The sequence below is a fragment of the Plectropomus leopardus genome, chromosome 21, assembly GCF_008729295.1.
Source record: "Plectropomus leopardus isolate mb chromosome 21, YSFRI_Pleo_2.0, whole genome shotgun sequence".
In the NCBI taxonomy this organism is placed as follows: Eukaryota; Metazoa; Chordata; class Actinopteri; order Perciformes; family Serranidae; genus Plectropomus; species Plectropomus leopardus.
Genome location: NC_056483.1, coordinates 4,574,812 through 4,863,169, shown reverse-complemented (window position 1 = coordinate 4,863,169; position 288,358 = coordinate 4,574,812). Strand labels below are relative to the sequence as shown.

General features: G+C 38.7%; 14 protein-coding genes and 1 long non-coding RNA gene across 25 annotated transcripts; 9 read left to right on the top strand and 6 right to left on the bottom strand.

The window, feature by feature from the left end:
• Positions 1 to 1,534: 1,534 nt before the first annotated feature.
• LOC121960715 (RNA-binding Raly-like protein) lies at positions 1,535 to 40,463 on the top strand. Of its 2 annotated transcripts, none has more exons than XM_042510550.1 (8): positions 1,535 to 1,711; positions 22,456 to 22,531; positions 23,627 to 23,674; positions 25,034 to 25,206; positions 32,301 to 32,414; positions 34,617 to 34,786; positions 36,655 to 36,693; positions 38,933 to 40,463. In XM_042510550.1, the coding sequence occupies exons 1-7, from the start codon at positions 1,675 to 1,677 to the stop codon at positions 36,685 to 36,687; spliced, it is 651 nt and encodes a 216-aa protein (XP_042366484.1). In that variant the 5' UTR covers positions 1,535 to 1,674; the 3' UTR covers positions 36,688 to 36,693; positions 38,933 to 40,463. The 2 variants fall into 2 exon arrangements, with proteins under 2 accessions (XP_042366484.1, XP_042366483.1); XM_042510549.1 differs by having other exon boundaries at positions 32,298 to 32,414.
• Positions 40,464 to 71,743: 31,280 nt separating this feature from the next.
• rbis (ribosomal biogenesis factor) lies at positions 71,744 to 74,269 on the bottom strand. Its single transcript, XM_042510749.1, has 4 exons — positions 74,185 to 74,269; positions 72,555 to 72,670; positions 72,331 to 72,447; positions 71,744 to 72,231 (listed from the first exon to the last, which is right to left on the bottom strand). Exons 2-4 carry the CDS (start codon positions 72,663 to 72,665, stop codon positions 72,163 to 72,165), a joined length of 297 nt encoding a protein of 98 aa, XP_042366683.1. The 5' UTR covers positions 72,666 to 72,670; positions 74,185 to 74,269; the 3' UTR covers positions 71,744 to 72,162.
• A 143-nt stretch (positions 74,270 to 74,412) lies between these two features.
• LOC121960831 (DNA repair protein RAD51 homolog 2-like) lies at positions 74,413 to 75,682 on the top strand. The gene has a single exon (XM_042510703.1). It carries the CDS (start codon positions 74,461 to 74,463, stop codon positions 75,523 to 75,525), a length of 1,065 nt encoding a protein of 354 aa, XP_042366637.1. The 5' UTR covers positions 74,413 to 74,460; the 3' UTR covers positions 75,526 to 75,682.
• A 2,902-nt stretch (positions 75,683 to 78,584) lies between these two features.
• On the top strand, positions 78,585 to 86,610 carry LOC121960751 (carbonic anhydrase 1). The gene is made up of 7 exons (XM_042510602.1): positions 78,585 to 78,824; positions 79,084 to 79,281; positions 81,032 to 81,150; positions 82,200 to 82,292; positions 82,441 to 82,503; positions 82,591 to 82,746; positions 85,059 to 86,610. The coding sequence occupies exons 1-7, from the start codon at positions 78,791 to 78,793 to the stop codon at positions 85,176 to 85,178; spliced, it is 783 nt and encodes a 260-aa protein (XP_042366536.1). The 5' UTR covers positions 78,585 to 78,790; the 3' UTR covers positions 85,179 to 86,610.
• Positions 86,611 to 123,339: 36,729 nt separating this feature from the next.
• Positions 123,340 to 129,329, top strand: rdh12l (retinol dehydrogenase 12, like). The gene is made up of 7 exons (XM_042510301.1): positions 123,340 to 123,515; positions 123,803 to 123,918; positions 125,218 to 125,373; positions 125,462 to 125,566; positions 127,211 to 127,420; positions 127,520 to 127,712; positions 128,793 to 129,329. The coding sequence occupies exons 1-7, from the start codon at positions 123,502 to 123,504 to the stop codon at positions 128,893 to 128,895; spliced, it is 897 nt and encodes a 298-aa protein (XP_042366235.1). The 5' UTR covers positions 123,340 to 123,501; the 3' UTR covers positions 128,896 to 129,329.
• A 1,931-nt stretch (positions 129,330 to 131,260) lies between these two features.
• Positions 131,261 to 139,422, top strand: LOC121960888 (highly reducing polyketide synthase pks5-like). The gene is made up of 6 exons (XM_042510776.1): positions 131,261 to 131,393; positions 131,825 to 131,978; positions 132,605 to 132,765; positions 132,919 to 133,125; positions 133,273 to 133,454; positions 133,747 to 139,422. The coding sequence occupies exons 1-6, from the start codon at positions 131,336 to 131,338 to the stop codon at positions 139,297 to 139,299; spliced, it is 6,315 nt and encodes a 2,104-aa protein (XP_042366710.1). The 5' UTR covers positions 131,261 to 131,335; the 3' UTR covers positions 139,300 to 139,422.
• A 1,489-nt stretch (positions 139,423 to 140,911) lies between these two features.
• Positions 140,912 to 148,447, bottom strand: pks1 (polyketide synthase 1). The gene is made up of 6 exons (XM_042510777.1): positions 148,390 to 148,447; positions 148,135 to 148,288; positions 147,067 to 147,227; positions 146,781 to 146,984; positions 146,503 to 146,684; positions 140,912 to 146,401 (listed from the first exon to the last, which is right to left on the bottom strand). Exons 1-6 carry the CDS (start codon positions 148,445 to 148,447, stop codon positions 140,912 to 140,914), a joined length of 6,249 nt encoding a protein of 2,082 aa, XP_042366711.1.
• A 1,320-nt stretch (positions 148,448 to 149,767) lies between these two features.
• Positions 149,768 to 157,613, bottom strand: LOC121960609 (ATP-dependent zinc metalloprotease YME1L1-like). Of its 2 annotated transcripts, none has more exons than XM_042510394.1 (18): positions 157,407 to 157,613; positions 156,674 to 156,793; positions 155,709 to 155,877; positions 155,436 to 155,537; positions 155,225 to 155,334; positions 154,957 to 155,107; positions 154,761 to 154,868; positions 153,989 to 154,162; positions 153,719 to 153,871; positions 153,507 to 153,639; positions 153,350 to 153,412; positions 152,324 to 152,436; positions 152,014 to 152,169; positions 151,736 to 151,887; positions 151,519 to 151,645; positions 151,107 to 151,180; positions 150,750 to 150,836; positions 149,768 to 150,665 (listed from the first exon to the last, which is right to left on the bottom strand). In XM_042510394.1, exons 1-18 carry the CDS (start codon positions 157,440 to 157,442, stop codon positions 150,537 to 150,539), a joined length of 2,157 nt encoding a protein of 718 aa, XP_042366328.1. In that variant the 5' UTR covers positions 157,443 to 157,613; the 3' UTR covers positions 149,768 to 150,536. The 2 variants fall into 2 exon arrangements, with proteins under 2 accessions (XP_042366328.1, XP_042366329.1); XM_042510395.1 differs by having other exon boundaries at positions 154,785 to 154,868.
• A 572-nt stretch (positions 157,614 to 158,185) lies between these two features.
• On the top strand, positions 158,186 to 164,372 carry mastl (microtubule associated serine/threonine kinase-like). Its single transcript, XM_042510392.1, has 12 exons — positions 158,186 to 158,433; positions 158,516 to 158,653; positions 158,750 to 158,889; positions 159,269 to 159,357; positions 159,451 to 159,557; positions 159,651 to 159,810; positions 159,933 to 160,081; positions 160,262 to 161,305; positions 161,904 to 162,045; positions 163,564 to 163,677; positions 163,794 to 163,895; positions 164,215 to 164,372. The coding sequence occupies exons 1-12, from the start codon at positions 158,266 to 158,268 to the stop codon at positions 164,370 to 164,372; spliced, it is 2,511 nt and encodes an 836-aa protein (XP_042366326.1). The 5' UTR covers positions 158,186 to 158,265.
• A 1,605-nt stretch (positions 164,373 to 165,977) lies between these two features.
• acbd5a (acyl-CoA binding domain containing 5a) lies at positions 165,978 to 177,108 on the bottom strand. The gene is made up of 13 exons (XM_042510483.1): positions 176,957 to 177,108; positions 176,521 to 176,647; positions 174,617 to 174,737; positions 173,507 to 173,579; positions 173,302 to 173,419; positions 171,783 to 171,989; positions 171,504 to 171,695; positions 170,205 to 170,299; positions 169,890 to 170,115; positions 169,599 to 169,801; positions 168,688 to 168,747; positions 168,444 to 168,553; positions 165,978 to 167,991 (listed from the first exon to the last, which is right to left on the bottom strand). Exons 2-13 carry the CDS (start codon positions 176,615 to 176,617, stop codon positions 167,979 to 167,981), a joined length of 1,515 nt encoding a protein of 504 aa, XP_042366417.1. The 5' UTR covers positions 176,618 to 176,647; positions 176,957 to 177,108; the 3' UTR covers positions 165,978 to 167,978.
• LOC121960677 lies at positions 170,306 to 175,090 on the top strand. Of its 2 annotated transcripts, none has more exons than XR_006106999.1 (3): positions 170,306 to 171,226; positions 173,351 to 173,442; positions 174,951 to 175,090. It is a non-coding gene; the product is annotated as an uncharacterized LOC121960677 (long non-coding RNA). The 2 variants fall into 2 exon arrangements; XR_006107000.1 differs by lacking the exon at positions 174,951 to 175,090 and adding an exon at positions 173,812 to 173,837.
• Positions 177,109 to 179,712: 2,604 nt separating the features above from the next.
• On the top strand, positions 179,713 to 234,519 carry abi1a (abl-interactor 1a). Of its 8 annotated transcripts, XM_042510297.1 has the most exons (12): positions 179,713 to 179,914; positions 195,788 to 195,955; positions 212,765 to 212,941; positions 218,693 to 218,707; positions 220,002 to 220,105; positions 220,717 to 220,869; positions 224,798 to 224,898; positions 226,384 to 226,503; positions 229,781 to 230,044; positions 232,284 to 232,370; positions 233,492 to 233,677; positions 234,166 to 234,519. In XM_042510297.1, exons 1-12 carry the CDS (start codon positions 179,798 to 179,800, stop codon positions 234,339 to 234,341), a joined length of 1,668 nt encoding a protein of 555 aa, XP_042366231.1. In that variant the 5' UTR covers positions 179,713 to 179,797; the 3' UTR covers positions 234,342 to 234,519. The 8 variants fall into 8 exon arrangements, with proteins under 8 accessions (XP_042366231.1, XP_042366232.1, XP_042366226.1 ...); XM_042510298.1 differs by lacking the exon at positions 226,384 to 226,503; XM_042510292.1 differs by lacking the exon at positions 232,284 to 232,370 and having other exon boundaries at positions 179,720 to 179,914.
• A 2,715-nt stretch (positions 234,520 to 237,234) lies between these two features.
• pdss1 (prenyl (decaprenyl) diphosphate synthase, subunit 1) lies at positions 237,235 to 243,815 on the bottom strand. Its single transcript, XM_042510402.1, has 11 exons — positions 243,646 to 243,815; positions 242,118 to 242,185; positions 241,613 to 241,748; positions 241,244 to 241,374; positions 240,894 to 241,035; positions 240,659 to 240,770; positions 239,232 to 239,341; positions 239,049 to 239,129; positions 238,816 to 238,929; positions 238,621 to 238,701; positions 237,235 to 237,846 (listed from the first exon to the last, which is right to left on the bottom strand). The coding sequence occupies exons 1-11, from the start codon at positions 243,799 to 243,801 to the stop codon at positions 237,706 to 237,708; spliced, it is 1,272 nt and encodes a 423-aa protein (XP_042366336.1). The 5' UTR covers positions 243,802 to 243,815; the 3' UTR covers positions 237,235 to 237,705.
• A 2,139-nt stretch (positions 243,816 to 245,954) lies between these two features.
• LOC121960683 (protein adenylyltransferase SelO-like) lies at positions 245,955 to 254,640 on the top strand. Its single transcript, XM_042510491.1, has 19 exons — positions 245,955 to 246,686; positions 246,775 to 246,893; positions 246,980 to 247,108; positions 247,993 to 248,057; positions 248,163 to 248,219; positions 248,326 to 248,424; positions 248,812 to 248,879; positions 249,301 to 249,388; positions 249,487 to 249,556; positions 249,790 to 249,862; positions 250,344 to 250,427; positions 250,516 to 250,645; positions 250,926 to 250,970; positions 251,069 to 251,150; positions 251,517 to 251,609; positions 251,945 to 252,021; positions 252,171 to 252,214; positions 252,383 to 252,462; positions 254,288 to 254,640. The coding sequence occupies exons 1-19, from the start codon at positions 246,455 to 246,457 to the stop codon at positions 254,408 to 254,410; spliced, it is 1,758 nt and encodes a 585-aa protein (XP_042366425.1). The 5' UTR covers positions 245,955 to 246,454; the 3' UTR covers positions 254,411 to 254,640.
• A 259-nt stretch (positions 254,641 to 254,899) lies between these two features.
• Positions 254,900 to 287,405, bottom strand: LOC121960925 (amyloid beta (A4) precursor protein-binding, family B, member 1 interacting protein). The gene is made up of 14 exons (XM_042510824.1): positions 287,212 to 287,405; positions 278,038 to 278,097; positions 276,993 to 277,080; positions 275,265 to 275,557; positions 272,843 to 272,920; positions 269,878 to 270,037; positions 263,666 to 263,787; positions 261,464 to 261,538; positions 261,204 to 261,347; positions 260,707 to 260,817; positions 257,309 to 257,407; positions 257,095 to 257,218; positions 256,904 to 256,965; positions 254,900 to 255,782 (listed from the first exon to the last, which is right to left on the bottom strand). Exons 2-14 carry the CDS (start codon positions 278,095 to 278,097, stop codon positions 255,111 to 255,113), a joined length of 2,088 nt encoding a protein of 695 aa, XP_042366758.1. The 5' UTR covers positions 287,212 to 287,405; the 3' UTR covers positions 254,900 to 255,110.
• Positions 287,406 to 288,358: the final 953 nt, after the last annotated feature.

Here is a 288,358-nt window from a genome sequence, read left to right as displayed (position 1 = left end):
GTTTTACATACAGTAGCTGGCGGTCCACGCGCTTACACATTGGGTGCACACCCCACAGGCGTTGATATCAAAATGTATTTCAGCAAAGGCCTACCTAAATAAAACAATCAATATCAGCCTAAGTGGACACTATATTTAAAATATTTTCACAGCTTTACCTCTCCATCATTACATTTAGCGCTACATTTCTCATCCACTGCCGGTCAGAAAGTGCTGTTCATGGCTGTTATGCGATATGACTGAAAACAAACTTCTCGTTGAAAACACTCTCAATACAGCGTCCACTTAGACTGATATTGTGTTTTTAAGGTAAGCCTTTTTTTAAAAATAGCTAAAACACATTTAGATATCAACCCCTATATATAGCAGGGTGGTGCTGAGCTGTGGGGTTGCTTGTTTCTGCAAATCAGGGCGCTGACGACTGCCAGCTATTGTATGAAAGACACTGACTATACATAAGTATCTCATACAGCCCCACTTCAGAAATCCCAAACTATCACTTTAAGTAAAGTAAGCATTTACCTCAAAGCTAATTGTACTTAATACAGCCTAACAGAACCACTAGCATGACTGTTAACTTCTTATCCACCGTCAAGACTGCAGGTATCTTTCAATATTAGGGGGCGGTACACATGTGCAACAGAGGGTTTCGTGATCCAGCTTTTGTGCATGAATTTGTGCCTTTTTCTGCATCAATGTGCTCCTTAATTCTGTCAAAGAAAAAGTCCTCTGCTCTTGTCATGTTTTTATTGGAGGGGACAAATGCACGTTCCAAATATCCTCTCCCCTGGTGGACATTTCTGCAGACAGCATGCTAATGATATGCTCCCTCAGAATTGGCGACATTTTTGGCATTATGTTGCGTGATAAACCAGCACATTTTAGAGTGGCCTTTAATCGCGACCATTCCAAGGCACACCAGTGTAGTTATGATGCTGTTTATTCAGCATTTTGATATTTCACACTTTTTTTTTTTTTGCTGTATGTAGATGAAATAGGTTTGTTTGATGCATCTAATAGGCTCAGAAAACTTTGGCTTAACAATGACGATAAATTCTCAATTTCACCTTCACAATTTAAGATTACAGTTTGAGCATTTTGATTGAAGTTTTTGCATTTTAAATCTCGCTGTTTCACACTTTTCAAATTAACATTTCACATTTTAAATGAACCTTTTTCTTCTTTTTAAGTTTAATTACGGCTTGATTATTCATTGTAGTGTGATAAATTAAAAATCTTTTTAATTATCTATCTTTTAATTTGAATTATGGCCAAAAATACCTTCCATACTTTTGACATAATTGGCGAGTCCAAACAGATTCATCTAAAGTGATTTATATCCAGGTTAGATGTGTCTTTAAAATCAAATGCAAAGGGGTATTCTACAGCTATTTCCACTAATTTTCTCATATCTGCTTCATATTTTTGTTGATATGTGGCTGGCACTCAGCTGCTGTGAGTGTGGATGAGCTGCACTGTAGTCCCCCCTCCTCCCCCGTCTCTCAGCAATGGTATGATCCTCGCTCAAGCAGCGCCTCCAATCCTCCGTCTGAAGGGCCAATTAATTTATTTCTGGTCAGAAAGTATCGCAGCTCGCCGAAAAGTCCCGCCGCTCTGTGTGTCTGTAGCACCTGAAAGAGGATCTGAACGAGTGCAAAGCTGGACCGGTACATAATGACCATGTACAAGAGGAAGCGTCGCAACCGCCGATGTAAGTTTACACGGCGTCATTAGGGGGGCTACGTGATGCGCGCGAGGACATTTTCTTTGTGCGGATGTCGCTCCATACAAGTTGCAAATATTGAGCTGTGATTCATGTTAAAAGATGCACCCAGCTTCTTTTTGACTGTGCATTGCCAATTTAAGTTTATAATTTAAACGCAGACAGTTTCAGTGAAAGTTAAAGGTAAAACCACAGCTGCTGCATCCTCTGTAATACTGTGTGTGTGTATATATATATATATATATATATATAGATATATACACATATATATATATATATCTTTCAACTTACCTAAGAGGAAGCCAAGTGACCTGCTGCATGCTGGCTGATTAGTGCTCACATTAGTTTGGAGAGCCATCCTTGCACCTGCTCTTGTGTCAGCTGTAATATATTCATTCAGCTCAAGTTAGCATACATTATCATGAGATGTGTCCACTCATCAAGGTTATGAGGTTGCTATTAATAACGAAAACAGTCATTTTAGGTGCAGCTCAGTTATGATCCATCACCTTATAGTGCCCTAAGAGATGTAAATTCTAATAGGCAGGTGCAGTTTCATGTGAAATGTGTCCTTGTTGGTGCTTCTGTATTGAACACACAGTTTGGTCTTTATTAATTACTTTACTCATATGGTGAGAAGGTGAAATGCTTGTCCTGATGTAACTTAGTCCATGGAATGAAGATGGTCCTAAATGCATGACTAATTGTAATAGTTGACAAAAGATCCATTAGTTAGCCTTTAGCCTATGCAAAAAAAGTCAATTATTACATAGCTGAAGCTTCCTAATGGTGCATATTTGCTGCTTTTGTTTGTCCTCTGTGGTCATAAACTGGCTGTCTTCAGGTTGTAGATTGTCAGTCAGACAAAACAAGCAATTTAGAGATGTCCCTTGATCTCAAAGCAGTAGTGACTGTGAAAAATTTTGGCTTCTCACTATTTGCTAACATTTTATGGACTGAATAAGAATTTCACTTAATCAGTGAACTGACTGTATAATCGGGATGACATCATGCATGCCTGGAGAACTAATTGTGCATGCTCTGATATTGAAAGCATATGGATGTTGTGCTTCACTAATTACTAGTCAGTTAAAGTGATGTTGGCAAAATATGCCACAAGTGCACACTCTCTACAATAAGGCTGCCATATTAACAAAAAAACAATCTTATTGCAATTATTTTGATAGATATATGGATAGATATTGTTATTGTGAAAGGAGTTGCTATTTTAGGGGACATTGTATTTTTTGCATATAATTTTCATGTAAAAAAAAAAGAAGATGATTCTATGCTTTTTGCTGGGGTTTGTACCAAACAAGCATGTTCCCAAATGTCCGCACTATGATTTGTAGGCTGTGACATCGCCATTGCACCACAATGCTTCATATTTAATGTTATGTTGTGTCACATTTTACAAATATTTAAAAAAGGTGCGGCTCCTGGGATTTTGATATTGCACTTGGCCATGTTGCAGTTTTTAGAATATTTTGATTTATTGTGCAGCCCCCTACAATCAGGCATACCTGACTGTAGAGTGTGAAACAGGAGAGCTGGCTTAATTTTCCTCTCTGCATCAGAGAAATTGCAAAACTACATTGTGCACCGCATGGGCTACAAATAGGCTGCAGTGTATGACTCTCTGGATGCACAGCTTGTTATATGGACAAGGTGGGAGGAAACCCAAATTTGGATGCCAAGCACAGAAAAGTCGGTGTTGAGAGACAGTGTGGGGCAAAAAATCCAGGTGCTCCTAAGCCGAAAAGCAGGGAGACACTAAAAACAAAAAAATGTTGGTATGGGCTCAAAATGGTGAAGATATGTTGGACTTTTGTCCATCAGCTGTCAGAGCACAGACTGCCAGTGGCTATAGACTGCAGGTCCAAGCTCATACTGTATGTTTTAAAAAATGGATAAAGTTGAAAAGTGCTTGGAAAATGTACACAGGATGCAATGTGCTGGCGTTGTATAGATGCACTTTAAACCGACAGGGCACAGGTGAAACCCTTAATTCAACAGTTAGCTTACTTTAAGCACCTTGGTTTCACTCCTACAGCTTGTTCTTCTTGCCATCAGTTAGTGTGGGATTTCAGCAGCATTTAATGCAGCTTCACCAGATCGATGGATGTGTGTGTGACATGTAACTCTGAAGAGGTTTCTGTAGGTGTAACTTTTGGGATGATCCATCTATAACGATTTATTATTTCTTTCTTAGCACCGGCAGCTCTTATTTTAAAATGTTCTCTGCAGCAGTGCTGCATGGATACAAAGAAAAAGCAACACAAGAAAAGCTTTTTACAATCAGTGATTGTTGCTTAATTAGAAAGTAATAGTGTAATAAAGATGTCTGTTCTGTTGTTCTGAATGCGCTGTGTAAAACACGTCCCTGATTGCCCATCTGGAATTCATCTTTTGTGCTTTGTTCTTTATCAAAAGGTGAACTCTGAGCCCGTGAGCGTGTTTACGCTGTTGCCTATTGTGATTAATTTAATTAGGAGACCTCTCTGGTTCTTTTTCTTGTGAGCACGCACTTGAGTATTTGAGTTGGAGTCCATAAATATTTAAGATTTTGCAGCTCAGGAATCTTCAGAGATCAAATGGGGTTCCAGCCCTCTGCACCAGCGGGATTTGCTCTCTCTGCATGTGTGTGTGTTATACACTTGTGCAGTATGTGTTTGTGCGATTTCATCTTCAAGCAGACTTTGAAAGGAAGTTTTTTTTTTTTGTATGATCATTTGCATGTTGCTTCATGTAGCTTAGACTTTTCTTTGCAGCTTTTTTTAGACATGTCGGCCTTCTTGTTTCACTTGCAGTTTTTGTCGTGATGGAGGGCTGCAGCGCATGACAAATGAATGTGTCTTTCTGTGCTGCAGATGTTCGTTTGTGGCTGTGTTTCTGTGCCGCTGATGGTGGAAGGCGAGGGGGGTTGTAAGGGGGTGCACAAGAGGCAGGCTGTTACATCTTCTGTCAGATGTCCTCCATGTATCTCAAGCCATGTGTCAAGGGCAGTCGTGTGAGTGTTTTTCTGCCTCCCAGACTCCACTTCTTTTCAGCTTAGCTCCATTTCGCCCAAATTTTCAGTTTGTATGTCCATGGGAGGGAATACAAATCACGCACAACACAATCCTTGGTGGAGCTGTTGGAGTCGGCTGCTCTGCTACTCTTGAATAAATCACAAGCAATTACAGAATATAATCCGTTCCAGATGCTTTAGTTGCCACCAAAGATGCAGTTGCTACAGTTTCAGTTGTGCCTCCACACTTTTCTTTTGACCTGGACAAGCAGCCGCATCACAATCCACTCTGTCCTGGAAATGTGATTGCATCTGTCAGAAAAGGACCCTAATGAGACTCCTCGATCGATGGTCGATGATGAAATAATGTGACACAGTTGTCACAAGATGTCGCTCCCCCCAGAGTTGCCGTCTCTTTCCCACCGGCAGCTTCACTTGCGTTTAGTGGAGCAAAGGCTTCTTGGACTGTTGCCAGGAGAAGCGCCAATCAGTGCGAAATAAAGACGAGCATTCAGTGACACACAAACGCTGACATCTGCACGCGTACGAGCGCGGATGCACGGAGAAAACACCAACAATGACACCTTATTATCCATATTCCTGTGTGCAATAAGCTTTTGGAGGGGAAAACTGTTGCAAAATGGCTGATTTGCGTGTGTGTGTGTGTGTGTGTGTGTGTGTGTGTTATTGTGAAGAAGCAGAATATTTAGAGCAACAGGCTTTGGTGAATGGCGTGTATTAATATTGGATATAATGTGCACAGTCGACGGATGGGTCTGCAGCAGTGAGGATGGTGAAATTAAGGTCTGCCAGGTGTCACGGTGAGCACACTAAAATAATTAGAGAACTTGTAACATCTCACTCTGTCTCTCCTCCCATCACGGCGCCCGTCTCTCACATGCACACCTATGCAGTGATGTGTAACATCTGCAAGGCCGGTTGCATCACATTATCATGCATGTAGGCCACGAATATGCCTGTCAAATTTCCCTCAATCAGTAATTCTCTTTATTTCCTGGTTTAAATGAAATATAAATGTCTTAAGCAGCATGATGTCAGAACAAGTCAAAAATTTCTGTTGTAGGTTCAACACTAACAAGGCCTATTTTTAGCAGTGAGGAAAGTCGAGGGCGATAACCTGATTATCGGCGTGATTGTTTCTCAGTGGAAACACTTGTTCTAAATGCTCATGTGGCTCCGACTGACTGCTAGGTGTTTGTTTTCATGCCTCGCTCCCCACCGCTAAGCCTCCCCGCCGTGCCATGTTCACCCGCCCCAGACGCCCGCGTTCTGAAGTGCATCATTGTTGACTGGCGCGAGACAGCTCGCTGGGTTTTACAGGTCACACAGAGGGATGTGATCTCAAACCGATGCCATGCCTTTATCTGTTGTGCCGGTGCCTGAAGGGGCCGGGGATTATGAGCTGATCCCCTCAGACTTTGGTCTATGCAGCCTCAGAGAGGCAGCGAGGCAGGGCGGCAGACTGAAAGTCACACTCGAGTGTTTACAGAGGAAGAGATGCTCCAGTTTTGTAATGGGATGTTCACAGAGATGTTGTAGTCACATGTAATGAAATGGCCGTTTAGTGAACTCTGGTCTGTATTATAGAGCAGAGGGATGAAGTGCGGATGTGAATCTTTTTTTTTTTTAGAGCCACTGGTTAATCTTTTTTTTTTTTGAGCCACTGGTTATTATTGTTAAGCTAGGGAAAGTGTGGAAAATTCTTACAACATAGAAGCAGAGATCGAGCAGGCAATTGGTAAATATTTTGATGAATTATCATTTATCCTTTTTTTTTTTTTTTAACAAAGTGCCAAAAATATGTTCTGGTCCCGATCTAAAAATGGAAACGAAATATATAGTATATATATATATATATATATAGTAACATTTGGTTTTCCTAGTTTTTTGTCATATAAAACTATTTTTTTTTTGTTTTTTTTATTGGTAGGATAAAGCAAACAATTTGAATATTTTAACTGAAGTGTTAGGAAATTGTACAATTCGATTTTATTTGACATTTCAGGGACCTAAAATGACCTTGTTAATACACGGGCAATGATATTAAAAACAATTCAACCCTATTTCCCCATGTTTTTGTGCCTTAAGTGACCAACAACTTTTGAAATTGATCCAGTGAGCGGATGTTCTGCAGTTGACAGTGGCGAAACGGGCTGCAATACAGCCAATCTGGGCATTGGTGCACCATCACTGTATGTCCATTAAAACAGTTTGTTTTTACTGCTGACAGGCTCAGATTGATGTTATAAGTGTCTGATAACATTATGGCAAGAATCCCTAAAGATACAGACCATTTACTTTTCAACCAGAAATTGCCCTGGTATAGCTATCCCACCAGACTCCATTTGAATAAGCAGTAAAGTTAGTCTGTATGGAGGCAGCATATTTTCACTTCTAACTGGGTGAATTAAGGGTTTATTTCAGCTAACCACAGTTGGTGATTGTTGGAACAATAGAAAAGCGAACCACGACGTTTTTTGTAAGTTTGATTTTCTTTTTGTTGACTTAAAATGAATTCTGTTTTACTTTGATAAAATTACTGCTAATATAAATGTAGTCTTGTTGTGGAATAGCAATTTTGGGGCTGTTTCTGGGTTAAACAAAAAATCTCTCTCTCTTTATAGAAAGTATCCCTACAGAGATTGATACTAAGATAAAAACGCAAGTCTGTCAGTAGCAATAACCAACACTTTTCGTGGATGTAAACTGATGTTGCACAAAAGCTTCAGGCAGTTGTTATTCCTAGTAGTAAGTTAGACACAAAAAAATAGGGTCCAGATTTAAGAATACAGGAGAGACCTTTTAAATTTGCAAAGGAAAAAAAATCAAAGGTCTCTTACTTTTTAGGGCAGAAATGAGGCTCATTTCTGTTTGCTGTTATTGTAAATCGAACCTCATCTGTGGGTTTTGGACTAATGGTCGAACAAAACAAGCTATTCTGAAGACTTCCTGTGGAACTTGTGACACTTTCTTTCTCTTTCTTGCAGTCTTTTATTAAAAATGTTGTGAATGAAGTGTAAGGCCTGACTCAGCATTGAGCAGGAAGGCTTTTAGAAGTCTTTAAGAATTCACTGTGAATGGCAGATTTTTGTAATTCTCTCTGAGATTTTGAGGAAATCTGTCAATTAAGTCACCGTATTGCAGGAATGAATTTCCAGAGAAGAAAGGATGAAAGGCATATCTGGCGTTTTATGATGTAGCACACCAGTGAGGGGCCTTGCCTACAGGTCATGATGCAAAGTGTTGGGTAAGATGCAGCAATTCCTTCATCTCAGACCTCCTGCCTCCCATACACACCAGTCCAGCTTTTCAATTCAAACCAGGCGTTCTTGCATAAGACCCCCAAACTGAAGCTGATGAAATTTCCACATGCCTACCTGTCCCTCCTGCACGTCCATCACCTGCTTGATTCACCTCCTTTACTCCCTTTATGTCTCTATGTCTATGTCTGTCCTGCTGAGGAGCAATTTGCATGATTAGTGACTTTCTTCCATTAATTAAGACATTGGGGAGAGTTTCTTGTTCCATATGGAGATGATCGGCAGCTCCTTCTGTGTCTCGCGCTCTGGCTGCTTTTCTTTCTCTGTCTATGCTTTTTATACTTTATCTCATCAAATAGACAGTTTGCGTTTGCGAGGACACAGGAATGAAATGAAAGAAAACAAAATACTAAAACATTTGTTGGGTCTGAGTTCTCAAATAGAAGGATTTTGTGTTTTATAATGTTGTGAATTGAATCTCAACAAAACGTTTTTTGTTTTTTTTTTTGAAGATTCCTTTTTGGGAACTTATGATTAGCATTTGTCACACTTATCTTTTAGTGTCTTTAAAAGATTAAACAATTAAATGAATGAATAAAGGATACTGAGACTGCTGGGCCAATATCTAAGCAAGCAACACATTGTGGAATATGTGTACATTATCTGTTGCAAATTTCAGATGTTGCAAATAATATCTTAGGAAAAGGATAAAGGACATTTGGAGCTCAAACAAGTATAACATGTTTATTATCACATGTGACAAAGAAGAGGCTAAAATCTTCTCAAAATTTTTGAGAAGCTGCAACCTGCATGAGTTTAGTATTCTTGTGTGGAAAAATTACTGATGCAGTTTACTGATTATTATAATATTTGCATATTAATTTATTTTGGTGTTGATGAATTAATAAAACAACTTATCGTTTCAGCTCTAATGTAGTCTTTTCATCGCAAAATTATATTGTCATGATTCAGTTGTCCTCAGACAAGTCCTCCATCGGCGTCTCCAGTCATTTTGACCCTCTGTGCGTCTGGCTAGCTCGCCACTTTCTGCTCCTGCGTCTTTCTTAAGGACATTCTTGTATGTTGATGTGGGACATCCTTGGGAACAATGTCTGTGCACCCAGTTTGAAAGAGTCTGAATAAGTAACAGATAGAAAAAAGAAATAACCAACAGAACACTTTCGCTGACCTCCATGCTGCTTTCTACTGTCAACAAACACTGTTGTACAGTGTATTTGCGCTGTTGAACATGACACACCAGAAAACAAACAGAAAGGCATAGCCATCTGCTGGCAAGTGAAAAGGAGTCTGTTGCTTGTTTTTGCGGGGTTTTCAAAAAAAAAGCATATCAATCAAATCTTCAGTCCAGTTTTATTTATGTAGCACCTCTCAAATAAATCAAATGCAGCTCAAAGTGCTTCACAGTTTAATTGAAGAAACAAAAACAAGAACAAAATAGGAAATAAGCAAAAATGGATCTTAATAAATAGAATAAGTATAAATCATAAAGTTGTGATAGTAAGACTCAACATAAAGGCCAGACTTTTTATTAAGGTTTTTTAAGGTTTTTTGTTTCTAACTATCAGTATTTCCAGCTCCTCTCAGGTCCTCCGGCAGGCTGCTCCAGTGTTTTGGAGCTTAATGGCTAAAAGCAGAATCACCATATGTGCGCTGATTGAGGGTTATTGGTGGTTGTTTACACTTTTTAACAGCGTCTCAGTGATCCAATTGCCTAAGAACCAAGTATAAATACAGAAGGGTCTTAGAGTAAATTAAAGGAGATGACCTTCGTATTTTGAAACTGTCCCAACTTAATGTGAAAGAATACAATATGTAAACTCTAATTTTGAATTCGAACATAAAAATGAATAAAGCCACCTCACTTCACCTTGAACTTTGTTCCTTGACTCTCCTGAGTAGCCCTGTTTGATGTTTGATCTTCAGAGGTTCAAGAAGAGCACCTTTGATATGCAGATAGCCCCTCTGTCTCCTCGCCACTCTTTGCCATATAATTAGACAAAGGGCGTCCACACAGCGTTGTCCTGCTGTGACTCATATGTTGTCGAGAGGCGTCGGTAAACAAGCTGATTTCTCTCATTGTTAAGAGGAAACGGACATTTTAGTTTGAAAGGGTAGCAGCGTCTTGTGACCTTGGTTTTTAGGAACGGGAAAAAAGAGGCTGAAGTTTGAGAGTGAAGTGAATGAAATGTGAGGTCTGATTCAGCGTGGATCAGTTTGATTGGCTGTGAATGGCAGATTTGATTGTAATTCAGTCTGAGATTTGGGGGAAATCTGTCCATTAAGTTGTCAGTTTATACCTGCAATATGGCTTTTATCTGAGATAAATCAGAGAGGAAAGGAGTTTCATGGTGCCCAAACCAGCCAGGGCCTCGCCTACAGGTCATGATGCACAGCGTTGGGTAAGGTGCCGCAATTCCTTCATCTTCCTCACGAACCCGTCCAGACCAAAAAGCCGAAGCTGATGAAATTTCCCACATCCCAACAGTACTGTGACTGTACCTGTCCCCCCTGTCGTCCATCACCTGCTTGACTCAGCTCCTTCATCCCTTCATGTCTCTTTTCTTATGTCTCTCCCGCTGAGGAGCAATTTGCATGATTAGATACTTTGTTCCATTAATTAAGACATTAGGGAGATTGTCGCCAGAGTTTCTCGTTCCATGAGGGGATGATCGGCAGCTCCCTCTGTGTCCCGCGCTCTCATTCTTCCTCTTTCTCCGACTCTGCCTTTTAATGTTTATCTCATCAAATAGACAGTTGGCGTTTCCGTGTTCTTTTCATTTCATTCTCCTCTCTGCGCAAAAAAGAAGAAAAGTGACAGTGGTAGAGCCATCAGCTGTGGTCTGTGGGGAATTTTCAGAAAAGAAAAGAACGCATTTCTCATTCCTTGAAGGTCCTCGCTGATGCGTCTGAAAGGGAGTTTATTGCAGTCAATCACCAGGTCGCTGTGCTGCACGCCTGCGATATGACTCAAAGGGCGACACGGAGGCTTTTTAGGTAATCAGAAGGGGGAAAAAAAATTGTTAACTTGATGGTGACAGGGTGTTTTAGGTTTGCAAGATTGCCCTGTAAATTAAATATCACAGGTCTCATCCCTTTGACATGTCCTTCAAGTGACGTCTTTTCTGATTTTTTCTTTTAATTAATTTATCAATGGCTCCGTGCATTGAAACATGTGGGGCTTACAGGTAATAGAATAATACTGAAGGTTTATGCCATGGCCAGCAGTTTTATATATTGTAATTATCTGAACTGATGGTGTGTTTTTATCATCATCAGTTTGTCTCTCATACCACACTGAAAACCTATGAGCCTTAGCCTTGCTGCCTTGGATGCTGCTATTGTAAAAAAGCTATTTAGTGGTGTGTATGAATTCCGAACACTTTGTACCACAAGCTTTAAAAACCTGCATGTTGGCTTTTAACGATGTAGTCACTATAATAAGGGCTTTTCAATGCAATTCTTCCTTGCTTTTCATGTTTATGGCATTTTTGGAATGCCTAGATTTCCAACACAAGTTTTTGACCTGCGTTTGATCAAGCAACCAGTCATCTCTCTCTTTTATAACTTTGCAGCACCAGGACCAGAGTATGGTGCCATTGTTGTCAAATTCATTGAAAATTACCCATAATACAAATTCATTTAAGCTAAAAGTTATATAGGAATTTATATTCACTTAAGCCACCAAACTTGGACATCTCAACAACTTTTGGATGGATTGCTTTAAAATTTTGTACAAACATTTATGATCTACAGAGGATAAATCCTACTGAAATTGGTGATCTCCTTCTTTTCCTTCAGCACCACCAAAATATCATAGTTTCTACTTATTCTGCAAAATATATCAGCAACCACTGAATAGATTGGCACAAAATGTACTGGGGACAATTTAGGGCTGCCCCCTGAAAGTTGGAGACTCGAATCATCAGTAGGAGACCCCTCAGTTAGCTGAGATTGCCATTGCCGTTTTGGTCCCCAGATTTAACTGTGGAGTGGGAGCTCTTGACTTTGTGCTTTCCTTGGGAGTTGCGAACATACAGGCAGCAGCACAGAGGAGACAGAGACATCATCATAAGGTTAAAAAGAAGTGAATTTACAACTCACATTCTCTGGCATGTGCGTCACAACACCGCTAGACGTTGGTTACTGTATTACGTGAATGGCGCTGTCACACTAGATTTCCTGGAAGCCCATTCAAACTTTAAAACTTTGTATTGTGGAAGATTTTTATTGAACAGCCGAATCTAATTCGACGAACAGCCCTAGGACATTGATGAATCCCAAATATGTACATTGCAGTTCCAAAGTTTGGAATCACCTTTCATATTGATGTTTTTATTCTTTCCTTTAATAATGGCAATTTTAACTTTTGTTTTTTGTTAACTTTTGTTTGTATTGTTCTTCATGTTCTAGTGTTGTCACAATACTGAAATTTCTAAAAAAAAAAAAAAAAAGAAAAAGCTGGTATTTGTGTATTGATACTGCAGAAAATAAGTATTGGAAATGTTATAAATAATCAGAAGAATCTATGTTTTAATAAATGTATATTTTTTGACAATACTACCATTGGACAAATCAGAACTTATTCTGCAAATCCTTTACACAAAATAAAATCTATTTGTAATGATGGCTTTGTACAACATACAAACATGAAGACTATTAAAAAATGTACAGTTGTTCTCTCAGCGATCTTGCCGTGACCAAACAGACTTTTGTGGCAGGCAATTCCAAACATTTAAACTTTGATAATCTCCTGACATTTCATCTAGCGTCACCAGCACGTCGAAATTTTAATTAGTTCCATACTTCGGTTTCTGAGTAAAATACTTACAAATCAGAAAATGAACAGAACTTCTGGAATCGTGGATGCCTAAAATATCTTCCAACTCACCATGTTACTCTTTTTCATTTTGACACAGTAGTTTCTCAGAATGCTCTTTTGGGTAAAAAGCATTCCTAAAATACTGACTCATTATCAAAGACTTTTCTCAAGCACATCATATCATGTCAAAAAATCAGCCAGCTCTACTACAGCAGTGAGTTTATTGTTTGTCTTTAAGGAAAGCCTGCTTATTTTTCTCTGTATGAGGGCCCAGACATATTTAAGGTGATAATTGACTCACATCAAATGTTGTTATAGTGTCTGTGCTGCAACACAGCAGGTGTCCAAACACGTAATTTGCAGCAGCAGAAACCAACAAGATTCAGCTGGGTTTTGGTTGCTGGGTTTTCTGTAACTGCTGAGAAAAAAGTGACGTAAAAGCAAGGGAGTCTGGCATGCAGATTATTGCTTTTTGTGTGCTTTCACTTACACTGTTAGGGTTATTTGGTGTAGTTTTGGTCTAACTCAAATTTCTTCTCTCGATGTAATGCAGTTTAAATGTTGTTTTAGCTTCATTATGGCTGACTGCATCGATACACAGTCTGCCATTTGTTTGGATAATGTTCCCTGCATTATATGTGAGCCATTGTTTGCATGATTCTTTTAAATGAATCTAAAATAAGAACCATAAATTGCATTCATTCTTTTTGCAGCAGAATGCTAAGACGTCTGTCTTTTCTGTCATCACATCGTGACATTATGTAACCATACCTTAGGTGCCGTGCAATCTTAGTATTTTACCATGATTGCGCTGTAATTTCCCCGGGAATGATAATAATAATGGCCACGGGAGATCGTTGTTTGCATAACTTTGTATATATCAATCTAAAATCAAAACCATAATAGCTAGAATATTCACTGTATTTACTGCAGAAAGCTAAGGCTTCTGTCTTCTGTTTCATTATGATTTATGCTTGTAATGACGTCACTGGCCTACGTTACCTTCGGTGAAAAATGTGCAGTGGCGCCAGAGGAATGAATGATGAAACCTTTACTACCTCTTCGTACTCTGCTCATAGAAATCAGTATATCTCAAAAAATAACTTAAATAACTTAGGGAGTGTTTAGAAATGCTTTATATTTCTGCATTTAAACATCCTTTGGATCAGTAGTTTTTGTATTTTTTTTTTTTAAATCTGATCTGATTTTTGTATTATTTTTATTGGCACAGTTTCAGTGGTTTATTAACTTTATAGCTTAGCCTGTACAGATTTTAGGCAAGGCAAGGCAAGGCAAGTTTATTTGTATAGCACATTTCAGCAACAAGGCAATTCGAGGTGCTTCACACAGAACATTGAAATACAACAACAGGGGGGAAAAGAAACACATTTAAAACATTATAAAAGAAGCATGTAAAAGGTGATTAAAGACAGCAAGTAGGAAAACAACAGATAAAACCCAAAAATGTAAAAACACATATATTAAAATAAGAGTTGCAGTGCAGAGTTTCGAAGGAAAATATAAAATTTAAAAAGTAAAAAGCCTTTTAGTCAAAGGCAGCAGTGAACAGGTGAGTCTTTAACCTTGACTTAAAAGAACTCAGACTCTCAGCAGACCTGATATTTTCTGGTAGTTTGTTCCAGATATACGGAGCATAGAAACTGAATGCTGATTCTCCATGTTTAGTTCTGACTTTTGGAACACAGAGCAGAAATGCTTTAGTGATTTGAAGCATTTGAAAATACTCCAATAAATGACATCACAATAAGCAAAAGTACCAATGCAGGCACTGGTGGGCCATTTCTATCGCAGAGTTCAAAGGGTTCTGCAAAATGAGCTTTTGAAAGCTGAGTGATTGGAGTGTCAAAATTAATATAGCATAGAGTTATAGCTGATGAGAGCAGCGTCTTGCAGGAGACTTACATTTTTTGGGAATCTGCCCTTCTGCCCGTCTTCCAACACTCTGCCAACACTAATACAAAGAGGTTCTTTGGCTGACGTGACACAATCTATCCGTCTCTCCTTCTCTCTGACCTTGCGGTGACCCCTGCCATCCGTGCTTGTTAGCCTACCTCTGAAGCCTCAGGGCTATTAGCTGGTCTTCCCTCCTCTGTTTGTGAGAGGAGAAAAGGTAGACCGTAAAATCTGAGAGCCAGCGAGATGAGAAAATTACAGTCTGATTTGTTGTGGCTTCAGCAGGAGCAGCAGTTTTTTTTGGCTGCTCCAGCAGTTCATTCATATTCCTTCCAGGATTAAAAGGTGTCTTCCTGTTCCCTGCATCCTCACAAGACTCACCTCTCCTTATGTTTTCGGGCCCTGTTGATTTTCACAGGAGTACTTTCTCATCCCAGCGATTCCCCCCTGCAATGTGTTGGCATATGGCTGAGTTTATAGCCTTGATTTATTCAAAGCCTCGTCTTCTATTGCTCGGCTGCTATTCATCCCTTGCTAATGAAAGGAGGGGAGAAATGAGACTTGCAAAGCTTTGGTTGTCGGCACAGGTGTCGGATAGAGAAGGGCCCACAGGTGATGCTCGGCGCTGAAATGTCTCATAATGAGCTTCCTCAGTGAGCACTGAGACAGAGGGAGAAAATATGGGGATGTGAGAGAAAGTGACGGATGGCAAGGTGGAGTTAGATACGGTCTTGTGCGAGTGAAAAGAAGGTGTGGAAAGAGAGGGGAAAGAAGAGAGAGAAAGAGATGTTGAGGGATGGGTTGAGGCTGAGGGCAGAACAGGAAGCATGAGCAAGAGTAGTCTGAGGGAGACAGAGATGTAAGGCAACAAATGAGACCAATAAAGCACATAGGCAGGCTGCTTCGGGGAGTCACGGATCCTTGTTTTCTTGACAGAGGAACACAGGTCTGTCCTCAGTGATTACTTACGCTCTGTGGCTCTGTCTTTCCACTGCAATTTACCTCCAGAACCTTTTCCCCTCCCTAATTCCTCAACCAATAACAGTGCTACCTTTAAATATTTACACTGGGTTGTGTTTGTTTCAGTATCTATGGACAGACGGACACCCTCCTGCTCCGAGAGATAGAAAAGTCAAGCTAGGAGTCGAACTCAAGCATATCTATAAATAATTTCACGGCTGCAAAATTCAAATTGCATCATGTGTATGTTTGCAGCTGCAAGGTCGAGGCCTTTTGTTTTAGCTGCTGCCCATATAAAGCAGTGCAACAGACCTGAAAACCCCCTCGTTCAGCACCACGGACAGCTCCGCGCCTGTCCCTGCAGATCGAGCACACAAACCGGTGCTGCCACAGGGTTCCCGCTGATCCTTAAAAGGTGTTAAAAGGCATTCATTAATCCCAAAAAAAAGTCCATACTTGGTATCAAAATGACTTAAATTAATCCTTCAAAAGTCTGAAATGCTCAGTCTGTTCATAAACCAAATACATACGTTTATGATAATTGCATATATACATTGTCTTCCATGTGTTTCACTCAAAAAAGGGTTTTATTTCAACATTTGATGTAGATGTTCTAACTTTTTCACTGGACAAAAGAAATTTTATGCCGATTTATTTTTAAGTTTTATGTTTCAGCTTTGGTTATTAGAAAAAAAAGTCTTTAACTTCACTCTGAGTGGCATTAAAAAAACTGTCTTAAACTGTCTTAAATCTAACTTACCTCAAGCTCCAGGAACCCTGTACAAACCAGGGATGTCCCCATCATCTTTACCCGGTCATTTGATATTGATTATCTGCCAATAACTAGTCCCAACCTGATACTTGTATTTACTTGATAATACAGCTGCACAGTGCATACTACATAAGTATGTTAAAGTTATTGAAATTATTCTAGTATATATATTACAATTCCAATAAGTGCAGCATTTCTTTTTTTATTAAATAACAGTAAGTAAACAAAAACATAATGTCTTTAGAAATAGCTCTCAACTCCACTTAGTGTAGCATTGTAATTACATTACAGAACACGAAAAATGAGTAAAATAATCACAATTCCACTCCAAAGTCATGTTATAGCTTAACTTAAACATTCCCAGTCACAACAAATAAAAATCAATCACAAATCTGCTTATTACAGTATTATAGTAAAACACCAAAATTGGTGTAGCAGCTTTAGTTTACATGAAAAAGAAAATCAGTTTCTACTTATTGGAGTAGCAGCATTACAGTAAAACTGGAAACTCTGCTGCAAACAGTGCTCTCCGTCAGATCAATTAAACAAGACATTGATTGGGGACATCCCTACTACAAACTAATGGGAAAGAGGAGAATAACTGAATAAAGAACACAGATTTGGTCCCTGACACAGCGTACTTCTCATTCATACCAAACTCAGTCCTCAGTGCTGCAGAGGTACAAAACGTTCAGCTAAAAGCTGCATCAGAGATAATCCTCAACAGCACGTCTTGCAATTAGTTCCTCTTAGGCCCTCTTCACACAAACTGAAGTGAGGACAGTTTGAAAACAAGTCAGTGAGCTACACACTCCATCTCCGCTCATAGAATCCCATCTGAAGTAGTGTTCAACAGCTCTTTGAAGGAGGATGAGAAAAAGTGTTTTCGTATAAAGCTGATACTATTATGACTATTATGTGCCGCTACTCCGTGCCAGTGACACTGAGTTGTTGCAAACAGTAACACAATTAAAAGTTCTCATTATTTATGTTGACTTTTGTTTGAGAAGAACATGTTTGATCATCAAATATTTCCTTGTGGTGCTAAAATAATTATTGCCAACAGATCGGATATAAATCATGTTGACATATCTTTTACTTTTTACAAAACAAAAAAATCACCATACATTGTCCTGACTTTGTTTATTTAATTTAAACTTTAAACATGCGGATGAAAATGTACTTAATGGAAAATAGTTTGATTATTTAGTTATTTATTTTTTTAAGTGAGTAATTGCGCTTGCACCCCTTTTGGCCCTAATTTTATTTTGTGTTCAGTGTTAGGTCCTTTGCTGGATTAGTTTAGAATTCACAAGTACCCTTTTGAAAGTACAGAGAGTTAATTAAGAGCTTTTATTTTATAAATTGTCATGTGGGACATGACTCATTTTCACCCAAAATGTCAATTACAACCCTCTGGTTCTCATCCCTTGACGTCTCTTGTGTTTAGCAAAAAATGCCAAACATAAGCTTTTAGCTTCTATCAAATATTGACTGTTTTTTGCTCTTTCACGTCACTGAAAATTGAATATCTTTGGATTTTGGACTGTTGTATGGAGAAAAAAAACAAGCAATTTCAAGATGTCACATTGTTATCCGTAGAATTTTGTTGGGTATTTTTCTGATTTCTATATTTTTTTGTTGCTGAAATGTTTGACAATCATAAAACATTTCCCCAAATCCCAAAGTGACATATTCAGATCCCTCGCTTTGTCCCACCACCAACATTCATGTAAAATTGTAGACAAGCTAACAGTGGATCGCAAATGTACAACAACATTTTTGTTGCCAACATTAGATCTCAAACAAAAGCCAGAGACTATATTGTATTAAGTTGCTTTGAGCGGTAAATTCACCACTTCTAAGCAGCAGAAAAAAGATAATTTTGTTTCAGGGCCTCACAGTGCCGTCAGTCCTCCTGCATGTCGGCAGCTTCTTCTACCAAAGAGTTGCGTGAAAGTCAAGAGCACTCACTCCACAGCAATTCTAAAAAAACCAAGACATAGCCTGAAGTACACTGCACTGCACTGATGATTTGAATCTTAAACTTTCAAGGGGCAGCACCACTAAATCCCCTTTTTGATCGAAGAGTTTATGAATCACCAATTCATTTTATCTCTTAACTGAACTTTTACAGTGCTGGTATTGATTGCTCCAGTGGACTCAACTCTTGAACCAGACTTATCCTGACAGTCTCAATCAAAGAGTGCCGAGTCTCTCCTCTGGCAGATGCGGTGCTTGCCTGGTTTAGGACAGAATAGCAAGGATTTGGCTCACCAGAGAACCATATAATAACCCTGTCTGCGGTTCAAAAAGAATATCTGGGTTCAGGGTTTTTAAATTGCTCAAGGATTTAGATGCCAATTATATTTAGCTGGATTGATGAAGGCTAATTAACGGGTTGGTCTTTCTCTCAAAGTACACCTTCGGGTTAATGAGCAAAATCATAATTATCTCCAAAATCAGCATCACGCTCAAGCCCAGCATGCACACTCATGCCCAGACACACGGTTATATCAGCATCATGGTCAAACCCATCATGCACACTCATGCCCATACACACAGTTGTACACTCATTTAGTCATGCAGCTCTTCGTAAAAAGTCTGTGTTTCAGCATGTCTAAGTAGGCAGTGTACAAACAGAGCAGGGTTTAATCCTATTTCTCGTGAGAGCAGCCACTGGGAGAAGGAGGCAAGAGTTTGCCTGAAGCTTATTTTCACCCCAGTGCAGTTCCACTCCCAGGGATTGGGGCGCTTTCACTTGTTTGGTATTTGGAGGGGTTGGGGGAGCAGGGCGGATGCATATATTATTTAAGCAAACGTGTAGTGCTGGAAGGACAAAATTATAGCAAGAAATTGCTACATGCATAAACACAATTTGTCAGAAGGTGGCTTTAAAGTGATCAGTTCACCTATGAGGTGTATAGCCAAGGCTAGGTTTTGGTTTTGTCTCCCGAGGGCACCTTGCTGGCTGGTAGATTGTCCTCAGTCTATGAAATGGCCCTTTTGAGTACCTTGCTGCATGTGGAAAAACGTGTGTATCAAGGACAATATAAGAAAAGCAGATGATAGGAGTATTTTCTGCCTTTGGTCAGAAAATTATTTTTGAAGCTAGTTTCCTGTGTTGTTTATTCATTTTTTTGTGAGAATAATGTTTGTATGGCTCTTACCTGACTTCAGAGAAGGAGGTGAATGCTACAAATGCTCGGTTAAGTGACATTCTCCTGCATTATTCTCTGCTTAAAGAGATACTTTGGTGATTTTCAACCAGCTTTGGACAGATACATAGATAGATAGATAGATAGATACATACATACATACATACACTGATACACTGATACACTGATACATAGATAGACTTCGTCGTCCACCCTGTCTTTGGCTTCGCTGAAACACAGCAGGGATATATAAAATTGTAGTTTTCCCTAATATAGTTATTCTTTGTTCATTGCCTAAATGCCATAGGGAATAAACGACTTCATATAAATGTTACGACTGGTTTTTGGGACCCTAAATTGTCCAGCGATTTCCTCAAATTTTGCTGAACTTACTGGTGGCTTATCTTGAGTGAGAAAAATAATGAATTTAATAGTGCTTGGAGAGATTTGTTTGCTTTCACCACCAATGCTGCCATACAAGCTCATTTATGCCTATTAGTAATTTTAACTAATTGGCCAATTTTGACTTAATAATCCATACTTTCTTTATTATAAGGCTAATTATAAGGCTATTATAAGTTTTTTGGCCAAAAATTCTCTTGATAGAACAGGTTGCCGCCCCCTGGTATGTACGTTGGTGGAAAAAAACAGGCCCATTTCTCGCCTTTAATGTCTTCAGAAACATATTTTAGTGCCCTGTTTGGCTGTAATAAGAAAGATTTTTGAAAGAAAGTAGGCTGAAAAAAATTCAGATCAACAGTAAAACCAAACAGTGCTGATTAAATATGAAACAAGATTCTGTTACTAAGTTGCTTGTTTCTCGCCTCAATGTTTTCAGAAACATATTTTAGTGCACTGTTTAGCTGAGCTTGTGTGTTACCAGCTGGCTGCCGTATTATTTCATGACTCAAAGTGGAAAAGCTTGCATTATGTTGGTCACCAGTGGGAGCATTTATTAGTCAGAGCAGTGCAGTCTGGTAGCAAACGCGTCCCTCTTTTCTCTCTGGTCATAAAGCATTAAATTAAAAAATATTCCCATCTTTCTACTGCATAGATATCCTAGTTTAATTTTAAGAAAAGGCATTTTTTCCAGAAGAGAAATATTTTAACTTTTTGGATATAGCCCCATGTCTGCATCCATAAAGTTCTGGACTGTTTTTTACACCTTTTGAGTGTTTTTACTTTGGACAGGGTGCTTGTTTTGACCCACTGGCTTCTCTCCCGGAAGCCACTCAGACTGTTCACAAAAACACAAGGACCTTGCAACACCCTTGGCAATGCACAGATAGCGATTTGAAAAAAAATCTGCGTCACCGACTGGCTAGGTTACAAAACTGCACACCTGATGGTTACAGTTTTTTTCACACAAAGAATGAGGAGCCGGCTATAAATCAATGTTTCCTGAAATCCAGCTATAGTTACAGTTTTTCTTTGTTTGCTTATTCTTTTCCATTGTTTTTATGTGTTCAAGGATTCTCTCCTGCCTCTCAACAAGAATTTCATTTTGTAATCTTTCAAGTGCGCGGCAGCAAGGTCTCCGGTCTTGCCTCAGAAAATTGGCTGTGGCAGTGCACCTTAACATTAGCGAATGTGTCCCACAGTACTGCAGCTGTGTCTGCGGCTTATTTAAATGTTTCATGAAAAGTTCAGTTTTACAATGGAAATGGCACACAGCTTCCACAGAGCTTGAGTTGATATTTTACTCTCTTTCATTATGAAGCAGCACTTTTACAGTATGCTCCCCTGTGCTCTGGCGCTGCTTTGAGCTATAATGCAGTACCATCACCACCATCAGGAGCCGTCACTCTGTTTGAAGAAAGGAAGTTGTTTCACTTTCACTGACACAGTTCTCATCTTTAAATTAGGTTGCACTGCAGCGAAGGAAAAGCTGGAGTTGATATGGATTGAACTGAATCCTACAGTAGCCTCCCCCTCATACTACAGGGCAGAGGTTCTCAAACTTAATAAGCCAAGGTCCAAATCTGATTTCGAGTCAAGGCCAAAGGTCCGTAATAATCGGCTATAAGCAAATTACTTTTATTAAACTTGCTTATAACTGTCAAGCAACGTGCATGCAAGTTTAAGGCAGTCTGAGAAAAAATACGTTCGTACATTTAAATAGTGACATCATCACCATATTGGTGACAAAATGTTCGCTGATAGAAGATGCACAAATCTCGCTTTTTCGTGCCCACAGGACAGAATGTAAACGCCTGTTAGCCATTAATTAACTTGCTCACTTTGCTTCCTTAAATGTTTTCAAAACTCTTAAACTTGAATATTCATTCTTGACTCTTGTTGTACAATTCTTCACCCAGTGTCCACGAATTATATCGTGGTGGCTTTCAGCTGCATGTTGTGGCCATCATCAGTAAATGGAGCTTGCCCGGTTTGAGTATTTTGAATATTTATACATAAATAAATGATAACAACAATAAATACACAATTTAAACAATCGTACAATCGATCTATTTTAGCAATTTAAAGCTAAAGTAGGGAACCTTTTTTTTCTGTATTTTTACTCTGTATTTTTTTACTCTATTGTCTGTGTTGTTTTAATAGGGGTTTTTTTTGCTATTTTTGGATTGTACAGCACTTTGGTTTACCTTTTTTTGTTTTTGAACGTGCTTTATAAATTAATTTGGATTGAACAGTATAAAATGTCCATTTATTTATCAAATCATTAAAAGTCTATTTGCTGCTTGTAAATGCGAAATGAAGTGTTACCAGTTAATGTTTATTAATGTAAAGTGAATGACTGACAAGTGATTTGTCTCTGCGTTTGTGTTTTTTGCAGACATAAACATGGCGGGTGAGCCCAAGCCGTACAGGATTAAAGTGGGCTCCAAACGGCCGCTCTCAGCTGTGTATAGGTAAGATTTGCTCCCACTACAACTTACTCCTTCAAATCCAAAAGTGCAGCCACACGTTAATTATCTTCCACATGATCCTGCTGATGTAAATGTGGAGTAATTTTTTTGAATACGATGATTCCTATCATGCTCGTTTTTCCTTTTCTTTTGAACCCAGAATTTATAATTGACTTTTTAATGCTCTCCACATTTCTCAGCCCTGACTGGAGTTTGTTCTGCACGGTCCCGTAAAGCTCAAAGGAGAAGCTGTTGTATAAGCTTCATTAAGCATGACCCTGATTTTCAGGCCCATACACATCTCTTGGTCACAAACAGATCAAAGCAGCGCTTGTTTACTGCAGTCTAATATGACAGACGGGCAGACATGTTTTTTTATTTATTGGGACAGTTTTCTGTGTGCACTGATACTTTGTCCATTGGCAGAGTTTATATTCCCACCAATTTAGCCCTTTTTGTTTTGTTGGTTTGTTGCATTGCACGTTATTTTACTAATTTATTAGTTTGTGCATTGTGTTATTATAAACCCTCATTTGCATTTTATAGCTGCAGCTGAAAACAGCCGGGATGTAATATGGTAATTATGGAACAGGAACAGGAGAGGCTAAAACCAACAATACACCACTATAAATTGAAATAGTAATACATTAATCCTAATTAAAATTCCTGTGAGAATAGCAACATTTCAAAACAGCTCCTTCTTCACTCCTCTTCTCTTTATTTTATTTCTCTCCCTGAATTATAAATTAGTTGCCTTCCTGAGCGTGAACCTAACATTGATTTTCCTCTCCAGGGTCTAAGGAAAAGATTTTTCTTTCACTCTCACAGTATTTCCCCCTCTGAAACTTTTCTTTTTCTTTGTTGATCTGTGGTCTTTGCATGCCAGCGTGGCTTAGGCTTGCTGCTTAACCTGCGGTGAGCTTCAGGCTTTAACTAGAGCGTGTCCGCTCGAGTCAAAACAGCTTGAGTTTGATCTGCTTACTTTTGACAGATCCAAAATGGCTGGTCTTAATACGACCCATCTCTTTCTTTATCTGTTTCTCCCTGTTTGTCTGCGCCCTCCTCTCCCCTCTGTCTCTCTGTTTGTTTCTCTTGTAGTGGTTTTGAATTTGAGTACGAGTACTACAGGGATGACTTCTACAGCAGGTATGTGTCATTCACATAATGTCAAATAATTTGGGATTTTACAAGTAAACAGTTGACCATTAGGTTAATCATGAAGCCCTTAGTTACTGTTGCTATGCCTCAAGTTTTCAGTTCTCACACTGTGCAGATTAACTACTCGACTCGACTTTTCTTTGTCTCTGAGAAATAAATTGGCTTCTTATTTTGAGATTACTGAATTCTTATCTTTTTTTTCCTAACCACCCCTTAGGATAAATAAGACGCAAAAGAATGAATCAGCCAGAGTTCTCTTACTGTACTCATAGGCTTCTCAGAGGTTTTTAGGATTTTAGAATGTTTCCAGGATTTTAGGAACTTTCTTGGGTTTTAGGACATTTCTAGATTTTTTGGACATTAGGGGCTTAGCTAGAACGTCTGCTGTGGGATGCAGGGTATCCTCCACTCACACTTTTTTTTTTTTTAAATAAACAAGCTCTGTTTTAATGCTGTTCTGTGCACTTTGGCACCTTATGTATACTAAAAGTACAAAACAATTCCTATTGACAGGGGTCAAATTTGGCTTGTGGGCCACAAGTTGAGTATCAGTGCTCTAAGCTTTTTTAAAATTGCATCACTCTTACTTCAAAATGAGGAGAAATCCAAAGCTTGACAGAGCAACGCTATGATTGGACAATCACTGTTCAGGGGAGTGGTTTAGTTAACGATCAATAGGTCTTCCCTCTGGATTTGTCACAGTCCCTCATTAAAAGTCGTACCTTGTCAGATATAATTCAGTAACCTTCCCGCAGAGGCACCTTTAGATAGTCAACTTGTCAAAACGGCTGAACAGATCAAGCGTGCATCTCGAAACATGATGAAGGAACACTCGTTTCCTCTCTCATTTATCCGCCAGTGATCTGACTGCTTATCTGCCGAGACATTTTCTAAATGTCAAACTTGTTGAGAGCCGTGACAGACGTCTACTGTCACCGACAACAGTCAAAGCTGACACCGTCGTTTGACATTTAGCACCCTCTTCTTTTCATCTTCTTCTCTTTCAGAAGATATGTGAGAGGATTATTTGCATGCGTGCGATGGCCTGGATAGTCGTATAGAGAGAGGGACAGTGCTAGATTTCATGTCGCCTTTTTGTTTTATGTGTGTCGTTTGAGAGAGAGAACCCAAGAGAAATCCATAGAAAATCTATCTTGAAATACAATACTGGGAACAGATACAGTAATAGGCTTTGGGAAGAGGTGATGGCGAAATAGACAGAAAAACCTTTTAGCTCCAGTAGATGGACACTCTCTGAATGCTTTAGGGCCTCTTATAAAAGACAGTGACTTATAGAAAAAGGGTAAGAAGTGAAGTGTAATATTATAGCTTTTCTCTTTTCTCAAGGCTTTTTGACTACCATGGCAGAGTGGCCCCCCCACCGAGAGCCGTGATCCCCCTCAAACGCTCCAGGGTGATCACTCCCTCCTCCCGCCGCGGGAAGACCTTCCCCATGAAAACATCCTCCTCTTCCTCCTCTTCATCCTCCAGACCTCCCACGTCCTCCTCCGGGCTCAAACGTACGTACAATAAGGTGCTTTTTACTTATCTTGTGTTTACACTCGGCCACTCAGATTTTGCTTTATTTAATTTTTTATTTTACAAAAGAACACTGCCTAATTACGCTAATAGCATTCTGTCTTTTTTTTTTTTTTGAAAAGTGCTTAATGCAAATCTGAAAACCACGACTCTGACAGGAAGAGCGGTGGCATGATTCAGCTGTGCTACTTACACCACGCCACTATAAAAAGCTATTTAATTCACTCCAGCAGCTCAGAACAAGCCACACTGCAATGTAGAGCAAAACACTAAATCGCAAACACAAATATAATCCGAGCTTTGCGAGCGGCACCCATTCAGCAAACAGTGTTATTCCTGTCACCCAGGATCCATCTGGATCTCATCCGCTCCCTCTGATTAACTGGTGATGCTTTATAACGTCCTAAATGTAATTAATGTGAGATTGGGGCCATCTCTGTGGAGCTGTGGTCAGCTGTGTTTTCCTAAACGTTCGTCTCTATCCGTAGCCTGTGTAATTGGCTACAGTGTTTATTCCATTGTTGCCTGTCTAGGCCGGTGTTATCAGCGCAAGCAGCTTGGTGAGGTCTGTGAGGAGGACCCAGATGCAGATGGTTAAAAAAAAAAGAAACCCATCTCCCATCCTCTTTTTGGACAGAGTCAATGAATTCTCTCCTCTGTCTATGCAGTGCCGCTGTATGTTTGGGAGAGGAATTCGCCCCTGCCAGTACTGTGAAAAATCACCGTTTGTATTGACTTTGGCCTAGATAGATTGGACAGCGAAATAAGGTTGTCCCGACTGCAGGGCGGGTTTGTGCGGGCAGTTTTAAAACCACTCAGGCTGTACGAGTAATAATTCACTGGAGGGAGAAAAAGAGAAACAGCCGTCAGATGCAAGGATCATAAGGATGGATAGATTCATGTTTTATACATTATACCGTCAACAGTTACTATGTTTACATGTGCACTAAAACCCTAATATGAAATGAAGAAAATTGTCTGTCTGCATCCAATTTTCTCCTCGATGGGTTGCACAATCAATCCCAAAATTCACATGGGCATGGAGAATTGCCATAGGTAGAAATTGACAAAGCTTTTTCTGTCATCCACCCACTGTCTGTGCCTGTTTTGTATAAAAATGTTTCATAAATAACGTTGACTTGCTCCGTCTTTTGCCCATAAAGTCAATGAGTGAAAACACGCACGGTGCTACTCTGCCTGTGCATCCCACATTGTGACCGAATGTGAAATTGCAGCTTGAATGACAGAAATAAAGCGCTTAAAACCTAAACTGACAAGATCTGGTGTCAGAGCAAAAAACAAAAGCTCCTAATGGGCAATATTTGGGATTTACACCCAGTGCTAATTGGGAATGGCAACTCACTGTGGCTGCAATATTTTAAACTTATCTGCTGTCAAAAATGTCAAAAATGACCATTGACTTGTTTTGTAGACATGTTTTTTTTTCATAAGCAATGAATGTGTGGGATGTAATTAGTAACAATTGTGACATCACAAGTTTATCACTGGTTGGAAAATTTTCTTATTGGCCCTTATTCTAAACAAACCTAATTTTAAACATTGCGAAAGACTGAGATATCAACAGGTTTCTGGATGAGTGCAAATATTGCAAAATAGTTAAAGGAATGAAAGAGGGAGGCTGTGTTTGCATGGTCAAAAAAGTTCACCATTGATTAAAAAAAAACGTTGAAAAAAGTTTATTTTTATGCAAAGAAGCAAAATGGCTCCAGCTGTTCCACTTTTCCATATTTTGGTTTTCTCAATGACAGCTGCATGTAAACAGGACTATTCGTGAAATATTGATTTTCATTAGCCAATTTAATACTGCCTTTTTTGGAAAGAGCAAAAACTAGAATGTTTTGTGCATGTAAATGTAGTGAGTTTTGATTGTCAGTTGACTTTTGGCTTTTGACTCATTTTGTCTGCTAAGGAAACACTGATTGATGGCTCAGTCTTTAATCTGTGCTCTGTTCTGTTAAGTCTGATTTGTCACAGGCTGGATTGAAAATGGGACATATTGATGTTAAATGTTGTATTTCTTACAACAGTCATGTTGAATATACTGAGTATAGATTTAAATGTGTATAATCTTATATTTCCTTCCATTGTGTCTTTAAAATCTGGCTCACAGAATCCTCTTAAAGGGAAACTTTGGTATTTTTCAACCCAGACCCTATTTTTTGTGTCGAAGTGACTAATGGGAACAACACTTTCTGAAAGTGTTCCAGTATTAAGGGCTATAGTCTCAGCACCTACAAAATGGACTGCAATGTAATCACTCGGGGCATGTGCACACCTTCAATTTACGTTCACTAAAAGTGCTTGTTTTCACCACTGACAGGTTCAGATTGTTATTTTAAGTGCACAAAATCCTAATCCCCCCCTCATTTACATTTCAGCCTGTTTTGTTTCACTAAATACAGGGTCAGTTTAAAAAATATGGTTCCCTAATGTCACATGGACACAAAACCATGAGAAAATAGAGTCCAGGTTGAAAAATACCAAAGGTACTGTTTAAAGTTCATCTGTCCAAGCCGGTAACTTTTCAACAAGTCTTCAGAGTCTGAATTACATCAGCATCAGCAGCCCCAAAACTCTTTGTCCGCTTTAATCTTCACAGACCAGTGATTCAAGAGATCCTCACTATCCCCAGGATAAAAAAAAAAAAAAAGTGGTTCATCACAACGTCCTAAAATTAGATCCATTACTCATTCCCTGAATCTTATCTTATAATGCTTATTAAATAACAATGGCATTTTCTCCCTCCTTTTTCCTTTTACTTGAGCTATTTAAAGATGCTGTGTTGATGTTGGATTAGGATGTGTACATTGTGTATCTGCAGCTTATGTGACTGATAGCACAAAAGGAAAAAGACCTGGAGGCGCCGATAAATTAAAAACTGTTCCACACTTTCTTATCATCAGTAAGCTGCCCACAGCGAGCTCAGATAATGTGGGAATAAGGGAAGTGAGTGTATATGTGTGTGTGCAGTCGTGGATGTTGGTTTTTGGAAGCAGGTGATACTGAGAGGGAGATAGAGACACTTCAGTGTGTTGCTCCATCGTGATATCATTGTATATCCACTGTTTTCGCCTTTATGCCCGTCCAGAAAGGTCGATTTTCTGCTTCAGGGTAGCTTTAGGGTTGAAGGCTGCTTTACAAAACAACATGAGAATCAATCTTGTGATTTCCACACACATAATACCTTTGCATAACCTTCAGTATGGCATTATATACCACTTTTTTTTCTTCCATATTTATCATCCTGCTTTAAAGTTAGTAATACCATGCAGCAGTGATACTCAGCCTGTGGAAATAATCTGACCCCCAACCATTTTCTAATTGACAATAAAAATAAAGTGATTAACATTGGAAATTTTAATTGTATGTTTAGCACACATGAGGTGTCAGAGTGCATAAAACAGCATCAAAATAAAAATTGTTTATCAAAAGAAGTGCCAAAGGAGGATCCTAGATGAGCCCCTAATGCCCTAAAATCCTAAAATGTCCAAAAATCCTAAAATATCCTTACATACTAGAAACATCCTAAGATCCTAGAAATGTCCTATAATCCTAAAACATCCTAGAACCCTACATATGTCCTAAAATCCAAGAAATTTTCCAAAATCCTAGAAATGTCCTAAAATCCTAAAACATCCTACAATCCTGAAACATTCTAAAATCCTACAAATGTTTAAAATCTGCAGAACGTCCTTAATTCCTGGAAACGTCCTTGAATACTAGAAATGTGTTAAAATCCCACAAGTGTCCTAAAATCCTTGGAAAAAGTATGAGGCTGTTGTGACTGGCCCCTGGCCTTCTGTCATTTTTGCAAAAGTGGCCCCCAAGCAAAACAAGCTGAGTGTCCCTGCAGCACAATATGCATCGGATCTTACCTTTGCACTGTTGGTTTTCAGCACAAATTCTTGTGAGGGATGAAAATGTCATTTTTGGTTTACCGCAAGCTAATATGTCAGATATTTTTATCACGCACTGACATCTTCTCTATCCGCACATGTTAATGTTTTATGCATCGGTTTAGCTCATACATTTATAATAGTGCACAGACATAAGAGATGATCTGCATTGTGATGTGGTGTGGGTGTAAATATACATGAAAGAAGCTAACTTAAAGAGCCTCACGCAGACATGATACCAGCGCCGTAATGTTGTGATTCCGTGCGAGTATCCTGCCTCTGATTTTCCGGCTGCGGCTTTACAGGAACTCGTGGGTTTGTTTACCGAGCGCTCATCCGTCGTCTCTCCAGCCCTGACAGAATCTGATAGGTGTCAAAGAGAATTTTATGTTTTCTCCTCAACTTCTGGTGTCTGTTTTTCCTCCCTTCCTCTCAAAAGATGACACATTTCAGCTGCCGAGGGTTAAGGAATAAGATTATCTTATTACTTTTATGGTCTAAATTCTTTAATCTGCTCAGTTCAAGCTGCTAAAGAGTACACCCTCGTTTCAGCAAACCGTGAAACAGGCCAGATTGAATTAATGACGACGTCCTTCAGACGCATTTATTTTTTATTTTCAGCAGATGTTATTTGCATATGACACATGAAGGTTAGGACTCAAACTTTGCCATGATATGGTCACGCTTCATTTACCCGAAGCTCAGATATGTATTGTAGAGTGAACACTGAGAGTAAGACCCAAAGCGAAGGAGGAAGGGGAAAGCAATTATTCATGAGACAGTAAACAGAAGCTGTGGGAGGGCAAACTGTGCCCCCTGTTTCTCATACGGTAACATTAGTGAGGCAGTAATCAGGCAGAGTTGCAGAGAGTTTATGAAATTGAAAAAAAATGCAATCAAAACACATTAAAATAAATTAGTAATTTAGTTTAGTGTCCTCAACACAAGTGCAAGCATCAGAATTAGATTTTAGTCTTTCTTTAATTACCCTGGAATAAAAGACAAAAGGTCTGGTGTGCATCATAATACAATATATGCTGGTTATTCAAAAACTGCAAAATAACCTTTGTATGTACGTGAATATTTCAAAAAGTGAATGAGCTGCTTTTCCTCTGCAGTTTAATTATTTGAATATTTCGGGCAGGAATCGTGATGTTTTACGTTTAAATCTGCGGTTTGGATTTCAGTCTTGTTGAGTCTATCAGTAATGGTTTGTGTTATGGATCCCACAATATATTTCAATAATTTGTTGAAAAGAATTATGTAATTCAGTACTACCGAACCATGTCCTTGGGCACTTGTTTCGAGTTAGTTGCACTGAGTTGTGTCTATTTTAAAACTCCTTGAAAATACAGCTGTAATCTCTCAGGCTGGAAAAAAAGACAAATATTTTAAAACTTAAGTCAATATTCCTGTGTATTTGTAAAGCATATTGTCCATGTTTGATTGTGTTTGTCAGTAGAATAATTCCACTTCTTTGTATGTAAAGTTTATCTGCTGTGAAGTTAATAAAATACTCTAGATTAGATTATGCTACCAATGAATTAGATTAACGTTTGAGCACTGGCTCCATTACCCTGTAATTACTTACAAATGACATAGAGATACTTCTAAGAATTAATTGTTATATAGCAGTAACTTTCTACTGGGACGAGTATAATAAACTCAAACATATTTTCCTATTGTGCCTAAACAAATACTATCTGATTAAAGTAAGGAAAATGTCTTTTATATTTTTTTCATTTTCTGTTTTTGTTGATATAGCAACACTTAGGGGCGATTGTTCTGTCCATGAGAATATACAGATACAGATATATATTTTTGAAAGTTGATTATTTCCCCAGTCTGTTTTTTAAAAAATCCTGTCCACATGACCTTCGTTTCATATCTCCGTCCACACGAGAACACAGAAATGACTTCTAAATGTTTGGTGTTAGCTTTCTTCAGCAGTCTGTCCTCATCACAATGAAAGCAAGTGTACAGGCTAACACCTGCCGGAGATCTCATCACCATTTACCCCCTTTGCTATAATTACGAAGTGGCTCACTTCTCATCGCCAACAATCCCACTCTCGACAATGTCCCACCACATGCTGTCCCATCCCACCATTGTTTCTGGTGGTCTTTAAACGGTGGACTCTGAGGTGACTGGACGCAGAAGACGGTGTCGTTTGGCCATGAAGGGGCGGAGCAATACGAAATTTAAGTATGAAGTAGTCAAGATACCAAGCACTGCTCGCAAAATGTAAACAAACAGGCAAACAAACAGGTAGTCCGCCTCTGCCGTTGTTTCTAGCAAATCCTTGATACGCAAAGCAACAATAGGCGTGCACAAATTTACGAGATGTTTTCCAAACGCTCCGTTTTACATGTCCACACAGATCCAAAGTATCCAGATTTTTAAAAATCTGCACTTTTGAAGGTGTTTTCAGAAATATACATTTTGGTGACATAAAATGAGAGGCCGTAACGTAGGGGAAATATCTGTATAGCCGGGGCAGTAAAGTAACTGGTGAATGCTTTTATCGGGAATAGTAGGAAATGATCGTTTTGCATTAACAGTAACTCGGTAACTAATACAGCTCCTGTCTGACTGTAGTATCATGAATGGTGAACAGTTAGGTTGATATCAGCTTGATGAAAAAGAGAAGCTCAGAAGCACAATCAAATAAATAAGGGAAAATCCTCATGGATTATAACTTTAGGATACTTTTTAAAGACTTTTATCTAACCCAACAGTAACAATATGCACTCAGCCAAGCAGATACTATATTTAAGTATAAACAAACTCCACACTTTATATAAGCACCTCATGCCAACTGAAAGATAACAGTTAGTTGAGATATTGGCATTATTGAGCAAAACTCAAGCAGCACTGCACAGCATGGTGGGCGTAAACTGTGCAATAATCTTCAAATTGAAAGCAGCAGGTCCACATTTTCAGCAGAGTAACTTTGCAGTTGGCCAGATTGAGATGTTCTCCGCAGGGAATGTGTGACTCAGAGTGATGACATGATATCCAAAAACTAAGAGCATTAAGAGTTGACAGCATGCGGTCTGTGATAAAACTGTATGAAGCAGCATCGTTAAAATGAGCGCATGGATGAAACTGGGACAAACTTGAAGTTGCTAAAATTCTGCGTCCCTGTCTCTCAGCAGTGAAGACGGACCAGCTTCAGACTATAAAACGGGAGCTCACTCAGATCAAGATGAAGATCGACTCTTTGCTGGGACGCCTGGAGAAGATCGAGAAGCAGCAGAGAGCCGAGTCCGGTGAGTAACTGACAGACGCATTAGGGCTAGCTGCGAGAGAAAGGGAAAAGGACGTCCACCACCGAGGGAGGGAAATTAAGAGCGAACGCTGGCCATAAGTCTTCATGACACTGTGGGAGATAAGAGCAGGAGAGCTTTCTGTCATAACAGCGGACAGGTGTCAACGCCACGCTGACTCAGTTTATATGAGACGTCTTTATAGATGCTCAGGACAATCTCAGAGTGCAGCTCACCGTAAAGGTCATTTAGACTTCATACTGTGTTGTGCGTGTTACAGTAATTCTCCTGACGTGTTTGCACTGGTTTAGTCAAACTCTGGACTTTTTTCTTTTTTTTAATCCACGACAGATGAACACAGAAAAAATCACACCAAGCCTTGGTCGTCCTCCAGGCAGCTCCAAGTGAGAATAAAAACTTAATAACTAGATAAAAAACAATGACAAATCCAAGGTTTAAACCAGGCATGCAGAAATATTTAAACTGTAAAGGCCAAAATTTGCTAAAGGGGCCAGTTGAGAATGCCGTTAAACGTGATTACATCTAATTATGCAACCACATTTGGTTTTTATATTGCCCTAAAATCTTTATCACTGGATATGTTTTGTCTCTCTCGTCTGTATGTGAATATAACTCGGGGCTGCGTCCCTCAGCAGGATTTTGTGATCAATTAGAAAAACAACAGGTAGCCACTGCAGAGATGCCAGGAGTGGTTAAGGCGGCTGATTTTTAAATTAAACGGGATAGAAAACAGCTTTGTATCATAGATGCGATGTGTTTATCTGAACTTAAAAAGCAAAAATACCAGTATTGATGATTTCAGTGCACTATGCATTGCTCAACAGTATGTGCTATCTAAAAATTAAAGAGCATGAAGTAATATAACAAGTTTTTTGTACCAAAGTGTTAGAAAATTAGCGTGACACCCAGATTTGCCTATTTGAGTTCAGAATGAGTTTACTATAGCTTAGAGCCATACATTTCAGCTTTTTACATGCGTTTCAACAGATTTACCCTGTTTTTTCAAAATTACAAAACACAAATAATGTGATTAATCTTTCATGGCTAAAATCTATTGACTCGGCAACTGTTCAGCAAATTTTTAAGGGTGGCGTGGTTGTATACAAAGTCAGTGAAAAGATGAGAATTTGCCCGTGGCCGTGCAGATTGGCACAAATTCACACAAGACGCACTCGTGCAAAATGTTCCAAATATATATCACAAGTATCCCAGAGCTTTATAAATCTGCATTATAAGTTTGAGTTTCGATAAAAAGTAAATGCAACATGTGCAATGGAAACAGGTTCAGCAAATAATTGATGATGTACAGTCACTGCATAAGCCGCTGCGAGCTCTCTTCATCGTCTCTGCCAGGCTTTTACCAGCTTATGCACAAAGTGCTGTTAGCACAACTCCTCCAAGTTTCTATTTTCATTTCCAGTGTGCTCTCTGTGAATATAAATTCATATTTCTCCTTTGTTTGAGGTTTGACTGGCACTCTTTTAATCATCTCGTGCAGATTCTTATGCAGCGGCACCTGACTGTAAAATTAGCACCTTGTACTGCTTTTCTCTATTAACCAACACCCGATATTTGCATGACAGCATTTGATGGAAATGCAGAAAAATGAGCATTTCCTTTTGCAGATTTTTTGAAAATTTGGTTAAAATTTGCCCTACATTTGGATGGAAACCCAACCACTGGCACGACTGGTGTTTCAGTTTCTGGCTGGTGCATTAGCTGTTTGGGGCAAATAAATACAAATTCATCTGAATGACACAAGATAACAAATTTACACAGCGAAAGCTGCACATGAAACTTCATTCAGCTATGAATTTACTTATGCAAAGTTGAAAGCTAAAAAAGATTTTCTATAGCTTGTGCAAAATATAAGAATTTGGCAGCTGGTGGAGACAGCTGTACCACTTAAAATGAGTGTGTGTCTGCTCTGTGAGATGATAAATTAGAATGCATGTGGTGTTGACAGGGTGTGTGTGTCACTTGGTCGTGTGTTAAGGTCAAACCACTTCTGTCCAGCTGAGCGCGCGGAGCAGCGCAGCCTCTAGGGATTGCTAGTGGGGGCTACACTTGCACAGATTTTGAAAACAGAAAAAAGCAGCCAAGTTAACTTTTCTACAGCTGTGTGAACCAAAGAAAGCTGTGACTGTGATCACACGATTCTCTGTGGCCTTCTCTCTCACTCAGAGGCTCAGAGAAAGTATGAGGACAACTGCGACTCCGTGCACGAGGGGTCCGTGTCAGAGACGGCGGAAAACTCCGGGGAGGAGGCCGGCGAAGTGGCGCTGGAAGTGGAGGCGGGAGAGATGACCGATGGAGGCGAGGACGCCTATGACGAAGAGGGCAGCCACGATCTGGTAAGAGAAACGGCTGACAGGCCTGACAGGGAGGGAAGAGAGCAAGGCACTTTGGGAGATCTCAAGTGGGCAGACAGTCTTCGCCTTCTGAAAGTTAATTTTCCAGAATTATTCATGGCCACAGATCTGAGAGAGCAGGGCTTCACATGAGTGAATGGTGAGAGCGCCTGGACTGACAGTTTCTCCCTGTCGACCCCGGCTCCAACAGTGGAAGCGAGGCTCTTCACAGGCCCACACACATACACACACTTACAGGCTGTAATTAAAGCACAGGGCTCGAGACACAAAGAGGAGCGTTTAAGACCAGACCTGCTGTGGGTCTGACTGTGAAGTGGTCGATGTAGAACAGTGTGAATATGTTTCCTTTTGCAAGGTCACTGATGAAGATGTAGAGATAGTTATCGAAAGGCCAAATGGAGATAATCTGTCGAGAAAATCCAACCATTATATATTATAAATAATTAATTATCTGATCCTTAAAATGCTGGAAATCAAAAAGTCCCCAAGGTGATGTCTACAGCTGCCTAAAACTCAAAAATATTCCACTTAAAATTATTCTAAAAGGAATATTTTGCAAAAACAAACTGTACCAGCAAATTTTTGGGATTTCTGCTTGCATTATAACATTTTCTGACAGTTAACAATTAATCGATTAGTAATCAACTCTTAGATTAATTGTCAGTTAATTTGATAACCGATTAAGATTTTTGAAGAAAAATAAAGTCAAATTCTCTTCATAAATGTGTATATTTTATGGTTTCTTTACTTCTCTGTGACTGAATATTTTTTGGGTTGCAGATGAAACAAAACATTTGAGGAGATCATATCGGATTTTGGGAAACCCTGATCCACATTTTTTTTTAACCATTTTCAGACATTTTATTGCAGCAAATTGTATCTGGTAGACTAGAAAGCAAATATATATATATTGATTTTATCCCCCTCACTCTGATATTCACAAGTTTTCATTCACCCAAGTTATGTCTTTTTTGAAACTGCAAAGAGAAGGACACACTCATATATTACACAGGATTTATCAGTATTTCATCCAAGACTGCAATCAATTGATACACTTTTACAGTTTTTTATTTTCAATGGCAAAATGTGCTGATAGATGTTGAATTAAACTGGTACAGACAGGTGTTTGATGAAGGCTTCTGGTCTGAAATAGCACAATGCTTTTCCTTGGGAAAAAAAAATGTTTTTCTTCTATTTTGTGCTTTGAATATCAAAAACCGGTTGCCATCGCAGCATTCGGAATAAAACATATTATTAATGTCTTCTTTACAGTGTTTTGTTCAAACGTTTGGCCTTTGAACTCTATGAAATAGCAGTTATCTGCATGCTGGGGCTTTAAAACACCCAGAGTGCTCCTTGTTATACCGCATTTAAAATATTAATTCACATATTTTTTTAGACGTGAACCTAACAGCGATTCTGCTTTATTTCACACCACACAGTTCTTCGGGTTCAAGCATCGAGATCAAAGTAATTATCCTGGCTTTTCATCCAGGTTCGCCTGTGCAGTGTGGCCATGCTTTTGACCATGCTTTCTCTATTATGCAGTATTTATTAGCCATTAACCAGGTGAGCATGGGCATGCTATCCTTGATGAAAGCCCGGTGCCCCCCGCTAATGGAAGACATTATTTTTCACAGACATGGTGGAGGAGATATATTTGTCTCCTGAAGGTCACATTGATCACAGATTGCGATAATGTACCGCAAAGACTGTTCTCGTAGGTTGGCATGGCTGCTCTTGTTGAGCATATATCAGCAATGACCTTTAGAAAAGATTAAATACAACCTGTGTGCTCAGTTTAAACACTACGTCACATCCATTATGTCCCTTCTTTTCTTTTTTTTCAGGTAGAGAACCATGTATCGGATATTGACAACTGAGATCAGGTAAGATTTTAAACCATTTCAGTAGCTGTGAGTTTGTTCTAAAGGTCCTGGAGGCTCTTGCAGCAAGTCTTCATTAAAGGCCTTATAACCAGTCCTCATTAAAAGCCATAACCACTGAACTGTGTCTCCGGCATCTCTAAACATTCGTTAATCATCTCCTAAGTCATAAGCTCCATGACATTTAGAAGACCAGCTCCACTGAAGGGCAGCTAATGCCGAATTCAACAGAGGGAGCAATAATGGCATTCCAATGGGCCAGAACTGCCCATAAACAACATTCATCTAATTGAATTGTGTGGTAGGGGGCATGAATGGCGAGGCCTAAGGTAAAGAGTTTTCTGCCTCTCGCCTCTCAGGGTGTGGGTAATGATGCAGCCACATCATCAGTCCGCTCGGCGCTGGCTGGCTCCTCGTAGTGGGGGTGCTTAGCTTTGTTTACGAGTCGCACACTGTCGATGTAACGCTGAGTTAAGCTGTCTTGTTTTGCTTCTGGGTGAGCAGAGGACATCCAAACACTGGTGATTCTTAGTTTTAATCTGCCTTTAGTCAGTGCAACGACATTTTAGTCCAGTTTTTGTTGTCTTATTCATGCATTTTTAATGTTTCGGGTTTTTAAGCTGTTGCCGTCTCTAAAGGGTCAGCGGGTAACTTTTAAAAGAATAACTTTTTGTCATATTTGCTTAAACTTTCTCTCCATCCTGACATTGGTGCATGGGACAGATAATCTCTGTTCCTCTGCCTCCTTCTAGTGCTCCTTATTGCTCCTGAACGAAAGCAACCAATCACACAGCTGTTAAGTGCTGCTCATAAAGATCGCTCCGCTTACTTTAACTGGGATAAAAACTATTGGATTGTGTGGATCTTCAGGCTGTGACACACCATTGCCGCGCTGGACTGATGGCTCTCGTTGCCGCGTTGTGTCTTTCACAGTTTGCCCTTGTCGACTCTCTTCGACTGTTTTTTCCACCGATTCAGCAAGTTGAATCAGTGGTGGCGTGGCCGTGGAGCCCATCGGTGAATGAAATCACTCCAATTGGCTGTTCAGCTTAGTGCACAAAAGGAGAAACAGAAGTGAAAAATGTAAACAAAGTGTGAAAGTTAAGGATGGAGTTCAAACAAACTCTCTATATGAGTTTCTTTTCTTCTGCCACTGAGCTCTTAAGCAGAAACGTCTTCTTATGGTTTGTGTTGTTGTTCACTGCTGCACAGTAAATATGATTTGTTATCGCAACATTAGATTGTGTTGCTAATCTGCTGGCTGGCTAACTAGTGTCGTGGCGGTCTTCTGGTTTCCTGTTTTGAATGATGAATACAGACAACGGCCTTCTGCTTCTATGAGGGAACTAAAAGCTGGGATTTTATTGGGAACTACAACCTAAAAATATCTCTTCTCATTGAATCTCAGACAGAAAGCTAATATGTGAATTTCCCAAAATGTCAAACTACTCTAATTCTGAAATCATGTACCCAACTAGAAGATTTAGATGGCTGACAGCACAAATCTATAACCTGTAAAAATATTACATTCCATATCCCTTCATAATCTTATATTAGCATTTGTTTATCTATTTCCTAAGGTTGCATGCTGGCTTTTATGTTTTTGAGCTGTTTAGTTCCCATTTTTGTTTACTTTCTAGTGGGATTGTAGATGCATTTTTTACATAAATACATTCCTTTTCACCCTCAGAGAACTGTAAGCTGTGCAGAAACTTTCATGTGCGTTATAGTGAAAATGTTCCCAACTAACGCTGCACTTTTTTTCCCTCCATCATCCTGCAAAGGCGTCTAGTCTCAGAGTTTTCTCCACCGCTTAAGAAACCACATGTTACACTTCAGTTTTCCATTTCCTTTCCACATGCCTGCCTTTTTGAAGAAAATCTATCAGTAGCCAATTCACAACACCTCCTCACAGCACATACATTTAAAAACCTGAAAATCTCACTCGAGGTCGTGGAGAATATATGAATGTTTTGCTCGCGGGCCTACCAAGGATAGAAATTCACAGTGAGAAGAACCTCAATAAGTCATGTCCAGAAGGATTAGGCAGGCAGCTCCGGCTACCAGCAATATATTTCTGCACTTCCCAAAGATATTTCTGAGGCCATTCAAAACGGACAAGCTTTTAAAACTCAGTCTAATCCTCATCAGATTTACTGCATTATAAATAGCCACCATGTTGGAGGAGACACAGTCCCTATAATGTGTTTTCATCAGTTCTCCTGCTCCTTTATCACTGTAGGATGAGGCAGCAGACACCCCCCGGTCGGTGGTATTAGAATTCATCATCACCTTCAAGAGATGGAAAAGGATCTCTGAGGGATCAAGAATCTCATTCTGGACTGTAAGTTGTGTTCAAGAGATGCTGAATCACATTTAGATGCCCAACTGTGCAGCACAAACCGAATGTGGTGTGCTCTCTAAAGAAAATGTATCCAAGACCCATTTTAATACATTGGCCTCAGTTCACCTCATGGATATTCTGTGCAACATATATTTCATTGCAAGAGGCTGACAGCATCACGCGCTTATTCTGTTCCTAAAAATAAAACAAAGAGGGAATGAAATAAAAGTCTTCATTCAGATTTATATATTGAATTGTGTTGAAAGAAAGGAACATGACACTGTTGATCAACCGTTGCTGCTTTTCTGAAATGTGTTTGCGATGTAATTTCACCAACTGTTTTCCAATGAATTTCTGTTGTTGCTAAAAAATGAATAAAGTTACAGTCGGAACAATGTGCGACCGCATTATGATATTCACAAAATGAATGAAACATCGGTGCCGTCTGGTTCGGATTTGACTCATGCATAAGCCAATAGCTGCGAGCATAACTTTATCCAGCTTTATCCATTTATCACACAAATGCCCTGTGGGGCTGTTCCATCGTATTCCAACTCCTGCCAACTTTCAGAGGCAGAAAGGGCTTCCTGTGGTAGAGAGCCAACACTGGCACCGGCCTCCTGCCAGGGAGCAGTGCCCCAATGTCTCAATGCACTCCTCCCTGTTCAGCCTGTGCATCCCAACATGGACTGCTGCTGTTCAGGAGCCAACGCCCTTTCTCCTCCTCCTCGACTATCTCCCCCTCTGCATCCTGCATTGATTCTCTCTTATGTAGTCAAAACAGCAAAGCAAAGTTTTTTAAATTATATACTAAGATGCCTCAATGTTATCCAAATCAGTGATCTTTGATTCAGATTGCAATGGCAACAACAACCTTCAGAAGCCAAAAGTAGCAGGGCACTTGGAGAACGCAGAGCACCCCAAAGGCAAAAAGCCCTTTCTTGCAATGTTTACAAATGTCAAAAAAGTGATTCGATCTGCTCCAAATTTTGACAGGCTCTTACTTGGCCCATGTGTCATCGTTTTACTAAATTTTATGAAAATTGTGCCAGTGGTTTTTCTGTAATCCTGCTGACAAAAAAAGACTAACCAAATCAAAACCATAACCTCTTTGGCATAATTAGTTTGAGAGTTAATACAAAATTATATCCTGATTATTCTTTTAATTAAACACCCATGAAGGTCAGTAATGAAGAAGAAGCTGAAGTGGCCGAAGTTCGATGATTTGTCCACTTATTTGGTAGAGTTTACTGACACAATGCGCATGATTTCTACCATTTGAGATTTGTGACACTGAATGCGTTTACATGGGCATAAATAACCTGTTTATGAAGCGTATCCTGATTATGATCATTTTGGGATATGGTGTTTACACGAGCACAGAGAAATCCAGCTCTGCATATTCCTGGTATACATGAAAAATTAACATATCCTCATGCATAAAAATGACATTACATACTAGATGTAAAGTTACGTACTTACCAAAAAGCTACTGTGGTTATGTTTGGGAAAAGAAAGATGAAGACTATGTACTTTGAAATTACTCAAAAGTTACTTCTGGTAGCATATTTGGGTCTCACAAAAAAAGATATGGTGTTTACATGCTCAAACACATGTATGGGATACTCCAAAAAGCTGATCGTAACAGTTATTTATGTCCATGTAAACACAGTCATTGCTGCCATGTGGAGCTGCTAAAATGCAAAAAAAATCAAATGCAGTTGCAGCTGAGTGATTTTAATTAACCTGATTATAAACAAACTGCAGCAAAGTGAATTTTGACACCAGTGACTGGCTGTCAGCATGTTCTACTGTTAATTAGTCACATCATGTTTGCCCCCCCTTTCCCACTCAAAATGAGTTAATTTACTTCAAACCATGACACAGGCATGTTTGTTTTCTCAAGCTTTTCATTGTCAGAAAGTGGTGCTGGGAACTACAGCTAATGAGCACCAGGTGTGCTAGCTGATTGGTCAGCAGCAACAATTAGGCTGCTGATGAGCGTCAGCTGGAGCAGCTGGTGTATATTAGCTGCAGACAGGAGTGTGAGCATGAAGTGCAGGAGGCAGTAAGGCTGGTGATCCAACTGCATTCATCAAAGCTATAAATGATGCAGCTTCTCTTCAAGCTCTTTGCTGTCATTAAGCTCTATCATTGTCCTCACTGCAGCCAAGTAACACCTCTCCTCTCTGCTGCTTGTGTACCTTCACTGTGCTGTTGTCATCCTCTTTTGCTTTAATTTGTGCTCACAAGCATGAACGCCTGGTGTGGCCACACCCTCACTCCACTTGAGGGTCTATTTAATGTTTGAAAGCAGACAGGCCTCTTGTTTTGAAATCACTGAATATCAAAGTCCTAAATTTATGTAACAGTTGAATCATGTGATTCGGTGCTGTTATTAGTTTAATGAGTTGTTTCCCCCAAATTATTAAGGCTATTGGTGTCTAGTGGAGCAGAAAGTTGTGGTTTTATTTGCACAAGTTTATGTGCCCTTGAGACTTGTAGCCACCCCAGTGCAATCAAGGTAAAATAAAATCCATTTGTAGTGCTTGAAGCATTAAAAATGCATTTGAAAAATTCAACAGCAATGCTTCTTTTCAGACAGTGTCGTTATTACTCCAAGAAATCCACACATGCCTCAGTAGACATTTTGTTTTACCTTGTGAAGCAGCCCAGTCATTGGAAAAAAATGTTGGCATTGTACATTTCTGCAAACCAAGGAAACATTATCAGCAGGAGGGGGTGATGGAGGGTATGAAACCAACACAAGACAGCTGCAGAGAGCAGCCGACCACACAGGTATTAGTTAACAAGAAATCAGGATGTTTCTAACCAGGATGTTTGTGGCAGCTGCTCATGAAGCCAAAAACAACTTCTCAGGTGCAAAGTACCAGATCGTCTGCATCACTGGGCCCACAGAGTGAGCGCACTAAAGACTTTTGCAAGTCAGGCAGCTAATCTCTGGCATAGCACTCTGCTAACTTTAATTGGGAAAATATGATTTAGTCATGCAGCTCTTCTAGACCTGTGAAATGTTATTGGACGTAAATCCTATCAGTGAAATGAGTTCTGTTGCGGGGATCGTGACGCATAACAAATGTATCCACTGATTTATCGATGTGTCTCTCCCATTGTAAGTCTATAGGATAAAGTTTTTTGGGTCAGATGGTAACAGGTGATGGACTTGGAAGCTGTAATTCATCTGTTTGGCCACTATGAAGGTACGCTTCAAAGCCTGGTGCACTTTCTGGTGGTTTGTAATCAAGTGGTTTTGGGCCTAAACATAACCACAGCATCGTCACAAAATGAAATTGAAAATTAAGACGCAAAGGAATGGAAAGTTTTGACATATTCACAACACATAAAACATTCAAAATGTAAAATATCCTTGGTTTGCAGTGATGTATACAATGCCAGCATTCTCTCTGGCGACTGGGTTGTGAGTGAAAAAAATAATCTCATTAAAACTGTGGATTAATGACCTGAAAAATGGTGTTTTGTACACAGGTGTCGATTTTTGTTGTGGAAGTAGGGACACATTCCCCTCAATATTCAGGAAATTTGCATTTGTCTCTCCCAATAAATACAGTACATCAATGTAGCAGAGGACGTTTATCTTGAAGATTTTTACACTATAAATTGATGCAGAAAGGCACAAAATGTTGCATAAAAATCACCAAAATGCAGGAGATTAAGTATTCAAAAATTTCTGGCAGAGGTCCCCCAAACTCTCTGTTTTACATGTGTCCCCCCCAACGTTTGAATGAAAAGCCCACGGCCTTGTTTTTTTATGTAATTATTGAAACTTTATTCATCCCCATTGTGTCTTCCGAGCACATAAACCTTGGCAAATAAAACCAAGATTAGGAAAGAAAATATTATTTTGTGAATTGGTTGAAGTGACCCTTTGAACAGAGAATTAATTCAGTGTGAAGGAAAGGTCGCCGTGCACAGTTTCATGAACACAACAGTCGAACCTGGCAGTGCTGCCTGAAAAAATACATAAAATAAAATGTCTGTCCTGCAGCTCATTCAAAATAAGTGTCTGGTGAATGATGATAATGTGTAATATTTAGCACTATTTTTGTATCCAAAAACATGTCTAAGGGAAATGGCTCTGCTACATGTTTATCTTTTTCGCTGGTAGCCTGTTATTTAATGAGCAGTATGGTGATGTGTTCAAAATACTTTGCAAAATTACAAAAAAAAATCATTGCTTTTAACTGTTGTAATTTCTCTGGGTCACTTTGAAACATTTCTGGCTCAACGCTCACTTTTAGTTTACCCTGTAAATAGTCCTTTTCATGTTAATTTCAAATACCAATAGACTGAAATAAGTTTAACATGGTGCCGAAATAATGTACGGACAGTTTGTTGGAGTCGTTGCAGGTTTTAACCAGAATCGTGGGGCTTGTAGAGATAACTGACAACTGTTGTATAGAAATGTACATTTTTTTGTAAAGATATTTTTATCAAAAGGCATGTTTACTGTAACTTTGTATTTTCAGTTCATGTTTTAAAACAGTATATTCCAACTGTTGTGAGGCTATAAAACTCATTGTCATTGTAGATAACTACTTGTGTTCTTACCAGTCAATAAAAATGTTTGTGTCATATTTAACTAGTCAAATGTTTCAATGATCAACACTTTATTTTACAAATAAATATGTACTGAAGGACAAAGAAACCTTTTGGCTTTATTGTAAATTGTGTGCATGAATGCAGACGTGATAATTACTCGCAGACGTATGTAAATATTTGGTGCATCGTTAAGGCGCGCCACTTAAAACTCCATTCACTCAATTCATTACAATGCATCTTCTTTCTCCGCAGACTGCTCATTTAATCATGATTTATGCGGTTGATTATGCAGCGCATGTGCCACAGTCGCCGTCAGAGTGACACTATAACAAGTTACACGTCGCAGTGTTTGAATACATGTCAAATTAACGTCATTCAGCAGAAAAGTGGACACCATAACGGCAGCTTGTCATCTTCTGTTTCACTAATAGCAGCCGTCTCGCTGGCTGCCGGCTGATATTAATGTGTGCCTTCAATCTGAGTCTTTTCTTAATACGACCTGACCGGAGCAGCATTTCCACCTGTGGCAGGTATTTCTACACCTGACTAATAACAGCAAATAATTATAAGAATGCATCAGTCAAATCAATCAGCGTCACAAATAGTCATTTATGGTAAACATCAACCTGCCCAGGGACTGCAGATGAAAATTAGCCTCTGACAAACGTTCATTATATTAATGCCAATTGATGTGTCGTCCCTGACATTTAAATAAAAGAGAATTTTGATCCAGTTAATCAGAACAATATTTTGCACTCTTAATAAAAGAGCCTGTAAGTAAAATTTGTCCACATAGCTTTGTGTGTATGCAATTAACTTAAGTGTAAAAAACCTGAACAAATTGGCTTGACTTCTTTCAAAGACATGAGACGAAGGCAATGAGCGACAAAGTAAGAAATGTCCCTTAAATTAGTAAGAAATTATTATAAAGTACAAGAAAATTTACTGAAAGTTTAAAACCACCTGCCATACTGTTTCCTGTATAGTGAAAATGGAGGCTGAAAAAAAACATAGATCAAACAGTAAATCTAAGCAGCACAGATCAAAAATAAACCAAGATTTTGTCACCATGTTGCCTATTTCTCACCTTAAATGTTTCATAAACATGTTTTAGCTACTGTCTAAATGTAGTTTGCATTACGTCACACACCAGCCGGAGCGGTTATTGATCCATTGCAGCACAGCACATTTATTTAGTTATAGGTTTATTTACTTCTTGAGAAGAAGCATCCTTTTTCACTGGTCATGTAGCAACAATTTCAGAAGTATTTGCGTCTGCATGAACATCCTTGTGTTCTTAAAAGGCCATTTTTAAAGCAGTGGAATATTTCTTTAAGGAAACTCAATCAGGAGGAGATGCAGGACTTGTACTTGTGTCCTCTGGCCGAGCAGCCGTCTCCAAACTCATTACACTCGCCCTCAGTCGGATTAACAAGCAGTCCAGTTCTCGTGCTTCACTTGGGAGCGAACAACGTGATTTAAAGGCTGATTATGACCCTGGTTCGGCCTTGCCTTTAAAGACTTTGGAGAGCGTGGACTCAAGCAGCAGAGCAGCATGGACAATCAGCCAGCGTGTCCTCAGCGCTGGGACAAACATTTTTCTGTAGTTTGAGCTGGTAAATAGCAATCGAATCTCTGTTGTGCAAGTCAGTTCAATATGTGACACAGAGTCAGATAGGCTTTTTTTTGTAGTATCCACATGGACTATTCTTCACCACTCTTTGAGCTGCCGCTCGTCTCACTTCAAGGGCATCGGCGCAAAGCGAACACATGCGGTTAATAAAAAAACGCTTGATTTAAGCTGAATTTTTCAAAACATAAGGTGCTCTGCAGAGGATCTAAAAACATAAAATCATAAAATCAACAGCTGCTGCAATAAAGGCAAAGAGCTATTCAAAGGCAGGAAGCCAAAAGCAACAAAAAAAAGCTCCTGATTAAAGCAAATCCTTTCCATAAATGAACGTTTGTAGTGACTTTAAAGATTCAACCAATTGGAGCTCTGCAGGGGTTTTGTGCGTGTGTGTGTGTGTGTGTGTGTGTGTGTGTGTGTTATTAGAGACTACAACATTAAAGTCCTTGAAAGGTTTCAGGATGTCACTTTCACTAAGTTAGAGACTCTGTAAAGGTAGCTGCTCGGCAACAGATGGCCGATGGAGCGCCCCCACCATTTATCCGCAGTAAAAGGTAATGCAGTCAGGTTAATGAGGGCCAACTACAATGCCACACACAATTAGCCCGCCGTATCAAATCCGCAGCACCAGTGGCTGGCATGATTTCACACAGCTGTTCCCGTTTAACCTATATATGAGGAAATGTTTCACCCCTGCTTAATGCAGCAGAGTTTATTCATATATACAGAAATGACTGAAGCTTCTCAAGTGAAGATATTCAGCCGTGATAGCGAGCCTTAGGATGAAACTGCCAACACGATTTTAATTCCGCCGGTGCCGTTAAGCTTCTGCAATATTACTTTCACAGCTGTGGAAATAAAAAATAGATTCAAATTATGGCTTCTGCTCCTGCTGCTGGCCAGTTGGTCATCTCTGAAAATGTGTGTTTAAATTATTTTTAATTCAAATAAATGCATTACTCAGTCTGGCCCACAAACATCAAGTGGCATGTGTTTATATCAGCTGACAGTTTGGATTTGCTTATCTTTGCTTGTCTCTTTCAATTCGGCTGACAAATCATATCATCAGTTAGCTTTTACATATAGATTTGAATTATCTCAACTCTGGCAACCACATGGATTACTGAGATGGAAAATAAACATCATATAGGCGCAAATTTGTAGCTTATTTTGAAGTAGGTAGTAACTCCATCCAGCCCAATCACTAAAAGAAGATTTTGGATTGCACGTTTCTGCAAACAGGTTACATTTGCATGTTTCATACGTATCATATTAATGTTTCTAAAGTAACGCAGTATGGGAGGTGGAGGAGACGTGTTTTTCACGTTTTTTAGTGGTCGCATTTCCATTGGTGTTTGAGTCACTGAACATGGATGGTTTTTAGAAACTGATGTTTGTATTTCTAACAGCCTTTCTGCCACAGACAGGAGTGGTTTTTAGTGACCGGTGGCAGAGCTTTCAGCTGTGCTTTTTTTTAGCCACCAGTGGCAGCATTTCTGGTGGGATTTATGCCATTTAACATGAGTCTTTTTAGCAACTGATGTATTTGCAGCAGCTTTTGTACCACCAAACTTGGATGTTCTTTAGCGACCAGTGGCTGCATTTCCAGTGGCTTTTGTGGGTATAAATATGGGTATTTAAGCCAAAGCATTATATTTTCCTAAATACAACCTGTTGTTTTAACATCCACAACCAAATACTGTATTGTCAGAAATGTAAAGTTTTATCAATTAAACAATAACATACATATATAACCATATATATATATAAATGGTTTGCTGCAAAATACAAAGCCAACATTTTTTTCTGGCTGTTTTGTGGTTCAGTTTAAACCATGGATTTTAATTTGTATCTGTCTCTCTATGTGTATGCATCTTTAGTTAAACTGATGAAATATTTTTACAGTATAAAACCCCCTTTTATTGTATTCCATTTCAAAAGTTGGAGAGCATTTGCTTTACTGAAAATATTCATTTCCCCGGCTCGCCGCACAAATCTTAATTAACATTTATATTATATTAGCTCAGGGGTGCATGATGAACATGTTTTTTTTTCCCACATCTGATTTGAAAAATATTTAAATGAACCTACATGTGTCGGCAATATTGTGAGTGTCAAGTTGCAAAATTAGAAAGAGGAGTCTCGATATTCATCTCTGCGGAGGCTTTGATGAAATAAGTGGAGTTTATGACTGCAGTGAGGGATGAGGTGTTGTAAAGTCATTAAGTTGGGTTAGAGGCCGTAAGACTAATGTTAGCCTTTAGCTCTTTATGGTGGATAACATCAGCCTTTTTGATACAGTCTGAAGTTGATTTATCAGTAACATTAAAATTTTTTGGGTGATTAAAAAGTCGAATAGTCTTAACAATTCTGCTAACATTAACAGACATTAACATGCAGTATGTCCATTCAGCGTCCTGGTGAGGAATTAGAGCATTTGAATACTACAGTACATCTTCTCAAATTGTTATATTGCCGGTGCAATTTTATGCCTATTGGATGATATTACATTGATTCAGGAGCGGGGAAGAACAATCACTCCTTCCGTCCCCGAGCTGCGAAAGTCATCAGGTTTTTTAGATGACATCCATCATGGGGTAATTTAAGATTGAAAACACGTCACGGTGATGTATAGGATGTGTGGAAGGTGGAGCGGGGAGCTGGATGATCGTAAAGGTTAATCCTGTTATACCGAAGTCAGAAATAGACAGTCAGACTGTATGTGTAGTGCGGATTTGCAGTTTCAGCAGAAAGGAAATGTCAGAAAACTGAAAATCAAGAAGAGAAGACAAAAAGCTGAAAGTTTATTGATTCCTATGCAGAAGTGGAAAGAGTGAATATAGTAGGACTCTAAAACTAGGACTGGAAACTTTAAGAGAGTAAAATATAATTATAGCTATAGAGCTCAAACTTTCTATTTTTCTGTTTTATATATATATGGCCTCTAAAACCAGTTCTGTCCGGCCCCATTCTAAGCCATCCAGGGGTGTATCATGTGGACACGAAAGGTGACTTTTGGTGTCGGGATCATATGCCAAAAGCACCGTCAAAGTGTCAGTATTTGATGACTTTGGAATGAGAACAGGCTGGTGGTGCACAGGCAAGTATGTGAACAAGTACGTTCATGACGCAGCCGGTCGTCTGCGTGAACACGTGGTCAAAATACAAGTATTTCTCGGGCCTAATGCTGCATTAGAGTCAGTGTCACGTAAAAAAGAAACAGTCGGGTACCCTTAAGTTTGCAAAAGCAGTTTTCCAATGTTACACGTATCTGTCTGTGACTGCTGCTCCAGTGATTGCAGCAAAGTTTATCTGGTCTCTGTTTTTGTATCTGTTGCCTTGAAAACTTTCTCAGAAAAAGGTGATTGTCTGTATCAAAGCTGACACAAACTAATAATTGGTATTCAACCTAATATGACACGCTTTTATCTTTGTAGCCTTTTTCCTGTCTATCACAATGTTGTGTGGCATTGAGATATCCTTAAAAGCATTATGAGCACTGCCAAAAAGAGCACACCAAAATGTGAAAGACACTTCAGGGACATTTGTCTGAAAAATGAACATCGCATTGAATCAATATCTTAGAGTCGATGAAAAGAACATTCAGCAAATTGGTGTTTACTGCAGGGTTCCCTTTTTTTTGATACCTCTATTGCTTTGCAATCTATTGTATGTATTTTTTTATATCTTTCTGTAGAGCAGCAAATATTAAGCTGAAAACAAGATTGATGAGAGCAGTAGAAGTAAACTTAAATGGTAAAGTTGTACAACCCAATCACCAGAAAAGATGTTGGCATTTTGTGTTTCTGCACACCATGAATATGTTACATTAGTGGATTGTTGTGTAGTGGATACATTGAAACTATATTCACCAGCAACAGCAAAACAGCAACAGTGGCTCACAAACAACCATGTTTGCTGCCGATAAAGCTGCTAGAAAAGTTTTAGTGCCTAAAAAGGACTTGTAAAACTGTGACAGGTCAAAACAGCCACATTTGGTGCCAAAAAAGCCCAAGGAAAAGCATTTGGTGCAAGCAACTGAAAAAAAGCAATAAGTCACTTTAAACACCAGTTTGGTGCCTTAAAATCTGCTGGAAAAACAGCAACAGGGCTAACAAATATCCACATTTGGTACCTAAAAACAGCAAAGCGGATTAAAATACAGAATAAGTTATGGTACCCATATTAAGTCTATGTGGACCTCTTACAAAAAATACATGCATGTTAAATCAAAGATGTACAAAATAAAACTGAAAAAGCAGAAACCCAAATAAAATGGCAAACAGCCAGAACAAAGAGTGAAAAGAGGATGAAACACATCTCCCCATGCAGCGAAGATCTGACTGCTGGAAACAAGAAGGGAGTAATCCTCATTACCTATGCCGCTGTGTGGGCTGAGTTATCCCTTCAGTTCTGCACTAATTGCCTTAAATCAATAAAACTGTTTAAGCCAAAGGAAAAGTTCTCAGTCACATTCGGGGCATCATGACCTTGGGAGCTCTTTACGAATGTACGGGAGAAAAGACACGTTTATCTGTTTTGTGCTTTCCGGAGCAACACATTAGGACTCACTGACTTGACAGAGAAAGAGGGTGAGACAGGCAGGCAGACAGCTGGAGATAAAGGGAGAGGATACGTTTTGAGTGATCTCTTTTGAAGCAGTGTGATTTTTGCTACATGCCTCAAGGTGTCACTTCATAATTGAATCTGTTCCTTTGTGCCGCTGTGAGGCCGAAGTGGCTCGAGGACAGCCCGAGGACGGCGACGTGAGCACCTCCTGGGCCCGCAGGCCACGGTTTCCCCCGCTGATAACACTGTACATGAGCAGTATCACCACCTGATAACTCTCCACGGAGACAGACTGCTAATGGAAAAAAAAAAAAAAAGTTATTATGCATCTCAATGGAGAAATGATAACATAGAACAGAGAATTGTCACATTATAATTATGAGCAGAGAATGAGTAGAAAAGGAACCCTTCAGGTTTCGTGACTGAATCCGCTCCTGCTCCAATTACGTTCTCGAGAGGCTGCCGTCCATTCATGCACAGCCACAAATTATTGTCACTTTTAGTCCCAACCATCATAATTATCATTCACTTTGTGACAAAACTTTAAAATGGGGTTACAAAGGTAATATGGTGTTTGAAAAAGGAGGAACGACGCTGATTCAGCACTTAATTGTATGGGTTTATAGAAGAACTGAGATTTTTCTATTTAAGTTAAAGACCCAATAGCACAATGTTTAAACAAGTTAAGGTACTTAGTTTAGTTTAGTTTCGTTTAGTTTATTTGTTTCACATAATACAAAGTACCATTCGGATAAATCATATAAAGATTACATGTGAGGGTGTGGTAGAAACCTGTAATGGCTTAAATACGAAAACCAACCCAGAAAACATATGGATAGTTAAATACAAGCAATCAAAACATCAATACATTTAACATGAAGTATTATCAGCAAAATGTACTCAAGGACCTTTCATTTTGTGTTGAATTTGGCAGCATCTGTGCAAAAAAAGTGGTTGTGTTTCCATGAGTTGGCTAGCGCATGAATTGGTTTTGGAAAAAAGTGACAGAAAGATGCAACTTATCTTCAATACTATTTTTCTTGTTCAAACACAGCTTTTTGCACAATGCAGAGCAAATCAAGTCATGTATTTGTTTGTAGCTTTGTAAGGTTAATAACTATATTATGCAATTGTTAAACAGAGTGAGCTTTGTTTAAGCCACCAGCATAAATTAATTTGTTGATGTAAAACCATGTCTCCCAGTGTTTTTCATTAATAAAACAGACTGAAGAGGGAACATTTTGGATGGGTTATGAATCTTTTCAGATCTCACAGTTCTCTCGATCTGTGGACTTATGTTTTTGCTGCTGTAGATCCTTCCCCACACAACCACAATACATAAAATCAAAAATAAAATTCTCTTAAGAATTTTTTTTTGCGTTGTATCTTGATGCAGGGGGTCAGTGGTTTGGTTTTAGGCAACAAAACTTCTTGGTTAGGAAAAGATTGCAATTGACTTTATCCCTGTGACTTATTACTAATTTGAACTGACATGGCAAAATAACTCAACACTGACTTAGTTTCATGTGGGACACAAACACCCATCTTGGGTCTAAGTCCTGTGTTATTTGGACCCATCCACCTCCCACCTGGCCACTTCTCACTCTTTACACCACGACCATTGCTCTGACTGTTTATTAATGATACAGATAGGTTTACATTGAAGTTGGTTGGTCCAGTGCATCTCATATAAATGCTAAAGGGTGCAATGTGCATCTGTATTTGTATCTGTATAGCTGTCATGCCATTTAGTGGGGTAAAAACTACAATATCTTCCACTAAAATATAATGGGGTACAAGTATAAAGAATCAAATTAAAATACTCAAGGAAAGTACAAGAAACTGAGCTTTCCACCAGTTTTTTTGACCCTCTGTGAAGGAAAAATGGGCAAATGTGGAATTTATGACAAGGTCTAAAGAAATGCAGGAATACATTATGTGTTACGACTTGTATGGCTTTTTTGCACACGAAAAACTGAATCACAAAAAAAGAAATCTTGCCTTATCTTCATTCGCCAAGGTTATACAGCGGATGAATGATTTACTTCTTTACTGTATTAGTCGTGAGAGTTCATCATACTTTTCCTGACTTCTCCAGGCCAAGATGAGGAGAATAAAATGAATTTTCCTTGATCCATTCCAGTCTCATTCCAAGGCCAAATTGGCTATTGATCTCCGTCTCTTTGTCTATTAAGGGAGAGTCTTGCATGCCAAAATCGGTCACTGCCGTGACGGCTGCCCATATCTCAATGCTGATTGATTCTGTGCAAGCTGTGGTCGTCCGGGCCAAACCAAGGTTGATGGGAGAGGGGATGAGGATGATTGTCTGAGGTTGCTGTCAGCCCGGCAGTCGATGCACTTGATCAGTAGAGCAGGAATACACACAGGCCAATCCTTTTGCCTCGTTTCTTTGGCTTGACGTTACCCACACACTCTCTGTGTTTCTGCCATCGCTTGAAAAGGAAATGGATACAGAGGAAGGTTATTCCATTCATCCGTTTTGGAGGGACTTGATGCAATCAATACCAGCAGAGTGGAATGATGGAGCGCCGGTAAAAGGCAGTGCAAAGACTTAGACTGTGGTATTGTATAAGGAAGCAAAAGAAAGCAAAATCCCCCCACTGTGACCCAGTGCGAGAACAACAGTCGCTTTGATTTCTCTTTTCTCTGAAAGAGTTTTCAACTGTGCCTTGTGGCTTTCACTGTTTGAATGAGAGTTGATTGATTTTCAAAAATCCCTCTGAACTTAGGGCTGTTTTTTTTCCCCCTGCTCAAATCCAACTATCGGACAAGTTTAGACACGTGATTGCGAGAACAGAGATTTTCCAAAATAGTTTCTTTTTTTTTACACAGCATATGGATTTTTGAAAGTATAGCCTGGCTCCTGGTCATTTGAGGTGAAACTGCAGGCTTAGCTGCTCTCCTCCAGCATTCACACGAAGGTTGCAACAACAAAACCCTGATTAATGGTAATGAGAAGAAATCTAATCTCATCTAGATGTGAGGTTTATTAATTTCCCAGATACAGAACCATGAAATGGAATTAGGTTGTGTGTTTATTTGATACACCAAGTGATATTGGATAATAACGTCAAACTTCGATTTCATATCACCATTAAAATGCAATGTGTTTTTATCTGGCTGGTTAATACAACATTACTTAATTAAAAAGTCCTCTGAGGAAAGTGCATGGTGAAATGATCTGTACCTTACTTTTTAAAGCAACTTTATAGTTGTACTCCACTGCATCTCATAGGGAGATATTATACTTTCTACTCCACTACAACAGCAAAATCCTGACACATGAATTCTTAAAAAATAATACAAAAACAGACATTTTTCTGCATAACTTACTTACTTTAAGTTGGTTTGTGATCCCAAGCGGCAACCTCCAGGGCTTAATGATTAAACCAACGCAGAAGTGCCAAAAACTGCAGTTCATTGCATGGGTACTTGAGGCTGGCTCATTATCATGATGTCAACAAATGCATGTGGTGGGATTACGCTGATGTGGATATGTTTGGACAACAAAGGCACATGACAACAAAACCGCACGCTGGCACAGATAATTAGGTTTTTCACAACAAAGTCATGGATGGATAGCTTTAGGCAAAAGAGGCAAATAGTCAGGTGTAGAAAAAAAAAATCACATTCAAATGAGAAGTGAACACCAGACTCCTTCATGAAAGCCCAGGGTTATTTGGATCTATCCACTGACCTTTTCGTCCCCCAAAAAAGATCTTCATGCGCCTTATATTATGTCATCACGGCTGCATTCTCAACTGACGCCGCCCGTCATGTCAGCATATCATGCTGCCTTGACAAGTTTCATCTGACTGTATAATAACACTATGAACAGTTCTGTCCAGCCGCGTTCTCAGCTGACAATGTCTTGCGGTGTATCAAGTGGACACGAAAAGTGGCTTTTGGCACTGGGATCTTAAGCCAAAAGCACTGCAGAAACGGTGGTATTTGATTTCTTTAGAAAGAGAACGAGCTTGCTGTACAAAAATATAATTTAGTGCAGCTTTAAATTGGAGCTATTGCATGATCTTTTTCTTAAGTAGTAAAACATGGGTTCAGATTTTGTCCATGTTTCGTAAAACATGTTCTTTCTTTAATTAAAAGATGATATTTTTTTTCCACAATACATAAGCTTCTCCAAAAACATTAGTTAAAATTAGTGCAATTAGAGTGTCTTTTGAAAGCTGTCACCGCCATGCAGTCTTACTCACAAAGCACTTAGCAGACAAGATGGAAAGAAGGTGCAAATAGAGTTTTTATAAAAAAAACATTTTTTGCCACTTTGATTAATCTTCAATTACCAACAGCATCTCGTAAATTCCTAAATCTTTAAAGGATTTGAATAACAGGAAATACTTTAAAAGGAGGTACCACCGCCAACTCACCAAATGTTTCTGTTATTCAAGGTTCTGCAGCACGTCGAAGAAAAGGGTTCTGCCATTCAGTGATGGCACGCCTGTCAAAGCAAATGGACTGTTTCTGAAATGTCAAATGAAACTCTGCAACCTTTGGAAAGGTTAGGCATAACAAGGGAAGCCCTACTGTACAAACCCACCACCTGACAATCAGTGTGGCCCAACACAAGATTAACCTCCGTGCAGACTGATGGAAAGATAATAAAGACATCAGAATGGGACGCTGATCATAAATTGAGTCAGATGAGTCTTAATCGTAAGGACAATATTAATGTCTGCTCCAAAGTATCAATAAATCATGAGTTACACTGAGGGTGGCTGCTGAATTTAAATTTTATCTCCATGCATAATTTGATTTTCCCAAACAGCTGCTCGGGGTAATGTGGAGGACTTTATGGGAAGGTGATGGAGTGAGCTACGCAGAATCCAACGAGGGAGGAGGGATTCGAGAGACGGCCTACAGCTCCATGTCTGGACTACTGGTCTGATTTAATGACTTTTTAAATTAAAGGATGTGGCGTGATCGATTCAAGGCCATCTTTGTGGGAAGTGGCCGCTGCTTTAAATTAGGTGGGATTAAACCGTTGTAGTTGGAATTACTGAACACTGCAGGTCAAATACTCACATTACCCTGTCCAATTTTAAAACAAACACAGCTACAATTGCTTTGCAGAGTCACTGGGGGATAATGAGGTTTGTTTTCAGCCGCCAACACTACGGTGCCATGTTTGCAAAACACCTTGTGAAAGAATAAATTGACAAAATTGGGCTTTAATATGAGATATTCACTAATTGTGATTATGTGGTCTTACAAAGTGAGAGGAGACAAAAACTTTTTCTTTTTTTGTCTCTTAGAGGAAACGTTTGTAATTTTCTGGACCCTATCTTCACATGTATTTAATTTACTAATATTTTAGTTTTGCAGCTGCCGGCAGCAATCTTACTTTATACTGGGCAAATTTCAAAGACTGTTAAAAAAAACATGGGAAAATAGGGTTTCAGGTTAAAAAATTCCTCTAAGTTACACTTTAACAACACACCATAACATTGCATTAATCAATATTTTCATATTTACAGTGTGTCAAATGACCATGTGTCAGGTATCACTTGAGGTAATGAATCATTTTTTACCATCTTTGAGCTTATTGTTTTAGTTGTATAGTCCACACTGCAAGCTTTGATTCACTCTAACCTTGAGTGTAGAGCAAAAACACACACACACAAAAAAAGATAAGCCGACTGTCTACTACCTGCATCAAACAGTAAAGAAAGTTATCGATGAGCTTACTAGAGATCAAAATAGAGCTAAAAGATGAACATTAACATGACCAGAAACATGACTCCAAATGAAGGCTAGTGTTCCTGTGTTTCTGCTGGATGTGTAATTAGGCAATTATTTGCTAGCATGTTCACCACATCATCTTTAAAAGGTCTTTAAAAGGTGTACATTGTAGTGTTTGCAGTTTGTTTTGCCCCAAAATGCCCAAAACTTGAATGTTTACATGACAACTTTCAAGTAGCGTAGAGGCTCCATCATGTTGCATTTTGGATAAATGTTCATTAATCATTAATTGTTGTTTTTTTCTGTAAAGTAAATATAAACACAGCTCGGTTGCTCTGTGTGGGATAAACACAATCTTGATTATGTTGTGATTTTTTTTTTTGCAATGATGCATGAAGAATTGATTTTCTGTCATCATTAAAGATAAAGTATTGCCTCACTTTATCCATGTGGACATAAACAAATCAATGTCAGACAGTTGACTTTGGGTCATCACTTTCAAACAGACCCACAGCCATGCTTTTGATTTTGTGTTTTTTTTGAGATTTTTACATGAAGTCCTTTTCTTTGCATTTACCATTTAGAATTAAGTCTTTGCAGGTGTCGCTGTTTCCTTTGACATAAGCAACAATTACTGCAATAGTGAAATGAACAAACAGGTGGCTGAAAAATGAAGCCGATGTGGAAGTGAAAAAAGCTGCAGTTCCTTGAATGGCCACTTGAGGCTGGCTCCTCCATAGCTCCAACTTCTCGTTCAAATATGGGCAGTTCTGGCTCTAGATACCAAGATAGCAACGACGGCCAAATGCCAAAATCAAGGCTTCAAAGCGACAGTTTACAAACCAGTGGGTGACATCATGGGAGCTACATTAGGCTACATTCTTTCTTTTTTATGTAGTCTATCAAGAGAGAAAAAGAAAGAAGAAAAAGAGACGAAAGATTGAACCGGGATGATATTTTCTGTAAGCTGACACACTGTGGTTCCCCTGACAAAAAGTAAATGGTATTTTTCCATTGGATTTTAGATTAGACAATAATCTCTGTGGCAAACAAACGATTGTAATACATATATATTTTGTTCAGAAGTTATCTTAACAAATAAACAACACTTTTAGGATTTTTGAAACCAAAATGCCATTGCCAAGTATAAAGCAAATGTTACACTGTAAAGGAACGACACTACAATCGCATGATTTGATGTCACCCCCTCAACAAGGCTGTAAAGCTGTGTTCAGCATTGCGTAGCATGATGATGATCTGCAGTCTGATGTAGCCACTTGTTGGCAAGCGCCCTTTAAAGTTCTTGAGTGGGATACTTAATGACATGTTTTATGTTGTTTATGTTGAATAAAAACGTGAATGTCTCTTAAGTTCATTATTTATTATTAACCACAGACCTTATTTAAGGCATCTACACAACAACCCATTTTTAAAAATCTCCATTGACTTTGAGACAAGGGAACCAGGGTGCTGAAATGCAAACTAATTTCCAGGTTTCAGGACTCATTTCTGGGGCACTTTTTATCTAAAATAAACCACTGCTTCTAAAGACACAAAATGTGTTATTGTTGCAGAGGAATTTTTCTCACCATACACCTGGTTCTCTTAGAAAGTGATTAGATTAATCCAAATGTCAAGGTAATTGGTATATTAATCAAATTTGAACAGTAAAACAGTTGTTTGTGTGAGAAAATGTACAATTATCTAATACTCTTGTTTTTTAAAACTTTTTTTTTCAGTCAATGAATGTTGCTCTGTAGATTTTTTTTTATGTCAGAACTATTTCATTATTTTTCAAATAATTCATTGTGTTGGAAAATGGCTTCTAAATGTCCTGTTTATGAAGACATCACACCACAGTCAACTTTTTTCCAAATCCAATCTCGAGCTTCCACACATCAATATGTTGTGTGTGAAAAGATGCTACATTGCAAATCACATTGAATACAAATGTGTCTGCAAGATCATTAATAGCATTGCAAAGATGTGCCAAATTGAAAATGGAACACAGATGGGTTTTCGCACAGTTCATTACTTAGATTGCCTTCTGAGAACACAATGGTTGAAATACAGTGTGTGTGCTCTGATGAGTCACGCGCTGTATAGGGAAAAACAACTGTCTGAGGCTCTGAAGACCATAGATGGACCGCTGTGAAGCACAGAGACAGCGCTGCTGCCTGCAGAGTGGCATCAGCGAGAGCTGCTTCTCTTATTGTTGCATGTTCACGCAAGAATAATGAATCATCTGTGCTGTGGAGTCTGTAGATTCAGTAGACCTCCTGTGATACTTATATTTTAATTGGAGCGTTGATTGATGTGTACAGGCTGCTGAAGAACATCGCGGAGCAAGTAAACCAAATATGCATTATTAATTTAATATCAGTATTTCTGTTACAATACTGTGAAAAATGCAGTTCATTGTACATGCATTTTATTCCATAAGCAAACATTTTTGGTTGTATAATTTAATAGTATTGTCCATTAAGTTCTACATTATTGCAAGAAATCATTTCAATTGGACAGTTTACACCTTAATATGAGTTTCAGGGATCCAAAGACGTGGACAGCAGAGACACATTAGCCTACTGTTCACATCTGTTTAAATGCTAATTCAACTGACCATTGCGTACATACATACATACTGCCTACATTTGTTCTCCTAGAAGAAGGTCAGAGGGACTTGCGCAGTTATTACATCCACATTTTGACTGTCATGCTCACTACAAATGCGATGTAGTCGCATAACATCATCATGGAAAAGCAGTCATCTCACAATTGTGTTTTATGGCCATTTTGAACATATGGCTTAGGTTTTGTGCATATCTGCAATGGAAACCTGCCTACTGGCTGTAGCAATGACCCTCAGACAGGAACACAATTTGAAGAAGAGATGTATAGTGCATTCAGAAAGTATTCAGATCCCTCTGTACTTTTTTCACATTTTATTATGTTGCAGCATTAAATAATTTAAATTCATTTATACCCTTATCAGTTCTCACTCAATTCCCCAAAATGACAAAATATGAAAATGTATTAAAGAGGGAAAAAAATACTGAAATATCACACTGACACCAGTATTGAGTCCCTTTGTTATGTCTCTTAAAAGTAGGCTCAGGTGCCTCCCTTTTCTCCTGATCACCTGTGAGATGTTTCTACAGTTTTTCAAGTCATTGTTTTGATTTTATAGTGGAATAAAGATATTAAATCAATTACTTTATTAGTGTTCCTTTCACTTTAAGGGTATTGTGGCTGGCATCATATTTTTTAAGCAATACCAAACCCTACCTACATTACAAGTTTGCTTTGAAAAGACACAGTGCGTGTAACGAGCTGAAACTGACACACTCTTCCCATCTTCCACCCATTCTTATCTGCTCCATTTTGTCTTTGACGTCAACCTCTGTGCACCTGCACTTTCCCTCCATTTTAGTCGTCTCAGCGCACAGCCGCACTGCTGAAATCCATTTCTTCACATCACCTCTGGGCTCCTCACTTCCCCGGGGTAAGGTGAGCTGCTGTCATCATCTTCACTCTGCTTGTCTGCAGGTTGAACATTTCCCTCTCTTATCTGCTCACAGAGGCCTAAACACCAGACAGACAGACAGGATTTCAAATCTCGTTCATCGAGGCAAATATCATCCAACAGAGTCTTTCCACTCGAGTGTCTGACTTCATCTGGCACTTAAAATAGTTGAGGCAACACACATGCTAAACAGCATTTCAAATATTAGCCCCTTTAAACAGAGGAAACTGCTATTTTTAACATTTATTCTGGCGATATTCTGGCTGCACAGCATCCAAACAATCACTCCTCAAGTATCGCCTGTCAGTCAAATGCTGCGTGCAGTATTGTATCTGTAGATGGTTAACTGCTCGTGCTCCTCTTATATTTGTTCCACACAAACAATTCTGCTGTTTCTGGTATCATAAAAAGAAACATTTTCTGTGTGCCAGAAGGTTTTTCTCCTGTAAAACCCCACACAATAAAAGCTTCCATGGTTTGATAAGCACAGCAGACAGATACTAGCCTGACATTTATTAAAATGTATTTCTGTATTCATTTTATTGCATTTTTATTTCAGTTAATTATTTTTGTTTCAATTCCTAATGTTTTGATAGTGATAATGGTAAAAGTTTATTGTGTATGTGGATTTTTGTTTTATTTAAGAAAAGTCATGCAATTCCAACAACTCACAACTCAAACTGTCTGTTGGGTTATAATTTTATTGTTTGCCTTACTTTTCTAAGTTTGACCAAGCTGATTTTGCCCTGTTGAGCCCATTTTTAGCATTGTTGCTCCATTAAAAGGCCCCAGCAATCACTTTAGTGAATACAATGTTAATTGTAATAATCAAACCAGCAGCAGGAGTTAAAAAAATAAAACCCCAGTTGTATTCTTCTATAAGTAGCATGAAAGCCATGCAGACAGCATCCATATATCACCCATAGTTTGCACTGTAAAAAGAACAACATTAGATTGCTGTGTTGAATGTTTGATTTAATACTGTCTTAGGATACTAGAACATAACCAAAAATGAAATCCTAACCACAAAATGTAGCCTGGTGCTGGTACCCCCCGGCTGCTGAGGGAGCTGTACCACCTTCCCCTCAGGCTAACAGTCCAGTCTCAGTGCTGTCTTCCTGTCTGACTCCTCATTCTCCCTGCAGCAGCCTCCCCACTGCACCTGAAAGGGCCTCAGCTCCTCCACATCCTGGATCCCTGATGGTCCGCTGACCTGCTCACCACAGTCAGGACAGCAAAGTCTCCCTCTCTTCCACTGAGACGTCCTCTCATTAACAAGCACTGTGCGTGCATCCCTTTCTCTCCTGAATCACACACCTTGCTCCCTCATTGCTCTCCTCTGCCAACACTGGAAATGTTCATGTCTTGTTAAATGTATGATTGACATTTTCCTTTGTCCTTGGTACAACTTCTCTATCATCTCTAAAGTACTGCTTGCTTGTAATTTTTGTATTGATTATTACTAAAAATGCAAATATAAAGAGGTAAGCTTTCAAATTCTCAAAGCACTACAGGCTACTTAATATGCTTGAAATGCCCTGCAAAATAAGAGACTGTGCAGAACAATACAAACAAGTCTTTATGACTAAATATCAATGCAAGCTGCAGACCTGGAACAGAGTCATGTATTGTTAGAGCAAATTGGTGGTGAGAGATAAGGAGCGTAATTTATTTTTCTTTTTATACATTCAGGGCTGTTTTGCTGAGCATGCACACTCTTATTCAGCACCTTGGCATTCACACACTTATTTACATTTGTAAACCCCCTATGGCGCTATAGTTATCCAGCGCCTGCCACTGAAAAGATCCAACAACTGGGACTCGCTGTGCTCAAGGGAACTTCCACAGCAGCTGTTTGGAGGAAAAGGAACATCACAACAAAAGTTTGTTGGCTATAGGTTAGTCGAGGGAATCTTCAACACAGCGACAAAAGCCGATCATTGTTCAGTGGTATAGCAGCAGCAGAAACTCAAACATGGACCAAACAGTAAGCAGCAGTTATGGAAGGTGACTGGCAGAGATGATGGAAATTTGAATTTAAAAATTTCTGTTTGAATTTGCAGCATCAGTGCGCTACAACACACCGCAACAAACTTTGAAATTCAAATGATGAATCAACTTTCCTCCACTCATCATGACAGCTGCGTGAGAAACATTTCACCATATCTTATCAAGCCAGTCACACCATGCATTTAGTCTTATGATCTTGTTTTTCCACATGCAAAAACAATCTGCCAGCAAGAGGAAATACTTCCATGGTTATACTTTCAAGTGTCATAATCTTGAAAATCAAAAACTTGCTTTAAAGCCCCCCTTTTTTTAATTCTTTCTCTATAATATTAAACATTCATGAATAAATAGCAACAATTAAAGTTTAAGTTTGAGAGAAAAAAACTGCCTTGGTTATTTATTTAGTGTTAAACTGTCACAACAGCGTCCTCAGTTGTGTTTGTATTTTCTCATTTTGCCTCATTTCCACTTTTCCAAGCCGCTACATTGTTGTTTTACTTTGTCGCCACCAGATGCCCACTGATTTACCTCATCCTGCTCAGCTGTGTCCTGCACACTCACCTGCTCACCTGCATCTCATTTCACAATCATCCTGCCAGTACATAAACCAGCCCTGTTTCACCAGTCAGTTGCCAGATTGTCAGTGTTCCTTTGTCCCTTTGCTTTTCAACCACATACACCAACCTGCCTGCAAGCTTTCACATCTTTACTTCTGTCTAATCTGATTCAACATAAAACTGCTGTCATGTTTGCAGATACACTCTTAATTGCTGTAGCAACGTATCAAACTTTTCCAAGTGAGCAACAAACTTTTCTCAAGAGAGAAAAGCACCTAGAGGGAAATTTTGCTTTCACAATCTTTGTCTCTGAGAAATATATCAGCTTCTTTGTGGAGATTTTCTGATGTGTGTCTCCTGACCTCCCCTTAGGAGAAATAAGGAGCAAAATAATAAATCAGTTGTTTTGCTGTGCTCATAAGCTTCTTAGAAGTAAGACAAGTCTGAGAACAGAGTTGAGATGTAAATTTGATCACTGAGACAAATGTCTTACATTGTGCAGGCTCATAAAAGCCAATCATGTTTTCATGTGGACCTCAGTGATATCTCAAGAGCTGATTACTTCAGAAAAATAAAGATCAGTGCAGTGAGAGGGAAAAAGAGCATTTTAAGACCTTAAATTAGGATTGAGCTCAGACAAAAGGAAGACCCAGGAGTTGATTTTAAGAAATGTTGATGAAAATCTTATATAGATGTTATATTGAGCTCAGTTGTGTCTAGGAGAAAAAAGATAGACAAAGAGGAGATCTTATTTTGAAGTTTTACTTTCCTTTGGGTAAGGACAAAAACAGAACTCTCTTATTTCAAATAAAGCTAATAAAACTTGTCTTACCCTTGCAGAAAATTGTGTGTTCATGCACATCCGTCTCACATAATTTAGAAAAAAGAGTTTCGAGGTCTCTTAAATATTAGATCACCAAATACAAGGTCTGTCCCAAACACTGTTTAAAAAAGCCCTGGTCATTCCCACTGCAATAAAAAAAAAAACACAGGTGAATCAGACTATATGAGAGTATTTTTGTGGCAAAGTAAATAGTACAGTGGGATTCTATGTAACTGCAGCGAAACATCATACAGGCATTTACACAAAAGACATTTGCATTTATCGAAAATGTTCTCACACATCATTACATTTGAGGACACAAGGGGAAAATGCTAAAGTAAAGCTGAAAAAGTGTGTTTCTCTTTTATGCAGCTCAATCATTACACCCTTTCTGTTCTCTGTGTACATCACACATTGTGAAATTCACACGGACTATGTTTAAGCCCAGACATAAGGCAGTGATAAAAAATGAATAACATCTTCTTCCAGCTTTGCATATAACACATTTTGCATGCTTTCACTTTTGCTATGGACATGCATTTTGCAGACCAGTCAACAGAAGAAAATGTTGGCATTGTGCATTTCTACAAACCACACACATTTGTATGTTTGATACAGAAATCAGAGTTTCTAAAGTGACGAGTTAATGAGCTGATTTTAAAAGTTAAAGGAGATGGTAGATGGGGTGATGCCTGTAAGACGCCTGCCAAGTTGGAGACCACTGTTCAAGACCACTAAAAAAGCTGCTTTTAAGCCAGAAGTTGCTGTTTCTCCAGCAGCTTTTTGGCACCAAACTGTTTTTTTAGCCACCCATAGCTATTTTTCCAGGGGCTCTTAGGCACCAAATGTTGGTGTTTTTTAGTCACCCATTGCTGTTTTCCAGTGGCTTTTTGGTATCAAACATGAACGTTTTTAGCATTCAGTTTCTGTTTTTCTGGTGGAGATTTTTACCAAGACATCGCTGTGTTTTCAGCCATGGCTGTGTTTAATGACACCAAAATCAGGTATTTTAACTCAAAACACGATGTTTCCATCACTATAGCCAAGTGGTTTTTGTACCTAAACCTAACCACATGTTAACCACAGCGTTGTTCAAATATATAGTTTCAATGTATCCACTACATAATAACGTGCAACATATCCATGGTTTGCAGAAATGTACAATGCCCACATTTTTTCTGGCAATTTGGTCTTAGCTTTTTGTGTGTGTGTGTATATATATGTACATGTATATAGAACCACGACCACCTGGAGGGAAGTAAGCACTTGAGAATGAGCGCCTTGTAACAGATGGATGGATTATATATAACGCAGTATATTTGCATTGCAGTATCTTTTGCATCATTTTCCTTTTGTCTGCGTGTGTATCAGAGAAAGCGTTTGGGTGTTTGTGCTCATATATGTGTGAAAAACAAAGAGACAGTGACACAGAGGCAGGCAGAAATAAGTGTGCTGTGTTTTTAGACGGTGACATCTGACGAAGGAGGAGGGGATGAACAGATGTACTTTGTTCATGCGTCTGACGGGTGTACCAGAGAGCTCTCTCCCCTCTCCACTTCACTGACAAGCAAGCACGCGCTCCCCTCAAGATCTCCTCTGAGCTGTACACCTCTCTCCTCCCTCTCCTGTCCCTCAAGCCACAAACCGGCCCACAGCAGCCGCAGGTGGGACCTCACTGGTGACTCCAGCGACGTGCTCAGGATCCCATTAAAAAAGCAACTCTGTGTGCTGTGTTCTCTCAAGTGTAAAGCCTATTTCATTCCCTACGAGCCAAACAGCTTGCAGTAGCTTGACGCTCGGTTGGTTTGTTGCAGATGGAAAATGGGCTGCAGAGGCTTGGGTTTGTTTGTTTTGGCATTTGGTTTTGATCCAGATACAGTTTGTGGCGTTGAAGGCAAAGGGGTTCTTGACTCGGCGGCGAATTGAAAGCTCTTAGTGGTCAGTGCCAGGCTTTGCCCTGTTCTAATTCCAAGTTTGAAATGTTTGAATGGTAACAACAAACTGTGGACAAGACCTCAAAGTGCTATTTGAAAAAGAAAAAAACATTTGATAAATCATGATCATTTGGGAAAAGTTTTCTGTAAAGGCCCTAGCACACAAGGGGCTTTTTGTGCGATTAATCACACATCAATATATTTTTTGGAACTGTTTTTGTCATGAGTACTTTTACGGCGAATGCAAATATTTTGTGTTGAAAAAGTGATGTAATTTTTTCCCCCCCTTTTTTAGAGTGAGGTCGACTGTTTTTCTGAGCTTTCGTACCATCAGTAAAGGCATTAAGCAATCACACTTTATGGATCTCCCGTCATGTAACAACCTAAAAAGTAAAGGCAGACTTGTTGCAATCATTAATGTATAAAGAAGACAGGATACACCACTGGAGTATCGTTCATTCCCATGAAAGCTGCTCAGTGACAAATTAAGCCAAACAAGCTCATTTTCTGCTGTAAAAAAAAATTAACCAGATCTTCTGCATCATTGGACCCATACAGCAAGCGCACTAGAGACTTACAGCTGCCAACTTCCCGTATAGCACTCTGCTAACTTGAATGAGTATCAAAAATAATTGTATCATGCTGCTCTTCTAGACTTTTGTCATGCAGATTATGACTATAATTTCTTAAAAGAAGGTGATGGATAGGTGTAGATTTTGGGGAGATTGCAAGTGACACATCCTCTTAATTATTTAGAACATGTGCATTCCTCCCCCTGGTAACAAAATTAAAGACATTTATGCTTTAAACTGATCAGGAAAAGGTGCATGTTGCTGTATAAAAATCAACAGAATAACGGAAATTAGTGTTTGAGACTAAAATTTTCTAGCAGAGAAGACATTTCCAAAATCTGCTGTTTCACATGTGTCCATTCCAATGTTGAAACAAATCTAACGCCCTTGATGACATGAAAGCAAAGACCATGCATCACGACATCTAAACCGTTACCTTAACCGTAACCAATAAGTCTGAGTTGCCAAAATGTAACCAAATCCTAACCACAAAGGTGGCAGACCAGGAAATGTTCACATGAATTGCAATGACAAATTACAAATGAATCTTGTGATGTACGAGAACTGAAGATGAAGTAAGATGTTGGCAGATCACCAAGAACACACTTACTGATTAATTTGTCTTCAAATGGCTTTTGTTAAACTTAAAAGTCAATATATGGTCCAGATGATTTGTAGGTGAGAAGACATGTAGGTTGATATTGATTCCGTTTGATAAAAAGGGTAATGTTTCAGTAACATAACATAACAAACAAAATGTTTCTTCAACACTTTGCAGATAAATGTTGAAAAAGTCAAAACGATGCAACCTAGACATTTGAAAAATTCTGCCAATTATGCTGAAACGGGACAGCTTAAAGTCTCCTCACTTGCAAACCAAAGTCCAATTTAGTATCACCACATTTAAAGCAGCAAATCTCTGACTCTAATGTTAAGCTTGAGTTTTTTCCCCAGGCAGAGATGTAGCAGACACAAGGGTTGGCTCTATATAGTCTTTAAAATTCTGTTTCTTCCCCGACCTTGATGCAAAGACGATATATTTCTGAAGCAAGCGATGGCAGAGTGCCAGACTTCCCGTGTTTCTAAGGATAAAGGAGACATGCAGACATGAAGAGAATTCAAACTAATTTGTTGTTGGCTTGTGCTCAAAGGTCCAGAGTGTAGGATTTACGGAGGATGTGTTGGCAGAAATGAAATGTAATATAATAAGTTTGTGTTCTTTAGTGTATAATTGCCTGAAAATATGAATCTTGGTGTTTTCATTATGTTAAAATAAGCTGTTAATGTCTACAAAGGAAGCAGGTCCTCGTCAGTGTAGGACACCATTTTGCCTCCCATGTAGCCCAGAATGGACACAAACCAAACACTGGCTCTAGATAGGGTCACTTGTGTTTTCTCTTTGGCCATCATAGTTAGCAGCACCTCTGCAAAGAGATCATTTGAAAACCACAGGTTTTTAATTGAAACCGCTTAATTCAATATGTTTACCACTTTAAAGCACTTTAAAGTGGAATAGGAGGAGACCTCTGCAGATAATTCTGCTCACGGTGAAAAAAAATCCTGAATGTTCGGATCTTAAGTTATCAGAGCAAAAAGTGTTATCAGAGCAAAAAGAACAGGCTAATGGCTTGTTCTTGAAGTACCAAACAGCATTGGAAAAACACCAATTTTAATAACAAACCCCTTCATTCTGTTTTTTTTTTTTTTTTAAATCAGCGTTTTGATTTGGAGAGGAGGAGACCTCTGAGGATAATTCAGCTTCATCTGGATCTCTGATTAAGAAATAAGTGGAGCACATCTAAGCAGGTGCAGGGCTAGCAGCCCATCTCTGACGTGCCAAACAACATTGGAGAAACCCATATTTTTAATGCAAATCTGCATTTTTCAGTGTTTTTACAAGTTTTAATCACCTGGTCTGTTTATTTTGGAGAGCAAGAGACTTCTGCAGATAATTCAGCCCCTGAACAATGAACACTGAAGGAAATTTTAACCGGGAGCAGTATCAGCTGGTTGCAATCTTTAATCCTCACCACTAGATGCCACTAAATCCCCCTAAATCTTACACACTGTTCCTTAAAATAAAAATCAATGAGTAGTCCTCTTAACCAAGACTTTTCACTTTTAACCTAGATGTTAAAAAACAACACATATAAAAGGTTAAATGAAATCATAACAGATTTAATCACAACCATTAAAAAACAAACTTTGTAATACAATAATAAATAAAAGCTAAATTTATAAAATCAGTCATCTTTTACACAAATTCCAAGATGACAGAAAAATTGGAAACAAGCATAAGGTCTCAAATAACTCACATCCACACCTGTATCACACCACCTCAGTAATTCAGCAAATAACAAGTGAACATCTGTCCTGCCCTTCTCCCTGGCTCAAAGTTTTCAGATTGAATGTCAATAAAATTCAAATGTACGCTCGAAGCTAGCCTCGCCCGTCAATCAGTGATGTTATTGGCGTTTCTGCAGGCATATGTTTGATCTGACCTTCGGAGGGACAGACTCTCGATCAAAACAGCAAATCACACTGGAGGCACAGCGGCAGCCAAAAATCCCTGACTTCAACACTGAAGACTGAGGCAAAATATAGGCTACAGATTCACATGAGATAAGTCTGCAGGCATAAATACGTGAGGAGAATATTTAGGCAGTCCTCGACTGGACTGTGGTCTGAAGAGCAAACTTTAATCATAATTTGAATCTTGGCTGTGTCACTTGTTGGCAAAATGCCTCTAAAGACATTAAGGGGAGATTCAAACGGCTGCTGGAGGAAGAGAGCTCCATTTTTGAAAAGGAACAGTTTTTTTTTCAATGTCAAAATGTGTTTCAGTAAGGAGGATTTTATGAGTTATATGTACCCTTTCCAAGTGGATTTATCAGATTTCTACACTATGCTGCAGAGTCAGACAGTGGAGTTGTTTAAATTGATAGTTTTCTTTTTGTTTGTTTGTTTTTTAAGTGGGGTTTTATAGGGTACTTATCCATGGACAGTATATTGCAGATGGTAGATGTCAATTGGTGCATTCTCAGTTTGGGGAAGCAGGCTGGCAGCAAAGCAATCTACTGCTTTGAAGGGTTTCAGCAACAAAATATATTTTAGCTACCTAAAAAAAATCAATATCAGGTTATGCTATATGAGTGTTTTTTTACTTTGTAACACAAGGACACAAGTTACATTTATTAAATTAACTGTCTTTTACACAAATTCCAAGATGGCAGAGGAATGGGAACATTTTTTTTCTTGTCAAGGCTTCTGCTGCCTCCATCAATAAGTTTGTCCGCCCATTGTCATTTCAAAATTGTCATATCCACAGATTTCAGTGTAAGACACCGACTGCAAACCGACCTGGCATGGCCATTTGATACACGGATCGGCAGCATCACTTGCAGCGAGACCAAAGCTGCAGCTAGACCAAAGGTGGTGGATTGGTCCAACATACCCTGGACTTTAACCCGAGAGGTCAGTGTTCACTTCCTGTCTGAATGTAAAGACAAATCAGGATGTTTTTTCCTAAACCTAACCATCCATGCTTTTGTTGCCCAATCATAACCATGTGTTTTTGTTGACATCCGGACGTTGGTTGGCATCCCACAATGTCAACAGCAGACACAAAAGGATATCCAGAGCGTAATATGTTGACGCCGAAGTCCTCTGATAAAGCAGCAATATATGACGACTTAGAATGAAAACATGTTGAGTTTGTTTGTATTATTGTTGTAACTCTGGCATTTAAAAGAAATAGACATTTTGGATTCACCAAAGTCATGCAATAACCCAAACTAACTATCTGATCGTAGCAGTGGTAGATCAGCAGCTCCTGTGTTCAGCGAGCTATAATTACTGTTTTTCTCAGTCAAGTCTGGTGGCTTTGATGAGTGCATAAATGGGGAACTGAAGGCATGAACGGCTCACCTGTCCAAACGGGCTGTCTGACAGACGAAGGTAGAGTTGTGAAAATACTCCCAATATAGCGTACAATTAGAGTGATATGATTTTTTTTAGCTGGCTAAAATAAGTTTGATCACCCATAGCATTACATTGCTTAGCTTCTGTGCTAGACTCCTGCCTGCTTCTCCAAACTGAGAGCATAAAATCCAAACTATCCCTTGAATAGCCATGTCAAGATAAAGTTTAACATTTCATCATGACTAGTAATTTAATTGGAATGACTTTTCAACCTTTAAAACACCATAATCGCACATTTTTTTTAAGTCAAGGTTGCATTCCTTTGAAAAAGTTCATCATGGTTTCCTTTAACAAGCCTTCAGAAAGGCATTAATCATTTCAAAGCATATTTCATTAGGACGTTGAAGCTGATAATGCATGTCCTTGCCAACTAATTGATGTTTATTCAAAAAAAGTCGAATAGGAAGAAGTTCAGAGCGGAGTCTATCACCACCAAGGCTTTAGAAAACACCGATGTCTGGGTTGTGACAACTGCTGTGATCTGAAATGGCTGTGAAAAGCAAATCTGCATAGGCAAACACAGGCACACACACACACACACACACACTGTGTCTGTCTCTCCTGCGCAGACAAATACGGTGATTCTTATTTCTGTCACAGGGAGGAGTGCAGGTGCTGTAACCTTTCGCTGCTACTCCTGTCAGAGTGAAAAACCCAGCTGTGCGGTGGGAATGACATACTGCAAATAGGCCTTCAGCTTCTTATTGGCATTCAGTGAGCCTTCACTTACACACAAACTCTCTCTCTCTCTCACACACACACACACACACAGAGATATCCACTTCCTCACTTGTCACCATGCATATTGATAAGCCCATACAGAGCACCATCTTGTGGACATTTCCTGCTCCGGTCGTTGTCTAAAATGTCACTTTTGATTACATCCAATTAAGCAACTGGCTAATAAAGTTCAATCAAAAGTGCCTGGGTGCTTTTTTCCTCTCTCTATCTCTCTGTAGACACAATTTTAGCTATAAATCTAATTTATGGAAATCAATTCTCTGTTCTAAAATATGGCATCATTAGCATTGTTTGTCTCTGTCTCTCACACGCTGAGCCAAGTTCTTGTATAATTGATGGGTCTAAAGTTTGAAGTTTGATCAAAGGAATAACTTTTAAACCAAAACGCAGAACTCACTAGTATTTGCATGACTAAGAGCGACAAAAATGACTAACACTTTCTGGCTGACAAACACACCCTCACCTCCTGCCACAGATACCCCCCACCAGCTCATGTAGATTACATTCAAAATTCAGTGTGTGCGTGTGCTGGCATGATATCTGTCTCCCCAGGGTGTGTAGTGGTGCAACCCCACTGCCTGTGCTGTGGTGCAGCCATCTGGATCGCAGCAGGGAGCACCTGACACCTTAACACTGCATCTGCTACACTCCCCTCGCCAATCGTTTCCAACTGAAAACCTTTTCCTCTCTATTAGAAATAAATGTTTCTACCCCGAAGGCGCTGAACTAATGCATTGCAGACCAAATCTTTTTCGTGTTTGTTGAGATTTCCTGTGATTCTGCGGTCGTTTTTTGGGAGGTTTATTGATGCTAAAAGGGATTTGCTGCACTTTTTCAGCAGCATCCTGCTTCATAAAGTTTATATCTTTAAAACTGCTCTAATTCATCTTTTTATATTAACAATATATTTGTAAAGAGGATTTTACTCTTCATCAAAGAGGTCTATCTCTATAGGGATGCTTTGACACCTAAAATAATAATCTGATTATGCCAGTGGCTAAAAAAGCACTTTTTGTGGCTGAAAATTGCCTTAATGGCAATGTGACCCATTTAATCTCACTCAGTACTGGACCACTTTCAAAAATTGATGTTCCCATTTGTCACTGCACACACAAAAAAAATCTAAAACGATAAAAAGAGAAAACAGGGTCCCAATTGAAAACATCAAACTTACCCTTTAAAAAGGTGATATCAATGGTGTGTACTGTATATAGCTTGTTTCTGCTGCCTCCCATTGGCCAAAACAATTAGTTGTTACGGGTTCAAGCTTTTCAGTACAAGTGCATTCACTGGAGAATAAAATAAATATCCATTCAAGTCATTTTCACCTTGAAAATCCCTTTGTTTGCTTATTTATGTCAACATACATTGGTTTGTCTACCAGCCTCGCTCCAGCTTTCACCGTGCTCCAAATGTATTGACCAACTAACTCGGTCAGAGGTCGCCGTGAAGACAAGCAATCAGCCGGGCACTGGCACACCCGTGACCTCTAATGTCAAGTTGCTACAACAGGATGCAGCAGCAGCATACTGATAACGGCCCACAGCTCGCAGGTGGAGCCAAAAAATCTATACTTCATCTTCAGGTGCAGTCCTAATAGAAATGACAGTGTGAAGCCCTGAAATAGCTTGTACATAACAGGGGTGGACGGAATATCAGACACGCCTGACAATATGATTCAGTCCAGTATGGCAAGACGACGGCCTCAAAATGAGCTCAATCAACACCCCTCTGAAACAAACACATGCTATTCAATGATGCATATGTGAATTTCTCATTTAGATTCTTGTCTTGTGAACATGTACATGAAGTGCTGATGATTTCCATAAAGACAAAACTCTTTGAAGCAAACACTTTCATCATTACAAGCGGCACAATGATCTCCTCAGTGACTTCATCTACAGTAAATCCAAGTTATGAAACGCATGAAAATAAAAACCTAACTGCCTTGCAAAACAAAACTCAGAAGGCACAATATAGTGCACATGGCTAGATAATTCTTTTGTTTAAAACAAAATAAGTTGACTTTAATTGCATGCAGATTCAAGACGATGAGGAACAAAACACTGGTATCAACACTTTTTAATAACAAAGTTACAAGAAGTCAATTTCCAACTGTCAATCCACAGAACATTCATTAGCAATTGTTTTGTTAATCCATTAGTAGAAGTAGAAGTTTTGCTGATGTTTTTTGTTTAAGAAATATTTCATTAAGCAAAATAATCACTAATTGTGGCAAAGATAAGAATATTCATCAATAGAATAAAAAATATATTCTTGATCTCGGAAAAAAGATCACAATTGACAGAGCACAAGTCTGTCAGTTACATTTATTTGCATTGAAAATACAGAATGCTTAAATTACACACGCTCAACTATCATGCAATAAACCCTTTTCATTTCCAATGTAGTTGTTGCACAACAGTACAACAGTCGGTCACTACATCTGCATTTAAACTTTGTGACATTCCCACTTTCATGGTTTATTATAGCTGAGAGAAGAGTTGAGCAGCGCTGTCGACGTTTACAGATTCCTTTGGCGGCTCTCTGACAACCTAAAAATCCAAAAAATATTTAGCGTTAACTATATCAAGAGGATTCAAATGCTGGATGATAAATAGCAAGTGTAAAATGCCAACAACATGCACCACTACCTGTGTTTGTTTCTTTGGTTCTGGAGCAACAGACTTGGAAATGCTCTTAACATCCCTCTGGACTTCTGTGAAGATTTGATTGAGGTTCTCCACCTTCTCATTTTTCACTGCATTGATCTGTGAAGCCACAAATTACCTTATGCCAGAGCTGCAGCAACAAAATCAACGAACAAAAGAGAATACAAAATATATGCAACAAAAGAGAGGAAAAAAGGAGATCTTACGTGTTTGAGCGTCGTCGTGACGGGTTTCGCTTTGTTCTTGTGCTTCAAGTGCTTGTTTGCCACTTGAAAGACGTTTTTCTGTTTTTTCCCCTTTTGTTTATTCTTTCCCATGATACCTGAGGAGAGAACGCCCGTCAGCGTGATCTGCTTATGGGAAAGATTTCTTTTCTATAACATAGCCTCTGTTCTATCCTTTGTTATTTTCCCTGACTGGTTCGCCGGCTCTAAAGTGATAGTTTTCACATTGATCGCACAGGCTCACTGCTGCTTTAAAAAAAGAGATGTTGAGATTGTTCCAGCTTCTCCGCTTGCCTCCTACACTCAGCAGCCACCTGATTAGCAACACCTCTATTGACGCCTGAAGCTCACTCCTTGAGACAGTGAATCATAGAACTTGAACAAGGTCAAGAGGTTCAGCTGGTGTGTGAATAAGTCTAATTAAGTGACTCTGAAAGTGGCATAAATTGATGTCAAACACTCATATTTGAGCTTTTTCCAATTTTACAGCTGACCTCCTTGCAATTTCATGCACAACAGTGTCTAGACTTTTACCAAGAGTTGCACCATAAACAAAACAAACCTTCACCCTAGCTGTCTGACTGACAGTTATTTGGAGGGTTAGTGAAGAAAAAAATAAAGAAATACAACTTGCTTTAGTAAAAGTTTGAAGTACTTCTACTTAACTTCAATATTTCTATTTAATGCTAATTTATACTTCCAATCCAATACATTTTGGAGAACAATACTGTACTTGGAACACTACATTTGACATTAGTTAGTTACTTTGAAAATTCAGATTATCAATACAAAATCCTAATCAACTAAGTACTACTACTACTACTCATAATAGCAATAGTAGTAGTAATAATAATAATAATCATAATAATAATAATAATAATAGTAATAATTTATATATATAATTTTCTTTTGCTTATTTATAGATAATTCAAATTATACAAAATAATACATCTTCAAACCCATCCTTGGTCCAAAAAGATAAATATATATATCAAACAAAGTTTTAGGATAACGTGAAGAAATTAGGCACTTTAATGGACCAAGACACCCTTAAGTCAACAATATCATCTAAATTTGCTGCATCTTTACTAGCTTTACTACTTGTAACATAGTATTTTTACATTTTGCCGTAAGTATAACCTCTACCAACACTGTCAAGTGTGAAGGCAACTAGACAGCCTGGCAGTCATTTGACAGATATAATCATGCACTGTACATGCTGCATATTGTTTATTTTAATACTGAGTTGAATTATTGAAATGTTTAATCTTTTGAAGGTAAAATATAAGTCCTACTTCAATGCGAATGTAAACACACATCAAGCACGCAGCCTGCCTGTTGGATACAAATTCAAAAACTCTTAAACTTGATCCACATCCCTCTGGATAAACATAAAGTCAAATAAAATCACTCACAAACATCCAGATGTTGTTGCCAGCTAACGTTAGCAGCTTGTTTATGTAAGTTACATGAGGCTATGCACGTGTTATGTCATTACTTTATTATGACGATATTTAATTTTGTTAAATTACATAATATTTGCCAAAAAGAATCGTAAACGGTGCATACTAAGTTAAAACTTAAAAAATGTGTGAAATACTTTAAAACAGACCTTATTTCGGAAGCTGTTGGTTGATGTTTATATCCTCATATGCTAGGTAGTAGCAAACGTACTTCCTCTGCTACGTCGACGCGTTGACGTAACGAGTAGTAGCCAATCGCAGCACAGCAGTAGTAGCCAATCACAGCATAGGAAGGCGGGTCAATTTGATGTTGTAGAAGAAGAAGAAGACAGGCGAAGTAGAGCCATTTTTCTCTGTTTTGCCGTGTTTAAAACCAACATTTACGCTTGAAACAGTTAAAAAGAAAGATATGAAAAGAAGACAGCATGGCGACTAGACTGCTAAAGCGAGCTGGCGTTTCAAACGAAACGTGTGAACAACTTAAACGACACCACATAGAGAGTTGTAAGGACCTGTTGTCTCTGACTCCCATTGAAGTGATGCACGCCGCCGGGATGAGCTACCAGAAAGCCTCTGAGCTGCTGCAGACTGTGAGTAAAGCCATTGCACCGCCTGTCTCCACGGCTCTCGAGCTATGGACGCAACATTTGTGTTTCTCCACATCTTTGCCAGCTTTGGATAAAGTTTTGAGAGGAGGTTTACCTTATGGGACCATCACAGAGGTGACAGGGCCCTCTGGCTGTGGGAAGACTCAACTGTGCATGATGCTCAGTCTTTTTGCTACTTTGCCAAAAAGTGAGGGTGGCATGGACAGCGATGTGATCTACATCGACACAGAGTGTGCTTTTTCTGCTGAGAGGCTGGTGGAGATTGCACAGAGCCGGTTTCCAGACTACTTCAGCTGCAGGGAGAAGGTCCTGCAGATGGCCGGGCGGGTGCACCTCTTCAGAGAGCTCACCTGTCAAGATGTCCTCAACAGGCTGGAGAGACTAGAAGAGGACATTATCTCAAACAGAGCTGGTCTCATCATCCTGGACTCAGTGGCCTCGGTGGTGCGCAAAGAGTTTGACACAACATTACCAGGCAACTTGATGCACCGCAGCAACCTGTTGAGCCACGAGGCCTCCACCCTCAAATACTTAGCTCACCAGTTTAACATACCTGTGGTGCTCACCAACCAGATCACAACTCATGTGCGGAGTCAAGGGTCTGAAGGGGAATCTGGGTTTGTGACAGCGGCTCTGGGGAACACGTGGAGTCACAGTGTAAACACACGTCTCATAGTGCAGTATGTGGACTCACACAAGAGACAGATACTGATAGCCAAGTCTCCTGTTGCCCCGTTTGCTGTGCTGAACTACACTATTGAGAAGCAGGGGATCTGTATCGATGCAGATCAGGAGATCTTGTATAAAGGCACAGATCCCGGACTCCAGCCAATCAGGGTGCAGACTGAATTCAGCTGCAACCTAACCAGACCTGTAGACTAGATCAGGGAGACTGGGAGAGGCCAGATGCTGCAGTCCTGCACAAGTCACAAATTCAGGACATAGCCTGGTCCTTCGTCAGGCGGTCTAGAGGGTCTTTCCAAGGCAGTTTTTTTTAAATTAACAAGCTCTATTTTGATGTTTTTATGCACTCTGGCACCTTATCATAGGGGTCGACCAATAATGATTTTTCAGGGCCAATACAGATAATTAGTAGTTAATGAGACCAATAACTAATGTTTGGAACTGATATACATTTACAATAAAAATGAAAATATTTCTGTCAATTTTTAGAATTAGGAATATAGAAAAACTCCAATGCAAAACTTAAAACTGAAATGTTCAACATCATATATAGAAAAATCCCAGCAACTTTTAAAAAAAAATATGGAGTCAAGAGAAAATTTCAATAAAAATAGCTCCCTGAGGTTATACATGATAAAAGTTCCTCCCATGCTGACATTTTCTTTGTACATTTTGATTCATTGATTTTATTTGTGATAATTAAAATAAAATGCTGATACAGATAATCGGCAAAATGCCAAATATCTGCCCTAATAATCGGCCAGGCCACTAGTCTGTTGACCCCCTACTTTATTTATTGTAAAAGTACAAAACATCCCAGTGTTTATCACTTTATTTTCATAGTGAATTGGGAAATAGTTTGGGGGGCCACCCAGCATCCTTTTACAGGCCAGATTTGGCCCACGGGCTCTAAGTTGAGCATTATTTGATAAGTGACCAAACACTATGACTTGCCTTTATTTATTTATGTGCGTTACTTTATTAAACCAAAAACATAATTTTGTCTGACCTGTTGCGTCCTTACAACTGAAAGTATATGTCTTTATTCTGAAGGAATGCTTCTGCGAGGAAACTTCCTTCCTGTATGAATATCCAGGGATGATGTGTAGACACTGACCATTTGTCTAAATATTTTTTTGTCTTCTGTTTTAATAAAAAAATATGACTTAATATAATTCTTGTTAAATGTATTTACAACACCCAAATACATCCTGAATGTTTGATTGTCTGTGAATGAAAGAGCTTCTGTTTTGGACATGAAGCCTTCAAAATAAAAGCACAGATCTTTAAATCTGTAAATAATACTCAAATAATGCCACACACTGTTTGGCGGTGCATTTTGCACCAAATTACCCTCTTACCACATGACTGAAATTCATCCTAGATTTGTGATTTAACAGTTTAGAAGCTATCTCTGGGGAATCCATCCCTTTCTTCACTCTTTACACTTCACACTTTAAATTATGATTAAATTAATATATTTATTCTTTAAGCAGGTTATTGTTTGTTTCCCCGTCAACGCTGCATGAGGAAAAAAGAAACAAATAAAATGCTCCTTGTTGTCTCATTGACTAACAGCAGGTGGAGCCATTATTCCACCACAACTGTGTTCATCACAGCATGTGTGACCTTCTGAAAAACTTGAGCTATCATGTTACTCTGAGCTGCACTGGCCACTAGGATGCAAATTGTTATGGAGATTTTGGGAAGAGACATTGGAAGAATGAAATGACCCCTCATCAAGACAACTTATTTATTTTAAAATATTTTTAATACTTTTTATTTGCAAATTATGTCCCGTTATAGGCATCTGTAGGCTACTATTTGTGATTACATTATGTCAGTCATTAGGGTCAATTCTTTGTCCGTTAACAGTGAGTTGGCCTACTTGCATACCTGCAGCAGCACCATCACAAATCAAGTACAACAGGCCTTCTGTTTTTCTTATCTCACTTGCTGTGCAAGAACCGGTCGGACAACGCTGCTCTCATGACTTAACGTTCTTGCACCAAAGACACAAGTTATGTTCCTTTTTTAAATTAATCATGTGTGAGAGATTCCCCCAAAGAAAATAACAAGTTTTATTGTTTTTATTATTGCAGAGCAGGGGCGTAGCACCAAATTCCCCAGAAGCTTTTTATTTTTATTTTTTAAAATAAAGTCAGTCTTTTTTTCCATTAAGCATAAGCAGTCACTCACTTAGGACTTGCCTCATTTAGAGTCAAATCCCTAGCAAAAAAAAAATACACAAAAGGGGAAAAAAAAACATGGAAAAAAGTAAATGACCAGAAAAAACCTGCTTTAAAATTATAATTTTGGTAATTACAAATGTATAGTTCTCTGGACATTTTCCCTAACTTATAATAAGCAAATAATTGAAAATAAGTACAAAAAAAAAGAGGAAAAAAAAGACCTTCAAAAAGTGCTTAAAATGATATATTTCAATTTTTTTCTGTAACATAATTTTAAATATATTATAGCCCTCTCCTGCCAAGTTGCTCTTCATGTCATTATGCGTTCACATATATATTTTTTTAAGAAATTAAACTATTTTTTTTATGCTTGTTGTGAAAGGCGTCTTCGCGCAGAATATTGATGTTGATTTGAGTGTTAACAAGCTTATCTAGTTATGCCACTAACTGCTTATGAAAAAAAAGTGCAAACAAAATCAAACTTTTCATGCAAGGGTTTTTGTGGGCCCCCCTCCCATTTAAGCTTGAGGCAATTAGTTTTCAGCGCCCCTGCTTCAGGGATCTAACAGAAACTGCGAAACCCTCACGCAAGGCACAGAGTCCAGGCTTCAAGTCCCTTTTTTAAAGCTGCAATGTTGAAGCCAAACAACAGTTGTTCCAATTAGTTTTATTGTTACAGTTATTGGCATTTTAGCTCATGTTTTTTAATATTCCACATTTATCTTTTATCATTTACCCTATGATCCAACAAGTGCATATATTCTATAATAACTTTTTATGTAACTAGTCCCGTTTGCCTTGCACCGTGTTAAGTTTCTTTAATGCTAAGACTGTAGCGCACTTTGCAGTTTGAAGGTGACACACCGGCTGCATGCTGCCGCGTAATTCCGTTACTTCCTCACATGATATGTAAGTTAAACCCGTTATGAGGGGCGAGAACGCGCTCAGCACGTTGTTGGAGGAATATTAAACAGCTCATCATGCACTCGCCTGTCAACGAAGACTTTACCACCGCAGCAGAGAGATAGGGGGGAGAGAGAGAGAGCTCATTGATCCACAGTGTTGCAACGTTGCGGCGCATCGAAACTCCTCCCGGTCATTGCGCGGACATCATGTGGCTAACACCAGCCCGACACACACACACACCACACACAGGGGACCCTATATAAGCTCTGCAGCTGTCAGGTGGAGGACACTGGCTGCTTTTGCGCTGGGGGACGACTCGCTTCAGGGAATTACAGCTCTATAGATCATAGATCCAAACTGTAGCAATGGCTCACGCTTGGGGATACGCATCGAACAACGGTGAGGCGCTAACTGCACGCACAATGTAGGGGTGATATTACTGTGAGGAATGGCAAAACCAGTTAAGCAGTGAATGAATGGAAGGACAAGGAATGCACGGGTCACTGCTGAGATTTTTTTTTTAATTTATATATATATTTATTGCACATTTTGGTGCCTTTTACGCGCGTTTAAAGCACACTATCCCCCAAATGCGCAATTTGTTCAATAAAAAAAGCACTAATATGCTAATCATAATTGTATCATTATATCATTTTAGGACCAGACAAATGGTGTGAAAACTTCCCTATTGCCAATGGACCCCGCCAGTCTCCCATTGACATCGTACCTGCTGAATCATCATACGATGCGGGGCTGAAGCCGCTCAACCTGAAGTACGACCCCTCCACCTGCCTCGATATCCTCAACAATGGACATTCCTTCCAAGTGTCCTTCGTAGACGACACCGACAGCTCAAGTTAGTGTGACATTAATATTTTATGATTACAGACTCTTGATATCAACGCTCCTGAATCTGATTAAGAAGTGTGCATTGTAATATATCGCTTAGCCTGCAGAAAACATTATTTTCCTATATGTCCAATTATTATTGCAATGTTTGTAGATGCAACAGAGGAGCTTTAGTGGTTTGCAACAAAGACAAACAAGGTCCTGATGATGATTCATGGGATGCAGTACCTGCAAAATGCGGACATCAGGTTTATAGCATGGCTGCTTTGTGTGTTAACTGCAGCTCTCACAGTCTATAGAATATCAAGCATAATGTTAATATTTATATGGATGCATGCATAATGCGCCCCAGTTTTCAGTAGCGCCTACAGGGATTAGACAATAATGATCAAACAGATTATTTTTTTTATTTAGTTGTATTATTCTGGTGTTTTTGCATGCATTTTTAATTAAATTCGATTTTTTTGGTGACTTGGCTGCAGAAATTCTATTCAAAAACCGAGCACAAAGCTTGGAGATACTAATTGAATTGGTAATGTAACGCCCTGGTAAAGCTTTCCCACGCCAAGTCTTTTCTGCAGGCGGTGGGGTCAAAAGCAAAGAAAACCAGGGTTACTCTGCAAACAAACGCTGACTTGGTTCACTGTGAATGCGTCAAATATGCGTGGGAGTGAGTTACCATATAAAGGAGGTTTGATTTTTTTTCCCTTTAAAGTACCAAATGGGGATAGCATTGTTTGTCGGTTTTCAGTTTTTTTTTTTCAACTGCATCTCCGTTAATGCAAGATTTTATTTCAGAAAAAGATGAGAAAAGGGATTTAGGATTTGGAGGATTTTGGATTGCTTGTCCTTTAACTGATTTGACAAAGGATAAAGGAGAGTATGCTTATGTAACCAACACAATCTAGTGAATGCACATTAAGATGAAAAAAAAAAAAACACCAAACAAAAAAACACAAAGCACTTTTTCTAAGAATATCAGCAAGATCACTTTGAGCTTCTTCATTCTTCCTTGGTATTCCACTTATTTTCCACCCTGCCCTTCTGAATAGAGGACAAGCTAAGTCTGCATGTCACTGTCATACATCATGTCATACATCATGTGTGTGTGCACAGTGGAAAAGATGGATAGCTCATGTATTTTTATTTTTTCAGGAATTTCTTTACGTCCCACACATCTTAAAATCGCTTCAAGATCAGCTCTGCACCTTTTGATCGTTTTAGGCCGACTACTGACAAACAAATTTCCTGTTTGTTTGTTTGTGTGTGTGTGCGCGCGCGCGTATGCACGTGTGTGTGCGTGTGCATTTCGTAACATAGCACCAGAAATAGAACAATATACAGGATTATCTGCCACAGTTTCAGCTCTATGTACTGCAAATAGATACATTATGCAACATTGTAAGGAGGTTTGATGTTAACAATACCTGGACATCATTTGGGGCTGAACCCTTAATTTGATGACACAACAGGAACTGAATCTGCTTCCATGAAATAGGAAGTCTGCCACAGTGACAGAAGTGTGTATGTGGTCTGTGTGTAGGTGTGTGAACTCACATCTTATTCATCTTTTCAACCTTTTCCTTCTGTTTTAATGCTTTACTGCTCGGAAAAAATATTTCCTTCCACATAGGATGTCTAAAAGTTGCCCATGAATCACTGTATCATTTTATAATAAGGTCTCATCATGGCTGGCTGCAGCACTTCCCATGTTCTTTGTGGGATGACCTGATGGGAAATGTGTGTTTGTTCTGCAGCTCTGAGAGACGGACCCATCTCTGGGGTCTACAGGCTCAAGCAGTTTCATTTCCACTGGGGAGGTTCTGATGACAAGGGCTCCGAACATACTGTGGCCGGGACCAAGTATCCTGCTGAGGTACGGATGCTCTCAGGCATTATGATGATGATAATACTCAGACAACTATAGTTTCTGACATATTGAGGTTGCCATGTAGTAACAAGGAGAAAAAGACGGATTAGTTTATAGTTTTATTTGTATTGTAGATTGTTAACTTAAAAATAATTCTCTGAAAGTAAGGCCAAAGCACAGAACTCATTTTCTTTGCCTTTATTTTTGTCAACTCTTTTGTGCTTGAGACAGTTTGTATTAGTAAAACTTCAATCTGGGAGTAAATATATGTGGTTTCAGGCTGTTCTCATGCACTGTTTATATGTTAACCTACGAAAAATAATGCACTAGAATTCCTACATAACCCACATAATTGTGAAGGCAATAACAGTGCGATGAATGTGCTGAAAAAAATAAAGAAGGACGAGATATAAAGAGCAAAACGTTGCATAAGGACGCAGGTTGAGGTTGGGAACGGGTCAAACAAATACAGGACTTTCACCCAGGAGATCAGTATTTCTGTCATGTGTAAATCAAGTGAACTTTTAGTTCTTTTAAGATATGTTGTCATGTTACATTCATTGTTTTTTATCCTAAACCAAACCCACGTAACTTTACGTTCCTAAACCAAACCTACATGACTTAACTTTTCTAAGTAACTTTATTTTTCTTAAATCAAACTAAATGACTTTACTTTTCTAAACCAAACCTACATAATTTTATTTTCCTAAACCTAACCTTTGTTAAATACATAATGTGAGGACTTAACCAGTAGGGGTGCTAATTTGTTAGATATCATACAAACCAGTGGCTGAGAATACCTTATTGGTTGATTTCCTTAAATAAACATATTTTTGTGGCATTTTTTTAAATTATTATGTTTCCAAAATGCTGGGTCAAGTTGTTATCTTTCAGCAGTATCTTTTCATCGCATCCCCAATGCACTAAGCCAAATAAACTTCCATTCCATCTGCTATTCAGTTCAACATCAGATAATACAGATAAGAAACGACAGGATTTCCACGTATCTGAAAATGGATTTTGTATTTATATTTTTATGTTTCATTTATTCCCAGCTCCATCTGGTGCACTGGAACACCAAATACCCAAGTTTTGGTGAGGCTGCCAGCAAGCCTGATGGGCTTGCTGTAGTTGGAGTTTTCCTGAAGGTCAGTGATTAAAACATGTTGTTTAGTGTTACAGTAACCAACACAACACACTGCATACCTTTGCTTTCATATACTGCAATGCATATTTCAGTAGCTGCAATGGATAGTATAAAGTATTAAGACTCAACATTATCTTGTTGTTTTTCAGATTGGTGCTGCAAATGCCAGTCTCCAGAAGGTTATTGACGCCTTTGATTCCATCAGGACCAAAGTATGTTTCTATAAAAATCCTATGCATTTGATGATTTATGATAAGGTATTTCACTGATCCATTCTTCACTTTCTCTTTTGTTTTCAGGGAAAGCAGACCACTTTCTGTAACTTTGACCCTTCCACCTTGCTCCCGAGTAGCCTAGACTACTGGACATATGACGGCTCCCTGACCACACCCCCTCTGCTGGAGAGCGTCACCTGGATTGTCTGCAAAGAGCCAATCACTGTCAGCTGTGAGCAGGTATGGCTAGCTCACAGAGCCCATTCATAGGGTAGCAGAGGCATTGGCTGCATGCCAGCCGTCTAGAATAGCCCTGTCTGCAAATCCTCTCTCACTCTACGATCTAAATCAAGGGCTTAATTGTTCAGATTATCTGAAACGAGAAGAAGAAACCTCTGTGATGGGAGGAGAGGCAATACAGCAGCCCATTTTACTTCCAGAATGAAAAAAAAGACCAAGAGAATGAGAGCAGACGAGATGTCACACATGCTGTTGCATCACCACAGTATTTCTGTTTCCGTGTGTGTGTGGAGTAAACAGGAAATGAGCCACCCGCACATGCATCACATAGAGACTTCAGTGGGTGATTTTAACCATCACTGACTAAACACTGTAGACATCATACCTCCATTTGCTAGTATTTACTCCTAAAATGACCCCTAATCCGAACACTGGAGTGGATATTTGACTTCTAACCACCCAGTAATCCAAACTAACAGCCCCCTAGGCTGGTTTGTCCTTGCGGTTGGAGTCTTAATAGGCCATTGAAAAGTAACACTGCCAGCTCAAATGTTTATTTCATGGCGGCAAGTATATGTCTCAAGGGTAAACATGTGGGATGTGTTGACACAACCTTTAGACTGGGTGCCGTATAAGACCGGTCAAGAAGATTAATGACAAAGAAGTCATTCATGTGAAGTAATACATTATTAGTTAATGGTTTCTAATCAGGTAATAAACAATTAGCTGAATAATTTTGTCCCAGTAGTGCGTTGTTGCCTAATGTGTAGATTATACTCAAGTGGCTGAAGCAGTTTACTACCAAGGACTAATTCATTAGCCAGAGTTAATGATAAATCCTTTAAATAGGTCATCTGACACCAACCTGTAGCAGCTGACTTCAATGCCAGTTTCATGTCTGTGCACTTAATATAAAGCTCACACCAGCAGTTTAGCTTAGCATAAATAATTAAAAAAAAACATTATCTTAAGTGAAAATAGATTTTTCTGTACGAAACACATTCAGTTTATGAAAAACAATGCATCCTCACAAATTAAGTAAAATTTTTGAATGCAGGGCTTTCATATAAAATGAGAGAATTTTTACACTATGATGTTATTGTTTCTATTGGAAGACACAATTTAACATTTTGTTAAATATGCTCACACTTTCTTGCCAAGAGTTAGACATGTCTGCACGCTCAGTTTGAAGCTACAGCCAGGAGACAGCTAGCTTAAATTGAGCATAAAGACTGGAACTGGTAAATAACCTCAATTTGAAGTTTATACTCTTTGGTTTTTGTACAATTTTAATTGGTGAGCTTTAGATGCGCTGGTAGGGGGATTTTGTTGTTTTTTCACGTTTCTAGTCAGCTGCTGGCTGCAGCTTTATATCTAGCAAACAGAGAACATGGGTGCATAAAGAGAACTGGATACAGCGTTGGAAGCAGTGTTGCTACAGGAATGAGTCAGAAAACCAGGAAATGAGTTAGCATTTTAGCACTCCAGCTTCCCTCTTCTCAGTTTTTGAATGGGTTTTTGGTTAGATGCTAGATATATGGTCTGTGGTTAACAGAAGCTAAATAGACTTTCAAGTTGTGAAGATGTCAGTTAATACACCACTTGTGATCTTTTGAAGCTTTTTTGTCTCAAAAAAAGGCAGCTTTTTGCCTCTTGCAATTTCTAAAGAACTTTAAAAATCCTGCTGAACAAAAAATGCAAATATCAGCCACAGAGCTTATTTTCTGCACTGATTCAAAATCCAATGAAAAAATCCCATTGGCTTTTTGACAAGGCTACAAAGGTGGTGCATGGTGCCAAAAAAGCTCGATTTCTTCTGTATGAAACTACATGGATCCTCTGCATTGTGCGACCCACAGAGCAAGTGCACTAGAGACTTAAGACAAATGAACGGATAACTTGTGCTAGTTTAGACCTCAGATAACTTGAATGCGAAAAAAAAATATGTAGACTTTTAAAATGTTATTTAACAGAATGGACCAAATTACAGGTTTTTTGGCATCATGTGATGGACCTGGAAGTTGCAATTCTCCATGCTTTGCCACAATAAAATTGTCTACAAAGCTCAGTGCTGTTCTTTTCAGCTTGGAAAAGATTGGTATTCTCATGTACCTGTTGGCAAATGAATTTCCCCAAATGTCAAATAAATTCTTTAAGAATCAATAAAAACAATTGTTAAGCATAATTCCACAGTACAAGGCTCTGAATCGAAGTCAGTGACTCAGCAGTGAGACAAGTGATGTGTTTGCTGAGTGACAGTCACAGGAGGTCAGCAGGAATGACTAACACGACCGTCTCCTCCCTTTGCACAGATGGCGAAATTCCGCAGCCTGCTCTTCTCTGCTGAGGGTGAATGCGAGTGCTGCATGGTGGACAACTACCGCCCTCCCCAGCCGCTCAAGGGTCGCCCTGTCCGTGCTTCCTTCAAGTAATGCCCCCTCCCCCTCCTTTTTTGCCCTTTCTGCCCTGTTGCCCTCTCCCCTCCCCCTCCCTTTAGTCAGAGTTACCTCTCTTGCAGTGAGCCACAAAGCAACATATCGCTCTCCATCCAATTTTTAGCAGAAATGAAATTCCTGTGGCCCATTGCTTTAATGCTGGGTAGTCTTTGAGACAAAGCACTTGCAGGATTTGCATCTCTTTCTAAGTAGGTAACAAACCAGCAAAAGGCCCTGTCATAATTTATTCTATGAGACTAACACGATGGCTGCGACACATTTACTTAGGACTTAGCACGTGGTGCTAATGTTTTAGAGACATTACACTGGTGTGTGTTCTTTGTGTCAACACCACAAGGATGAAAAAATGAGTTAAAATGGAGCTCCCAAGCTAGAAGGAAGCAGAATCACAAGCTAGTCGCAGCAGGCAGGGGGGGAGGATGAAACACCATCACCATCTGTGAGGAGGGTAAGGTGCAGATAAAAAGAGGCGCACACAAACACACAAGGCTCACACACTCCTGCTGCCAGTCTGCCTGTAATCTCTGACTGACTGCCAGCCTCTGCATCACAGCAGCTTAATGAAACGCTGCAGCCGCCTCCATCACAACCGATTGACTCAGAAAATCCCCCTCTGGCACACACACACACACACAACGTGGCACGCACAGTCTCATTCAGACGTGATGCCTATAGGCACTGACCTGCTTATTGATTTGAATTGCAACAAAGGACATGAGGACAGGCTGCTGCTAATCCAACACACTCAACATCATGACAACAGCTTGTTTCTCTGTTTTAATCTTCAAATGTGTTTGTCATCCTGTGTTGTGTTTTTATTAGTATTATGTCTTTTTTTTAGCCTGACCGCTTATGCAAATTAAGTCTTAAGTGATTCCTAAATTATGTTTTGTAACCAAAAGCTCACCTGCATTTTTGATGCCCTGATGATAGTATAGCAATAGAGAGGAATAATCCTCCAAAATGAAATGTAATGTGTTAAAAAAAATCCCTTTGTGTTGTGTTGAAACTGAGTGCTAAAGCTTAAAACGCACAGTCGCCTTGTGGGCGAAGCCATAGTGGCTAATGCACAAAGCCAAGGAATAAATTACCCTGCCAAGGAAGCCAAGGAGGTAAAAGAAACCTGCCAACAGATCAGATTATAGTGTCAGTCTGATGTCAGGCTCTGTATAGGAGCAGAATTAACTTAAGGCCATTAGAGGTCTTGAGCACCTCTTTTTATAGCCCTGTATGCATTTCTGAAACAGTAACACAAGTGATGCATTTCAAGAAAGATTGTAATTAACATAAATAATAAAAAAACGCCTTATGCCAATCATTGTTAGGGCTGTCCTGAGTATGTGCAGTTGTCATTCTATTTTGGAAGTGGATGTTTTAGTAGTTGAATAAATATATTTTATGACAATAAGAAGTGTCAAGTGTTTTGTTTCTTTGTGTACCATTTTCCATATCAGTTTCTAGTAATGGAACATATAACCAAGCACATTAACTCAAGTACTATACTTAAGTATAGTACTTGAGGTACTTGCACTTTACTATGGTCTTGTCTCTCCAAATTTCAATGGGTAATTTACACAGTTAATTTACACATTGAGATTTTTGCATTAAAACATAAGACTTGAAGAAAGAATGTTTTATTATTGATAAAACTTCCCAACAGTTTATACAAGTGCAGCTAAAACAATCAGTCGATTAATCAATCAGCCAAGCGTTTCCCAAACAGCTCCTCCAGTCTTGGAGTCTCCAGTCACTTGTTCTGCATGTTTTAGATCTCTTGCTGCTCCATCACAGCTGAATGAAATGATCAGCTTGTTGTCACGCAGCCTTAGGAGTTCATAACGAGTTGATCACTTGAATCAGCTGTGTTGGAGCAGAGAGAGACCCACAACATGCAGGACAAGTTGGACTTGGATAAACATGTAAGTCATTTTCTATTAATTTTTTAAAAATAATTTTGAGTTTGGGGGTGTTTTTTTACTGCATTATACATTTTCTTGATTATGCTTACTTTTATTAAGTAACAACGCAGGACTTTAACTAGTAACAAAGTGTTTTCACAGTGTGTTAATAGTATTTCTACTCATGTATGATCTTAATACTTCCTCCACCACTGTCAGTTGCTGTATAATGTTTCTTTCTTTGGTATGCAGGCCGTTTATGTAAATTCCCCCTGAGTCCATCTTCAGCCATCAACGCCTGAAACCCAACAGGAATAGAATTACACTTGTTTGTCAAAAACTAATGGTCAAAGTCATTTATTGAATGCAACAATTATAAAAGCAGTTGTTGCCATTGAAAAAACTTGGGTCTCAGACTCCCTCCAACAATGACATTTAAATATAATATGAAAAACAAAATAAAATCACACAAGTCAAAAGAAATGATGATATAAGATAAAAGGATAGAAAGCAGTGCAAGGGATAAATTATAACAAATATGAAAAAGAAATATGACATATTTTTTAATATATCCTATATCTAAATATTTTCATTTTACTTTTACCAGTTTTTAGCTAAATAATTTTACAATTAAGTAATGTATCAAAGGCAGCTTCTCGAACACCAACTTTACAGCATATTTTGTGTGTTCTTAATATAGGCGAGGCTGACTGGTGACATTATATTATCTCAAAGGTAAGGAAATGTACCTTTAAACCTCTCCAACGAAATGTTGGCAACGAAAGTGCAATATGCAGTAATGGAGGAAGTATTGGTTCTTTTCTTAAAGCATTTTGGAAATATACTTATTTCTTATTACTTTTAGGCTACCAGGTGCCATAAAATTATGACTTATGCAATTGTGTGCCACCATGTGATATTGGAGACATTTTTAGTATTTTTGTGACCAAAATCCATCATCCTCCAATCGCTCCCATCAACGCCATTTTGACGTAGCATAGGGACATTTAGTAATGAAGTATAGAGAACAAATCCCAACACCTGCAAAATGTCATAATGAAACACCCTAAGATATTTAAAATATCATCAGCCTTATTTTCATGTCATCCAAAACGTAACATTTTTCTGATGTCATATTGACATCAGATGCCAGCTGGGCTGAATGGAACCACTTCAAAAACTAGAGCTTATTTGGTGGAAAAGGGGCATTAAGGTGTTCTATGTAATGTGGTTTTCTTGGTAATATACCAAAAACTGTCCCACATTACCTGACTTCATCCCTTATAAAATTTTATTTGGAAAAGTCCCTCCAAATTTTACAGCACTTTGGTGAATGTACTTATTGTTCTCCAAAGCTGGCATCATGTGTAGCTATTTCAGAAACGGCACCTCCAGTTGTTGATTTTGAAAGTACTTGTGAAAATATTTGCCAGGAATAAATCTGCCAGTGGTCCAAAGTACTGCACCTTCAGCAATGGGTAAAGTGTATTCTGCATTTGAGCAGAGCTGTTACCTAATCCTATAGGTATATGTGTAATTCAGTTTATTTTAACTAATTAGGAATCTGCAGTCAAGTTAATTTTAATTTCAAAAACTTAATATAATTTGTGAAAAAGAATGGTGGATATAGAAATGTCGGCCATCTGTTCCTGTTTTTACTTCAGCTTTTGTATTAGTAAGCAAGGGGCAGGAACTTTTTCTTCTTCCTGCTCCTGTTTGTTCATGCAATGTATATAAGTGTTATGAGAAAAGCTTATAATGTTATTGTTTTGAAGATCATACAATGACATGAGAAAATAAACCAAATATGAATGAACGAAAAAGGTTGCATTAAGAAAAAAAAAACTTCCATGATAAAGCTTTACCTCATGATATCTTGTAGATGAACAGCAATTAGATACATGGTCCTAACATGGTGTATGGCAGAACACACAGCGAGCTGCTAATACCTCAATGTGCTCAAGTTTTTAATCAGCAGAAGCATTTCATCCTCTGTGAAATTTGAGCAACACTTGACTTCTCACCTCCCTTATAAACCTTCAACAAGAAGACAAGACTGATTTTAATTAAGAGAGCTCCTCTGCTCGAGGGTTGGTGTTACCTCGTTTTGTCAGCTGGTCTTGAGGCTCTGTGGAAGAATGCGTGTCCCGTATGTACAGTAAAGTTTGGCTCGACCACACAGGGCTCTAAATAGAGCTGGATTTGTTCCCAGTACATCCTCAGTCCCCTGTGTGCCCTTAGTCATCCCACTGTAGAGTATGTCCTAAAATATCAATAAAATAAAGAGCTATCGAATGCTGAAGCGTCTGTCTGGCTACGCCAGTCAGAATCAATGACAAATTGTATAATATGAAAAAAAACTCTTTGATACAAAGGTGGCATTGGGAAAAGTTTTATAACCAGCCAGCCCACAAGGTCAGCTATGTTGGTGGCAACAGGAGACAACAGGGGTCTATTTCAAAAAGCAGGTTTAACAAATTCGCGGTTTGGTGTGTCTGGCTCTGTGAGAGGGGAGGGGACAGAGAGAGACTCAGAGTTTGTTGAAGAAAACCAGCCAGTAAGCAGGTTTGGCTCATGGAGTCAGTTACCACAGTGCCACTGACTCAGAGTTTAAGTTTTTTCTCTTTGTGGATTGGAAAACCCAGAAATTCCCTCATCTCAAAATTAACTAAACCTACTTGCTGGAATATACCCAAGGAGATGAAACCAGCACTGCCTGGATTCCCTCTGTGGTCAAACCAGTTACAAACCCCCATCAACAAAAAGCATCAATCAATTTTGTTATGTGAGGCTTGTCAAGTATGAGGAACATTCGCCTATCAGATGTACTCTGAGTCCCCTTTTGAGAAAACCTCGTGATTTGGAGTTGTTTCCTGTAATGGACAGTTTGCTGCTCTCTCTGTGTTCCCCAGCTTTTAAGGCTTTTATCTAGGGCCAAGAGATACGACAACATTTGTTTTTAATCCAATACCAAGTAATACAGGGCCCTGGGCAGGAGCGAATGAGTTACTATGGTTATGGGTCTACGGTCTATGTCTGCTCAAAAATTGCCATTTTCTGGAAGTGAAGTAACGTACTTCGTCACGTCCCCTTATATGAGGACGGAGCATGCACAGAAAGAAAGCATCCAGAGACAATCAGCTTCATAATTTAAATGATACGAATTTTCTATTGATCATTTTATGAAAAGACCTCTGCAACCAATTGAAATTTGAATCAGTTTGGTCCTGTGTAAACTTACTGAGGTGTCTATATGGATCATGCTTAATCTGTTTGGGCTTTTAAACCTATTCTAATCAGATTAGTAGGCTCCATGTGAACGTGTTTACACAGACAGCCTTACTCTTCAAAAACAAATGGGTACATTACAGAAGAGAGCAACTGATGCAGTGGTACTGATCCTATTGACGCAAGAATCGATCTTCAAAATGAAAACGTAGTATCTGTAGTATTGACATTGTGGTATCGATCTGCCATCCCTTGTTTTATGTTTACAGCAAGGTTTTTGCCCAAGGTTAAATGTTCAATGTTTGTTTCTCTGCACAAACTAAAGGTGTGAATAAAACCAAAGATGTCCTTTAACACCCTACATGCTGCATTGGTAAAAACAAAAACACTATCTTTGATCACCTTCATCCCCTGTCTCTGTCTCAGCACAGCTTCCTATTTCCACCATCCCATTATCTCACCAGTCATCTCTTTGCTGTTGTGACAGCTGGGTGAGAGGAAAGATCATGCTGGGTACCATCATGTAACACAGATGTGACCACGCTCTCTTGCATGTTATGTCTCCCTGAAAACATGCTTTGAGAATATACGGCCTGGTTGCAGTCTGCAGCAAGGTCAGAAATGTCACAGCAGATTTACGTTAGTTACACTGTGCTGAGCCTGACATGATAAACATGTTGATGGCATATTGTTTTTTAAATGGATTTTATTGAACATATAAGGTGAGGGCAAAGAAATCAGGGTTAATCCTTTATGGTCAGCGCATAAGTCATGGTCAGCATGTCACACATATTTCCCCCCGGGCTTCTGACCAGTGGTGCAGCTTGTTGCATAATCGGGCATGGCAGGCGAGTGACGTGATGTATTATGGAGACAGGAACTACGCACACATCCATAATCGGAGTCCGAGGAGATGGCCGCCTAAATGCACACCTCTGCAGGATGCAGTCGATGGATCTGACGTTGCACTTCTGTGTGGTTGACAGGCAGGGTGAAATATGACCTTTAGTCAGGGACAGTGATGTCCATTTGCACAGAGGAAGGGATGCATCAACTTCACTGTACTGACGCAGTGTTACCTAACTGATTCAGTGTGGAGGGTGAAAAACTTTACTATTATTCAGATATGTCTGTGTGTTTTTGGAAAGTCAAACAAACATTTAAGGTAGAAAAACTACTGTTTTGAAAAAAGGATCTGACCACCATTTTCATTTAGTGGATAGTCTGGAGTTTTTAATCATATCCATGGCTGTATGACTAAAAGGGTCTGCCAGTCACAGCCGTGGGGGCCAAGGTGTCAGGGGCCCCTCCTTACTTTCACCTGCTCAATATCACTCAAATTAACAAGACACAAGAAGTGGTGGGTTCTTTTGCACGCGTGTGCCCATCTCATAATCCACCCATGATCATATCCTCTGATTTTCATCTGCAATTGAAATTTCCCAGTTATTATAAAATTGTAGATGTTCAAATCTGCATTTCTTTAGGACTTTAAGGCTTTTTTTGCCCATGGAAGACACAACAGATACCAGATAGACATTGTGGGAAGGTTGTTTTCCAACATGCTGTTTCCAGGGTCAATAATTCACTAACTATTGATCTGGGTTTTTTGCAATTGTCAGGGAATAAAGCCTTAATTATCACTCAGTTTGGGAGCATAGTCTTTTCTTTATCAAGTTATGGGGTGTCTTTTGGACAGGATGACTAACATCAAACCGTTGGTATTGATGTGGTTCTGTGTTTTTGCAGTAAAGTAATATCAGTGTCCTGATACTTTGTATCCCACAAAGATCCTTGTAGTTTCATGATATCTTTTGCATGAAAGGCTGAGTTTGTAGATTTTTTGATGAACAAACTGAGTTACTCTACTTAAGATTATATTATATATGTGTCCAGTGCTTCTGGAATACAAGTCTTTAACAATGAGCAGTCATTTTTGTAGTTCACGCTTTGTTTTTACCAGTATAATCAGTGTTAACTTCTCTGCCTGCTTTGTCTGAGGTTGCAAGTGAGTCAGGTGTGCAGCCTTTCAGTCCTAATTACTGATGCCTGTCACCTGGTGTGATTACCTGGTTTTAAAAGCCCCTCCTCCACCAGCAGCACTTTCCCTGAGCCGCTCTGACAGCCTGCAGGTTCTGCAGGAGCTCAGCTCCCCCTCACCACAATGTTTGCTTTTGATTTTCTTTTGAATATTTAGTGAACTCTCAGTTTGGTTCATTCAGCCTATGGTGTTGATAGGCTTGAAGAAGAACACTGTTTGAGAAATCACTCAGTCAACTGTGGTGACAGTCAGCGTTGTCCACACTCATGCTTCACAAGAGCAAAGTTCAGTTAGTAAAACTGCTCACATGTGTTGTTCATAATTTGAATTTTAAATAAATTTCCCTCCAAAAAATTAACCAATTTACATTTAAGTCATCCATAAAAAATACAATAAAATAAAACTTTATGATCATCATTCACTTGCAGATATTTCCCAGTGCTGGCTGGTCAGATGCTTAAACCCAAGGTGCTACAGAAGCCCCCCCCCCCCCAAAAAAAACAAAAGAAAAAAGAAAAAACTCTTTAAAAACATCAACAAGAGGAAAAAACAGGAAAAACAGATCAAGATATGGACTTTAAAGACTTGAAAAGGACCTATTTACATTTTTTAAGGCCCAGTGTCACACGTGATACATGTGAGTCTGATCTCTTCTGGTTCCAAACAAAAAAGACAAAATACCAAACTCGAGGCTTCAAAACAGAAACCAATAGGTGACGTCACTGTAGCTAAGTCTATTATTTATACAGTCAGTGTATATCTGATCATAAAGCTCCTTCAGATACTCACAGTAACTGGCCTCAGCAGCACTGGTAGCTGCGTTGTCTTAATTGCCGGTTGCACTAGCCACTGTTCAGTTCACCGTTCACCAAAAACATGTTCAATGAACACACCAAGAACACAGCCCTGGTGATGATAGACCATTTTTGCAGTGGGAGCTTTTGATGTGCAGAGGTTGTTTCGATCTCTGCTTGTGCGGTCCGGTGATTCACTTTCCGTGGGAGTTTGTGTTTTGCATCGAGGGAGTTCTTACTGTAAATGAACGCAAGAGGGACAATTGTGAGAAAAAGAGGTGCGGAGGAGAGTTGAAAGTTGGTTTAAACAAGATGGAAAGATGATTGTTAGGTGGATAAACAGGAGTACAGTTTTGTTCCTTAAGGTCGCACTGCCTTCAGCTGTCAATCCATGTTTCCTGCTATTCGCTGCTGTTACTTTAAAAAACATTCTTCAAATGAAAAAGTAAATAAGCAACATGAATGACACATTCATTTCATATCTGCTCCTGTAGCAAAACTCCTCATGCCCACAAGCAGAATCTACAAGTCATCAGGTCAAAGATAGGACTCAGGAGGCCCTCCACTAAGTACTAAGCATTTTTCAAACTGTGAGCAAGAATGGCTTTATGAAAACATTTCAACGGCAAATTTCCTCTGTAATTTCCTCCTCTCTGTCTACATTGCAGTTTCATATAAACACCCACTTTTCAAAAGGAGTGCTTCACTGACATATGTGCAATCTCCTGTGACTAACACGTGTTTCATTATATTCCTCCTATATTGTTTGATTAGGAAATAAATGTTTCAACACACTCTGACCTTTAACCTGGTGATATGACGTAAGAGATTCATCTTAATTCTTTGTATAAACCACATGCTAGTGTGTACTTTATTTCCCAGACATGCAAGAATTGGCAAACATTGGCCCTGTGAGTGACACCAAAACCTCTACAGGCAAAAGTCACTGTGTATCAAACATTAAATTGAAGCTAAAAAAGTATTTTCTTGTATATTTTTGGAAAATCGTATAAATTTATCAAAAAATGCATTCCAAAAATACAAAGTTTATTTCTCTGGTTGGAGCAAGGACACTTTGGGACAACAGGATATTTGCCTCAAACATCAACAACAGTGTTTTTACATGTTAATCCATGGGGGATGCTGGTGGTCAGAAAGTATGTCAATAAACAGAGTAAGAATGCAAATATTCATTCAAGGGCGACCACTTTATTTAGTTTCCCACAAGGAAACGCAGATAAACACAAACATTTTTTTAATCCTGTCCATTAGCTGAAAGTCTATATTAATCCCATTGTGGCCTCCTTTTTTGTCTTATTGCACAAATCACAAGCAGGTCTGCTATTTTGTTAAAAAATAGTACCTTACATTTATTCTTACGAACAAAATCGCTCTGTGTGAAAATATATCTTGCAATAAGAGTGTCACATTTGACATTCTTGTTCACACAGAGCTTTTGAAAATAGACACACAAAAAAAACCTGGGCATGTCTGTTGGCGTGCAGCTCTGCATGAGGACATCAGTATGATTCTGAATTATCCACATACTCTACTGTAGCTCTAACTTTAATGAGATCATGGGATAATCCCTGTTAACTGCAGGGTCATGCTACCGCTGAACCAAACTGACAATTACACTGTGGGTCATTAGTGACATATGGAGCATTCACTGACACACTATGTTCGGCATCTGTTGATGTTGTTATTCATCAATTATGCCTGTCATGATCAGGCTGGATAATAATGACTGCATTTTGTGGGTTTTAGACTCTGTATAGCCTCCTCTCCCCTGTATTTTCATAATATAGTTTGGTCCACCAAACCTGGTGTGCACTGTAATTTGCTAACAGGGCGATGTGTGTCGGTAGAGCTCCCAACTGAAGACAGAGGCCAGCAGCACCATGTCAAACGGCATGTCAGCGAGAACAATATTGCATCACAACAAACTTATATATAAACCCTGTCTCCTAGAAATGACATTTGTATCATTTGAATGTACCTAACTTGCATTGAAATCACTATCTGCATTACATTCAGAAACCTTTCTTTGAGTTAATAAAACACTGCATTTATGTACTGCGATGAATAAACAAGTAGGTCAGGGCAGACATACCAAGTGCAGGACTGTAAGACCAGACTCTCATTTTCGTGTCCAGACTCCTGTGTGCGGCCACAAAAGCACTTTGTTTGGGGTAAATATTAACAAAATGCAATAAAAAAATAATGCTGCAGTTGCTATCAGTGGGTAATGTCAGCAATGTTGCCTGTTTTTGAGGACTGAAATACCTTCAGAATCAACATTTTATGTGACTTGGTATGTTAATTAACAACATTTTCAACGTAATTTGTTAAGAATTACATTTCTCCCAAAAAATGTATTCGCTGTTTTAAATTAGTTGTAATTTCTGGTAGACAGGGCTGCTATTGAGCAGTGCATCTCAGGCTTTGTTGCGTTTTTCACTGAAAACAATTGGCAGCGTGGGAAGCCAGTGAGGGATCATTGCACGAGTAACTCATACTGCTCCATTGGGACACTTGCCTGGATGATGTGGGAATTAGCATGAACATTTGTGCACTTTACACTCTGTCAATGACTTCCCAATGAAAAGGAGCAGCTGCATATGTCTCTTTCGAAGCTCAGGCCAACAAGAAACACCGTGTGGGGTCTCAGATGTCACTAATACCAACTGTGCTTACAGTGGATTCCACCAGCATCTTACAAACAAGTTGAGCCTGTGCCACTGGATGTTCTAAAAATCCCTGGTTGCCATCATCCAGAATAATTTTACACTTTACACCTGGATTATGTCCAAGAGGATATATGCTTGTTTCTTTGTTTCTTTAGCAATCCAGGCAACATGAGTATCCGGTTTGTTACGGACAGCTGTGAGCATGAAACACTTTCCTGTCTGTTGTTTCTAAAGGTCTATCTCTCTTCCAATGAGAGAGTTATTCATGTTTTTATTACCTCTCAGCTAGATAATTGCAGTTCTTTGTATGTGGGTGCAGACACACGTTCTCATCCCAAACTGTCAAATGTTGCCACTTTGCAGTGGACTTCCCCGTCTACATATTACCCTCTAGATCTCCTGCGTCTGCTGCTGATGCTCCGTTACTGTGGTGTCAACAAAAGCACAAGGTGTGATTAGGCTTAGTGGTTGTGTTTAGGCAACAAAAGCACATGGAAAACAAATCCTGGGATGTCAAGAAAATCACATGCTTAGGATTAGGTAACAAGGGCACAGATGATTTAGGTTTAAGAGGCACAAGCAAACACCAGACTCTTGCTTGAAAGTTTGGGGTTTGTTGGATGCATCCACCGCCCCTCCCACTGGACCCTCATGCTCCTTATATTACATCATTACCTGCAGCATTTCAACCTGACGCCATCCAGCAGCATCACATGCAGACGCGTCAGGCTCCAACCGGTCATTCTCAACTGATATTGCCCGTCCTTGTATCACGCTGCTGCAAATGTTTTTTGGCATTAGGATCTTATTTCCAAACCACTGCAAAAGTGACGGTATTTGCCAACTTTGGAATGAGAACGCTGCTCCCAGATGCTCCCAGATGTAGGCACAAAAAAAGCAGCAAACAAGCCTTTGCGATAGCTGTCCCTAAGCTCTGGAACCACAAATAAAAACTGCTCCAACTATAGAAACCTTTTAGTCGCTACTGAAGACGCACCTCTTTTCATCGTCTGTTGTGCTGCAATTTGCCCTATTATTTTTATTTTTTCTTCTTTTTCTATTGTACTTTGCTTCTGTATTTATCTGTTTTTGTATTAAAACGCTGTTCAGCATTTTGGTCAACTGTGGTTAATATTTATTGTACTATACATATAAAGTCTGACTTGATTTGACTTAATCAGAGAGCCTAGTAGTTGAGTTTGAGCTGACAGTCCATGCATAAGCTGTATGACATAACATGTGTTACCGACCATGTGCTGTTTGGCGTAATGTCCCTCATGCTGATATCATTTGACAAACATGACTATATTTTCTACTGATAACAGCGAGAATGGGGGTGTTGATAGTGGAGGGGTGTGTCACCTTGGGAGGCCGCCCTACTTGCCTCGTACAGCTCGGGAATAACCTTATCTAGGTCACCTACACAGAACCTCACTACCTCCTCCTCCTCCCGCTCCACTGGCCACGCTGATAAGAAGAATGAGTCCATTCAGCGAGGCTATCAGGCCGGCGCTTTGCTTAGCGAGCGGGAGCCAGACCTGCACCGGTTCCAGCCATTTCTTTGTCCGTTTGATTGTTAGTTTCTTGACTCTCTCTGTCGCTCTTTGTCCCTCAGTTTTTCTCACACACACAAGGAGACAAACTTTTTGAGGTGGAGAGATGTTTCGCCTGAACAGATAACAACAGTCTCTTATTCACTTTCTCATCCCATCCTCCCTTTGTTCTCTTTTGTCCCGGTCACTCGGCCAAAAAAATCTTCTTCATGTTATCCACTGATTTCCCCCTTTCATTGCTCCAGACCACAGTCAAATTAATCCACCCATGGGCCGGATTTCTGTTCATGCTCCCCTGCTCCCTCGGTGGCAGGCTGGCTAGCATTACCCCGGGAGTAGGGTTTCCTGTAGATCTGCAGGAGGGCATGTCTCTCACATTACCACCTGTTAGCCAGTATTTATGAAGGGAGATAAATGCAATGGGAAGACTGTACGGCAACATTTGAAGCTCAGCTGTTCGTTTAAAAAAATGTGCTCAATGCAAAAGGTTTTATCTTGTAACAAAGTCCTCACTGATGTCACAGCTTTGATAATGTTTTGTTATTTTAAGCGGGAGTGTAGGATTTTTTCTTTCATGATGATAATTATATTTAAGTGGTCAGAGTATGACTGCCATTAAAGGTGTGTATGTGTTTGTTTTAGATTAAATATTAAAGATCTAATGTTTGCTTTCTGTTGAATTGCACATGCTATCAGGAGATTAGCGTAATCTTTTATTTTAGTCATCATTCTCTTTGTAAATTATTTGGTAGCTTTTAATTCAAAGATTATGTGGCTGATAATATACTGACCTCAAAATCTGTCAGTTGGAGGAGAGAGGAATGATTTAAAAATAAAGTACAAGATCAATTTTCCTTATTTAGTTTTGGAAGAAATTTGTCCACAATTACATCAGATCCATCATATGGTAAAACACTGAACTTTTTTCGCTTTGGAAATACACAAAGATTAAAGATAACTTCAGCACGTATCACACAAACGTCTGTCACCACACCACCACTTCGACAAAACACCACAACAACTGTCCGTTTTTCTTTGGAGTCCCTTTCATTTCAGAGGACTCTTGTCTGGCGCCATATATATAAGGAAGGAAATTCCTTGAAAGTAAACAGCAGCTTAGAGAAAGATCACGCCTTTGATAGACCAACACAGCCTAAATAGCTTCAATAAGAGCCTCTAAAGATGGAGGAAATGTGTGCTGAAACACGGGATGATGAGGTGATAAAGTGCAACAGCCGCGGCCCTCATCGGCTTACTAGATGACGGAGATTCTGAAGGTCCCACCAGGACAGACGATACACATCACACACATGAAGCACATGTCGCATTATCTAACATGTTCAAAGTCTCAATGCAAATGCATACCTAAAGTCAGCCATGATTAATGACACGCCAGATGAGCGATGATAGCATTGTGGTCCTTTGAATAATCACAATTTGGTACATTTCAAAAGGTACAACCTGGATTATTCATCTGCAGAAGACAATAAGTCATTAGGAATGCCGTTCATTTCAACACTGTCTTGGAAAGATTAACTGAGCAAACTTTCTTGATTACTCACTAAAATATGGGGACGCAGTGAGCAACTTAAGGAGAAATTTGGCAAAATTTAGCCAAAAAATTGTGAAAAGTACTAGAAAATAATCTAAGAAACAAACAAAACTCATCCAAAGATAAATTTAAAAAAGAAAAAAAAAAACTAAGACAAACAAGATAATGACCTAAAAAAAATGTTTAAATAATAATATTTCTGTAAAATAATTAAAATATAATTAAGGTACTAATAAACATAGCTTATTTTTTACATTTTTCCCTTGTATTAAAAAGTGTAGTTTTCCAAATTAAAAAACGTCTTGTCAAGTTGCTCACTCACTTTTCCTCCATATTTTCATAACAAAGCAAAGCAAACCAAAATTTCTTTGGGTTTAAATCTTCGTGAAGGTGTCTGAACACAAGTGTTGTTGATCCAGGTTTCATGGGGTTAATTTAATGGTGAAATACCTTCCAGTGGCTACTGCATGGATTATGTTTACAATCTAGTAAGTGGGACATCCTTATACTGGCCATAGAGATAAGATTGTGGGCGGATGTTTGGGTGGACAGACCAAAGGATGCTAACATCAAAGATCAGGCCTTGCATCTCCCATGACGTCGGTTTGAGGCTACTGAAGACCTCGGTAAAGGTTAGGCAAAGGTTATGGTTTTGGTTGAATATTGAAAAGGTAAATGTGCTGTCTCCTGCTTCCAGTCAGTGTTGATTTATCTGATATTTCACCAACGTATCCCACCCCAACTCATCAAATATCACCACTTTGTCAGTTGACCATCATGTCAAAATATGGCGCCCCAGGTATCTGTCCATGTCAGTTTTGGATGTTCCCAGACAGCGTGCAAATTTTACTCCTGTTGCATGCATTGTGTACTTTTAAAAAACACTTCTGTTTTCACTGGAAATGTACAGCTTCTGCATGTTACAAATTTATATAATGAATGCCGTTACAGGTGAAGAGGTGTTTTATGTGCTTTTTTGTTTCTTTTTGTTTGTGCTTTTCCATGAGCTAACTTTCCCTCCTCCTCACCATGCAGAGTGAATGAGCACACCTGAGCTTAATCAGCTGATTAGGAGTGTGCAGTACTAAAGGACTGAAGAAGCAGCAGAATAGTTGGAGCCAGTGGGTCAGTGTGGTAGTGTGGGTGCTGTGTGTCAGCTTGCAGACTGCAGACTGAAAAACCTAGTTGTAGTGCAATAAATTGGTGATATTTACTCTGTTTTGGAGAGAGGGTGTTACCTCATAAAAGCACCATAATTTTAATGCAAGTCAGGAGCTGATAAACATATTTATCAGGAAGGCAAATTAGCCCAGTCTTCGTTATCTGCCACCTGTTTATCTGCAACAACATTACCCAGACACATTTGTTGTCATCAGCGTCACACTGACTGAAGCTTCTGAGGAAGCTGGTATTTAGCCTCAGACATGTGGGCACAGAAGGTTTCATCAGCATCAGCAGAGATAACGTTCCTGTTAAATACTCTGAAACTGACTTTTACTCTGATTCTTACGAATTATGAGGGCCTGACGTGACATCTGACATCAAAGAAATATTGAGTGGTTTCTTGCATAACCACTCAGTGTCCACCCTCAGACAGTCCTCAAAGCATTCAGGTTAACAGAGATGGGTGTGGGATGCTGACAAACACAGTTGTTCAGCTGTCATCATCAGACAAACAGCAATGGAAAAGAATGGGAACAACTATGTACAGTACTTCTAATGCTTGATAAATGTGTTTAGTTATGTGGAGGGATAATTACATAAAAGATGTGGATGGATAGTAATTAATTAAAATGAAAGGTCATGTCTGCATGGATGGAAACATAATATTTGGCAACTAAAGCTAAATAGGAAACAAGATATGTTCATAAATCACCAACAAAAACCCTGCATGTGTATATTGCTGCATGTAATATGAAATCACTGTGCATATATCACTGACAACTTGCTGCTGCTGTGTAGCTATGTAAAGGTTAATGGTTTACCAGGTTATCCTTGTTCACAAGCTGACAGAGTTAATATGTAACAGTAGTGACAGCCTGCATGCTGGTCGTATTTTAAATCTAATATTTTTAAATTGACCAACTCTTAATTTGTTTTCAAAGCTGACTCTGAGCTGCAGAGAAATGTATCTGATGCTTCACAGGGTGCGGCTGTGCCAAATTTCTCTGGCACCATATGTTGGTTCTCTGATAACATGCAGTTACTCTGATAACGTACTATATGTACTTCTTAGGAAGAGTGAGAGGGTAAATGACCACCAAAAATTACTGTAATCTGTAAATGAACTGTTCAAGACAGAAAAAGTGCCAAATTTTGTGCTTTTATTTTATTTTGCTTTGTTTATTTGACATCGTAACTGTTATTTTGCCTCAAAACAAAAAACACACACCTTAGAAAAAGGTAAGAGAAAAACAAAAAACCTTTTTACCACAAAAATGTTAATTTAAACATTTAGTGGCTGTCATGCATCTTCCTGAGTATGAGTAGTCATCTTCCAATTGCAACTTTAACAGGACATGGACAAAATGTCCTTAAAGTGCTGTCAAAAATGTTAATAAAAACTCTTTCAAACTGCAATTCCAAAATGGTCTTAAATCTGTAAAATATTTTCCTACTCACATTTTCAATCATATAATGAATGTCATTTCAAGCACAAATGTATGCAACGTATGTCAGTATTTACATTCTGAATAATTCACACATTTATTAAACTCTTTCATTCTCAAAAAAAATGGCTTGCTTTGGTTGTATAACAGTGGATGAAGCAGTATGTGCCCACACTACAAGAGATTCTGCAGCATGTCTGTGCAGTGTAGCACAAACTAAATGCAGTCCCTCGCCTGCAGGCCCAGTGGCTGTACAAGAGAACACGAAATGACAGCTTCATTGTAAATCTGACATATCGCTGTGCAAGAGGAAGACCCCGGGGGTCAAAGTGGTAAATCTGTGGGACGTTGATGCAGGCATGTTTGTGTGTATATGTGTGTGTGGATGGAAGAAGGAAGAGGGAGATAAACAAAACCTACTCACAAAGAATGCTCAGACACATGCAAAATGAGGTGGTGTGTTGTTATATTTAGTTTCTGAGCTACAACACAGCAGTCTAATACAGTGACTCACTGTTGACATCAAAGTATATTTGTCCACAAATGTTCTACCTTTTGTTGTAGAACATGTTTTCCAGTCTCTAATGCACTGCATCTCTTAAGCACAACCTCCAAAGTTTATGCAAAATGAGCAACAACAGGTCGCCACTCACTTTTCTACAGTTTATTCTATGTCACGATAGCAGAAAACGGGTACATTTCATTCATGCAAGAAAAGGTTCATTAACAATTAAAGGCACCCCAAGGAGTTTATGACCACTAGCGGCACTATGAAGCAATGCTAGCCTTAAAAAAATGAAGAAAAAGAACATGAACAGGACACTATAAATTGTAATGTTGTCAGAATTTGAATGGCAATGTTTTTGGGGATCTTACCTCACTGAAATCATTTTGTTACTTAGCCGAGCCTACATATCAAATTGCCTAATGAACAGGTAATAAAAATGGAATCTACCTCAAAGATTGGCTATGTCCAATGAATTGTGAAAACATGAATTTAGCAGCTTTTATCAAGTTTATTTCAGCTTTTAAGTGGGCTCTATCGGGATTGACTCTGTTTTGGAGCCAGCCTCAAGTGGCAATTCAATGTACTGCAGTGTTTCTTTCTTCTGCATTTGCTTCATTTTTCAGCCTTGGAGTCATTGTCCAGAGAATATCTTTTTTTTAACTTAATACTTCATTTTTTCAGATATACCAATAAAAGAAATTAGTCACAAGACAAGGTCATTTTTTTACTTTTTCAGACTGCTCGTTTTTGCTTTTCATCATCATATTTTGATCTCCTACTTTGCATTTCCATGGAATATTATCTAACAATATGAATCTCACTTTCATTAGGGTGCTTCCCATGTGACATAGAAAAATCTCACTTGGACAAAAAAGAAAGGAGGGATGCTTGAAAATGGGTTTATCCAAAATTATGTAACAGCAGAACTGTGTGCTTCCCCTCTGCTGGGTTGATGAGTTGCTCTGATGTCTTTGCAGATAATGATGATTGCACTTAATTATCATGCAGCAATACACAGAGGCATCGGGAAGCTGGTCGGACTGGGTGTTGTTTTGCCTCATGTGTGATGCTGTTGCCAAATCTGCTGCATAAGCCTGCTGACCTGAATTCAATTTGGATGCTCATTTTTTTATCCCATTGACACACACACTGCTCAGGGGTTTGCAACAGTAACAAATGCTTATATTTAAGAAGACTGCTTTATGAGTATTTTTTTCTGCGTTAATTTAATATTTCACGTTAATTTATGGAGAGCAGATATATTTTGCATGACATTTCTTTGACCTACACATCTGATGTCGCCACAACAGTCAACTTATCTGTCCAGCTCTAAAACCAGATACTGACTGTGTCTCCATGTTGGCAAAGCAAACACAAATGCGTCTGTCATTTGAAGTAAAAACAGACAGAGTAATCGGCCGGCTGATTGCCATCACACTTCCTCCCCAGTGAGCTTCAGAGTGAGCGTGAGGGCAGCATGGACCAGCCTTCTTATGCAACTAGACAATATCTGTCTGGCACCGACATATCTAGCTAGTGTACAAATACCATGAGACATGAGGGAACAGGTTTTTCCAACAAAAAAAAAAAAATAGGTGTCATGGATAATGATCAAGCATTTATCTGTTTGTACATCACACAGTGCATGGAGTGGTCATCAGAGTTTATAGGGTCATGTGATGCAGAGTCACGCGTATGTATAAGGACTGGAAAAAGAGAAAAGAAACCCTCTAAACAATGTTTAAATCGAAAATATCTCATTAGTAAAGCTGAACAGCTACATAATGTTAATAAGTCAGTTATTGTGTGGAACCGTTTATATTTTGTTACTATCTGTGTGCCTGTGTGCCCTCTGGACACATGACCAAGGGTCCTCTTAGGTGGGGCCCTTTAGGGTGTCCTTCTGGGAGAGAAAATGCGATAAAGTGCCCACACAGGTCTCAATTCAGTGGAGAAAATGGGTGCAGGGCCATCTAAGGTGCCCTTCCACTGGCAATAATGAGATAAAGTGCTTTTGGGCACCTGGTAATAGAGAAAATTAGGTGCAGGGCTTTCTAGGGTGTCCTTCCAGTGAAGAATTTGTGATAAAGTGCCCTATAGGGTGCCTTCCCAGTGGAGAAAATGGGATGAAGGTCCATGTAAGGTGCCCTTCCAGTGGAAAAGATGTGATAATGTGCTTTCTAGGTTGCTCTTTCAGTGGAAAAAATGGGATGAAGTGCTTTCTAAAGTGCATTTTTCAGTGGAGAAAATACTATAATGGGCCCTTTAAGTTGCCCCTCTAGTAGAGAAAATGGGATGCAGTGCCATGTAAAGTGCCTTTCCAGTGGGAAAAAATGGGGCTGTGTGCCTTTTAGGTTCTCACATTGGAGAAAAAGGGATACAGGGCCATATAAGGTGACCTTTCAGTGGAGAAAACACAATAAAATACCTCATGGGAGCCTTTCCAATAAAGCCAACATAATAGAGTGCCCTCTTAAGTGGCCTTTCAGTGGAGAAAATGGGAAGCAGGGTCATCTCAGAAAACCTTGCAGTGGAGAAAATTAGATTGCAGTGCCATTTAGGCTGCTCTTCTGTGTGTTGTTGCCCCATCACATTTACTGGTGTCCATTTAATTTAGCCTAAGTTTGCCACTGGTCTGTTTGTATCTCTAAAAATGCTTACATAGCTTATTGTTGTCTCAGGCTGACCATCTGCCTCTTATATGTTGCGAAGGTGTGTTTTTTTTTGTTGTTTTTTTTGGTGTTGAAATTCAAAATGAGGCAAAGTTCAGTCACGCATTGTTTCCTGCCACCTGTCAATAAAGGTGCATGAACCTTTAAATAAGGGAAAACTTGTTCTTACCCCCAACGAGCTAAATGGTTGTTTCAGAGGCTAATATTTTGAGTCACAACACAACTCTGTTTTCAGGTTTACAGGGATTACATCAGTCTATTTCCTCCTTCTGCTCAAATCACCACCGTTTTCCTTAAGATGATTATGCATGAACAAAGGTCTGCATTTATGAATAATTAAGACAGCTTTAATTGTGTTAATTCAGGGTGGTTTGCACCTGAGGCTTAGTCATAGTTCTCAGAAATTTAACCCCATCCAACACAGCACTCCTTCACTGCTGCTGTTTCTTAGAGAAACAATAAAAACCGTTGTATTAATTTGCTGAGCTGGTGAGTGTCTCGCTCTCAGTTGTGTGTCAAGGTCGTTCTTAAGATCCGTCCTTAGAAAGTAGATCTCATTATCTTAATATAGCACACAATGACTTTAATCCAAAGCCTCAAACACACAGTGGCTGGTTGTAAATCTGTCAGACTGCGTGCTCACTGACCATTAAATATCTGAGGCAGACACATTTAATAAGATTTAAGTTTTCACCTCAGACTTAAAACCTGATTCTGTTGGTCAAACAGCTTGTTAGAGTGTCCAAAAGACCTAAAGCCAGCATGCAAACTAGACAGAAACATTAATTGATCAGATGGGGAAACAAGGCATGAAGAAATATGCACGGTAAAGCTTTCTGTAGTGGGTCCCTTAGCAGGAAATTTAATCAGTGTTGGTTGGGGCCGAAGACTACAAGTTTTAAATTTATCAGCTGTCTATAGCCAGCTTCTTATCTCTGCTTAAGGTTAGCATCTTGAGGCCACTAACAGGCAGTCATTTGCATTGCGGGTAAATAGCAGCAGGATTTAAGTAGGAAGAAGAATGAATGGAAACGGTATCTCTGTTTCTGCTGCATCAATCTTGCTCCTGTGTTTTTTTTCAACACATTCTCATCCCAACTCGTCAAGTAGCATCACATGATCAGTGGCCTATCATGTTTACATATGACACGCTAGGTATCCTTTTGTGTATGTTGTCAACATTCCAGGACGGTGTGTTGATTTAGCCTGTTAATTGCATCATATCTTTTCAAAATACACTTCTGCTCCAGGTGAAAGTCCACCTCCCCTCCCACACGCCCTATAGGGACTTTCCAGCTCCTTATATTGCATTGTTATCAGCAGCATTTCTAACTGATGGCGTCTGGCAGCGTATCATACTGCCATGAAAGGTGCCATCCGGCTGCATTATAAAGTGAAACCAAACAGCCGCATATCATACCGCAATGAAAGTGTACACTGATGCTGCTTGGCGGCCTATCACACTGCTGCAAAAGGCACCTTTTTGCATCAGTGTCTGATGCCAAAATCACTGACCACGTACAGCATGGGACTACTTGGAAATGAGAATTTTTTTTAACTGTGCCTTATAAGTCCAACAATTTTAGAGAGTGCGGTGCCTAAATGGTGCAGTGGCTTTTAAGTGGCTAGGGTGATACAGATGCCAACATATGACAGAGAATGACTGTTCCTTTACTGAAAGTTAATGATCAGCACGCTGTTGCTGTATTTCGTTCAATCTCTGTTTGTCTTAAAGTCTTAGCTTGGGGATAGAAGCTGTAATGCCAAATGCACAAAGAGGATTAGTATATGGCAAAGTTCAACGAGGAAAGAATAAGCCTTGACCTTGTGTATCCACATTAGTTGGGGTGGCCTTAATGCATGTTTTACCAAACATCACCTCTGCCTCAAAACATCAGCTTATGTCTTGTCACCACAATGCTTTTTTGCTACATCATGCTAATGCTGATAGTAACACACACTACTACACCCAAATCTGTAAGGTGTATTGTTGGTTCGCAGGTACAGTACAAAAGCCCCATGAAGATAAGATACGGAGAAACATTATCGATCTGTGTTGAGAAATGAGGTCATTGCAGCAGTAAAGGTTTGGGATTGGGCAGTGAGGAAACTAGAGTACACAAAAAGCATAAAGCAGGCAGTTAAGTGAGAAAAAATGGCTAAATATAGCATCTTAAAGGGACAGTCCACCCCCAAATCGAAAACACATATTTTTCCTCTTGCCTGTAACACTATTTATCAATGTAGATGTGAGTTGAGTGAGAGTTGAAGGTATCAGCTGTGGAGATGTCTAGAATTCACCCCTGAGCTAGCTAACATTATAGCTCATCTAAGGAGGACACTGATAATGTTTAAAATCTCGCACTGTCAGTAGAGGCACCCCTCTTTCTGCACAGTGATACAGCTGGCGGATGTACCCCTGTAAAAGAAAATAGTTCCGACATGCATCTACATGTACCTACCTATCTATTCTTTGAGTATCATCAGATTTAATAAAGTTTGCTTTTGTAACCTCCATCAATGGTACCAGTATAACCACAGGACTAATTATGAAAATGGTGCCCATTTTTATAGAAGAACTGAATACAACCAAATGAGATAATAGATAACAGGGTTTCTAGGAATCTGACACCCTGCAGTTATCAGTGTTCTCCTCATTTGTTAATGTCTTCAACACATAATTCATCAGCCATCCTTTAAAAATTAATGTACCGTATGGTCACGATTCAGTTACTCTCAGTACTCTGCATGTCCCAACTATTATCCCAAACCCCATGTTAGACTGCAGCATAGAAAATAATGATGCACTGACACAATAAATCCCATTGGGCAGATTTGGCACACTATTAAAATACAGGAAATTGTATAAAAATAAAAATGTACACAAATGCAAAAACCACCAGATTTTATCTCAGAAAAGGTCTTTTGTTGCACAGTATTTTGAAGGACTTAATGTTTTCTTTAATAACAGATGGTCTTCCTGGCAGATGGAAAATCTCCCACTTCACCTGAGGAAGACCATCTGTTCGAAACATTTTCAGTCATATCCACATAAAATAAAACAAGGTACAAGGCCGCGCTATGTTGCTATTTCTCCTCTTCTTAGTCCCCAAACAAATTCAGCACAAGCACACAGACACACTGCTGTCTGGCTTTTGGCTCCTATAGAACGAAGAATGCTTTCTTGCCAGTGAACCAGGGGGAGATGTGTAGCTGTGAGCCAGAAATAACGGGTGTGGGGGATTCAGTGTACACACTCTATGTGCCAAGTCTCCCCTCAAATAACACTGTTGTGCACCCTGTAAATGGGAAGCACAGAAACAAGGCCAGCTCCCTATTGTGCGCTTCCCGCTGCAGCCAGAGTGAAAGCACAGAGATCGCCTGCAGTGATGCACAGTTCCACCAATTTCCCCTCAATTTGCAGTGTATGGTAACAAGATGTGGCAAGTTGAAATCTAGAGTTTTGTCAGTGAATGTTAAACAGGCATAATGATTTCAGCACCTTTGTTTTTTTTTTTCTTTTTGTTTCTCATCAACACCTGCCACCCGTTCATCACCCATGGGTGGGTGTGAGCAGGCTAAACCAGCAAACAAAGGGTGTTAAAATTCTACTCACATCTTCAGCAGACTCATTTAGCTCTTTAATCTCCAAAACCATTTACAGAAATTTAGTTTAAGCAACCAATTTTTTATTATTGACTGCAATAACATACATTTTATTCATTTCAAATGAATTCAACCGAAACGTTATAGTTTTCATTTCATTTTAGAACTAAAATAAGCACAAGTTCTTCTGCTGTTAGATCTGTCAACTTTAATAACTCATCAAATCAGTGTAAGTGATTAGTAATATTCCCTGCATGCATTGTTTGAGAGCTGAAACTCTCAAAACTCTTTTGTCAACAAATGCTTTAACCTATATGGTCACACAGGTTGTCTGTTCCTAAAACGACGCACAGAATTGCCTAAATGAATGCACCCACCAATAGCAGGACAGCAAAACGTCCTGATATCTAAATTACAGAATCGATTGTTTGCCAGTGACTCCAAAAACAACATAAATGACCATAAACATTTGCAGTTTTAAACACGTGGTTACCATGCGACAAAACTAGGTCTAGAAAAAAAGAAATGATGGTTTGGAATAAAATAAGCATGTTTGTAACGTAACTTTACATAAGCATGTTACATTGACATCAGTATGTTATGTACATAAGTTATACTAACTCAATGTTGTTTTCACATGGGACACAAACAGCAGCCACACTTTTGTTCGACCCATCCATCCTGACACGCTCCTAATGTGGACTTTGTCGTTCTTGAAAAATACGCCACCTGACTTCATCCTTTTATCCATCATAATTACAGTGAGATTTGTTCCCTGTAGGCTTTGATTTTATTATGCAATTCTGTCTGCAACCATGTTCGATATTCTGGGGAAACTGAACATTCAATTTACAGCACAAAGTGTGTCAACCTAAATTAAAACAAAACCACCAGTTATCATTAGCTATTCCTAGTAACCAATCAATGTATGTTCTTTGAAGTTACTATCCAAAGCAGTAAAGTGGCGTACAGTGAAACAACCCTGTGAAAAACTGAAAGCAAGCAAGTCTTTGCAACAGCGGTAGCAACAATAATACCTCTTGGAAACACTAGTTTGGCAAAAAAGTTGTCTGTCTCCATTTTAATACTTTGCAATATTTTGCTTTGACCGAGACAACAAAAAATGACATATTGACTAACATACTGATGTTAAAGTGTTTGCTCACCATCCAATGAAAAATACAGAAATCTTGTTTGTATTGGGGAAACGTGTAAACAAGGGCAAAATCTTAATCCATAGAGGTCTAGCTTGTGGCTGCTGATGGTCAACGAACCTCTTTGTGTTTATACGGTAGCTCCCTTGCTGATGGTGTGTATTAAGCATCTACTGAGACCTGAAAATCCCCTCAGGGATAAGCACCCAAGGACATGAATGGAATATCAATAGTCCATGGCTGGACCGTTTTTTGTTTTTTTCTGCCCGACTGAAAGGAAGTGTCAAGGATCGCAGCTCTCACTCGCTCATTCAGATGCATATGAAGCCTCCGAGTTCCTCTCTCAGCCATGTGCTCTTGTTCAGTTTTCTTTTGAAAGTCCGGTCTTCTGTCCACCCCCCACCCCCCCGGCTCTGCAGCTAATTTTTTTTTTTGTGAATGTGTCCGGTGAATAGCAAAGAGCTTCTTGCACTCCTTTAGCAACAGGCAAACGCTCCTTTTTGACAATGACAAAACTGCTGAGGAGACATGCTTTGCATGGCAACACGGAGGACCATAATGTTTTTGAGTCTATTCATAGTACTCATTCCTCATCTCCTGTGTGTAGGATGTCCAGTATTTTCCCTCGAGGTGATGATGAGTACAGAGCTGAGGGGAAAGACATTCTATGTATGTGTGGAGTATACGTGTATGGGTGATGATTTATCTCTTCTTTACAGGCAGCAGCAGTTGTACATATGTCTAGCATACAGTGTAGTGCAGTGTTTAACATAACGTCTACTGGTGAATACAGTGCAGTGGAGAAATGTGGCAAATTTCCAACTTTTTGTAAGCAAGGCAGCAGAAAGAGCAGGAACAGTGCTGCATTCAGGTCCCTGCATATCTCCAGTAAAATTTGATTAGCAAAATTCATAGATACATTATCTAAAACTAGACTAATCGCCTCATGGTTCTGTGCCTCCACGAACCAGTCAAGTTGCACTTATAGTCTACATCCATGTCTGTGAAAACATGGATTTCACAAAGATTGGGACACAAAACATAAAGCATCCGCCCATGTCTATCACCGCTGCGGAGGCATTACAACAAAAAAGCGGTTTTCTTGCTGTTTTAAAGCAAAGTAAATAAATAGATGGCACAGCAACTCAGTGACCCACTGCAGTGCAGCTTTGTATTCGCACTGTAATCCACTTGATCAGTGCTGAAACCTACTTTAAATACAATTTGGGATTATGCAAACGGTTACATAATGTAATCCCTGTGGGGGAAATACATGAAATCAAATCTGTGCCCTGGTGGAGTTCATTGGAATTTCATTTAGAAATTGAACTCCCTAAGAAAGGTTTGAAGAAACATGTGCACACACCATCATTATTTACACAATTAACAGTCTGTCAGCGGACATACACTGACCAGATGTGTAAAGCATTTCCCCCCATGAGTGCTGCTGATATTATGCCTCAAGTATACACGAGAGAGCCCAAAAGAAAACAAAACTCTCAACTTAAACATTGACATCATTCTTATCATTCCTTCTCTGAGACGTGGACCCATTGCAGTGCAAAGTTTCACTGCACACTATCTGAGTTATCAGACGTATATCCCACATTATGAATATGTGTCATGGATTGGGTTCAGTGGGAAAAATAAAGTCCCGACTGAGTGAAGCAATTAAGTAACACAGATTTGTACTTTGTCATCATTTGTGTGTGTAACGCAACCCACTCCGATTACATAAAACAGCGTCCCCAATCCGGTCACTCTAAATGAATCATCTGGACTCAGTTTGTGTATTTTTGGACCCCGTCTGTCGGGCACAGGAAGAGGTCAGAGCCTTTTGCTGTTGTAGGAGGGAGTTGCACCGTTATAATTCCCCATGTTAAATGTTTTTCATGTCAGTCATCCATCACAATCCCTGCCGTCAGACCAAATGTGCTCTGTATCTTGTGTGTTTTGGGGCCTCCCTGTGTGAGTGTGAATGTGTGACTGCAAAATGACCTTTTTCCACCAAAGGCACAGGATGAACTTGTTGCTGTGTCATGGTATAATTATTGTAAATGTAGTAATTACTCTGTACTTTCTAAATTGCAGCAGGTGAATAAGCAACTAAAATGTACACAAGGAGATCTCTGCATCAAATGATTAAGTAGTACATGAAACTGTTTTGTAACAATTAATTATGTGCAATATTCTAGTAGTAGAAGCCTTCTCGTGATGTATGTGCTGTTTGTTATGTAATGCAGTTACTGTTAAGCAGTTGCAGTAAACTGTTAATAAAAATTGTGGTTGTTTGAAAAAAAAACTTAAATCTAGCTGAAGGTTTGGAGAAGCATGTAAGCTAACAGAAAATTTGCCTAGATATAGAAAACTGGACATGCATTCAGCAGGTGAGCAGACACGAATCCAAATAAATGTCAATGCTGCTCTTTGTGTGCTAGATGCGTGAATAGGCAAATAAGCTGTTTGTTAGCACGCCATATGAACTGTACATGGAGATGATGCATCAGTGTTTTATTTACACCTAGTTCCTGGTTAATTTAAGGACAGATTGGTGTGTGCTTAAATAATTAATTAATTAATTAATTGCATATGTTCTTTCCACTTTACATTAAGTTTTTGTATGCATAGCATAAATAAGATCTTCAAAAGTATATGTCTAAGTAATATCACATTTCTAGATTGTACACAGTTTCAAAGATCCTCTATAACAAAAGGTGACACAAAGTGGGCGCAGTTGTCTCTCCCCTGCATGACCCCACCTCATTTTGAAGTTATGTGATTGTGTGTGAATGGATAAAAGCCTTAGAAAGAAATTCATAGAAGACACTGTCAGATAGAGCAGGTATCAGAATGAGGTAAAGGAAAAACATGGATCAAGGATGATCTTTGATTTTCTTCATTAACAATCCAGCAATTGCCTCAGTACTACCAGGCCATGCAAACTCATCCAAACCAACAGATAATAATTTGTTTAGTTAGATATTCTGGTCAGCATGTAAATGTCTTTTATAGGTACACAGTGCTGCATTTCACCAACAGCCTTCACAGAGTCATTCATTAGAAAACTACAGCTGTTACTTCTCTGTAGCTCTACCTAAACCCTGATTACTGTCACTACAAGATAAGACTCACCCATAGAAATACAGATAATTGAAATTGAATAAATGGTTGTTCATTTCAGTGAGTAAATAATAGTTGCTTAAGAGATATTTACCATTACAGCATGTGCTGTTCCACCGTCTGATGAGGTATGAGATACAACCTTACCAACAGTAAATGTCAACTTATGAGAGCAGGCAGTGTGGGAACAAAGGCAACAACAAACAACTGCGGTATAAATAACTCTCTCATGCATCATTTTTCTTTCATTTAGGCTCATAAAAGCATCACAGATCTCATAACTCTCTATGCACAGTACAATCTACTGATCCAGAGGTGTGAATTCCTAAAAGATTACAAGCAGACAAACTGATGGCCAGTAGAAATAGTAAAGTGGACTTCATCACTTTCCAAAAGCTTTTATGATACCTCCTTTGCAGATTAGGAAAATCCTGTTAGTCGTATTTAGTTTTTTATGCATCCCCATTTCTTCATTCCCAATTAACTTGAAGGTCTGCAATACAGAGGTTTGGCTCATGCCAAATTACTTCCAAAGGTTAACTAAAAAGATAAGACAATTATCTGACCTTTATTCAAGATATCAAATATGGAACATGCCACTCACCAAAATGATAGAAAGCGTGAAAATAATTTTAATGAGATTTCCCAAGTTGAGACTTTGAGACATAAGCCCTTGATTATTTTGCACGGCATGAAAATATATAAGCAAGAGATTAAAAATGATAATAGTAAAGTAACAAATATGTATGTAAAGTAACAAATATAACTGATTTTTATTTTCGTTTGTGTCATGTCCTCAGCACTAACATCAGAAAACAATCTACCTCAAACAGGTGAGGAGGGCAGCTATTTTGTCCTAAATAAACACAAAGAAATCTCTGCTCACCAAAATGCTCCTGCAATATTCTTTTTATAGTTGCTTTGTAAGTATTTTTAGTTTCTGGCAGCCTTGACGTGAACAACTGTGCCCTCCATCATTCATTCATGTAATTCTTGTTTATACCCACTTATAAATACACCAGGTCAGGGGGGGCTGTGGTCTGCCTGTATGAGAAGTCCTGGCAAGGTCAAAAGTGCATCCCAGGGATCAGATGATGCAGCCTGATAATTTTCACTCTAACTGGCAGACACCAGTTGCTCAACTGCTTAGGGGTGATGGATTACTGTTGATCACCTTGCACTCAGTACTGGATACAGTTCATACTTCATACTGGACCTTCACCTGATACGTACGTCTACTGGAAGAGGAAGCTGACACTGGATCCAACTCCGAAAGTTAAACTTTAACACCAATGAGATACTCTGCAGCAATAAAAGTCAAGATTATTGATAAAGCTGATGTTGCTACTTGTGTGTACTAATTGATTTATTGTATGTGCCTGTGTAAAATGATAAATTAGACACCGACAGTTGAATGGCATAATGAGGGTGTCGCTCCCGCTCCCGAGTATTTGGAGAGGTGACTTCTAGGATGACAAGGGAAATTAATGTCATGTAGAGAGGACATGTAAAGATAGTACAGGCTTGTTTACCGAACGTACTTGAGCGTGTGTTTTTCCCATAGTATAAACATTATACAACAATTACGAATTCCTTAAAAAGTCATTTGAGGAACAAAAATCATGATATTTGCTACAATAATACACAAAATGTAAATGTAAAAACCTGCCAGGATGCTGTAAGTGTAGAATTCAGCGGGAAGGCAGCAGCATATGCATTTGTAGTTTAGCAGACTTTTATTTTGACAAAATGTAAGACATTAGCAGCGCAAACTGGTGCATGCAGGCTCATTTGTTCCATAAAAATCCATCAGAATGCAGGAAATTAGGTGCTTGCGGGTTAAAAATGTTCTTTCCTAAATCCCTTTTCATATGTGTCCCCCACCAATGATAAAAACAAAACCTTTGCCCTTGCAGGATGTTGTTTTTTCTGCACGTCATCACTGCAGTTTTTCTTGCTCATCTTGATTTAAAGCAGGATGTTTGTAGTGATCTTAAAATCACTTCATGTCGAGAGCAATAGCAGGATGTATGAGGTATATAAGCACTGATAAAATTACTGAAACCTCAGATTAATATCCTGTCTGTGAGTTTATTTTATGAACAAGGTCAAAAACAAGGTCACAAAGGTCAAAGTTTGTTTTGTAGAGTAGACGTCCCATATGAGCTGCCCCACAACTGTAATAATGAGAATTTTGAGACTAGACTATGTTGTTAAAAAGAAAAAAGAAGAAAAAAAAACACTGTTTATCTGCTGAAGTTTTTTTTGCACGCACACACTTTCAAAAATAGAAGCAAAACAGAAGATCGATACAATCATCAAAGTTTCAAGGTGGCCGCCCAAGATTAGTGTTAACAGTTCAGTATCTGACCAAATGTCTCCACTTCTGTCTCTGAGACATCACGTTGCATTAGAACGCAAGAAAAGTGTTTTTTGCAAAATATTATGATAGTGATAGTGTACAAGTTCTTGAGTAATGGACAAAATGTTGGGTCACAGTGACCTTGACCTTTGACCACCAAAATCGAATCAGTTCATTTTTGACCCAAAGTGGACATAAGTGACAAAATTAAAGAAATCCCTTGAGATATCGTGTTCACGAGAATGGGACGGACGAACAGATAGACAGCCCAAAAACAAATAACTCAGATCACGACTGTCGCTGGTACAGAGGCATAAAAAAGTCCCAGAGGAGCAGAATATTTAGCTTTTTTAAAAATATACATGTTTGTTGTTTTTAGAGCATAGAGGAAAAACAGAAAGCCAACAGGCCAAACACACCACATGTAACAGTAACACAGTCAAAGTGATTAGTACAATGTGTTTAAAAAAGGAGTACAAAAGAGGATTTGCCCGCACAGACGGAAGAACATACACAGCAAGGTGCTTCATCTGAAAATATTACCACATTAGCCTTTTCCCTGAAAGTATGTTGTACAGAGTCCATCTTCAACACTCTTGAAATTAAATTCTTTGCTCTGCCATTACAAACAAAAAAAAACATTTTTTGGTATTTACCAGCAAAGAATGAGGAGCTAGCCACCCCAAGGATAGCTATGAGCAGATCAGGTTCCTAATATTTCACCAAAGCCTCAGACAAAAAAAAAGTTCTAATATGTATTACATTTAGCATTTTTGTCCCATTTTGCAGAATTCAGCATGGTAACCAATATTATTATTAAGTGTTTTTGATGAGGGTACTGTAGTCTCTTAATGTAAGTAGAAATGCAGGAAAATATTCAAATCACTTCTTTTTTTCTTGGTGACCGCCCCCAGATTCCCTGTTTTATTGTGTCTCCCCCTCTTCTTGAGCCAAAGTTGCACGCTTGGCTGTGGTGCTTAAATTTCCGGCTGTCGCCGGTGTTTCGGTGCCATGTTAGGAAACAAAAGAGTGCCAACTTCTTGGCATTTGAAACGCTCCCGGTGCTCCCTGACCTACTTGCAGCTCAAAGATGGAGGGCAATAACATGAGCAAGCGAGTGTGTTATGAAGCCAAAATAAGAACAAAGAGGGGACAGCAGTTGTAGTTTTGTAAAAATGTGAATGTTTGATTCATGCAAATGGCTTCAGAAGCAGCATTAGAGACTTAATAATGTGACAATTTCTCAATCACCAGTAGAAGTTTCAGTATCCTAACTCCCATTTAACTGAACCAAATTTCAAGCTTCTTAAATAAACATCCTGATGATCCTTACAATGTTTAAAATCCCAAATCCATAATTTCACACAAGGATCTCAGACTCTTACACTGAAATATGATCATGCTCTTTAGATGTCATAAAGCAGCCATTAAAACAGGCCACCCCTGTCCTTTGCAGGAGCACACTTGCTCAGCTCTGAACTATACTGACTCCTTGAGACAGCTCTATAAATAGCACTGAGCGCATGTTTCCTGGGGCTCATAGTGGGGCCCTAATGACTGTCTGCTCACCCTCAAAGGGCAACATAACCTAAATTCACCACAGTGCCATCTTGCGACAATCTTGAATTATCTCTTTGAAGGACAGAGCCAGAACACGTTAACGGCACACACACTCCTGACGCTGATGCTGCTCTTTGTTGGCTTGTTTTTTTATGACAAAGTGACGCAGAGGTTTAGTGATGATTCATGTTGCCACTAAGATGAAACAGTGAAGATCAAAAGGTGGACATGAGGGGACTGAAAGGTGGTTTTCTGCAAGAAAGTGATTATGTTTCTGCATCTCCTGTGGTATATTTCCGAGTCAGAGGCCCCGTCAACCTAATTGTCTCAATCAGTTTCCATAAGAGTCTTTTATCAGTACATAATATTCTACAATTTACTGATTTATTTTTTCCCCACTTAAATCTTAATTAAAACAAATATTTGTGACACTGACATGTCAGTTATGGCAGAATGACAAACCCAAAGACAAAAGCTGACAAAACAAAAACTGGGTGCATATACATAGTTGAAGATTAGTGTATCTATTGATTATTGTTCCAGTAAAGTGTCATGTTTTTTAATTTTGTATAAAGTCCATTTTCTTTCTAGTTGTGCTTCTTGTAGTCTCAGTTATGTGTGTCAGTTTTTCCATTAACAGGATTTCTTCCACGACTGTTGGCCATTTTTCCATCACTGGTGGTGTTTCTCTACCCCAGTTCCTGGTAATAGCTTTCTTGCTTGGCAGTTTTTTCTGTTTTTTTTCTATTTTATTCTGTGCTCTACTTGCTGGTTTGAAGTGGGTGGAATTGACATTTGCTGGCACTGTTGCCAATCAAATCTGATCAAAAATCAAAAGTCCTGGAAAAGCATATTATTTGTATTTTTAATCATAGGACATGTAAATATTACAAATTAAAAGCAACTAAAAATGTGTTTCTCCATTTTATGTTGCTTTTAATTTGTAATATTTACATGTCCTATGATTCTTCTACCCCTATACTGCAGTCATTTGCCAGCAGCCACCTATTTAAACAGTTGGTTCACCTAGTTAACAAAAAAAATCCGAGTTCTGTGTTAATGTTTAGTTTAGTGTACCCATATGCAGAACTGGGAAGGGACATGACGGCGAAAGAAAATTCAGTGGTTAAAATACAGATGTACTTTTGCAAGATCTTGCAAAACTTTCCTGGCTGGAAAAAGTCAGTTTAGCAACATGGAAACAACCACAACCATAGAGCCCACAGACCCATGGTTGAGGGCCATAGAATTTAATTTTGAAACTGACCTAAATATAAAAGAAGTTAAATCAGTGCTTGGCAGTAGGCACAGACCTCTAGAGACCATACTGGTGATGACACCCTTGCAGTACATTTTTTCTCCAGATGTCTCTCACTTATGTGAAAACTGTGCCTATACTGCCAAGCAACGATTATTGTCTTGATCTCACAAAAGTAAATCTTTTTTAACCTTTTTGAATTTTTTTTCTCCCTCCATGTCCTTTGCCAGGCTCTGTACCCATATGAATCACATGTTCTCATCCCAACTGGGATGACATGCCAGTGTGCACTTGTTATGTGGATTGTGTCTTTTCAAAATGCAATTCCATTTTTTTTGTAGTTTCTGCTCATTAGATGCGTACCATCTTTTAGAACCACACTTACAACAAAGGTACATCTAATTTATATAGGTTTTTTCTTTTTGCAGCAAAAGCACATGATTAGGCATGAAAAAAATAACTTGCACGGAGAGCGAATACGAGTATGAATATGAAAAACAAATACAGAAATGGATGCAAAACAGGTTTTTCTTTGCTTTTCACCAAAAAACATTCCATAAGGACTTGCATAAAGATGTGCATTTGCAATAGCACATAAAAAATAAAAAAACGGGCACACGACAACATATAGGCTACATAAAAGCAGAAAAACAAAACACAGTGAGAAGTAGTATCATATACCAAAACCACCCTGCAGCGTATTATAGCATCGTAAAAGGTGCCTCTTTGGTTCAGTATCTGACACCAAAATCATTGGCAAAATCACGGAATTTGGGGAGCTGGGAATGACAGACTGTATCTACCCATATGTGTATGATTGGTTGTGTTGTAGATTTTTTAATCTTTACATGAGATAATGTTGTTGTTGTTGACCCTTTACTCATAAAAGTCTAGAATAATGAACGATCAATCTCAAGTTTAGGACAAATTATAATAAGACTAGTCCATTAAGTGGATGTGGACATGAGGGAGGAAACACTCATAAATCAACTGGACTGCATCAAACAACAACCTCTGAATGACCCTCCGGTTTTTGCATCTTTGGGCTTTTTCTCCTGAGAAAAAAAAAATGGTGAGAAAAAAGGCTTTCGCCCAATTAAGATGGGATCTGATGTAGCAGAGCTAAACGTTGCAGCGTGTTTCTGTCAACGGTGCTGCAGTGAGATTAAGGACTCTGGTCATCTGGTGTATAACAAGACCTCAGTTTCAAACGGCCGTAATTATGAAGGTATAGATTGGTATCTCTGGGAAATGGTGCAGCAGTTGAAAAGGCCATTACACGTCGCAGATCAGATCAGTAAAGAGGAGCGGCCTGTGCTAATGAATGGCACCGTTTATGTTATGTAACAACTCAGAGAGGTGAGGGAGGCTAGGGGGGTGAGAAACAAAATACAGGAGCTGGGGGGGGGGGGGGGCGAAGAAAGAGCCAGACAAAACAAAATGTGTGTGATGGATGAAGCAGTGAGGGTTCGTCTGTATGGTGAAGGTGAGACAGGCGATGAGGACACTTGGAGATGTTTATCACGTCCCACAGCTTCAGATAATTGGAGGTTTAGTAGATGAGAGCTCACTGTACCAACCAGACTGCAGGCTGCCAGTGTGTGTGTGTGTGTGTGTGTGTGTGTGTGTGTGTGTGTGTGAGTGTGTGTGTGACCTTGGGAAGAAATTGTTATAATGTAAACAGTGGGGTTGCTTGCACTGCCAGCTTTGCTACTGACCTGTTTTAAAGGGCAAGAAAAGGGGGTTGATTCTTTTTAAACATAGTTATTCTCTAAATTACTGTGTTTCATATTGTTTATTTTGGAGCATTCAGCCTAAGTTTCATCATCTTGCAGACTCAGCGTTTGGAAAACCTCCAGTTTCATTAAAAAAGGCCTTTTCCAAGAAAGAATTATCACTATATTTAATTGTTAGAATATTTAAAGTCCCCCTAACCTCAGACCTACGACCTTCACTTTAGATGTATGTAGAGTTAAAACAGAAACCCCCATATAGGGCTTCATATTCTCTTGGGGATAGAGAAATAGCTACTCCTAAAGCTGTGATAACCAGTTTAATTTTGGCATCATTGGGCAAAAATCCCATAATTTAGAGCACACTGTGACTCTCTGAGAGAAAACTAGACTTCTGCAGCTCCTCTTGGCTCAGTTCTTAGGCTTCAAAAAATCTAGACATGACAGGAGACAGTCACAGGCCATTTCAGAAAGAGGTTGCTTCTGTTGGCTGTTCAACAAATGCAGATCCACGTGTGTGTCCTTTTGGAAAAGTCTGATTCACTGGCAGAGAGTCCTGCAGAGAAAGTTGCTATTTCAGCATTGGCAACAACTGTCTACACTGCAGAGCAAACCAAAAAAAAGAGAGGACAGCCTTTTTAAAGAGAGTCTAAAAGTCTTCAGTTCTCAAGTTTTGGTATGAGATCATTTTTTTCATACATATGCTAAAATGTTGAATTAGAGCTCACATTACATTAGAGCTGTAACCAGCATTTCAGTGGAAAGTGGAAATCCATATACAGTATTTAGCCACTTCATCAGTCTCATGGCATCCTTCTCACTCCATTTCTATCATATTTGATGTCTATAAAATGGTTAATGTTTGTTGTTGTCTTGTTTATGTGGATTATTTTTAACTGTATTTTTCTGTCTTTTATCTGTTGCAAAGCAGGAACGTGCTGTGAATCCATTTTAACCGAGTCAGGAACGTTTAATTACCAGCCCAGCCGCCAGAAGAAAATGTTTCGTTGCACGTTTCTGCAAACCACAAATATGATGTGATTCAAATGAAAAGTAAAAATGTAACAGTGTTCCTAAAATGACATATGTAAGCTGACTATGTCATCAAGTGGTGGAGGAAAGTTGGATTGTATGTCATCTAGGTGAGACGCCTGCCAACATGCAAAAAAAAAACAAACAAGTGAGTCATTGCTTGTTAGGCACCAAACATGGGTTTTTCTGCCCGAAAGCATTGGGTTTTTTTTTTTTTTACCGAAACATTGCTGCTTTGTCAGATGTTATAGGAAAAGGTTGGGGGTTTTTTCCAAGACATTGCTGCTTTTCCTGCTGAGATTGTGCCATGAAAAGCAGTTGTTTGCTATGTGTTCAGCAGGGATTTTACTCCAAAAACTGGTGTTTTTAGGCCAAAATATCTTATCCCAACTGTGATCAAATGTTTTTTGTGCTTGAATCTCACCACAAGTTGACCGCAGTTAATGAAACGTTAAGTTTCAACACGTTCATTGCATAATGACACAATGACTCAATAATTTGGATTGTGTTCATTTCTTGGTTGTCATCAGTCACCAACCTGTACAGTCACATCAACATGAACGGTCTCCTTCTGCTCTCACATGTTTATTTGTGTTTTCTCCCCTCTGTATAAAAATATAAACCTGCATCCTCCCCCTCTCCATCTGCCAAAGTAAAGTTAATAGTCCCATTATAGCTAATGGATTGTTCTCATAGTTTATTCAGTGCATCCTCCTGCCTCTCCATTGTCTTTGGCCTCTGGGAAGCTGCTAATGCGGCGCCAGTAATAGCTTAGGTAAACTGTTATGTCTGATGTTTTTTTTTGCCACTAATGGCAAAACAGTAGCCCATCAACAAAAGAAAAAGAGAAAAGAGGGGGGAGAAACATAAGCATATATTGTTATTGTGTCATAGAGTAACGTCTAACTATAATAAAATCAAAGTGAATGGTCAAACATTCACCTGAATGTGTATTTGTGGGGTTTTTTACCTGTTGAACCACAAAATGTGTTAGATAATAAGATGATTTATTAAATAGCAATCACAATAAGTCATTTTTTTACACAGAATGAGAGAAATTGATAAATAAACATCCACTTACAACCACTTCCTTCCCTACTTCCCACTTGTTACTTAAATAAACATGGAAAAATGAAGTTAAAAAGGGGGGGTCGGAGGGTCGGAAGGATATAATCAGGATAAGTGCGCAAAAACTTTTGGTGTTTTCTTATTAGTGTGAATTCAATAGTGTCTAACATTCACAGGGACACACACCTATGTCTTTGTTCTGCACATGTATGCACAGACAGACAGTATAACACAGACACACACACACACACACACACACACACACACACACACACACGCACTCTTTTGCTGACTGATCTACCTTAGAAAAGGGAAGGAAATGTTTGTTCAGGCACAATCAGCTGATGACCTGCACAGTGTTTCCTGTACTAATGACCTTCTGTCCATAGTGTAATCCCTCTGTAATGTCTGTAAGGTATGAATGAACCATTCATGGAGAACTTTAATGGGTCATTTCTGTTTGCAGCAAATTATTTGCAAGCAGAGTGAGATCTCAGCCAAGGACAAGATTTAGCCAAATACCAGCCTGTTAATCTGTCTATAGACATAACACAGTAACACAGAGGCTGGTATCAAAATGAAACAGGCTCCCTCAGCTCATGCACAGAGGTGGACGGTCACTGGCTGCCACCTGCTGGAGAGAAAAACACTGAGGAATGATGGGAAGTTTTTATCTAGAAAGCAAAAAGGTTTTTTCTTGCTTTTGTAGTACTTTCATATTTGTTATATGTTATTTTCTTTGCTTTTCTTGCGTTTTCTTTTCTTGCTTTTATGTATATACATAAGATATAATCTTATTTATTTATTTACTCTAAATTGGATACAAGGTTTTGACACATATTCTGTGCTAATACATAATACTCTGTGCTGTATTTCTTCACTTGTACATACTATAGGGTTTGTCTACAAAACTACATTTACAGATTACAGATTTTTCTTTTTAATGATTTACTTGTTTATTGCCTGTTTTATTTACTAATCTATTGTTAATGGAGCATGAGATTTAGATTGAAATAAAGTAATAAACTCAAAAGTTTTTATGTATTTAGTTAATTTTTTTGCCTATTTTATTAATTAATTATTCGTTCCTTTTTACTGATAATAATTTGTTTACAGCTGTCATACTATATATTCAATTATTATTAAAACATATCAAATGTTAGGTGAAGTGAAATACAATGCATTATTTATTTACTTGTTTAATGCCCAATTATTTATTTTGTTGTTGTTTCTTTTCATTTTCCTGTCTTATTTAATATAGTTAATTATTACTGAAAAGTTCATGTAAGAATAAATTAACAAATAAAAGGTTTTGTGGGCCTAACTAGTTATTGCCTATTTCATTTATTCACTTATAATTTTTTACTTATAGTTATTTGATTATTATTGAAACATACTAGATTTTAGATTGCATGATGATAAATAAATAAATAAATAAATAAATAAATAAATAAATAAATAAATAAATAAATAAATAAATAAATAAATAAATAAATAAATAAATAAATAAATAAATGTGCTTTCTAAAGTTAGAGAACTTTGCTGCCCACCCGTCGGCGCAGCCCGCATTCATAATCGAACACACACACCACAAAGGGGTGGGATATGATGTCAAATATCAACCAATCGGCGTTATCGAAGGGCGATAAAGTCGAAGCTGATTGGCCGAATCCCCAGCACATCAAAAAAAAATATTGACAGTTCCGCATTGCCAATTTTAAGCCGCTGACGCCTCTTAAGAAGTTTGTGGGAATCCGCCGCTGTTGAATATCTAAAATTTAAGATTTATTTTCTCATAAATATTGTTTCTTTTAGTTTGCTGTCACACGAGTCGACCACCTGCGTGGTGTAGTAAAGTGACATGCAGGCTATAAGGTGAGGACCCCTTACATTCATGAAAACAAACCAGCTGTCTACAGACAGTATGTAGTTTTAGTAATGCTCAGGTTGTAAATTAACTTATTTTAGATGACTTTATGAAGAAATATTTGGCTGTTTATTAGTTAATAAGTGTTTCAAGTTTTCTTTGCCTCGCTGAGAGCAAACTATGGTGTTTTTATTGTTGTAGCTGTGACTTGTTGCTTTGTCATTGTTCATATTCACACCCATTCAGCTTGTTGAGCCACACACAGTTAAGTAACAGTGATTTCTCAATGTCCTAGAAATATCTTCCGGGGTGCCTGGTCCTCTGCTGAGAGGCTGGATGACAAAACTGTGCTCATCACAGGAGCCAACACTGGGATTGGCAAAGAGACAGCCATCGACCTGGCGAAGAGAGGTGGGCCTAACACCTCATATTGATCCTTAAATTAAGTTTTTGCTTTGTTATCAGTTCCAAAATTGGGATGGGTATCATGAAATATTTGGTGCAAATATAAGCATACACCTTCTGTTTTTGTGTGTACTGATATCAAAACAATAGCCTGCTCGTTTACATCGCATTTCATGCAGGAAAATAAAAATGATTTACCACTATAATTCAGTGTTTTAAATTTAACAAATTTAGCAGAAGTTCTCAAGTGCATCATTTTTTTTTTTGTCATGATGCAAAGCAGCCATGCCTTTTGAATATTTTGAATGCAGTGGTTCACGTTCGTAGATGTATACTTACCCTGTATACAAAAATTCACATATTAAGACCCTAGAAAATTTAACTTAAAAAATTAGATACATTTTCTTTAGACACTGTAATTTACTTATAGGTTTTTTTTAAACATCTTGCCAATCAACCATAGCTGAAAATTAGCCTGATGTGATGGCCAACACTGATACATTTTCAGAAATGTTGGTTTATGTGTGTTGTCCTTATAAATAAAATAAATAATAAATAAAAATAAATGTTGTCAGAGCTGAGAATCTCCAACTCCAATATAATTTCAATATCATTTAAATTTAAAAAGAAAAAAACTGTTCTCTTTGTTCACAGTTCTTGTAAGATATGGAACATATAAAATGACAAAATTGAAACAAATTAAACAAAGAAATAAAAATGAATATAGTCCACATAGTTATATGTTTTTTATGATTTTTCCTATTTATGCACTACATATGTTTATAGTGTAATATTTAAATGAGAAACAAAACTTTTTTTTAGCTTTTTTTATTATTTTTGTTATTCCTTTTTAATTCCACATTCCAATCAGCTACTGATGAAAGCGAAAATTTAGGTTTTTGCCGATTACATAAAAAACGTACAGGTACAAAGGCACACTAAAAGTAGGTCTCCAATATATACAATTTTTCACTTAAATAACACATTTATTATACTAAAGAATCTAATAAAACATCATTTTGGTTAATATCCGTGCAGTTTTTTTCACAGAAAAGCTACTATTACATCACAAATCTGCTTTTTAAGCTCAACTTTGTGAAAACCTAATACATTTAAGTGGGTATCTACATTTAATAATCAAATTGTCTAAGACAAATATTTGCCCCATTTCCTTTTGACTAGTTTGAACCTTTATCTCTTTATTCCCTTTTATAAAACACAGTGCAAATCGTGTCACAAGGTGGTGCTCCTGACACACATTACATTTTGCTGCTGTAGCTCAGAGCTGTCTATGTTTCTGTTTAGGGGCAAAGATCATCATGGCGTGCAGAGACATGGAGCGAGCACAGGCGGCTGCGAAAGAGGTCATTGAAAACTCTGGCAATGAGAATGTCATCTGCATGAAACTTGACTTGGCAGACAGCAAGTCGATAAGAGAGTTCGCTGAAGCCATCAACAGAGGTTAACCCCATATATTCCTTTGAGAAATGTGCACATGAAGGGACTTTAAAGGCAGAACCATTTAACTTTTTAATGTATTTTTGTACAGATGAGCCGAAGCTCAACATCCTCATCAACAATGCCGGTGTGATGGTTTGTCCTTACGGGAAAACAGCAGATGGCTTTGAGATGCAGATCGGGGTTAACCACTTTGGTAAATATAAATATGTAGTCTCTTATCTTTACTATTTTTATAGATGGACCTTGAAAGTGCTTTTTTGCCACTGACAGGTTCAGATTGTTGTTATATATTTTTTACATTAAGGAAAGGATCCCTTTAGTAATAGAACTTTTTTTTTGAAAGAGTAAGATCATTTTTGTTGAACCAGAAACAGCCACAAAATCACGATCATCAAACCCACCAGACCCGATTTAAATCAACTTATTTTATCATCATAAAACACAATTCATTCAAAGTTGTCAGAAAGATATGTAAAGCTCACTAAAACCATCTTAGTTCAACTTTTCACTGTTCCACAATCACCAACTTTAAATAAACCCTTAATTCACAAAGTTAGCACTTGTTAGTTCAACGGAGTCTGGTTGCTTCATGAAAGCAAATTTGGGTCTTTTTCTGGTAAAACAAAAATGATCTTATTCTTTAAGAAATAGGTCAGTCTCTGTAGGGATCATTTCCATAATATTACGAGATACTTAGAATAATAATCTGAGTCTGTCAGTGGCAAAAGCAAGAACTTTTATTGCATGACGGTGCACAAATGCCCTGAATGATTCTATTACAGCTTATGTCTGTGCTGCCAGCTGCAGCTGTCTTGCTCATCACCAATATTAATTTCATATTTATTTTAATAAATGTTGTTCCCAATAATTATGTAGATACAGAAACATGGGAAAATATGCTCCAGGATAAAAAAAAAAAAGATTTTACACCCAAATTATTAGTGATACTGTGACCTGTCTATTTGTAAGTAGAGTTAATTTTATTGCCAATTATTAGATTTGATGCATCAGAGCATATAAAACAAATCCCAAACCTACAGATAATGTCCACTAGGAGGCAGAAGACAAAAGTTTTCTGTGCCCTACCAGTTGGCAACTTCTAACTAAATGTAATATAACAGTTTTAATGGGTCACTATGGGAATGGAAAAAAAATAAATAAAAGAAATAAATAAAATGCAGCTCAAAATGCTTTACATGTGAGTGCTAAAATGTAAAACCTCAAAGAACATAGACTTATGAAATAAATTAAGTAAAATAAAATAAAAGTAACTCAGTGCTATCACTTTGCTGTTACTTTCTTTAACTATAACCAAATTTTTACATGCAAGTGTGAAAGTGATCTTTGTCACCTAAACAGGTGACAAAGATCACTTTCACACTCACCTGCATACAGTCCTTTATTATGCTTTATTATTTAGCAGAAATAACCTTCCGCTGTTAAACATTTATTGGTGGTGTTGATATTATTTGAACGTGTTGTGCTGGTGACTGATAAGGCAAATAGTCCCACTGTAAGATAAAGAGTCCACTTTATCACATTGCCGAAAGAACATTTATCCCTGCCAAAGTTTACAGCCCACAGTTTTAATAACTACCTTGTGTGTGAATTTTGTCACTTCCATCCATGTTGTTTTCATGGACTTCATTACTGATCTCTCACATTGTCATTCAAATGTTTTATTTCAATACCAGAGGTTCTAGGGTATTAAAAACTGGATAGAAAATCCTGCATTTTTAAAAATATTTCTTATGCTGTAATATTTATAAGATACAGTACTTTTTTTCTGCGTTGTCAAATTTGAAATTAATATTAAAGTCATTTCATTGTCCTCCAGGTCACTTCCTGTTGACATATTTGTTGGTTGACCTGGTTAAAAGATCGGCACCAGCCAGGATCATCACGGTGTCCTCCATGGCTCACTCCTGGGGCTCCATAAATCTGGAAGACATCAACAGCGAGAAGGGTTACAACAAGAACTCCGCTTACGCTCAGAGCAAGCTCGCCAACATCCTCTTCACCCGCTCATTGGCTAAGAGACTAGAAGGTGTGCATTGAACTCTTATCATTTGAGCCACTTTAAGAGCAGGTTGAAAGAGCTTTTTTTTCACATTATTAACGTAATGTTTCACACCTCGTCTTTCAGGCACGGGTGTGACGACATACTCTCTCCACCCTGGAGTCGTCCAGACAGACTTATGGCGTCACCTGAGCGGCCCTCAACAGTTTTTCATGAAGATGGTCAGTCCTTTCACCAAAAACTCTACCCAGGGAGCTCAGACGAGCATTTACTGCGCGGTGGAGCCGTCTCTGGACAAAGAGAGCGGAAGTTACTACAGGTACACTTTGTTTTTTTACACGCAGATAAACATTTGGATGTTATACTGCCGTTCATTGCCATTGTGGAGGTAAAGTGGATAATTGGTGGTGAAGAAGAAATGATTTCTTTTAATAATGTTTATTTAAGTTTATCAGGATCTCCATTAGCTACAGTTTTGATCCAGCGGCGACTCCTGGTGTCCACAAAACAGAATAAACATTGCAACAATGTAACCATACAACACTAAACATTATGACACAACATTACAGAATACACTAAAACACACACACAGACAATACAAGCCCCTGACAATACAAGTCCATCATACTCAGTGTCCCCAACACTTTGCAAAACATAGTATTGTCCAGTATACTTTTATAATCAGTGCTTCTGTCTTGGCAAGGACTTCCTTGAAAGGGAGATTTTGAATCTCAATGGGAATATTCCTGCTCAAATTAAGGTTCAATAAAATAATAGTTAGTGCAATAATGAAAATATATGAAAATATTCAACTTACTCCAGTATCTCTGCCACATTATTAAACATGATGCTCTCCATATCAGTGTATTATTCAAACAAATAGCCCAAAATGAATTAACAGAAAAAAAGTCTGTTTGGACTGAGTATTCCCTGTGCACAACTCACAGTCACAAGGCCTGTAAACAGAATAAAATTCACTTTAAAATTGAGTTTCTGTTTTCCTGTGAGACATGTTTAAGAGTCAGTTCTATTAATTAATAGCTCAGTAGATGACTATGAAGTTTCATTGCTTTTGTCCTGACTTTCATTTTAGAAGCCTGAAATGAAATTTAAAAAAAATCATATTAATCCTGTTATACAAATACAAATGCAGTGAAAGCAAATAATGTTACCTTGAAAATAAAAGACCGTTTCAGGATACAATAGTTATGCTGTAGATTAGAATTAGTTTAGAAGAAGACAGTTATTAATTGCTATTTGATGGAATAAATATTCAGCAAGGGCAGCTGGGGAGGAACTGAACCATAAACTCATTGTGCATTAAATCATGCGTTGAATGTATGAAAGAGACAATTTATCCAAATTTTCCACCGCTTACCTGATATGTCTTTACTTGCAGCGACTGCGCTCCTGCAAACTGCTCAGCGGCCGGTAAAGACGACGTCCTGGCAGAGAAGTTGTGGGAGTTGAGCTGTCGGATGCTGTCGGTAACTTGGGAATGAGGGGACCTTAATTCAAAATAAAATCCCTCAGTTTACAGAGTTTCTTTGCAAAATATCTTATTTTGACAAAACAGCCAAGTAAGAAATCATCTTTATATGATTTTTCTTTCAGTTACATATTTTTCAAGCTCTTCTTGACTTTATGCAGGTTTTTTTTTAACACACTAACATTAAGCACATAGCTTCAAAACATGGCATATTTCTAATTAAGACAGTATTTAATAAATATATCATACATAGTATATCATTTATGTAAAGCTCACAATTCTAATTCACAGAAATCACAAACTTAAATACTTTTTAATCTATTTTTATAAAAGCTTAGTAGTGAATATTTAGATGAAATTATGGTAGAATAATAGAAAAACTACAAGGTTGTTTTTATGTTTTTATGTACCTTTATTTTCCGACATTAAACCCATTGTTACACTCCATCCTCTTGTTCTTTTCCTACTTGCACATAAATGATAATTCAACTAACTGGGTACAAAGGAACACATTTTTTAGCCAATAACATATTAATTAAAATTGGACAAAATCAAGACTCAGCATGTCCACGAAGCTAATTTTTACTGTGAAAATATAGATTTTGTGGGGAGGTCATTAGCAGACTATGACTGAAGAGTGAAGAGAACTGTATCATAGATTTATTATGAATACAAAAGTTTCTTTTACTTTATAATTAACTTAAAGCAACTAGTCAGCTATTTTTAAACAGTTATGACAGGTTTTTGGGCAAAGGCCCCTGCAAAAATAGTTCCTCCTGACTAGTAGTGTAAAATACTGTAGAGTCTATCAATTCTGTGTTACATAACTGTTGATATTAGTTTATAAGATGTTATATAAATGCCTTACAGCTGCCTTTCCCAAAGACTTCCCAACACTTTTGCCCTGATCTCACCTCTGGGCTTGGTCACCTTTTTTGACAAAGAGTAATAAAGTCAACCACAGTTAATAACTTTAATACCACCATGTGATCTCAATGTGACTGGATTTATAAAGGCAATAAAACAGAGATAACACTGGACTGGGAATTGGAAAAAGTAACTGCAAAATGTTGACCATCAGAAAGATTTTTTAGGTTTCTATGAAATGTAATTTATCAAGCAAATGATCAAACCAGAAACTTAATCTTGCAATAGAGTGTGAGGCTGTTTTGATTGTTTTTGTGAAATCACTGATTTAAGCAAAATAGATTTAAAAAAAAGAAATAAGTAGACATTAAAGCTATGGGCAGCAATGAGGTTCCTCAGACCAGTCGCTGTTGGTTGGTGCCAAGAAACTGCAAAGAGACACAAAATAACTACAAAAATGGGCAAAACAACCACAAGGAGACACAAAATTACAGCAAAGAGACACAAAGCAGCCACAAGGACACAAAAAATGACAACAAAGTAACAAAAAAATGTTACATATACACAACATTACCTAAAAGAAACCCAAACAACTAAAACAACCACAAAGAGACACAAAATTACAACAAAAAGACACAAAACAACCTCAAAATCTGTGCCGATCGATTCCAGGCCTATTGTCTCATAATCCGACCGTGCTTGGGCCCTTAATTAAACAAACAATGTAGGCTCCCTTTGAGTACATTACACAACATATAGTGTTGAAAAAAACCTTTTATAAAAATTTCTCTATGTGCTTATAAGTGGTCTTTGTTCCTTCCTGTGATATTTGGAGTAATTATTAGTTACATGTGTCTAAGGGTGACTGTGAATATTGTTGTTAATGGACTTCATTGCGTCGTGTTAGAGTTTGTGTGCATCTTTCAACATCTACCTTGACGTCAGCATCTCATCAAAACATAAAGCTGTGGGAGGTAAGTAAAGGCCATTATTAACATTATGCCGTATGCATTATCTTGAAGCAATAACATTGCTGAATCATTAATACTTAATATTTCCTGACTAAATGTGGTAGATAATTATCTTTAGATGATTAATGTTGATTCTTAAGAATGTTACCTATAAAAATAACTTAAACTGGATTTCTTTGATTGACGGATGATTGTTAGTTATAACTGTGATAAGCTTCAATGAATTAAGACCTAGAGTAACCCTGTCATTGTATAACATATTGATTTACTCATTAAACTTTTGTATAATCATTTGCAAGGCACCATAAATGTGTGCACTGAAGTCCTTCATCTCCATGGTCACGTATACAATCAATCATTAATGTTTAATAAAGAAAAGAAGCTGGCTATAAGAACCAAATGCACGTCCAGCAGCGATACCATCACTGAGGGAAAAGGCAAACGGTATGGATGTAAGGATGCAATGGTGCATAACACAACTGGACTAATTACACAGTTTAAAGAATGCCAAACACATTAGTTTCGGGAGGTGATGTTGCCTGGAAGAGAGAGTGATGTTGACATGATGGTGCAGTAAAGATTTTTGATTTTCTTTCTCAGTGATGTTCAGTCAGAATGGAAGAAGCTGAGGACGGTATTGCCGTAATAGGCATTGGATGCAATTTTCCAGGGGGTAAGCCATTTAAATTTGTAATTTTTTTTTGTTTTTTCTTAATATTTTATTGACATTTTACAGATCTTTCTCTCTCCCACAATGTGCAATATCTCTGAATATAGTAAATTGAAATACAAATTGCAGGATTTTAACATTATTAGATCGTAAATAAAAATGAATGGATTAAAATGTATTCACTTGACACATGCAACATCTTATCAAACATCAGGGTTTGTGAAATGAATCCCTGACAAATCTAAAAAGGATGTTTTGTCATCATTTAATTGTATTCAGATTAAGTTTTTATAACTCGATTTTTTTTTAACAACTTAATGTTTGCAATTAAAATTCTTAATGCAAAAAATGGACATGATCTGGTTTACCTATACACTTAATGGTACCACAATCAAGCTTTTAATGATTATTTATATATATATCTTTCCAAACAGGTGAGGGGCTTGACAATTTCTGGAAGGTTTTGGTGGATGGGAGAAACTGTTCAGTACCAATTCCCAAAGAGAGATTTGACTTGGCCAGTTGGTATGACCCTGATGACAACAAAGCGGGTAAATCCCGCACGGCCAAGGCTGCTCTCATTGACGGGTATGTTCTTCAAACCTTATCATGTAACCTTTTTAGATAGGTGTAGGGATTTGTAAATATGTAGAGATAGTCTTTTAGACTTATCTTTTTCCCCTATTGATAAAAATTATGAAATGTAATGATGAACTGATGATGTTATTTGTCAACCCAGTCATCAGAATAAATGTTGTGATTGTATGTTTCTACAAACCACTGATATGTAACATTTGTATGTGATATTTAGCAGACATGTAAAATCATCTGTATACTTTACCCTTAAATTTGATGTTGTGACAAGGCCATATAGTCTTTAAAACTAACATGTAATTACCAGTTGAGTAAATATAGAAAGCCAGTGTAACTTGTGATAGAGGTGATTTCAGATTAGCAACAACTAAAAAGGGGCTTTCCTTACATTAAAAAAAACTGGACTAACACATTTTGTATTTCCATAAATGTACCAAGTGGTGTGCAAAAAGCCCCTGCTTCTGTTTTTAATCCTCCAAAACTGACGGTGCTCAGACAGCATCCAGCTGAATCATCTTGTGCACTTCTCATTTTTCTGATTTCAACTGTGGTCATCACCAGTTTAAGGAATGTTTTCTTTCAGTCATTAAATTCAATCTGATGGTTTGGGTTTTTTGCAGGTTCAATGAATTTGACCACAAGTTTTTTGGCATCAGCGACAGTGAAGTGGAACAAATGGACCCTCAACAGAAACAGCTCCTTCAGTGTGTCTACAGGGCGCTGGAGAACGCTGGAATTCCTATGGAAAAAGCCAGTGGGACCAGGACAGGAGTGTTTTTTGGTAAATTAGTTAAAACAAGCCTGCCTGCAAATGGCTTTTTTTTTAGTTTTAGTTCTCCTATTGTTCCATGAATTATTTAACTATCTTAATGATTTTCATGCAATGATCACAAGATTATGTGCTCTGACCAGTTTTATTTTGCTTTTATTATAGGCATAATGAACAGAGATTATGAGACAAATGCCGCACACGTGCATCCAAATGTGATCAACCACTGGACCGGCACAGGGCTTGCCATGAGCATTGCAGCAAACAGAGTCTCCTACATTTTCAACTTCACTGGGCCCTCACTGTCAATAGACTGTGCCTGCTCATCGTCTCTTGTAGCTCTTCATCTTGCCTGTCAATCAATTAAACAAGGTCTGTACTATGTCTAACTAAAACCAAGCAAACCTGTAAGGTGACTCTGATGGAAAGCCATGCCCCAGAAATGTGGTTTTAATTACAAAGAATTTAAAGGGGCATTCAAATATGATTGTGATTCTGAAATGTATTTTATCTTATCAGGTGATTGTGACATGGCTGTTTGTGGAGGAGTCAACTGTATCATAGAGCCAAGAGTGTTTGTTGCTCTCAGCAAGGCCAGGATGATTTCACCTGAGGGGACCAGCAAACCTTTCTCCAACAGAGCAGATGGTTATGGTAGAGGGGAGGGCTGTGGTATCGTCCTCCTGAAGCCTCTGAAAAAGGTCAGGATATTAGAGTAATAAAGTGCAATTTTTTTTTCCTTTTATAACATACAATCATATCAGATAAACTAATAATTAAAAAATATATATCTCTAAACATTAAACAGGCTAAATGATACCCATACATGTAATATCAGTCAGCAACTTCCTAGTTCCTGTTAGCCCAGTTTCTTTCCATACATTAAGCAGCATAATATTCCATTCCCATGTGACTGTATATCAATCTGACACACTTTACAGTACTATGATATTTATACTCTTGTTTAATTTTAGTCATGTTGTTGCTTTACAGGCTATACAAGACCATGACCATATCTGGGGTATCATCAGCAAAACAGCTGTCAACCAAGATGGACACTCAGTTTCACCAATCACCAAACCCTCCATGACACAACAAGAGGAACTTCTGCGCAGAATCTACTCAGAGTCTGACCTTGCAAATGTCCAGTACATAGAGGCACATGGAACTGGAACCCCAGTTGGAGACCCAACAGAGGCAGGAAGCATCTCAAATGTCATCGCTAAATCCAAACCCCCTGGTTCAGAGACACTACGGATTGGCTCTGTGAAGAGCAACATTGGACATACAGAATCTGCAGCTGGAGTAGCCGGACTCATTAAGGTTCTCTTGATGATGAAGCATGAGACCATTGTTCCTTCAGTTTTCTACTCTGAAGAGACTGCCAGTTTTGATGCCAAAGCCCTGAACATTAAGGTTCCTAAGGAAGCAGAAAAGTGGGAAGTCTCTGGTGCAAGAATAGCAGGAGTTAACAACTTTGGCTTTGGGGGTACAAATGCACATGCCATTGTTAAACAGTACAAACAGTCACATATTCAGCAGAATAGTGATGAAAAACAGCCAAAGTATTTTGTCATGTCTGCAAATTCACCAAAATCTTTTACTCTGATGATGGAAGACACCATTAAGCAGCTAGAAACAGAAAGCAAAGTTGATCTGGGCTCTTTACTGTACACATCGGCTTGTAGGAGGACCCATCTAAAACATAAATACAGAAAAGCCATTGCGGTTTCATCTGTAGTTGATCTTAAAGAGAAGTTAAGCGCTTCTGTAGGCAAAACCCTTCGTCCATCCTACTCAGATCCAAGGTTAGTGTTTGTCTTTTGCGGAAATGGGGTCACTTACCATGGGATGTGCAAACAGCTGCTGAAATTCGAGCCTGTATTCAGAGATAAGATCAAGGAGATTGCCCAACTTTTCAACAGACATAGTACACAGAACATCTTGGACACACTTGAGAGTGAGTTTGAGAGTAGTGACTTCAACAAGCCACATGTTGTTCAGCCGCTTCTCTTTGCTATCCAAGTTGGCATTACCACCCTACTTAGACACTGGGGTGTCAAGCCCGACGCAATACTTGGGCACTCTGTTGGTGAGGTTGCCGCCGCTCACTGTTCTGGCCTCTTGTCTCTTGAGAATGCAGTAAAAGTCATCTATTTCCGCAGCACTCTCCAAAGCAAAGTCACTGGAGGGAAGATGCTTGTGATCAGCAACATGGCTGTATCAGAAGTAACTGCTCTTCTCCCTCGTTATTCTGGTATAATCTGCCTTGCTGCTTTCAACAGCCCGCAGTCCTGCACCCTTTCAGGTGATGCAGATGCAATTGAGAGTCTCCGTAAAGAGCTAAGTACCTCAGACAACAGTCAGAATCTTTTTCTTCGTGTCTTGGATGTCCCTGCTGCTTACCATAGCCACATGATGGACCCAATTTTACCAGAAATAGAGGAGATGATTGGCTCCTTACAGGTGAACAATCTCAACACAGAGTTGATCTCAACAGTGACAGGTGAGGAAGTCCAGCAGGGTGATTTCTGCACAGGGAAATACTGGGCTAGAAACATTCGTGAGCCAGTATTGTTTGAGCAGGCAGTGAAATTAGCAACAAAAGGGAAGAATAACACAGTGTTTGTAGAGATAGGGCCAAGAAGGGCACTACAGAGAAACATTATGGAATCTCTGGGTAATGACACAACTGTTCTTGCCTCGGTGCAGCCAAACAAAGATCATGAAACAATAATGTCCGTTGTGTCTAAGCTGTTTGAACTGGGTGTCCATGTAGACTGGAACACCTACTACAGAGGATGTAAAACGATGACACTGCCTATTCCAAAATACCAGTTTGATTGCTCAGACAGAGATGTTATCATTGGAGCAGCACAGAAAAACACAGCAAGTAATCATCCCGTGCTCTGTCAGACAGGAAGTGAAAGCAACGTTTTCAACTGTGATCTGATGTCCGACTCTTCTTTCTACCTGAGAGAGCACAAGCACAATGACATTCCCATCATCCCTGGTGCCTTCTATGCTGAGTTGGGCTTAGCTGCATTCATGGCCAGTGCCAAACCAAAAGTGCCACTCAGCTCACTGCAAATCAGTGTCAACTTCCATAGTCCATTTGTTTTAACCCAGCATTCCCCTGAAATGAAGGTGCAAGTAGAACAAACTGACAAAGACACTAAATTCACAGTACTCTCATCATCTGCAATGTATGCATCAGGCACAGTGGTTTCAAAGAAAAAGAGGATGCTTGAGGAGCAGTGCATCTCATTAAGCTCGATCTACAAAAGATGCAAATCAGTAGTGAGCTCTCAGGAATTCTATTGGTATCTCTCTCAAGGAGGCTTTCAGTATGGAGATGTCTTCCAGAATAAGGCAGATGTGCACTATGGGGAAGATCTGAAGGAGGCGTTTGCAAATGTTACAGTTCCAGAAGAACTGCGGTCTCAGTTGCATGACTATTGCATTCATCCTGTTGTGCTGGATTATCTGATGCAGCTTCTCCCAGTTACAGTAGAGCACATTTTTGCTGGTAGACCAGGATTTCCTGCAAAAATAGGAAGTTTGACGGTCTTTGAACCCTTGCAAGATGAGATGGTTGTCTATCTGAGAGCAATTGATGTGGGCACTGATCACTTTGAGATTTGTGGTTGCTTTGCAGATAAAGAAGGAAAAGTGTTGGTTGAGGTTAAGAATGTGATAATCAAGTACCTTGGCAGTCGCTCTCATGTGGTTGAGGAGTATTTCTACCATAATGCCTTTAGTGTAATCCCTGAAGGTGTCACCTCTGCTCCTGCTCCCAAGGCCCTGGTCTTCTGCGACCGTATAGGGATCTCTAAAGGCCTGCAGCAATACTTGGACTCAAAGTCTAGATATATTTCCTTTACACATGCAAAAGATATCTTGAGCCATGGGTTTCCTTCTCTGTTGGCAAATCTCAATATAACAGATATTGAGAAAAAATTTGATGAAGTCTTATTTTTGTGGGGCAAAGAAGACCTCACTTCACTGGCAGCTGATGTTGTCCTGCAGAATCTGGCGAGCTGCTGTGAGACTTTCCGTCAAATAGTCTTTGAGCTGAAGCAAATTCGCTTCCCGAACTCCATCAGAGCAGTCACCTATTGTTCATCTGACATCACAGTGGACCACATAAGTCCAGGTTTTGCACTCGCTGGCATGACAAGATCACTTGCTGCAGAAATACCAGATCTCGCATTTCAGCTGATTGACATAAGCACTACCTCTGCTAAGGACATTGCAGCTCTGTCTGAAGTTCTAAGATCGCATCCTTGTAGCAAGTACCCAGAGTTGGTGGTAAAAGATGGGCTGATTCTAAAACCTTCCATTGTCCGTACACCACCTGAGGTCATTGACAATTCAAAGGGCAGTTTTACCTCTTCAACATCTGAGCCCTGCATTCTGCAGACAGATGATGCACATGAGATGACTCAACTGAGTGCAATTCACTTTGAGGAAGAGGCTCAGCCAATCAAGGATACATCAGTTGAAATCCGACTCACTAAGATATGTGTTCATTCTTCTGATTACTTTCCTGTCAGTGCTTCACATCTGAAATTTGGCCAGACACTGTATTGGAACAAACACTCATCGCAGAAACACAAGCTACTGGCTCTTGATTTTAGCGGTACTATAACAGCAGTTGGAAAAGATGTCAGGAAATTGAAAGTGGGAGACTATGTTGCCTCCTGTTACCCTGTTGTGGCAACCAGCAAGGTCACAGTTCGAGAGGATGTTTGCTACAACATCAAGCGGTTCCCATTCCTGCGAAAAGCACCTTGTGTTTCCTATTTTGTGCTAGCATGGGAGATCCTGCATCGAGCCTTGCCCAGAGCCAAACACAATCTAGGGATAGTATCATCTGTTCCCGATTCTGCTCTGATGAAAGTCTTGGCTCTCACTTCTTACAAGTCAGGTTGGAATGTGATTGCTGGCACACAGTGCAATGGCTCTTTTGTAGATGTCAATCAAATGGATGTTTTTGTCGTTGTGCCTCCATTTGATGAATCTCTGATTGCAAAAGTTTGCAACTTTCAAGGTGTTCAACATGTTGTCTTCATCTGTGAATCTCAGATGCAAGGTCTGCTTGCTCAGGACGTGTTCCAAAGTGTAAAGGAAAGTGTTCATGTGCAGACTATTCAGATGCCAGTCATTTTGCAAAAAGGATCATTGAGTTCAAAAAGGCCACACATTTATCATTGGTTGAAGTCTTTGAACTTAAACAGGAAATTTGCTTTTGAGAGCTTTACCTTTCAGAGCGTGAAATCTGAAAGCATCAAGAGCAGTGATTCAGAGACACCACAATCATACTTCAACTCAAAGAGGCTGGCTGTTGTGGCTCTGGATAAAGATGTCAGCAGTATGCTTTCAGACATCCCATTGCTGCCAACAAAAAAACAGCTTTTCCGAAAGAGAGCAGTGTACATAGTGGCAGGTGGTCTTTCTGGTTTGGGCTTTGAAACTGTCAAGTTCATCTCACAAAGAGGGGGTGAGCACATTGTCATACTGTCCAGGAGTAAGCCAACAGAAGAAGTGCAGCAAGAGATACACAATGTTGAAAAACAGTGTGGGAACTACATCACTACCATGGAGTGTGACATATCTGTGTCTGAGAGTGTGCACAAGGTCATCAGTGTCATTGGCAAGAAATTCCATGGTTGTCCAATCAGAGGAGTGTTTCACAGTGCAGTGGTCTTGCATGATGGGCTGATTGAAACCCTTGACAGATCTCTTTATGAGAAAGTTCTTAAACCCAAAGTAAACGGTGCATTGAATTTGCACCATGCAACAAAGCATTGTCAATTGGATTACTTTGTGTGTTACTCTTCAATCTCAGCTTTTCTGGGAAATGCATCTCAAACAAACTATGCAGCAGCCAACACATTCCTCGACATGTTCTGTCAGTACCGTCGCAAACTTGGGCTGCATGGGCAGTCTATCAACTGGGGAGCTCTAAACCTTGGCCTCCTCTTGAACAAGGAACATTTCCAGAGGTTCCTGGAGGCAAAGGGGATGATGGTGTTGGATGTGGCTGAGATTCACAAAAGTCTGGAACAATGCCTTGTGCTCAATCGGCCCCAGCAGGCTGTTTGCAGGTTTCATTTTAGAAACATCAGGTACAACATCCTATCTCAAAATGTGGCCTTGACCTTGCGCCTGTCTGCACTGGTAGAGGAAGCTTTCCAAAAATCCAAAGAGACAGACTCTCAAACTAAACAAGCTGAATCTGTCTCACCTAAAGAATATGTCATCTCTCTGCTTTGTGAGACGATTGGCATGGATAAAAGTGAGCTGAGAGATGAATCACCTCTTTTATCCTTAGGCATTGACTCCATGCAGGCCATGACCCTGCAGAATCTCATGTTTCAGGAGAGAGGTGTGAATGTGCCTTTGGTGAAACTGTTGGATCCAAATGCCACGATATCAACAGTAGTAGCTATACTTAGTTTAGAAAGTGAAGATGAAAGTTTCAGTGATAAGCCAGATTTGCTTCCAGTTGAAGCCATGGGTGTCGTTTCTACCAGACTGTAAAAACGACAGCTGCAGATACAGAAATGTAAGCATAAGCTATCAGAATATAAATACTAGACTACTTAAAAATTGAATTCAGTAGAAGGTTTATGATGACCATTGCAATACAACTACATTCTTCTGTTAACGCCACATGTTCATAATGTTTTCTTTTTTATACTTTTTTGGTTATTGCTTTGGTTCATGTTTGTTGTGTAGTTTCACATTGATAAAATCATATACAATGTGATGGTAGTCATTTTTTTGGAGTCATGACACATTTTTAATTAATTTTTCCTATTACAGTTTTATCCATTCTGTTTTGTGTTATACGTTCATGCTGAAAACAATCAGCATTACACTAAATAGGGTTGTTATTTAAAAATGACGATTGTAATTGTAAATTATTTATGTAAATAAATGTATATATTACTATAAATGTAAGAACATTCTTGCTATGTTATTCATTGTCATCAGTCTTCCATCCACATTATACATTGTCAACGTGCTTTTATCTGCCCGTTTTATACTGACTCATCTGTCACAGGTCATGGTCAGTTGTTATCACTGCTGGCTCATTGATTCTGATTGATTATCACCTTTACGATGATGATGGAACAAAACATGTGATATGGTATTTTCGCATATCCCATAAATGTCCAATTGGGGGGCGTGATTGCAAAGCCTTTTGCTTTTTGAGCCACTAATTTATCATGTCTGGCCAAGGACGTACATGTAAATAAAATGAAAACAGATGCAGTAATCTCTTATGCAAGTGTTTATAGCTCTGTTTTTCTATAAATCAAAACCACAATTATGTGACTCCTATCCTATCAATCAAGAAATTGCTTGGCCTTATGACTATACTGAGGAGTGTTGACAATAGACATTTTGTATTGTGAATAATGTAGCATTGGTATTTTTAATGACCATTGCTGTAGTTGAAATTGTGATACAAATGAATTGGTGCATTTGATACATGACATGTTGTCATTGCAACATTACTATAAATATTGTTTTATTTTTTGCTTCTCCATGACACAATAAAGCAAGCTGCCAATTTCTCTATGCACCTGATAAGGTTGTTTATTAACAAATATTATTTCATGCACATTACATCATTGCAATTTTATTAAGCTGACAAGAGTGTCGGGAGCAATTTCTTTTGTATGTTTACACTTCCCCAAAACAGCAATGCTTCAAAATAAAAAGAAATACTGTATGTACAGCTTCAAAAATCAATTTGAAAGTCAAGACATTTTCACTATTTTAACACTTTAACCAACATTACACTGAACCATCAAATGACAAGACAAACAACCAAAAATAATAATAGTGATGTATGACATCCAAACAGTGCTATGTATTTTTAGATAAATACAAAAACTGTAACACAGCTGTGCCAAGATGGTGTTGGAAAAATAGCTATAGCTTATACTTACTTACTATAAGAGATTATTAAAGGGTTGTATTTACAAACCTACTGCAAAGAATTTTAACCAATCTATCAGCTATGAGAACAAAACTACAACAGTGAAACACTGCAGTCCTTCTACAAAAATGAAATCAATTCCAAACATTTTACAGCATTCACAAAACCCTTTCTAACTAATCATTGTCTGATGTAGTAAAATTATCCATTATTCATTACAATGGCTGCCAAAGTGGCCACAGTACTGTTGGCATCCAGTATTTTAACCAAAGGTACATTCATGCCTGTCTCTTGGAAAATTTTGTTCTGCAGAGTCATGGCCAGCATCGAGTCAATACCAAGTGCACACAAAGCTGAGTCATCATTCAGCTCATCTACACTGACATTACTGATGTCACTGACAATTTTTCTCACACTTTCATGTGTGGAAGACAAATGCTGAACCCTGGGTTCATGTCGATCACCTTTTAGCTCCATTTCCACTAAAGTTGACAGCCGCTCTCTGAGGGATGCATTTTGTGAAAGTACATGAATGTTAAGATTTGTGAAGTTGAACTTGCATATGACTTGTTGTGGTCTATTCATGATAAGGCACTTTTTAAGTGCTTCATGAATGTCACACACATCCATTACCATCATGCCCTTTGCCTCCAGAAACTTCTGGAAATGGTCTTTGTTCAACAACAGGCCAAGGTTCAAAGGACCCCAGTTAATGGACTGTCCAGCAAGTCCAAGTTTTCTGCGATAATGACAGAATGTGTCCAGGAAAGAATTGGCTGCTGCATAGTTACATTGTGAGGCATTGCCAATGAATGAAGAGATGGAGGAGTAGCACACAAAGTAATCCAGTTTGTTGTGAAGCGTCGCATAGTGAAGGTTTAGAGCCCCGCTCACTTTGGGCTGCAACACCTTTCGAAAAAGGGACTCATCAAGATTTTTAATCAACGCGTCATGTAACACTGCAGCGCTGTGAAACACTCCTTTGATTGGACAATCGGAGAGTCTTTGTTCAATCTTTGAGATTGCGTTCAAGACTTGCATTGACACAGAGACATCACATCGGACATTCATGATTGTCACCCCATATCTTCTCTGGAGGAGTTCCATTTCAAACTGTATTTTATCAGTCAGAGTACTTCTGGACAGTGTGGCAATACAACCTCCACCATTATGGGCTATGAACTTCACCGTCTCAAGTCCCAAACCAGATAGCCCTCCAGTTACAATATAAACACAGCTTTGTTTAAAGAGTTGTCCAGGCCTTGTCAGCAAAGGGATATCAGACACTGGACAATGGGATTCTCTGTGGCCAAGAACAACTTGCTGCACCGTCTTTGTTATGAAGTAGGACTCAGCATCTGCATCAGTCTGAGGCTCTGTTGTGCTTAACAACTGTAAAGTCTCCCTTTTCAAAGGAAGTGACTCTGTGTCAAGGCCTAGTGACATTAGCCAGTTAGAGATATTCCTGTTTTGTGCTTGCAGATTGGCTTTCTGAAGAACATTATACACATCAAGGTTATGCACATGGATGCGTTCACCCCTCAGTGCAAACATGTTTTCTGTGAGTGAGGTAGACATGTGATTGCTACGGACAAAAATAACATGTCTTTCAAGACCACCGCTGTCATGCATTCCCTGCCAAGATTGATCAAATGGGGGAAGAAAAACAAATGCATGACTCTGATCAAAATGCAGAAATTCTCCTTTGACATGTGGCAGAGAGGAAACACTCCAGCCTGACCTGTTTGCTGTCAGAGCCAAAACTTTCATCAGAGCAAAGGCTGAGCTGGAGGAGATGATGGTTAGCTTTCTGTGCTGCTGTTTTACTACAGACAGCATTCTCTCCAGGATCTCCCATGCCAATATGAAGTAAGACACACAGGGAGTCTCTTTCAGAAATGGGAATCTCTTTGTGCTGTAGCACGCAGCTTCGGGAATTATAATCTCTGCAGTGGCAGAAACTGGAAAGCATGAGGCAATGTGATCTCCGACTCTTAGAGGACAAACATCTTTCCCAACAGCTGTGACAATGCCACTAAAATCTAAAGCGAGAAGTTTGTGATTCTGTGACGTATGCTTGTTCCAATACATTGTCTTGCCAAAGTTCAATTGTGAAGTGGTGACGGGAAAGTAATCAGATGAATGAGCACATACATTGGTTAGCTGAACCTTAACTGACTTCTCTTGTACAGGATTTGCATTTGTTCCATAGGGGATGGCAGACACGTGAGCCATTCTGTATGGATCAGTTGTCTGTAGAACAAAGTCTCTCACATTTACTGAGGATATATCACCATCACATAAAGACCCATCCCTCATGGGGGTCCGTGCTATTCTTGTGGTAGATGATTGCCCTTTGCTGATCATTACCTCTTGTTGTTTACAGGTGTTTATCACATGAACGAGCATTTGAATGTCTTCACTGGTCAACGAAGCAAGGTCAATCAGCTGAAAAGAGAGACCCGCCATCTCTGCTGCACAAGCCCTTGTCATACCAGACAGCACAAAACCAGGACTGACATGGTCCACAATGGTTTCTGTTGATCTGTAAGTTATGACGCGGAGAGTGCAACAGCGTTTGCTCTCTTTCAAGGCTAAAACAATCTGGCGAAAAATCTCGCAGCAAGCCACCAAGCTATCCAGTATCTTCTCAGGTGACAAGTGACTAAGGTCATCTACACCCCAGATGAAGAGAACACTTTCCAAATCCACATTACTGTTGAGTAAGCCAAGCACTAAATCCCGAACTTGGTCGGCCATCCAGTGCTCTTTGCGCTCCACAACTGCTGACTCAGGGTGTAAATATGGCAAAAGTCCTTTAGCAATGCCAAGTTTGTCTTCAAAAACTATTGCTTTTATTTTGCGATTTTGCAAGTCCCCCTTGTCAGAAATGGCAGTTATTTCATTGTGGAAGAACCATGACTGAAGAACACTTGAGCAATTTCCCAAAAATGAGATCCTTACCCCCTTGAGTTCCACCAGAACATGGCCCTCTGTGGTGGAAAAGCTTCCACATACATCAAGGAAGTCTGGAGTCTCCTTAGTGGCTCGTACATACATGACCATTTCCTCTTGCAATGGCCCCGATATGGCTACACTAGAAATAGCTGAGGGGAATCCCTGCTTGGCTGTCAGCTGCCTGATAGCTACCACAGCAGTCATTTGCAAGAAACAGTCCAACAGCACAGGGTGAATGAAGTAGTCATGAAGGTGATATAGAAGTTCACTGGGGACTTTAATTAGTGCCACAGCTTCCTTGAATTCATCTCCAAAATGCACATCATCAAGCTGTTTAAAGACGGAGCCATATTCAAATCCTGTTTGAGAAAGAATTGAATAAATTTCTCTTTTCTTCATTACCAATTTGCACCTTTGAAAAATCTTGTCAACACAAATGGTCGGTTCCTCTAAAAGTGGTTGGCCATCTGTGCACTTGTACGTGCCTGAGGTATGTGTTGCGACAGAGGACTGTATTTTAAATGAACCCTCATTCTCTGCATGTTCCAGCATCACTTTTAACTGATGACAGTTTAAGCTCAGTGTAAGCAGACTTTCTAATCTTACACTGAGCTGAAGCAGAGAAACAGGTTTCTTTGGCCTCAAACTTGTCATTACTGCAGCATAAGCTAGTTCGACACAGAAAGCACCTGGCACAATGGGAACTCCATTGTTTTGATGCTCCCAAAGATATGGTGCGTTCTCTAAAGAGAGGTTGCACATGTATTCTCTGCTATCCTGCTTTATCTGGGATATGAGCGGATGGGGAGAAAAACCTGATGTGTCATTACCTCTTCTCATAGCCTCAAAATTCAATTCTTTTTTTGTGATGTCAAACTGATAGACTGGAAAAGCTGTGGGCAGTGTCTCACAACCCCTGTAGATCTGATGCCAGTCCACATTGATGCCCAGTTCAAATAGTTTTGCCACAGTGGACAAGATTGTGTTGTAATCTTTCTGTGGCTGGACAGAGGGAAGAACTGTGATGTTATTTCCCAAAGTCTCATGTATGTTCCTCTGGAGAGCCCTCGGTCCAATCTCCACAAAGACCACATTTGTCTTTGACTTCTTGTCTTTCATGACAGCACGCAGTGTTTGTTCAAATAGGACAGGCTCTCGGATGTTTCTTGCCCAGTACTTGCCTGTTTGAAAGTCACCATCTGAATAACTGTCCCCAGACACTGTGGAAAAAAGCTTGCACTCCATGTTATTGGCATCAAAGGGAGTCATACTTTTCTCAATGTCATCTAGTATAGGATCCATCATATGGCTATGGTATGCTGCTGGCACATGTAATTCATGGAGGAAAAGATTGTTCTCTGTAAGCTCAATCTTCAGCCTCTGATGGAGGATGTCTATAGCATCTGCATCCCCTGACAGAGTGCAAGACTGGGGGCTGTTGAACGCCGCAATACAAATTTTCCCAGAAAACTCTGGAAGGATTTTCAACACCTTTTCTACAGTCACATTGCCAACAACAAGCATTTTCCCCCCTGTGGCTTTACTCTGAAGAGTACTGCGGTGGTACAACACTTTAACAGCATCCTCGAGAGACAAGAGACCAGAACAGTGAGTGGCAGCAACCTCGCCAACAGAGTGCCCAAGCACAGCATCAGGTTTGACACCCCAGTGCTTGAGAAGAACAGCAATGGCAACCTGGATTGCAAAGATAAGAGGCTGGACAAAATGTGGCTTGCTGAAATCATCATTATCATAGTCACCAGTAATCCACTGACTGATGCTGAGGCTTTTATGACTCTGAAAGAGATTCTCAACTTCTCTGATCTTATCTCTGAAAACAGGGGCCTCTCTCAGCAGCTGCTTGCACATTCCCTTGTAGGCAACTCCATTTCCACAAAACACAAACACCACCTGGATATCAGACCTTATTGACTCAACCTTTGTTTTCAATGCAGATGTCAGCTGATGTTCTAAATCTGAGAGGGAAGATGTTAGAAAGGCTTTCCTATATTTGTGCCTAGAATGACTCCTCATGCATGCTGAGGTGTATGATAGTGCCTGTAAATCAGCTGTTTGTTTGGCACAAAGCTTCTGCTGGGTGTCACTGATAGACAGGATAAGTGATTTCTCAGAAGCTGCAGATATTACGAAGAGTTTTGGACAGTTTTTTGGGATCTTAGTGGGATCTGCGGTCTGTTTGTATTCTCTTACAATCGCATGTGCATTTGTACCTCCAAATCCAAAGCTGTTGATTCCAGCTACCCTTCCTATTGACCCATTTGTTACCCATCTTTCAGTTTTAACCGGAATACTTATCCTCAGAGCTTTTGTGTCTACACTGGCACTTCCTTCTGAGTAGAAAACAGAGGGAACAATGGTTGCATGCTTCATCATTAAGAGTACCTTAATGAGTCCGGCCACTCCAGCTGCAGATTCTGTATGTCCGATGTTGCCCTTCACAGAGCCAACCAGTAGTGTCTCTGAACCAGGAGGTTTGGCTTTAGCGATGACATGTGAGATGCTTCGTGCCTCTGTCGGGTCTCCAACTGGGGTTCCAGACCCATGTGCCTCTATGTACTGGACATTTGCACGGTCAGACTCTGAGTAGATTCTTTGCAGCAGCTCCTGTTGTTGAGTCATAGACGGTTTGGTGATTGGAGTAACTGAGTGTCCATCTTGGTTAACCGCCGTTTTGATGACGATACCCCATATTTTGTTGAGGTCTTTTATGGCCTTTGCAAAGAAAGTCACACTTTTAGTGGACAGTCTGTACTGTGAGTAATTTATTTAAGACATGAATATCTGAATGAACGATAAACAGAGCTCTTGCTTACATTCTTTAGAGGCCTCAGCAGAACTACACCACAGCCCTCCCCTCTGCCATAGCCATCTGCTCTGCAGGAAAAAGGTTTGCTGGTCCCGTCAGGTGAGATCATCTTCGCCTTGCTGAGGGCAACAAACACTCTTGGCTCTATTATGCAGCTCACACCTCCACACAGGGCCATTTCACAGTCTCCTAGTTGAAAAAGAGCATTCATGATTGATAAAACATTTAAATTTGATACCTTGCGTGCCTTGCTTGTAGCTATGGTTTTAAAAGAGAACCACATACCTTGCTTTATAGCCTGACAGGCTAAATGTAGAGCCACCAAAGATGAAGAACATGCACTGTCAATGGCAAAAGAAGGGCCGGTGAGATTAAAGCTGAAGGATATTCTATTGGCAGCCACACTCATGGCCGTCCCAGTGCCGTTGTAGTGGGTTATTGTAGTTGGACTGTTACTTCGGAGCATCTCGTAATCCCTGTTCATTAGACCTGCAACACCAGTAGAAAAAGAAGTGTCACAATTTGTGTGTCATGACATTGTGCTTGCATATCATAGAATGATAGAAATTACCTATGTAAACTCCAGTTCTGCTTCCACTGATGGTTTCCATTGGCATTCCTGCATCTTCTAATGCCCTGTATGTACACTGCAGAAGGAGTTTCTGCTGAGGGTCCATGAAATCAGCCTCAGCTTCAGTAATGCCAAAGAATTTGTGATCAAACTCATTAAACCTGGAATATAAAAATGGTAGATCTACCATAAATCAAACATCTCGATAGGTATATTAAAAATTAAGTTTAAGGGAATACTTGACCCACAAAATGACCATTTGTATATCAATTTCTCACCCTGTGTTCATTAAATTTGTGAGGACTTTTTGATTTTTACCGCATGCCTCCACAGTGAATGAAGAATTTAAAAAACTGAGAAAATTCTTGATTGATTTAAGTCAAAGTGGTTTAATGACAGCAAGACTATATCAAAACATCCATTCCCAAACTCTCACACAAGTTCGTGCAGTACAAACCAAGTCTAATTAATACGACTTTGTCCCAGTGCTTTACTTTTTGACCAAATACCTGCAAAACTAAAGACATTCCTGTCAGCTGTATTGTGTGTTAACTGCTGATTAGCACCTGTCAAGCGTGCTAAAACGATAAACTGAGATTGTAAACAATCAAAATTATCCTGGTTAAAATTGTCATTGTGAGCTTGTATGTCACATTATGTAGCATGCTTATTACTTCTCAAACAAACAGCCTTTTCCAGTGGGGATTTGAACTGGAAGAGAAACTATATTCTCATCAAAGCCACACTCCATTAATAAAAATAGTAATTTTACCTCACTGAGCACAGGAACTGCTTGTCTACCACTGCCTCGATCAGTTAGTTATTGTTTTGTTTGGTGTTTTGACAAATAAAACAACTACCAATCAAGGCAGACCGGCATTTCCTGTCTTATGCGAGGTAAAATTAAATTGAAATTGAAACTTAGATTATACTAAATGTGTTGTGTAAGATACTGTAAACAGATGTTTGGATGTAGTATTGCTGTTGTTAAATGGGGTCACCTATGACTTCAGTTTATCAAGAATTTCATTTGGGGGGTAAAGTAATCCTTTAGTAGGCACTGCTTACCCTTCTATAAGTGCTGCTTTGGTTGTGTGTGTTTTTCCAGGTTTGCTTTGATCGGCATTGTACCAAAGAGTGGTGTCGAATCTCTCTGCTGGAATATCAACAGCACAATTCTTTCCTTCCAAAAGAATCTTCCAGAAGTTGTCCAACCCCTCACCTAAAATAAAATGGACCAGCTGACTTTAAGAGAACTGGACAAAAAATAAATAGATAAACAGTTTAAAAAACTCAAGTAAATTTAAAATAATTGTGTCATACCTCCAGGAAAATGGCATCCAATCCCAATAACAGCTATGTCATCCTCTGCATCTTCCATCTTTCCTTTGAGATGGTTTGTGTACTTGCTCTGAGGATTTGGTTGCTTTATCCATAAAGCTTAAGTGAAATTTCAGGTCTCTCCATAGTGAAGCTTAATGTTCAGTCCTGGTTGCTGTGTTTGGTCAGAACTAGACCTGCTGTTCCTCCCACTCTTTATAAACATTGTCCCAGTGAGAGGGACAAGAGGACACAACAATGCATTGCCTTGTTGCATCTCAGTTGGCTTCATCTGGAACTAAATACACTAATTGTTAGTTAAGATCATTCAAAGGCAGCAGTGAATATGTTTTGTTCTTGTTCACAGTCCTCTGAATGGCCACTTCCACTGCAACCTCTGACCACATTGTTTCTAAAAGGAAATAGTATAATTTTTTAGTTCTGCACCAAAAAATTTAAAGCTTCGTAGCTTAATTTATAACGTTGAAACTGAGAGTTTAAATCAACATTTGAATGTTGCGCTTTTTTGTTTCTGCATGCCTATTCCCCTCTTTTTTTCCCCTCATAAATCTACACTCAATATCCCATAATGACAAAGCAAAAACAGGATTTAAGAATTGTTTGATGATTTATTAGAAACAAAAAACTGAAATATCACATTGACACAAGTATCCAGACCCAGATCCAGATCTCAGGTGCCTCTCATTTCTCTTGATCATGTGTGAGGTGTTTCTCTGATTGCAGTCCACCTGTGGTGAATTCAACTGATTAGAGTCACCAGTCTATAAAAGGTATCACAGCCTACAGCTCGTGTCAGAACTCAAAACAAGCTGTGGGGTTGAAGGATTGTTCTGCAGAGCTTAGAGACAGAGTTGTGTAGAGGCACAGATCTTAAAGAAAATTCTGCTGCATTGGAGGTTTCTGAGAGCTCAGTGGCCTCCATGATTCTTAAATGCAAGAAGTTAGGAGCAACAGAGAATCTTTTTATGCATGAAAGACAAAAAAAAGCTCCTTAAGGCCTCCAAGAGTGTAAAACAGGCTGGACTTAAGCCCTACTAACATCTCTGGAGAGACCTGAAGATCTCAAGGTCTGTCTACTGATCCAACCTGCTACGAGACTGGCAGATCCAGACTCTGGCAAAATCCAGGTGTATCCAAAAAGCTTCAAACCAAGAAGAGTGGAGGTTGCAATTGCTGCCAAAGCGCTTCATAATTTCTCTTTCAGCTGAATGTGCAAATATTTGACACTATTTGCTCACACATTAAAGCTATATGAGGTGATAACAAGCCATAGTTGTACTACAGTTTCTTGTGCTGCCACCAAGTGGCCAAAATCAATGCATGCAAGCCTTAGCTTAATTTGAGTCACAGACTAAAAACATTCAAGATTTAGGATAACCTTTATTTGAGCTCCAAGAAGGCCTTTCGTCTAAAGGAACAAACAGAAGCACAAAACCAATCCTTCTACACGCTTACAGATTATGTACATTTCCCCTCATTTATCAGCTACATGTGAGCTTAGAATAGGAGGCATGAGGGCCTATCACTAATTCAAGAAGAGAACACCTTTGGGCACTTAAATAAATAAGAATAAACACAATAGTTGCAACTGGCAGACATCATTTAGAGGAAAATCTCTAACATGAACAGCAGTATCACCTGTACCTTGCTACAGCCAAATGGTACATTCTAGATTGAGGTACTTTAAGGTCCTACGGTGTTCACCGGTCTGTACAAATTTAAAATGAGACATTAACATATTTGAAATCATCAGTCTTACTTTAACAATGATTTTAGTCAAATTAATTTGCCTGAGAACCTTGGTATGATACCAAATGTGACTAATGAATGAATCTACAACAGAATTCATTTGTCTCGAGAGAAGAGGAAAACAAACCCCTCGTAAAACCTCGGACATCAAGTTTTATTTTCATTTAATTAAACTGAGTGCTTTAAAAAATCACCGTGAAACCAAAAGTCTTCTCTGCAGGAGATGCAAGACAACTGAAAATAAAAATGGGTTCAGTGTCATCTTCACATTAATGACAAATAAAATACAAGGCTTCCAAAAGGCCTGTGCACAATCACACAGCTTTATATATACATGATACAAGAGTCTAAAATATCTACTGAGGTATCTGCTGGTCCAGTTATTTGCCCTCGAGCACCATCTGGATCTCTTTGGCGTCCAGAGTTTCATGTGTCAGCAGAGCGTCTGCGAGCTTCTTGTGCTCCTTACTGTACGTCTTCAGGATGTTTTTAGCTCGTTCGTACGAGTCCTGGATGGAAGATGAAAGCGATTAAGTATTTATACATCAGTAAATTAAACAAACTAAATCTGAGAGTGCGGTGGGAAAACTCACCTTCAGTAAAGCCCTGACTTCCTGTTCAATAGCAGCTTGTGTCTCGGGGCTCTGCTTGGTCACGTCACCGTAGGTCATGACACCGAGCTGCAACAAAACACAAATTACACCCTTAGGTTGGATGAACAAAAGACCTTCTCATGCATTAGTCACCTGTGGTTAGTGATCATTAAAAGCTGTGAGATATTTTCTTTCAGGAGTCAGACAGAGATTTCTTTGTCTGAGGTGTAATTATATGTTACGTTATCGTTAGAAGACTGCAGGTTTTTATTCCAGCTTAACAATAAATCAGAGTTTTTATGTTTGTGGAAAGGATCAAAAATGTTCCCAAATCAACCACACAAACATAAACGTTACCTTGTCGCTCATGCCGAACCTGGTCACCATCATTTTTGCTATTCTGGTTGCTCCGTCAAAGTCGCTGGAGGCTCCTAAAATGCACAATAGCAGGAGGAGATTGAAACTAATGCTGCATCACAAACAACCAAAAACATAGTCAATATTAGCAGATATGCACTACAATATACAATATACAGACGTGAAACAGTTCTGAGGTCATTGCATTTGTAAACAAAAGACTTGTTAAACACCAGGAGAAATATTACAAGAAAAAAGAAATTATGCATTCAAAATCAAGACACAAATTTGTTTTAAGTCTTTGAAACTGCACAATTTTTAACTAAAGATTAAAGTATTTTTTCTATAACAGCTTTTCTGGTTGCTGATTGCACCCAAGCATAGATGAAACAAAGTCCTGTTATTCTTGTACCAGTAGTGATGTGGTCATCTCCAAAGATGAGCTCCTCTGCTACTCGACCGCCCATACTGACGTCCATCTGAGCCAGCAGCTGAGCTCTCGTCTCACTCCAGCGGTCATTCTCTGGGAGCATGGACACCTGGAGGACAGAGACGAGGACAAAACTGATAAACTTTGGATCAAAAAAGTGATACAAACGTTACTGATGAGAAATATGAGAAGCGCTCACGTGGCCAAGAGTTGGTCCTCTGGGCATGATGGTGGCCTTATTGATGGGCATTGCATCTTTGGTGTAATAGGCAACAATGGCATGGCCGGACTCGTGGTAGGCAGTTATGGTCTTATTCTGCTTGTCGATTTCAACACTCCTCCTCTCAGGGCCTGGTGAGAAAAGAACAAAAAAAAAGCTTTTAAATAGAGGTTTTCCCTCTCATCTTATCTCTGGTTGACATTCTTCCTAACTGGTGTGTGTTGTTAAGAACACATCTAAACACTGAGTATATTCACCCATGAGGATTTTGTCCTTAGCGAACTCCAGATCCGACATTGTGACCATCTCTTTCCCGTCCACGGCTGCCTTCAGGGCGGCCTGGTTCACCAGGTTCTCCAGCTCGGCCCCGGAGAAGCCCACTGTGCCTCGGGCGATAATCTCTGCTTCCACAGCTGTGAAAGAGCACGACAATAGAAAATGTTTTCTTTATAAAGGTGGTCGGTGAGACAGTGGTTTCCTTTACAGAAATGGCAAACAAAGGTAATGTCAAAGCTTTAACAAGGTTTCTATTGATAAGAAAGCTATCGTGCAGAATCTGAGACCTACCAGGGTCCACTTTGATCTTGGTGAGATACCAGTTGAGGATTTCAGTGCGTCCTTTCACATCAGGGCGAGGGACCGTCACCTGCATGTCAAACCTTCCTGGCCTCACCAGAGCGCTGAAAAGAAGAAGCAAAGTAGTTAGGGCTGTGCCAAATAGTTCAAATATTCATTCACAATTTTCACATTACGTAAGTCTTGAATCAGCATTTTAATTCTGCACACCTTTTGTGCAGATAAAGATTAGATTACACAAATATTACTACTGTTACACGATTTGTTAGATTTCAGTGATGGCTGAGCGGGTTTGATCCTTACTCATGTGATCCAAACATTTTCAATAACTCTGTTTTAAGCCCAAAAGTCAAACTTTGTTGAGAAAAGATATAATAACCTTAATTAAACATTAATTCAGTAAAGTAAGTTGATTTAATACTTAAAGAAAATGTAAAAACACTCTCATTTTATCCAAATAATCCCTTTATTGAAACTGAAGATTTTGTTTAGGAAGATGTCATAAGTTACAATGACAGACATAAAAAGCTTCTCATGAAAAGCTTTGAATGTAAACAAATGACACTTACAGCACTAAGTGTAATACTAATTAAGATTCATAGATTCTTAATTGCATCATGACTTAGCAACACACAACACATTTTATGAATGTGCTGTGAAAATGTGACATCAAAAATCACTGTATGGATTGAAGTTGTTGTCTTAGTGCAGTCAATAAACAGGTCAGGGGTCAGTTTATATTCAGAGTGTTTATTCTGTCATTAGTGTACATGAAATGGTCCCTTACACAAACTAGGACAAGGCCGCAAGGATAAAAGAGACGCTGGCATCTGTCCGAGGGTAAAGGTCAGCGTGGGACTAAAAAAATCGGAACAGTTTTGTACACATGAACTTTATCTACATGATGTGTAGACCGACCTTATTTCAGACTCAATTTCAAACTGGTAAATCAACATTAGGTTATTCTACTTAAAAGAGAAGTGAAGTCAGGGGGACGAAAAAAAAATGTAAACATACTTATCCAAAGCTTCTGCAAAGTTTGTAGCACCAACAACGATGACGCCTTCATTTGGTTTAAACCTGTAAAATATTAATGAGAAAATGAAGTGAAAGTTCTTGTCAGAAACCATTGACACTATGTCATTTTGAAAACGTCAAAAACGGAGAAGCTGACCCGTCCATTTCTGCCAGCAGCTGGTTGATGGTTTGTCTGGAATAGGGATGCATCGGAGACTCGATCCTCTTTCCGCCAACGCTGTCCAGCTCATCGATGAAGATGACACATGGAGCATTAGCTTTTGCCTCTTCTGCAAACCAAAAAAAAGAGAGATTTTAGTTTTTTGGTTAAATCTTAAGCTGGTTACTCACATTTTTCTCACAACTTACTGAAAAGGTTCCTGATTCGGCTCGCACCAACGCCCACAAACATCTCATCAAACTCGGATCCGGAGGCGTAGTAGAAAGGCACATCAGCCTCCCCAGCTATCGCCCGAGCTAACAGAGTCTTTCCTGTGCCTGGTGGACCAACAAGGAGGATTCCTGAGAGGAGATAAAAAAAACAACAATATCAAAACATATTCAAGAATTACAAAATTTGTACATTTTCCAGGATAATAAAACAAATAGAAATGAACATGTGGAGAAATGATAAAATACCTTTAGGCAGTTTTCCGCCCAGAACAGTAAACTTCTGGGGGTTCTTGAGAAACTCGACAACATCTTGCAATTCGTTCTTCGCCTCCTCCACTCCTTTGACGTGCTCAAATGTCACATTCTTCATCTGGATGGGGTCGACTGCGGAGTCGAGACCAGATGTGGTGCGGAACCTCACTGTGAAATCCCAAAACAGCAAGGTCAGTATGATAACACCAGAAAACTTTCCAGGGTCTCAAAATGACGGACAATGTAGCTGCTGGTTACAATATTTTTTTTACTGCGCAACAAATGTAAATATGAAGATGCAAATTTACGCTGTTATATATCTGAATACATTCAGCACACTGGCATGAAAATGATACATATTTGAAATCGACACTTAAGTATTACTACAGAGGAATATGCAGCAGAACAGTCAGTCAAACTCTATGTGCACCCTTCAAGAGAGACATTGTGTCTCATCAGCTAAACTTTAACCCTTCAAAAAACTTGAACACTTTTTGGGGCTCTTTTTGGGTTATTTCCTTTTGAGTTGCTCATTACCTTTGTCCCATGTTTTTTAAAAAGGAATCAAGCCTATGTGTGTGTTCAGGTTTAAAACAGTTAAGGTTATAACTTAAAAGGTCCAAATTAAAAACACATTTTTAAGCTGAAAATAAGCTCAAGAAAAACACTTAAATCTTTGTGTATAGTAACAAGCTTTGTTCTAGTTGCAGTGTGCGTGGAGGCTTGTGAGTTGCAAGCATAGGAGAGAATAAAAACTGACACAAACCAGCATCAGAAAAGGAGCCTTTACCCGAGAGAAACGGGGTTCTCGACAACCCATAAATGCCAAGAAGAAGGAGCACCAACAGGATCAACCTGGTTCTCCTCAGCGAGTCTGTCCAAACAGAGCAGAGAAAAAGATGAGTTAACCTTTCTGTCAAACACAGATCGCTCTGTGTTTAACTCTGCCTCCCTGCACATGCCTTGCGTTCTCTGAGTGAAGGCCTGAGACCTCATGAACCCCTCGGTGAAACCCGTCTTGAAAGCTTCTTGCTGGTTTTGTGGAAGGTTTTTTTGTTTCAACAGTTGGTCCAGTGATTGTGTTTCTGGTCCCTTTTCCCTCTGAAGCAAACCCTGTGAGAGAGAAAGAGGGAGAGGTGGCTGTTAGCGCTTCAAAATCAAACCCTTTTTACTTCATCTGCTCCATATTATTTTGGCATCTTAAAATAGGTCCCGCTAGTCTTTGCTGACCTTCATGAAGGCTGGTGTGTAGGCTTCAGACTCCACCGGACCATCATAACCAGACTCCACTCGTCTGGTCTTTGATCGAAGTGTCTTGAAACCTCGACTCTGGACCCATACTACATAGACACACACATGGAAAGCCAAAAAATGCCAAGCCATTCATACACACTGGATAACTTACACACAGCAGGTCGGGTATTTAAAGTCGGTTTCTTACAAGGCAAGAAGTGTAGCTCTGCGCAGGCTTCTTTTAGAGGACTGTGGTATTGTCTGTGGAATATTGGGGAGCCAAAAACTCCCAACCTTTTCTGCGAAAACCCTGTCAGACAAAAAGAGCAAATCCTTTGTTTCACTTTACATGATAAATACATTAATAAATGTGTAAAATTAGTGTTCTGTAGTAACACAGTTGCATCAGACTCGTCAGACGACAGCTTTTAATAAAGACTTTCTCAGAAAACAATGAAGCTGAGAAGCCTGCAGTGCTCACCATGCTTGTTGTGAAAGAAGCTGTCTGAAGAAACGTGACTTGACCTCCATATCGAAGGAACAGCGGGAGGTTCCTCTGGTGCTGGTAGAGGCAGTAACCTGCTGACCAGCTCATCCAGCTGACTCGCTCTGATCTCTGATAGGCCAAGATCCTTCAGATTCACACTCGGCTGAAAAATAAAAACACCAAAAGAAGGTTATTTACAATTTTTTAAGATAAACCATTTATTGTGCGATGCTTTTTCGAGCCTATAAAAATCTGCCTCTTAAACATATTGACATAGAGGATGTCGCATGAAAGAGACAGACCAAGAATACATTTCTAAACAAGTATAAAACTGGAAAAACAGCTGGATTTGTATTTTCAAAGTGTAATGCTGCTGATCGGGTTATTACTTTGTGCTTAAGAAAATTCCACTATCGAAGATCATGCATGTTTCCCCTTATTTACAACGCTGTTTTATTTTTTACAGGAAATCTTTTTTGAAAGAATAATTTAAAACATATTTGATAGCTTTCATAAATTGATTTTGTAGGAATATCTTGCTAAAAGTTAATTGTTTTTACTTCATTTTTTATTCTTTACTTTTTTTAATAGATTTTTTTCTACTCTATGTTTCAGTTCTTTACTGTTGCAGTACTTGGCCAGATTTTATTTTATTAATTCTCATATTTTAATTCCTCTCAATATGTTAACTGTATGTCTACTGTTTGCACCAAAAACCAACATAAATTCCTTAAAGGTAAAAACAACTACATGATATATCTGATTCTGATTATTTCAGACAAAAAACACCAATTTACTGCAACAGATCTATTGTTTACCATTAGCTGCCCAACATAAGTCGTGTACAGTGTGATTGGTTTTTGTTTTGCATTACCAGTGAAGTAAAGAAAAGAAATCTATGCATGTGAAGACAATTTCAGACCAAAGCCATTGGTGATTGTGTACGGTGTCCATCTCACCTCTTTCAGATATGAAGTGTGCTCTGGGATGAAGTCTTTGTGCAGCGTCTGGACTGAAGCTGTGGCTGAGCTCTTCAGAGAGTGGAGGGCATTGATGAGCTGGCTGAGGGGCACAATCATCTGCCAGATACATGAACACAGGCTGAAGAGCAGACTTTCAACACATGAGGGCATGCATAATCATGCAGTAAACACTCACACAAGTTACTGTTTTAAAAAAATGAAGTTGTGCTGTATTTTATATGAATATTCAGACAGGAGAGTGCAGCAGGGCTGTTATATCAGTGTTATTCACGCTGACCCGCAGGGCTCTCCGCCAACAGAGAGCAGTATGGGCCACATAAGTTGATTACATAACCTCAATTCTTTGAAAACTAAGTTACCATTTCATAAACATAAAGCCTGGCTCTTAATATAAATATCAGATGGGTAAAGTTATGGCTAAAATAGCGCGTGCAGAGCTAACGGGGCTTTAAAGTAGCTTACTATGACAACGTGACGTAAGCATGGGCTGATTATGAAGAGGTCTAACGTTAGCTTTTAGTGCTAATATTAGCAGAGCTAGGTTGTCATTGACCATCAAAGCAAGACATAAACTATGACAAGATAAATAGATCATATTATTGATATAACTACAGGGAAACACTGGCTTTATATGTAAAACGTATGTGATCAGAAGAGCACACATTGGCAAACGTTAGCTTAATAAAAAAATGCTATCCAGTCGGTTTACCTGCTGAGGCTGAAACGAGGTTGACAGCGAAAACATTTTTATTGCCGGATTATAATCCAAAATCAGGAGTTGGAGGGTTAACAGGTGAGGAGAGACCCTCTCTACAAGTCAAATAGACCAGTCCTCTAGGGAGCGGTGTCCTTTGTATTTTCCTTGTTACACAACTTTCAGCGGCTTAGCTAATAACAGCAAATGGATTCTCCGGCATCTGAGGTCAAATGGACTACAAAATGACGTCAGTGGAAGAACTACCGGTTGCGTCATCACAGCTTTGTGGACGATCGGCAAATTAAAATCAGAAATATTGATTAAAACGTTAAAACAGAAACCGCTTATGAAAAAAATAACCTTCTTTTTATTATGTGCCCTACATAAAAATTATCATTATCACGGAGTTTTTTTTCATTTACTTCTTTTTGTGTGTAATCCTTACTGCCTGATCAAAATTAAAATATATAAAAAAATCTTAATCATAGATAAGTGATAGTAGTAGTAATTAGTTAATTACAAGAATTTCACAGTTTGAGTACAAAATACAAAATTAAAGAGCAGAAAAAAAAACACAAATACATTTTTTCTAGTTCCATCAGGTAATTTGTTTTGACAAATGTTGATAAACTTAACGATTTCACACAACTGAATATAACTGATTAATAACAGATACTTTACTTAAGCACACATTAAGAACATTAATGCTTTACGCACAGGCGGTTACTTGAACAACCAAAAATGAACGGAAGGTCAGAGGACCCCGCGAAAGAGCAGCGAATTCAAAATTTCAAAACAAACCCGAGATTGTTGTTCAATATGCAAGTTGTTTATTCTGCGTTAGCTAGCTTTTGAAAACTTGTAATAAAAAATGGACGCGGATGAAAAGCACGACTCCAGCACAAATGATAAAACGGTGGAAATTCCCAAACCGCCTTCAATCGAGGATTTCATCGTCCTGAAGCCCGTCAGCCGCGGCGCTTTTGGCAAAGTCTACCTCGCAAGGAAGAAGTGCAATGCGCGATTATACGCCATTAAGGTCAGTGCGTTTGGTCTCTGACAACGTTGAATCGTTCAGTCAGACTCCTTTTAGTTAAAAATACTAATTTTTTTTCATCTAGGTGATGAAGAAAGCAGACATGGTTGATAAAAATATGACGGGCCAGATGAAGGCAGAGAGAGATGCACTCGCTTTGAGCAAAAGCCCCTTTGTGGTTCACCTGTTTTACTCCCTTCAGACAGCCACCAAGATCTATCTGGTAACACCCTGAAAATATTGACGCTTTTACAGTGATTTTGTGAAGTTATGCATACAGTTAGTTAATGTTAAATCTGTATATTCATGTTGCTTACAGGTAATGGAGTACCTAATCGGTGGAGATGTCAAGTCTCTGCTTCACATATATGGATATTTCGACCAGGATATGTCCGTAAAATACATTTCAGAGGTTGCACTGGCTTTGGACTACCTCCATCGTCATTGTATAATCCACAGGTACAAAAAAAATAAAAAATTGTACTATACACAATCAATAAATCATATAGTATAATCAACACAAAATTAAATAATAAAAAAGATCAACACTGTAGAACAGGTAAATATATAAAAAGTGCATACTGACTATGGCTATATCACTCATTTTGTAAACATGCTGTTACCACTCCTGCTCATAGGTCAGGTGGAGCGTTGGACAGCATGTGCTCAGCATGTTTTGAGAAAAAAATATGCAGCTTTTGCAAGTTGAAAATTGTGTGTTGTTGCAATGCGATGTTGGTTTGAATGTGATTAATAGTTCAACCATAATGTATAACACCAATTAGCTCATGGGTGACAATGTGTGACCTGGAAATTGACATGATTTATAATATTTTAGGGACCTGAAGCCCGACAACATGCTGATATCCAATGAAGGCCACATCAAGCTGACAGATTTTGGTCTTTCCAAAGTCAAGCTTGACAGAGGTATGAAGTCCCATCAGCTTGACACTTTTATGACCATCAACACCAGTAATGTTTTAAATATTTCTTTTGTTTTATCTCTGTGCTCTTTATCAGAGCTGAGTCTTATGGATATCCTTACCACTCCATCCTTGGCTAAACCTAAGAAAGATTACTTCCGCACCCCGGGTCAAGTCCTCTCCTTAATCAGCTCCCTTGGCTTTGTAAGTGAACGTGCATGAAGAAATGCCCTTGTTTCATGCTTTATGGAGAGTTTATGTTGATGAATGATGACTCCTTCATTTTATCGAACACAGAATTCACCTGCAGGAGAAGGCAGGCGTCACTGCAGTGCGTCTGCTGTGTCCAGTCCCATGTCCTGTGGCAAAATAAAACAGAAGACAAGCTCTCTTGGTTCTCCCTTGATGAAGAAAAAACATCAGTTGCAGTCTCCGGCTTGCTGCCCTTGGAAAACGGGTATGTCATGGTGGTAGAGAGTTTTGTTTTTCATTCATTAGGCTTGTGGAAAAGCTGGCTCTTACTACAGCTGTCTGGTTAGATCTTGGAAATTAAAATGAGTTTCTGTATTGTCTCCATAGGACCCAACAACATGGTGCTTAGTCCTCATAATTTGGCTAAAAATCTGACCCCCTCACTGCTGAAAACCAGGAGGAGGTTTGAGACGATGAGCGCAGGCAGCACCACTGACCTTGAAGGTGACATCAGTCCACTGTGGGAGTGTGAGGAGGTCGGTGATTGTAACTTTATGCACTTTATGTCCATTAAACAATTTTAAGTTTGGATAACGGGAGTCCTGACCAACATATTCACCCTAAAATCTTAATTTAAATAATTTAACAAGTTTTCCTGTTAAGTGTTTTGTGTGTGATGTCTGAGAACTTTCCTTTTCTTTCTTTCCTTTTTTCAGAAAGAAAATGAACAGAGGGGGAGAGAGCGATCTCAGTCCAAAGTGCCTCATCAGGACTCTGCATCCACAAATCTGACCACATTTGGTTTCTCTGCCGAGGCCACCAGCAACCAGTCAGATCCAGTCCATCTAACAGAAAAGAGGCCTCATGCCAGCAAACTGGAGTCTGTTCCCACAGCTGAGGATGATTTTTGCCTCTCAGCTCCGTCTGTAAAAAGAACATTTTCTGATGTTGAGAAAAGCCCAGAACCCCCGGACAACCAAGCCAAGAAGCGTAATGCAGCTTATAAGAGATGCTTCGAGATTCCAGAGGAGACTGTGAGGTTTCACACCGGCCTGACTGGAACATTTTCCACCATTCAAATAGGTGACTTCATGGCCTCCACAGAGGGGATCCGGTCAGCTGAAGACCGGATCCCAAAGCGCTCCAGTCCCATCGCTGTGGCCAAAACTCTGTTTAGTGAACTGGAGGAGCCAACAGAGGATGTGTTTGAGGACGCAGCCAAAGATCTGTCACACACAAGCTTCACATCACCAATCGCCGGGAACAGCGACATTTGCAGGAGCTTGAGCCTCGACTCTGACGGGTCCATGCACGAAACGTCTCCCACTATTGACAGCCGTGCATCTCTCAAGCCAAGAGAGTTTTACCAAAACAGGACTTCAGTGTCATCAATGGAGCAAGAGGAAAATAAAGATTCTCTCATTACTGAATCACTCCCACAGACTCCATCTGCTGTCACCACTGAAACACCCAAACTCGGTAACCTCGCCCACAGAGGATCTCAGTGCTCCTTTCTGAACCGGCTCCCTGATCTGGCCTGCAGTGTCGCACAGTCCTCCTCTTTCCTCAAGCCGAGAAATGTTGTAGCTTTCCGGAGCTACTGCAGCTCCATTAACCGCTCCAACATGTCGGGGGTGTCCCGGTTTAGCATTGGTTCTGTTGACGCTATGGACGTGTCCACAGCCGCTTCCTATCACTGTGCGTCTGGCAGCGCAACACCAGTGCAGAGAAGACCCAGCTCCAACAGCTCCCTCAGTCAGGTAAAACTACAAGAACAGTCTGTGATGAGGTGAAGCTGAGGACTGAGAATTTGGCTTTGTTTGTTATTTAATAAATATTTTAATTATTTCAAACACTATTGAAATGTATTCATGTAAAAATAACGTGGATGAAAGTCTTTTACCCAATGAAGCAGAAATAAAGGTATCAAGTGAAGCACTCTGTTGGTATCGGTGTCATATAAAGGGCACTGGTATTTGTACAGGTATTGTTTTTTTGTTTTTTGTTTTTTTAAATAATACCCAGCCCTAATGGGATAAAACATCGTCACGCTGTCAAATTGTATTAGTGTACAAATAATTTGGATGGGAGCGTTTCACCCAATGAAGCAGAAACAAGTATCAAATAAAGTACTCTATTGATATCAGTATCATTTTAAATATGTAATAAATATTTGAATAGTTTAAAGATAACTTGGATGAGAGCGTTTTACACAATGAAGCAGATAAAAAAAATGTAGCAAATGCAGTACTCTATTGGTATCATTTTCAGAGCACTGGTATTTGTATTCATTTTTGTTATTTATTATTTCGGTATTTATTTTTAAATAATACCCATTTTATTTCCTTTCCACACCAGACTCCTCAGCCCATGTCCACCTCTCACACCCCCTTCAGGACCCCAAAGAGTGTCCGACGGGGAGCGCTGCCTGTTGAGGGTGCACCCATTTTAGGAACTCCTGACTATTTGGCTCCAGAGCTTCTCTTGGGAAAACCACATGGTAAGACAAAGAAATGCAAAATTCCAAGTACAACAAGCCAAAAAATAGCCCTACACAGACTTATAGTACTGACATTGGACGGTTGACACTGTAGTCATTGTGACAGACCTTCTCTTTGAGTTTCAGGAAGTTTACAGTGTGGTAAGTTTATAACGATGTTGCTGTTTGTGCAAGCGAGCTTGCATGTGTTCACCCAGCCTGCTAATACGCTAGCGGACATGAGCTGATTGTTTCCCCCATTCTCCTTTTCCCCCCACTGGTTCTGTTTCTGCCCCTTGGACTGGTGAACACTGGGCCTGATCAGAGGGACGCATTTTAAACATGTGATTACAAAAGCTAAAATAATGGGATCATTTTCTAACATTACGCTAACAACACTGTTAACAACTGGGGAATCAGTTGTGCTTTTTACTGGAAAAAGGGGTTTGTCTGCTTTAAAATCTGCAGATTTGGGGCAAATGTGGCACATAGTGAATGTGCTTTGGCATAGGCTTTTTTTGACATTTAGCAACTGACGTGCAAAATGTCACCTAATAATAACCTGTTGATCTGTTATTCCTTCAGATGTTTCCTGTCAGTCGCACTGTGTCATTTTGTAGCTGCTGTTTTAATTCATGTGCGTTTGTGACATAAAGATCCGGTGTGGCAGTGTTTATTCATCAGCTGTCAAGTATTTTTATTAACACAACAATAGATGATTTTAATAATTGAAATTTTAGCAGTTAATGAGATGAAAAATAACCTCTTTAACACTAGAATGCTATGCCCAAATATAAAGGGACGTGTGTGAGATTTGATTGTTGATGACTGATATGTACCTGTTGGTGAATGCAGGGTTCCCGCAGATCCTTAAACAGTCTTAAAAGACATTGAATTCATTAACCTAAAAATAAGGCCTTAATTGGTATTAAATTAATCATTCAGAAGTCTTAAAAATGCTCAGATGGCAAGTAAAATTGTATTAATCATTTTTTTCTGATGTTGCATGGTAAAATCTCAAAATAGTTGGTAACATCTTTTTTTTTGTAAAATAATTTAATGAATTCCTTTTCTTAAACTCGTCATGATGGGAAATGATTGAATCTCAAATGCAGAATACACACTTATTGTATGATTATATGTGTTCATTGTCTTCCACGTGTTCCACTACAAAAAGGGTTGTTTTTTTAAAATTTGATGTCAATAATCTATCATTTTTACAATACAAAAAAGGATTTTTAACATTAAGATAAACATCTTGGCAAAAAAAAATGGCCTTTCAGTTTTGGTTATTAGAAAATTGGTCTTAAACTTAATTTAGAGTGGCATTAAAAAAAAGTCTTAAAAAGTCTTTAATCCTGAGATGCAGGAACCCTGAAAGAATGAAAGAAGTTTATTCTCTCCATCCTCAACCTAACTGAGTCCCTGCTTCTGCCACCGCAGTCTGATCAGTGCACACGCTAACAGGAATCACAGTGATTTGGTGTTTGAAGCCAGTAGCCGTGTGAAATGTGACTTTTTTTGTTTGCTTCTGTCCAGACTGCATGGTGGACTGGTGGGCGCTGGGTGTGTGTCTTTTCGAGTTCCTCACAGGTGTGCCACCTTTCAACGACGAGACGCCTCAACTGGTCTTCCAGAATATTCTCAACAGAGGTGAGTTTATTTCACAAAAGCAACCAAACTGAAACCACAAAACCCTCTGAAATATTACACATTAGCTGAGGAACTGAACGCTGCTTCTTTTACCGTCTCACCGTCAACAACTTCAGATATTCCCTGGCCTGAGGAAGAGGAGGAACTGTCTGTAAACTCAAGAAATGCGATCGAAATTCTCCTGACCATGGACATGACAAAACGAGCTGGTCTTAAAGGTGAGGACCCCTTTTTCATTTTTAAAGGTTTCACACAGTTGGTCCTCAGGTGTTAATGTAGTTCATGAGTGTTTCTTTTTGGCGTTTTTAATCCGTCTCATCTATCGAGACTTTCTGGTGCGCAGAAAGATTTTTTTTTTTTTTTTTTTACTTTTAATTTTATTGTTTTTAAACTGACCATAGATTTTTTTAAAGGCAGCATTTAAATAAAATGTTTTATTATAAATGGAATCTCATAACAAAATTCTAATATTGGCCTTCGATTCAACGCCCATTATAAGCAAATCTCATCGTATCGTTTTGCTTGAACGTCCACCAGAGCTCAAGTGTCACCCGCTGTTTGAGGGCTTGGACTGGGACAACCTGCAGAACCAGCCAATGCCTTTCATCCCTCAGCCAGAGGACGAAACCGACACCTCGTACTTTGACGCAAGAAACAACGCTCAGAACATCGCCGTGTCTGGCTTCAGTCTGTAGAGTTACAAAATTTGACAGCTGAAAGTTTTATTAAAGCAGCTGGTCAACAAATTTGGCTGTTGTTGAAGCATGTTCGCTTTATTTGTGGAAAAACTCAAAAAATCAGATCCATTATATAAATGAAAACACTGTAATGATGTAGATTCTGGTTGTTTCTCTGTTCAAAGTTGTAATATTTTAAAAAATTTTAACCTATGTGCAATCACTGGTCATTAGAGCCAAAAGAAAGGTTTATCTGTCACTCACTTACTTTTTTAAAAATGTAGTACTATAAAACATAGTTATGTCTCTTAAATTAGGCTCGTATACTAGCAAAATAGTATTTGCTCCTACTTTACCTCATTAGAGGCTTTGTTTCTGTTGTTATATTGACTAAATTCAAGATATTAGTGTATCTGTGTTCATGCAGATGTAGCTCCTCATCTTGACTCCCCATGCTGATGCACTCCATTTTTTGCTGCTCTGCTCATCATTGTGATGTTCCCCGAACCGGGTGGGCGGGCCCCCTGAATAATTTTCTCTTTGAGGGGTACAGGTCTGAAGAAAAACACGCTAATATATTCACTAATAATGTGTTTTATATGTAAATCTTGTTAATACCATTCAGTGTCATGTCGTGACAGAACCTTTTTTTGTTTGTTTGCTGCTTTTAAGTCATTTGTGTTTGTAATTTTGATGTGTTCTCCTTTCCATTTTCCACACTACTGCTTTTTAGACTTCACTGAGCTCTCAGCTACCTGTAATTTTTTTTATTTTGGTCACTCTAGAAAAAAGTAAAATACAAATAAAATCTTGTTTGTAACTTTATGTACTTTGTACCTTTTCTGCTAAATTATCTAACGTCACAATGACTAAATTTAGGTTAAATCTAAAATAATGCATGTTTAAAAAACAGTCTGGTCACTCAGTTAACCCTTTAACACCTGGATCAACATCAGTTTTGTTGTGCTGCATTCAGGCGCCTTTCACAAGCATTTAAACCTCTGAAACCTGAGAAATTTGGTTTGATATCTTTTAAAAACATAAGTAACTTGGCAAGAAATGTTCTGCAAATTGCAAAAAACTTTGTAAAAGGTCACAATTACATGAAATGATCTGAAAATTAATTTAGGAAGGATTACATACTATGAAAAAAACAAAACAGGAAAAATGTTTAGAAAGCTACATTTATAATTCTTATGATGTAATATTCAAAACTGTTACAGGAAAAATGTGTTTTTTAGCACCTTTTAAAGGTCATTTTATCATTTAAGTTTTTAGCAATTTATTGCTATTTTTTGGGCCACCTTCCCATGTTTTTGAAAGAACTCAAGCGAATTTCCTCAGGTTTCAAAGGGTTAACAGAGTCTTCAAGTCCTTAAAAAGTCTTAAATTCCACTTTATAAGACATAGGGCCTTGAAAGTCATTAAATGGTCTTAAAAATGACTTCAGCACCACATATAGGGCACTTCCACGAAATATATAGATTTTAACACTTTGAATTACTATGTTTATTTCAATTTTTTTTAAACTTTCAAAACCTTGATTTTTTTTTTTGACCATAAATACATTTCCCAAAAATGTCAAACACTTTCTTTGAAGTAATGAGGACAAATTGCTTTCAGTGCTTTCTGAAAACTTTATTTGAGGCTTGGATTATCACATGCAAACACCACTCTATCCACAGGCAGAGAGGGTGAGAAAGCCTTAGTACATTTCAGTAGAAAGGTAAACTATTACTTTTTTTTATTAAAACATAATGGCTCTGGAAAGATTAGTGCTATTGCAGATGCAAACCTTTGTAAATGATATAGAACTCTATATTAATAATACATGGGAATGCAATTAAAATACTGCATTTTAATCTGAACTGTACAGCTATTGTTTACAATTTACACGGATCTCACAGCTTTGCAAACAATTTATGATTATTATCACTCACACAAAATCTTTCCACAATTATTTGTACAAACATATTACATCACACGTTAAAATTATACGATATACAAAAACTTGACAGCGTAAACAACACAGACGGCGACAAGTGTTAAGCATCAATAATCAGATATCTGAGTGGACAATGACGCTGTTGGATATTCTCACCACCTTATGGCTCACTAGGTAGTTATGATTCATGTGAATTTGGTCCAGCACTGGAACAGTTATGCTACAATATGTGAATGTACGAAATCATAACACCAGCTACAGTATGAATGTACCTTATGATGTTGAGGCACTTCTATTTGGAAAACAATTTTAAGTGGGAGTCCACTTGGACGTAAAGCACAGACTGATATGCAGCAGGACAGCTGACGACAACGTTTCACTAACCTTGTCTAAACTATGCAAACCTGCGGAAGTGAAATACATCCGGTTGAGAAGAAAAAGCAGCTGTTTTTTTTTTTAAATTAATAAGATTATTATCTCGTGACTGCAAAAAATGAAAATGTAGGCTATTATTTTTTTAATTCGGGAAATGAGAATTTCTGAGGTTATCTCGTTAATTCAGAAAAATTGGAATTTACAATGTCTTGTTACATCTCGTTAGTTTGGAAAAAGGCAAATTCAAAAGATTATCTAACTAGGTTAAAGAAACAAGAGTGCACATTATCTTGTTAACTCAGAAAAGTGAGATTTTACAACAAATGAATCTAAGAAATTCTTATTAATTCAGAAAATGAGAATTTTGACTCAGAAACACAAATTTTAGGCCATCATCTTCTTAATTTAGAAAAAACTGAATTTGCCCCATTATCTTCTTAATTTAGAAAAACAAGAATTTACATTTTCTCTTCTCAACAGGAATTTATGACAGCTTGTGAGAATTTACTAGATTACATAGTTAATTCAGAAAAACAAGAATTTACAACATTATTTCGTTACATTTTTTAGATAATATTCTTTTTTTTCTTCTCAAGTGAATGCATTACACTTCCATAAACAATATTTAGTCATTTTAAACATAAACCTCATTCATACAGCTGAAATCTGGCCGGTAATGCCTTCATTATAACTTGCTAAAAGCAATAAATATTAACTTATTATAAAGAGTTTAAAAGAATTACACACATCAATATATTGTTACATTCAATCCTCCCCTCTAAACTACAGTTATTAAATTTTATCATAGCAGCATTAACTGGGCAACTAATGAAAGTGAACTGTGACAATTGATAACCACATCAAGCATTACGCTCAAACTTAAGTATCGGGCCCATTTTATGTGCAACACAGCCTTAGCCATGGAAGTAATGGGGAAGCTGCTGTAGTTGGTTTATAAACACGCTGACAACATCCCCTCTGTGGGTTCCTCCTCTCGACATAAACCATTTCTTACACAGAAAAATATTCCAGTATAGTGGGATCATCTTAAAAAGGGTGTATAATCGCAGGCTCTGAGCCCATACATTCATGTTTCTATCTGATTCCACATCTGCAGTACAACACGCTCCAGAGGAATCATCCTCCCACTCATTACTCTAGATGCCTTCTTAATAGTGCAAAAGCAAATTACTGGGCTGTGGGTCTAAGCAGGGGGGAGTTACAGCCATTAGCAACCCAACCGGAGACATTTAGAGGACTCCTCTTCATCGTCTGTGCCCATGGGTTTTTAGATGAGAGCAAGTTCAGTTGATTCGTCTGTTAAAGGAGGACAACATTAAGGAGTTAAAATGGGTTTGCAGTTTTGCAAATTGCAGTTTTTAAGGAATACTTCACTCCCCAAATGATCATTTGTATATCAATTAAAATTAAAAGTTATCGCTGCTCTCTTCATAACGCCAGTGAAAAAAAACAGTAATTTTACCTCGTTTAACATTCAAGTTGCTTGTTTGCCGCCGCCTTGATCAGTTGTGACTTTGCTGAATGTGATCTTTCAAGCACCAAAGTGATATAGTTTTGCTTTTGCTAAACATAATCACCTATGACTTAAATTAATTACAAATTTTCTAAATTTCTTGATTCTTTGGTCACTATGGAGGCATGCGAGAAAAACGGTTTTATTCACAAAATTAAGATAGCATGGGATGAGTAACTGATATATATATTTACAATTAAATTAAATAAAAACAATTTAAAAAAGTAGAGAATACCTTCTTCTCCGCTGCATGTATAGGCGAATAAGCCACTGTACCACAAATGGCCAAATAACAGCAAAAGCCAAACTGGTCGGAGAAATGTCGAAAGGCCACCAGGATGGTTTCTAGGGGAAGAAATATGAAGAATAAATAAAAAATTAGCGTTACTGCAAATTATACTAATTTGTAAAATAAATCATTTTAGTTCCTGCTGAAGATCATAAAAAATCAATTTAGCTAAAACATGGTTTTTGTTTACCTGACTCCTCTTATTCACCGGGGGTGATGCATAAGTTGGAGACAGAGACATTGATCTCGCCTGCAGAGACATAAAGTTAAAAAAGTCCATAAATATTTGTCAAAGGAAAAGATAAAACACCACTTAAGTATAAATATTTCAGGGATTATCTGTCCAGAGTGTTGTTTACAGAGCCAAAGTACAAAACCTTATCTTCTGCCCTAAATAGCCTCATCTGCACACTGAAATCATAACTTAGCCCCAACTGTGTCCATTTTTAAGAAGTGTGATCTGCCACTTCTTGTCATGGAAATTATTAATATATGTATGCACATTTGCATACTGAAAACAAATTAAAACAATGTGGTTGATGGGCATTTACATTTACTGAAGCTGCTCCTCAGTGGTTTCTAACAGCTTGTCTACATCTGAAAGATATTTTTCAAGAAGGGAATAAAGCTTAACTCAGGGAAATATTATCAGAGATAATATATTTTTTGGGGTAGTTTTATCAACGGTTTGTTTACTATAATTGCCTTTTTTTAATAAAAATGCTGCCCTCTTCCTTTACTTAATATCTAAACACAGAAAGTAGTCCCAGGTAGCTGTTTAGGTGTTTGATTAATAAACAGATAAATAAATAAAAATTATATTTCTAATGCACTTTATATTTGGAACAAATCTCAAAGTGTGATGAGGTGAAAGCATTAGCATATAAACAAAAAAAACCAACTACTATAAGAGTATTTTTAAAAGCCATAAAAATATGACGTGATATGTTTAAATTGCTTATTTTTTCAGGCAAAGACCCAGATCAAATTTCCTACCATAAACAGAAATATAATCAAATATTGAGATTTGAAAAATGTGGTGTTTTTGGGCCCATTGTCCTTCGGGTAAATGAGAGGACAGACTTGTGGGACTCGTCCGACCTGGCTCGCGGTCAGAGCCTCGAGGGTGTGCAGCCTCTCCAGAACGCTCTGCATGTCCTCCTGCAGTCTCGCCAGCGCCACCACTATCTGCTCATTCAGGCTCCCCCCAGGTGTTCCCGCTCCTCCCCAGCGGTCCCCGTCCCCGTCTCCTCCACTGTACGCAGGCATCAGAGATCCAGAGCCGCGGCCCGGAGACCTGGAGCCTAAAAACATGGAAATTATTCATAATGAATACATGTTCCGTTGAAACGAGGCTCTCTGAGTATAAACGCTCTATAATGACGACCTTACCTCTTCCTCTTCTGACCAAAGAGCTGCTCGGCATGTCTACGTTCAGTCTCTGTCTCTGTGACATCGCTCCACTGTTCTCTCCATCTTCTCCTCCACACCTGATGCCCTGTGGTGCACCGTGAACATCCTCCTGGAGCTCCTGAGTCGCCTGGGGCTCCTCTAGCGGCGGCAGGACGTGGTTCTCCTCTTCCTCCAGGTCGTCCAAAGAGCGGTTATGCTCTGAGTTCTGGAGAAATGCACATTAAAAATGAATCAATGGTGGACCGAGAGCTACAAACACTGCACTAAAACAAGTGGTTTTCAGTTTTTACTTGCCTCTTCCTGGCCGAACTGGTCCACAGAATCACAGTAGACTTCGCTGTCTGAGTCACTGGCCAGGTGGCTGGGACCAGTCACATCTACACCGGGATCTAAAACCAGCACACAAAGACTCAGACTCATCCTGCATTGTGATGTGGAGTAAACTGTGCAGTAATGAACAGAGGGACATGGAGGAAAGGCAGCGTTCGCTGAATTCTGGGGCTTTTTGTGCCATTTTAGCAGAGTCATTAACTTGGTCCATTTAAAGAGTCCCAGGAGCAGCTGACGTGTAAAGTGTTAAGATTCAGCGTCTGCTGAGTTGCCACAGCTCTGGGAATGAAGCTTAGCAGATTATCTGATCACATGGTGCGCTGATACACCGGCACGGGCAGTCACGTGCGGTGGGCGAGGAGAGTCCTCAGTCACAGAACAAGACTTTCACTAATGTGAGATTTAAAGACGGAGTGAAACAAAAAAGACACTTGTGCAATTTTAACCCTGTATACCTGTGTTAAATGTTCATTTTCTCCCATTAGATGCCAAATTTATGTCCAAAAGAGTATTTTTACACCAAAATAGTTGCATACTGATTTGAGAAAACATGTCCTTCAACCTGGAAACTTCAGACCCATCATGCTCCAGGGGAGGGAGGTCTGTGTGAAACCAACAGTCCACAGCAGCTCCATATCACCCTCTTAAAGCCATTTCTTGCAAGCACTTATAAATTCCCATTTTTTGAGTCACCTGAATGCCTCACCTGACGTGGCATCTCATTACCCTCTCATTAAAGGCAGGTGTGTAAAACTAGTTGAGCAGGGAAAACAGCAGCAGTCTTCGACGGCCGTGTGTTTGGTTGAATCTTACTTTCATTGTTTGATAAATCTGTTTATCGCGCCATTGAATGAAACTTTGTTTCTTAATTTTGTAAGAGTTTGTTTTATTTCGTTTGAAAGCAATAGTCAGACAATTAAGTTTCATGTCACCCAGCAACTCTCCACACATCCTGCAACGACACACAAGGCACCATCGGACAAACAGTGAGTACAGCCAAAGACAGCGTTTTGGTCATATCCACCGTGGCGTCTGTGGGCAGCTATTCCAAACTTATTTATTACACTTATTTCCCACACTTTCACAGGTCCAATCAAACGCAATTCATTTTATTTCAATCTTTCTTGTAACTGCACAACACTTAAACACTTTGTGTGTTAGAATCTCTGGGAAATGAATCGCAGTACAGACGCTGTAACTTCTGTTTCATTTGGACTTTAAACCAGAACACAGCGTCCCATCATAGAAGCTGCTGTTCTTTACCTGCGTGGTGACCGTTGAGCAGAGGCTCGCCAACTGAACCCTCCTGAGAGTTGTCACTGTTCAGAGCAGCTCTCGAATGACTCCCATTGGTCAGATGGACGACCCCGTTGGCCACTTTACCGTTGGACAGGGGGACTTTGTGTCTCCTGGCTGAACCTTTCTTCTTTGGCTGCGAAGCTGCTGATTTCTTGTCTGAAATAAACCCCAAAAAAGAAAAACATGTCAATAAAATATTTTTTTATTCTCGTTATTTTTCGTGCGCAGAATTTATAACTTTACCTTTTTTGACGTCCCTTATCACCACTTCTTCCTCCTCCTCGTCCTCCTCATCCTCATCTTCTTCCTCCTCTGGTGTTTCTTCATCGGACTTTTCCTTTGACTTGAGTCTGGATGGACGAGTCTCCAGAGTGCCGTTCATTTCCATCGTTCTGACGATGCTCTTTGCGACGCTCTTCGATGATGCTGAATTCAACATTGCGCCAAACCCTGCGCAACAAAATGGATTTAATTACATGAACCAAAAGGCAGTGCATCCTTTAAGGATGACGTTAAGGGGAAACACTATTTGTTTTTCAACCTGAACCCTTTTTTCCCATGTTTTATTGCTCAAAGGATGATTAGATTTTTAAAAATGCATTCTGTATTGCAAAAGCAAGCTGCAGTGGGAACCAGGCTGCGATGTAATCACTCGAAACAGGCGCGCTCCTTTAATTTATATCCGTCATAAGTGCTTGTTTTTGTCACGAGCGTGAGACAATTGTGCAAACTGAAATAACAAATATAAGATATGCCTAATGGAAACACGTCAATTTTGAAAAAACTCCCATTTACTGCAAAAGTTTTTCCGCTTGCATGAGGTGGTATTTCAGGTGATTCCAAAAAGCCATATTTCACAATACTGCAAAGAAAACACTTTTTTTTCGCTTTTTATGGGTCACATGACGCTATGGCTATGCACTTGTTGGTAGGAACTGGCTCCATCGGGCATGATGCAGCAGGAGCTACAAGAGCTGTTATTGCATGGTATAACGCTTCAAAAGTTGAGCAGATCATCTGGAAGTTTTGATTCCACAATTCCTATGTGAAATCGTGGACTATCACCTCCCAGAAATCCCTCATAAGTGGCCGCTCTCACGTATAAGGAGCTTGCCTTTCCATTATCGCTCGCATAACACACCTATGTCACCTTTGATTGGAAATAGTGACAGCTAGTGCAGCGGCTGCAATAGAAATAAACCTGCTAATGTTTTGAGCATTCATCACCATGCTTCTTGGAATATTATCACGAGAGGAGAAGTCACATAACATCACTCAGTAGAAACACAATCATCTCGCAACTGTGTTGAAAATATTGCTTATGTTCTGTGCAAATCTGTAGCGGAAAGGACCCCATGGAGAAATGAAACAAACTCTTCAAGTACTTTTGTCATGTGAGTTTCAGAAACTCCACACAGATGAGGTTTGTGTTTATCTGTATCAAAAGAAAGTGTCTTATTCTGTATTTCCAAAAGCAAAAAAGTCAGATGAGCTGAGCCACATGTTCTCTAACACTAGTTGAGCATGCACAACATCACCGCTATGAAGCACCAAAAGCATCTGAGCTACGACACCAGACCAGACCAGACCAGACCAGACCAGCACTAAACTACAGCCACACTCAGTGATGTACTTGCCTTCCAGTTGCCTAGCAAACTGTGTCAAACGGGCTGAGCATATGACAAGAGGCAAATTATAAAGGTTAAGCTCCACGTGCTGTTTATGACATCACAAACAAAGTGAAAGGTGAACAAAAACCTACCTGTGCTCAGGTCTGATATCTGTGTGATCTTTTTCTTCTCCTCGATCAGCTCATAGAACGGGCCGAGGACGCGAAGGAGCTCCTCCACCTCGTCTGACATGGGCATGCCCTCCAGGATCTACACAGCAGACACAGCAACAGGTGCAACGTCAACCATAGTCAAATTACGTTCCTATATCAGAAAACTTCTGTAAAAGTAACGTACCAGCTTCATTTCATCAACATACGCTGCCATTGCTTCTTCTTTTGGCATATCTCCGAGAGAGTTCCATGCATCCCTGAATAATTAAGCAAAAAATGCATTATTATATCACTTTATAGAGTAAAAACTATAAAGCATTTATGTCATAGAGATTTGTTTTGAAAAAATCTGCAGCACTTTCCAACTATGTCAACACCTCCAGTTTTTTTGAGGTTAACGTGTCCTTCGATAGCCAAGGGTCTAAGGCCGACAAAAACGTCACCATTCATTAGTAACAGGAGTTAATCCTTTACTCTGTGTTTTTACAGTTTTCTGATAAACTTACGACACCCCACCTCGATGCAACGTGAGAAAGTGTGCACCCTGCAGTGGGTAAGAGGTTACATTCCAAGAGTCCAGAGATCAAGTAACACAGCTTGACGCTAAAAAGGGGAAACTGCAGGTCACAAAACCCAGTGAGGAGAATCTGGTTCAAAGTGACCCAGAATCAACATGTTTTGCAACGTGCTCAAGTCAAATATTGTCTCAGTTTCAATGATCAAGGTTTTACAGAATCAAATTTCATGATTTGCAGTGGTATTATTACAACTTAAGCTCGTCAGCGTGACCCTTGTAGGACAATTATTCTTGAAAATGACGAACAGAGGGACGGAGAAAAGTGTAATTTAATAAAAAGTATTGTGATTACTTTGATATTTTTTTCATTTAATTTTCACAATAAAATAAAACAAAATAATAAGAAGAATAAGATTATTATTAATAAGAATAAGAATAAATGTTGATGTATTTTTTGCTGGAGTCTATACCAAACACATCTAAAAAATGATTTTTAGGCCAGGACATCTCTGTCACACCACACAATTTCTCATTTATAATAGTATGTTGTGAGAAATTTTACCACACATTTTATTTTTTTGAAAATGCAGCTTCTGTTATTTGGATATTGCACCTGTCCATATTGCCACTTCAATAATATTTTAATTAATTGCGCAGCCTCAAATCAAATAGAATAATATTTTCCCCATACATGTTACAAAGAACATAATAAATCTTTACATTTTTAGGCAAAAATAGAAAAGTATCGACTGACTGTACATCTCTTTTTGTCTTTACCATTTTGCTTTGCCAACTGCATCCCAAAAGCCAGGTCGGGGTATATTGCACGCGCCCACAGTGGCTTGTTTGTAGTAACTGTAGAACTTGAGCATCATGTCGTTGGAGGGCTGAAAGGGACCTGTGGGAAATAAATACAAAAATTGCGCAAAATAAGTGTTTAATAAACTCAAGGGGTTCAAATAAAACATTTCATCACTGTACAATATTATATTAATTATTTGGACCAAGATATGATATTTGCTAATATCACAAAGCCACAATATGATTATGTTCAATTCAGTTCAGAGGCCTGCAATCAATATGAGACAGTAACAGTAACTTCTGTTTAAAGTCCCCAAAATACCTCCCTGAGGAGATCACCTGACCCACCAGAGGAGAGGAGGATAAATCAAGCGCACCTGCCCGACAGGCTCCACCCTCCTCAGGTGCAATCCCTCTGTCTAATGAGAGGCTATATGTGTCGCCTGTCTCCCTTTGTTCCTCTCTGCAGCAGCAACCATGTGTGCATCACGTAAGTTACGGTCCTTAAAGACTTTAATTCACTTTCTCACTGCACAATATTAGTTAATGCTTTGGTTTATTGTTGATTCTTTTTTTCTCATTGCAGAGAATAAATCACAAAGCTATCCTGTAATCAACCACACTGCTTTAAATAAACTGCTCTGCTGAACAGACACCTGCTGCCTGCTTCTCCTGCTTTGTTTGTATCATCTAAGTCGACACCGGTATTTTTTTCCCCAATGTTCTCATTGTTGTTTTATTTTTTTTGACTGTTTGCCATTATCTGTTTGGCACTAGAGAGCGTTCAATGAGGAGGTCTGCTTAGACAAAAATACTTTTTAGTTTGTAGAGGTGATTTATTTCAGTCCTTGTTAACAATTTTCCAAAGGGAATGCATATAATAAGGAATGAATAACAATAATGCATTACATTAAAAGGAAGAACAAAAAGAAAACAAACCTTAAAAAGTAAAGTAACCTTTAAAGTTAACCTTCCCAGCACTGTGCATATCTATATGTATATTATGTTTATATCCACTTTTCGCTGTTTATGAATCATTGTTTTCACTTTGCGTCCATAATCTCGTAGCGTAACAAGAAGTACGGTGAACGGAAACTAACATACAACACTGTAATTCTACATTTGCACAGTCAGCTTTCTCCTAAAGGCTGTAAACTATGGAACATGTTACTGACTGAAATAAAGTTAATCACAGATTTAAAAACATTCACAACAAAGGTCAAAAACTGGCTCAAAACAAACCAGAGCTGTACTCAGTTTTAGACTGATGTATTTTACATTTCTGATGAACATTGATTTATGGAAATTGTGTGTTTCTATTTTATATCTGTTTTTTTTTTACTGTATTTGACTATCTATAGTGAAGTTTTACATAACTGAATTACGCACATTTTTCCCACTGTATACTTAAAAGCCCAGCTAGGGATAAGAGTTGGAAATCAGCAGTTGCTATAAACTCTGTGCAGCACATAGCTTCATGTTTGTATGAAACTATGTTTAACTGCATCATCCCTATAGAATAAATAAATTCAATTTAATTGTGGATCATTAATTATTTTCTCCAGATCAATGTACTGGTACACTCCTACTTAGCACCATTCGTACTGTTTTTAAATGTCTTATATATCTGCAAAGTCTTTGCGACAAGACAGACTTTTAAAATTGACTGTGTGGTTGTGCATTGAGTGCAGACTGCAGGCTGGGAGGCAAATCTCTGCACACTTAGTAAAGTGGATTAAGCCTTTAAATCGCACAAGATCCAGAGCAGACCAAGCTGTTGACTGCACCAAGCTAGATCTGACGCTGTCTATACTCCCATGTTAAAGCCAGGAACTGGTCTAACTGGCCTAAATGATATAGAGACTGGTTTGTTCACTTACCATCGGGGGGCAAACTCTTGATCACTTTGACGGCAGCTTCAAACCTCAGCACCGTCAAACGCCTCTCATCCTCCACTTTGACACTGTCCACCTCCATCGTGTCTCACTGAGACAGTCAACACAAAACCTACAGACAGTAAACAAACACACCACTAAAATGTAATAACACACGTATAACATATATGTGCTAAAACGTCCGTAATAACACATGTACTGCCATTTTAGCTCATAAATCCAGATTTTTGCGACGCTAATGCGACTAGCTAAACTTGCCACTTACTGTATTTACAGTATGCTGAGACCACCAGTAGGAGGTTCTGTATTTAGGACACATCGTCTGCTATGCGACACGCAAATAACCGCCCAATTATTGGTGCTAAATACAAAAAATACTCCCAAACTGTCGACGGAAAATGTCCAAACAGATTGTACTTACCGTTAAAGTGAACGGCCTATCTGTTTGTCAGACGGCGACCTGTCCCTCGACCAGACGCCATGAACAGTGTAATAAAGCTAGGCAAAGGTGAACTCTGGGAGCTGTTGTTTTCTTCCGGATTTAGGCGTTGCCTACAAGTTCCACAATCCCCCGCGTCTACTACAACGCACGGAGAAACGAAAATTGTGTTGCCTACTCAATAAAACATTAAAGTATAGGGGGAAAAAATGAAAAATAAGAATTAATAAGTTATAACATTTCTATGTCTCGAATCATAACACGAATCCCTACAGTTTAGTGTAAAACTACACTTCCCTTGATGCTCCACTAGGGATCCATATTTTTTTCTTCAGTTGGAAGAGTGATAGTTAGACAGCGGTGAAAGGTAAGAGCTCTCACTCTGTTTTTAAATGCGACTATCACAAGTTGCTGTAAGTTAGTTTGAGCTAAAAACTAGTCGATTAACGTATCGGTTAATCGAAATAATTGACAACAAACTACTACTACTACTACTACTACTATTACTACAATAGCTATCACTATTACTAGTAGCCTACTAGTACTAATACCATTATTACTTTCCTAAGGACACAGATTAACAATAGCAATTTTTCAAACATCAGGCTACCTAGTTCCAGTAAACAAAATATCTTTTTGCTTTATATTTTGATGGGTACTATTCATTATTTTCTAATGTTTAATTATTAATGTATCATTTGGAAAAGTATAGGCAGATAAATAAATAATAATAATTTTAAAAAAAGATGGAATGGAAGTTGCAGATTGCAGATGTGAAGATATCGAAAAAAAGATTCAGAGACTAAACTCCCACTTGCTACTCCCCACTCCCGTTGGAAGCACAACAGGCCAAAAATAAAAAAGATATATTATAACAAAAACATATCTAAGAAAATGTAAAGTATTAGCAGTCATAACACAAGCTAGGTCACATAGAATACATTTCAAAATAATGTATATTACAATATTAGATTATAATTATTGATGCATTGACTTGTGCACCTCTTTCATGTTGGGTAGACCATGGTAAAGGTGGACCTAATTTCCTAAAACAAGTTTGTTGCCAAGTACGTTTTCACATACAAGCAGTTTGTAATTTTGGCGCATATACAAAAAAAAAAACAAAACAAAAACAAAAACCAAAAAAAAAAAAAAAAAACCCAACCATAACCATATGGGAAAGAAAAAAATACAATAAAAATATATTTTATTATATGCTACTTTTTTTAATGTACAATGTAGCTATTTAAAATTAATATATTTATTTCAATTTAATATGTGGTTTATTATTTATGGTGACAATTAGGCATTAAATTATATATTTTTTATTAATTCCCAGTAGACCACACACACACACACACACACACACACACACACACACACACACACACACACACACACACACACACACACACACACACACACACACCATCTGGACTTGTACAAAAAGTGCAGTTCTTTCACAAGTGCAATTATCCTCCATGTGCAATTTGTGTACACATTTTCTTGTATATATATATATATATATATATTTTTTTTTTTTTTTATTTTTTTTTTTCTAGAATGTTGAGTTGTGGCACCTTGTAACTTACGCTACTGTTTTTGAATCTTGTTTTGTTATTACATTCAATATTTTTTTATATTTGCATTTTTTTTTCTTTTGCTGCTTATCCTGTACCGGTAGCTGCTGTAACACTGCAAATTTCCCCACTGTGGGACTAATAAAGGATTATCTTATCATATTCATTTTTATCATAAAAATAAATATATATTCTGTATTAACTTATATTTTTATAAATGTATGCCTTTCATTATATATTAAATATTTTTTTCATTTATTCAAGTATTATTTAATCATTCATTCATTTGAGCATTAAATTAAATAAATATTTATGTATTTAGTTTCTACGGAAGCCCTAAGCTACGGAAGCCCTAAGCGGACGTGTTTTTTTTTTTTTTTTTTTTTTTTTTTACAAGCCGTTTTCTCGATATAACGAGATATTATCTCGTTATAACAAGATATTATCTCGTTATCTCGAGAAAACGAACTTTGTTTTCCAAGATATTAAGTCGTTATCTCGAGAAAACGAACTTTGTTTTTTGGTTTGTTTTTTTTAAACTTTATTGAATGAAAGTCAGAAGAAGAAGTGGCGGGTGGATGATGTGACAGCAGGTGCCGTGCGGTGTTCAGTGTGGACAAATGCGTGCAGGTTCTCGCCCCTGCACGTACCAAAAAGCACCGGAGCAACAGTATAATAATCTAGTTATGATTACTGATGAATTTGGGTGATGTGTTCCTGTAATAATCATCATCTTACTTTGCGCATTTGTCCGCGCTGAACACCGCACGGCACCTGCTGTCACATCATCCACCCGCCACTTCTTCTTCTGACGTTCATTCAATGAAGTTTAAAAAAACAAACCAAAAAACAAAGTTTGTTTTCTCGAGATAACGAGATAATATCTCAGGAAAACAAACTCTGTTTTCTCGAGATAACGAGATAATATCTCGTTATATCGAGAAAATGGCTTGTAAAAAAAAAAAAAAAAAAAAAAAAAAAAAAAACACGCTTAGGGCTTCCGTAAAAGTTGCGGCACTTGAAATCCTCCATTTAATGCAGACAAAACACTGCTCCCACTTTTTAAACCACGGAGTGACTCCTCCTCCTCTGTACAGACGATCTTCGCGCTGAGGTTACGCCAGGAGGGCAGGAATCCCACAATAGCAGGCGGAGGATTTTTTTTCTCGAGCGGAGCAAAGCTGGTGGCTGTTTCAATCAAAGGGAAGGCAGAGGGAAGGGAGGCTCTGCGGAGAGATGTAAGATGGCAGAGCTACAAATGTTGTTAGAGGAAGAGATTCCTGCCGGTAAAAGAGCGCTCGTGGAGAGTTACCAAAACCTAACCAGAGTAGCGGACTACTGCGAGAACAATTATGTCCAGGTAAGAGTTATCTTTAACCTGCTTTTGTCGCCAAAAGCTCGGCACTGAATCGGTTGTTGGGACAGGAAATGTGGATAAAAGAAGCTGGACTCATCCGCCCAAAAGCTTGGAGCTGCTCTAACTGTTTGATGTTTTCAAAACTGTGGGGTATTTAACCTTATTTTAACTGTTAACCACATTTATTCGGTTTACACAGAGGGTGTGTCTACTTTTTTTTGTTATTACACCGGGTCGCTACAAAAAACTGCTTCCACTCTCTCTGCTGATAGGGAGGCCTGTGTGTGTCACAGCAGCAAGTTTTCTCATTTATTTAATTTTAAGGAAACTTACTGCGGTTTTTTATCACCTTAAGTGATGCTCCAAGTATATAAGTGGGAATTTCACTCTACAAAGTCTGCATGAATATTAGAGCAACGTAGCAGTCCATTACATGCCATAAGGTCATTAAACTCACCATTTAATACCACAAAAAGTCCCCATTGGGATACTACAGTAGTATTAAAGTGGCATTATGGACTTGTAAGCACTCAGTGCAAATGTTTTAATGTCAGAGCATTGCTTTTATAGTTGCTGCATGATTTTTTTTAACCATTAAACAACTTATAATGCCACATTACAGCATAATATATGCATGGAAAGCTTGTTTTGGACACTTATTGGAGAGCAGAGCTTATTTAAGGTAATTAAGGTTTGCAGGGTTGCAAGGAGGCTGAAGAGGAATGTAAAATTATTGTTTTCTGGTCAATAAGGGTTGGAGGTATTGATTTTTCTTCTTCACAACTGTGGACTGTTCTTTATTTATCAGAGGAGGGGGTGGCTGCTTTGTGACTTTGTTGTTTTTAGTATTTTTACTCTTCCTGAAGGTACAAATATTTTTCCTTTAGCCTCCTGAATAACTTGGGGAAAATGCATGACCCTCCCTGCACCAGAAATTAGTTGTGAGATTTTTAAATTTTCTTATATTTGAAGGGTGAAAGGGTTGAAAACATCCTCAATCTACACGTGCACGCTAGTTAGTCAGTGCAAATGTTTTGTTATTGGCCGACCTTTAAATGAGACACTAGAATAAATTAAACATTAAGTGTCTCACTTAACCTACACTTTATTTATTTATTTATGGTGACAATTAAGCATTAAATGACATTATTATTTATTCAATAGTTCGGAAGCGATTCTACTTAAAAAAAATTGGCAGTAAAATAAAAACAAAATACAGCCATTTTTTAAGTTGTATGATCTCCCCTACGCCAAAATAAAAACCCAAGTCCCTCTCCAGTGCTTGAAAATGTATTTGACATGCCCTCCCCTTTTTGCACCACCACTCCCTCCCCTCTCATAAATAACAAACAGTCCCTTATTAATAGGAACTGAGCTTGTTTTAACCTGTGGTTTCCTTTTGTCGTCATATCTATTTTAGAGTTCATTTTTAAGTTCTTCTTGATAAAATAGCATATCTTAAGCGCCTTTTTATTTTGATTAGTAAGATTTCATGCAACCTAACTTCACAGCTGTGGTGTCGCAATGACCTCAGATGGCTTTTTGATGTCATGACAAATATCTCAGTGGTGAGCCACTTCTTAAAAAAAAAAAAAAAAATCTGAGAACAAACCGAGCGACAGACAAACAGCGGTCGGTGGGAAAACATTTTTCAGCAGAGGACAGCCCACCGTATCAGCTCCAGCGGGTGTGTCCAATCCAGCTGTACTCCCCAAAGACTCCCTGTAATTTTGTTTTCTTCTGTGTGCTCCTCCGATGATTTGGCGTTGTGAAGCTCCGTGCCAGTTTTAGCCCACGCAAACACTACAGGACGAGAAGTTTGTCATCTTGTATGAGCCCTAAAATGAAGCAAGATGCAAAGCTGTATAGTTCATTATATTTCAGAGTAATGGCTGTGTATAATTATGTGTGATTATATACAGTCTGTGGTTTAGAAACAGAGAAGAAAATGAATGTGGGAACATCTTTGTTGTAGATTTAGTTTACCGCAATGACACGGTATTGAGATCTAAAAGGACAGAAACGGAGGAATTTTGTTCATGTTTGAGTTCATTTTTTGCAGCGTGACAGTGTTTTGGAGGTTTTGAAGGTCACTGCAGATACCTTTTGGTTCAGACTACAGTTGCCAGTAGCTCACATTTAGTTGTTGTTGTTGTTGGTATTTTGCACTTTCCCGTGAAATGACAGGGCTGTCACTGCTTTTGGGACTGCTTTTACCCACATATACTGACAGAAATATATTTGTGTGGCAGAGTTTAGAAAACTACAGAAAGTTGGTGCTGAATGTCAAACTTGTACTTCTTTTCAGTCTTGATGTTATAAGATATGAAGTTGTTCTCGCTGTTCTTTGTACCAAATCTGTTTGGTTGCAGGCACTAGTTTTTGTTTTTTGAAATAATAATCTGCCTTTGTTTTGAGCAGCATGGTCATTCAAAATGATATAAATTCACTGAGTGTTGAACCTAATACTAACTAATCAAAATACCTATTATAATTCGTAGACTCATGTAATTTATTAACATACTTTTTGATTAAAATTGTTATATAATAATAATATAATAATAATAATATAAAATTTTTATTGTGGCTAACTTCTTCGGTAAGGTTTTGTAATTTTTACATTTTTTATTATTAGCATTTTTTAAAATATGGTGACTAAAACTAAGACTAAATATTGAATCAGCTATGGTCGCAGCATTATTCCTGTTTTACCAGTATATTACGGTGTGAAGATTAGTGGTTATTGTACCGGGTACATTTGCAGTATTGAATAAAAAAAATGCAACCAGATAAAAAAAATCCTAATTGCGCGTGCACATCTCTTTTCTTTCCTTCCCTGTCAGACTTTTTACAAATAGTGTCATCCACAAACTGTTTCAAATTTTAGTCATAATAAAGCATTTGTTCAACCAAAAACGCTAAGCATTTCAACTGATAACAATAATATTTGTGTAATACCATATACCACGATACAATGAAACTGTGATATTTTCGTATGTTACTGTGAAAATTTCGAGCCATTAGTGTCGGCACAAGTTTCTAAATTTGACCACTTTTGTATAAACCTACTAAATTTTAGTGTACTTGCTTTTGGTAAACAGGCGCGGCTCCAAAAATGGTATTTCAATCATCATGGGGATAAAAATCTCCTCTGAGACTCAATCTAATGAGATGTAAAATGTGCAGAGGAAGTGCACGAAAAAATACTTCCTCAAATGTTATTTTAATGCAGCTGCGGATAACAATTACAGAAGGGATGGATATACATGCATCTATACATCTAACTTTAACCCTTTGGAACCTGAGCAAACTGATTTCTTTAGATCCAAAAGAAATGACCCAAAAATGAGAAATAAATAAGTAAAAAGTTAAAAGAAAATTACCTTAAAATAAACATAAATAAATAAATAAATAGATAAATAATGATAAAATCAAATCAAATAAAAAAATATATTTTTCATTTTTTCTGCATCATAAAAAGTTTTTTAAAAAATTAAAAGAATTTTAGTTTTCTGGACATTTTTCATTTTTTTTGATAATGTCTAAGATTCTCCTCAAACAAATTTCAGATAATACTACATTTTTTTTTTTTTTGCAATTTGTGAAGCATTTCTTTCCTCATTATATTCTTCTCTGTGTTTTGAAAGTAATCAAACCGTTTTTTTTAGGTTTCAGAGGAAAAAAAAGGATGTTGATTCAGGTTTTAAAGAGTTAACTATAAAAAGTTGTTTCATGAGTTGAAGCCATTTGAAGGATGTTTTTTAAAGTGCTGACATTAAAAAAAAAAAAAATCTGGATTTTAAGCTTTTGGGCGCACGTTGTGAGCTCTGTGTGAAGCGAGCGTCAAGACTAACAGTGCACTTTTCATAATCCTGCTCTGTCTGCCTCTGATAGAAACACACACACACACACACACACACACACACATACACACATACACACTCACACACACACACACACACACACACACACACACACACATATACACACTCACACACACACACACACACACACACTGTGCACTCTGAACTGAACCAGCACATATCAACATGCCTCAGCTTGAATCGGCTCGTCCTGTTCAGCACTCCTTCACATTTCCATCCCTCCCTCCTCCTCCTCCTCCCTCCTCCTCCTCCTCCTCGTCATGGAGGCTGTGGTGCTGTGACAGTGTGGACCTGTAGTGCAGCTCAGCAGCTGAAGCAGATGGTGAACGCTGTGTTTAACCAAGGACAGATCGCTGGCCCACTTTTCCAACTTGATAATGACTTTTGTTTGTCCAAAAGAGTTTTTTGAACTGTGTGTGTGTGTGTGTGTGTGTGTGTGTGTGTCTGTGTATGTGTGTGCGTGTGGAATATGACACACTGACAGGTCAGAGTTATGTATCCTGTTTTCCCTGCTGACTCCGACGACTGACTCCCTGGAAATGCCTTCTCGCTGTGTCAGGAAGTGGCTCAATAATAGAGAAAAAAAAAAAAGAGCAACACCCTTTCAAATTAAGACACTAGCACAGAGATTATTCAGATTAATGCAGTGTTTTGTGTTTTATTATGTTCCTGTTTCTTCTGACTGTATAAGGTATAAAATAGCGATCCTTGGCACTCGCTCATTTTTAAATTGATGCGAGTCTGTTTGTTTAACGTCTGAGACAAGGACACATGCATTGTATGCAAAGTGGACCACCTGGCCGTGCTGGCAGGTCACACTGAGAGCTGCTTTCTTCAACACACTAATACCATTCAGGCTCTCTCCGTTGTTTTTTCGGCTTATTTAACATTTCTGGAACCTGAAAAATTCATGGATTGATGAAAATTCTTCTGCAGCTGTTTTGGAAATTATTAATTTATTTAAGGCTCTGCAATATCGATATCATGATCTCAGACTAAATATCGTTTTAGATTTTGGATATCATTAGTGTTTTCTTTTCAGTGCAGTGATGTCGTTTTTAAACTTTTCTGTTTTCGTTATTTGCCTTTTACTGTCATTGTATCCACATTACTGATAATAAGTCATCAAAATTTCGTGAAAGCAAGCCCACAATATCAGTATTGAGGTATTTGGACAAAAGTATCATGACATTTAATTTTTTTCCCATATCGCCCAATCCAAGTTTGATTTTTCAATTCTTCCAAATCCTCTTTCTTTGCTGCAATGACTGCCACTCCATCTTGTTTGTGAGCAAAAATGTCTTTTTTAATGTGAGAATTTACTGCTTTTCTTTGTCATTTATGATAATAAAGGCAGAGTTGTGGGTTTTGGACTTTTGGTTGGACAAAAGTAGCAAATTGCCGATGTCACTTTGCATTTTGGTAAATTGTGAAGAACATTTTCACAAATTTTTTACCTTTTTTTGACGAAAATAATGATTCAATAAGACCTTATCCTGATAAAATTGGCAGATTAGTCAACAATGAAAATAATCATTGGCTGCAGCCCTATTAGCAGCACTTTTTTTTTTTAATGTTTGAACTGTTGTTATCATAAACTCTTGGGGGAAGGTTAACAAACAAACCACATACAGTAACAAGGAATAGGGAAATGGAAGTTAGATTTATGGCAAACCAGGAGTTCAAATGTCAGATCAGATGCAGTGTTGCAAGCTCGGGGCATGTGACTGCTGAGCCAGCATGATGCCCACTTGTGCTTTTAGTTCGGCTCCTAAAATGATCTAAAATGTGGGCTGATGTGTGTTAGTCAATGCAAGTAGCATCCTATGTCCCAGCAGAGATGTCCTCTTCATGCTGTGGTCATATAACCTTCTGTCCTGCGCTGCTTTCCCAAGTGAGTTAATGTGAGTTTTTCTCCCCGTGAGAGAGCAGGTGGCATTTTTTTTTTGCACACAGCTCTGTCTCTCTGGGTTACTCTGAGTCCTCGTTTCCTGTCCTTCTTTCTCTGTGTCTCTCTCTGGAGTGGCCTGGTTTTTCTCCCAGCATGGTGAGGCCTAGCGGCTCTCAGCCTACCAGCCAGGCCCATTCATCCTTTCTGACCACCTGTCACTCCTTCCCTCAGCTGAGCAGGGCTGGTTTGGTCCAGACTGATCTGTAACAGTGTGGTTAGAGTGTAGTTTCTTAAAATAATGGGTGGCATCATTGTTTCAGACTAAAATTGTCTGTTTGTGGTTGATTTCGTACAGAAAATTGCCAGCTTTTGTGCAGCGTTCACTCTTTTCATCTCTAAAAGTGTGAATAACACCCAAACGCCCTCTGTGCCGTGGTGACCCAGCAAACTGGAAGAAGAGCTCCCCCAGCACTCAGATCCTTGGAAATTGATTTGTTTATCAGTTAAAAATGTTGTTTCAGGTACAGAGCAGTGACTTTCTGCCTGGACGAACCAATTACTAAGTCACTCAGGAAAGGTTAATGAGTTTCCTCCATGTGCAGACTTCCCCTTTGTGTCTCTTCGCTGACATACTGAAGGAATTTTTAATTGTGTGCTGGCAGTTCTTCAAGGTCAGGTAGACCTTATGGCCTCTCAGTCAGCCTCCATCTGCCCCGGAGGAATTATGAATTCACGTAGCGTACTGCTGAGTGTTTTTTTAAGAGCTAAGAGTTAGCTCAAGGAAGGACTGAAGTTGTTAAGTCTGCAGGTTTTCCTTGTTTTTTATTCCCAACACGTCCCAGTGTCACTTTCACTACCCTGTCTGCCTCCTCAGGTGACATGTGCTGGCGATACATCTCTCACTGTTTCATTTTTAAAGGTTTGGATGCTCACTGAACAGGTTGCCAACCGTTATTTGATTAAGATCAATGCACCTAGTGTTTTTTTTTCTTGGATTAATTTTACACATTTAACCCCCTTTAGCTCAGTTTCTTGTTATCATCCAAAGCAGATCAGTGTGCCCCAACAATGGCCAATAAAATAAACTATTAACTTTAAACTTTAAACCATTAACTATTATCATACTGATTATATTTCAAACAAAGTGTACTAACACTATTTCCATCATCTGTAGAGTTACAAGAAATTCTGGTATTTGTCAAACTAGAATTAATCTTATATTAAGTGCATTTTGATTCATAAGTTAGCATCCAACTGATACATAATTTTGATATATTTATATCTATATGTGAGAGTTAAAATATGTTATAAATATGCATTATAAATATAAACACAAATTCATAAAGAACAATAAATAAAAAATAAAAACATCATCATTATATTTTGCATTCCAGTGTGGAAATTTCTTGTTCAGTTGACTTTAACACCAATAGTAGTTATGTTTCTAGCCCTTTATATACAAAGCTCTATTGATATGGCTACAAAGTCCCTTCATTATGCCACCTTTGCATTTTTTAAATAGCACCACACAACTGCAGCATCGTGCCACTTCAGTGTGTGATTTTAGACAACATGCCGGCATAGCGGAACCAAAAGAGTCACGTCATTAAACACAACAGCATTGGCCTCAATTGTGACATATAACATAAAAGAAACAAGTGTTGGCAGAGCTTTTTTTATCAATAACAAAGGCATAACAAAGCAACAATAACAATCAGTTATATGGCAGCCAATCTCGTATTCAGCTCTGGGGTTAAGGGGCACCTCACTCTCATTGTTTTCCCACTTTGTGGACATTTTCGGCAGCTGTTGGTCTTCTTTGAGTTAGCTGCTAAATGCTGCATGCTCCTTTTTAAATCTCCTGTGGTGGGTCGCACGCATAACACGTCATCAGAATGTCACATCTGTCCCGTCCATGGTCGTGTCCTGCCAACTGTCCCTTTAACACAGATGCTGTTTCTGCCTGCACTGCTGTCTTAAAGGGAAGACTGAACGTACTGACCGTACAGTGTAAAAAGGGGCTTGTCATCTGACTTATTTATGCCTCATCAGTAAACTGGCCTTTAGTTATCTTTACATATGCGAAATTGGACAAGTAGCAATCTGTGCCGAGCTGATACCGATGTATCGGAGAAGTACAGTAAAGCATTTTTGATCCAACATAGAGTTTTTTTTTTTCCCAAATCAATATAACAGACGTGTAGAATAGTTACAATTAACCAATTAGTTGTCAAACACTGAATTAATCTCCAGATAATCTGATTGAATTAATTTTTAATTCCAGTTCCAATTTCTGGTTTCTTGTTATAACGGTAAACTGAGTATATTTGGGTTGTGGGCAAAGCAAGACACTTGAGGACGTCATCTTGGGGTTTTGGAAACACTTATTGACATCTTTAACCATTTCTGAAATTTCAAGACAGTAATTGACAAATTAATCAACAGTGACAATAATCGTTAGTTAAATCCTTATAGAGGTGGTGAGTAAAATGTAACAATTAGTTTTTTTGCCATTAAAAATAGACAAAAATAAAAGGGATGAGACCCAGGTTCAAAAATACTGGAATTTCTCTGTAAAAACTTTCATGTGATCATAATCTGATGAAATGTATTTCATCAGATTATGATCATGATCATGATCATGATCATAATCATAGACAAGTAGCAGTAGTAGAAACTCACTGGATGATGTATTGAAACTGGCAGAGTCACCATCGTGTTTTATCCTCCATAAATTTTCTTATACGTCACTGTGGCAGAAGGAAGTAAATGACAAAGACACGGCTTGAGTTACACTCGGTCAGATCTCATATTCATTGGGCTCCACCTTTTTCCCAATCAGCTGCTGGTTTTCAGACAGCCACATCAATATAACAACCCGCGGAGCACCAGCTCTCAGCTGCCTCCTGTCTCACTTATCTCACCCCGTCCAGTCTGCAGCCATCGGCGGTCGATACAAAGTGCCATGTGAGCTCTACGACCTTCCAGTTGGATTTACACTCACTCTGCTGTAAACTACACTAGGTACACCTCCTGCTATGGGTGCTTTCGAGGGAAAGTTTAACCATTTCTTTTCAAACTCGTCCTGTCCACAGATTAGAAAAATAAATCTGTGGTTGCTCCGTTACAGTATGTTTGTTTTTGTTCCTCCATGCACTCCTGACACTGTAGCAGAGCTCTCCAGAAACACTTGAAAGTTTGAAGACGGATGACATGTTGCCGAATTCCAAACATTCCTAAACCTTTTTTTTTTTTTGTTTTTTTTTTTGCTCTGAGAGCGTTTCCCCTCCGGACAAGTGGGAGCGCATAAACACAAATGTGCTTGTCAGCTGTACAAATCCCGTGGCAGACACACAGTAGAAACGCTGTACGGTGTTGTCATATTATTTAATGTTCATACATGTTTGAACTCCTTTTATTTTAACTTCTTCTACACCAACCCTTCATACGGTATGTTGGACCCATTTTTGTGTCTCTTACGAGGGACAGGGGGTCTTTAGAGGGTGTTTGCAGATCTGAACCTGACGATTAATTTGAGATGCAGCACTGTGTGTCATTTTTTCCATTAATAAATACATTTTGTGTTTTGGTGTGGAGTGTATTCAGATTTTGAAAGTTCAGAGAGAAGCTAGGATATTGTGATGGAAATATACGATGGCCATCTCCATGCTCAGTTACGTCTCATAAGTTGTTGCTGCAATTTTTTGGTTGATGTAATTTGTTACATAGATTTGTTGCCTCATGTGTTCATTTTTCCCCTTCAGCAGCAGTTTTTTAGATTTTTTTTATAAATTTGGATCACTGAATCCTCTCTTCACGGCTAAGTTAAGCAATTCCCAGACTGCTGTAAGGACCCCAGTATGCAGATCTATCGATCAATCACCATAAAGAGAAAAATAACATATTTGTACTGCATGCCCAAAACTGCATGTAGCCAGCTTAAAGTTGGTATGTCTGCAAAGGGAGGACTCATTTTTTTTGGACTGGAGCATTATTTAACCCTTCCCAAAAAGCAAAGAATGGTAGCACATGGTGGCATGTTACCAATTGATTCCTTAAGTTTTCAAGTTTCATTTCGATATAATCACTCTAGCTTTAAAACTCAGCCTCTCCAAAAGACCGAAATGTCGATGTGTAACACCAGTTTCCCCTTGGCATGGAAGAAGTTAATCGTTGTGAAAAGACGTTTTAGTTTTAAACTTTATGGGCATGATTCAGTGAGTCTTGATTTAGATTTTTGGTCTCACTTCTCCAGATCTCCATTAGTCATCTCAGGGAGTCTGTGGGGAAGAATACTCATTTGGTCCATTTCCTACTTATGCTTCTGGGTGGAGGTGCAGCTACGCCTCCTCTGACCCTTGAACAGTTTCTATCCTCAGGGAGGAAGTCTGGACTTTCCTTCCTACCGTCAGAACGCAGCCAGTAAAGCAGTGCATCACCTTATTTAAAAAAAAAAAAAAAAGATGTTTGCACTCCAGTGTGGTTTTCGGCCGTTATCTTGCCAGACTGGATGGGTGACGCAGTGAATTGCAAGTATTTATCTAGATCAATGCCTCAAAAACTTCCCATAAAACAAATCCATTCTTGTGTCTGCCACTCCCGTCTTGCTTCCACATGTGTCAGGCCACATACATGCTTACATGCAGAGAGCATTGCTGGCCCCGTCTTTTTGCTGTATCCAAGTTTGATTATCGAGCTTGCCTCAGCTGCCAGCTACAATTTTGCTTTGTGTACACGGACGGTGCATTCCTCTGTACTCCCTTTATAAACCCAGCTGAGGTGCTGACAGCCTGTCTACTACTGCCTGGATATTCTGCAGTCTCTTTCAGTCATTACTCAGCTCGGAAATATGAGATAAAGTGCCCCAGGAGCGCTAAAGCTCTCTGGGAGCTCACCTCATTCTCTACATCTCCTGCTGTGGTGTACTTCACTCGGCTCTCCGCTGCTGTTATTTACCTTTTGTACTGAGCAAGCACACATATTATTCCTCTGTGTCTCAAGCACTGTTTGTTCTGTTTTTTAAAATATTTGCTGTAGTCCTTATAGCTGAAGATGGATGTCAGAGTGAGTAAAGATTTGTGGGTAATTGAACAAAAAATCTGGTTAGTTTGAGGACTTGTGATACGTGAACAAGTCAAGGGATGAAGGAGGCTTTAAGTAGAGCAGACGGCTCTGAGATGCCGCCAGTGGCGATGCAATCAAGTGTCGCATCTGTCCTCCCAACGCCCACCACTGACCTCACATCACAGCAGCTAATGCAGTCTGGATCAGTTTGTCCAGACAGACACACATACAAATATTCAAGAAGCTAATTTCTCCACATATTCCTGACATGTTAACTTAGTTTATTTCATCCTCTGTTTAAGAAAAAAAAAAACTTCTGTGCAGCTGATCGTGCAAACTGAGCTGTGGATTTTGAAGAATTACAGTTGTGTGATTAACACGAGGCTAAAGATTTAACCTCATGATGTGAACCAGGAAAGGAAGGAGAAGCCTGGGTCTGCCCTTTCCATTCAGTGTATCAGTTTTCCTGACCAATTTATGTGATTCATTGTGGCTGTAGTCACTGTGTCACTGGGGAAATTTAAAAAAAAAACGTAGAAACTGTAGTAGAGAATGACTGATAATAGTCTTTGGTGCTTAAAATTTAGGGTGTAGTTTCACAGCTTCAAATCTGACACGGATAGAGACTACTCCTCTTGTTCTGTATCATCTCGTTCATTGTGGTCTTGCCTTTGCAGAACAGACACATTGTTCTTGTAGTTCATGTGAAAAATGTTCGTTGTGACTCCACATTGAAGGAAATTGTGTTACTTGGGAAATAAAGCAAGCATTCAAACAGGATTAGTATGGAAGTCGTTTGGACACATTTAGAAAGCATCAATTGCAGCCATTCACAAATATGGATTAAACAACATCACATGTTGTGGTTTGTGTGGACTTTTGTGAATGAATATGTTTGTTAAACATGCTGGAAGTCGGCCTAAATTTGTATTTCTTTAGATATTTAATTCAGCATTTGTTTGCAAAAGCCTTTATTGTCCAGTTTTATCTCACACAGGGCTCTTCCTCTTCCAGACTCTGTACTCTTCTCCAATAATAAACACACATTTGCAGACTAGAATTTGCATAAAAGTAGCCAGCATTTGTGTATGGTAGCTTCAGCATCAGTAGTGTGTACTGTCTGTACACTGCAGCTGCAAGATATTGACAAAATCAAGTTAAAGATGTACAACAGGAATGATTTAAATTAAAGCAAAAGAGTCCAGCTTTGAAAACCATGGATCTCCAAGAGTGCATGCTTTCAGCAGACACCCCTCCCTGCCTGATAATAAACACCCACATCTTTCAAACTCCACATCCCAAGTTTGAAACGCAGACTATCTCTTCTGAATTTGAAATTTTGCACCAAAATCCACTTATGAAATGCTCCCTAGAGCAGCACAAAGCATTATACAACTGAGTTCACTGGCTGTATAGCTGCCACCCTTTAATTGTGCTTTTTCTTGTTATTACACAGCACGTAGCTGTTTATTTTTGTGCAAAGTTTCTGAAATTTTTCCCTATGATTTACTTTTTATGTATTTATTGACCTGTTTATTTGACAAGGATACATGCATAAAACATTGCTTAATATATAAAATACAAATTAGATGCAATGCATTCAAAATGGCCTCAGAGATAGAAATAAAAAATCAAATGCAATTCTCGCTGTGCAAACAACATAAACACTGTTTTCTGGATTGCAGCTCTAAATGTAGGCCAGCAGTCCTGCACATGCAAGCATATGTTGTCCAGTAATCTGCTTGAAAAGTCCTTATACTGCAAAAAACTGCCTCCCCTTGCTATTTAGAAACTGCCGTCATGCACATAAGGCTGTTTTGTTTATTTGTTTGTGTTTCATATATTTCCCCGCAGCTGCTACTCCATGTTTCATGCTGCATATTGCAGTGTCAGTAGTAGGTGTCTGAGTGTGCACATGAATGAATGTGCTTTCAACAGATGGCCTTTTGCTCCAAGCCCTCTGGAGGAATCTCTCCTCCTTCCTGAGGCTGTTATCGCACAACACATCTGCTGCTCTGATTCCCACTAAAAGAAACACAACTAAAAGCTGTCATCTCCTCGCATGGCCGCAGCTAACCGGCGCGGCAGCTCTCCAGGTCAGGAGCTTTTAGCCGTACGGATTGCTTGTGGATTAGTTGCGCGCTGCCACGGGGAATCAGTAATGAGACTCACAGTGACATGGTTGTTTTCACTTTGTCTGTCCATACACTGTAGTCTCCATATGACCAAATGCTCCTCTTTCTTCTGTTTTGCCCTCAAACCACTACTACCAGTAATCATCTCCTCCACCACCACCTACCCCCTGCTACGGCAGCCTGTTATCAGAGCCCAGTGTCGGCCCTCCAGGCAGCGCTCTTTGGACTCAGCTTTATGAGCGAGCAGTGCTGGGAAGAGCCCGCAGAGATCAAACACGATGGCTCAGTTTGGAGCTCGCCTCTTTGCCTCAGCCTGTTTTGATGTGGCTCTCAAGAAAGTAACATTACCACAGTTTTTCTGGTCTGGCAACTTTTTGCATCTTTGTAACTGTCAGTTTGTTGTCCTCTTAAAATAAGATGCTGTTTTATGAACACAACAACCAGGAAAAAGTGCGTAAGTTATTTGGAAACCAACTTCAGTCGCAGTTTGTGTCAGCTGAGTCGCTTGTTTTTTTTTTTTAGTCTTGTTAGCCCACTAACTAACCAGCAGGCTAATTAATTAAACCAGCCACGTCATGCTTTTGGTGCTAATGAGCTTCTACTGAATACATTTGAGAAATAATTCACTGAAACTGTCTTGAGTATCAAAACATTCATGGCTGACAGGCTTGAAATAAAGTTCGCTCGTATTTATTATCAGCAGAAGCTAGTAGCTGCTTTATAGATTAACCTGCTGGCTAGTAGTTAACTAATTCATTGAAGAAACTAGGGGATATCGGGGGAAATTTTACCATCTCAAATTGCAACAAGCAGAAATGAGATAGACATATAAGTTATTATACACATAGTCTGGGATATTCCCTCTCTGCCTGCCAAAGGACAAGCTGATATTTTCTCATATTTTTTTCTGCCAAGACTCAGTTTTGAGGTGCAAAAGTATTTTTTTGTCATTGACAGTGTTTTCCTCATACTGCCTTTACCTTTAACATATTTGAATTTAAATCTGTATAGTTTTGATGACCATGTTGTTGTTTCACACTTGATACATTTGTCAAATATTAGCCTCCTTGTTCCTAGCCTGTAGCTTGGGTCATAACATTTTGTTACAAATGTCCCTAAACCATTAAAATTGTATCTTGCATAGCAAAGACATTTTTTCCTAATAATTTAAGAAAAATGTTTTGTGTTCAGTTTAAATGTCTTTTTACTCTATAATTTTGTGGTGTTGTCCAGTTAGTAAATCAATCTTGACCCTGGTTTAAATCTGCCAAGAGCCATTTTTTCTCGTACATTCTCATAAACTTTTCAAACAACAACTGAATAATAATAAATGTCCTCTCTGACTGTAAGCATATGCTCATTACGTGCTTGACATTTATATTTCTGTCAAATTATGGCTAAATATATACTGTTTCTTTTTGCCGCTAATGCAGTTCTCGTGTAGCGTTTGTCATTCGTGATGAAACATACTTAAATGCAAGAAAAGTGAACAATTTAGTGCCTTAGAAACAGAGACTTTTAGCCACATTTCAGCATATAGTCTATACATTAAGCATGACTAGTTTAGTATTTTGGTGTTCTACAAAAATTTAGAGGAGATTTCAAAATAAAGTGATTGTGTATTATATAACCTAAAAAATAGCCCTGAGCCACTGGTCAAGCCTGCAGTGGGTTTTTCCATTAAAATGTATTTATATATGAAGTGACTACATACATTTACAGAACTGTAATGCTGAACAACGACTAAAAAGTTAAAATTATTTAGATTTCTAAATAATTTCTAGATTGTTAACTATTTATACAAATTGCATTTTTTTCTTGTAAAATTATATTTTCTCTTACAAAAATGAAGATAAAACAGTGTATTGATCAGGGGTGGAGGAAAAATCATTACAGCATGATATCACGATATTTCGCCAAGCTATATTTTATTGATGCGCCTACATGGATGCCAAGTATTGATTTATTTGTTATGTGAATTATTGCTATTGTAAATACAAATTAAACGTCCGGTAGCTCAGCCATTATAGAATCAATTGCTTTGTCATCCCGTTAGAAAGGTTTTGTTGCTGCACCCCCCCCACTCATAAAGGTAAATAAATATATTAAATAACATACCTAACTGTCAAGTTAAAGACAATTAAAGAGGTACTTAAAACAATATAATAATAAAATAATAATAATAATAATGATAAAATAATAATAAATTTAAAAAGAAGAGAAGAGAGAAAAAAGTATAAGTAAAAATAATTCTTAAAAATGGAGTTGACTGGCAATTGGTAGTAGTGTGTAGTAGTGATAGTAGTAGTAGTAGTAGTAGTAGTAGTACTCGGCAGATTGCAATCTGACAATAATATATGGTGACTTTGTGATAATATTTCATTGTTTTCATGTCATTTATTTTACTTACACAGAGAAAGAACTGAATGTAACACTGGGTGTATTACAGTTAAACTGCCCTGACTCAGTTAAAAACTGGTTTTCAGCAGGTTCCTGTTCAGCAGCACAAAACACATTACAATACAAAAAGTACCATGAGGCCTCTGGCTATTTCCACCCTTAGTATTGATGAATATGCCAAGTTTATTTTATTATGCTTGCCAAATTCAGTAATGTAGTCAGCTGTTCACTCTCTGCTCTCACAACCTCCAATATGGCTGCTGCAGGAGCGTTACATCATCCCAAATCCCCCCAGAGAGAGAGCGCGTGGTATCTGGGGAATGAGAGTCAGGGTGGGAAAAGGATGTCTCGGCTGCTCTATTGGCCCGAATCCACCACAAACCTGACCTGGATACGGGGCTGGAAGATAGATGCGAATGTTATGTGATATTACAGTAACTAGGCTCCTCTTCCATCTTTTTTAATCTCTATTTTTTTTCTCTAATCCCTTTTTTGTGCACAGGCCCAGGACAAGAGGAAAGCTCTGGAGGAGACCAAAGCCTACACCACCCAGTCCCTGGCCAGCGTGGCCTACCAGATCAATGCCTTAGCCAACAATGTACTGCAGCTGCTGGACATCCAGGCCTCGCAGCTGCGGCGCATGGAGTCCTCCATCAACCACATCTCCCAGGTCAGAAATACACACAGATACACACACACCACAGACCGTACAGCTGTGAAGAATGGTGCCCCACACTTCCTACTTCTCCTTTCGCTTTCACACAGACTCTGTTATTTTCAAACACAGTACGAGGCCTTCTGTAACACCCATGGTTCCTTTTTATTGGTGTATCAGTCTTACACAAGTGTCTGACTGTGCATTTGGCCAAATGACTGCTGGTCTGTTCGTCTTTCTTTTATGCTCTTGTCGTCTTCAGAGGCACACAGACAGTATAAAAACATTTGCCACGATCAGTCTTACTTGCAATTATTGGTCTGCAGTAGTTATTACTTAGCAGCGCTCATACACATAGGGACATACTATTAGGTTTGTCTTGTAGACTGTAGTAACATCTAAAATGTTACATATATCACCTAATTCTGTGCATTCATTTGTGCAAACAGGTTACTTTCACACGTACATGTTTTACTATGTTTTAAAATTTTGTTATTTTTATGTGACTTTGCCTATTTGACAGGAAAAAAATGACATAGATTTTAGCAAATTCTTGATATATGAACTGGGGAGCTGTTAGTTTCCTGCTCACCGTGAGTATGTCCTTATGTTTGATGGTGCCACTGTAATGTCAGACAGTTTTTTATTTCAATTATAATAACAGAAATTGATATAACTTTCGTACACCAGTACTTTATTTAACTATATTATAAGACTACTTTATTGAAATTATTAGAACAGCACTTAATTTACCTGTAATATAACACTACTCGATTTATCTTTATTATAACAGTATTTGTTTTGACTTTATTATAGCAGTACTTTTTTTAAAACGTCATTATAACAGTTTCTACTATATTTAACTTTCTTGTAACTGTAGTTTATTTATTAGTGTCTACAGAAGTTTAGAGGAGTATAGAAATATTATTTAAAGGCCATATCGCCCAGTCCATTTCTAATGGAGGGCTAAAAAATTATATTTGCTTTGCAAAATATTTCTAGATTGTTATATAAATATTTGCATTATGTGACGACTTTTAGATTTTACACCAGTTTCTCAACTGATTTCCCAGAAAATGTATTATATCACAATCAATGTTGTGACAAATAAAGGCCATAAAGGTTTTTATTTGTTGCTCTCACCACTATATAAGGTCATTCTCAAGTTGGATAAAAACTGTGGCATTGTAGTTTTTCCTTTCCAAACCCTTTTCTTACTACAGCATGAGGATTGCCGTGTGCAGGTAAATCCAGCCGCTCATCCAATGAAGGCATTAAGAGCTCAGACAAATCAAACAAAGAGCTGCAGCCATGTGGCACCTCGTAGATTAGAACTGGGTGGCATTCACCAAACCCCGAACACACGAACAGCACGCTGATAGTTCAATCTTAACTTGCAAAAGAATTGGCAAAAAGAAGAAATAGGTTGTTTATTTTTGCAGCGAGGAGATGGAAGGAGTATTTCCTTTTAGTTTTGTCTTTCCATGTCCGCTATCTGGTGTTTTTCCTCTGACAGAGCTTTGCTAAGAGCGCCAGAAATTCTTTCAGGATACACTGAAGGTCAGATTTTCAGTCTAATGGAAGGAAAGAGGACTTGTGAGACTTGAGGGCTTGAGGGAGAGGGAGAGAGAGAGAGAAAGAAAGATCCGGCAAATCAGAGGGAAGGCTGAAGGAAATGGAAGATGGATGATGACGGGCACAGAAAGGCCACCGAAAAAAGAGAGAGAGAGAGAGAGAGACCAAAAAAGGCGTATTTACACTCCAGGTTTTGAGTCAATATCCTGACAAATAGTGTTCGGCCGATACCAAGGTCACCGCCTGCATCGGTCTCCATGACAACCCCCTGGGCCACGTCAGAAAAGCATGTGAAAGACAGTTAGACATGGTGCTTTAGATCAGAAGAAGAAAGCAGGGGCCACCCGGTAAACTCCAGGCGTAGCTTACATTGTTTGACTTCTGTCTCTGTTGCAAGTGCTTATCACCGTCTCTTGACTCGTGCATGGGAAATTCCATCCTTCCTCTGCTATATTTATGCCCACGCTTGTATACTTTGTGAAGCCATGGTGATGGCGAACCAGACGGTGTCACGTGAGGTCAGCTGATGGTCAGTTAAGAATGGTTTTCCCGTCGTCTTTTGTTCTTTTTGTTTCAAGAATGAAGAAAGTCCGCTTTTTTTTTCTTTTTTTGCAATAATTTTGTGCAGAACATACAAACCTCTACACATATAAACAAACATACATATAAAGTATAATAATAGTGTTTAATGTAGGGCATTAAATCTGTAACAGAAAAAGAAAAAAATTAAATAAAAAATGAATATAGTAATAAATCTATAGAAGAAGAAAGGAAATAAGAAAATGTATTAATTAAAATTTAAATAAATAATTGTAATTGATAAAGCATTAAATCTGTTAAAAAAGAAAAAAAATAAATATATATTTATAAAAATTAAATGAACACATGAAGAAAAATAATTTGGATGGGTGGTGGATGCCATCCTCTTGTCAGAAGATTTTATGCGGTTGAAGTGATCTATAAAAGGTTACCAAATTTTGCGAAATTTAATAATAATAATTTAATAATTTGAGAATTACATTTTCTCCAGTACCAAGTGTTTCATTACATCATTCATTAGATTTGAATGTGTTGGTGCAGTTCTCTATTTCCAGCTGAGTAAGATTAACCTGCGTGCCAGAAGGCCGACAAATGATACCATAATGTGTTCCACGCTGTTTTTTACTTGTTAGAGACGAAAAAACTCTGTGAGCCGCCATAATTTTGGATACCTTATGAGAAATATTGCTCCAGTAAAAAGATATCCTTGGACAACTCCCCAAAATATGAGCCAGTGGTGCAGGTGCAAACCCGCAGCGTTCACATGAAGGATCTACTTGCAGGAGGCCATGTCTTAAAAAAATGCAGACTCATTTTCTTCCAGCTGGTGATCATAATAGCTACAAGAATAAAAAGCCACCTCCATTTGCATAACTCGTCCCTGAGAAATGTGAATGATTTAGCAGCTTTGCCTTGAAAACTCAAAAAACTCTAAAACACAGAATGTCCCTTGTATGCACAACATCTTCATCTCCGTCTTTTTTTCACATAAAAGCAAGAAGCGAGGCCTCTAATGTGTTTTCCGTAATGAAGCACATCTCTGTTTTAATAATAAAGAGACAGTCCTGTGAGCTCTGCAGGCCGTGGGTGTGTTTTATTGCTCTCCACCGTCCGGTTCAAGAGGTGGATCATTATCATGTTGCCCTCGCTGCTCATGGATATGATATTAGTGGCGTCCCTCGAGGACGGTGTTGCGTTCTGCTGAATGTGTAATGGAGAGGAAAGCCTGCAGCTTGAAGGATATATGTTGTTTTAACAGTGGAAAGGAAGTTTTCTCAGGTGAATGCCAATGAAACATGAGCGTGACTCCGTTATCCTCGAGACACCAATAATAAACACACCTCTGAATTTACAAGGCTAAACATACCAGCTTTTTCTTTTTTCCAGACTCTGTCTGTATATCGTTAAGTTTCTGTCCATGTCAGAAGCTGGGATGCTTTAGGACGACGCTCCTTTACATTAACTTGTCAGTGTGTGGTGAGACGTTGCCTGGCGTCAGCGCTGTTTCCTTCAGTTTGCCCACAGTTACAGGGGTTCACTCTGGTCAGGGTGTGTCCGCTTTGCAGCGGCATCTCTCTGACTGCTACTGGTATCCCTCTGAGCTGCATGCCAAGTGTGCTGTTCTGTAATACAGCAAACCTTAGCTTGCATGCTGCATGTGATTGGAGGCATAAATGGTTTCTTTATAAGATACACAACCTCGTCCCCAGTTACTTTTCTCATCTCCTTGTTCCTTATTGTCACGATACATAACTGAATTACCGAACCCTTATTCTAGTGGTCGTACCCTCTGGTCATCTGATCAGAGCCTTTTATCTTTCCAGTATTTACATTACAAATCTAGAGGTGGGCGTGCTTTTGCAGCGGTAGCATCAAAACTTTGGGACAGCCATCCCCTCTCCATCAGATCCTCAGAATCTGTGGTCTCTTTTAAACAGCTGAAAACTCATTTCTGTAGGTTCACATTCTCATAAATCCTCCACTTTGCCTCACTTTGCTTTCAGTGCTCTTCTTTTGTTACAGTTTTGCTTTATGTGTGGTTTGTGTTTAAATGGGTGTTGGTATGTGTGTTTGTAGGTTTGTGTGTATTCATGTATGTACCTGGGTTTTAATTGTTTATGTTATGTGCAGCACTTCACTGTGTGTTTTAATAAGTGCTATACAAATAAAGTTATTATTCCTTTATTCTCAAATTGTTGCCTTTTATCCATCTCCAGCTGCAAAACAAAAGGTGATTTCATTCGCTGTTTTAGGGGCTGTTAACACAGCAATGATACTTTTGTTCACACACAAACAGCGTTTTAGGGGCTGGAAATGTAAACTGTTGAAACCAGGTTCCAGAGTGTCATTTTTTGAAACGCCACCCCTTCTGTCGCCGTGTAAACTGTCAAAGCATTGATCTTTGAGAGCAGTAATGTCAGCATTAGATTAATTTTCCAATGACCAGCTGTTAAAACAGTAAACAGCATGTCAGTAAAAACTTTCTAATATCAGAATCTCATTTATCTTGAATGTTATGTGCTCTGTTTAAATTGCATTTTAAACTGCGTACGGTGTGTTTTTTTATGTATAATTTAGTGTCTTTAAGTGAACTGCTTATTGATATTCAGTGGGTGTCAGGGTCAGACTGCAGTATGACTTCACAGCGAAGTGCGTGTGCTTGAATCTGTGCAGATGCACAAATATTCGTGTGTGTGTGTGTGTGTGTGTGTTGACAGGTATTTGTTTGTGCGTCACCTCCCCTGCTGTCATTGCCATTCACGAGCGGGGGTCTCTCTGCAGTACTGAGGCGGCGGGGCTGACGGGAAAATAGAGTAGCTCGCGGGGCTTCCACCTTTTGCTGCGTGTGAAGTGGCTGCTAAGAGGCTGCAAACAGGGAGCGCTTTGTCCGTCCGGTGGAAGAAAATGCCTCACATTGAGAACCTCTCTGTGATACCCCGAATAGCGAGGGGAAAGAGGGAGAATAGGGTGTGTGTGTGTGTGTGTGTGTGTGTGTGTGTGTGTGTGTGTTGTTGGGATCATGCACACACAGCCTCATGTGCATGCTGCAGCTCTTCTGTCCTGATTATATTTCCACTCCTGATAGCTGAATTTTAGTGGAGTAGCTTCTTCCTCAAGTCTGAAGTGCGCCACATAAATTTAGTTTTCTAAAGCTGAACCCAGAGGCATGTAGCTCTACATGCGAGCAGTATTTGAAATCCAAAATTGGCGTAGTTTTGGAGCCTGTGGCAGCTTCGTCGAGGAAGTTTTAGTGTGAGTTAGACATAACAAAAGAATAAAGCAACTTTATTTGTAGAAACTCAAAAACAGGAAGAAGAGTGTCCATAACAATAGAAATGCATGTTGTTTGGTGCGGAGGACAACAGTACATTCAGGTCACAGTTCAGTGCGATGCACAGTATAGAGGTCACTGTTTGATACACTTGTAATATTTTTAGCAAACCAGAAATGAAAACAAATTTCAGTTTCAGTAGCAACAGATAAGGATATAATATACAGTCACCTCCTCAGTGTAAGTTAGGGCTGCACAGCTAATCAAATATTAATCATGATCAGGATTTTGGCTTCCCATAATTAAATGAACATGATTGCCTGTGATATTGATGTTTAATATGCATGCCCCGCACATAGAAAACTCCACTGCATATCAAATTAAGCACTTCATAACCAACAGCCAGCCTCTACTTTTGATGAGCGGTCTCACTGCTGGGTGTGCATCCTGCAGCTGCTTTCTGTGAAAAGTTTCACTGTGTGTGTTGGGGCTTCAAATGGACAAAAATCATGCGTTGTTTGGAAGTATTTCAGATTAGGAGAGAACAAATCATGTGCAAAGAGTGCATGAGACTTTTAAGCTGCAAAGCAATACAACTTGTTTAACTACTTGAAAGTAAACTCCACAATCTGCAGTAGATTAATGCCGAAGGCCAAGAAAAAGATGTCGTAAGGATACAGTATTGCCACAAAAAATATCATGATGCTATGCTGTATCAATTTTTTACAAACAGCGTTCTGTTGATTTAAATGTGAAAGTGTGACAAAATTATTTTGTCCCTAAAATCAACATGTAATAGTAAAAATAAATGTTATTTTAGCATTGAGTCAAACAAGCGTGACTATTATTTTGGCTATAACTGTGCATTCTTAGTGCATGCATGTCTTTATTATAAGATACAAATAGAAAAAGAAACAAAATTATCTTTGTTGACTTGAGCGTGACCTCGAAACAGCCAGTGACGCATTCACACCAATGCCCACACACTCGCTGAGCTATAAATGACCTTTTTGATACTCATGTGGTCGAAGCTATTTTATTGCCGCCCTCTGAGAAAACCCCCTCAGTTCAGAATTATTTTTTTGATATCATTGTTATTATTAACAAATGACTATTTTTTCTACATCTGACTTATTCTGCATGTTAGGTAGGAAATGCTGAGTCAGTGGAAATTGTGGAAAACTTACCAGCAAATGTTAAGTCGGACAATTTTAGTTCTCTTGTATTTTATTGATGCTGTTTTGCTTTGCAGACATTTATTTTGAAGTACAAGAAATTGAACTTCACTATCAAATAGTGAATAAAACCATTGCAATACCATAAATTAACCACTCTGGGTTAATTAATGAGGCGCAAATTTAAGAATGCAAATCCAAAACAGCAGTTGTCAATGTGGTGATAAAACAACTTATGTTTTTATTGTAGAAAATCCATTTTATAACTCACTATTTTGCCAGTCTAGCTGTGTTTTACAATGGTTTTTAATGGTTTGCACTTACATTTGGAGCTGGCCAGTGCTGCCAATTGAACCCAGTGACCACAGTGATGAAGCAGCACAACAGGCTGGATGCAGAAAGCAGCTGACACATCTACTGTACATTCCCAGTGTGTTGCCACAGATGTGAGCTTCACTGAGATACTGTTACACAATATTCTTATCTGCTCACACGAGGCAGCCCACTGTTTGTATTTATGATCTCAGCGTGGCACGCATTTTGTTGTTTTGGTTATTTTTCATTTCAGTCCTCAATCCTCGGATGTGCGGTTGCATGCCGTTACTCTCTGCTGCTTCTGTGTGTGCAGTGCAGTGATAAGAACACACACACACACACACACACACACACACGCAGCACATAGACTCAGGTTTGCGTCTGTGTGCTGCAGTGCTTCCTTTTTGACCTCCCGTTGAGGCTGAATGGCACGCATCCAAACAGGAAATGAAGCCTTATAGGTCTGGGTGTGTTTGTGTGTGTTTGTGTGTGTTTGTGTTTGTGTGTGTTTGTGTGTGTGTGTGTGTGTTTGTGATTGTGTGTACTCGTGTTTCCTGCTGATCCTGTGTATTTTGGTCTCTCTCCTGCCTCTCCTGGTGGTCTCTCCCACCTGCCTGGCTGTGAAATGCAGAGTTCCATGCAGAGTTTGTCTGTGTTTTCTTTTTTCACTGGTGGATATTTACACTGAGTCTACTTGCCTCTTTCTCTCTTTTCAGTGGATTATAGTGATATGTGTGTGTGTGTGTGTGTGTGGGTGTGTGTATGTGGGTGTGTGTGCAGTGGTGTCTTTGTGTGGTCCATTGCCTCTGGGCTGTGATTATTTAAAGGGTTAAGGACATGGGTCTGGTATTTGGCAAGTTTTATTGTCTGCCCAGGATGCCATGACTCCACTATATATTAACATAACAAATAGCTTTAATATTATGCTCCGAATGTCTTATAGAGCTCCTTTAATAAACTTAATAATTTCAACAATCAATCAGTTGTCAAGATTGGTGTTTTCATTTATCTGTTGATCTTAATTCAAATAATCATCTGATCAATTTGGGACTACCCTCTAAAAGTGCAGCTGCATTTGCTTCCCTCTAAATGATTTGTAAGTGTGTCAGCGCATGCATGTTCATCATGGCTATTTGTCCTGCATTAATAGAGGTTAAATGTGAGATGGCTGGTGTCTGATGTAGTTCAGTGAATCATCAGCCCCTGTGCTGTGTGTTACTTCCTCTCCTGCTCTTCCTTTCCCTCACCCACCAGAGCATCATCATCATCATTACCCGTGAATTCTTTCCCACTTAACAACCCTCTGCAATTACATCTAATCATCGCACCTCTGTTCTGCAGTTCCTCCCTGTGTAAGAATACTGCAGGCAATTATTTGACGGCTCCGAATAAACAAGGCTGATTAGGAAATACTCATTCCCCTGTACAGAGGACCCAGTCTGTAGCTGAGATTCAGCACTTAGTGTTTGTTATCTCAGTTGTTGTCTGTCTCTTAGTCTGGGCATTATGTCGGCTCGCTCTCAGCTTGTATGTAAACTTCAGAGCTCCGTCAAAATGCTGTTTGGCCGCAGCCCAAAAGTTAGATTGGCAAAAGTCAGCCGAGGTGTTCCCATATGTGCTGTGTTAGCAAACAAAGTGTCGACCTTGGCATCCTGACTGTTTTTTTTTTTTTTGTTTTTAAATAGAGGCATTTTTTTCTCTGCTGGGAGAGACAATCCCTCCGAGGTTTCACACTTAACATCCTCACACAACCTCCGCTTCTGGCTCCATCACGCCACACATGGGTTGTTAGATTTACCAGAGGAATCTGGTTTTTGAGGGATGTTTAACAAGAAGCTGCCAAATGGAGAATTCCCCACGGGGCGTTTGACCTCCCATTCTGGCTCCGAATGTGGATGGAAGCTCCGTCATGCTCTGCGTTGCACTAACCGCTCAGAGAAACAGCCCCGCCGAAGGGCCTTTGGACAACTATTTGACATCACAGATGACGGGCTTCAGATGTGCTGGCTGTAATCACGCTGAGAAACAGAGCGGACAAAGAGGCGTTCGCTCTGCTTCGACAGCCGTTTTGGCTCAGCGCAGAGGTGGGAGTGTTGGATTGCGCTGCTCCTACAGATGAGGCCTGACACGGTGAGAAGAAGAAGACAGAGGACGGGGAGCTTCAGTGGCATGTGACCAGAAGTTTACTGGTTCAAATCTAGGACAAAGTGTCCTAGAGCAATGGATTTGAGGGGGTGTGTCCACCCAGTGTGTCACAAGATCAACTATAGGGGTCATTAGATGATTGACAACAAAGAAGAAGCTTTTTCTTGTAAAGTACTGGATAGATTAATGTTTTAAAGCTGCTAAAATGTACTTTAATGTAGGGCTGAGTATTGTTTGAAAACTTTTACTTTGAAAAAAATGATTGCTGAGAGACAGTTGATTGTAGAAAAACCAAAACAATATTTTTTTGACATCTTATTTTGAGAACTATGAACAAAATAAGCCAAACTTGTTTGACATTGGGGGATTGTGCTGATTCATTTTCTTGCTGAAAGTTGGATGAGAAGGCTCATATCTGCACATTAAATTTGACACTACAGTTAGCAGCCAATAAGCTGAGTGTTGTACAAACACTAGAAGCAGAGTGAAACAACTGTCAGCACCTCCAGAGTTTACTAATAACCGTGGTGAATATTGTTTGTTTAATGAAATACAAAAATAAAAATGTAAGAGCAATAATTCACTGTTTTATGTGAGTTAATGTTCCTTAAATGTCATCTCAAACAAAGGCATCTGCATAAGAATGTGGCCTACATAATAATATAGTCAGAAATAAGCAAAAATATTTTTTGAACTAACTGAGGAGAGACTTTGCAACCGCGGCCAAATATTTTTCATTATCTGTTTAGAAACCACTGAGATTATCACAACAGTGAGAATTCTTGGTCCACCTTAAGAGTCCACCTTAAAAAAAGGCTAGCTGCTTGCTTACTTCAGTAACAAATAGCCTTTTTACACATTGCACTGCTACATTATATTTAGTACTCTGTGCTTTGGTCACTAAAGCCTGACTGTCATGTCACCGTTACACACACACTCTCTTAGCTGCACACTTGCAGTGCACACAATTTGGCACTACAATGAGGCACAAAATTTGCGTTGAGATTTGGTCCAGCATTTACTTGCTGTATTGGAAACTGTGCCATATGGGCACCACGTTTTTGTGCAAACTTTCATCAGTCAGACAGTTTTGAAACACTACAGGCACATTTTAGCTCTATTTTTCCAAAGATTTAACAGTCAGCACTCCACAATAACCAAAGGCAAAGATGCAAATTTCTCCACCAACAGGAGTCTCAGCACCAAAACCACAGGATGTCTTAATTATCCGACTGAATGATCACATTTCCAAGCTCAACATGAATCTGTGTTTCCGAATTCCTCAAAGGCAACCTGTTCAGGATTCTTCTCTGAGGAAGTTATTTCGGGAAACGTAGGAAACAACTGTAGTAGAGGCCGACCCGGCAGATTGAGAGAAAGTGAGCGCAGCAGAGAAAAAGCACACTTCAGCACACTACATTGTAAAATAACTGAAGGACCACACTGAGCATCACACACTGTTCAAATCCGCTCTCTCTCGGGTGAACGTGGGTAATAATGCGAGCGTGAAGCGGGGGCTTTGCTGAAGAAAGAGTTCCCCTGGAAAAATAACAGTTAGAAGAAGAGATGTCCTCATCAGGCTGTCTTCACCTGTTTGCAGCTCCGACTGTATGACAAATCCTCTCGCGCTGTAAGCCTGAAACTGGGGTTCGGATGTGTTTAACAGACGTGTGCTTCATAGTTATTATCTCCTTGTAATCCCGCAGAACAAGGATTTCCAATTCCTGGATTGCTGTAAAGACAAGCTTATCTTAGCTCTCAGCCAGGAGTGGCCTTTAATAAGTCCTTGTGGCATGTCTTATTTCATAATCATGTGTAGTTCTGGTTTATGATATTACACGCCAGCAAAAATAGTCTTAATATTCTTGGACAGCGCACCATGGGAACTGAGTACTTTTCAGTGTGTGTGTTGGTGTGTGTATGTGTGTGTGGTATCTCAGAGGAGCAGAGAGAAGATGTTTCGCTGCCAGTGTGCTGAAACATTTCTTATAATCATCTGAACTCTATCATTAACCGTTGGCACATTTGTCTGGTCTGGCTAGCCGCACATGCACACAGACACATTGGTATGTAGGGTGTGTTTGTCTAGTAGCAGCTTTTCCTCTCATGTTGTGCGTAAGCTCCCTACTACGCCTACACTACACGCTGTGCAGCTTCTTTTCTTTTTTTTTTGTTTGTCCGAGCGTTTTGTGCATAGCTGGCATTTTATTGAGGATATCATCCCGCGGCCAGTCTGCCAAAGCGCTGAAAAAGCTGTTTTATTTTTCTTCTCTCCGACATGTGTTGAAGTGAAACCAGCTGTCTCAATTCCATATCAAAGTTTACAGACCTTTTTTTCCCTTTTGTAGTCTCGTTTTACCTCCAAAACAGATTGTGTTTGTTGTCAAGTTGCGTAAAGCTTCGAAATTCCAGTCCCGGTGCTTTGATTGGCCGTGTCACCGGACTGAGAGATTTATGCCCCTTTTGCTGATTTTTTGTGGACGCTTTCTGTCAATGTGTGACCTGTTTTTCCAAATACTCCGAGCAGACCGACTCTCCACCCAGTCTGAGCAGGATAAGTCAGAGAAGCAGAAAGGCTGGGTCAAAGAAGTTCACTGAGGGACTCTAGCGCTACATTTTCACTTTTATCATTCACTACCAAAAGTCTAAAAAGCTGCTCAATATGCCCACTACTAATACATATAATTTCACCCAGAGAAACATAACATATAAGTAATCAACTCATCATTCAAGATGTAGCAGGATCAAGGAGTTTTTAATTTTATTTTTTAAACTTTGATTAAAAAATGCTTAATAAATACCTTGTATATTGTCCACCTTGAAAAAGAAGTCATAACCAATGCCCAAATATGAGGCGGAGCAAATACAGTTACATGCAGGCAGTGAGAAACAGCAGAATGACCCGAAATCACATCAGCACTGTAAGGCATGATAAATAATGGGGATAATCTTCTGCCATCCTGGAAATGACCTCATTAGAAAAGGTTAATGTTTTTGCAAAGATTTCATATCTAAGTCATCAGTAGGTCTAGTAGATCGCACAAAGTCAAATTATTGGAAGTTTTTTAGTCAGTATAATTTTTTCTACATGCTCATTACTGAAATGCTTCTTTCAGGCAGACAGGGGATATAACTTTTCATCCTGCACTCATTTCAGCAGAATCTACAGGCAAACATTAACAAACCAAGTTATGAATTCAGGATGTTAGATAGGTAGAAGATGTATATATATTTTGCAACAGTAGATCTTTTGCCATCATCTGCTTGGCATCTAAAACGCGACCTCTGACTGCAGAGGCTGCCGAACCTGTCAGTGCTTTGTCAGGTGACATCATTAGATTCCTGAGAGCTGAAGTTCAAATATTTACAAAGCTGACCCCGTGTCCCATTTTAGAGCTGCGAGCTCTCCAAGTGTAACCAAAATGGCAACAATCTGGGCGAAAAAGAAAATAAATCACAAATATTTAGGCACTTGTTGCTCCTAACAACACAACAAGAGTCTCTCATCGTGGCAACTGCTGCGCTGACTCACCCGTATCCCAAAATGAGAAGAAGTCCAAAGTGATCTCGGCTGGATTTTTTTTTCAGTCTGGCAAGAACGTACGGGTGACGATGATGGTGTTGGCAGCAGCTCCAATGTATGACCTAGATCCTCACACTAAGTCATGTAGGTGGGTGAGTCTTCTCTGGATGTGCAGAGATTTGTTTGAAATTAGAGGGACAGAAAGAAAACGAAAAGGATGCAGAGGAAGAATTGAGTGGAATAAAGACTTTACAATGAGGAAAATGAGAAGTGAAAACATGACAAAGCAGCAAGAAGAGGCCCTTTAAATCCTAAAAGCCTGTAGCTCAGTGATACTCAACTTATGGTCCGTGGGCCAAATCTGGCCCCCCATAGGGTGCCAGGTGGCTGGTGGCCTCCTAACTAGTTTTTAAATTCACATTAACAATGAAGTTATTCACACTGGGAATTGTTTTTGTACTTTTAGTATAACATGCCAGAGTGCATAAAACAGCATCAAAACAGAGCTTAATTTTTCCAAAAAGTGGAGGATCCCCAACACCCGACGGAGGTCCGAGCTCAGCCCTTAATATCTTAAAAACCTAGAACTGTCCTAACATCCTAGAAATTTCCTGAAATCCACTAACATCTATAAATTCTAGAAATGTCTTAAAATCGTAGGAGCATCCTGAAATCAGAGAAACATTCTAAAATCCTAGAAACTAGAAACTAACCCTAACCCAAAATACGAAAAATGTCCCAAAGCCCTAAAAGCAACATGCAAAAATCCTAGGAATGTCCTGAAATCCAGAAACATCCTAAAGTCATAGAAATGTCCTAAAATATGAAAAACATACTAAAATCCCTAAATGTCCTGAAATCCTAGAAATGTCCTAAAATCTGAGCAACCTCCTGTAATCCTAGAAACATCTTAAAATCCAGAAATATCCTTAACTCCTAGAAATGTCCAAAAATACAAAAAAAAAATCTAAAATACAAAATCATCCTAAAATCTAGAAAAAGGCCTAAAATTCTACAAATGTGATAAAATTCTAGAATTGTCCTTAAATCATAGAAAAGTCCTAAAGTCCTAGAAATACATTTGGCTGCTGCGACTTGCCCCTGGCCTCCACTCATTTCACAGAAGTGGACCCCAAACTAAGCAAGTTGATGCTGATGCCTTGGCTGACGGAGAAGCCAAACAGCAGAGCCAAAACTGCTCATTGTTCTGGGAAAAACACCCACAGGCCTCAAACATATGTCTGACAGTGGTTTAAAAACACATGTGAATCCTCCACCTTGAGTTCAATGTCTTTCCACCGAACACATGGACCATTGGGATCAAGTAAACACCTTTAGTGCCAGTTGAAAAGTCAGAGGAAGCATTCAGACTATTATTCCCAGTGGGTTGCACAAAAGAGGAGTCAAGCCAGAATGCGTTTTTGGACTTAAACCTTTGCATTTTTGCCAGATTTATTTAACGTTCTTTGGGCAGTGGTCAATGAATTAGCAAAGAGCTCTTGTCAGGGTGCGCCCATTCGCTGCGGTTTTGAATTTGCTCATCTGAGAACACTTGTATCATCGGCCCGCACTGTTACTGCAGGGCTCTTTTCTCAGCATACAGGAAGCAGATTAACTCGCAACACATTGCCTTCTCACTTCCCTCCTCTGTCAGCTGCGATGATGATTGTCCACACGCTGCTCTTTGATAAGAAAAGTGTGTTCAGCCAAGACCAGATGTGTTCCCAATTTAGCTTTAATATTTTATCAATAGTTCGCTTGTTAAGGAGGAGTTTCCTTTGGTAGTTTGTAGCGGGACTGTTCCACTTTTTAGTGTTTTTGTTTTGGCTGAAATCCTCTTCTTCCCCATAATATCTTATGATAACAATGTCCCATGACATTGCATTACAATGAATCGAGGAGATGTTAGTGTGCTGGGGTCATAGTGAGGTGAAAGTTTCAATCTGGATCCTATTTTCCCTTGTTTTGGTGTTTAAGTGACTAATAGGAACAAAAAAAAAAAGAAAAAAAGCAAAGCAAAAAATTGGTCCAGTATTGAGAGAGAGGGTGACAGCTGGCAAAACATGCAACAAAATGTTTTATCTCTTCAGGGTTGGAATAAAAATATGTGTATGACAGTGGCAAAAACAAAGCACTTTCTGGCCCTGACTGGTTACATTGCAGCCTGTTTTGCAGCTGCAGCCCTCTCACTCAGTACTGGACCAATTACAAAAATTGTTGTTTTCATTAATCACTTGGACACAAACACAAGGGAAAATAGGATCCAGGTTGAAAAGTACTAAAATGACCCTTTAAAACTCAGTTAAGGAAGTAAAAGCAGACCTAGAATGACTAAGCTATTCCTTACTCCTGCTCTCCTGCTTTTTCAGTCTGGGTCCTGAACCCCAATAAGTCTCCTGCAAATGGAAACCAAAAAGTCTGATTAGGTTTTGGCTCAGTTGTATCCAGACGATCATGACTCATGGCAGTTTGAAATTTGGGCATTATCACTGCGCTGTGGAGTCAAATTGTCAGCTCAGATCTGATCACAGTAGAGGCCTTACACAGTGGAGTTTGAGGTGCTGCTAAATTGGAATATTTGTGCATTGGTTTGTTTGCCTCATTATGGGACGACTTTATTACCACCTTTTTTTTTTTTTTTTGTATTTAGAGCTTCTCGTGTTCTGGCAGCTCTGCTCAGGTAGAAAATATGACTGTAGTCGACGCTCTGTCATCCCTCTTTATTTAAACTGACACAACAGGGCACTGGAACAGAACGGATGTTTCCCCTTTGTACGAGAAGTCTCTGTGGGAGCAATTATGTATGAGCAACTTTGCCTGTTATGAAATATTGATTGCTCTTTTTTTCTGTCATTTTGAACAATCCTCTTCCTTTTACCCCTGCATGTCCTGAGAGAAGTTAAATCTGCTTTGCATCATTTTGCATGAGAGCTTGTCAGTTCTATATCTCATTAGCCTAAATTTAGACTTGATATTGTCCAGCGGCTGCACTGTACTGGACCACACATAAGTCCACCAGTGTTGGGCGAGCGGTACTTGAAGGCTGAAGTCGTCCATACAGTGGAACAGAGACAGAGCTCAGTCCAGCTCCAGATCCCTGTGGCATGAAAGGAATCCTCTGTTGGCGCTGGTCGCTGACTCCTTCCCCTCTGAGAGAGACCATCGTTTTACTGGTCTGCTCTCAGCAGACATTGCAGCCTTTCATCTCTCAGAGGAAGGGCAGCTGCTCCTGGGCTCCTCTCGGCTCGGTGGGAGTTTGGAGGCAGAGTAGGGAATGGAAATACAGTGGTATGTCATGACAGTTAGATCTGAAGATGATTAATGGTGGACAGTGGTGACGTGGTGGATGTGATAGTTGATAAAGTTGTCAACTACTTTGATAATAGTATTTCTAGAGCTAGAACAATAAATCGGTCAGGCTGATATAAATCTACATCGAGAAAGCTGAGATTTGTTGCCTCGTTCAAGCCCTAAAACAGCATTCTTTATGATCAAACCCTGGCTGCAAACGTGCACTGTGCAGAGAATCAGAAATAGGGTAGGATGATTTCTGACTTTAGTCTTTCAATAAGTTATTTTTGTCATTTGGAGCCAGCAATATGCCAGGTTTCCTAATGCATCTTTTAAGTGATTAGTTCTTATAAAGGGGACTGGGGTAATTAATGGAACATCGGTGCAATTTGAGAAGGAAAACACTCTTGAGGAGCATAAATAATACATTACAATTTGGCCCAAGCGTTTTGCAAAAGGAAGATGAAAGAGTCATTTTTTTTCTGATAATAGAAATCTGTGAGGATGTGAGTTAAATACACAATAGACTTAATTTTATTCCTCTGAAATATGGATGCAGCGTTCTTTCAGTTGCATCACTTCATCAGTCGTATTTAAAACATCTCTTTAAGTTCTGTCTAATCACTCTGTCATGTTTTATGTATTTTGATCCTAATAATTTGCTGTTTTACATCTACATTAGAGGCCAATAAACTCATTTACATCAAATCATTCTCAAAGTCAGAAATGCTCAGATGCACATGCTTCTGTCATTATTCTGTTCAGGCCTTCGTCTCCACCGCAATCGATTTTATTAGTGTGTACTGGCTGCTGTAAAAAGATTACGACCCTGTTGATGAAAAGCACAGCCTCATGATTTAATTAAACCTTCTTAAGATTCTGTATGATGAGTTCATTGAGTCCCAGAGGTCCCTGTTGTGCTGCTCGTCTCTGTTTTTCCACCTTGGCATCGATCACATCCTCTTTTCTGTCCTCACTGTCATTTGCAGACGGTGGACATCCATAAAGAGAAGGTGGCCAGGCGGGAGATCGGGATCCTCACCACCAACAAGAACACGTCGAGGACCCATAAGATCATAGCGCCTGCTAATATGGAGCGACCTGTCAGGTACATCAGGAAGCCCATCGACTACACTGTACTGGACGATGTCGGCCATGGCGTCAAGGTGAGCAGATTTCCTCATTTTATTGTATGTTTCTGGTATTTTCTCCACTTTGGATCTGCTCCCTAATCAGATTTCTCTACACTTAGTTCCTCTGCTTCTGTTCTCCCACTTTCTTCTTTCACTATATCTAATTTTCTTCCCTCCCCCCTCTCTGTTTCTTGCCAGAGGTATTCCTATCTTCCTTCTTCGCTTCTCTCTCCCACTTTGACTCGTTTTCTGGCTCACACTCCATCTCTTGTGCTTTCTCTTTCATCTTCAGAAAGCAACCCTTTCTGACCCTACAGGAATATGTTTCAGTGTGGGTTGGTGGGAACGGGTTGGGGGTGGAGAAAAAAAAAGTGATTACATCATACAGCTTTCAGATAACAGCTCTATTCTTAGAGTGTCGTGAAAATGGCGAGCAGAGCACAAATTTGTGAGACGTTTTTAAAGGCACTTAGGCCCAGGACCGTCCTCATAATCTCCAGTTTCTGTAAACCAGTGATACTCAATTTATGGCCTGTGAGCCAAATCTGCCCCCCCTCAACCATTTTCTAATACACAGTTAGAATAAAGTGATTGCGACCAGCAATTGTTTTTGTACTTTCAGTATACATAAGGTGTATAAGGAGTGCATAAAACATCATCATAATAGAGCTTGTTTCTAAAAAAAAAAAAAGTACCAGTGGAGAATCCTCTGCTCCCCCCAACAGAGGTCCTAGCTCAGCCCCTAATGTGCTAAAATTTTAGAAATATCCTAAAATCTTAGGAATATCCTAAAATCGTATTAGAGACGTATTGAAATCCTAGAAATATCTTAAAAACTCCAGAAACATCTGAAAAAACTAGAAACATCCCAAAATCGGAATAGTCCTAAAATCCTAGAAATGACCTGGAATCTTATAATTGCCCTGAAATCATTGAAATGTCCTAAAATCATCATATCCTAAAATCCTAGAAATGTAATAAAATCATAGAAATGTACTAAAATCCTAGAAATATATATATAAAAAAAACTTTTAAAAACTTCTCAAAAACCTTAGAAACATCCTAAAATGCTGGAATAGTCTTAAAATCCTAGAAATGTCTAGAAGTGGTCTGAAAGCTTTGAAATGCTCTAAAATCCTAAAAAAAAAAAAAAGAACTCCTGAAATAGTAGACCTAGAAATGTCCCAAAATCCTAAAAATGTCCTAAAATCTTTGAAATGTCCTAAAATCTTGGAATAGTCCTAAATTCCTAGAAATGTCGTAAAATCTTAGAATTGTCCTAAATTCCAAGATATGTCTTAAATTCCTTAAAATGTACTAAAAGTTTAGAAATGTTCTAAAATCCTAGAAACACGTATGGGGCTGTTTTGTAAAAGCGGCCGCCAAGCAGGTCGAGTATTCCCACTGCAAACCTTTGGGGAAGAATGATGTAGTTACTGTTAGATTAGTAGATTATTTTCACGTTAGTAAAACCCGAAAGGCGGCAGAGAAGCTGATTTTAATGTGATAAACTCTGATGATCCAAAAGTGACATTTGCACTCCCTCTCGTCATTACGGCCCACTTTAGGGGTCACAGGGTCGTCCTGACAGCGGTAATAATGACATCATTTCCTGACGGCTGGAGGCATTTTTGTGATCTCCACCGTCCCCTCTGAGAGTCCTCTGGCCCATCAATCAGCCAATCAATTGCAGCTTTCAGACAGATTGGATTAGAGGCCCGCCATTACCGTCCCGTAACGTTTCAGGCATTGATAAGGCAGGATAAAAGCCATTGTGTCACTCTCAATTCACCGTGTTGGGAATTACTGTGGACCCCTCCGTCATGGTGGGAGGGTGTCACGGCTAATGGGGAGCGAAAGATTTTATTTGGGTGTGTTTGCCATAACAGGGACCAGGTTTTCACAGAGTATAATGGACTTTTTGTTCTTAAAAATATACAAGGATGTTGTTTTGTTACATAAAATAACTATTTCCTACTAAAGCAAGAAAAACATTTTTTGGAAATTTGCTTAACTCACTTAAGAATGAGGTAAAAAAAAATGAGACCACTCTCATGTCTGTACACTAAATATGGAGCTATAAGGTGGAAAGCTGTTATCTTAGCTCAGCACATTGACTAGAAGTGGGGGTGAATACCCTGCTTGGTTCTCTCCAAAGTACCTAAAATAAATTATTGACATATTGTGTGTCATACATGTGCAGTAATTATTTCATGGTATAAACTGGTGTTTATACTGCTGTGCAGATATTTGGAGAGAGCCTGGCCAGAGACTTTTCAGAAATTAGATGAGGCATTTTATACCACATATCTTCCAAAAATTCTGACACTGAAAGGGCATTTTTCAGACAAATCAGGAGAAAACGAAATTTGATTAAACGAAATTTAATTTGAACGAAATTGATAAGTGATTATCGATATTCTAACAACAAACTTAATTTTGACAGAATTCTGACTCCTATGAAAAAAATAATGAACACTTAAATTTACATGAGTATCTAGTTAATTTTATTTAATGAGAACTTTTCTCATAATTCTGAGATAATAATCTTGTTTATTTCCATGTGCAGATTAGCTTTTTTTTTTTTTTTAAACAGGAGAAGAAGGCAATGAGCGACTTAAGGAGAAAAGACCCAAAAATAAGGGGGGAAAAAAGTAGCAAAAAAGTACTGTTAGACCTATTAAACCTGAAAGTGATCAATCAATAAATAAATAAATAATTAAAACAAACAAACACAAAAAAAAAACATAAAAGTAACATTAAAATTTAAAAAAAAAGGAAAAAAAATGGATTAAAAAAATGTATAATCTTAAAAGTTTAAATTGATTGTTGTGATAATCATAAATACATCTCTCTGGACATATTTTACAAGCTTTTTTGAAAAAGTAATTTTACAAATGTGCTATCTGTGGGATATTTCTTGCAAAATTGCTCTCTGCTTTTCTCCCCCATGCTTTTGAATGAAATCCAACCAATTATTCAGATTTAAAAGTATTAAATACTTGTGAAAGGCATCTGAATGCAGCACATGAAAGATGTTGATCCAGGTTTCAAAGGGTTACACAGAAGAGTTGCTCAAAATTAGGATACCACCACATCACTGCACAATAGTGTCAAATCACCGAAACCGTTGTGCTTCACGGCTGCTTTGAGAGTGTTTGATGCATCTATTTTAAGACCATTACATATTACTCTGGGCCTAATCTCAGCGGATTTTCTCCTTTAAATGTCTTTATGAACGCTCAGTGAATGTGATGGGGAACGCACACACCCACACACACGCTGCTGCAGCCGTCCTACATCACTCACCTCCTTTCATCTATGCATGTCACAGCCCAAAGAGCCAATCAATATTTAACGTCAATACTCTATATTCATTCATATATTACCCTGTGATGGCTGCTGTCAGATGCCCGGCTTGTATAGAATATCTCTCGCCATGGTTTACTTACTGACCAGAATCAATACTTTAATGGGAGTTTAAATCATGTCTATTGCTTTCAGTTTACTGTGAAACTCGCCACATGTAGCCGAGCGTTCGTGCCGGCCTAAATGTTGAATTTGTTTTATGGCTTCATCCAGTGTTTGTTCAGTAAAACATCAAAGCTGTGAGCTGTAACACAGAGAAGAGACATCATGTAGCGCTCACATACATTATTGAAAAGAAGCTGTTCTCAGATCCAATAGAGCAATAAAAAAAGAGGAATTGAGAGAAAAGAGAAGGTGAAATTCATCTGGTAGATAATCTGAACGTTACATCAATAATAGGTGGAATCTCACAGCCAGCAGATCTGGATGTTCCTGTATATCAAGTCTTCCTGACAGTGAAGCGATGCTTTTATCTTTAATAAGAAAATCGAGTTTTATTGTTCCAGTCAGCTGATGTTTAATCTAGTCAGGTGGGATGATGTCAGGTGTTTTGAAGTTAGATTGTATTACTTTTATATTTAGTGTTGTGTCAGTTATGAGTTTACAGAATAGGAGTTTTTGGCTTTTAGTTGAATTGATTGATTTACAAAATCTTGACTGCCTTCACAAAAAAAAGTCTGTTTATGCATGGGCAGAAGTTAGCAAGTACCACTCTTAAAGCAGAAAAAGACAGTTTTTTATTTTAACATTATTATGAAATCATTGTGAAATTAGTACTAATTGCACAGTATAATGTTTATGTAATAATGACACCATCTGAGTTTAGATTGGTTCCCTACAAGTCTCGCGTTTGCTTTGCAATTCAGTCTGCCGCCGGAAACGATCACTCGAGAAGATGAAGGCTCGACTTACAAAGAAAGTGAATCAACAATTGTGTAACCAAAACAGGAAGAGAACTGCACGTTTGTTTTCCCCAGTAGATATTGGTAGCTATCCGATCACCTAAAAGCCCTTTTCAAGCCAAATTACTCAGGTTTAAGAGACTTAACAAAAAATGACATATAAAGAGAAATAAGTGCAGAACGTACATATACATTTATTGGCTACTGCTGAAAAAGGTCAATCATAACTGGTATCAAAGACACAATTTGATTTCATGAATATCTTAAATATATCATTTAAAATATTCTAGCCAATTAGTTCACTTACCAATCACATTTTTAGGCGCTGATCGCATCAAGTCACCGATTTTGAAATTCTTTATTCTGAGCTTGTAGTAGCTTTCAGACATAACACATTAGCCACTGTCATTTTTGACACCCGTAAGTATAGTTCATCACGAAATATTTGTCATTTTTTGGGATGTATTCTGAATCTCAGGAAGTGTTTCTGTCCTTAAACCTGAAGGATGACCTGACGGACTCACCTAACTCTAGCAGACTGCATTGCTCTAGATTTCACCCTCGCTTGACAAGCTAAGCCTTTCTGGACTTGATAATGACCTTAATCTGAACCTGTCTGTCCGGCGAGTCAACTTGAATGCTGCTAAAGCATTTCCACACAGACAGCCTGGTTTGTGCAGCAAAACAGAGATACAGCATTAGCTGGGAAGATAAGGGAAGGCGGTAGCAGGCCTTTGCATTCATAGTGTGACCTAGATTGTAAATTGAATCTCGTCTGGCTCTGATAACCCGCGGAGAGTGAAATTTGAATGTGAAATTTACCGTTCACAGCTGCACTGATGGTGTTTTCTGTTTTTAGAGAGGCTGAGGTCGCCTCATGCTGACCTACGCTATGAATTTGCTTTTTTGCTTCATCTTCTCTCATGGTTTTGTGATGCTACAGTGCTTTCCGTAAAGGCCACTGGGGAAGCTGCATTATAGATGAGCCACTTGACTCTGCAGTTGTCAAACCCCGCTGCTCTGTTAGCTCTATATTCTCTTTGACAGCAGACCACACAAGTACAAAGGTGGTTTTTTATCGCTGCCAGTGACGTGATAATCGGAGATTTGAGGCCAAACCTGGATATGAACGGAAAAAAATGAACACAAAGAAGACTTAAAATACATATTTGTGAGACAGCTTTTTGGTGCCCTGTTGAGATAAAAAATGTTTCACTCATGTAGATAGCTCTGCCATCAGATCTCTGTGATTTTCTTCCAGTCTGACTGTGGCACTGGGTGTGGCCCTGTAGGTCTGAGCAACAGTCAGGAGTGTTTTCATCTGTTAGTTTGACTGCAACCGCTGACCAGCCCAGGTCTTAGTAAATGTTTACTCTGTGTAAATACAGCGAGGAATCATTTTCTCCTGCTCGCTTGTACTTTGACTTCTACTGATCCGTTCAGACATGGCCATTTGACATGCCCTCTTTCTGTGTCTCTCTTCTGTGTGCTTTCTCTCCTATGCCCTCATAAGTGGCTTAAAGCCAAGGTAAGCATGGTTTGTCACATGACCCTGTTTTCCTATAATGTATTATTGATAGATTCGTCCAACCCCCTTTCACAGCAAATCCCTGTACATGTGTGATTATTGTTGTCACTTCCCATGTTTTTCCCATTAACAGAATTGTATTAGTAGTCCTCTTAGCATTCCCCAAAAAAACCACAATCTGATGCTCCGTAACACCCTCCTTGTATGTTGTCATTCATGTTACATGTTGTGTAGTAGTCCATGAATGTTCTGTAATTGATTTAAAATCCTTATGGGCTCCCCAGACAAAGCAAACACTCTTTTTCATGAAGGGATAGTAACTCCGAAATAAAAAACGCATAGTTTTCCTCTTACCTGTAAAGCTGTTTATCAAGCAGATTGTTTTGGTGTCAGTTTTGGAGACATTGTTCAAAGAGATGTTTGCCTTCTCTCCAGTGTAAAGGAACAACGTGGCACTCCGCTTTTGGTGCTTAAATCACCAAGACCTTTACGAAAAAAAAAAAAAAAAAAACTCAACAGCGATGTCTCTTTCCAGAAATCCTGACCTGGTTACTCAAGATAATCCACAGACTTTGTTGTGAGCAGCTTCATGTAAGAGCTATTTTCTTTACACCAAACTACATCCGCTAAACGAATCAAGAAGGAATCGTGCATCAACTCAATATTAGACGTAAACATTAATGGCGAGCTTTGATTATTAGCTAGCTCAGTGGTGCCACAAGAGACAGCAGTATAAAACCGATCTTGAGAAACCAGGTCATGATTTCTGGAAAGAGACTTCGCTGCTAAGTTTTTCTAATGTTTTTTTGGAGTTTTGAGCACTTTATGTGCAACTCACATCAAAACAATCCAAACTGATAAACAGCACTACAGGTTAGAGGAAAAATATGTATTTTTTGATTTTGGAGTGAACTGTCCCTTTAGGTTATTTATAAAGACTTGAAAGTTACATGGAATTTGCAGTACTGTAATTCCACACATTGCTAAATTCAAGGCTTCACTCGTTTGGCCTTTGGTAGTTACGTGTTTGTTAAGAAACAAGTGTTTTGCAAGAAGCCTTGTTGAAACAACCCAGAAGTTTCTAACCTGCAATCAGCCGCAGTCACCCCGTGACTGAGTTAAACACGAGCTGCGGCGGTATTACACAACTCTTCAAACATGACCAACCGAAATATGTTAAAGAGTTGTTATCTGGGCAGCCTGTAACTTTTGATTTTTTTTACAAGAGTAGTAATGGCCCACAGAGTCCGACGTCATTTGTTTGTTAAGTATGTGTTTTTCCTTTTAACCACAGCAACATGGAAACAACCAGTCGATCCGAGGAGGAACATTATCGAGGACCAATCCGCCGACACAGAAGCCACCGAGCCCTCCCATGTCAGGGCGCGGCACGCTCGGGTAAAGATTTCCATTTCAGTCACCATGAAAGGAAAACTAATCCTCTAATTATCAAACACACTGAATGACAAAAACAGAGCACTTGTGTGGGCGATACAAGAACATGCAGTTAAAGTACGTCACATTTTTTCATTTATTTTTAAGATTTTTTTGTGGCTTTTTTCAATTAATTTTTGGTGAAGTGAAATAACACAGTGAACAAACATTACCCACTGAGCGAACAGGATGCCTCGGGGCATAATTTTTTAATATGATTGTGGTTGTGATCGAGGTTTTCGGCTCTTTAAATGACAAAACTGATGTAAGTTAAGCCAGAGTCAAAGAGATCCAGGCAAAAAACTTTTTATCTGTTAGTGGAAGACAGCCCTCACACATTTCGATGAAGCCTGTCGCCGTATGATGCACAGCAGCAGTCAGCGACACTAATCAGATATTAATTCCAAGAGTAAACTGTGATGTGCTCACATGCAGCCTGTAGCACACAGCATCCAGCTGGGTAAACTGATAGGATTTACTACGCTCTAGTGAGCACCGCCCTCGCAGTTTTAATAGTTGGATCTGCACTGAATTATGATCATTCCTGTCCTTGATTTATTATTTATCTGCCTTAGACGCAACACATCCTACAAGACTCTGGAGCCGGTGAAGCCGCCCACGGTGCCCAACGACTACATGACCAGCCCCGCCCGGCTAGGCAGCCAGCACGGCCAGCAGCACAGCCCGGGACGCACGGCGTCGCTCAACCAGAGGCAACGCACACACAGGTAGATGCACCATGAAGAGCAGCAGTCTGTCATGCACACAAACCACTGCGGCTCCTTTAAGTTAATAATTAACTTGATAAATGATGTATGTTTGAGAATTTACTATTTACTGTGTTAAATATAATTTTAAAAATGAGTATTTTTACTTGAGACAAACACTTACAGTGCATGCCCAATATACACGACTGATACACCTAAATTCGCGTCGGTCCCCGGCCCAAGTGGACGCTTATATCCATCTATAATCCCTCGTCCTCTTCTCTACAGCTTCACTTTAGTATTTCCCAACTTTTTTCTCAAAAATGCATGAGTTTTTTTCCTCACAAATTTGGGACTTGATAAATTCAAAGAATATCTGACTTTTTTCTCTCAAATTTGTAAAAATAATCTTCAGTATTCTTTCTCAGAATATGGCTATCTGGTTTTTTTTTTGTTTGTTTTTTTTAAATCTACAGTGGCCCTAATATGCCGTTGTACCCTGCTGATATGATGAAGTTGAGATTTAAACTTCGTAACAAACTTTATGGATAAAGAAAAAAAATGGATTAAATCAGTAGCTGAAATGTTAATCAACTTAGTGCAGCTTTTAATGGTGAGCCAGACAGGTACTTTATACTTTTTCCCTTTTTTTGGATATATATGAGTGGAATTAGTGTTTTAGCTACACCTCTAAATTGATCACTAAATGTGCACTGAGTGTTTCAGTAATGTGAGAGAAACATCTCTCGCCCTCCTTCACGTCTGATAGTTGTAATCTCTTCATTTAGTGCAGCTGTTTGGAGCACTTTCACACCTCTTCCTCCTCTCTGCTTCACTAAATCCAGCGTTTGTCAGACAAGGCTCAGAGGGTTTCTCACCGCGTCCTGAATCACTTTGATATTAATATCTGTAAAAGCCTCTGATATAAAGTGCTGTTTCCAAAAAAACCTAAGTCAACTGCAGCGTGGAAACCCTTGTACATGGCTCTCAAGGATTGTTACCCAGAAGTCTCCACGCAGAGAAAGCGGGGAACGCTTTCATCAAGTTTGAGTTACGAGTGAGTGAAGTCGCCTCATTAGCTAAAAAGCCTGTTATGCTGACTGTGATGCTCATAAATATTATATAACTATTTTATTTCCCCTACTCACGCGTCAACCTCTCTTTCTTGCTCATGTATGTTTGCACGAAGCCGCACTGAAGTTCTTCTACTTTATCAATTAAAACTTTGAGGACGTCTTGTAATTAGCAGCTTAAAGCAGCATCACGGTTACTGATGTGCGTTTTAAAGCTGCTCTGATGTCCCTTTAACAAACTGATGCTGCCAGTAGCCGCCCTGCTTCAGCTAATATTGCTGTGGCATCACTATTTGATTACACAGGCTTGAAGTCAGTTGTGCTTATTCAGCTCATCAGTCTCTGACATCCTCCACTGAAGCCAAAATTCAATATAGTCTTTTATGTCTTCCCGCTGTTATTATCCAACATCTCTCTGTGGGAAGGATTTCACTGTCATATGCAGGTAACGTTGTTTTACGGAAAAAAAACGTGGTTATCACAGTCAGCATCCTGGTAATAAAATGTGATAAATATTAGTTAAACTTTCCAAACGAAACAGCACATTTAAGATGTTTTACGGTGAATGTAACCACTTGGGGAATGTTCACACTGTCAGTTTACATCCACGAAAAGTGCTTTTTTTTCCACTGACAGTAGACGGGTTTCTATTAACCATGAAACTGCGCAAAGTAAAATTGTGAATATAATACATGCTTAATGGAAGCGTGTCAGTTTTATCGCAAAATGTTTTACATTCACATGTAGTGGTATTTCAGGTGAAAAGCCATATTTCACAAAGCAATGATGCAACAGGTGCTACAAGAGGTGTTATATTGCATTGCATAACTCTTTTAAAGTTTTGAATCCATAATTCAGCTCCTTGAAATCCTGGCAAGGATTTGAAGAGTTAAGAAATTCAGTCCGCTAGATAGTAGTTAGTTTCCTTATTGTGAAATAATGATGTAATGTGTAATTCTATAAGCTATTCAAGGCTTCTTTATGTTTTTGATAAATGTTATTTTGTAAATATTGTTACATTGATTATAGGTCATGAAATCCTCGTTATTTTCTGATATGTTTGTAAATATTGTCGTGTTTTTTTAATTGTGCTCACTTTAGGAAATATGTTATTGATCATTTCACTGAGCAAACCTGAAGAAGTAACAGTGTGCAGTGGTCGATTTGCATAGTAAATTTTTTTTCATAAAAGATTTTTTTATATACTGATTCTTTCAGAGGAGTTTGAGCTGAAATTTTGTTGCATTATTTTTTTATGCTGGATCGTGGAAACCCTCATGTTTATCTTCAGGTTATTCAAAGCTTCAAGAACAATTTTCAAAGAGCTTTCAACCTTTCTGTCTTAAATTATGCTCTGGGCTACTTTCTAAGTCTATTTTTTTGTTCCATTTTCATCAAATCACATCATGTCACAACGCCTAAGCACTTACTTTTCACATATTGTTTTTACATTTTGTCCCTTTCACTGAGAACAGTGTCTTTCTCTTCATTGGCTCCAGGGATTTTTTTTAAAACTGTGAGCGACTGAGCTGGAACTTTTTTAAAGCCTCGCTGTGCGTTTACAGTCGGTCGATTTATAAACAGCTCACTGTGTCGAGTGGAGGCTGAAGGAAGGTGGAGAGAGACGGAGCGGAGTGCTTTATGTTTCACAGCGAGCAGCTTTGAAACAAAGCAAAAGCCGGCGAGGAGATAAATGGGTTAGAGAAGGAACTGCTAAGTTATAGAGGGATTAGACTGGATAAATCCAAAACATGTAGATGGAGGGGGGTGAAGAGTGGCGTTCACTTCAAAAAAGGGATGACATGATATTGTTTAGCCTTTATCCCCAAAGACACTGAGCTCCCACCGCCACCAGCATCCTTCAGAGGGGTAACCCCTGCTGTTTGTGCCTGGAGAGCCCTGGGGCCCGACTGACAGGGATCAGAGAGGAGGAGAGGGGGATGATGGTGAAAAGGGATAAAGAGATGTGGGGGGAGGTGAGGTTCAGAGGGAAGAGTCGGAGGAGACGGGGGTGAGGGGTACAGGGAATCGCTTTCCAGGCCGTGAGAGGAAGAGGTCGAAGGATGGTTAGGGGTGAGAGGTGCAGAGAGGGATCAGTTGAGAAGCAGGGATGAAAGAGGCAGGAAAAGGAGAGGTGGGGCTCAAGGGGCAGAAATGAGGATCAAGATCAGCGAAAGAGTGAGAGTGAGAGCGGGAGGGGGGATTTAGTCAGCCGGGCACTGATCTACGAGCCCCAGGGTCAAAAACAGGGTGAAACAGCGCTTATACAGGCTGCTGCAGAGCTGACATACATACCGCATCCCCATGTCCTATATCCTCAGAGGCCGGGGACGGACTGTATTGATAAAATTATAGTTTTTTCTAAACTGTATTACTGGCGTGACTACAATAGCCAAGTTATTTGTTAATCATGCCACTCAACTGAATCACTCTTCTAAAGCTTTTCAGAAAAGAATACTATGATTACCCAAATCTCTCATATCATAACATTAATATTAACATATTTTGGGGTACCTAGTAGCAAACTGGTTTAATTTCTTGCAAAAACAAGGAAAGGATAAATGCTGTTTTTGAGTTTTAGGTGGTTTGCATGAAAAAAATGGACTAAATTCCAGTTTATTCTGCAGCTGATTTTGACCACAAGTCTTTGCCAGAGTGACTCATGTCTTGCTCACCTGGGTGTGTCTCTGCAGTCCTCAGACAAAAACAATCAGTATAATGACAATATGAGTTTTACAGAAGGATCATTTTAAATAGGGCATTAGCACAGACGCAGCAGCGTCCACTTATCTGCAGTGATACCTGGTGTGCAGTCTGAGCAGGCTGCCCTGAATAAAACGATGTCCTCCTTCTCTCCTGTCCGTCTCCTCCCTCAGTGGAAGCAGCGGCGGCAGCACCAGCAGGGAGAACAGCGGCAGCAGCGGTATTGGCATTCCCATCGCCGTGCCTACACCCTCCATCCCCAACTCTGGACCAGGTGAGCTCTGCCGGCTGCACATCATGCAGTCACACTTAGCACAGGCCAGTCAGCCATTGCTGTTATGAAATGAGGGCAGAATCAACCAACTTCAGGCACATTTTAAATCCTGTAATAAATCTTGCTCCACCCTGCCATACGGCGCTGAGAGTTTGTTACCCTTTGCCATGTTTAGGTTAAAAAAACACTTTGGAGTTTAAAAAAGAATATTTGCTTTTTATATCCCAAAGAAATTTCTTTCACACTTGCAAGTCTGGATTGTTTGACCTATATGAAATGAGATAACGTTGTTAAAGTTATTTGTGAAAATTGGCTTGATTTCATTCAAAACATGGAAAGAGTGCAATGACCAACTTAAGAAGAATTAACCCAGAAATGAGCAAGAAATGTATTAAAAGTGAAGAAAAATTACCTGAAAATTAGCCAAAAGGAAATAAATTAAAAGTAGAAGAAAATTGCTTTTTGTAGGACATGTGTTGCTGAGTTGCTCTTGCCTTTTTTCCCCCACGGGTTTAAAAGAAATCAAACCAATTTGCTCAGTGTTCAATGATTCAAATACTTTGAATACTGCAGCACAAGAAAAGTGATATCAATCCAGGTTTCAAAGGGCTAAACATTGACAGGCAATGACGAGAAACCAGACTGTGATGTTTGCACAATGTGCATACCTGGGAAAGTTTTCTTTCATGCATTCATTTAACAGTAGACAGTAACTACTACATAACGCTGCATACTACTACATGCATTTAAGCGTAAAGTCTGTGTCTTTTGTAGTTACTGAACATAATCTTTTTTAAGGTAGTAGTTCAAAATAATTGCTTAAAAATGCTGAAATTCAGAACAGCAAACAACAAGAAATAAGTTCATTTATTTAAATATAATATACATATATACATACCAATAATAGGTGTTAGTTGAAAAGGTGTAAATGTATCATGTATTTGCAGATAGTAGTAGTACGCTACACAAAGCCTATGTTTACCAGACAGGGATTATGCAGGCCCATTGTGTTCCAAGCACAGCTGATTCTCTATCCTACTGTGTAAATAGGCCACGCTGCGTTAGGCCTGCTTCTTTTATAGTGGAACAGTAAGGCCCACATAACACCACACACACGCTACACACGGCACTGCATTACACCATACACACATCTCAGATGCTTTAAACTTTTACAAAAGATTTCATCTTAACAAGGACCAAAAAATAGAGCGAAGAACAAGAAATATTTTTCTGTAGCAGCTTTTGTACCTCGTTCACCAGGAGCACACAACTAACCACAGCTCTCTCCTGCAAGCCGGTCGCCATGGAAACACTCAATTCATACCACAAAGAAGTGTGTCCAAGTGTGCGGAGCGCCTTGACAAAGTGGAAAGCGCTCCTTCGGCCCCAAAGGGTTCCTGAGTGAAGTGATGTGATGTTATGTAATAGCAGGCGAGGGCAGACTGTTCTGCTTTAAATGGTCACTAATGTAAATACTCCTTTCAGTCCCGCCCATGTCTGCTCCTCCAGGAGCCCCTCCGCCTCCCCCACCCCCTCCTCCTCCTCCCATGGCCGGGCTCGGCCCCTCAGCAGCACCTCCTCCACCACCTCCACCTCCACTTATAGGTGAGACACCTCTGAGGCTGCTCCTGTCACCTCTGCGGCCGGTCGATGGATAATCAGCACGTCCGCCGTGATCTTCTTATGGTGGAGATGCACGAATCAGGGTGCTGGATGGATGTCTGTTTGTTTGTACACACTGCAAGCAGAAGTTTCTGATAGGTTCTCTGCAATCATGTCATCATGCCGGGCTGAAGTTTTGTGCAAAAAAGTTGGGCTGCCTACACAATGTCTACATTCCATTTCTGCAAGTTGAATAGTCAACAAAGTGCACTGAAAATCACCCATGAAAATGAAAAAATGAAAAATGAAACTTCATTTGGAATCTTTTTTATTCTGCAGTGTTTGGAGTTAAAGCTCTTGCAAAAACAAAAGATTTAAATGAACGCCTTTCCATGCTTTAGGACTGCAGGATATGCGTAAAGTTATATTTCAATTATTTTGACAGATATTGTGATTTGGAAATGAGCTGAGGTTTTAGTGCAGCTGGTAATTTTTCCATTTAATTATCACTGTCAAAAAAATAGAAATTACATTGGTGTGATTTTTGCTGGTGTCTGTATAAAACACCATGTTCCCATAAGTCTGGATTATGATTTGTAGGGTGTGACATTTCTGTGATTTCACAAACAAATGCTTCATTTGTAATGCTATGCTGTGATACATTTTACCTTTATCAAAAAATTGCAGTTCCTGCGGATTTGATGATGCACTTGGCCACAATGCGATTTTGTTAACTTTTCATTTTAATTGTGTAGCCCCACTTTCTTTGCACCTTTTTGGTAACACTAGCATTTATTAGCTCTCTGAAACAGCTTGCTGATCTTGCAGTGTGAACAGACATTATATATGCTTCTATTTGGAGACAGGTTATATACTATGTGACAAAGTCTCTGGTATTTTTCCATCCAGTTCAGAAAAAATTTCCCCTTCCTCGGTGGTGGTGGTGGTGGTGGTGTTTCACTATTCTTTACTGATTTGCTATAATTGGCCGATAAAGAAGTCTCATATCACTTAAGGCCGTGCAAAAGTTAATAACTGCCTGCAGAAACTCTAAAATTGTTCATTTACATTTGACCTCGAGCTGCTGTTTATCTAGAAGGGCTGCACTGGCAGTAGCTGATAACTTTTACAACCTAAATTTAAGAATACAATTAAAGTCAGAATATGGGAAATATATATGTTAATACAAAGATATGAATTAAGTTTACCTTAAGGGCTTTGAGACTTCTTTTTGCAAAGGTATGGTAATGTTTCATTTGAGTTTTTTTAAAAACGTTTTACCAGAAAAAGGGATTGTGGTTAAAGCTGCATCAGGCAAAACATCTTTTATTCTGTCTTAAATTATGACTGCGGCTGTGACAAAGAAAATCATTTTGACAGTTCAGATTGTTTTGTGTGCACAAAGGCAGATGTGGAGCCGGTTGCACCAGTTCTTTTACTGAGCCTAAGCCCAGTTAAAATGTAAGTGTTTACCCTAAAAAATGTCTGCATCAGGAAATGAAAACTGTTTGCACCACACAAATAACCTCTTTCATAGAGATTATTCATCAGTCCACATTTACTTCCACTAACTGCCAAATGTAAATGTTACATAGCTAAAAGAATCAACTCACAAAGCTAAGTTAGTTAGTTATCTTGCTAATATATGAACTATTTAGATTTAGGAGTAAAAGAAGTAGTGGAATATGGTCAACATACAGTGTCTGACCTGACATTTTAATTAGAAATTGCTGTTTTGAATGATATGCATTTAAATTGCATTTCACAAAAATACACAGTATACCTCAAATTACAAAATGTTGTTCCATAATCGTGGACTTTCAAGGTGGGGATGTGTCAAATTATGCCATGGGGCCCCTAAAAGCTTTACATTGGGAGACATATGGAAATCAGTCGATACATTTTGTTGAGCATCGCCGTCCCCGAAAATTGGCTCGTTTAACATTAGGTATTTGGTCTGATAACATTTGGAAAGTCTCGGTCCCAATAATCAAACCCGGTTAGAAATGTAGCAGAGATGAGCCTTTTTTTTAGCCAAGAAAGAAAACCAGTTTCTGTTTCTAAAATAAAAACCCAGTTTCATGTTAAGCCTTTTCACAAGTAGTTCAATGTGTGGCTTGTGTAATGGATACTGAGTTACAAAACAGTGAGCCAGCACTCAATTTTTAGACAGCTAGACTCACAGCTGATGTCACATAATATGATTTCTGCAAAAACCAAAACATTCAAAGAGCCATTTGATTTCTGCCTAAAACATTCAATATTGCCTAATGTAGCTTTAATTTTCATGGGGGGGTTGACTCTGAATCACTGTAAGATACTGGTTTTGATTTACTGTCAGAGCTCTGCAAAGCTGCATCAACCACTCTGTGTGAATGTATGTTTGCGTGATGGCTGCTCGTATCTGATTGACCGCAGTAATCTTGATCAAGATGATCACTTGAAACATTCCAGTTTCATCCTCAGAGCATCAATGCACATTTTTCAGCTGTAATTACCTGCTGCTGACAATATGGAGACGTTTGTTTGCTCCTCTGAATCTTGACTTCCTCTGGTTCCACCCATCCCTATCTGAGAGCGCGGCCTCTCCTGAGAGACGTTATCTCGAAATGTGAAACAGGAAATACTCAAACAGAACAAAAGAAATCTTTCCTCTCAGTCTCACACACACACACACACACACACACACACACACACACACACTGCATCTTTAACCTTAAAATATATAAGCATATTTAATGTTGTAATAGGCTGCTGTACGTATATAGATTTGGTTATTCTTAGACAGCTGTTGTAGTGACATGTGCTAGCTCCTTGTGGTAGCTGATAGACGTTCATAATCACATCTTTGACAAGTGTGTAAAGACGTTATTTTCGCTGTCAGATCCGGTGAAACCTGAAGGATCCATCTGTTCTCTTCTCTTTGCTTACTGAGTCTTTTCTCATGCTTCATTTCTAAGGAGGTGCAGGATTTATTCAGATGAACTCTCGGGACTCTTTGTTTCATTTTACGCTCATAAAATATCTCTGTATTATCAATTAACAATCTGTGTTGCTTCCCTAGCTCACCTGCTTCCTTAAATTGGTTATTGATTGTCTTTTCATAAGCTGTGGGGCTCTAATCAGTATTTAAAAGCTCACATTATCTTTTACGACCTTGATGATTCATGTTTTGGGTGCTTTTCTTCTCCCTCTCCCTCTTTCTGTCTCCTCTGTTTGACCCCTCTCTGCCCCTCTTTGGTCCTTCCTCTCTTCCTTCCCTGTCTTTGGGTGTTTCTAGCGGTGGCCCCTGGGCCTGGTCTGGGCCCCGCTCCAGTGTCCCAGTTTGGAACCATCTCGCGGCAGATTTCGCGGCACAACCCCTCCAACTCCTCTGTCTCTATGGTTTCGGCCACGGGCACCTACCGTCGGGCACCGTCGGTCACTTCCCAGTTCTCCTTGCAGCAGCAGCAGCAACTACAGCAGCAGCAACTACAGCAACAGCAACAGCAGCAGCAACAGCCTCATATTAACGGAGGCACTCCTGGCTACGGCCAGAACTCAAGTAAGGCCTTTCTGTCTCCAGTCCCTGCCTGCTTTTTACATCCTGAACTGTCACTTAGCCACAAAATGTCACTTTTTTTCCAAAATCATGCACAGTCACAAACTAAAGCAAGCTAACCTTTGTAGCCACAGAGAAATATTTCATATTTGCAAGTGAGTCACTGCTGTCTGAAGGTCAAGATGCATTCTCGTCAGATTTGACTTTTTCTTTCAAGTTTTAATGCAGGTTCAGGCTTTTTATCTGATAGTGGGATGTGTCTAGTATTGATGCAGAATGCCTCGGATTCTACAGCAGAAACAAACCAGACGATCGATGCCTGCTAACAATGCAGAGACGCAGTTTTAGGCTTCGTTTAACGCATTGTCAGAGGTTATTCTGGAACCTAATTTAATGTACATCATCAAGTAGTGACTGTCTAAAATCTAGCCCCAATTCACACCTGTTATTAACATGTGATCAGTATCTGGATACCCTGTCTGTCTGCATGATTACATCTTATCCAGGAGCTGCTGCGTTTATTTAACCTTTAATGAACCAGAAAAACCTCTTCAGATTAAAAGTCTCTTTTTCAAGAGTTTCTTGGCCAGGACAGGCAGAAACATACGTTATAGACGGACAACAAAGAACAAAAATACACAATTAAAGTATACAACCCCAAAACAAACAATATAAAACACAAGAGAACAATAAAATCAGTCAACCTTTCAACTTGTAGGGAGGATTTTTTTTTCTTAACAATGTGGTCAAACTGTCTGGATTCATACCTGGCTGAGATCAGATCACAATGCGTGTCAGATCGCCTCCAGATGAGGCCAAGTCCAGTCACAGTGTGTTCGGTGTCTATTCACACCTGGCATCAACATGCTTTTATTTTGCCAGGTGGAAATGGTTTTCAAGCAACTCATCTCCACAAACCTGCTTTTCATTCACAGAAGTGGGCTTAATGTGCTTTTGCCTGTTGATCAGTACAAGTGTCACTAATTTGGGTCTGAAAAGTGTAAAATGAGACTTAGAAGTACCTTGTACATAACTTCAATAGATCTGAGGGCAGTTCAGGAAGCATGTGTGGGATTTTGGTTTAGGTTGTTGGACCTGTAGTGCAAACAGCGCCTCCTTCTGGCCATCAGCAGCCCTTACTTCTGTTACAGCCAAGAGTGAGAGCTGCCTGATTGTCAGAAAATCCGCAGTTCATCCCCTGACGCCATGTGAAATCTCACTTACGTCACTGAACTTTGTAACCTCTGTTTGTGATCTGTGGAGACGCTGCAGTTACAGAGAGTTGAATTAATTAATCTGCTCTTGTAGTTTTATTGTTAAAATGTTTTTTTTCTTCTAATTTGGAATTAATAAAGTTTCTGTGAGCAGACAGGTTAATTAATTTGACTTTAACTCTCAGTCTGTCACTGTTGCACATCACTCTGTTCTAGCAGACGTGTGCAGGGTTGCAATGGTATGAGATTAGTACCACAGTATTACTGAATTATTATCATTATCAGTCAGACAACTTTATTTTTTTGAGTAAAACACTTAAAATGTGTTCATAAATGTAGCACTTTAGAATTTAATTCAAATAAATTGGAAAACTTAAGTTGGAACAAATTAACTTGTATGGTTTTATCAACTTAAAAACTTGAGTTCATAATCATGGTAATTAAGTATTTAATTACCATATTTGTGAACATTCATTTTTAGGTTTATTCATAAAAAGCTTTTCACATTATGTAAAAGAAATTTTAAAGTGATAATGTGCTATTACCATAATTATAAACACATTTTTTAAAGCGATTGCTAGTAAAAATTAAAATTTCTCCATATTATTTAAAAGGAATTTTAATGTGTGTAAAGGAGTGAAAACAGGAAATTAGATTTGGTTGAATAAACATTTTATTACTATAATGTAAACCTTAAAAAGTCTTCCTTTTGAAAATAACTCAAATTATGGAGAGATTTTCCATCCAGTTGCTTTTTTTCCCAATATCGTAGAGAAGCAAACGTACACATTATGATAACCGTCAACTTTCATATCACGGTAAACCTTAAAACCCGATATATCGCTGCAACCCTACACATGTACAAGCTCACATATCTTGCAGTGTGTTTGTGTCTCTGCTGTGTGTCAGTTTTGTCCTTGCTTGGGATCGGGATGCGCTCTTAACTGTCTCCTGTTCATTCTTGGTAACTTATGGGATTTCTTCTATTTTCCTTCTGCCTTCTTGTCTCCTCTCTGCTGTGCTTTCAGTGTCTATCGCTCCTCCTCCTCCCCCCATGCCCCAGCTGACTCCACAGATACCTCTGACTGGCTTTGTGGCCAGGATGCAGGAGAGCAGTAAGTGACGAGGCTATACTTTCCTCCTTATCCGTGCCAATTTCCAGAACACCCAGCATGCATTGCGCTTGTTCATCCTCCTCCTCCTCTCATGTCTGCTGAGGACAATTAATACCTTCATTTCGCAGCAATGAACCATCCAATAATGTGTCTCACTGGAGTCCTGTCATGGTTAATGTAACTTTTTAAGTAGCTTTATGTGCAGATTTATTTCTTCAGCCATTAAACCACATTGTTACTGTTTCTTAGTAGTGATAGGGCCGTAATACATGTCTCCCTGTCTTGGCAGAAGTGTCTTTTTTAAAATATGTGCAGTAAAAGGGAACCGGCTGAGATTGTTGAGGCCGCCACCTACTGTTTTTAGAGGTTTACTGTCATGCAGGGGATTTTATCACGAACTGAAGTTTGATATTCATATGCTGAATGTAGCACTGCAGAGTTGAGCTGAGGTGAATGATAATGTTTAGGGGGGGAAGTGTCCAAGGTCTCTGCAAAACAGAACTGGGGAAGATTGGACTCTTTGCTGCCCTCTGCTGGAGCAAAACCTGCAATACAGTCAAATATTACTTTTTAAACATTACTGTAGTTACTTTATATCTTGACAGACAGCAACTTAGGATTTCAATGGTGGATATTTGTTAAAAAGAAATTACACTTAGCAATTATAGTGTCAGAGAAAATGTGAAGTAATTGCCATATATGTTTTTTAGAGCTTTTTTTCTCTATGTGGATGCTGTCACACAAACATCTAACCCACTAAATAGCATGACACAGCATGTACTAACCATCAGATTATCAGTGCTCCAGCCTGCTTCTCCAAACTGGGGGTGCACCGACTGACATCCATTGTTTGTAAGACAATGACTATGGATAAGTACCTCATACAACCCCACTTCAAAAAATTCAAAACTATCCCCTCAAGTGATTCATGCCAAGTCCTAACAGTGATGCAGCCTGCTTGATGAATGTAATGTTCATATATCTGACATGCAAATGTACTTCTGCATGTCGAGCATTCGTTCTGCATGATTCAGCCGTCACCCTTTCCACCACCAGGCTCAGGGATCCTTGACTTTTTGGACGTGACAAAGAAAATCTCACCTTCTGTGTCTGTTTATCAGTTGCAGATACTCCTACTCCTCCTCCACCTCCACCTCCAGATGATATACCCATGTTTGACGACTCTCCTCCTCCTCCCCCACCTCCTCCAGTTGATTATGAGGAGGAGGATGCGGCTGTTGTGCAGTACAGCGACCCGTACGCTGATGGAGACCCACAGTGGGCCCCCAAGAACTACATTGAGAAAGGTTTAAGCACTAATCATTTTTTGATTAAGTCTCACATTGGATACTTGGGATGTCAAAGAATTATTATTTTTTCATTGCGATTGATTTCAGTAGTTGATCATGATTATTTGCATTTTTAATAATGTTTATAATTCCATCCTTTTGCATGTCAAAAAAGATATGAAATCCGTATTGACAAGGTGAGGCAATTTTTACTAGATTGACTCATGGGAACCCATAGAACCCATTTTCATTCAGATATATTGAGTCAAAATTTAGCCTAAATTTGGTGCATGATATAGCCCCTTACCACAACATTGTGTTCTAGTTTCATATGATGCCAGTATCATCACTGTACCTTTAAAACTCAGCCCAGTACAGCCTCTTAAAGACAGGAATATCAGCTGGAAAAGCAAAACAAAAACGTTCTATGTACAGATTTTAATGTGTCAACGCTGACAGCCCTACATGCTACTGATCCAAACAAACGTCTTTCCATCTGTTTTCAGTGGTGGCCATCTATGACTACTCCAAGGACAAGGACGATGAGTTGAGTTTCATGGAGGGGGCCATCATCTACGTCATCAAGAAGAACGACGACGGCTGGTTCGAGGGCGTCTCCAACGGCGTCACCGGACTGTTCCCTGGTAACTATGTGGAGTCGATCATGCACTACGCCGACTGAAGGGACCTCGCAGTAACAGTAAAGTCTATTTATTCAGTCATATCATAATCCACTGAGAGACTGACCGACCGCCGCAATCTTGACTCCCGAGACGCATCTAGACATAACTGTATGATTCCCTTTTGATATGACAGAATGTTCTTTCCCTTACTGATTGCAAATAAAATAAAAAGTAATATCTATTTAGTTTATTTTGGTGTCATATGGGCGGGTGGGGGACATTTATGGAATATGTAAAAAATAAAAAATTAAAGAATTGGACTGCTCACGCCGGTTGAACTCAAAGACGATAGTCAAACAGCTGAAGGATGTACGACATCATCTCGCCCAAACAAAAATCATGAGCGATTCAGAGCTGATCCTTTGTGAACAAGAAGTTTGATAGAACAAATTAAAATGTTACGGTCATGTAAGCACCTTCAGTCGAAGTGTTTGTACTGTCAGTTGTATATAATGTGAGCTGCAGCCACTCCGGTTTCTGTAATGTGAATTCAGTGAATGTCGATTATATGATAGTTTTCATTAGTGGCGCCCTCCTCGACTCCCATCGGGCTTGTTCATAAAATAAGATGGGCTGTTGATGATTTACAAATTTCTGAACTGTACATGGTATTTCAAAGACAAACGATTACTCCTGAAAATCAGTCTTGGCGTTAAAGCATGCAAAATTTAAAAAGATATAATGTAATCTTAAGTTTATTGCCATTATGCTTCCATTATGTTGTAAATGTATTCACCTTTTTAATTTTTGTTACACTGTTGAAATCACTAAACTTTTTAGACTCTGAAGTAAATTTCAGGCTTCCCCAGTCTCACCCTCGAAATGCCTATTTGCATGTAAGGAATATTTCACCCACAAATGACCTTTTGTATATTAATTATCACCCTGTGTTGCGCTGAATTTGTGAAGATTTTCTCACACTCTTGATGAACTGAAGAAAATGAGGTCTGCTTTTAATAACACAACTAAAAACCTGAAATTATCTAGACATTGCTTAGAGGACCTGTCCAAATCAGTTGGACGAGACATTAAACATACTTTACGCTGCTAGCTCCCCAATACAAGGTCTGTGCCATGTGTGAATAGAGCAGGTAATTGTCCAGAAGATTCACAGCGAGCATGTGGGTGTGCTGATGACGTTTCTATCATGAGGCTTGCACAAAAACAAACTGAGGGAGAAGAGGAAGAGTCATTTACAAACAGTCGGTAACGGAAATGTCTAACTCGAGATATGACGAGATTCTTGGATTCTGTCGGTAAGGGCCAAATTAAAAATTTTCAGACATATTCAAGGAACAAAGTACGAACCAGTTTCATGGCCCTGGCGTGTTTCATGTGATTTCCTGCCTCCTACAGGCTTAACCAAAGCACCACCCCTCACCTTAACCAAACTGACTAAACTTAAACTTATTTTCAGTAGGTGAAAATGCTTCTGAGACACAGTCTCTTGTTGTGTGCTTCACGTGTGAAAGGGAAATTCTGGATTGGACCTGATTCTCGGGACATTGTCCGAAGTTTATATGAGAAAACAAAGTCTCATTTATCCAGATGCAAGCTTTGGTGTTTAAAACTGAACTTCTTTCAGTTCTTGAATCTTTGCATGCTTTCTTCAAAACCAGACTCTGTTGACAAAAACAGTAATTTTACCTCCCTGAACACAGGAGCTGCTGTTCTACCGCTGCCTCGATACATTTTAGTTTTATTGTAACTTTGGTGTTTTAAAGGGGTTAGTTTGAATTCACAAAAGTCACACAATAAAAAACAAAATGAAATGACAGATCAAGGCAGTGGTACACTAGCAGCTCCTGTGTTTAGCGAGGTAAAATTACTGTTTTTGTCAATGGAGTCTGGCACATGTGTTTGGGAAGTACTGAGCATACGACTGGATAAATGAGACTTGAATTATACTGCATGAGTTATGTGAGAGTTTGTGAACTGTTTTTAAGGGTGGACCCCTATGACTTTGATTCATCAAGAATTTTCACAGTTTTTGGATTCTTTGTACACCGTACAGGCATGCGAGAAAAAGAAAGATTTCTTTGTGAATTTAATGTAACGCAGGGTGAGAAACTGAACAACAAACAATCAATTGTGGGTTAAGTGTTCCTTTAAAATCATATAAATTAAATGGAGTTTACTTTTTTAAGCATTTGAATCTGTTTTGAAGCACGAGAACACATTCCACTTTTGGCTCATCGGCAAGCATTTTACGATCATGTCACATCACTGTTACTAACTTTATACTAATCCACATCAGTTCTGTAGGATCCGTTGGTAACTGGCAATAATTGACTATGCTTGTGGTAGACATCGGTGATAGCGTGCAGTGATAAGAAAGGCTGGAATCGCCGTGCCTGACACTGCCATGTGACAATTCAGATGTAACGTAGACCAACAAACAACTCTAATACCTCCTCAGCCTTTGCAAAGCAACAACAACTTGCTCTGGGTTCAAGGACCATGTTGAATGCTCTGAACATGAAATCCTCTGGGCTGCATGGGTGTACATATTTTAACTTCAGTAAAATCAGCCAATCACTATCAGCTGTCACTCAGGTCTAGGACTCATCTTAATAACATTGTTTTTTTTCCTGTTGGCCCTCGAATGCACCACCTAACATGACCTAATTTTTAAGCATTTACCATTTCAGGATACTGCAGCTTATGCCTTGATATTTTGCCCGTTTGCTTTAGAAATTTCCAATAAAAAAAAGTATTCCAGCTCAATTTCATTGGTAGAAATATTGAAATCTCTCTCTGTCCGCCCTTCATTTGTACATATAATAATGTTGATTGAAAAATTAATGTACAGTCTTTTATAATAAACAATTCTATGTACAACATGTATGTGTGGTCACTTGGAGGGACGCAAAAAAGGAGCAAAGTCTTAAATAAAAAAAAGCATTATGTCGGTTTATTGAATACACAGTCATTGTTGATTTTAAGGCCTTTAGTTGTTGCATTAAATAAGTAACCTTTTTATATTTTTACAAGTCAAAAAGACATGACTGTTTGGCCTCTGAGGTGTGGACGGATCTTTAAGTAAATAACACAGATCCAAACACACCACTGACAATGATTCACTTCCACTGCGTTTGGAATTACACTTTTTTTTTGCAAAGACGCCACAGCTCAACACTAGCATGTACCGTCATTCAGTCGGCTAGTTTTAAGCATTGGAGGTTTTTGCAAATTACAGTACAGTACTTAATACAGTGAAGAGCTGGATTTGCAGTTTTTGGCATTGTCCATTATTTTAACTTTCTGATGTTTCCTTTTCCAAATCCTCACTGCTGATACCGAGTTGTGGGCGAGTTGCTTTTCCACAGGTAGCTGCCTGAAGTGAAGCCCGGCAGTAGAGGTTCACTTGTCTCTGGTAAGCACCATCTCAGTGAGCCTGATGAGGGCGTCTCTCTCTGCCGACGGCCTGAGCATACTGATCTGCCTGATGGCTTCTTGACAGTAGCGCTCGGCCAGGTATTTGGTCTGTTGCACGCCGTCGCTCTAAAAAACAACGAGAAGAAAGGGTTGCCAAATTATCTACTGAACACTCATTTTTTGTGCATGCAAAGATTTACTTCAGGGTTCCCACAGCGGTGAAATTACTGGCGGTGTTTGTATTTATTGGTACATATTGATTGACTATTTGAAACGGTCAATACAACAGCGTTTATATACACACACACACACACACACACACACACACACACACACCCTGCTTCTCTCTCTCTCTCACTCACTCACGGTGCTCTCTTCTTGTGGCTTGTTTTATTTGATCCTGTTGCATTATTATGATAAAATATGAAAAAGTTTTGAGAATTTTGTAGTTAAAATGTGTGGGAACCCTGTGCTTCTCTTCCACAGTTTAACACACCCCTGATTGCATTGATAGAACATTTTGTGAATTTCAGCTCCTTGAGCAGACAGCACAGAGCTGTACTGTTAATCATGCAAATATGCACATCAGTCTGGGCATCAACAACCCCTCAACGAGCTACAAGCAATTTAAACTCGCCTCCTCCATCACCATTCGAGAGGCTTAGGTAATGTTTGAGTATTTTATTTTGGTCACAAAAAATGTATTTAATACAGCACAAACTTAATTTTTCATATCCCAAAATTACCATATAAATGTCTCATGTAGGAAACTGGTATTTTCAATGTATAGTTTAATTAGTATTTGTATCTGTAAGTATTTAAGATCTTTTAAGGCCTTACATTTAATGACTTTAACCTGTAGATTTTAATTTGTTTTAGAGTATGTGATATTGGTCATACCTGAAGGACGTACTGCCAGGCTCGATCTACGTCTCCTTTAGAGCTGAAGCGCCTCATGATCATCGCATGGAGCTCAGGAAACTACAGAAAGAAATCAAGGTAAAGACGTGACAGTGATGCGTTGTAGTCACTTGATATAGATGCACAGTTTCTATGAAAAACGTGTGCATGAGACCAACTTAATGCTGATCTCACCTGTTGACAAGCGAACAGGACCGGTCCAGTGGCCAATCCCAGTTTGAGATCTGCAGCAGAGGGCTTCCCCAGGTGACTAGCTCCTGTTGTGAAGTCTAAAACATCGTCCACTAGCTGTAGCACAGAGAAAAAAAATCACAGAATAATTTAGACATAATTTAATTTTACACACCATTATGTTCTGGATAAAGTTTAGGAGGCTGGCATGCTTTAGCTGGTAATGGGTGAAATACCTGAAATGCGATGCCAACATTCTTCCCGTACTGGTATGCTATTTCATGAACTTCAGGATCAGAATTAACTAGGACGCACACCTTGAATCGAAGAGAAGAAACAGTCAACAAAAAATCATGAGTGTAGAAGCCGAGGCTTTTCTCCAACGCTGATATATTCATGTGGAAACAGAACGTACATACTGCTTTACAGCTGTTTGCGATAAGACTCGCCGTCTTCTTGAAGGTTTTCTCGAGGTAGTGTTTGAATCGTTCATTCTCGTTCTCTTTGGAGCCCAGCTGCATGAATTCACCTGGAAGTACAATCAATAGACAGTAGATCAGGGAGTTTGTCAGTAGATGTAAAAGCAGATTTTGGGTTGTAAAATTTTGAGATTTAAAAACAGCTGTCGCTACAATTCACAGTTTCCAATGTGCTTAAAAAACAAGCTCAGTACAGATTAAGATGCAACTTTAAAAAGGACTGTTGTCTCTTTGCACAATGTGATGTAGTTTCTGTTTTTAGAATTGTACGTCTGTTTACTCCCTGTCAAATCTATTATCTTCACATTTGACCTTTGTGATCAGTGCTTTTTCATCCTTAAGTTAGTTACTTTTCAAAATATAAATGCATTATCATTGACAAAATTTTAAAACCTTTCCATTACTTTTCAAAGACCCACAAGGCTCTACAAACTGTGCCTACCATCAGTGTGTGTCAAAGGTCTTTAGAAGGACAAACGTTGAGCTGCAGGAGGAGTTTGTTAAAGTATGACCTTTGTAAATTGCCAAAATTGCACAAAAATTGCACAGTAAATTCAAAAGGACTGCCTTCGTTTTTGGTCTAGGATGTAGTTCACGGCAGCTTTTTTTTTTTTTTATCTCGGGATGCGACATATTTTTGTAAATCTAGGTCAAATGTAACACAGGGGCTACTTGATTGAAAATTTACGTCTGAGCCATAAATATCAAGTTTTTCACCAATTCTGATACGTCTGCAAAGTTTAATGAGTTTTCAGGCACATTTAGCCCCTCAAATATGTGATTCTTAAATTTTTTTTAAAAAAACTCCTCCAAGAGACAATGTCTGCAGTGAATATTTTGGTCAAGTGCAGCAATAATCCACTTCATAGAGATGCAATTCACCTTTTAAGAAACGAGATGTAACCTTTACACTAACCTTAAACCTCCTCTTTTTACCTAATATTTCATAGCTGGCTAAATACTAACTTAGCAAGTTCTTCAAGGTTTTGGCATTCAGACCAAGGAGCGAAGGGTACTGATCGTGTAGGTATGAATGGCAAGTAACGCGACTGCTCCAGCTGCAGCTTTTCTGAGAGACCAGCTTATGTCATTAATGGTTATCCAAGAGATTGAGGTCATTATCAACATGATCAAAACACTATGTGCAAAAACTAACGCTAGATACTCAACAATATGTGCAAAGGCAACTGGAAAGTGACGAAACTAACTTAAGGATGAAAAAGCACTCTGATCGCTGATATTGGAGGCTGAGCTAACAGTAAACAGACGTGCAGTTTGTAGAATGGATGTATGTCACACTCCATGTTGCAAGTGTAGAATTACTGACTGACGCAGCAAAAATGGCATGAATAATTGAAGTGCTGTACCTCGCACCAGGTCCTCTATCACCTGGGAGAAGACTTTAACCACCGTGTTGTTACCGATGCGAGCCATGGCCATGGAGGCAGCCGAGATGATGAAATCTCCCGCCAAGATGGCCTGGAAGAGAGAAAACAAATTATATATAATCATATCCTTTAAAATGTAATGGCAAAGTAGTTGTAGAAAATATGAAGTTGAAGAAAAGGGGGAATGTTTATGAGCTTATTTTATTTCCCGAACCTTTTTTTCACCCCAAACTTCATTGATTGTTTTCTTCCCCCTCCGTTTATCGGATCCGTCTATGACGTCATCATGCACCAGACTGGCAGTGTGAATCATTTCTGTGATCATGGCTATGGCCCTCTGCCCCTGGATCAAATCTCTGCAAAAAGCAAAGACAGTTAAGAGATAAGAGGAAGTGAGATGAACTTTGGATTATATTTCATAAAATAATTCAAGAGTTACAACAGGGTGATGTGCACATTTAATCTTGCAACTGTATCATAGGTCACTCTGGATTAACAGTGGCAGAAAATGATAAAAACATAATATTCTGTTGAAATATGTTAATGTGGAGTGATTTAATTTACCCAGATCTGTTGCTGTGGATGTTGAGCGCCCGGGCCATTAGGATGACTATCATTGGTCGGATGGCTTTGCCCTTGCCATCAAAGTAGTAGTCAATTAGAGACTTCAGCTCTTCTCTGGATACAAACATCTCCTATGATGCAGAGCAATAACATTTTTTATTTCCATCATAATACGCTTGCCAAACAATCCCATGACAGTAGAAGTCTTCTGTTCATATTTGACCAACATCTTTTGGAGATGACAAAACTTGGGTCGCTCATTCTTTGTCTGTTACTGAACTGCGTCTGCAGCAAACTGTTCACCTTTGAGGAAAATTCTACATAGACACATAGCAAACACACTGACTCTCTGTGCTGAAAAATAAGTACCTTCTTGATGTCAACGTATAAATTAGTTAAATCTTTTTGGGCTAATGTGAAGGGGTCCTTCAGCTTTGCATCGCTGTGTGCGCTTTTTCTGCAGCAGCAAGATTGTATTGTGGGATTCAGCAACCGTGACTTGTGTCTGCAGAAAAAGAAAACAACAAACAGTGAAGCATAATTAGAAACACAGAAAATATGCACATAGTAATTAAAATGCATAAGTGGAATCTTTTAATTTTAATTGTTTACATCTTGATCACCGTGGTGCACCATACTATTTGTTTTAGGGCCAATTTTATTTACAATATGTATGCTATTTACTCTTGGATCCTTGACTTAGATATGGAATAATATTGGCTAATATTAATTGTTTATTTGAATCTTGCATTGCTTGATGTTTAACCAACATCACTAGTGTGCTAAAAACTGGTGGTCTACGGTGGCCATTATAATAATATGCAAAGAATGCAGTAAATAGTTTGGAGTAAATAGTTTAGTAAAGATAACTCACCTGGTGAGACATGTTGTGAAGTTTAAAGTTTTGGAGTTTATCTGTGTTTGTAGTGCTGATGGCTGCCCCTGCAAGAACAAAAAGACATGATACCAGATGATTCAGACTTTGTATATTTAAATACTTTTAGGGCAAAAGTATTTTTCCACAAGAATTTCATCACTGGCAGCTTTTAAGAGAGGTTTCAAAACAGAAAGATTTTAATGTTAGTAAATGTAATTTATAAAGAGAAGTTTTTGAAAAGTTAACTGCAATAATACAACATGAAAAATACAAATAATTAAAAAGAATATTTCGTTACAATACTTTGGTATTTTTTTCCTGGTTTACTCAAACACTTTTCCCCAAAGAATTTTTGTTACCTCCAACAAAATAAGGAAGGAAGGTGGCTGGAAGGGACGGAGGGATGAATGAGGAAATGGAAGGGAAGGAAAAACTTGATTTTTTAGATCCTTTCAGTTGCACAAAGGATATAATTTTATTCAAATGTAATTTATGCTAAATTTTTAAATAAATGCTGTTTTATTAACAGCATTCATTGTGCTTTTTATTTAATTCCTTAAGTACATTTGATAGAATAAAATAAATGTTGATACTTAAATGCCAGATGCTTTTACTCATGTAATACTCAAATGCATCATATGCTTTTTGGATTTTATCCACTCATATTGTTAAATTGTGCTGTATATTCTTAACGTGTACATGTTTTACCATGATGTGTACCTTTTTATGCTGATGTTGTTTGTCTTTAACCATTGTGGATACTGTATTTTTAAAAATTATTTTTGGATGCCTTCATCAGACGACGGACTACCAATACAGATTAGCTCCCCAGCTAAATCCTGGTGCGTTTACATGTGTTTAAATGTGCAATAATGTACATTGTCTCTTTTAAATAAATAAATTACAAACAGTTGACTTTAACTTCTGTCAGTCACACAAGACACTCAAGTAAGGCTTTCAGGTACTTTAACCACAACTATAAATACTAGCCTACATTAATAAATATAAAAAGCAACAATGAACAGCATACAATGTCTACAAACAAGTCAAGTGTTTAGACTGTAAAATACAAATAGTGCAAAAAAAATCTGGAGTAACACGTGAGCCAATGAATGAATGAATGAATGAATGACTTGGGTGTAAAAATAAAATACAAATTAATGAAAATTTGCTAAGACATTGGTCAGACTTGTGTGGACAGGTAGCCCAGTGAAGGACACGGTAATTACTGTGTAATAGCAGGAGAAGGTCTTGACCTTTAGGTGTGCCGTTCATAAGCGCAGCACGAGCCAACACGCCCTGCAACAAGTCCACATTTACCAAATTCTTGCAAAACACGTGACACTCTTGCGTAAGAAAAATACCTGTTAACGTTGCATCGCCGGGGTAAATTACACACAGTGAATCGATGCATCAAAATTGGCTAAAATGATTATAATCGTGTGGATCTGGCTGACAGTTTTGCGGTGACCTTCCCGGGTCTGACAGCGCTGCCTGTCCCGGCGGCTCCTGCGAGCAAACTCACCTCGTTCCCCGGTCCGGAGCTCCAGGATGTCCGCCCCACAGAGGACGTGGAAAACCACACGGATCTACCGTTAAAATGCCAAACAGTTTCAAATAAACTAGTGCCCATACAGTTTGCACTCCAGCGCCTGCATTGCCTCAACCACGGGCACGCCATGTTCCCCGATCACAGGCATCGGGGCCAGGTTATATATGTCACCGGAACCGGAAGTTAGTGCCCCGGCGACGGCTGATGATGAGCTGCGCGAGCATTAAATGGCTGAGAGCTAGAGACAAACTTTTAACGAATTATACCTATTTCATCACCAAACGTGCGGTTTTGGATGTAAATAACGACGGTATCTTTCTAAAATAAACATGCAAAACGTGTCTTCTTAAATGTCGCGCTGAAAAAAGTAACGTTACTTGATGCTAGCGCCGTAGCTAGGTTGCTGACAGCTAACTAGCTAGCTAGCTGTTAGCAACTTTGCTGTTTTAAAACTGTTGAATAAACTTGCTATTTAAGTTACAGAGCGCGGTTTTAAAACAGTACGTTGAGTTTTAGTCGTGTATTTCTACCTTAAATCAATCAAACTGCCCGAATCGAGGGACTTTTTTTCAACGTAAACTAGTTTCAAGCTTAACTTTCAAGTGTTGACATGAGACGCTTTTTGCTAGCAGTGCATGCTACGAAAGTACAATTTTAGTTGCATTTGCTTTACGTGAGTATTTCTCTGCAATGCCACTTTAAAAGGATTTTAAAGTGCACTGCTGCTACATTAATTCGACAACTGTAATTACGCATTACTTTGCAGTTACAGATTTTACACACAGTTCATAGTAAACACATGTCTGTGCACAGACTAACGACCCGAGCAAAGCTAAAGTTGACACCAGAGCCTGTTTTGTTTGGAAAGTAGTTTGTGCATGCTGCGAAAGTACAATTTTAGATGCTTGTACTTTGCGTGAGTATTTCCATGCGACGTTACCTCACAATTTTATATTTTAGAGTGAATTGCTGCACGACCACTACTTCATTTATCCGGTGGCTTTAGTAACGCGTTACTGTGCCTCTGCAGATTTTATATACAAGACATGGTCAATACAGAATATATTTTGCCTTTGCATTGATTAACTACCCATATATAATACATAACCCTTGTTTAACCCTTTGAAACCTGGATCGACATCAGATTCCTTGTGCTGTGTTCAGACACCTCACACAAGCATTTAAACCTTTAAATCTGAGCAAATTGGTTTGATTTTTTTAAGCAATCAGCAACTTGGCATAAAATGTCCTGCAAATTACAAGAAAATATTAAAAGGTGATAAGAAAATATGCTTAGAAAACACATTAGGAATTATTAGAAATTTATTTTTAAAAATATTTCCAGAAAATTGTATTTGTAATTATTTTAATTATATATTCAAATTAAGTTACATAAAAATATAATACTATTTATTTTTTATTTTCTTATTTTAGCACTTATTTTGGGTCATTTTCAAGTTTCGCTTTCTTTGTCATTTTTATTAATATATTGTCTTTTTAATGTTTGGGTCATTTCACTAAGTTGCTCATGTTTTAGAAAGAAACCAAGCCAATTTGTTCAGGTTTCAAAGGGTTAACTGGGAAGTCACATTGAGATTAAAAATGAGACCCAGTCAAGACAAGGGTCAAATAGCAGCATCAAGCACAAACAAGTATGTCAAAATACATAACTCAGTACAGTACATGATGAAGACAGCAATTTACAATTTGTTAATTAATTGAGGCAGCTGCAGTTAGACGTGAACGCTTCGTCTATTCTGAGTTTCAAACCAGACAAAGAGAAGAGGGTCTCATGTGTCAGCTTTGCCTGCGGGTCATTCCAGGAACAGGAACTGTAACAGCACAGACTTGTTTTGCCAGCCTCTGTTTGTGGGTAAAATGCTCTTTAAACTGAAGCCATTTGTGTGACCTAAGATAGTGAATGCTTATATGTTTACTTTTAATACTTAAAATAATGTTAGATTTTATAAAAGATAAAGTTTTATAAACTGTGCTAATACTGCTTTTGTTGAAGGATCCCCAGATGATGTGTGCATTTTTATTACCAGCTAGAAATAAAGTATTTACTTATTGTCCAATCTTGAACTTCATCAGTGCCTACAGTTATAATAAATATTCACAAATACAACTTTATTGGTATTGCACACTAACAACAAATAAAATAAACAAGGTCACAAATTGCTTCACAAAGTGCATGAAACAAAAACAATAATAAGAAAAAATAGTTACCATAATTAAAAATAATCTTAAAAGCAAAGAAATATGTGTGTATAGAGGCAAAACAGAACAAAATTAAATGAAAAACAAATCAGGAAAGTAAACAAAAGGGAAAATTATCGAGAAGAATCTTAAAGTCAGTTCAGAAATTAACTGGTAACATATTGATGAATGCGAGAATTGGGTATAACTACAATTTGTCGAGTTAAAGTTCGAGCAACAGCATTCTGCACTCATAAAAGCTGAGCTAAGATTTACTGAGGAATGTAAACTGTGATACTGTGATCAAGGCGTGAGAATACATAAGTATAAATATTGTAGAAGAAAACACAGCTGATTTAATTTTGGTAATATTTCTTAGGTGGAAATGGAAGGATTGTATGAAATTCTTGACATGTGGTTCAAAGTTTAGTTGAGAATCAAATGTGATGCCTAAATTTCTCATTGTATATTTAAAATTCATTAGCAGTGGTCCAATAAAAGGTTGTAATTTGCTTGCTAGGTTATAAAATCAGAAGCCATCCAGCCAGCTAGGTAACACTGAGGCAGCTGCTGTGTCTGCAACATGTGGAGCCCCGCCAAAGTGCTAGTCTTTGCTCTGGTAGCAGCATCCAGCTTCATATCTGTACATTTACTGGAGTTCTGCCAAAGTCCTGAGGGTGACTGTCACAGTCCTGACAATACGGCATCCAGCAGCCAGCTGTCACCACAAACCGTCAAATCCAGGTGGAACATTAGTGTTTCAAACCTTATAAAGGACCTGAATCAGTTCAGAGTGTCCTGCAAGAAGCTAATAGGTAAAAAAAATGATCTGTGTGTGTTTTTAGAGTACAGAGAGTTTGTAGTGGTGTTGTTGCAATTCAATCTCGTCTGTTCTCTCTGCAGAAGCATTCCCAATCGATGAGGTTGATGGCAACTTTGCACGCTCCGTAAAGAACTGCATATTCTCCAAATCCACCCCAACTCCACTGAAAGGCCCGTTGAGACTTGGGGCAGCTTCTCAGGTGATGATACGACATCATTAGCAGCACCGCAGAGACTTTGCACAGAAATGTGAGGAGTTCATCTATATCTGAATTTGTCTTGACAGGATGTCGTGGAGGGGATTTTAGATTTAGATTTGGCTGTAACCAGGTCAGATGACTTCCTGCGTTATGCCAGCGGTAGCAGACTGCTGGCAGGATCTGTCCCGCTTGCTCACAGATATGGAGGTCATCAGGTAATGATTAGTCTGTTCTCTGTTTGTTGTAGATTTATTGTCATGCATTCATTATGTAAAAAGTCTGATTGCAACATATTAGCTGCCATAAACAGATCTTTTTTTGAACCGAAACAAAACATTGAATTTGTAATAAAAGCAGGTGTACACCATTTTTATTATTATTATTATTGTTATTATTGTTATTATTATTATTATTATTACATCACAGCTGTGGGCTAAGTTTAGTCACATGTTATTTTTTCCGACACATACATGGATTCTTATACAGGTTCTTTAATCAAACTATATAGACAGATTCTCTGTGTTGACAACATGACCGTTTCCCCAAAGTGTAACATTTAAATCTCTATTTATATGTATATATGTTCCTGGCATAGACTGTATATAAAACAGCTAAAACCCCCATGTTAGTGAATGGGACATAGGCTGAACTAAAAACTCTAAGTACACAACAGTGTTTCTTAGACTGAAGGTAGCTGTCATCACCCTGATGTTAGTTCAAGTGTTTGTTTTATGATAAGTTTGGTTTTAATGAGTTATTCAATTCAACAAAAAGAGCATTTTCTGGCATGATTGACAGCTGCGATAGCCAATCCATGCACTCGCATTCAATGGGGCTGCTCACGATTGGTCGGATGGGTGTTTTAGCTGTTTTATATACAGTCTATGCCAGGAACATATATACATATATAATCTCAACAGATAATCCTCAAGTGAAGGCTAAAGTAAGCCAAAAACATGTTGACTAACTTCAGACAAAAAGAAAACTTGAAAGTATGTGTAAATTTTCCTTACCGGAATGATACTTGTGTAAATGTTAAACAGATCTGATCAAAGTATTTGACACAAACTGTGTTGTTGAATATCTGCTTCTCCATCAGTTTGGCTACTGGGCAGGTCAGCTGGGTGATGGTCGAGCACATTTCCTTGGTCAGTATACCAACAGGTAAGACTGTTTTTGAATAAGACTCCTTGTATTTTAAAAACTGTAAATTTAAAGTGCATCACAAGTTAAGGCTTTAACTTATATTTATTATAAAATGTTAAACAGGAAAGGAGAAGTGTGGGAACTGCAGCTTAAAGGCTCTGGGAAGACGCCTTATTCAAGGTATGTTTTCACCATGCTACATTTGGCAAAACTGCATGTTGATACCAAATGTCAGCACGAGGATCTTCCTTAGACATTCAACACACATTTGAAAATGTCGATGCAGGTCAGGAGATGGTCGAGCTGTGATCCGCTCCTCTGTGAGGGAGTTTCTTTGCAGTGAGGCCATGCATTTCCTTGGTGTCCCAACCAGCAGGGCTGCCAGGTGAGAGGAGCAGGTGATGGGTGAAATGCAACAAGCAGGACTTACTCTGCTATGTGACTAATTCTAATTTTTGTCAAAGAAAAAAAACAATTATAATAAATGTCAAGGGATCTCTTAATATTTTGTATTGGACTCATAGAGTTTGTGCAGTTTCTACAGAATAACTGTCGATATGACTGTTAGGTAGACCATATAGCTTACAGAATTTATCTACACCAGATTCATCACAAAATTCAGTAATGACATATTTTAAAAGTCCCAAAATAATACAGAACTTGTAAGTAGTTAAATTTGTTTCCTCCACTTCCCATCGCATTTTAAAGGGAAGATTGGAAGAAATTTGAATCTGTTATTGATCTGATCATTTTTTGCTCTGCTTTGTTTCAGTCTAATTGTAAGTGACGAGCCAGTGATGAGGGATCAGTTCTACAATGGCAATGTGAAGACAGAGAGAGGTAAAGTTATTCGTGCAAAAATAGTTAAAGATTGTACTCATTATTATGAGTTTAATTTAAAGGTGGAGTCAAGGTGCCATCTTTGTAGTGTTTTAAACCTACATTCTTTTTAATGACCAGCAGGGGGAGACTCCACTGATTGAAAAATAAGTCAGATTGTATCGTCAGTAGTTTATTGATGTCTTCTTCAATACAACATGGTGCTCATTTTGTAAGATATGGACCTGTGTAGTGTAAATACACAAAAAAGCGGGGTATGTTTTTTTTTTTTTTTTTTAGATATATACTTAATTTTTCTTTAGAACAAACATAACTAGCAGACTTCGAAGAGATATTCTGACAGAAAAAAGTGTCTGAACTACAATCGCTGACTGCAGCTTTAATTTTTCATCACATCACATGTTTTTTCTTATTTTCTCAGGAGCTGTCGTTCTCCGGTTAGCCAAGTCGTGGTTTCGGATCGGATCTTTAGAAATTTTGGCTCAAAGTGGAGAGATCGAGCTCCTCAGGTGGGTCTGGTCACATGATCTGTCACACTTTCTTCTCATTCTATGGCTGCGTTTAGTGTCGCGCTGCTTATAATACGTTATTGTTCTGTTGATTTTAGAAAGCTGCTGAACTTTGTGATTGATGAACATTTTCCTTCAATCAAGTCAGATGACCCAGATAAATATTTGGTAGGTTAGGTAAAGAATATGTATTCATTATTATTTTGATCACATAATATGAGGTTTTGATTGATCTAACTTTAGAACAGAAAATGAAAAATAAACATAAGGTGTCCATGTGCTAGTAATTATGGGAATTAAACGCTACGCTGAAGTTACTGTATATCTGCATGCTGTATATTGTTTGTTCATTCAAGAAACATTCTCATATCATGCTTTATGTTTTATTTTATCTTTTCTAGGTATTTTATTCCACTGTTGTGAATGAAACAGCACATCTGATTGCCCAGTGGATGTCAGTTGGGTTTGCACATGGTGAGACAGAGTGTCTGAAAAAGTCTTAAATTCAATTATATCAATATTAGAACTTAACAATCATCAATTAGTCTTTAATTTGAACCTGTGAGGTCCTAATTGCAACAAATGTTTTATGGAAATTATTGTATCAATTGTTTTATCTCTGTTTGTCAAAATGAGTCAAACTCTTTTGTGTGAAAGTCCACATTTCTGATGTTACAAATTTTAAACCTACCACTGAACTTAATGCTGTGTTTTTATTATGTTCTTGCATTTACCTGTTGGAAAAATTTAGTTTACCATTAACATAACTACATTTTTACATAGAACCTAACTCTGCAGCGGACCGCATATTTACTTACCTTTATACTTATATACACAGTTGGTCCAAAAATGAGTATTAAAGTTGGTTAAAAATAAAAGCATTAGAGAGCCGGCACGTTTTGTCATACAGTTTATTCCAACATCTACTGACATCAAATGTGTGTTGCCACAACAGGTGTGTGCAACACGGACAACTTCAGCCTTCTGTCTATCACCATCGACTACGGACCATTTGGCTTCATGGAGTCGTATAACCCCAGTGTGTCCAATGATGCGTGTCTGTAGTTCATTGAAATATCTGAATATCCTGTCTTCGTCAAAGGTGAAACAAGGCTTTATCGTTGCAGATTTTGTCCCCAACACATCTGATGATGAGGGCAGATACAGCATCGGAGCGCAGGCCAACGTCGGACTGTTCAACCTGGAGAAGCTCCTGATGGCTCTCAGGCCTGTGCTTTCTACAAAACAGCAGAAAGAGTAAGAACACCAGGATAACAATTTATATTAAGAGTGCATTAACTTATGTTACTTGTATTGATCCGTTTGCCAACAATACAAAGTGCAACAACATTCAGTTTGACTTATACAAAACTCTTTGCATACTACTACCTCTACAAATGGAGACGTCATTTATTTTACTGTGGTAAATATTTAAAAAAGTCTAGAAGCAACATGGGAAATTACTTTTTAGCCAAAAATGATAGTCACCTTCCTTGTCAAACTGTAGCTCATACATCTATTTTCCTCTTTTTTTCAGGGCTAAAATCATTTTAAAAGGATATGCAGATATTTACCACATGAGGTGAGCTTCACATGAAATATTATAGTCTTCATGTTGTCCATAATGCTATAGCCAAGCAGAGATGGTCATAATTATTATTATTCATGCATGTGTTCCAGGATTCATCAGCGATTTAAAGCTAAACTGGGGCTTCTGGGTGAAGAGGAGGAGGATGGTTACCTAATCGCCTTCTTGCTTAAGGCGAGTCATTGACAGAGAGTTGCATGCTTATGAATTCTGAAGTTGTTTAAAATAATAGTGTGTCAGTATGAACTAAGAGTAATTTTAATATTTACAAAAACAACAATTAAAAATGTAAAAATATGCTCAACAGTCAAAGGAGTTTGTGGGCCCCTTTTAAAAAGGAAAACCCACACAAAATAAAATAAAGTAAGAGGATTAAAAATGATAAAACCGAGTTGTAAACACTTGTGTGTGGATGAGACTTTGGGGCATGTATATAATTATTGTATGGATCTAAATACAACAGTAGAAAACAGTTAATGGTTAAATGGTAAGTTCAGTAAGTGAAGTTAATTTCATTCTTATTTGTGTTTGTCTCCCCAGATGATGGAGGACACACAGTCAGACTTCACCATGACCTTCAGGCAGCTCAGTGAAGCATCAGCCCAGCAGCTTCACAACAGCAACTTCACGCAGGTAGAGCTTATGTAATAATATGCTATATTACATTTTATTTTGAAGTTGGTGACATCTTTACTAAATGTGTCAAGAAATCATTTCTGGGGCTGACATTGGGTTTCTTCTGTTAAGTTGTGGAGAGCTGCAAATGTAATAGTGAAACACTGAATAAATAAATTGTGATAAATATCACTAAAGATGCATGTATATGACTGCTGCAGAATAGTGAATTAGTGTTTGATTAGTATGCAGGTAAGCCTAATGCAAAATGCTGTTACTTCAGTAGCAACAATTATGCAAAACCAGTTTAGAAATGCAGAAGTTCAGTTTTGATTTAAGGCTTTCTTTTTTAGATGTGGGCTCTCGAAGACTTGTCCTCCCACAAGCTCTTTTCTGAGTGGCTCAGCATGTACCTGCTCCGGCTCAGCAGGTAAGCAAAAAGACGGACAGTAATAGTCAGTTTTACTTAAATGTTCACAAGGAGATTTTTTTTCCCTGGAAAACACACTCATTTTTATTTGTTGTCATAGCATGTTTTTGGGATTATATCAAGTTGGATTAAATTTTTTTTCTGTCCAGACAACAAAATGATAGTGAATTGGATCGTCAACTCAGGATGAAAAGTAAGCCACTGAATCTACAAATTATAGTGTTGACTTTGACATGGAATGTATAACAAGTTGAAATTTCATAGTGAGTCAAAAGAAGCAAATTCATTATACTGATTTCTGTAATGTTATGTATGATGTTTTTTCCAAGAATAACTTTGCCTGCTTGCAAATATCTTGCAGATGTAAATCCCAGATATGTGCTGAGGAACTGGATGGCAGAGTCGGCCATAAGTAAAGCTGAGGCGAATGATTTCTCTGAGGTATGTATATGATATTGAACTCGTATTACAGTGTGACCGCAGGGTCTTAAAAGTTTTGAAAGTTGAAAAGGGCCCTTGAAAACTGTTACATTTTGCAGCTTGTTTTCCGCATGTGGATTTGTCCAAAGAGATTGTTAGCTAAAGTTTACATGTAGTAATTACTGTGAAGATGTGCCGTGGGATTGTATATAGTTTGTTAATGGGACTAAATATGATCTCATCTTGTTTTTGTCTGTTTTTGCAACATCCTGTGTTTTGGGATGTCTCGGCACGCTATTTCATGTGGTTTGAAATTGTTTTAAACAGTTTTTTGAAAATGTCATTTTTTGAAATTTTTGCCATACTATAGCCTTGCATTTTTGGTGGATTTTTGGACATGTTGTTTTATGGTGTTTTTGGCAAGGCTATAGTATGGCAAAAATGTCAAAAATGCCATTTTCAAAAAACTGCTTAAAACCATTTCAAACCACTTCAAATAGCGTGCAGAGACACGCCATAGCAAAGGATTTTGCAAACACAGCCCAAAACACCATAAAACAGCATGTCCAAAAATCCACCAAAAATGCAAGGCTATAGTATGGCAAAAAATGTCAAAAAATGCCATTTTCAAAAAAAACTGCTTAAAACCATTTTAAACCACTTAAAATAGCGTGCAGAGACACGCCATAGCAAAGGATTTTGCAAAAACAGCAGCCAAAAACACCATAAAAATAGCATGTCCAAAAATCCACCAAAAATGCAAGGCTATAGTATGGCAAAAATGTCAAAAAATGCCATTTTCAAAAAACTGCTTTAAAACCATTTTAAAACCACTTCAAATAGCTTGCAGAGACACGCCCATAGCAAAGGATTTTGCAAAAACAGCCAAAAACACCATAAAACAGCATGTCCAAAAATCCACCAAAAATGCAAGGCTATAGTATGGCAAAAATGTCAAAAAATGCCATTTTCAAAAAACTGCTTAAAACCATTTCAAACCACTTCAAATAGCGTGCAGAGACACGCCATAGCAAAGGATTTTGCAAAAACAGCCAAAAACACCATAAAACAACATGTCCAAAAATCCACCAAAAATGCAAGGCTATAGTATGGCAAAAATGTCAAAAAATGCCATTTTCAAAAAACTGCTTTAAAACCATTTCAAACCACTTCAAATAGCGTGCAGAGACACGCCATAGCAAAGGATTTTGCAAAAAACAGCCAAAACACCATAAAACAGCATGTCCAAAAATCCACCAAAAATGCAAGGCTATAGTATGGCAAAAATGTCAAAAATGCCATTTTCAAAAAACTGCTTAAAACCATTTCAAACCACTTCAAATAGCGTGCAGAGACACGCCATCGCAAAGGATTTTGCAAAAAACAGCCAAAAACACCATAAAACAGCATGTCCAAAAATCCACCAAAAAAATGACAGAAAAAGCAACATTATAGTTTGGCAAAAAACTAACATGTCCCAAAAATGGCTGAAAACTGCATAAAATATCGTGCTGAAATATGTGAAAACATAGAATGTTGCAAAACGGGCCAAAACCATTTTTTTATTCCCTTAGATGACATACCATACTTCGACTTCTTTCTTTGATTTTTTTGACAACATACTACACTATGACATTTTTGATTGATTTTGGACGATAAACTACACTATGATGTTTAATGACTATTTAGGGACATGCCATACAATCACATTTTTGATCATGTTTGAGCGCCATACTGTATTCTGACTTTTTCTTTCTGAGTTTTTTAGGAAATACTTTTGTCTTATCTACTGCTAAGTCGAAGTGGTTTGAGTAACTGTCACCTGGTCTCTTTTTTTTCCCACTAGGTGGTGCTGCTTTACCACACACTGTCCTTCCCTTTTGTTACACAAGAGACTGCAGAGGAGGTGGACTATGCAGCAAGACCTCCCCTGTGGGCTCAGAGGATAAAGGTCAGCTGTTCCTCTTGAGCAAACACGCTGAAGTAAATATATAATAAATACCAGAACTTTTATGGTATATTTTAGTAAATCTACTCATTTTGTTGAAGATTTGGTGTTCTTTTCTACTGAAAACAATTAGATAATTAGGTACAGCATCCTTGTCAGAGAACACTTAAACTCTGTATTGTATTGTATTTTGACTACTTCACATCTAAAAAATAAATCCTTTGTAACATCATAATAAAACCAAATTGAAGTCAAAAGGGCTACAGTGGAAGCTGTCCTGCTGCTTTTTTAAAGAAACTTGTACTCTGGTTGTACTCTTTGACAAGATGATACAGTAATTCAATCCAATACGAAATTTGTGTTGAGTTTATGCATTTATTATGCAGGGTTTTATTTAGCCATTTTAGTCATTTGAAAATTACTGTGTATGCTGGAAAAGTTTTTTAAAGTATTTACAGTTCTTGCAAACTTGCAACAATATTTACAATTCTCTTAAGTATCCTTTAAAAAAAAAAAAAAAAAAAAAAAAAAAAAAAAACTAAGATTAATTACCCTGTACTCAACTCATGCAAAATAATGTTTTGGATGAGCTGTTAGGAAAAAGCATCACTGTCTGTTTTCTTCAAGAGAAAAAGTTTATGTTTGGTATTGTTTGGGAAAAAAATTAGCTGTTTTGCTGAAATCAAGACGAGGCTAATTAAGAGTGAAGTTGGTCGTCGTGCTACTGATTACCGCGTTTCTTGTTCATGGCCAGCATCAGTTCTGACATGAAGTCTCCACCATCACCTCCTCCGTGCAGTGATGGTGTAGTTCTCTTCGGCGGAGCAGGAGGCACCTTCTTCAAGGAGCCAGAGGGTCGCACTGCTACTCTTGGGGCAGGGGGAGCGGCAGCAGATGAAGGTGGAGGAGGAGGTGGTGGAGGGGGAGGGGGTACTCCAGCCCCTGTAAACACTGGCTGAGGTGGAGGTGGTGGTAGAAACCCTGGATCTGGTGGTGGAGGAGGCAGAGACTGGTCCACACCCCTGACACTTGCTGGGGGAGGCGGCGGTGGTAGGGAGTTCATAGGCGGAGGAGGTGGCAGTGAACCAAAGCCAGTGGCTGGAGGGGGGGGTGGAAGGAAGTCTGGCGGGGCCTCTAAGGTATCATCATTTGGTGGGGGCGGCGGTGGAGGAGGAAGGCTGTCCATTGCAGGTGGAGGTGGAGGGAAGTTGGTTGGCAGGTGTCGCTGGGGGGGAAGAGGTCTTGAAGAACTCTTTGCTGCCATAGGAGGTGGTGGAGGAGGGAGGACTGAGTCTGCAGGCGGTGGAGGAGGGAGGACTGGGTCTGGAGGCGGTGGAGGAAGGATCTCAGCCATTGGTGGGGGTGGGGGTGGAGGTGGAACATTTCCAAAGTCCTTAGAAAAGCAGAACATAATGCGACAGTGAGAAAAAGACATACCATAGTCTCCCATGAAATACTCATAGTATAGTTTGCAATAAAGACAGTCATAGTATAATATGTCATATAAGTGTCATTAAGTAATACTGGTGTATGTCCTAATTACGCCATAAAAAGTCATAGTAAAGCATTTTGACAAAAATAATACCATGCCAGAAAAAATTTTGTATATGAAAGTACGATTGATTTGATTTTTGTGCGACACTTTCCTGTGACGTTTTTGATGATTTTGAATACTATACAAAGATGTTTTTGATCATTTTTGAGTGACAGAATGTTCTGACATTTTTCATTATTTTTGACAATCACACTATACAAAGACTTTTTAAATTATTTTTTAGAAACATACTATGACATTTTTGATGATTTTTGAGTGACATAATATAATATGACGTTTCTTGTTTTTTCTTCAGTGACATACGATACTTTGACCTTTGTGATGATTACAATGCCATTTTTGGTGAGTTTTGGATATCACATCAATGAATTTGAGCTACATACTACACTATGATGTTATTTATAAAATTTTGGGTTATATACTATACTAATATGATTTTGATTATTTTTGAGCCACATAAATAAGATTTTTGACAGTCATACTACCCTGTAATGTTTTTGATTATTTTTGGGCGGCATACTATATTATGAGGTGTTTGTTGATTTTTGGGCAGCATCATCGATTTGTTAGCGAGGATTTTTGACACATTTTTGATAATTTTTGCCAATCACACTATACAAATTTTTCATGATTTTTTAGAAACATTTTTTTTCTGGTGAATTTTTAGCGACGTACTATGACATTTTAGATGATTTTTGACAATCACACTATACTATGACATTTTTGATTATTTTTGGGTCCATATTAAGCTTAACATTGTCCCATTTTCTGCTTTTTTGTGTGTTTATCACTGTCAGATTAATATGTTTGAATTCTGCCCCAAAATGTCTGGATAAAAACACAAAAGCATCACTTTGAAAATATGGTGGGCTTTTCCCACTTTTTTCTCACATTTTATATAATGAACAACAATAACAACAACAACAAAACAATACAATGTCAAATAAATCATTTCGTACCTGAGAGATGAGTCCTGGTTGGGGCTTGGGAGCGTGACCGTTGGCCTGGCTCGGTGATTTGGCTGACGCAGAAAGAGCAATCATATGAGTAAACAGACTGTACAGGCCAAATGTTTGAACTAATATCTCTACATCTGGTTTGTTTCACATCGGTCAAACACTCAGTAATGGCAGCTTGTGTGTCGTGCTACCTTTGATAGTTGGTGAGGGCGTTGATTGATTGGAGCTCGATGGCGTGCTGCGGTTCGTCCACACAGAGCTCACAGCTGCCTTCTTCTCTGCTGTTTTATAGTTTTCATACAGTGACGCACCATACTGCAAGTGCAAGAAACACAGCACAGAGAATGAGTTTGAGTCAAGTGGAATTTTTTTCCCGTTATTAAATGCAGAGGTGGGCGAGTTTACCTTTGCAATCCGTATTCCGGTTACCCAAAGGTTCATGAAATGAGCATCATCGCAGCAGAGGTACTTGATGTACTGAGACTCTTTTTGGATCTGAGGATGCTGTAGAGACAAATCCAAAAGGTAAACAGATGAGAAAATAAGCTGTTTTGTTTAGGTACTATTACATACAGATGTTCTTTGAGATTCCTGTTAAATCCCTCATTTCTTAGAGAAATCTAATCGTTAAAAAAGGGAACAAATCCCTGCCTTTCAGTTTGACTCAAATTAAATTCAACTTCTGGTTTTGAACTAACGCGTGTTTGGTTTTAGGTCATTTCAGCAAATTTGGCCTGCACATATTTGTTTTCTGCTTTGTCGTTTTTATGTATTCTTTGTGAACAGAACTGTGTAGTGTTGTGAAATATAACATTTTATCAATTCTGAATATTTCTATTTTTGTGACATTTCGCTTATTTTTTTTTTAGTATACTACAGTCATTCTGCTGTTCTCTGCTCCCAGACAAGAAAAGTTGCAAATTGACATATTTAAAAAAAAAAAAAAAAAACTGTAAATGATATGCCCTTAATGTTAGTTGTCTCCATGGCACTGAATATCAATACTTTTCAAGGTATTGTACTGAAGCTAGAAGTTCCAGTCCTGTGACAGAAGAGGTATTATGTTTATTGAAATATGTAAAAAAAAATAAATAAATAAATTTAAAAAAAGGGGGTATTTTTGATAATAAAAGCTTTTTAAAAAAAATCTTTTCTGCTGTTTTCTGCCAAATACTATTGTTTTTCATTAGCGTATTCTCTGGATCCTTAACAAACTCACTGACTGAATGATTCAGCTTTGCACTTCTGTACCACTGTGGGGAAAAGGAGAAAACTGATGCAGCAAAATCAAAAAAATCCTGAACGCCTACATTACCCACAATACATCTTAACTGACGCCCACTCAGAGATTCAGGTGTGTTATGCTAGCAGCAAACAGATATGAGGAGCAGGGTGTTGGCACATTCCCCAGATTTTTTTTTCTTCAGCCCCAACCAATGCTGACTCAAGTGATATTAATGACTTTACATAAATTGTGCATGTGCAGTAATACTCAGCAAAACCTGTAAACATACTTTGATGTGCACAGTCAGTGGTATTAAGAGTATCGCAGGGTACCACAAGAGGGCAGCGAGAGTCTAGAGTCAGAGTGTTAACCAGTAAGCACATTCAATATTCCAGTTTCCTTTTGGAAATATGAGCTGTTTGATGCGCAGATAGCCTTAATAGTTGGATTTCTGCCACTAAGTGCACACCAAATATAATGTGGTGATATCAGTTAAAACCTGATGGGCTGGTGTTACAGATCCCCTCAGGCAGCTTTCCTGAATAACAAACAGCTGAATGGTTTTGCTCTCGCCCTTAAATTGCTGCAGTTATTTTGGCAGCCCATAAACACCAAGCGACCGAGCTGTCAAAACACACCCTAATTTTTTTTTTTTTAAAGATTTTTTAGGCGTTTACCTTTATCGTGATAGAACAGTAGAAGTCTGAAAAGGGTGCTGCCTGTTTTGTTTTGTTCTATGGTTGTTTTCTGGTTGTTGTCTTATTTGGTCTGATTTTTGTCGTTTCTTCTGTCTGACTGTGGATTTGTGTATTTTTTCTTAAAAACATTTTTGTGTTTAAAGTATAAAAGGCATAATTTCTTGAACATATGCTCTAATACGCATCCTAATCAAACAATTGCAGCCAAAAACAGCTTCAGTTATAACTGCATCATCTTCATCACCACAACTGGGGCAGCTTTTTATAAATTTTACAGTATGATTCATAAACAACGAGGATAAGATTCGAAACCTGTTTCCAAAAAAACTGCACTCTGACAGGTCATTTTCCTTCGCCCTTGGCGAACAGCGCCTCAAGCTCAAACCTTGAGGACTGCTTCTTTCACTGGTAGGTAATTCAGTTTCTTTGCCTCTCTAAGCTTTTTTTCACTTTGATCCTCAACAACTAGCTGAACGGTATCTGCTGATTCTGGTATTTCCCAGAGAAGACAGGGGAAAAAAAAAAGAAAGCAGACTTTCACATCCCTTTAAGACCCACCACCAACTCATCTAATTCCTGCTTTTTGTCATGTCACTCAGCATTTCCGAAATGAGTACTGAAGGTGCGTCCCATCACTGTTAATATTATGAATTTAAAAGTATTACGAAATCAAATGCATGGTGCTTTTACAGTTTTTTTTCTATTAAGAAATGAAATGAACAGATAATAATTGTTTTTACTTTCTCACCACTTTTGGCAAAATTGCATAAAACTGTCTCCTTTCACTTCTTCAAATTCAACTATTTATTGCTTTTTCACATTTCCAGTAAATCACGCAGCTGTGTAGATGACCACACACTCAGAAACCACCTTAAAATAGTCAAGTCTGCATTCATATCTATCTGAGCTAAACGGAGGTGGAGCTGAAGTGGGGCTCCGGGGGCTTTTTTCAAAATACCTCCAAATTTGTGCCATTCAGATGGTAATATATGCACGTTTATCCTATTATGCTATTCCCTAATCATGCAAAGTTCATACCACATAATTAAAATGTAGCATCGTCAGATAAACATGCCTGCTATGAACTCCAGCATAGTAAAATAAAAACAGGTTACAAGATTACTTTTTCTTTTAAAACAAATTACTACCTTACCTATGTTTTATAACTTAAAAATAGAAACATAATACAAATGTTGCCTATTTTTATTTTTATACTTTATTTTTTTTGCATACAATTCCCATACAGCTTTCAGTTTGCAATATACCACAAATAAAAATAAATATATCTGCCAAATAAATAAATAAATGAATAAAAAAAAAAAATGAATAAAAAAAAAGAAAAAAAGAAAAAATAAATATATGGAGAGATTAATGGTGTGGTTACACATCCCCATCTTCCAAAATCCACTTTTTCTCGAACACATTTTCCATATTCCTTATTTTGTGAGTCAATTTTTTTCCATAAATTTTACTTCACAATTAGACAACAACAATTAGATACAAAATAGGATGTTGAGATTAGATTTTTCCTCTGCAACTAATGCTTCCCCAACTTATTTACGTTTTAAGTAGTGCTTACTGCTGTTGTAAATGGGAAAATAATCTCCTGCAGGAGCATGACCCTGACTAGCTTTAGGTCTGGACTGAATCTCAAGTGTTTGCAACATGCGGCTCCACCCCTGCTGATATACAGAGTGATATACGTGCCACGTAATACCGACCAACACAAACAGCAAAAGTGACAAGGAACTGGTAGTCTTACTGTAAATGTTTTCTTTAGTTAGGGGAAGTGGCAGCTTCTCTGTTCATTAATTCAACAGTAAAGCTGTGTACAGTGCAGCAAACTATGATCAGAAAAAACACATTTAAAGATAACCTACCTTCAGAATAAAGCAGAAGTCGGTCGGGGCTTTATATTTGCTCTTAAAGTCTTTGCCAAAGTAGACGTTCACGTTGTCAAACTGGACAAAGCAGACGAGGTCACGGGACGACTGAAAAAGAAAAAAAGGGATTCTGTTACTGCTTGTTGAATTAATAATCTACAGCACAAGGGCAATAATATGGGCATGATCTCCTGTGTGAATGTTATGTTTCTGAGTAAGAGCTTCAAAGAGATCTAAGATATACATCAGGTAAATATATTGTAGGTATCCAGAGGGGAGTCAAAGCTGAGTGTGGCTGATAAAGCAGAAAGACTATGTCTTTGTAGTAAATGAAGAAAAAACTATATATTTATATAAGTTTGCAAAAATATTTTTTTGTCACCACCAGTTTGAGCCCAACTGAAGGCATTAGACTAGATCAGAGTATTAGCCGCTGGATGTATGTTCTTAGTCTGGTCTTTGCAACAAAACGATGTCCCCCTCTGATCCCTGACCTTGGTTTTCCCTTTGGGCACGTAATAAATCCCAGAGGCCCTCAGCTGAAAGAGCCTTGGTTTCCAGGACTTCTTGCCATCTTCTTTGAGGTGCATCACCCCCTCGAGATCGGGCACGATGATGGAAGTGCCGCAGAAGTTCTCCTGCAGAGATGAAGAGGGATGAAAGGACGTCAGAGAGAAGAGCTCCCGGTGGGACGACGTCACTTTAAAGAAAATATTTCCATACCATATTTCACTTTGCGTGTTTGTTTTCTTACCTGTATTAATAACTCCTTGTCTTTGTCTTTTATGTCTTTGAGAGCTTTCTTATCCTTCTTCCAGAGATAAAAGTTCTGCAGGAATAAAACAAACTGCATCAGTGAATCTCTGGACTTTTACCCCAAAAAGCTCCATACATTGTGGTGCTTATTTGTCATGAGCTGCATTTTATGATTGAAACTTATCAATTTGTTGCTGAATCACAATACATATACATATTTTCCTTGATTTTATGCATTTTATATACTCTGTTTTTATGCTTATTTTATTAATAATGTAAGTAGGTTTTATTTTATTTTCAATTTTATGTTATGCATTCTTTGCACATTTTTTTTTCCTTATTTTATCTTACTTTTAAAGATTTTTTTTGGCATTTTAGCCTTTATTAGATAGGACAGATCAATAGCAAAAAAGGGGGAGAGAGACACTGGATACAACATGCAATGAAGGGCCTTGAGTGGGAATTGAACCTGAGGCTGCTGCAGCAAGGACACTGCCTTTGTTAATGGGGCGCCTGCTTTAACCACTAAGCCACCAACACCACAGTTTAACACACTTATACTAGTATTATCAAGTGGATTTTATCCATTTGAAGCTGCATTCTGTGTGTTCTGTTCTGTTTTTATTTTATTTTTACCTGCAGGTTTTATGTCTTTTTGTCTTTTATGTGTTTTGATGGAAGCATTTAGTTTATTTCTTGTAAAATACGTTGGGCTGCATTTCTTGTATGAAAGGTGCTATACAAATAAAGTTTTATATAATTATAATTATTATTATTAGTAGTAGTAGTAGTATTACAGGGCTCCCATACATTTTTACTGACCATTTTTACGTAATATTGTTTTTTCTCACCCATAATTGTAATTTCAGTTCTGGAAAACATAAAGAGAGAGACAGAACAAGTGGAGAAAATAGAGAAACGTACATAATGTTAAACTGAAGGAGGTGTGCATCTACTACCATCTTATCTAGTGCCACAGAGCTAAAATTACAGCTCCGCCGAGGAGGACGCCATTAATGTTTACGTCTTGCGCCGACACAAGCCTCTTGTCTGTAAGTAAATGCATGCTTCCTTTCATACAGAGATACAGTTGGTGAGTGTTTTTCAGTAATAATAAAATACATGAAACTGCTCAGAACAAAGTCTGTGGAATATCTTGACTAACAGGGTCATGATTTCTGGAGAGACATTGCTAAATTAATTTTTTGGCGCTTTGAACACCATAGGCCATCTAGCTGCATTATACTGGAGAGAAGGCAGACATCCCTTTCTCCACCACTCGACAGCTCACACCTAAACAATCTAGATTAATAAACGGCACTGCAGTTGAGAGGAAAAATATGAGTTTTTAAAATTTGGGGGTGAACTGTCCCATGATGTTGTCATTTTGACAACATCATGTTTAGCACTAACATTGCTGTCTGTTTCCTGACATGTGGGTGATTATCAGTATTTTTATGAAACTATTTGTTAAAAATGTGAATATAATAAAATAAATCCATAACTTTTTAACCTTTAATTTTTTTCCGGAAACATGAAGTCCAATTTAAACACATTAAACACCAGAACAAAAACAATCATTATCAGCCTTCTTGAACTCTGCTCTTTGTCCCTGCGTGACTGAGTGAGTGTGATTTCATTAGTCTGGACTTTTGTTTTCATTTTGAGGGGGAGAAAGCCCAAAGGGGAATTATATTTAGGTAGCAGAAGTTGAAACTGTGTATTGATAGAGACGTACTGTATAAAACAGATCGGCCTTTTGTTGAGGTGATGTGGAAAATGATGGAGTACTTTAAAAATATGAATATCTCACCAGTTTTCCAACCCGCCTGTTTGTCTTTGCCAACAGACCGAATCCATTAAATACTCTGAGATTATAAAGGGTCCCACTATATCAACAAACATGCCAAAAATCTCCCTGTCTTTTGCCTGAAGCCGTTTTGTCTGACATATTACAGTGAGGACATAAATGTAAGAGGTCATCCTGCACGGAGGAGAGACGTCTCGTAATTCAGACAACAGATCAGCAGTGAATAAAGCCAGACAGCGCTGAGCTGAAACATTGTGGAGAAAGATTTGCACAAACCAAGGCCAGGAATAACTGCCGAGCCAGTGTTGGAATTTTGAGATATCACACGCATGTCACCTCTGATCACTACGTGTGTGATTATATAAAGATGCACACAATAAGGGGACCAACCTGTGGGTTTTTGAAAACCTCGTACTTTTCCTTCCGCTCCTGAAAGAGGATTTTGTTCTCGCTGTCCCTCATCCATGCTAGGAGAGGCTCCACGAGGTTCTCGTGATCTTCAAACGTCCGTTCTGTTAAAAAAAACAAAAAAAAAACCCAGCAAGTTTAGATGTCAGAAAACTAGCAGCAGTAAATATTCAGACTATCTAATAGAAGCCAAACATGGGAAGAAAGCAATGAGCAACAAAAGAAGAAATAAGCAAAAAAAATAGCAAATTTGTTAAATGTACAAGAAAATAAAAAATACAAAAAATAACCCAAAAATTAGTGAAAACAAACCAACAAATAAATACATAAACAGAAAAAAACTGAAAAAGAAAAAAAAAAAACTTGATAAACTACTTAAAATATACGTAGTTATTAAAAATAGTAATTCTGTAACATAATTTTAAATATGTAACCTAATTATGATAATTAGCTTTAAATATAGTTTATCCCTAGCTTTTTCTTTTTTTCCCTAGTCATTTTCCCATTTTTTTTCTTTTTAAATTTTCCTATATCAACTAATTTCTTGCAATGTGTAGAACATTTCTTACCAACTTTCTGGCTGGAAATTGAAAGCTTTCCATGACTGTGTTCACAAGTATCAAAGTGTTGCATTTTAATATTAAAGGTATAACTGTGGTTCTGTGTCAGACTATAAAAAGAGCCACAAAAAGAAATTCTCAGCACATTCAAACACTAACGGTGATTCTCCAGAGACATTTTTAATCTCCAGTTTACTCTCACACTGACTCTACATTATTATTCAAACCAGAATCTGCAAGTCTTTAATCTCACATAATATTCTGCATGTCTCGACTCTTTCAACTTTGCGCCGTAAAACATGTCAAAACAAACGTTTTACCATATGCACAGTAGTTCGCTCTGTCACGAAATCTTAAAATCAGCTGAGCTGGATTCAAAGTCCATTGCACAGCTGTGCCATTGTCTTTTTCTAATGGGATGAATTAAGGGAGGGCTCCATAAAATACAAGCCTCCCCATTCTGCTGGAAGGACTTTAAATGGCACTAAACCTCAAAAACACATTAAGGGCACTTTCCCCCTCCTCCAGTCTGCCCACACACACACACACACACACACACACACACACACACGCAGTGCCACAGATCTCCAGAATGCAGCGGGCATTTGACTGTAGTTCAGCCGTGCTCCCCAATTACAGGTTAGCAGCCGAGGCAGAGGTAGGCATTAAAGAAATTGCTGCCAGGGTTCCAGTCTATAGTTTGACTATTACAATCATTAAACGGATGGTGTGACTCTGCTGCTAGAGTGAGTTACTCCGAGTAAAAACCCCTTTGAACTGCATTAAGCACATGTTGCGTGTCGGCAGTGTGCATGGTGTGCACATGGGTGAATTTAACAGAGATTTGTTTGAAGATGGTGTTGCTGTTGAGCTCTGTGGGTGTTTATTAGACATGACTTGCTCCGGCTTTTACGCTGGTAAAGACTAACCCTTTGAAAAATAAGCAAATTTGCTTGATTTCTCTCAAAAACATGAATGGGAAAACTTAACGAGAAATGACACAAATCTTAGCAAGCTATTAGTAAAAAGTTGCCAAAAAAGCACAAAAAACACAAGAAACAACAAAACAGGAAATGACCTAGAAAAATTGCTGAAATAAATTTAAAAAAATAAAATAAGATAAAATCAAACACAATTAAATGAAATAAAACAGAAATAATAATAACAAATACACAGTATACATTTTTTCTGTAACTTAATTTTCATAAATTATTATAAAAAAAAATAAATTTCTGGACACTTTTCTCCTTGTTTAACGATAGTTTTCTAATAACAGACTCTCTTTTTTAAAGCTTTTTTGTATTTTAGTAATTTCTTCTCATGCCGAGGTGTTGATTGCCTCTTTTTTAAGAAATTTAACCAATTCACCTAAGTTCTGAAGGTTTAAATGCCTGTATGTATATTACTTACACACTCTGGGGGGTTTACAGGTGTTTAAAAATAAACTAACTCAAACAGTTTCCATTATCGAGCTGTCATACCGCGTGGTTAGTCAGAGATGACACAAGACGCTGTCCACCCCCAGTGCTCGTGACTCAAATGACCTAAACAAGTTTGGATGGACGATGTGCTTTAAATAAATCAGTGTGTCAGATGGCTGATTTAAAAATATGCTGTTATTTGGTTAAAAATAAACTGTCTTGACCAAAGGGAAACACACATTTCCTCATTTGCAAAATCTTTTGCATCTTTTTGCAAAAAAAAAAAAGCATGTAAAATATCCAGAATGTAAAACTGTTAGTTCCTCTGGTTTATCTAAAGTATTCACTGGCTGTGCGTGTTGTCGGGTTAATAATACATTTATACAGTACGTCTCTATCAATATTATGTAATACTGGAAGAAGATGTTTACATATCTTAGCAATGCTATAATTTCCAAAAAGGTTACTGTAAATGTTTTTTGGGACAATATATATATATATATGTATAAATTTGCCCGCATGTTTGCTGAACAATGCCCACGCAGCCAAGGCATGACATTCAGATTGAAAAAAAATTAAATAAAAATCAACTTGTCAATTCAATTATTATAATGTATAAATGTACAAAAATTATAAATAACTGACAATTACACGACTGGAATGATTTTTGGTGTTTTTAGCCAAAAACAGGAGATGGCCAGACAGCTACTATGAAGAGTTTTTAACATGGAAAAATGCATAAATAATCACAAAAAACAGTGTACTTGGATGTCGGAACTACAAAGTTTCTGAAAAGGACCCAATCACATCGGGGCCCTCGTTGGAGCGGCACACAGCACAACAGCTAACGTTAACATGTTGCCAAAAAACAACACGTTTCTTACATGCAGAGTTTCGGAGATATTTAACGTCAGTTTCATTACGTCTTACAAGAAATCGTCAAAAGCAGAGTTAACTTTTGCAGATTTTGATCATTAGTCCTGTTCAATGCTCATCAGAAAAGAAAGAAAAGCTCTTTCTGTGATACACTACGCCAGTCATTATATCGATACAAATCATAGAAAATTAGGCTTTTATTAAAACACTTGTTTTTAAAGTACCAGTACCAATAAAATTGGGTATTCTAACATTTTTAATGGCACAGTATTGCATTGCCTTTCTTTTATCACTGCAACGCTACAATTCAGAACTGTCTCTGAATCTAAAACCTGATACATCTCATTCCTCTGTGCAGTAGAGCTCTATTGTTGCCCTAAAACTATTCAAAACATGAACGAGACACACCATCGCACAGGGGGACATCTTACAAAAAACGAACTTGCCAACTGTGTGTTAATGCTGAAAAAAGTCCCTGACAAATGCATTATTTTCTCCTGTTTGAGAAATGTTTGCTATAAACTACAGTGTCCAGCTGCTGGAAATATTCTTTTATAATAAAACTATAAATTTATGATTAATTAACATACAAAAATCAAGCTTTCAGTAAGATATAAAGGGCTCATGGCTGAGAGTCGCAGATGGGTCGTCTTGCAAAATAAACTTCTAATGGAATTGGTTAAAGATATGGAATAATAAATCCAAGCTTATCCTTTTAATTTAGTGTTTCACACTTAAGTTGCTGCATATAAAATTACTGGAATATAATTTTCAAGCAAAACAAGGATGACGCACAATTTATGGCTCACAGAGGTTAATGACTTTACCATCAGTACCTCATTATTACAGTTTCAGCAGGGTGTTAAATGACGCCCTGTCCGTGATAGGATTGGGTCTTTCAAAAAAGTATGAATTATCTCTGTAATGATCTGATGAAGATGTCAGAAAACAGAGAAAACAGATGGTAATGAGCGGCCCAAAAAATCTGATGGCGGCGAGGTCCAGCAGCTGAAGTAAATATAGCGCAGACGGCTCAGACGGAGGATTGAGATCATAAGGCTTCTATTTCCATATGACAGAGAGGATGACTGACGGTGTCCGATAGAGCAAATTAAACCCACCTGTCTACACTGTACGTGTGTGTGTGTGTGTGTGTGAGAGAGAGAGAGAGGAGGAGGAGGGAAAGAGAGATGGATGGGAGAAAGATCAATGTTTCATTGTGAGCTCGCTGCAGTATGGCTGCCATCGTGCCAATAAAAATACACTTCATCATCTGGACCTGAATGAAATATCCCTCCGTGTGTGTGTGTGTGTGTGTGTGTGTGTGTGTGTGTGTTTAGTTGACAATTCATATAAAAACACACTGAAGGCTCATGTTGTGAAAGTCTATCTGTATTATCACTGCTGTGGTTTTCTGGTTCTGTTGATGTATTTGCTGCACACACCTGTTGCTGTAGTGTTTCTGCACTATATTTACTGAAAAATCAATCACCAACAAAGCAGCTAGTATTTTTTTCTTTGTGCTTTCTGCTTATAATATATTTTTTTATCAAAAACAAACAAGGGAATGACCTCAGTGCTTAAATATAATTATAATTAAATCCCTTTTAAAATACAATTTTCTAAATCTACTAATTTCTTACAATTCATAGGAGATTTCTTGGCGAAGTTGCCCGCTGTCGTTTCACCCTTGTTTTTCGAAGAAATTAGACCTATCCAGAGGGTAATACTTGTGAATGGCATCTGAATGCAGCACATGAAAGGTGATGTTGATCAAGGATTCAGTTCAGTTCAGTTCAGTTCAGTTCAGTTCAGTTCAGTTCAGTTTAGTTCAGTTCAATTCAATTCAGCTCAATTCGGTTTAATTCGATACAGTTCAATTCAATTTTATTTATAAAAACCCATTATCAAAAATCTGAATTTGCCTCAGAGGGCTTTTCAGCATACAACATCCCTTGGTAGTCAGACCCTCAAAGGGTTAAACACTCCTTAGCCCCATAAGTTGGACGTAAAAACACTGCTCATGATACAATCTTCTGCAACACCTCTAAATCTGTAACTATCACACAACTCTTTTACAGCTCAGAGTGAAATCTTAAGCCACAAAATTAATCGAACTATATGCAACATTTAGAGCATATTCAGGATTTAGTGTCCTGGCCGGTATTGCCTGCACACGGCTCTCAGCGTGGAGGTGGCTGAGCTGGTGGCAAAGGCAACACTACACCAAACTTGTACAAAGACACCTTCCAGCACAGTGGGTCGGCATGTTTGCAGTGCCTAGCAGCAGTAATTAGCTAGCCAGTGGGACACATACACACAGACTCACTCAACATTAATGTGCGACTGTTCAATCGACCAAAACAAAGAACAGAGAAGCTCGGATTACAACACACACTGGGAGCACAACTTCATTCTGTGCTCAGGGCGCCATTACTCCACAATATATTTACATAGGAAATGGTTGCTTGCCTCTTCAGTATAATGATATTCAAAATGTCGTATTCAGCTCCCTTAAATTCCCTATTTAGTCCAAGCAAAAACACAAGAAACCTCACTGTCATCTTTAATCATGGCTCATGAGCAGTATGTAACCAAATCACTGTTTTATTATCTAAAAATCATAGCAAAAGTATGGCAAGTGTGACTAATGCATGCCTTTAAATCCAGCAGGTTAAAAGAATGCAATTTTCTATATATACATATACACACACACACATATATATATATATATATATATCAGCTTAAGTTTTCTTCCAAACTGCTGACCAGACGGGAACTCTTTTGTGATGATTTTATAAATATTTTATCAATTTATGTTGCACCATTTACCCTTTACATCAGTGCAACAGCAGCTGAAAATGCTTATACCTTCCTCTTTAGCCTGGATTGTATTTAGAATAATGCCTTTTACCTCATGCATATTAAATGTATGAGGTAAAAGCATGTCTTGTCAGACAAATGTGGTGGAGCAAAATGCGCAATATTTCCCTCCAAAATTTAGTAAGGTAGTAAAAAGTACAAAATATCCCTCCAAAATGTAGAAAATGTAGTAAAATGTACAATATTCCCCTCCAAAATGTAGGGGGGTAAGAATTATAACATTTCAACATTTCCCTCCAAAATTTAGTAGTGTAGTGAAAAGTACAATATTTCCCTCCAAAATGCAGTGGACTAAATAGAAGGCCTACAATGTTTCCCTCCAAGTTGTAGTGGAATATAATATAAAGTTGCATAAAATAAGATTACTCAAGTACAAGTACTTTAAACTTTTTCTTAACCACAGCACAAATCAACCACGTTACAGTAAATTAAATTTGAAATCGCAGTAACTCACCAAGTTGCAGGTCCGGGTTGGTCTCACAGAGGCTCCAGTCCACATTGCAGTCACAGTGCGTCTTCTCAAACAGATTGTCCAAAACTTCCCTCACATTCTGCCTCTCGTCCACCATCAAAGTCTTGGAGCTTCCATCATTCATCAACACCTTAACCACCAACTAACATAAAAAATGACAACATTATGTTAGCATTGCTGGAATAGCATGCTACCAAGCTAACAGAAAACTTTTGTGGTCATTTTGGAATGTATACTGTCATAATTTACTTTGTTTAATCACATATCAGCTTTATTTATTGATGTTTTATGATGTTATGTTTCAATATGTTTCAATGAAATTCATTTATTGGTTAAACTCAACTTCAATCAAACAAATGTTTGTTGCACTGGCTCCCATCTCTGTTACCTGCTGGTCTTGTTTTCAAACTGGCAAACAGGAAGTGGAAGCTTCCACTGGGCTTTATTGTGGAGGGGACTTGGACTGTACTATGCTGGGTCAAAACAGAGGGGGGTATCATTGTTCCAGGAAATAGTCTTTTTTAAGTAACCTAAACAATTTAAATTGTTATTCTTAAGTTTGGGAATGAGAACAATGACTTTGAATTGTTTTGTTGTTTTTCACATGGTATTGTTATTTTATTATCCTTTTATTATCTGAATTAAGTAGTTATAGCTGAAATTGGCTCATTCAGGTGCAGCACTGGGGCATGTTTAATTTGGTTTCTGGGTTGAAAGACATGTTTATCCAGTAAAATAGGCTTTGGCATACCTTTTTGTTTTTTTACCTGGTGTAAACGCATTTTTTTGTTTTTTTCAACCTGTTTTATTCAAACACCTAGAAAAAAATGTCCAGAAAAAAGATATTTACATTTATTATTATTATCATTATTATACATTTTAAATGAGGTTATATAAATAAAAATAAATAAAAAAAAATATGTATTATATTTTTTATTCATTTTTTGTTTAATTTAAGCACTTTTTTCTGTTAATTTCTTGTTTCTTTTTTCTTTCTGGGGGTAATTTCAGGTAATTTTTTTAATGTATCTATTATCAATATGTTGCAATTTTTGGGGTATTTTTTGTTGAGATGCTCATTGTCTTCTTTACATGTCTTTGAAAGAAACTGAGACAATTTGCTCAGATTTAAAAATATTAAACCCACTGCTTGAAACTTGCTGCCAGTTGCCCAACAGCCATGGGCCAAACCTTAATTCTCTGTTTTATGAATCTCTTCAGGCCTCTGTTATCAGGAAAACTCTAATTTTTGTTTGATTTAGTTTTATTTCTGAACATGGCTTTTTCACAACCTCACCAAATCCAGTTTGAACTGCTTTTTGGTGTTATAAAATATAACATAAACCAGGTCTCTGGTACTACCCTTTCCATCAACATGCAGCAGGTTTAGGAAATCTTGGTTACCAGCTAGAATAAAAAAATAGCAGGTGTTGTGAAAAGCGAGTGTTTCATATTCAACAGTACTGAAAAAGGAGGATGGAAAAGGCAACAATGGAGGCATTAACTGAGAAAGATACAAGATACAAGAGTGACATTGATCTTTTCTTTTAACTCTCATCAAAAAAGTTACAAAATGAATCTCCCAAAACAACCAACTGTTTTTTTGGAGTGTTTTTGCTTCTATCATGAGGTTTTCTGTGTCATCTGCATGACAGATTAAGGGTAAACCATGTAATGGACAGCAGCAGGTGTCTCTAAAGCGTGACATCAAATCAAGCCTTGCAGCACACGCAGCTTGTCTATTATCCAGTTTAATTACAGGCTGTGTGCAGTAAATAGTTGTTTCTGTTTCCTAATGTTAGTTTTACCAGAAGAGTTGGAGCATCAGCACTCCTGTCTCCCCATTCACTTAAACTTCTTTCTTTTCGTTTTCAGTAATTTCCTCCCCTATTGTATTTTTGTTTTTTTTTGCAGCCTTAGCCCCCCCGAGTTGGCTGAGATTAATTTTGCTCTGGAGCGAAGCAGTGCTTCTTCACAGGCTCATATGGCTTCACACTTCCTCTCATCTGAAACAAATCCAGCTTTGGGAGACTGAGGGGTTTCACAGAACCAGGGTCAGCAGTCGCTTGCCTTGTGTCATAAAAAGTTTCAGAGATGTTATCAGACGCGGATTTAGGGCGTTAGATTGCATGTTCCTCTGTCTCGACCTTCCCCAGAACACAATATGGCTCTGACATCAAATGTCACTTGATATCAGATTATTTTTCCTCTTACAGTGCTTCCTCATGCAATGCAGGTATCTTCAAAATGCATGATGATGTCGTAAGCCCGCTCCGGAACCAGTGGGTTTGTCTGAAACTTGAGGGCCTCTGCTCACAGATGGTTCTGCAGAAACCACTGAGATTGCACCTCCTGCATCTAAAGACCAGGGGACAGATGTTCCTGTGGAAGTGGCCAGTGGTCTGTGTTTCCTCAGCATCCACTCTCAAACACACATGGCAGTTTGGAAGATCTGTTTTTTTTGCTGGTTCCCTTTAGTTTTTTTCTAAGAATTTCTATTTACTATCTGAGCATGGAAACCTGACTATAATGCAGATACGCACATGTAAATGGCGAGTATAAGTGTAGAACTTGGCAGTCAAATCATCAGTCAAATCACCTGTGATAATATGGCATGCAACTGGTATGACATTTGTTTTGTTCTGTGTCTAATTGCACATCCTGACGTGAAGCTTAGCATGCAAGAGCACATGTCTGTGCTTTTGTTGACTGCTTTGAAGAGGAGAAAGTGTCCACATTTCACCCAAAGAGGGGAAACTGTCCTGCAGGACGCTGGCTGGATGAAAGTAGCCATCCATCACTGTGATTGATGGTTATTCCAAAGGAAAAGAAAAAGCCTTTTGTACTATCTTTGAACATTATGACCTCCATGTAGTCGTAATTCACAGTGTCTTTAAGGTTTTCTGTTGCCAGTGTGGATGTGAGAACAGAGGAGGACTCTTCTTACCTTTTTCACTTTGGCCTCCTTGAGCTTCTCAAGAGCGAGTTTGATTTTGTCTGCTTTCATCTGCGCCTCGAGTTCCTCCTAAACAGGACAAACAGTAGTTTATGTTATTGTTTAGACCTGCAACAATTAGTTGAATAATGATTCTATTAGAAGAAAATGAATCGAAAACTCCTTTGATAAATGACTTACTGTTTCAGTCATTTTCAAAGCAAAACTGTCAAACATTTGCTGACTTCTTGAATGTAATAATTTGCTGCTTTTCTTATCATTTTTGACAGTAAATGAAAAGCAGTTTGAAGGTGAAACTTTTGGCTCTTTGGATATTGTAATCAGCGTTTGCCACATATTTTTTTGGCATGTTATAGACTTATTGATTAACCCTTTGAAACCTGGATCGACATCACTTTTTCTTGCAATGAATCCAGATGCCTTTCACAAGTATTTATACCTTTGAATCCAGAGCACACAGGTTCAATTTCTTTAAAAAAAACAAGAGAAAACTGCAATATGTAACTTGGCAAGAAACATCCTCAAATTTTAAGTAACAAGTAGATTTTGATTTTTTTGTTAAAGGGAGAGACACGTGTCATAATCAATTATTATTATATATTTAAAATTATTCTACAGAATTATTCTAATTTTGAAGCACCTTTTTTCAAGTTAATTTTCTTGCTTTTGTTTGTTTGGTTTTTTGGGTGATTTTCAGGTAATTTTCTTGGGTTTTATTTTCACTCATTTCTTGCAAATTATGAATTAGCATCACCTTCTTTACACTTTTAATAGAAATTAGGCCAATATGCCTGGCTTTTAAAGGACTAATCATGAAAAGATTTAGAAGAATAAGGAAGAGGCATGCTAGCTGCCCTGTTTTTGGTCTTTATGCTAAGCTAAGCTAACTAGCTGTAGTTCATATTTACGATGTATGTATGACAGAGGTATTAATCTTGTTATATAACACAAAGTCAAAAAAGCAAATAAGCGCATTTCAAAAAATGTGGATCAACTGCTTAAAGAGGGTGTTAAAGGTAAACAAAAGGAGAGGATCTGACTCTGGTGAGTCAGATGAGTTGGTGAAAATGTACATTCTGGTTCCTTTTTTTGGTTTTGAAAAATTAAAACAAAGAAAAAAAAAAATTAAATAGAGAACCTTTAATTGTTTAATTTTAATTTCATAACTCCCCGTGTGTGCATTAAAGAATTTCATTTGGGACGTTAAATCTAATCTACTAAATCTCAATTAGCAAGGATAGGATACCCTTTACTTCAGACTTATAGCTCTGGTGTGTTTTTACATAAAAATCCTGCCTTCAGTGCAGTTTTAATGAACTTGCACACCTCCACCTAACAATGACACATTCTCTGCCTCAGCACAGCTGGTGTTTTTACCTCAGCAGGATGAGGTAACAAGCCCTGCTAAAGCAATAAGCTCCCGTCTGGCTCGGCCCCCCCACCACTGCCACATCTTACCTCCCCTTCTCCAACCTTTCGTATTGATCCTGTTACTCTTTCCTGCCTCATGTGTTTGATCTGTTCCAGACAGACTCTCGGCTGTTTCGCCTCACGAGTCTCCGTAACTGTAACAGATGCCTTCGTCCAGGAACTGCTTCGCCATGATCTCACCGTCCAACTGTTATAAGAGCAATACCACTCTTCCCAGTTCCACAAAGACAAAAAGAAATCACTAGAAATGTATATGCTGGGAACTGGTGATGTTTTTGTTGTAATACTGTCTTGTCACGCACGGCTCAGGAAGCGCACGGCACCAATAAAACCGAGATTATGACATTATTGCCTCTTTCTGCTTCATATGTCTGCCTATTGCATTTTAAGAGCCACACAATGCAATGACGTTTTCTTTTCTTCTTCACTGTCACCAAATATTCTGGCATTTTCCATGAAACTATACCAACAAAAATAAACTCTCCATTACTCTGATAAGCCTCGGTTAAAACCTGGACATCCGTTTTCTTGTGCTGCGTTCAGATGCCTTTCACTTACATTAAAACCTTTAAAACCCAAGTAAAGTAATAGAGAGAAATAATTACAAGTTAATATAATAATTTTTAAGGGAGAAACTACTTAGGGCACATCTAGTCAAAATACACACAAATGCAACTGCATAAAAAATAGGAAGAAGTCCGCACACTGTTGAGCTCCCAATGGGCATCTTTCAATGTTTTCACAGGGCAACCTTTCAATCTACAAGATCTTCCTCAGGCCTTTTTCTTTTTGGTCTTTTCTTTGTGCTAAATTTCAGGTAATTTGCTTTTAATGAGTAATATTTATAGTTTTTTTTTTTTTTTAAGAAATCAAGGTTTCAAAGGGTTAAAACTCTCACTTCTTAAACTTTGGTTCTCAGAGAGGTTAAAAAAGTTAATTGCTGAGATGCTATTCTCATTTTACAAAGTGTAGTCTGACTCACCATTGTAGGCTTTTTAGATTGAGGAGGCGGAGGTGGTAAAGGGGAGGTGGCGGAGGAGGCCGGGGTGCTAACATTGCTGCTGGTGCTGCTCGCTGGTGATGTCGGGGATGCGAGAGAGGACACAGGGCGGGGGCTTGGGTCTGTAGGTGGTGGCTGCAGGTCTGGTGGAGGTGGTGATGGCACCTTCAGACCTTGCATCTCTGCTGCAAGTTTCTCTTCCGTTGCATTAAGGTCGGCCACCAAATCAGCCATGAGTGCATCCAAATCGGTGTCTTCCAGTTCATGGAGGGACTCTGGAGTTAGAAATCAGTTTAATTGTTAAATACTGACCCAGGTACAGTATGAATTTCAAAAAATAAAACAAGTGACAAAAATATTTTGAAACTGTGAACAATCTGAGGTGTTTCCTCTCTTTCGAAATATTTGACCACTGAGCAATCACTTTTTATCAAAAAGTCACGTAGAGGATGCTTTGGTTCCCTTTTTTTAATGACATGTACTTTTCCCTAAACATTAAGAACTTTCATTTGTCCAACCTCCTCTCTTTGTGTTGCAATAACAACAACATGGAGGTATTTCTTATAAGTTGTAGGGTAAGTTGGGCTAATGCATAAGTAAATAATTAATTACATTTTATAAAACCTTTATAAAGGCTGCAATGCTCCTGACTAAAATATCTTGATTATTGGATGGATTGTCATAGAATTTTGTTCAAACATTTGTTTTTTCCAAAAAGTTGAATTCTACTGACTTGAGGTGATTATCTGACTCTTGCACCACCACCATGTTAATATGATTTAAAGTGTCCTGATAATTGGCAATGGCACTGCATCTTTTCCTCAGGAAGAAATATATTAACTGGGGATCCTTAAAGGGTAGCTTAGGTATTTTTTTCAACCTTGACCTCAATTTTCCACCGTTTTCTCAGGAACGCCTTAAGGGAATTTCCTAAAATTTGACAAAAACATCCAACGGGCCTCACGGATAAACTCATTGATTTGGGCAAGGAAATGTCTGAACCAAAAAAAAAAAAAATAATACAAAACAATAATTATGAATTAAAAATTTTATAAAAAAAAGAATAATAATTCCTTTTTTTTTCTTTCATTCCGATGCATGCCAAAAGAGTTACAGTAGGTTTTGGCATCAAAAATAAAATTTGGCATTGAAAAGGAAATGCTGGCATGTAAACTAAAAAGTCAACTGAAAGATAAAACAGGCATTAATTTGTTTTTTTTTTTTTTTTAAAAAGGTTTGTCTTTGCAAAGATCTGATTTTTTGGCAAAGATTTCTGGTGAAGAGCTGTATAGATAAATATTATTTGACATGGATCGAAATGCTTCATGACATGCTTCATGGGGAACAGGGACAGGGACACATTAGGTGGAGTAATAACAGATTCTGCCACCTTGCTTCAACATTAACCTGCTTGTTTTAGAGCCCATAAGAGCCAGGGGTAAACACTGAGTAATTAGCACGTAAAGTGACCTCAATCTTTGCCTGAAATCACCTCTTGAACAGTAGCCAGATTTACTGTAGAGCAACTGAATGCTGTCTTTCTGCTTCTTCACGTCACTGTTACGTATCTCGATTGTTTTCTAGATAACTGATGAAACATGTGACACTCAGTTCCTGCACTTGCACAACTGCCGCATTGTCATTGTGAAAAAGCTCTACACCCAGCGCTTTGTAGGATTTCCACACACAACAGACAAAATGTTAAGTCACCATTAAGGTCAGTGAAGCCGATGGAGAAGTTGACATCTTTGTTGGTGCTGGGGAGAGGCTCGGGCTCAGATGGTGCTGTTTCCAGACTCTGCAGAGAAGAATAAACAAGGCAATGTGTGTGTATAAGAGCATGAATATAATATCTGTGCAGCCACAAGACCCCCGGAGGCTCCGACAGTTAATTCACAACACATTCTGAAACATAACAAATATTATGTAAGAAGGTATAATGTTTACATGTTACATGTGTTTTTAGGCATTACACCTAACAGGGCTTCTGTGTGTTGTATTCAGCCCCCGCAGCAAAATGGAAGTGATTTAAAATGAGTGGTGGGTTGGAAAACAACATCAAAGGAAGGTTTTCCACTCAGAAAAAAAGTGTTATCTCTATCTGCCTCATGCCATTTGACCCCCTTCTGAAAGAGTGTGTAATTTATGGCTGTTAGATGACCACAAAGAGTGTTTCCCCCTGCTGGGTCTGTTGTGCCTGACGGTGTAGAGTGTCTCGGTGATCGATGGTGGGTTTTAGTGAATTTGAGGTCTGTCTCTAAAGAAACGTCAGGTATTTAAGGTATAAGGTGGGAAAATAAAGCGTGGGCAGCCAAGAGAGAATGTGTCACTGTGTTCAGTATGTGTTGTGCATATATACATACATATATATATATATATATTTAGATATATATATATATATATTTAGCACCAGGGAGGGACATTAAACTTTAATTGGTTGTATTTTGGATATAATAACATTATCCTCAGTGGCCCAACACCCACAAGAGGGTTTGAAAAGCATTTTCCTTTAAAAATCTTCAAAATCACACAATAAACCATGGAAAGAAACTGTGAAATATTGTTGTTTATGTTGGAGGGATGGTCATGCATTTTCCCCGTTCACTCAGGATGGCTTGTTTGTTTTTTAATATCATGACCCCCTCCGAGATAACAAAAATATGATGTGAAGTTTTACGAGTGAGGAGCTGCAGTAAAACTGTATGACCATTTATACTTTTATGCCATAATTGTCATGACAACAGCCTTTGCTCACCTGAGTGAGGAGGTCCATCTCCCCCAGCAGGTCGCTGAACATGGCATCTATGTCATCCATCTGTTCAAAGGGACAACACAAGTGTCAGTCACAAAAAATCACAAAAATCATTCTGTGTGCATCAGTGACCTGTTCTGATTTATGCAGTGAGGAAGCAAAGTCCATTGATTGGATATGGCTGTAATGACGATTGACGGTGAAAGTATGTGTGGAATGAAGAGGTAAATCCTTCTGCGTGGTCAAACAGCTGTTAAATACACATTTCACACACCCAGTGGTGAAAGCCAGTACTGCTGCTTTCCTTTGAAATGTGTGCTGTTGTGTTGAGCGCCCTGAGGCTATGCTATCTTGAAAAACATTTCCAGCCCAGACTGAAGAATAAAAGCATGTATGCATAACTTCAAGGCATTCATTTTTTTTGCAAGAACTTGTTGTATCTTGTTACACATGTTGAACTGGAGAGTGCGGTATCAGTTCATTTTTGTATTTTATGTCAGGTTCAGAAGTAAAATGTGCCCTTCATGTAAGCTCTACTTTATCTTAAACCATAACTCACTACTGCAGTCAGTCCTATAATCTCATTTAAGACCATTATGTGTTGAATTCATGCACTCACATTACATAACCACACTGTAGAAAGTTGATTTCAATCATTATCAATAAGAAAACCAATTCATTTCAAATACTGTATGCTAAAAATATAAGGCACTTTTAACAGGTTAGGTTTCAGTGCAAAATCCACTGGGTTATGGTTAGGAGAAGATTATGTTTTGGCTTTGAAAAAAAAAACACAGTTTAGAGGGAAAAATCCTGGCAGGAACAGCAGCAATGTTTTTGTAAAAAACAACTGTTTTAGTGCCACTATCCCCATGGAAACACAGCAAAGCATTGTTTAAAAATACCCATGTTTGGTGCATTAAAAGCCACTGGAAAAACAACAATTTGTCATTTGTTGGTCTCAAATAATGGTCTGCAGCTTGGAAGGGGTCATGCCATCCATCATCCCCTCCACCTCCCTATGACAAAATTAACTTATATACAGCGTTACAACATTGATATAATACATACAAAACATACAAATCTAACTTATTTGAGGTTTGCAGAAATGTATAAAGCCAACATTTTTTCTGGCAACTGGGATGCACAATCACTGGTGGAAATGCTGCAATGTATTTGTTTGTTTTATTTTATTGTTTGTGATGTCAAAAAGTGGTCCGCAGCTTGGTATCTATCTTTCCTGGATCTTGCGCGATTTACCACCTCCCAATTAAAAGGTCAGCTTATATACATGTGAACAGAAATAAGCAACTGTAGAAACATTTGCATATCAAAAATACAAATGCAATGTATCTGTAGTTTACAGAAACATAAAATAGCAATGTTTTCTTCTGGCGATTGAACTAAGTTAATGCAGTCTAACTCAAACACAGCTGATATTTTCAGTCTAAAGTAGCAAAAGGATTGTGGTCAAACTATATTTGTCCTGAAAACAACACCTAAAAATCCACTCGAGATTTCCATCAGTAATTACATACAGTATGCTGTCTGTCAGACATGTATTATTTGAATCCCCATTTTCTCAGAGTAAATGTTATGACGGGCTAAAATGTGCAGTCAAAACAGAGTCCCTGTTTTCTTACACTGAACATGACCAGTCGTGGGAAGGTGTCAGAGGAAGTTCAATCAGTCACAGTGGAGCTTTGATGTTTTTTTTTCTTTTTACAAATATCAGAAATTTAATGTGTTGTATTTGCTACTGTACAGCATAGATATAGAAATGCAGATACCTCATTGGCCACTACTCTAAGTTCATTGCAATACATCTACACGTCGCCATGTTGGAGAGGTCAAGATCCACCAGTAAACAAATACATGTGTATTAAGAGAGTATTAAGAGCTGTTTCTGAAATGTAGTAGAAGCACGAAGTTGAATTAAATAAGTTGCATGACATTTTAAGCAGCAGAAAATGCAAATACTCAAGTAAAGTGCCAGTACCTCAAAATTTTACATAAGTACTGTACTTGAAATGCATGTGATGTAGATGTACTTTGTTCAACTCCATGTTATTTATTCATAAGTCGAAATTTTCATGTTCCAGTGTTGTGGCTAGTCAGAAGATTACTTTTTTGCTATAGAACTGATTAGATTAGTAACCACTATTACATGTAACTAATCACAAGTAACCACTATCATGTTCACTTCCTGATGTTAATAGAAAAAGACAAATTTCATGGAAATCGGTCCAGCATTAAGCAAGATACAGTTGATTTTGTAGAGAAATCTGCATCTCTCAATGCACATGCATTTCTTTAATAATGGATCTTGACCTCCCCAATATGGCGCTGGCATAAACATATCTGTGTTTTCTTTTTCCATACTGTTCAACTTCAGTGCACGTTTATGGTCCAGTGTAATTACAGCGACTCAGGCTGTAAAGGTAAAATATTCCAATTTGAATAGAAAATTTGACAGTTGAGAGCAAGTTTCATAACAGCTGAACTACTCAAACTAAAGTGATTTGATAGACAGCACACTTGTAAACAGCGGCCTACTTTCGGTTAGTGGTTCTGTGGCTGTTGACGAGGATAATTAGCCTTCTTTTTAGTCACACTATGGCAGCTAAAAGCAGTGGTGTATAGGTAATATATATGTATTTTTTATTAACACTTGAAATGTCAACACTTTGGTGTTTCATTTTACCTTTCCATATAATATTTTATGGATGGCAACGCTGGTCGGAATTCAGATTCAAATATTTTGTGTAAAATTGGGAGCAAAATTATGAATAAAAGAAACCATTCAAGATGTTGGTATTTATGATTTTGCAACAGTCTATCTTTAAGTGTATTTTAAGAAGAATAGGTAGGCTCATCAGCTGACCTAAATACCTTAGTGTGTCAAATTGGTCTGCAAAACTCTGCGGCTGGCTTGTTGCATAACAATCACACTGGTTATGTTTAACTGTAAAGTTTGGTGTGGTTAAAGTGAAGGTAGAATAATCTTCTGCACATCTCAGACCTCACAGTGGCTACACACTCTTCACCCATTGTTTTTATGGGCCTCCTTGTTAGTGCTTTTAGCCACTAACCTAAAAAAAAAAGCTCTGCCCTACCATGAGTCTCAGTGGTTTAACTAACCAATGAGATTTCCTGTCCCTCAGAGAAATATTTGCATAACTGAATCCTCAGTCTTCACGTTTTTTCTGCTGTTATGGTGCATTAGGTATGAAAATATTATCTCTAACAAAGTGTAGCTCGTTGGTCTCAGTCGTCACAGTTTGAAACCCGTTTAGTAAACTTTCAGATCTAACAAGAGAAGAAAAAAAAGGAAAGCAGAGATTTAATTGAAAGCCAAGTAAAGACACTCGGGGCAAACCCTCAGTCACACTGCGGAGGAGACAATAGTGATTGATTGTGTTCCAGGCAAGAGTTCATACAGTGCTGCGACATGATGTTTCCCATTTGAATGGATCAGTATTGTTCCAACATCTAACAGATGGCGTGTGCATGTTCGGGATGAAGCTTAAGAAAGACTGTATTTCTGATTTCATGAGAGATAAAAACTTGCACAGCCTCTCTGGTTGTGATGCTACTGCAAAAACTATTTTCCATGAACTTTAAAGGGATAGTTCGAATTTTTCAAAAAGGGGTTGTATGAGGCACTTGTCTATAGTCAGTGTATTACAGACAGTAGGTGTCAGTCTGCATGCCCCCAGTATGAAGAAGCAGACCGAGTCTGAAACAGAACTTAAACAGTGTACTGCAGTTGATGGCTCGTTTCCTTCTGAAGTTGTCAATACCGCCGCCATCTTTCCCATGATATGCCGCTGGATGGCGTCAGATGAGAACGCAGCCAGAAAGAAGCTGTAACTAGCTGACTGGACGGCACCTATTGTGGCAGCACGACTTAAGAACGTAGCCGCACTGTGTGTGGGGTATTTGCATGATGAGCTGTAGCACGGCGTCCGTTTCAAACACTGCTGGCAATGACATAATATAAAGGTACATCCCTATAAGAGACGGACGGTGGATTTTCCCAGAAATGGCAAACTCTCATGCAGGAAGTGTTTGCTTCCAGTCCGAATGTGACCGGGAGTTTTTATCGACACCTTACCATGCGCCATTTTGCCTAATTCTTACCATCTGTGCAAGCATGTGTGTTTGGTTGCCTAAACATAAACAGCAACAAAAACATTTTTAAAAAACACCTAAAAAAACATTTTAAAAAATCTGAATTAGATTAAGTGTATGCCATATTGGGAGTATTTTCGCCACTTTACCTTTCCGTCAGTCAGCCCGTTCTAACGGGTTAGTTGGTAACGACTTCAGTTTCCCATCTTTGCTGTCATCAAAGCCACCAGACTCTTTTGACAAAAATGGTCAATTTAACTTGCTGAACATGGGAGCTGCTGGTTCACTGCTGCTTAAATCATTTAGTTAGTTTCTGTTATTGTGTGCAACTCTGAATCCGAACTCATTCTTTTAAATGCCAAAGTGCCAAAAACAAAATACTTGCAGTAGACCCACAGCTCCTGTGTTCAGCGGTGTTAAATCACTGTTTTTCTCAATGGAATCTGGCTTTGAAGAGAGCGATATAACAACTTCATTTTCCCGTTGGAAATCATTAAGCTAAAGCAGTGAAAATATTCTAAATATAGCACATAGTTAAACTGCTATCTTTATTTTTGGGTGGGAATTTTTTTTAGGTTGCTAAAATACATTTTCTTGCTGACCTCCACAGCAGTAGATTGCTAAGCTTCTATGTAAGACTGCATTCTGCTTCTCCAAACAAGGGATGAGCCGACTGACATCTACTGTATGTAACACACTGATTATGATAAACATCTCATACAACCGATTTTAAAAAATCTAAACTATCCCTTTAAATGTCAGGCAATAATTTATATGTGGCGCGCGTAGGTCTTTGTGCAAGTCTTTATAACTGTAGCGTTAGCATGTGGGCCTACTCCTCCACCCCTTAACAAGAATGGCATGCCCCTAGGAGGAAGTGGTTAAGGGTGAACTTCCTGACACTCACAGTGTTGAAATTGTGTAGGAAATGGCGACATGAGCAGCCACCTGCCACGTTAATGCGACTGTTTCCTTCACTCAGATTGTGTCACATTTTAAAAGTTTGACTAACTCGGCACGTGATATTCTGCATATGGGCTAAAGAAATCTAACTGCCTTCTCAAAAAAAAAAAAAAACTTGACCTAAAACATTCATTATTTAAAAAAACTCGACTCATTATTTTCTTAGGCTCTTCTTCCTGTGGTGTCACATTTTATTTTGCGTCATGACAACCGCAATACAACAGATCTCACTGGAACAACCATAGTATGATTTTTGTTCCACGTCTGCTTATAAACAACCACACAGAACACAAAAGCACTGTGATGCCACTTTCAATGCAAAATTTCTTAAAGTCACACATGGAAATAATCAGTCAGGTCACTCCCCAGCAGCTGCTTTTAGAGGCCAAATGCATTAAATGGAGCGTCTCATACAGAGAGGAGAAGTCAGAGAGGGTGAGTGTACCGCTGGTCAGACCTTGAAAACAGACAGGTGTCTGCTGATGGAGGCAAAAGTGACTTTTTTTTGTAAAGTTTATAATGCATGATTGTGGTCATTTCTCACTACGCCCATTAACATTAAATTTGAGGAAGTAGGCTATTACACTTTTTTCTATTCGTAGCTGTGACATTGCAAACACAAAGCACAAAACCACAAAAAGGTGTTAACCCAATTGTTAACCGGTTTAAAATCATATTCTATTATCAATACAGTCTAGTTTTACTTAATGGAATAATTTTGAGAAATAGAGAGTCCCTCCTGTACAGATGGACCACCATGAGGACCTTATGTTGGAAAAATACAAACATGGTAGTTAATGGTGAGAGACATTGATCCTGTTTAACTTGATTTACAGACATTTTGAAATTTAAAAGATAATTTTGTAACTCAAGAAAGTTGCAGTTTATTGTAAAACTGAAATACATAAATTAGAAAGAATATAAATCAACTTTCTCTAGCTTCAGCTACAATGCCTCTATATTTCATACTGCTCACTTGAGCAATGAGTTTTTCACTTCCTGCAGGGGTGTAAATTTGCACAGAGCAGGCAGTGACGCTGCAGTGGGGCCCGTGGGGTGGAGGGGCCCATAGAGAGAATGACTCCACCAACAATGTGTTGGGCGGTAAACGGGCCCCTTCAAATTAATCAGATCCACCAATGGAAAAATACACCTGTCTTCAAAGAAGAAGTCACTGTAGATCAAAAACTAAGACATTTCTCTATAGGCCTATATGCCCTCAAAAGGCAAACCCATCTGTTTTTTCATTTTTGGTTTATAAACTTGTCAGACAGTTTTAAGAGAAGAGGTGCATGAAAGAATCCAAAAACACAGACTCCTGGTTCCTTCATCTCAAACACAAGCTTTAAAGACTTTATGTGTGCACTACAATATAAAAAATGAAAGTCTTTAAAAAAGCAGTTACCAGTAAGTGGCTAAATGAGACTGCAGGATATCATCACACCAAGCTGCGCCGAGGACGGCATTATAGCACCGTTGTGTTGGCGACGTTAAGATATGTGACCATTGTGTAGTTTGTTTATAGCCTAACGTTAGCTTTTTACTTCTTGCGATTGACTTTAGATTGATTTTTTAAATGTTGTCTTCATTTATGAAGATTATCTTGCTGAACAAAATGTGTTAGTATCATAAGGTTAAGGTTTGTTTGCCAAAGAGCTTTTTTTCTGCAATAATTCAAAATCCAATGGAAAAATCCTTAGGGATTTTTTGATGGGGGGATCAGGACGAACCTAACTTCCACATCAGCCTACAAAAAAATGTCATCCTGAAAAATTTTATCAAAAAGACTGAAAGCAGGGGGAAACAGCACGCCTGGCTCTGTCAAAAGGTTATGGATTAAACAAAAAAGATGTAATTATTATATTATCGAGCTTTAGAGGCGCTGGTAAACCTTTTTTGTTTTTTATTTTATCTTTGATATTTGAGGTTTTCCCCCGTTTCCAGTCCTAATGTTAGTTTAAGCTAACTGTCTCTTGGCTTTAGCTTCTTATTTTTTTGGACAGATATCACAGAGGTTTCTGTCTTTTCATTGAATCCTCATCAAGAAAGCAAATGGGCTCATTTCCCAACATGTCCAGCTATTCATTTGAAATAAACTAACCAACCAAAAAAATGACCATGAATATGTATTTAAAAACAAAAGAAAGAACAAAAGAAATGTCTCAAGATATCAGTGATGACATGGATCTGTTGTGAAATCAAAAGTTCAAAAGAAATTCAAAAGATTTTTATCAGCAATTATGAAGAACCCTCGTAGTTTGGCATGACTAACGTTATTGGCGAGAGCCATTTCTGATGTATAAAGAGCTCTGAAGTGAGTTTTCCATTTTAATCGAACAAACTGATGACAAGCGTAGATTGTCCTCTGTAAGCTGAAACAGAGAGGATAATGGGATAATTTCATTTCCCTTTAAAAAGTGCATTTCCTGTAAGTTTGTGAACTTTCATATTCACATCACTTTGGGACAATGCTGCAGCCTGAAGGAACACAATCATGAAAGTATGTCGCTGACACTTTGCACCACTTTCTATCCAGAAACCGCTCCGAAAAATATGTGATTCGTCAGCATTTCTAAATATTATTGGAAACAGTCTGGCATGAAATCTGGCGCTCTGTCAAACCCGCACAATGCATTGGGAAAACACACCGCCGTGCTCCTGGTATCCAGAGAAATAAAAGTCAACAATATATAGCATGCAAGCCACTTCTGCATTCCTCCAGAAAGCGATTCCCCTCTAAATAATCTCAAATATTTTTCAGAGCACACATGTGTTCTCAGGCGAGAAAATGGAAACCAGACAATAACTCTAAGTGGCCGTATCGAGGCACAGCATGTTTACCATAATGTACAGAAACTCCCTCTCTTACTCGGCTCAGAAATATCTTGACTTGGGGTCTTGGGCAGATGTGTTTACAGAACTGGATGTACTCTAGTGTAAAGAAGGCAAATTAGGGGATCGGCTGCAGAAACAAAGCACTGGAGGGCACAAAAACCAAGAATCACAACTGACATTTAACAAAACATAAGATTGTATCTGTGTTTGCTGGAGGTGCTTTTGCAAAACTCAAACACGAACACTAATTTCCACTGAGGTTATATATACATACTGCTTTTTCCTCTTACATAAAATCCCCTCTGCACATGAGTCATTGGACAGTCTGTCTAAACATATATTGCAGCGTGTTCTGGCTTGACAAAACAGAAATAGAAAATTTTTAGACTATTGCAAAGACATACAGTAAGTATAAGTGATCCAGGCTAAATGTTTATGTGATTTAATCTCATCCCAAAAAAGCCAAAATGCACAAAATGTTCATATCATCAGTGACAGCGCTATTAGCTTTAAAATAAGAGGCCAAGCCTATCAGTTTCATGTGGTTATTGAGTCATACAGCAGGCTGAAATTAGAGCCGGGTCCACCCAGTTTGATAGCAGACAAGAGCACAAATGAACTAACACCCTTTTCATTATTTTAGAATATCAAACTGACAGTCTTATCACTGTACAGCAGCCTGATTAAGCTTTAGCTATGGTGACAAAAGCTGTTTTGTATCTGTTTTTGCACTGTTATAACATCATTTTACAACTTTTAAAAGAAAAAAGTATGGGAAAAAAAAACAGAAAATGACCTCAGAAAGTGATATTCTTCCGTGACATAATTTAAAATATAACATTAAGTGAGGTATAAATAGTTTTATTGACATATTTCCACATTTTTTTGATCCCACATTTTGCGGGACATTTCTCGCGAAGTTGCTCATTATGTTTTCCCTTTGTTTTTGACAGAAATCAAACTTTTTATGTCCGATTTAAGTGGTCTGAATTCTGGTGAAAACTTAAAAACTGACGTCTATCCAGATGGTGAAGAGTTTTATTTTTTTTTTAATGGCTTTTTAGTCTGTGTTTTAAACATTATCTGCATTGCCCTTCCAGACAGAAGAGAAAATTATTGTATTTGACTTCCCAATCAACTAAAAACAACAAAGATTCATACACAAAGCAGTCAAAGTCGATCACAGGAAGGCAGCTGTGGTTGATCACCACCGTTAACTCAACATCCAGCAGACGTGTAACTCACCTTTCCAAATCTTTAATCCTTGTTTCACCGGTTAGTTTCAAGATAACAGCTTCATGGACATCAGTTCCACCCCAAAGTATTATTCTCTAATAAAGCTCAAACACCATAAAAACAGTCTCATACGGGCAGATTTGGGTGTGTTGATGCGGATTGCATCTGGCTGTCTTTTACTGTAGACTTCTTCCTGCTTAATGCGGAAGTTCAGGTCCAGACCTGTCAACTGCATTCCTTCTGAAAAGCTCAACACTTTCACAACAGTCTTGTCTGGGCAGCACTGAGCCGTCCCCCTTCTTAACAGCCACCTTATCTAAACTGTAACTGTTTTGAACGTGGACGGAGAAAACAAACTGGGGTAAAGTTTGACCTCTAATCACAGCGCTGATTGACAAGCACTTGAGTAGATGATAGATTGAAAGTTAAAAAAAAAAGAAAAAGCAAGGTCTCAGTGGGCACGAGAATGGCTGATTCAGCACAAGGAATGTGACGGTCTCGGTTAATAATTCACCTCGCTGAGACTGATTTACAGCAGGTCTTTAGGCAGGAGTGGCACGTAACAGCGGTGAACACCAGACTCCAGCTGAGCTCCAGTCATCTAAATTCTTCTAAAAAAATACAAAAAATATCCATACATTTAGAAGTATTTGCTGTATAAAGTTAAACAAACCCTTAAAGTTAAAAAATCTCTTTCACTTAGACTCAAGCATTTTTTTGCTCAAAATCAGGAACAAATGTCTTAAAACTACTAGTGTGGTGCAACAAGGTCAGATATCTTCAGGGGGGAACCACTGCGAGCCGAGCTGTCAGGCTATGAATAGCCTCTGGCTCTTATCTGGCCAGGCAGACACAGATAGCTCTATTTATTTGCATTTCTCCTTGAGTCAACCTGGGAGGCCAGAAAACAAGATTTCACATCTTTTTTAAATCTCCTCACGTTACAGAGGTGTCAAAATATTGGCAAAAGGTCAAAAAGAAGCAAGGAATGAGGATTGTTGAGGGGTCTGTGGGTAGGATTTAGGGAAATATATTGGCAGAAATTAAATATAATATAATGTTTTCTTTAATGTATGTGTTGTGTTCTATCATTATATGCTTATACTTATTACCACTAGGCAGCACTGTTGTAAAGCCGATACTACTGGAGACCCTT

Excerpts from the sequence above, each read along its gene's own strand:
- LOC121960715 (XM_042510549.1), top strand. The coding sequence starts at position 1,675 with ATGACCATGTACAAGAGGAAGCGTCGCAACCGCCGAT. Across the intron at positions 32,415-34,616 it reads GCAGCAGAGAGCCGAGTCCG|AGGCTCAGAGAAAGTATGAG; the intron begins GTGAGTAACTGA and ends TCTCTCACTCAG. Across the intron at positions 34,787-36,654 it reads AAGAGGGCAGCCACGATCTG|GTAGAGAACCATGTATCGGA; the intron begins GTAAGAGAAACG and ends CTTTTTTTTCAG.
- rbis (XM_042510749.1), bottom strand. The coding sequence starts at position 72,665 with ATGGGAAAGAATAAACAAAAGGGGAAAAAACAGAAAAACGTCTTTCAA. Across the intron at positions 72,448-72,554 it reads TCACGACGACGCTCAAACAC|ATCAATGCAGTGAAAAATGA; the intron begins GTAAGATCTCCT and ends GTGGCTTCACAG. Across the intron at positions 72,232-72,330 it reads AACCAAAGAAACAAACACAG|GTTGTCAGAGAGCCGCCAAA; the intron begins GTAGTGGTGCAT and ends TTGGATTTTTAG.
- LOC121960831 (XM_042510703.1), top strand. The coding sequence starts at position 74,461 with ATGGCGACTAGACTGCTAAAGCGAGCTGGCGTTTCAAACGAAACGTGT.
- LOC121960751 (XM_042510602.1), top strand. The coding sequence starts at position 78,791 with ATGGCTCACGCTTGGGGATACGCATCGAACAACG. Across the intron at positions 81,151-82,199 it reads GGACCAAGTATCCTGCTGAG|CTCCATCTGGTGCACTGGAA; the intron begins GTACGGATGCTC and ends ATTTATTCCCAG. Across the intron at positions 82,747-85,058 it reads TCACTGTCAGCTGTGAGCAG|ATGGCGAAATTCCGCAGCCT; the intron begins GTATGGCTAGCT and ends CCCTTTGCACAG.
- rdh12l (XM_042510301.1), top strand. Across the intron at positions 123,919-125,217 it reads CATCGACCTGGCGAAGAGAG|GGGCAAAGATCATCATGGCG; the intron begins GTGGGCCTAACA and ends GTTTCTGTTTAG. Across the intron at positions 125,374-125,461 it reads CGCTGAAGCCATCAACAGAG|ATGAGCCGAAGCTCAACATC; the intron begins GTTAACCCCATA and ends ATTTTTGTACAG.
- LOC121960888 (XM_042510776.1), top strand. The coding sequence starts at position 131,336 with ATGGAAGAAGCTGAGGACGGTATTGCCGTAATAGGCATTGGATGCAAT. Across the intron at positions 131,394-131,824 it reads TGGATGCAATTTTCCAGGGG|GTGAGGGGCTTGACAATTTC; the intron begins GTAAGCCATTTA and ends CTTTCCAAACAG. Across the intron at positions 131,979-132,604 it reads AAGGCTGCTCTCATTGACGG|GTTCAATGAATTTGACCACA; the intron begins GTATGTTCTTCA and ends GGTTTTTTGCAG.
- pks1 (XM_042510777.1), bottom strand. The coding sequence starts at position 148,447 with ATGGAAGATGCAGAGGATGACATAGCTGTTATTGGGATTGGATGCCAT. Across the intron at positions 147,228-148,134 it reads AAAGCAGCACTTATAGAAGG|GTTTAATGAGTTTGATCACA; the intron begins GTAAGCAGTGCC and ends TTTATATTCCAG. Across the intron at positions 146,685-146,780 it reads CTGTCAGGCTATAAAGCAAG|GAGACTGTGAAATGGCCCTG; the intron begins GTATGTGGTTCT and ends TTTTTCAACTAG.
- LOC121960609 (XM_042510394.1), bottom strand. The coding sequence starts at position 157,442 with ATGTTTTCGCTGTCAACCTCGTTTCAGCCTCAGCAG. Across the intron at positions 153,872-153,988 it reads GGGCGGAAAACTGCCTAAAG|GAATCCTCCTTGTTGGTCCA; the intron begins GTATTTTATCAT and ends ATCTCCTCTCAG. Across the intron at positions 151,888-152,013 it reads TAAGGACAAAATCCTCATGG|GCCCTGAGAGGAGGAGTGTT; the intron begins GTGAATATACTC and ends TTTTCTCACCAG.
- mastl (XM_042510392.1), top strand. The coding sequence starts at position 158,266 with ATGGACGCGGATGAAAAGCACGACTCCAGCACAAATGATAAAACGGTG. Across the intron at positions 158,434-158,515 it reads CGCGATTATACGCCATTAAG|GTGATGAAGAAAGCAGACAT; the intron begins GTCAGTGCGTTT and ends TTTTTCATCTAG. Across the intron at positions 158,654-158,749 it reads CAGCCACCAAGATCTATCTG|GTAATGGAGTACCTAATCGG; the intron begins GTAACACCCTGA and ends TGTTGCTTACAG.
- acbd5a (XM_042510483.1), bottom strand. The coding sequence starts at position 176,617 with ATGGAGGTGGACAGTGTCAAAGTGGAGGATGAGAGGCGTTTGACGGTG. Across the intron at positions 173,580-174,616 it reads GCAGTTGGCAAAGCAAAATG|GGATGCATGGAACTCTCTCG; the intron begins GTAAAGACAAAA and ends TTAATTATTCAG. Across the intron at positions 171,990-173,301 it reads GATATCAGACCTGAGCACAG|GGTTTGGCGCAATGTTGAAT; the intron begins GTAGGTTTTTGT and ends TTTGTTGCGCAG.
- abi1a (XM_042510297.1), top strand. The coding sequence starts at position 179,798 with ATGGCAGAGCTACAAATGTTGTTAGAGGAAGAGATTCCTGCCGGTAAA. Across the intron at positions 195,956-212,764 it reads CCATCAACCACATCTCCCAG|ACGGTGGACATCCATAAAGA; the intron begins GTCAGAAATACA and ends TGTCATTTGCAG. Across the intron at positions 220,106-220,716 it reads TCAGGGCGCGGCACGCTCGG|ACGCAACACATCCTACAAGA; the intron begins GTAAAGATTTCC and ends TATCTGCCTTAG.
- pdss1 (XM_042510402.1), bottom strand. The coding sequence starts at position 243,801 with ATGGCGTGCCCGTGGTTGAGGCAATGCAGGCGCTGGAGTGCAAACTGT. Across the intron at positions 239,130-239,231 it reads TCGCAAACAGCTGTAAAGCA|GTGTGCGTCCTAGTTAATTC; the intron begins GTATGTACGTTC and ends CTTCGATTCAAG. Across the intron at positions 238,702-238,815 it reads TCCTGTTCGCTTGTCAACAG|TTTCCTGAGCTCCATGCGAT; the intron begins GTGAGATCAGCA and ends TTCTTTCTGTAG.
- LOC121960683 (XM_042510491.1), top strand. The coding sequence starts at position 246,455 with ATGTGGAGCCCCGCCAAAGTGCTAGTCTTTGCTCTGGTAGCAGCATCC. Across the intron at positions 249,863-250,343 it reads GTCAGTTGGGTTTGCACATG|GTGTGTGCAACACGGACAAC; the intron begins GTGAGACAGAGT and ends TTGCCACAACAG. Across the intron at positions 250,428-250,515 it reads CATGGAGTCGTATAACCCCA|ATTTTGTCCCCAACACATCT; the intron begins GTGTGTCCAATG and ends TTATCGTTGCAG.
- LOC121960925 (XM_042510824.1), bottom strand. The coding sequence starts at position 278,097 with ATGGATGACATAGATGCCATGTTCAGCGACCTGCTGGGGGAGATGGAC. Across the intron at positions 272,921-275,264 it reads AATCTAAAAAGCCTACAATG|GAGGAACTCGAGGCGCAGAT; the intron begins GTGAGTCAGACT and ends TGTCCTGTTTAG. Across the intron at positions 260,818-261,203 it reads TGCCCAAAGGGAAAACCAAG|TCGTCCCGTGACCTCGTCTG; the intron begins GTCAGGGATCAG and ends TTTCTTTTTCAG.